At 39.9% G+C, this 288,358-nt stretch overlaps 1 protein-coding gene across 1 annotated transcript; it reads left to right on the top strand.

Annotated features, from left to right (window-relative positions):
* Nucleotides 1-84,806: 84,806 nt before the first annotated feature.
* LOC109989743 (leucine-rich repeat and fibronectin type-III domain-containing protein 2) lies at nt 84,807-236,974 on the top strand. The gene is made up of 6 exons (XM_029278829.2): nt 84,807-85,528; nt 139,388-139,516; nt 171,671-171,797; nt 186,908-186,995; nt 226,018-227,414; nt 232,052-236,974. The coding sequence occupies exons 5-6, from the start codon at nt 226,039-226,041 to the stop codon at nt 233,034-233,036; spliced, it is 2,361 nt and encodes a 786-aa protein (XP_029134662.1). The 5' UTR covers nt 84,807-85,528; nt 139,388-139,516; nt 171,671-171,797; nt 186,908-186,995; nt 226,018-226,038; the 3' UTR covers nt 233,037-236,974.
* The last annotated feature ends 51,384 nt before the right edge of the window (nt 236,975-288,358 follow it).

The following is a 288,358-nucleotide window of genomic DNA, read 5'->3' as shown; positions in this document are numbered from 1 at the left end:
CTTAGTTTTAGACTTATAAGTAAGCCTTTGTCTTTGCATTTTACTCCTGCATGTGTTTAAATAAATAAATTTTTTTGTTAATCTACAATTGGTTCCAGCATGCAACACCTCCACACAAACTTAGGACATGTTAACACGACACGATTTCAGTCGAAAACGGCAACCTTTTGTTGCGTTTTGGCTGTTTGTTAATGTGACACCAACGTTTTGGGTTCCTGAAAATGAAGTATTGAAAATGGGTTCAAGGGTGCAAACTTTTGAAAATGTTAACTGGAAAAGCTGACTCCTTTGAAAACTGAGACTTTATGCAGATACACATTACAGTTCCAGTCAATAGCCATGTACTACAAGTTGGACTACAACAACGAAGGCGACCTCCAGAGTTCTGTTTGTGAAAACATAGACTAGTATGTCTCCCAAATAGATTAGACGTTTATTGCCATCTGCACAGGTACAGGACAGTACAGTACAGGTACATTGGGATTTGTGTGCATTTCTCCCAGAGTCAGCTCTAAAAACGGGGTAAAAGTATCAAAATAAAAATAAGCATGAGTAGAAAAAATAAGTAAATTGTAGTAACAACTAGGTAACAGGTAGTAACAAAAATAAACTGTACATAAACTATACACTTTTTAAGAAAAACTATAAAAGGGGAAACTGTTCAATGAAATGTTATTGTTGTTGATGTGAGTTGATGATAGACTTTTGCATATTTCCATTGTGTCTTTTTTTGTGTTCATACTGTGATATTATAAAGGGGGCCATGCCTGTATGTCACAGCCTCCATCCCATACTGCATAGGTTTACACTTGCAATGTGTACTTGTTGCACTTTGCGTTGTGGGAAGGCTGTGTGAAAGCACTCTTAGCCTTTTTTTAATGACTCTTCATCTACTATAGATGATTGTTCTTGCATTTTCACTTTGAGTTCAGTTTGTTTGCTTACTTGTACAAATCAACTTTCAACACAGTGTGCAGCTTGAGGAGATGCACATGGTTTCTCAACAGTTTTTTTGCCAAAAAAATAAAAGACAATAAACAAATCACATTTTAGATTGATCAGATGATTTGCTTGAAGGAAAAATAAGACTTTCTCCTTGGATTTTGGGATTTCTGAGATCTTATTTGAATGTATAATACATCATAAAAGGTTTTTCTTTTTCAAGTATGGAAGCTTGACAGACAATTGCAGGTCCAAAGTAAAACTCTATTCCTATCAATTTGTGACTTTTATTCTAATATCAGCTGCTTGACTCTGCACCCCGTCCTCATATCTCCTCCATTCAACAAGTTAACACACACTGCTGTAAAGCGACAGTAGGTGATGAAATCTCACAGATAATAGCATACTATTATTCTTCTTACCACTGCAGGCACTGCTTCTCAACTAGATGATGAATAAATTGAACATAAACCTTATGGGCCCTGGCTCATATCTCTTTGATTTGACTTTCATCGCTTGTTTTGAACTATGCAGAAAAAAAGGGGGGCTGAGAATTCTTATTTTCTGTCTGCACACTTTATAATCACATTTCTGATGTAATGTGAGACGAGCTGCAGAACCCTGAAGACGGCTCAGATACTCGGCTGCAGGGATGTTCGGGTCTGGCTTAGGTCCTGGTTGGCAATGGGGTGGGGTGTAGAAATGACAAAATAATACCTGGAGCGATAGGGTCCAGCAGAGAATGTGATGGACAGAGAAGCTTTGGAATGAAGTTGGAAGGGCAGAGAAATCATTTCCCACTTTGACACTTTCCTCAAGCTAGGTAGTCTGAGTCACCAATTGTACTGACCACAGGCCATTAAGGTTTACTCATGGACTCAGTTCAGAACTTAACTGAAATACTTCCAGTCTCAGGGTTATTAATGTCAGTCACTGTTTTAACAAAGGACTCTCCTGCTCCTCTACACTCCACCATTTTCCTGGCCTCCTTCCTGGTGCCCTCATGTTCATATGATAAGATCTGCTGTTATGTACAATGATATGACCAACTACAATTATTTATAATAAATGAGGTACACGTCTTGATATCACAAGTCATATCAACAGTTTTATTTCATGGTTTCCCAATTTTTCCATTAATACTGCTGGCGGCAGTAGCTCAGTCTGTAGGGACTTGAGTTGGGAATCAGAGAGTCGATGGTTCAAGTCCAAGTACGGACCAAGTCCGGAAAATGGAGAGGCGCTAGTCCACTTCCTGAGCACTGCAGAGGTGTCCTTGAGCAAGGCACTGAACCCAAAAAACTGCTCTGGAGCGCTTGCTGTGTGCAGCCCCCTCACTCTGAGACCTCTCCATTAGTGTATGTCCACAGAATCCTGTTTGTGCATGTATGTGGATTCCGGCCTGTGTGTGTTCATGTTCATTAAACAGAGTTTAAAACTGAATTTCCCCTCGTGGGATTAATAAATTATTACTAATTATTATTATTAGTTGGAAAGAGTGTCTGAATCAACAGACAGGAGACTTCTGCTGCCTCCAGCGAGAATGAAATATCTTATTTTGGTTTCAAACCATAAGGGAATACAGGGAAAAGGTAACAGCTTGAACTGGGAATGAGGCAAAGGCAAAGCTGGGACCATGAAATATCTGTGTACCAATATATCACAGGTATTGTTGATTGAGAGACAAGTGGTGAAGAAAGTCCATGTACCCCTTTTTTCTTTGTGTGAAAAATCTGAAGATATGTGACATGCAACCTGCAATTGTTGTAAAAGATAAAACAAAGGTTAGTCACAAAAAAGAAGAGATGTGTGACTTTTGGGACAAAGGGTCCAATAACGTCTGACATGGTGTCAAAGAGAGGTGCAGCATTTGGCCATCATTGTTGCCTCTCTCAACCATCTCTGTGGAAACCAATAGAAAGTAAAGAACTCTGTTATCAGGATGTCTTATTGGTGCTACTATTTGGAGAACAATAATGATAGTCAGTCAAAGAAGTAATGCAGTCATTCTTTCAATACTTTTACAAACTAGCTATTGTGCTCACAGAACAGAGAACAAAGATTTTCAGTTGTTGTATTTGTACCATCAACTCTTGTGTTGAGAGAGGTCAAATAAAAAAGGTGGTATGAAACAGCTGATATAGGACATGATAACTTCTGAGCTTTGTTTTTATTGAGGAAAGAACAAAGTCATTTCAAGAGAAGCTGTGAGAAATTACAAACTCTTCTGATCTAGTCCAGTTTACATGGCATTTCTAAAGGTGACACCCAGCTGCTGATTTATGACAGTGTCACCATTGATAGCGTTTTCTGGCAATGGGATGTCCAGAAATCTCACCAAGAGTTTCCACCCAGCTGTGATTTCCCTTCAGCAGAGCAGAGGCTGCTGAAAAGAACAACTTGGCCAAACAATGAAGGTTAGATGGAAGCCAACGTAATAGCAAAGGCCAGTCTATTTAGTGATGCTGGGGATTTTCAGCACTCTTGGGAGAGATGACTTTCCACTGTGTATGAAACAAACTGCCAGGCCTGGCAGCAGACAATGCACTGCAGAGATGTGATATGTATAATGATGGCAGGAAATCAAGGCTGGACTTGAAAACACTACATGGGGGATGTTAACAGGATCCCTCTCTCCTCCAAGGTCAACTGTTTGGTTACAAAGGGACAATGGGGATGTGGAGTAAAAAAAAGTCTGTTCTGACATGCTTGAACCAGTTTGGGAAGCACATTTAGCAAAGAAGAAAGAGAAGGAAGGGTATTTTTGTCAGTGTTCTTTAGCGTCTACTGATGACACAAGTCAGCTTATGTAACCCTCTTTGAAGAATAAAGTTTTTTTCTTTGTGCGCAGCGCCTTTTGAGATGAAGGTCCCTAAGATCATTCACTCACTTTTATTGCCTCACTTCACTTAATGCATTTATTTCTATACCTTTTCCTTGTGCTTTAAACACCTCCTGTATTCAATTCCTATATCTATTTGGGCATGTAATGAAATGATTAGGATTATCGAATGAGTTTAGTAATATAATGAGAGCAGAAATTATCTCCATTTTTTTGTTGTTGTGATTGACCAGATTGAATTAATAGTGTTCGGAAAAAAAAAAAACAGAAAGGGGCAGAGCACTGCATTAACATACAGATGAGCCCCATTGTCGCACTATCTCTCAGAGGGGCGCACAGGTGAAATGTGTCTCATTGAGGTGCCTGTAATCTGATATTATTGGGTCCTTAAGGGTCGCCTATGCATAATCTGTATTATTTTCGAGATGAATGGAACGCCTGAAAGTAATTTGGAGCATAATGGGACGTTGCAGCGGTGGAGGTACGGCAATCTTCCACCTCGCTACAAGGCAACAGAGACACAAATCTCAGTCACTTATAGAGAGGATCAGAAGATTGGGTCAAACTTTCATGTCACGTAAGGAAGATAAGTCTGCAATAATGCTCCAAAAATCAACATCATTTGTCCCCGTTATTTGTCAAACTGCATTTGGACGTCAACTCATGGCAAGCAAGGACTGCACTTGCGAATAAGCTGTAGAAAGGGATAGTGAGGTCAAAACTATTTAATCATCGTCAAAGTTTAAGTGGGTCTAAGATAAGCCTTGACTTGGCTTTGTCATGAGCTGTCTCAGACAGGAAGGGCCCAATCGCCGCTCCATTAACACCTGAGTGAATCTGGGGAAAAAAAAAGATGCTTATGAGCGCCATGTAGCTGCATGTGAATATGGGTGACCAAATAAAATAAGTGGGGAAAAAAAGTGGTTCCATGAAATCTAGATCCCTGGCTGTTTCTTTGCTCTGAGACAAGGAGGGGAAAATGTCATAAAAAGCGAAGATAGAGCCTCCTACTTGATTTGATTGGCTACTTAGGCACACAGGTGACATTGACGAGTGCTGTGACTCCACGTCTTGAGCTGAAAAACTCAACATTACTTTAGCACTGGCGCTATCAAGATTATTTTTTAAGCACAAAAAGTGTAACTGAACTCCAAATGTATATAATCCACTTTGTAGGTGTGTTATAACATCTTATTATGAATACCATTGTTTTGCACACACGGCAAACAATTCACTTAGGATTTTAGCTGATTTGAGGATTTCTAGCTACCCCAGTTCTTAAAACTGCTTTAATTAACAGCGTGATAACAATAAAACCTCTTTCATTATTTCAGTCTGTAAACCCACAACTCCTGTCCTCGCTTCCTCCCCTTATATCTCCCATCTGACATGTGAGAAAGAGACACAAGGAGAGAAGAGTCCAGACAATAGACATTCAATCAAACAATTAATAAAGTGTGGCACAACTGAATCAACTCCACTGTGTCGTTGGGGCCTACCACTTTGCTATATTAGCAGTATGTTGTTATGACAGCCCATTGTAAAGCCTATATATTTGGCTTCTTTACTCCTTTTGTGTTGTGCTTCTTTTTTTGTCATGGGTACCAAAAAAATAAAAATCTGTCAAGGATCCATCTGCTGTTTTTTTTCTTGCTCATAGATTCCCTGCCAGCCCCCCTCACCCCCTGCTTGTCTCTCCTCCAGAGGAATTTTAGGAATTGAGACATCTCTCTGGATGGTGTGCTTGAGTTTTCAAGTCACAGGCAAGAGGAATGAAATACAATGAGGCAAAAAATAGAGAACTGAGAAGAGCATTTTGACTTTACAAGTGGTCTCTTTTAGTTATAAAACCTAGTTTGGTTAAAGAAGCCTCAAATACCAACTGTACATGACCTGCTCTTCAGCAAACAGCTCACACACACAATTAGCACTGAGCTTGTGGGCATATTGAAGCATTAAGCAGCTAAAAATGCAGATATTTCCCTCCTACACACCTTTGGCTCACCCACATGTGTTTTTACTTATTATTAGACTAATTATTAGAAAGTGTGGATGTGCATAGGCTGTGTTTGACCAACTGTTTAATTCCTCCACTGTTTTATATCCTGTATGGTTTGATAACTTACATGAAAGTCATTCTTACTGTTATATATAAACATGTAACTCACAGCATCATTTTACATGATTTGAAACTCCAGGTTTCGATTGTTGCTCAGGCTCTTTGTGGCATGATATCCGTTTTGTTCTCACTCTTTTTGTGTCTATAATTTGGAGGAGAGTAAAGCAGTCCATGTGGGACTTGGCAAGGGATTTGGAAGGTCTCTGGGTCAAGCTCAGATTGGACCACTTACTGTGGAATGATGCCTGTTCATTTCCTGGGCACTATCCAAAGGGCCAACGAGAGAGACTTTCTCAGAGGATGGTGCTTTGAAATCAAGGCTTGCATCTCTGGTTGGCTGGAACTCGTGGCAGCAGATTATATGGTCCCGAATGATTAGGATTGTCTGGAAAAAGATGCCATGTTCTTCCATGGTTAGTTAGGTTTTAATCAAATTCAGCTCTGGGAATGCACATGCCACAACTGAGATGCTTAAAACAATGCCATAAGTGAGAGAGTCAAATATCCAAGTTTGTCAAAATCCAAACATCCAAGTGATTATTCACTTCCATCAAGTCTGCTGAGTGTTGAGGTATTCTGTATTCTCCCACTGATTTGTGTCCAACATTTACCACGGTTGGATAAGCTTGTTTAGGTCTCTTGTATTCAGCTAGTTATGGCAAGGATACTAGTTGTGTTATTCTGAGCACCATATATTAAAGACAGACCTTGCACCTCACACATACAAGGTATGCAAGTACTCAACAATGACATTGTTGGCATGAGATGTGTGTTTCCAGTTTGATCTTGAACAGAGCTCCAAAACCAGCTTTGAGCAGAGGCAGCTGGTTGATTTCAGTGTTTCGGTCGAAGTCCATGATCTTTGAAGCAGGTTTAGTAAGAATGTGATGAATATGTGAAAAGGCTGTGATGGTCTGTGGATTTTCCAGCTAAAAGGTTCTGTTACCTCTGCTTGTTTTAGTGCATCATCACTGTAGGAACTGTTTGCAGGGTTGCTCAAGTTCTGCGACATTAAAGCGATAATATCTAACGTATTCCACAATGACTTCCTACAGGGAGAATGCCATCTCTTCCATGTCCAGAGTGTGGTCTAATTGCCCGTTTACTGCACTATGTAACTCTGGAAGAGGGTCATCTCATGATCTCGCATTTTTACTTTATACAATGTGTGTGCTTCCATTGGCTGCGCTGCGTTTCAGCTCAGGCAGTCCAGAGTCCTCTGCAGAAGATATGCAAGGCTTTTATTTTTACTGATTGCAGGACCACAGTGCATACTTTTACTACAGAGCAGTTTGAACAGGACAGGAAGTCACCAAAACAACATTAAAACATCTGCTTTATTTTCAGAATAAAACTCTCACCAATGACCTTGCTGTATGTGTGTTTGTTTATGTGTTTATAAGGGTTTTATGTTTTTATACCACATACATCGTCAGTCAGTCAAAGTAGTCAGTCCAAAGTCTAGTCCAGGTTTTGGCTGCTGGTTGGTGAGTTATAACCAGTGGCTTTCCGCAAATAGTTGACAACAGTGCAGTGAATGAAGAACAAACCAGACAAACCAAAATCCGGAATCTAGCCAAGAATCCTATTCCTTTTCTTTTGAGGTGCTGTATCCTGTGAGTTGCACCTGCACCTTGTGGGCTGTGTGACTACTCTGACATGTTAACATGTCTGCTGAAATGAGGTTTTAAGATGCATATGTCAAGTCAAGTCATATGTGCTGCTTAGGTGTGCAGAGTGGACCTGGGGTAAAGGAAGTTACAGGATTACAGTGCAATCTGATCAAACAAGTAGAGTTAGTCAGTGGATGGATTTGTGTTGTTGCAGTGTGATGGGAACATCAGCTGAGCACATACTGTATAGTTGGGTGTGTGTTGCGTGCATACCTGCCTTCAGACAGACGAGAGACGGATGTGATGCAATATTAGCGAAACCATTTCCAGACTTCTTCAAACACTCCAGTGTAAGTTTTTCTTGCTCTAATGCACCATTCAAGGGTATTTGATATGAGCTCCCCCATTTTTCCACTTGCTATGACAAACTCCAACTCTGATGACACCCAGTGAAACGTCTGCACTGCTGCTCATGTCTTCACTTCCTGACAATGTAGAATGTCTGAGTACTGTTTCCTGTGGGTTCTTGCCACTCACTTGATTGCAGCTTTTTGTGCTGTGATTCTAACCTCATGATTATACATTATTTAAAGGAAATGTTTAAACATGTTAAATAGGATAGATCATTTTAGGATGATTTATTATTTGACATGGCCACTAAAGAGAAATAGGAAATACAGGAATGAAAGGATACAGAGTAAATGTGTAACTGTTTTCTGTATTAAGAGTTTGCTTTTTTTTCATTGACTACTAACTCCCCTACGTGGTAAAATTACTTTCCCCCCATGGAGTATTGTGGGTTGGAAGACAGCAATGTTTCTTGCTTCTCTTATGTTATCAGTCACTTAGAATAACAATCAGAGTCTGTCAAAGGTTAAAACAGGAAGTGGAATACTTAGATTGGTCTCTTCAGGCAGCACAGATTACTTAAAGGTATAATATGAAGAATTTGGTTGCTAATGTTTACATTGAAATATGAAGATTACTTCAAAGTTTGCTAAATGTACGTTATACATTTTTTAATGTTGAGTACTTGCAATATATCATATATATCCAACAGTTATCAGAGCCAGAGAAATCCGTAATTTTATAGTTGTAACGGTCCGTGTCTTGTCGGCAGCCGCCATGACGGACACAAAATGTTGATTGTTGCCATGGAAACACCGGATGTTACGTCAAAGACCACTGCATAAGCCAGAGGGAGCTGCTACTGAAAGCTGCCGTACTGTTGCTGTATGTGCTGCTGTGATAAGTCATGTAAATTATACTCGGATACATAGTCGGTCAACGTATTCTCCTCCTCAGGTCGGTTTTGCCCATTCGTCTTGACTACGGACAACACAGTTTTCACCGGGGGGGGGGTTGGAGGGAGTAGCAAAGAGAACTCCCATGATACTATAGCCTTGACGTCATCTTTTGATTGAGAGCCCCCTGGCGGCGGATTTTACACACTGTGCGTTTAATTAGCACAGCAATATTAGTGGGAGTTTTGCAATGTAGGTTGAAAATTAAGTCAGACAAGAAAAATACAGAACTATCATGCACTGATGTTACTCTACAAAACATGTACCAGACCATGTCGACACAGACACAAACACAGAGCTGTATTTGTTTAATTAAAGCAATTAATACATTAACTTTTTAAATAACCCAGTTGGTCGTTACAGCCGTGCAGTGGCGATTCTAGAGTATTTTGCGGCCTTAGGCAAAAATTATTTGGGGGCCCCTCCAACTACCATTATGTCTGCCAGTGTCCTGAGGCTCTTCCTTTTCACTCTCAGACTGATAATTAATCATAATTTTCCTTCAGTGACTTTATTGATGAACTACTTATGTAATATTACATGAGACTGAGTGCTGTCAGATGGGGCCCCATTGGCGAGATTTCCTACTGACAGTATTCAATTGTTGCAGTTTGAAATTTGTCAGCCCTTGGGGGGCCCTTGCTGGCCTGGGGCTCTAAGCAGTTGCCTGCCTTGCCTGTTGACAAGCAGCACCTCTGCAGACAAGTATCATGTTGTTTGCACGTTTCTCTCTTTATTCCCGCGTGATCTTGTAGTTCTCCTTTGATGTGTGTACAGCTGCTCATCGCTGCACTCACGTACCAGAAACGGATCCTGTGGGGCAGGACGCACGCCTCCGATGGAGAAAAACCGTGGCGCTGATGGACCGCAATGCGCACAGAGTTTGTGGAAATTGGGGGTCAGTGAAATTATTTTTTTTCGTCGTACTGTCAACCCCATTCCATGTAAAAATGAGGCAACGCTTGTGAAACTGTAGCAGTTTGGTAAGGTTTGGGAAGCAGAAATGATTTGGTTTGGTAAATAGAAGATCAGGGTTCAAATTAAGGTAAACATGTGAGTTATATGACACTGAGTTGTTCAAAAAGAAGCCAACTTCTAAAAGAAACAAAATGTAGACTACAGGTCTCAAATAGTAATCCAATCCCTGTCTCCTGGATGAAAACTCAGTTTAAGACAAATCCAATGACCGTCTCACTTCTTAGGCTTTCATATTTAACATACTGGGATGAAGAACAGGGTGCGAGATGACCTAGACTGATCCATCCCTCTCAGATATATATATATCTAATCCATCAAAACAGCACAGCAGACCTTTGCAAAAAAAAAAATATTAAGTTGGGCTGCAGGAAGGAAATAATTTTAAAAGAGTCATGTTACTCAATTTTCAGCAGTCGTTAGAAAGTTCGGTTCAGTTTACTGCCGTGGCTATTTAATTTAGCAGGATGAAAACATCTGCAGGGAACATTTAATGAAGTTTGAATGACTGACTGAGAGGATTTAAATCACCTCTCTAATAATCCCCCATGCAAATTACATTTATTGGGTAAGAAATGTCCATTAATATATAACTGTGGCCATGTGCCAAAAAGAAAAAGAAAGAATGTGATTCCCTACCCTTCAAATCGTCACACATATTTAAACTGTTAACTGAGGTTTGCTAGAGTTTACAAACTGCTCATTATCTCCCAAATGAGCACTTATTCCCCTAATTGCAAGAGTAGGAGAATTCAACATTTGGTCCTTTAATGAGGGAATATTTATGATGAACAAATTTTGATATTAAATAATTGACACTGTGAACAGCTTGCCTAGGTAGATAACTCCCTACGCACTTGTTGAAAAGTTTTACAGTCAATTATTTTACAGTGCCATTGACACTTAATCTGCCCCTCGTTGTTAGTGTTATGTTCTAAATGAATGTCTTTGAGAACGAGTAACAGGTTTATTTATTTCTTCCTGTGCAACTCAGAGTCCACAGTCTGTGTTGTGAGTACCTTCTGTTTCCTTACAGCCCCGTCAGAGTGACCCAAGGCAACCTTAACCTGAGATTACCTCCCATCCAAATGTTTCCATGTGATTAGTCCCCTGTAGACCTCATAAAACAGAATAAGGGCCTGTGAGAAAGACAGCTTGTAGGATGAAGCTTGTTATTTTCAACTCACACAGAGAACCAGAAGAGCTTTGAGGATCTCCATCGACCTCAGGACCTGAGCTTTTAAAAAATTTGAGCGCCCCTTGTCGAGTGTATTGAACTTTTCTCTTTTTGTCTGGAAAAGCTTTCGGTTTCCCCCCCTCACAGGAGCAGCAGTGAAATGTCACTGGTCACATGAAGCATGTCTTGTACTTTTTTTGATACGAGTGAACACCATTGATTTTTTTTTTGTCATAGCCCAGACAATGACAAATAGCCACCAGCTGCTGTTACTGATTAGGATAACAAGCTTCCTGTGCAGGAATTAGTTAAGAATGATCCTTAAAGCTGGGATCTGTGCAGGAATATAGATATCTTCTTTAGCACAATCAATGAACATGTTGTTTTTTAAACTGAGGCACATTAGTATTCCTGAGCGCACCTTACCTAGAGGCATAACACACAGCCATGAAAAAGACTTTTAAAGTGTTGTCTATCCAGCATGTTGAACCATGGCTGTGACTGAAATAATGAGCATGCAGTTGAGGTAAGACATCATGGTACTCTCAGATGCAGAAGGAGGTGGAGCAGAAGCAGAAAGTTGCTTTTTATATATCCTGCATGGGTTTCTCTCTTAATGTTACTGTGCTCGAAAATGCAAACATTGTAAGGATATTCAGGACTCTTGGTAATCAATATTTATTATTTTGATGATTTATGGGCTGAAATGTCACATTCAAATCTTTATATTGATCTTTTTGAGCTCAAATAATGATAACAAAATCCCAAAACTGACCAGAATATGACAGCTCATAATGCTATTAGCATCATTTAGAAGTAGGTCTTTAGGTTCAAGGTTCAAGGTAAAAAATAACATTAACTCAAACGATAAAGCATCAAAAAAAATTCCAAAGCAGCAATATAACCTTGATGAAAACACATGCCAAACATTTCACAGGTTTTTGATTTTCCACTAACGTTTCCACCTACGACTGGTTTTTATAAACTTTAATATAGTTGAGTATAGCATACACATTACAGTTAACATATATGGAGTGTTTCCTTGATGATATTACATAAAGTCGAATTAGTCCAAACACCAAACCCTGTGGAACTCCTTGACTATCTGCTATGAATAGAGCGCCTATATTGGCAAACATTTGGAATTCACTTTCTGAAACTGTTTGAAAATCTGGTCTGAGTTGACACTTGTCGGGGAGCTGTAGTGTAGCACGCACGCACGCACGCACGCACGCACGCACGCACGCACACACACACACACACACACACACACACACACACAAATATATTTCAACATGGCCCTTTACACACTGCAGCTGCTGGAAAACTCTTGAGTTAATTTATTTAAGCATGTTATTCCTTCAGTCCAGTCCTGAGTTAAATGTTCACGTTTTTCCTTGCACATCTTTGTCCTTTGAGACAAAGAGACAACTAGACTGAACATGTTACCAGTTCTGTATGAATTAAATATGGCGTTATCTCATTAGCCCTAACTGTCTGTTATAGCTGCTGATAATGAAGGACGTTAATGATAGTGATGTGTCGGTCATGAACGATTCGTTCAAAACGAACGAATCATCTGGGTGAACGAACTGAACTGAATCACTTACTAAAAAGAGTCGTTCATTTCTCAACTTCAGTTGCCCTCTCCTCTCTTCCGTCTCGTGTCTCAAAGCTCCCGTTCACAGTACGTTCAGTGAATGAACTGAACGAGAGTTCCGACGTGAATCACGCTCCGATGTGAATCACTGAACGAACTGAACGAACTGAACGAGAGCGCCGCCGACGTGAATCACTGAACGAACTGAGAGGGAGAGAGAGACTCAGAGCTCCCGTTCAGAATCAGTACACACAATCACTTTCACCACCCGTTTTTCATATTTTAGGTTTCACTACGCAAATAAAAGATGTACGCAAATAAATATTAGATTATTAATTATTTTTAATTAGATAAAATGAAAACAATAAAAAAAAAAAGTGAGAAACATAAATTACAGTGCAATTAAAAAAAACTCAAAAGATAAAAAACAATAGGCTATCAAAAAGAAAATACAAAAAAGTAAATATAGACTAAAACTACAGTGCAAAAACAAATATTAAATAGACAAGGTAGAAACTATTTACAATGGTCTACATTTTAAAAATGTCACAAACAAAATATTAACTTAAATGTGCAATCACAAACAAAATAAACTGTAGTGCAAAACAAAGTCAAGAGACAACAAAAAAAATCACCAGCATGCCAGGTGAGCAATATTGTTGCAAACAATGGGAATATCAGTGAAAATTAAGATTCATTGATTTTCTTCTAATAATCTTCAATTAAGATTACATGTGCAGGTTTGCATTGATGAATACCAGCTGATGGACCTTTGAAGAGCTGAGCCGGCTCCTTCTCTCTGAAACTATCTGCCCCGTTTTACTGAACACTCTCTCAGACGGGACAGATGTGGCCACAATGCAGAGTCTCCTGTTCATGAATTCACAGAGTCTGGGATATACCACCCTTCTACTTTGCCACCAAGTGAGGGGGTTTGAGGACCTGGGCACTAGAGGCTCCTCTATAAATCCACGGACCTCTAGCACAGAATCTGCAGTTGGATTGCAACTGCTTGTCACAAGCCCAAAGACCTGCTCATCAAACTCTTTCCAGACTGCACTCTCCTGTGTGGAGCTCCCCTCTTGTGCTTCTGCTCCTTCTTCTTCTCCCTCAGCCTGCTGGTTGGGGAATGTCATCCTTGCTGCAGAATTGCAGAGGCGATGAAACACATTGTCAGCTGCCTCATCCTGCCGAAAGGCCTTCTTCTTGAACCTCGGGTCAAGTGCTGCTGCCTCAGAGAGCAAAACATGGGACTCTATTTTATGGAACTGGTGAGACATTTGGGAACAGATGTTGTCCACCAATTTCCTAACTGGTTCACTGAGGTTTCCAGCAGCTCGTTGGTGGCTTGATGCAATCTTTTGAAGACCTCTTGCCAAAAGGATGACTTTTGAAGCTGTCACATACCTGAGTGAAAGAGAAAGAAGGATTAGGCCTCTTAGTGATAATAATATGCACGTTGGTATTATTAATACCAGTATAACTATTAGTAGTAATCGTTGTAAAATGATCATATTCATAATCATTAGTTTGAAAAATAGCAATGAAAAGCTCTAGCTAGGAAGTAAGATAAAGCCTTTGAAGCTCCTCTGAAGTCAAGTTCCCGTGGTGATGACCTAGAGTAGCTTGATTGACAGGTTTATGACTTTGTTTTGATGTGACTGTGCAAGTGAAAATTAGGCCTTCAAAATCACAGTATTATCACGACAATGCAATAATATTGAAAAACACGTACCCTTCACCGCTTATTTCAACTGTGACCTCCTCAAAGGGCTTCAGAACATTGCAGGCCTGTTGCATCTCCTCCCACTCTTCTGGAGATAGGGTGGCCAGTCTAGGATTTGTTAAGGCCAGTGTTGTGATGACAGCCTCTCTGTTCTGCAGTATTCTCTCCAGCATGTAATATGTTGAGTTCCAACGAGTTGGGAAATCCTGTTTCAGACGCAGTTCTGGCAACCCCAACTGGTTTTGTGTGGCCTTCAGTTTTTCAGAGGCAACTGTGCTCTTGTGCATGTATTCCACAATTGCCTTGACCTTATCTACTGTAGGTTTAATAGCAGCAATGCCACTATGTACAATGAGGTTCAGGGTGTGGGCAAAGCAGAATAGGTGGGGCCAACCTGTGTTCTGGATGGCCTTCACAACATTGGCAGCATTGTCAGAGACACAGGCAACAACTTTATGCACAATGTTCCACTCCCTTGCAACCCTCAAAAGTTGCTCTGCCAGATTGTCAGCTGTGTGCCTGTCGCTCATTTCAAAACAATCTAGCAGGACGGACACATTTTTAAAGTCAGAAATGAAATGATATGTCACAGACATGAAGGAAGTTGTTGTCCTGGATGTCCAGCAGTCTGTGGTGAGACACACTGCTTCAGCTTTATCCACTCTTTCTTGAACTTTTTCATGTGTCCTCCTGTACAGCTCTGGGATAATTGAATTTGACAGTGTTTTGCGGCTTGGCAGAACATAGTTGGGGTTCAGTTCCTTTGTGTATTGCCGAAACCCCTTATCTTCAACAATGGAAAAAGGCTGCAAATCAAGTGCAATCATCTTTGCCAGCACCTCATCCATTGCCCTTTGCCTCATGGGGTCGATAGGCCTCGACACAAAGTGAGTGAGGGTGGCTTGTGCCCGCCTTGCTCTGGGCCTATCTGTTGCCCCTTGTGTGGATACAGCAGTGCGAGTACTGGCTGGAGCAGTGCTGGTGCTGCTGCTGTCTTCTACTGTAGGAGCAGGCTGAGGCTCTTGTCTTACCTGTTCAAGCTGCACAGTTGGATGTTTTGACTTTAAATGTCTGTGGAGATTTGCTGTTGACCCACCTTTGGTGGAGAGCTTTGCTTTGCAAATCGTGCATGATGCGGCTGCTGGTGGAATAAATTCAAATAGTGTCCAGATAACGCTTCTCCTTCTTGACTCACTCATCTTGTTTATTCACTGTCTTACTCCTTTGATAATGGGGGAAGGGTGTTTGTTCATGAGGGTACATGGTCAGGGTGATCAGGGGAACATACCAAGTAACAGGGGAGGAGGGGAAGGGACCTTAGAGGGGGATGGTAGGGGGAAATTCAGTAAGTGACCTTAAGTTTACAGTAAAAATGCATTTTTTAAGTGTGTATGTGTGTGGAGGGTCAAGTTAGGTCAACTGAGACATAGTTTTTTGCAGATTTTGACAACTGTCAATGTAAGTGTGTGTGTGTGTGTGTGTGTGTGTGTGTGTGTTCTGTGGGGTCACATCTCCCTAATAATGGTTGAGTCCAGGTGACAGATAGTTTCATAACAAAACAACAAAAACACTTTTTATATTGACAATATTTGTATACAATTTGCATGGCCATGCATTTACATCTACAGTTAAGACATTAAACAAAGCTGCCTAATATATAATCATAGTTTGTTTAAATAAAGCAGCCCTTGCCAACAAAGTAGCCTACATTAGCCTACATTAGCCTATATTATTATTTTAAAAATCTGCTTATGTAATTTAAAATAACTGAGATAACTGTTCTGGTACAGGATATATTCATTGCCATGCATATTTTCTGCATGTAGCCTATATTAAGTTAAATTAATTGTCATTCATGATAATGTTTGCAAACTGAAAGCTTCATAACAACAAGCACATACATTTTCGCGACACCCAGCTTAATTGTTATTAATTAATGATCGTACAAATCATTGACTGACTGGTGAAAGTGATTGTGTGTACTGATTCTGAACGGGAGCTCTGAGTCTCTCTCTCCCTCTCAGTACGTTCAGTGAACGAACTGAACGAGAGCTCCGCCTCCTCTCTCTCCCTCTCAGTCAGACAGTCAGTGAGTGATTCTTGTACTGAACGTACTGAACAGAACGGTCGGGGAAAATAAATGTGATTGTTTTAGCAGCTTTCAGTTTGCAAACTGTAGCTTTATCCAACTAAATTCTCAGCTCATTGGTTTATTATTCACCACCGGCTGTTCTCAGTACGATCGCGAGCAGAACTAAACGTTCGGCCGTGTTTCAGTTTATTAAATTCTGATTCACAGACAGAGCTGCGGAGAAGTACTGAACGATTCGGTGAACGAATCATTTGAACGAATCACTTTACTGAACTGATTCTACTGATTCAGTACACTGAAAAGAATTGCTTTTCACATCACTAGTTAATTAAGACAGGATAACACGGTAAAGCCATTGTCACACCGTTTGCAATTAAGAATGAGCGAGCTGCTTGTCAAGGCCAGAAAGGACTGAACCATTTGACATGATCAAAGGCTGCACCTCGTTCTTGCACACTGAAAATCCCTGACGCTGTAAAAGCAAATTCCACAGGTATGTCAGATTTTTTTCTCATAAAGACCCTGACACACCAAGCAGATGGCAAAGAACTAGTGGCAACGAAGGCCGACTATGGCGTCGCCTCATAACGCCTTTGTCTTTGCCAAAATGATACGAAAAGACCATTTTCACACCGCTGTCGGTCACCACTCGTAGTATAGGTACTTCTAATGGAGAATAATGTCTGATAAAAAGTTGAAAATGGCGCTGGCATTGTCAGTTCTTGGTCTTTAAGTGGAAAAATAAAAGAAGAGGCGGAGGCGACAAATAAGGAGAAACCTCACTAATGGGTGAAAGCATTGATACTACAGCGGCATGCTCAAGGGGCTTTCCTGAACCTGAGAGCTGGAGAGAAATGAAACCTCCGAACAGCCAATTAGAGAGATTCCTCTCACCGACCGCCAATTACACATGTTGAATCGGTCGAAAAAGGCAGACGGGGGTCGACGGGTAGTGACGGAGCTGGGCACACCACCGACGATCTCCTTGGTGTGTCAGGGCCTTTATAGACCACATTTTTGACATCACATACGTTATTTTCAATCTAACAGAATTTGGCTCAGAGCAAAGCTGTACTTTAAGTTGGCAACTTCAGTATTACTATTGTCAACTTATCCCAATAAAACTATTTAAGACAGCAAAGCCAAAAATAAGCCAGCAAGCATGGATGTGTTTAAAGCCTGACATACAGAATATTAATCCTCCACTCCATTGTGCTTCATTAATATTCATTAGGAACTACTGTGGTCATCTTTTAAGCCAATTTCATCTTGTATTTCTTTATGCATTACTGATCAGCGTTTAACCTTAAATCTAAAGATTAAGGTAGCAGACCCAAAGCTTTACATTTTGACCAAACGGCAACCTCCGGTGTTGAAAAAGGAAGCCAATGTGTAAGTGCAAACTGTGCTACTGTTTGGGTATCACTTAAACTTAATCTACATTAACTGCACTGTCAACAGAATATATTCTGTCTGTTTGTTTGATGCCCACAGACTTTAGTGCAAGTCTTTACACCTGTCTTCCCATCAGTCCATCTGATAAAAGCAAAATGCCAAAAAGAGTCAAAAAGAGTCAAAACAAATGTACAACACTGATGTTAGAGGGGTACCGATACTGTCATATTTGAAGCACAAGACCACTGACAAAAAATAGCACATGTAGCCCTAAACAGAATATAACTGTTACAAATCAATAGGAAAAACTTTATATAATCATGCAACTGGCGACAGACCACTGCACCCATCTGTCTACCGCCTGTGATTGCCTTTTAACTCAAGTGGCGTCTTCAGTTCGCCATCCTGGTGCCGCACTTCCCACACACCTTTTGAATGGCACTTGCTAACAGATCCTGCTGTTATCTACAGAGATAACAGTGTGAGAGAAGTGACAATGCCCCGGGACTCACCTGTCAAATTCAGAAACATCAAAGGTCCTGGCACCAGTCTGAGGCTGCTCTCGCCGTGACAGAACGTGATCCCGTGGGAGAGGAGGGGGCGGAGATTTATAGAGGAATAAAAAAAAAAACCCTGTATATTTAATTTACACATAAACAAAACCTATAAAAAGCAATTATTGCTATCAAGATTTTATTTTCCAGTTTGTGTCCTCTGAAAGTTACCTCCACACGTTTTATTTTGAAGAAGAGTAAATCTGAACTTCTCTTATCAGTGACTTGTGATGATTTGATGGGAGTATGATTAGATGTGGTGGAAGTGAGTGGATGTTTGTGCCAGCTCTTTAAAAGAAACCGTCTTCTTCTTCCTCGGTGGGGAAAAAGGCTCTGAAGAACAAAAAGACTTCCAACGACTTGACAGACCCCTCCCGCTGTGACGGACAGAAAGCAGTAAATTGATGGTGATACTTTATTTCGCACGGCCCCAGGAGGCAGGAATGCCGTCTTTTATTGTGGCCTCCAAAGTATGGGTGACTGGGTTGGATGTTTTTTATGTAAAGGCACGGGTGAAAATGTGTTTGAATAACTCCAAACTGCAGGTGCATGTGTTTGTGTTTATGTACTTTATTGCGACACACAGGAGATAATGATGGAGGTAATATCACAGTGATGTTAAGCGTGCCATAAAAACAGCCTGATCCTCTTAAATGTAAGCACTCAGTGCACTCAGTGCATTTGTGTAATAGAAACATATGTCTGTACATTTTCTGATGTACTCTCGATCAAAATGAATAGAAATTATATTTCAAAGGACATGATTCCTTCATTCTAAAATTTTCATTCAGCAGGCGCCTTTGTCAAGATGCGGTGTACATCTGAGAGTAAGTTCAACTCAAGCAAGGAGCTAGAAGGCGGAAACAACGTAATGCCAACAACCTGCTTTAGACCAACAGACACAACGCTGACAAGCAGTGAACAGGGTGTTTATGTATAGGGGTTGCCTGACTTCAGACTGTATGTGATAAAAGTCAAGTCGATGTCGACGGCTGGTTGATGGGGTTCAGTTGGTAGAGTCGGTCATCTCTCAACTGGAAGGTCGGGGGTTCGATCCCCAGCTCCTGCAGCAACATGTCCCATGTGTCCTTGGGCAAGACACTTAACTTCAAGTTGCTCCTGCTGCTTCGACGGCAGCATATGAATGTGAATGAATGGGATTAGTTACTTCTGATGGTCACTTTATATAGTAGCCTCTGTCATCCGTGTGTGAATGTGTAGGTGTGACCTGTGGTGTAAAAGCGCTTTGAGTAGTCAGAAGACTAGCTCAAGTCCATTTACCATGATAAAGTTACCAATTAAACCATGGGAGAAGGGAATGCTTTGCAACCACCAAAAATATATACTGTAAAACAATTCAATGCAAAACCTAATACATATGCTGCTGAAAGCAGGCAAATAACACATAAAAAAACGCAGCTTGCAACAGTAACACGTGTGCTACACCTCCTGTGGATGCAAAGAAAAAAAAATTCACACTTAGGAATGAAAAAAACTCAGGCAAACATAGCGTTTTAGATTTTTCTATCCTGGTGAGTGGTTAGTCGACATCAAGCATGAAGCGTCATCACACAGCTGTAAAGTCAACTCAAGTCTGTTATCATCATATATGACATTTCTAATAACGAGGCAGACTGGCATAATATCTACCGAAAACATTCAAACTCCAATAAGGATACATTTCAGTGACCTTAGGACTTTTCTTACCATGCCAGACTCAAGAAGATTTTATATTTTAGTCCTGCTGAAAATGCCGCAAAAAACAGAATGTTACTCAATATAAGAGATGATTTTTCAATGTCTAGAGCTTCCAGTCATGTGGTGGTTTGATTCATGCTATTTAAGTGACCTTATCATCTGTTGATGCAGTAAAATCAGCCGTCTAGGAATAATCTCCTAAGGTGTATTTGTATGTCAAGTTACAAAATTATTGAATCCCTTGCAGTTTTTCAGTTTGCAGATATGAAATAAGTTTGGAGGACTTTCACTATCTTTATTTAAACTTGAAATTCAGACTGTGAAGTCAGTTCAGTCAAGAAGGATCCTCTTTTCACTTTGATGTCATAAGCATTTGTTTTGAAACCAGTGAACAGTTTTGACAGCAGAGTGTCATGCCCATGGTGATAAGCAGGGGCCGTCTATTCTGCTATCATAGCTGTCCTTTTGGATGTCACATCACCTGTCTGAGACTGCTGCAGCTGCTGCTGCTGCTGCTGCTGGAATGGAGAATTAATATTGCATTGGATGTAATTACTCATGTACACCCATATTCTCTTTCAATTACCCTGTAGGATGCAAATTTTTAAGGCAATCTTTATTCAGGACTCATGCATGCATGCATAAGGAATCCATTTAAGAAGAAGAAAGACAGTGTGCAGGAGTTTGCCTGCATTTCAAGTCCGGTTGAGTCCGGTTGAGTGTACGCTGGCGCGTTTAGCTGCCGCTGCTCTTCGGTTCCTCTGACTGTTTTTGCTGATCTACGGACCTTTTTGCATTTGTTGTATTCTTCCCTGGACATACTTCCAAATGATCAGATTACCTGGTGAGTTAATTTGGATTGGTAGCCTATTAGCTTACCTGTTGCGTGCAGGGCTCCCACTCCTCACCTGGGCTGCTTCTGCTGCCGGAGCCCTTATCCAGTCCATCATCGGCAACAATGTGGATTAATAAAATGTTTGTATGGTCCGTGCTCGTCTGGACTGCCCTGTCCTTGGTCTTCAACCCAACGGCAGCGGTACTCCATTACACAGCCGCTGAGCTCCTGCAACTACGCTTCCACCTGTCCGATCCTCCACCGGCTTTGCATCTCTAACTGGACATCGCTCGTCATGCCCGTCGGAAATATATCCACCGTGGTTCCCGACGGGGCTTTCAAATTGACGACTCCACACCAATACAATCCATCTGGTCCTCATCTCGCCAACCCCGAAGAAACTCCAGCCGGAAAGTTGACCACACTGTCCTAGCCAGCCTAGCCAGGTCGGCTAACGTCAGGGTCAAACACAACCACAACGATGTCAACTTGGGATTATTCAACACCCGCTCTCTTACCAGCAAAGGTCCTCTCCTCCAGGAGCTCCTGGTTGACCGTAAGATTGATTTTTTGTGTTTAACCAAAACATGGCAACAACCTAATGACTTTTCACAGCTGAATGAAAGTACCCCTCCAGGGTTTGTTTACGTCTGTCAACCCCATGCCTCTGGCAGAGGGGGAGGTCTCGCGATAGTTTACTGCGAGAATTGGAAAGTGTCGCCTGTTTCTGTCCCTGTTCAGTTGTCTTTTGAATCTATTGCCTTACAACTGAATGGGCCTACACCTACCATAGTGGCCACTGTCTATCGTCCACCAAAGCCCAATATTGATTTCTTGAATGAATTTGCTTCATTTTTAACTCATCTGTGCTCACTCTGCCCTAACATAATATTGCTGGGAGATTTTAATATACATATGGATAAAACTAACAATGCCTTGACCAAGGACTTTACATCCTGCCTTGACAGCTTTGGATTGCAGCAACATATTGATTTTCCTACACACTCCAAAGAACATATCTTGGACTTAATCTGCTGCTCTGGTGTCACTCCTCTTGACTGCGCTGCAGATGTCCTTCCCATTTCTGATCACATGTTAATATCTTTCAATGTCAAACTTACACTATCCAAAAAATATCTGCCACGTGTCATTTCATATCGCAACATCAAGGACATTAACTTAACTGCTCTTTCCAGTGGCATTGACAGCCTCCCCAGCATAAACTGTTTATCCACCCCCGATGAACTGGTTTCTCATTACAATGATGGTCTTCATAGCCTCTTAAATACCCTGGCTCCTTTAAAAACCCGGACTGTTTCATTCACCCACTCTGCTCCATGGTTTACACCTGAACTTCGCCTACTCAAAACAAAGGCCGTCGCCTGGAACGTCTCTACAAGAAAACTGGACTTCTTATTCACAGAGAAATGTACAATAACCACATTCTCCACTACAAGGACAGTCTCTCTACAGCTAAATCAACGCACTACGCAGGTATCATCAGCTCAGGTGAAGGGAATACAAGGACACTATTCTCCATCGTCAACAACATACTACGACCACTGGACTCTCTTGCTTCTCATCTGTTTTCCACCACCTATTGTAACTCTTTAATGTCATTTTTCACTGCCAAAGTAGACAAGATTCACCAGCAACTGACTCCTAACATCTCATCTCTCCCAGTCTTCTTACCTCCTCTCTCTCACTCACTTTCAAGTTTCAAACATCCTTCTGTTGCTGAAATATCTGACCTCATTCAGAAATCAAAACCATCTACCTGTCCATTAGACCCTCTCCCTACTGTCCTAGTAAAAGCTTGCCTACCCCCTCTGTCTTCCCTAATAATGGTCATCATACATTCCTCCCTCACCTCTGGTCTTGTTCCCATTTCTTTCAAGTCAGCTTCAATAACCCCTATACTTAAGAAACCTGCTGCAGACCCAAATCACTTCAATAACTTCCGTCCTATCTCTAATCTACCCTTCCTATCCAAAATTCTTGAAAAAACAGTTGCATCTCAGGTTCACATTCATTTGTCTGACAATAGCCTCTATGAACAGTTCCAGTCTGGTTTCCGCCCCCTCCATAGCACAGAGACAGCATTGGTAAAAATCACCAACGACCTCCTCATGGCAGCTGATTCCGGACTTCTAACCATCCTCATCCTCCTTGATCTAAGTGCAGCCTTCGACACCATCTCCCATCACACACTCCTTGACAGACTTGCCTCCATCGGAATCACTGACACACCCTTGCACTGGTTTTCATCCTATCTCTCTGGTCGTACTCAGTTCACTCAACTTGGAACCTTCAAATCCCAACCATTTCCAGTTACCACCGGTGTTCCTCAGGGTTCTGTCCTGGGCCCCCTTCTGTTCATTATCTATCTCCTTCCTCTTGGCCATATTTTCCGTAAGTATAACATCCAGTTCCATTGCTATGCGGATGACACCCAGCTCTATCTGTTCACCAAACCCACCTCCTCCCTCCCGCCCACTTCCCTGACTGATTGCCTGCAAGAAATCAAATCCTGGTTCACCTTCAACTTCCTCAAATTAAACAGTGACAAAACCGAGCTTCTCCTCATCTGCACCAAATCAACAATCTCCAAACTTGACAGTTTTTCTCTGGCTATTGACCACTCCTCAGTTTCCCCTTCCCCTCAGGTTGTCTGGGTGTCATCCTTGACAGCACACTATCATTCCAAGCTCACATCAATAATGTCACCCGGTCTGCTTATTTCCATCTACGTAACATTAATCGCCTCCGCCCGTCCCTCACTCCCAGCAGTACTGCCATCCTCGTCAACACCCTGGTTACATCCCGCATTGACAACTGCAACTCCCTTCTCTTTGGTCTCCCTCTCAAGTCCATCCACAAACTTCAACTGGTCCAGAATTCTGCCGCTCGCATCATCACCAGAACGCCCTCTGTTAATCACATCACCCCTGTCCTACAGCAGCTTCATTGGCTCCCGGTTAAACATCGCATCACCTTCAAAATTCTGCTTCTCACCTTCAAGGCCATCCACAACCTCGCTCCACTTTACATCTCTGAACTCCTGCACATCAACATACCTACCCGCACTCTCAGGTCTTCTTCTTCCATTCAGCTCACTGCACCACCCGCCCGCCTGTCCACCATGGGGTCCAGGGCCTTCAGCCGCTCTGCCCCCCACCTCTGGAACTCCCTCCCACCACAAATCCGTAATATCGACACTCTCTCCATTTTCAAATCTCATCTCAAAACACATCTTTTTAAACTGGCATATTCAGTCTGATCATTCTCCACCCATTCTCATAACTCCTTTACATCCTGTACATTTGTGTTTTTTTAATGTTAATTTCATCGTTGTGTTGTTACTTTGTTGTTTTTTATCTCTGCTCTGTAAGGTGACCTTGAGAGTTTTGAAAGGCGCCTTTAAATAAAATGTATTATTATTATTATTATTAACACTTTACAGTACATATTTTGAATGGAGGGGATTCACAAAAAAATGGATTGCGGCCATGAAAAAGCACCATGAATTACACCCCCTTGCCCCATCTCAGGGTCCTAATCCAAAAAGATACTACTCTTAAAATATTCTGGCTCAAAATGATCATGAAAGATTTGAGTGAAAAGTGTCCTTGTTATGCGTCTCAGCGTAAAAGAGCTGTCAGCACATTCACTCTCTACTCCATGAGAGGGGAGGGGACGGCTCTAATTCCAGTTTATTGTAAAGCCCAGATTCAACAGATGCCAGCCCAATCCTCTCTAAAAGAGCTTCTCTGTTGAACAGCCAGCAGGAGCAGTAGTGCAGATAAAAAAGCACTCTCATCACATCTTTAGCATACTGTCTAATGGCTTCAGACCTGCCTCTTTAAGGCTGAAAAAGCCCCCAGGTTCTGCTGCTAAGCCCATGCAGGACAACCCTGCAACTTACCCTCTTGATTTCAATTATCCAAATATTATCAGAAGCTGCAGTTTACATATTTATATTTCTTAGTTCACACAAAGGTGGATTCATTGCTGCAATCACTAAAAATATAATATATATGCTAAACCATCACCTATGGGCCACTTATATAAGTGCGGTGGTGACGGTATTTTAATGTCATCCAAGAGGCAGCCCCCCATTGCTAAAGACAGAAGCAAATTCAGATGTGCAGAGAAAAAGTGCAGTACCTAGAGTGTCCACTTAAGGCTGGCTGCAAATGCCAAATAAGATACCCATTAGGTACCATATTATAATGCCTATTCAGTATTCATTAAATCTGTTACCCACAGTATAAATGCTAATACAACCATCTGATCGTTTGTTATTTCTCTTCTCTGGCTTTGGATTCCCTGACGGGCACTATGAAATACAAGATTATTATTATTTTATTATCACATGCTCAGACTAAGAACGTCCCTGAACTGTAGGACGGCCTATTTGAAATGAGCAAACGTGTTCAGTCATAGCAGAGGCAAATTAATACAGTCTCATTCCAACCACAAAACAATAGCCTACTTAAAAGTTACTTCATCATGAATAAATTCATTAATTCAATCATGAAAAAGAGAATTGAGTTACAGTTCACCATTTGGGTATGCTAATATGCTACTTTCTTGTTTATTCTGCTTATAAGAGGAAATAGAAAGCTGAAACAGAGCAGTTTTGTTAGTAGCATAAAGTTTCACTGATCAAATAGATTCATCCGAACCTTCAGAAACACAGATTGCAGGACAAACAGTTCGCTGTGAAACAACTGTGAACTGCAATTTTTTATTTTTTTTCTGTACGAGTCTGTCACTGTTGGTCGATGTCTCGCAGCACACTAGGCTCTGTCTCTTCTGACAAACTGTATTTCCCTTCTTGTTATGGCTTTTGAAATGTCATGAACAGCAGCCATGCTGCTTTGTGTTGGCTCTCCTGAAAATAGAACAGGCAGTCTGACTCTTCCAGTAAACCTTCAGAATACATTTTGGGAATAAAAAAAACATGCATAAATGATCTGTGCACTGCACTCCTGGCTTGAATACTTGGCTGTTGTTACTTTATTATTTTGTTATTCAAACACTTTTGCTTTATTTTTTCTTCTTTTGACTTAAGATGTTCAAATGTTAAAGCAATACTTCGACTTTTTTTTTGGAGTAGCATTAAGTTATCAGTTATGAGAATATACTGTAAATGAACTAATGTTAATCATGCTGCTGCCTTTATTGACCAGCACATTCTTTTCATTCATTTTCATTTTTAATCTCAGCAAGATTTCCATGGTTAAATAAAGGTTTATTAAACAAATACATTTTATAAAAATATGATGCTAGCCACTTAACTTTGCAGCCTACAAAGCCTGGAGATATCTGGACTGCTCTCCTAGTATAATACGCATACAACGTGTTGTTGAATCTGTAAATGGTAATGGTAAATGGATAATGGTAAAAGTTAAAACTCTTCTGACCACTCAAAGCACTTACATACATTCACCCATTCAGACACGCATTCCTACACAGAATGGCAGATGATTCTATGGAAAGTGGCCAACAGCCATTACACATTCATACACGGCTGGCTCTGCCATCTAGAGCAATTTCAATTAAGTGTCTAACTCAAGGACACTTGGACATGTGTACAGTGTTGTTATTGGATCACCAATGCTCTGATAGAAAGACAATCACCTATACCACTGAGCCACAGCCCCTTGTAAAAAAAAACACAAGGAAAGTATGAACATGTCAAATATTATATCTAATGTTAAATTGATTTATATGAATTAAGGCTGTAAGCGTTAACGTGTTATTAGCTAAATTAATGCATCATTTTTTTAAAATCACATTGTGATTTACTATTTTGTCCCTACAGGGGCACCGTAGCTAAGCCCCCTCACAGGCAGCAGCATCTCCCTGTATGGAAAAGAACGACCCCTCTGTGCCTTTGAATGGCAACGGCTCAGTCAAAAGTAATGTCCACCTTGTGACATCAAACTTTTCACTTTTTTTACTGTCCTCTTTAACTGTTTTCATGTTTGATCCAAAACAACTTCCTTTTTTCAGTTCTTCCAAAATAAAGACAGGTTTGTATCCAAACAGGAAATAAAGTACCCTTAGCGTAAGACAGAAAACAAATACAAAATAAAAGCTTAAATAAAATAATGGAATTTCAAATCTGATTAAAAATGTGATTAATCATGATTAACTAATTAATTAGATTTTTTTTTAAATTGAATAATTTGGCAGCCCTTATAGAAAAATGCAAGTGGCCGTTAAGCTGTGTGTAGTGCAAATTTGACATAACTTTTGCTGTATTACATTGTTTCCAATCTGAGCTATATGTTTGTATTTCGGTCTGTAACTTTGTGTTTTTGCTGCTGCCTGTCTTGGCCAGGCCTCCCTTAAAAAGAGGATTTTAATCTCAATGGAACCAACCTATAAAGGTTAAATAAAATGATAAATGTGGTTGAAGGATTCACTGATTTGTATCCAGACATGAGAATAAAATCAGCCCTGTCAGGTGCAGCCTTTTTCTTTCCAATTTGTCAAACCATTACTTCAAGATGCTTTCATTTACTAATGATCAAGCGCTCCTTTTTGTTGGGTTGTGTTACATTTCAAAGAGAATACGCACTTTGGAGAATAGCCATTAGCTTGTTGCATGAGTTTAATGAATTCTGACACTGCCCTCATGTTGAACTCTGAACAGTCTCGTTGATACTTTCATGTTTTTCAATGGCACCTGAGACACAAAATGTTCCCCGACACTCCCACGGTTGCAGCAGGGTTTTTGAAAAACCGTGTTGGAATGTCTTCATGTACCTTTGTATCAACATGGTTCCTCCCTGTCTAACTCCTCTATGCATTTCCCAAAGGGGGAATTTGGGGGGTTTATGCTGGAGAATGAAAGCATACAGCATTTGAAAGGTTGAGGGTGTCAGTCTCTCGGTTGCTGGGAATCGTCTCATTCTCTACAGGTACAGCTTTAAAATGAATGCTTTTTTTGGAGCAGCAGCAGTTCAAAGTGAATGCCAGACAAAGTCACAAAAAAAGTGAAGTTCGTCTTTTATGCCGCCTCCCAATCATCATGTTGTATTCAGAAGGGACTAACCAAGGTCAAGTACTGATTTATCTTATTTTTCATTCTTTTTGTCATCCTCTGCAGAATTAGGTTAAGGAAAAAACAGTCTTTATATAACCAGCATAAGTGCTCAATTCATTCTTTTCGGCTTTTCTAACAAATCTTTAAACATTTGCTAAAACAAGAAAAAATAGACTAATTTGTTGGGTAAAAGTCGGGCAGGTTTTAGCTGATAACAAAGTGATTAAGCTTTGCTATGGAAATGAGGCAAGCGGCACAAAAAAAGGAAGAAGATGCTGTTATTCATCTTCAAAGTTTCTCTTTGAAAGTCAGTGTCCTTGTCCGTTTCCTGAAATAGAACATTTAAATGCATGGAAAGCTTAGATCTGCAATTACTTTTGTGTTCTCCTGCCGTACCTTTGGAGGCATGAGAGGCTTCACATCCGTGTGAGGCAGACACTGAAATATTAAGAAAGCCCTTGTCCAGGACTGCCTTGCTTTTCTCTTTAGTCCTCCTGTTTTTTTTAATGGGGTTTTAAAAAACAGGGAAGGAATATGGATATGGGTTTTAATGTACTATAAATTTTTGAATTATAAAATATAGAAAGGTCACCCAACTCCAAAACTTATGTTGTTTTTTTCTTAGACTGTAGATATTAATGGATGAAGCCTGAGTGAACTCACCTATCTGTTACGGCAGTGGGCTCCAGCGGCTCATCAGCTGCAGCTGCCATAATTGAAATCCTGTCTCAGCCTAACTTTCAGTTAACCTAACGACAGACTGAGAGAGCTGGGACATTTTCTTGATTTAGGGATTTGTTAAATGTTTTTTTTAAACCTACGGGGTTCTAGGAGCTTTTATAGTTGACTTGAAGTAAGCAGCAGGTTAGTGATGCCACAGCCACAAAGTCGGTCCATGATTTCCTTCCCTGGATCCTTGTTTACTATCAGCACAATATACATAGTGAGCGGGGTACGCTGTGACCTTGCATGCAGGCACCTTAGAATTAAATCCAACTCTTCTCATTATACCTCTTTTTTTAAAGATTTATTTTTGGGGGGCTTATTTGCCTTTATTGGAGAGATAGTGGACAGAATCGGAAATCAGGGAGAGAGGGGAATGACATGCGGGGAAAGAGCCACAGGTTGGATTTGAACTATGGCCTTCATACATGAGGCGTGCGCACTAACCACTGCGCCACCAGTGACCACTACATCTTTTATTTATGTTTGTTTGGTTCTTTCGATGCACTGCAGAGAAATACAATATTTTTTTTTTCCATAATATGAGATAAGACTTTTATCACCATCGTGTGTAAATGTGCGACAAATCTTTTTCTGTGTTGATTGTCTTTAACGGTGTCCTGTGTCGTCTTTTAAACACCTTTCCAAAGGAAAAACACTTGCTGCGTTATGAACCCATGCAGATATCATGACACACCTGAAGTTAGTCACCTTAGGATAGGAGGTTGTATTTTATTATGGATGGGTTTTATAGCTATAGAAGAGTCAGGATTTTGATGAGGGCGGGGTCAAAGTCATGACCCAGGAAGCAGTGGACACCTGGAGAAAGAACACCATGAACAATGCCTTGATGTAAACAAACAGAAGGCTTGTTAGTGCTAAGCCCTGATGGATTGTCAATACATCTAATGTATGAAAGCATTTATGGCTCTAATGCAGCAATGATTCAACACAACTACCCGATGAATGACAAAACAAGGCCTGCATTTCACTCTGTATGCGTGTGTGTGTGTGTGTGTGTGTGTGTGTGTGTGTGTGTGTGTCATGGTGCAGGAAGAGAGATGCGTTCATTTAATGATGCCTTCAAGCTGTTGAACGTTACACCTGCACCCAGCCTGGGCTATAAGATTGAAACATATGTGCGTAACAAACATGGTTTCACATAATAACATCCATAATTAATTTGGACAAACGCAACTGTTGCCGAGCGCCATAAAATACCAGTAATGGAGCTGCAGCTTTCTGCACTAAATCGTGTTTACCAAGCTGGAATTGTTGATTTATTGCCTGCTGGAAAGTCAGCAGAATATAAATATCTTATTTACGCCTTACTCAGAAGAAGTTCCCAGGCTGTTTTATATGAAAAACTCATCCAAATGTTCACGGATCCTTTGTGCTACTCAGTCCTTTACAGTTTTTTTTTGTTTTTTTTATGTCACTGTGATCTCCCTCTGAAGTGCATGCATAAACGTTTCAAAAACACAATTTAAGATTGAATCTTGCAGCCCTTCAATGTCTGCTCGCGGGAATGTAAATGGTGGGTGAATATCAAGAGAGTTGTTACAAACTGTTAGCGTCACAAACTGCCGAGTCAGTAGAAAACATCAGGGAGTCTTGAAATGAAGGAGTCAGCAAGAGTACCCAAAGAGCTGTTCCTTATATCATATTCCCATAATAGAAAGACATCCATTCAGTCTGCTTGATGGTTCAATGAACTGTAGCTGCTCTATAATCATAATGTTGCTGCAAAGGGCAAGTAGCCTTCAAAACACCAAACGGCCCCACAGGCAAAGAGCACCATTTGTGAAGAAGTACATTTCTTGGAACCCCAAAGTAAAAATGTCCCTTAAAAAAATCCTTAATTTAATTAAACTCAGCCTCTCTAACCGGTAGCTATTCAACAGACGAAAGAATAGAGATGTATTTATTTATCACAATAGAAAATCAAGTTGTTGTCATGTCTAAAATAAGAAAACAGGGTCAGTGTAAGCTGTTTTGCAAAATAAAAAAAACAGACAATATTTAATTATATTTGGTCCAAGTTTCCAAAAAGGAACAGAAAAGACTTGGTTAGATTAGGTTCTAAAATCCTGCTCAGGAACTTTTTAAGAAGATTCTAACAACTGTGGGATGTGGGATTTGTTCTTAGGTAAGAACAAAATTTACGAACACTCAAGATCACTCAAACAGTCAATTTCAACTGTTGAAAAAGTTGACAAAGTTTCCAATTGTTGTAAACGTGTCACCTTTATAGTCATTCTCCCTCCACCATATCAAGCTTTTTTGCTGCGGCACAAGATATGGAAGGTCTCAGCCTAAGCACAAGGAAATCAAAATACCCCGAGATACCCCCCAAAACTTTTATGTTAACACATTTCTGTCAAAGGCTTTGGGGCCAACTAGATGTAATATTGGATGGTCACAGACCAATGGGCCATGGTTAAAGTAGAAATCTGTTGAGAATTTAAGTAAGAATTGCATTGTATTTAATCAAATTGGACGCTTGACAGAATAATCCAATATAATGTATATATTTTTTAAAGATTTATTTCTGGGCATTTTTGTGCCTTTATTGGAGAGATAGGACAGTGCATAGAATCGGAAATCAAGAAGAAAGAGTATAGAGAATGACATGTGGAAAAGGAGCCACAGGTCGGACTCGAAACTGGGCCGCCTGCTTGGACCATACATGGGGCGCGCGCACTAACCACTGTGCCACCAGCGCCCCAGAATTATCCCATATCGATCATGAGTACTAACAGTGATGTCGTGTAAATTGTCTGAAGGATTTTTTAAAAGCTAAAAATTGGATTTGAAATACATTTTGTAAAAGATCTGGCAACAATGCATACAAAAGCCTTTGGTGAAAATCCAACACATGGAAATGATTTATTTAACAAGAGCCCAGCAAAGATATATGCATGACATCGAGTCATTTCAGGAACAAAGGGTTGAGACCTCTAGATCAGGGCAGGGTTGTTCAATGACTTCCTAACATGCCGTGCTCTGTGTGTACTTAACAAATACATCCAACAAGGTAAAGCTAGAGCTAAAGGGTTTCTGTGTCCTTGGATCAAGGTTAGCCCAGGGCTTAGAAATCCACATGTGTAAAGCACATAGACACTGGTAGTCCCTCTTCTTTGCACAGTGTGCTCACAACCACTGAGCTCAACGTTTATTGGACTGTAAAACATAGAATATAAGCTGATTTAGCATGCTATGGTGTTATCGTTTAGTGTTATGCTAAGTGCTCAGAGCTTATTAAAAGTGACACCCTTTGTGGTACTAAAAGATAATTACCATTGGTTTAGAGGCGGATTGTAAGAAGGCAATGGATTGTGTATAATATTAGCTGCTAACCACTTGATGATTTCTCCTGATGTGAAACAAATGTATACTTCAGTTTAATTTAACAATCCCCGCAGAATTCATTGTTGTGCATAACTGGATGCAAAGAAAATGCCTTTCATTTGTTTCCAGATGTATTTGCATAAATCAAGAGTACAAGAAAATCCATCTTAATACAGTAATAGAGTAATCAAGCAATGTATCATTAGCTCAGTTGAATAAGGAGTAGCAGTACTGTGAACATTTTCTTGCCAAATGTTTTTCATAAAGTGCTTTGATCACAGAAGGGTTTATTAACTAGCATACACAACACATTGTTTAATCTTAGATCCTGTGGACAATTAATTAGCATTTTATGCTATTTTGGATAGCCTGGGCGGTAAACTGTTTCCTCTCAGAGTACGCTGGAATCATAGACTATAAAAAACATGATGCAGTCTCAGTGATGTCACCCACTAGTTTCTGAAGAGCTGTTTTGAAACCCAACCAAGGTGGTCACCATGTTGGAAACGCTATCTCTACCCAACAATCTGTCAATCAAACACCAGACAAAGCAGGGGATTTGAGGTGGGCTTTGAGGCTCTTGACAAACAGCTACAATTCCCCCTCCCTTCAGTACCACCGGCTGCGTCCCTAATTATGCAGATTTAAGAATAACTTTTAGGCTTAATAAAATAAGAACAGATGAGTAATAAAAAACAATCCCTTCCTGTGAAATGTGCACCAACAAAGACATGATCTATAGATAACAAATTTGTTATTTGAACCAGGCTCTAAACATGTTTGTTTCTGCTGTAAATAATGAATGTTTAATGTGGGATATAATGGGGATTCCTTGGCTTTTGCAGCCAGCCTCAAGTGGACACTCTATGAACTGCAGTTTAGTCTTTTTCTTCATTGGCTTCATTTATTTCAAAACTGGGGGCTGTAGCCTGGCTGGAATATCTCCACCATGCTGCATGCCAACTATCAGGATATGAATATGAACTATGAACTAATGACCAATTAAAATTATGTGAATAAATCTGAAACACACATATCAACACACATAGCCTGCAAAGGCATACAATGGTGTATACACATCAAGTATAGTGTATACGCTCTAAGACATACTTTATATTGTAACAATGGAACCTGAACAGAGTTATTAAAAAAAGACCAAGCTTAACATTAGACTCAAATAAACGTAAATAACAGCCCAACATTAAAGGTAGAATTTGCAACTTTTTGATCCATTAGATGTCGGCCCTTAAGCACCAACATGAAACCAAAACAACAGCTGTTTGGTGACATCTCCGATTTTCTGAAGCCTCCCCTCTCATCCAGTGATACACCTCCAACCCCACTCCACTTGCTTTCACACAGAGGAGTTATGTATTAGAACGCATCATGATTAAGCACCATTAAACTTCAATCTCAAGTCATTGTTTGTCTGTCTCTGACCATATTGCACGTCTTTGTAGTTGTTTTGCATCTCTTCAAAAGCATAATGCATCTTTTTAAGTGTTCACACAATGCTTTGTTTCCAGTTGTCTATTTTCATTCTTCAAGTCTGGACTTATTTTGAGTTTCTCTGAAGTAAAAATCGTCTCTCGTTTGCAATTTGCACCCCTTTGTGGTTATTTTGTGTCTGTTATGACTGTTTAGATGTTTTCTGAGCCTAAATAAACTTCATTATGTATCAATCCTAATCCAAACAGCCCCGGTGTTATATCATTGATAGCCTATTATACTCATACTGTTGAGACCTCTTGAGTAGGAAGTACTCTGATGTTTAAATTATCATAAGTCATATAGTAAAACAGAAGTGATGTAAAAGTAAAACACACATTACAAGGCAGATTTTGGGCCCAATTTCCACCTTCGAACAGAAGAATATTTTACCCGAGTAATCAGTGGTGTGAGGACCGTAAAGATTGGTCTGACCTCCTCCATAGAATATTATGGTCGCATCAGTTTCAAATTGCAAAAAAAATCAAACACATTCAGTATCCACAATGTGACATGTGTCGTAAAGGGGTAAACCCGAGGACACACTGTGAATTTTCATGTGGAACAAAACTACATCCAATATGAAAGCGAGCTGACACTGAAGAAGGAACTCCAGAAGCACAACTCCTCTCTGCTCCGCCCCAAATACAGGGCAAATCTTTTTTTCTTTTTTTTTTCTTTTTTTTGATGGAGCTCTTCAAGCTGAACAGAGCCAAGCAGGAAATAAGACAAGGGAACGCATAAAGCTTCAGGGTCAATTTCAAAATAAAACCGCAGCAAATCAACCTTGGAAAAGGCAAAGTACTGTGTTGTTGCACTTTTTTTCTCTTGATTTTGTCGTGATCTTGTAGTTCCCCTTTGATCTTGTGAACCCACGGGTCCGGCTGCTCATTGCTTCACACCACCATGTGTGAAGTCTCTCACATTTTGAACATCTGTTAGGATTTTAAAAATCTCTTAGCATAGGATAAGATAGGATAATACTTTATTGATCCCCAGAGGGGAAATTCGGCCGTTGCAGCAGCACAGACAAGTGCTGGGCGAGGCATTACACAGTTTTGCAAAAAGGTTGAAAAATGTTAACCAGCCATAATAGATGGGGAAAGTATGAGACTCTGGAGAAGCAAAGATATACTATCCTATCTCTTTCTACTCTTGACATCCGCCTGGATATGATGAGCCTGAGGATAGGGGCTTCTTTGTTTTTTCTTGTTTGGTCTCTCCGCAGGAGTCTCTTGCCATCTCCCATGTGTGTAACAAGATTTAGACTGTAGTTCCTGTAGTGTAAAATATCCAACCACCAACATTTACACATATGCAGCTTTATGGGATCAAAGGCATGCTCACACCCACGGGCTGTGTCTCCAGCCTTGCAGATTTTCGCCTGAGGTTTTATCTACAGGGAAAGGATAGTTATCTGTCATTTTGTGTGTGCAACTCCAATTCTTCTCATGTAACCAGGGTTTCCTCCTGCGGTCTTCTCATTTCAGTCCCACAAGAGGCATCTCTGTATTGATTTCCAGCAGCAGGTTAGGAATAGATTACCTGTGTATCCGTTGATCATAATTTAAACAGCGGGTCAATGACTTCAGGCCTCGTATCGCTTGCTCAGTGTCATGGACAATGTACAGTGTGACGGGTCACCGGCTTCTCGCTCTGTCAGCGGGAAGGAGCGTGGGATAGATGTGCTGGACCCTCCCCAACTCCCTCACCTGGGGAAATGTTCCATCACACACAGCGAGTGGGATGGATGGACTCCAGCAGCTTTAGGGGCAGGATTGATTACGACTATTGGGGTCAGGGAGTTGAACCATTTGGAAAGAAAAATGACAGTAAAGCAGGAATACTTTTTCTGTTTTTGCTGCCCTACTTTGGTGCCTCCAGGATCTTTGATAATATAATATTATGACATGTTTTTATATAATATAAAAGGTAATGATAATTCTGTAAAGACGGAACATGATGTATCCATTGAAATGTTCCTGACACTGTTCTGCTGCTGTAGATGATATTTCTTTTCATTGAAGGGATTATTCCAGTAAAGCATGTACTGCTGTTGATCTGCTGCTTGCACAAGAAAGTGACAGCAATAAGGAGTGAGAGTTATCCAACTGAATAGATTTACGAATGTGTGAGCGGATAATAATAAAATATTTTCATCAATTAAAATAAGGTGCTGCTGAGCCATTGTATGGTAACCTCTGGGTCCCTCTCACCAGATACATGTGCAAACTGTTTGCCTTTTGAAGGTATAGTACTGAAACACAGACAAAAATTGTTTGTTTGCAAGTTAGACAGTATGCAGGGGCCATATTCACAAAGCCTCCTAAGTACTAAGAGTTGCTCATGAATCTAAGAAAATTCTTAGAATCGAGACATTTTCTAAGAATTTCTCCTTAAATTTAGGAATAGATCCTTGTAAAGATGAAAGTTATTCACAAAGTGTCTTAGCCCTTAAGAGAGCTTCTAAGTAGTCAAACTGTGAGGAGTAGTGAGGAGGACTTTTAACAGGATGAAGAGTTTCTCAAGCTGAGGAGAAAATGTAGAAATGTTCTCCAAACACTTCATGAAGAATAATCTTTTTGAGTCAAAGTCGGCCCAACAGACAAAAATGATTTGTGCAGACATTTCAATCATCTCTGACTTTCTTCAGTACAAAGTGAGACATACATGTTGAGTTTCTCGACATGTGGTTACCTCCACAGGTGTATCTAATCACTAATTAAGACCCTTTACCTGCTGATGTAACGATCAGCATGTGAAGAAGCTGCTGCACAAGTGAGTATCTGATATCAAACATCTTGTCGGTGTTATACTTACTTAAAGTACGTCTTACAAATGATCATCCAGACGCTAATTTCATAGTGTTTATAATCACACAATGTCTGACTAGAGTCTATCATTTACTTTTTTTTTTCATTTTGTTGGATCAACCAATCACAGCTTCTGAAAAAAAACGTGTCATACCTAACAACGGGGTCAACTACACCTCCTCACTAAGATAAAAGTTTCTGTCTCTTCCTCGCTCAGAGTCACTCTCAGATTGTTCCTAAATCACTCCTAGGCTGAGACTCCTTACAAGGACTTTATAAGCTAAGTTAGGAGCGCTCAGGAGTTTTGATGCTCTCATCTATCAGTCATACATGATGAAGGTTGGTTAGGTTGGAGACAGCAGTATCTCAGACCATAGTGACTTGGGTCATAATATTGAAGTTTAAGATGTGCCAGGGCCCCTCAGCACTGCCAGGGTGCTTTTGAGCAAGGCACCGAACCCCCAACCTCCCTGCTGCGCTCCCTGCATAGCAGCCCCACTCTGACATCTATCCACTGATGCATGTCCACAGGTCCTGTTTGTGCATGTGTGTGAGAAGCATGACTCAATAACAGAGTGCAAAACCAGAATTTGAAGTATATAACATTTTTAAAATTAATAAAAAATAGACCAAACCGTTGTACCCGCAATTAAATATGTCTGCATAAAGTGAGACAGTGTGAGAGAGCCTTTCTCATTGCCTTTAAGTTTAACCCTCCTTTGACTCACCTGTCATACATTGAGGTGTGCAGAGATTTTTTTTAAAAAGTTTTTCTACATCTATATCCTGAAATCTAATTGAAACTTCATTAAGATTGATTTTGCTGTAGTGCAGTGACTACTACTATTACTACTATTAATATTAAATCATCATCATTCAGTTACAAAGTTGAAACCAATGCTTCAGCTAATTCCCAAAGCCCGGCTCTGGTCCACCAGTGTTTGCAGAACTGGCAGCAGTGTGACTGCAGCAGCAGCTGATGAATGGTTCAAATTATCCCTCACATCAGAATACGTTCTCTTTAGTTTTTTTTTCAGACACGGTAATTATAATAAATGAAGTCCGGCCAGAGTCAGATTCTCTGCTATTCTCCTACGTACGGAGAACAATTAATTTCTAGTGAAGGGTCCAATTCGAAGACGAACGACTTGACTTTACTTTCTCGTACACATAACGCTAATCTTTGCCAAAGAATTAATGTGATGCAAAGAGCTGCTGACTGCAGGATATTTATCTCTGCCACACAATCTTGAACATAATTTGATTTTGCCCTGCACTTCATGCTATTGTTTCTAATAAAATCTGATCTTATCTGACAGTAAACAAACAAAAAGCCATGGAGACAAAATATCCATACCGCAGTAATCCAAGTCATTTACACTTTGTCAGTGGAGATCATGAAAATCTGATTATGTGCAAATAATGCCTGGTATCTGTCATGTTATTGGGGATGTAAACTCCAGTGAAATTAATATTGATTGGGAAAAACCACACACTATGAATTTGATGAGATGAAGAGGGAATTGATTTAACAGCTAAACATGTATAGATCTCATAATGTGATAGTCTCTGCAGTGTGTCCCTGGTTTCACATGGATAAACAAGACTACATGGACTAATAATGAACAGAAATTGATTCTGAAAATCTTCATGTATAAGGTCTGCGATTTCCTTAGCAGACTAATCAGATATGTTCATACTTAGAGTATGTATACTGTAGAAGACACCACAAACACTTATGACAATGTAGGAAAAACCTTAAAGCTCACATATATGAAACTCAGAGCCCCCCATAAAACATGTCTGTGAAGGTTCCTGCTCATAAATTCACTCTGATCCTGTATTTGATCATGTCTATAAACCCCTCTATTTCAGCCCTGCTCAGAACAGGCTGTTTCTGTGTCTGTAGCTTTAAATGCAAATGACCACGCCCCTCTCTGGAAGGGGGTGTGGCTTGGGCTCTCTGACGAACCAGTATACTTGCCTGCTTCCACCGCTGCAATGCCTGTTGGTATGTCGTTTGCCTCCTAAGCGGGCTTATGGGGGTCGCCTTAAAATGGCCCACCTTCTCTGGTCCAAACAAATCATTTTCAGGACCAGAATCTAAACTTAACAGGAGGCATACTGGCTGCTGCATTGTTGTCAGAGAAGCCAGCACTTCCTTAATGTCTGATGATATAGTAAGGTCATTTTATGATTTAGTTAACTAAATATCTTACATATTGGTCCTTTAAGCTGTACCTTTTTACATCAAAATGTTCCCATCCAACTTTGAAGGATTATAAAGAATTCATAATGAGTCTAACAAAGATACACGTGTGATTTAAGTGATTTAGAAGACTACTACAATGCCCTGGAGGATGAAATCTAAATGTCCTCTTTTTTCATCCAGTTGTCAGACACATAATGCATCAGGCCTCTACCTGGTCATACAGGCTCAGTTTGTGCTGCTTCTACAGCTCTCTTTTGTCTGTCAAATGTTCTTTCCTCAAACGGCCTCCTGTCATCCTCAGACATGTTCGGGCTCTTTCAGAATTCAAAAACAAAGTTGCTCCTTTGAAGAATTTGACACTGCTTAGCTTTAACTCACTTTTATCCTCGCCAGAGATCTGCAGTCTAGCTCAAAGGATCCTCGGAATAATCAGAATAACAAATTCAGCGCTAATTACTGAGAACTGTTATATTAAAAGTGATATTCATTCAAAGGGAGGCTGTGGGGCCAGCATTGCCTCATCCTTTTCCAACCCCACAATGTTAAACTGAAAGAATAAATGGCAAGAAATACCTCCTTATACAAGGGAAATGTTTGAAATGCATATTTGTTTTATCTGTCCTTCTACAACTTTTGCTGAAAATCAAATGTTATGTCAAGACAGAAAACAAAGCTGATTTGTGCAAATAACTGGTGGCCAACTTGTCCATGTGAATGTGCTTAAACAGAAAGTTAATGTTAAATGCAAGTTATATTGAAATGGAGGCACCAGCAGTGATTCACCCTGTAATTGCTGAGTTCTGTGCAAACATTTTCAATGATCGCATTTATTGAACGTGCTCTTATTTTTAAAGAACACTTGTTCACAAGTCAGTGTGCAGCTCATGAATGTTATCCAGCAATGTGAGCCAAAGACGGATATATGCAGCCAAAACTGGCATGGCTCCGGTATCTGAGTTTTCACACAGTGAACTTTTTCTGGAACATTTATTTAGTGAAACAAGTCAATTACAAACAAAGCTTTTTCAGCCTCCTGTTTTTTTTGGGTGAGGCAGGGGGGGCAATTACCAGTCATAAATTCAGTAGGCCGTAGTCACTCTACGCTTTTAGTAACTTCAAAATGTCAGGTTATGGGGGTTATTTATTCTTGTGTGATATCTCTCCTTCTTCCCATCCCCATCTGACTCTTCTCTGCACAGTTGTTTTTTATTTGCGTCTATACGATAATGAAGCACCCGTTTTAGTAAATAAGATTGTTTTTTAAAAGCCCAACCCACAAAACTTTGATAGCAACTAAAACCAACCCTGTGTAACAAAACCACAGGTAATTTAACTCAAAACACAGTCTTTGGTTAAAGAAAAAAAAACAGTCTTTACTTTTGATAAGCAGACAGAATGCAAAGAAAGCGAAGAGGCAAAGTTGACATCAAAAACACAGCAGAAGTCAATTCCAAAAAGTTATCTAAGAGAAACAAAAGTATTGTACGTTTCACACAGAGGTCAAAGACGAACTGGCACAGAAGGAAGGGAAGCCACAGACTAAATACTAAGGTGAGGGGGAAGATGCAGCTGGGAACAATCAGGGCGGGGCAGACAATCAAACAGACGGGAAACACATGAGGGCGGGAAGTGACGGATCTGAAATGAGAGGAGAGGTTAGTGACCCAAAACAGGAAATGATACAAGTAGAAATTAAAACATAACCTAAGACACAGAGCTGGACATGACACCCTGCTTCTGGCAAGCAGCATGTAAAGTGAAGATGGAAATATATTTTATTGGTGTATATTCATTATAATTTACGGTTAAGCACACGCCTTTTAGCCCTTTCCTGAATCAATCCTTTCAAAGTCATTTTAATAGTGGTTGAATACTTTTGAATGGGGTGTGACTTTCAGGGCTTCTGCAGCAAGCCTCAAGTGGACACTCAGTGAACTGCAGGAGTTTGTACTTCCACATTGGCTTAATTTTCCAACAGGTTGCAGCTTGATAAACAATATGTAGAAATCGAACTTTGTTTGAAACCTGGGTCTGGCTCAACCCCACACTATAGATCTCTCTTGTGTCTGTATGTAAAACAAGGAATAAAAAGGGAATATGTTTGTGTCTTTGCCTTACAATAAACCATCCCTATGTAAAGGGTAGGCTCTATACCATTTCGTACCATATGTACATCTTTCTGTGATGACAACACAGGGCACAAACTATCACAACTGCACAACTATAAAAAAACAAAACCTCAAATTAAATAAATTGTAACCTACATACTGTAGACATATAGCCTACTTTTCAAATCACATTTGTTACCAACTGAACCAAGTATCACTGTCAGAAAAGGAAGGGAACATGCGAAAAGTATTGCCACATAAAAGGCTACCTGCATGTATAACAACATCACAGAAATGAAGCTCTGGGTTCTGAACCTGTCAGCGTTTTGACTTGTGCATTGGATTGACTGAGGGTGAAACTCCAGGTGAGCAGAGAGTGATGTAAGAGTAAAAGGTGTCCCAGAGATGTTGGAATTCAAACTCTGTCTCATAGAGACTTGTGTTCGAGCATCCGATTCTGATACCTTACCAACACTTTTAACTGAATGTCAGTCAAAGCGTAGGGAGGAGGTGCTGCAGGGATACAATGATCTGGTAGAGCGGAGGGTGGAGGTGGATGTAGGGCGGATGAGGAAAAAGTTTTTATTCCAACCTTCTAATCAAGGTGGGCTTTACACCTGGGAGATCATAAACTGACTGGTGTGGGAGAAAGCCAGCAGCCATTTGTTATAATCAATGTCTAGAAAACACTGACTTTTCTTATTCTGATCCTTGTTATTAAATAGTGTGAACTTTTTTAAATTGCCAAAAGATACTAAGTTTAGCAAAAAGATTCAACATTATATCTTGGTGTTGTGAGATTAAAAATACATTTGAAGAGAATATAATTGAAATAGAAAAAGACAATTAAAAGATCTTCCTACAAATATATGTATATTCTCAAGTCAGATGGACTCCATGAAAATGGCACTGGGAGACAATGAAGCTTCAGTGTTTAGCCAGCTCTACATCAGTCTTGAAACCTTTTCGTGTTCTAACCTCACTGCAGTTTTCAAAAGCATCTCCAATATTTTTTGCAGTTTTACTACATTTCTGCACCTGGGGCTTATTAGAAATATTAGAAAAGTGCTGAGGCATTTTAGGTCGAGAAAAACAGTAATATCGGAACATTGCTGCAAAAATTGCTGGCAAACCTTGGGGCATCCAAAGGGAGCCTTATAACCGCCAACCTTCTCAAATCCTGAACCTTTCAGGACCAGAATTGAAACTTAGAAGGAGGACATACTGGCTGCTTATATGTATCTCTAGCCTGTCTTTTGCATGCTCCACTTGTGACATCACAAAGGGCAGTAACCCCCCCCCCCCCCAGGTGGGTAACACTCCCACAGCTAGGTGTTTGTTCTGACCTCTGAGTCTGTCTTCTCACCGTAAACAATAGGGCATGGTGCAAGAAAGGCCAAGTCACCCAAGCCCTTTCAGAGGGGTGTGGTCAGACAAAGCTAAGTTGGATTTAAAGCTACAGACACAGAAACAGCCTGTTCTGAGCAGGGCTGAAATAGAGGGGTTAATAGGCATGATCAAATACAGGATCAGAGTGGATTTAGAACAAGAAACTTCACACACAAGTTTAAGGTCTTTTAACCTTAAACATTTTAACTTTTTTAACAAAGAGTATAATATGTGACCTTTAAGTGACATTGTTTCACTCCTACATTACAAATGTAACATCATTGCCTTGACCTCGTCCCTATGTGAATTTGTGTAGTCATTTTTTTTGTGTAAACTTCTAACTGCCAAAAAACACACAAATCACATGAACACAAACTGCATGCATCAATCTGGGATGAAGCAAAACAGAGCGTGTCAGAGCTGCTGGTGGTTCGCCTTGAATTTCATTGGCTGTTGCCTTGACAACCACTTACTGTGCCAAGGACCTGGAACATTTTCCTCCAGTATTGTTTACTGTTTTCCCCTTTCTCACATCCCGGCTCATCAGAGATCTCAAGCAATCCTGGAGTTGTCTCATCTTCACGCCTGACAAAGGAGCCAAGGACCCTCGCAAGAAATTGGCCCCCTTTTTTGACCGGGATGCTGGTCTGTGATTTGAGTGCACTCTTTATCTCTAGTGCCTCAGTCATATCACTTCTTGGCCTGTTTGCAAGCATCCAATCACCCCCCGGTGCCATTTTCATGGAGTTCATCTGACTTGGAGAACTGTTGTAATGACTCAAGTTTAAGCGCTCGTCTGCAGCTACAGAGTTGAGGGTCAAAGCTGCAGATTGCAGGGTTAAGAGCCCCATTTAAAAGTGCGCCTGGAAAACAGCATTTCATTCTCTCTCTGTGATGAGGACTAGGAAATGCAACCTATTTGTCCTAGAGTGTGTTTCATACTGCCAGGGCAATTCAAAAACCCGGGATAAGGTTTTCCAAGAGGCCTCACACAGGTTGATGAGGCGAGGTTAAATATCCCACATTGATACAGCTGCAGTGTTCCTGTAGGGTAGTATCCGTGCATTATTTAGCAATTGACTTATCATGCAAACATGAGTGGAAGATGTTTTGATTCTTGGACGTGCGGCAAACAATTTGCATTCTTCAGGCTGGAACATAAGCCTCCACATGCTGCTGCTGCTTGAGTGAAAAATGAATGTGTCAATTCATAAATGCGTCAGAGAGGAAACAGAAAAGAGATGAAAATTGGCCATATCCAAACAAAATAGACGGGAAGCAATCATTCAAAAGAGAAAGTAAATATCTCTGCAATTTCACTAGATGCGGAGTCTGATTACCAGAAAAGCATCCCATAAATATGAAGCGTGGTTACTGCGGAATCTAAGTGTAGTCGAATGTAAAACAGAAAATACAAATGTGTTTCGTTATCTTGACACAGCTCTGAACAACCACTGATGTCATGTCTGTGGCCAGCAGTGCTGCAGAAATTTAAAGGGTGCTTTTTGGACTGTAAGCCCGTGGTGTTTGAAATTCACAAGTGCACCTCACGCTTGGATGATATGCAAAGTATTATTTGAGCTGGGATCACTTTACAGGAAAGGTTTGGACTTCAAACTTTCAATGATATTCCATTTCTGTTATTGCAAGATCATTACGAGCTGCCATGGCTCTCATCGTGTGGATGGCAGGTGAAGCCGACTATCCACAGCAGGTAGAAAACAGTTATTTTTAGCACATCAGGAGCTCACAGGCAACCTTTAAATCTGCAGAGCAGTATGCCAAACAGAGGAGGGTAGATTGTTATTATTATAGCTGCTTCACACATTTACAGGAATCTGGAGCCTTATCTGAAAACTTCAAATAGGGGTCCAGAATAATAACCTATCTTCATACGACCACTTCAGTTAATGTGGACCTGGAGGATTATACTCAGTATCAAGGGGTACAATCTGTGACTCCTCCTCCTCCTCTTCCTCTACCTCTTCATCATCCTCCTCTTCCTCTACCTTGCTCTCTTTCTCCTCCTCCTCTTCCACGACCTCGTTCTCCTCCTCCTCGTTCTCTTTCTCCTCCTCCTCCTCCTCTTCCACTACCTCGTTCTCCTCTTCCTCATTCTCTTTCTTCTCCTCCTCCTCCTCTTCTTCTACCTTGTTCTCTTTCTCCTCCTCCTCTACCTCTTCATCCTCCTCCTCTTCCTCGTTCTCTTTCTCCTCTTCCTCCTCCTCGGTTGTAGAAGTGCAATGCATTAGGTGAGGACCCTCTCCCTGCACCTCATCATCCTTCTCAATATATTCTTCATTTTCATTTTTGCAAAATGCTAGTATAGTGAGTATAGTAAAGTATAGAGGCAGCACAGAGATTTTGTTGTTAGAACAGGACTATACTGTATTTGGTAGGTTTTTTTATTTATTTAGACATTTAATTTAGTTTTACTTGTGTTATAGCATATGGATCACTACTGCGCAGTTTTTTCACTTCCTTAAAATTGCAAATTCAAAAATATATTATTTCAATTTGCTGAACTGAAAACTGAAATCTTCCCCTAAACAGGCGACGTATCCTGGTAGAAACAGACTTTAAATCAGAAAGGTCATACTTGAAATAATCATTGTGTTATTTGAGCCTTGATACATAAGAGCAGTGGTTTCTAACCTTGTTTGGCTTGGGACTTCACTTTGATTTCGCTCAGACATCCTCAACACAGACAGCGTATTGCTAAAAATGATTATCATTTCAGTCATGTGATAGCTTTTTCCACTATGTTGCAAGTAAACCTTCATTTTAGACCACATTAAGGCTATTTCATGTTTTTCATTCTGGACAGAGGCAGAAGAGCCAGGATGAGATTTGTGCACAAAGTGAGGATTTTAATTTTCATGCAGGACCAATGATGCATGGATGAGAGACAGAGAGAGATACAGCAGGTTTGTTAGTGTTTAGCATAGGCTACGGAACTGGATCATGTGTTTCAGCTGAATTTGGGAAAGGATGCTACAATATATTTTATATTGAGCAATAATAAGATATTTCAGGGGACCCTGTTTGAATTCCAGGCGACCACAAATGTTCCACAAGGTTGGGTAAGCCTGCATAAGAGGATAGCGTTTAATTAAATTTCCAAAATATTTATACATGTCTTCCAATTTAAGGATTAATAATTTTTGATGATGTGATTTGATTTGAGTGATTAATCTTGAACCTGTTCTCCTCTCCGTTACTGTCAGTTAGTCATTTCAGTTCGATTGTTACCACTCTGCTCCATCCCGTCAGTGTCCAGGTCTGGCTTCTCAGATAATCCTGCATCCTTCACCACGAGTGTCTCACCCCTCTTCTTCAAGTACATGAGGGCACCATGATGGAGACATTTCACTTTCATCATCCTTTTAATAAAAAACATTGCTCGCTCGCATTAATGAGCTCTTTCCTTATTGATATGTGTTTGGATAAAACCTTTAGTGTTACTTAATGTCCATTGTGAAGCTTTTCAAAAATATGTATGCATGTAAGAAACATTAGGTATATTAAAAGAAAATACTCTTGGGATGCAACAGGGTGAAAAAACACTGCATCCTACATTGATATTTCCCATTGCCCTCCACGATCCTAACAGCCAAAAACATGTTGAAATCAGAGTTTGAGGATGATAGTATTTTTGTGTCAATATGTCTTGAATCGTCTGTGTTTGCTTTTAACTACACTAGTGCTTTGAATGCGTCTGTTTTGACAACTTATCACTTTAGAAAAATCTGCAAATTGGATTCCGATGTGAGAAAGAAATGTTGATGGACTTCGTGATGTGTTGATGTATTCAAAGAGAGGTGACAAAGGACAAGGAATGCTTTATCTCTTTCATTAACAATGGAATATGAAGTCATGACCTGATGTGATGGTTGCATAACAACCGCTGAAAACGTTTTTCTATGAATCAAATGATATAAACAGTGAAGGATCTATTTATCTACTTGTGGCTCTGGCCTGTGCTCTGCTCAAGTTAATCTTCTGTGATATTCTCGTGCACACAGCACTTGACACCTTTTACAAATGTTACTCTACATCTAACAGTGTGAGACATTAATCAACCACTCTGTGTGACTATTAATCCCACCTGAATGTCTTCAAATGGGATCAGATGATTGCCTGTTGTTGAGATCTTGCCCATTACAGGTTCTCAGGATGTGACAACACTCAGGATAATTCCTCACTTGCCAAAACCTGAGAACACTCACGAAAGCTGCAGTACGCCTTTTGTCTACCAGTAAACGTTTTCATTTGAGAGTTCCATCTGTTTTTAGTGATTTGGATCTTTCGGCTTAGCAGGGATGTGGGGAACAACAATTTACAAAGTATTTAATTTTAGAAAAAGTTCAGAGAGGGATTTTCCGTTTAAGGTCACACAACATTCTCCTTCTAAACCAGTATAAATAAGTCTCAGAGGTCCCAAAAACATGTCTATGAAATTTGCTGTCAAGATCCACTCTGATCCTATATTTGATCATGTCTATAAACCCCTCTACTAAAGCCATGCTCAGAACAGGCTGTTTCTGTGTCTGTACCTTTAAATATGTAAATGAACAGTGTCTGATCACGCCCCTCTCTGGAAGGGCTTGGGTGGCATTGGCTTACTTGCACCATGCCCTTTTGTTTATGGTGAGAAGGAGGTCTCAGGGGGTCAAAACAAACACAGAGCTGTGGGAGTCCCCCCTCCCCCGGACTTTTCTCATAATTGGGGGGTTTATAGACGGACTAGGGCCAGTGTATTTAACATAATATGTGACCTGAATGACCTAAAAAAAACACAGAAACCAGTAGTTTCTTTCTTCGAAATTAAAAATTAACAAATAAGAGAAAAATAAAACAACAACTAAATTCTTGGTCAATTCAAGTATACATCCTTTCACTAAAGGAGAAAAATGACACACTTTCAGCATGCTGGTCCTGCATGCATGAATAAACTCCTCTCAAAACACTGGCCACTCTGCATTTATCTCCCCTGCTGCAGGACCTGATTGCAAAAACTACAGTCTGGAGGCTGAAAACGTGCCATCTTGTTCAGCCACAGTTAGTGTGTTGTGGTGATGAACGATTGTCATATAACTGTGGATAGGCCAAAGAGCATCATAGAATTTAAAATTCTGATTAATATCAGTTGGGTTGCAGGTATTTTTGAGGTTATTTAACACCTGCAGCGATGTCACCACAGCAAAAACAATCAGTGCCTCTCCCTGTTAAGAGGCGCAAAGTGCATTTACGTTCTAAAATGTAGAACTGAAGCAAATCTTGGAATTCAGCTCATACTCATCCTTTAAATCTGTTATGTTTTAAAAAACCCAAAAAGGGGGAAAAAAAGGACAACAGCTCTCAAATGGGAGCCGGCTCCCATCAGTCACATAAAAGAGCCGGCTCGTTAGCGACAGACACACCACTAATTTCCAACAACATGCTCCTTCTGCACATTGTCTTTTTCACTGTGAGGTTCTGAATATCGTCACACTTTCTGCACAATAATTAACTATTCCCCACCCCGGTGACCACAAATAACACAGCGCCTTGGCAGCAAACTCAATGACACACATTAGATTAAAAACAGGTGCGGCGCCCGCTCACTTCTTCCTACAATAACTTTATTTGACAGAGCGAGACTTCCTCCTGTGTGTGTTTACTCACACAGGGAAAAGTTTTCCCGAGACGTGCGCGCCGCTCTCACTCGTAGTTGTTCTCTTGTTTCACATCTCCTTCCCTCCTTTCAACCTCTCCATCTTTTCTGTTGCCAATGTTCAAGAATAGTCCCCGCTATATGTGGTTTCCAAGTTTAGCTCTGCCAAGCTCATTTGAAAGTCAAATGTTCGCCGCCGTTCACTCTTTCCCACCGCACTTCAAGCGCGGCACGGTGGCTGCAAACACTTAATCAAGCCTCTGCCACAGTGTGGCAATCAGAGATAACAGGACAGGAATATGGGTCATCTCACGCTCGGCACCGAGTTCACCGAGTGTCACTCGATGCACACTAATGAGGAGCAGCCCACCTTCACTGTCAAGACAATGTTGTCTTTGTCAGGTATCTTGACAGGGGTTATCACATCACTGTGGAGAGAGTAAGAAAAGTCTGAAGAGAAGTATGTGGCAGGCAGTGCTGTAGTACTCAAGTCCAGGACTCTGACTTGAGTCAGACCCTAGAGTCCTATTTTTCTCGACTTTGACTCGAGCACTGGTGACTTGGACTCCAGTATTTACTGCACACCCATTCAGAAGATGTGTCCACCTGCATGCGCCTCAACATGCTGTGTTATTCAGCAACAGTTTGTGCGCCATGGTGATGCACAGATGGCAGTAATATCACTGTGGATTTGGCTAACGTTGTCATAGAATTAAAAAAATCTGAATGTAAGTGAGTGGGTTGCAGGTTTATTGGTAGTGATTCCGCCACATTAGACACAATCAGTGTCTCCCTATTTAGATTGGCTCAATGCACATTTATGCACAACCCACAGCGCTGTAACTTTATTTATAAATAGAATCTCTAGACATCAGTCACAATCTAACATTAGGAAATTAAAGGTGTTTTCTACACATCCCCAAAGGTCCCACACGGTCAGTCCAGGTTCAAATAGTATAGAGTGAAACAGAGCACATCCTGAGCTCAATCAGAGCTGTTCAGAATTTAATTTTAGGTGCTGAAAGTTTATCAGTCCTCTCTGGAGAGTTTCCTCTGTCCTGTCAAGTCATGAAAGTTTAAAACAATTTTTTGTTTTTGCTGCTTAAATGTACGATGATAATCACTGCAGGGACATTGCTGCACACATTTACAGATGCTATAAACAGCTTCTCGTATATATTTTAACACATCGTATGGCCAAGTAACTGAGAGACTTTGTACAAGGATCGACCTGAATGAACAGAACTTGAAGTCCAGATTTGATTTTAATCAAAGGCAGGTGACACTTACAAGTGTTAAAAGTGAGCACCAGTTTTACAAGTCAAATCACAATGCTCAAAGAGTCGTCAATACACGGCTCGAGGTGAGGGATTAACACAAGTCAAAGCACAACATTTCAATCAAACATTATTAATGAAACGCTGTCTCTACTTTGTACGACAAGGTAACTAGCTTTGTTTAGTGGGAAAAGCTAGTGCCAGTGCCTTGTAGAGCCCCTTCCTTCCTTGTTCCTCGTCCTTCTACGCAGACGACAAAGCTCTGCTTAGCGATGCGTCCCATGCGGGCAGTTATTTCACTCATAATGGAAACAATCGAATCAAGTTGATGTTGTCGCTGATGCTGGCGTTCTGTGCTGTTAGGACAGGCTGTAATGTAGCATGCCCATCTGCTTTAAGTCATATCTGCAGGGATGTACACTCTGCCATCAGATTGATGCTTTCCCATAAGCCATAAGAGACAAAGTTGTTGAATTAAAAACATAACTCCATCACATAAACTCAGGTAGAAGCTAATTTGTAAAGTGTATGCTGAAGTTTTAGTCGCAGGCAGGTGCAGAACAGAAAAGTTTTCAAATGGAATTGAAGATACTCCGAGTCAGAACATTTCATTTCTCCTCTTGAAGTGTTGACTTTACTTTTGAAGCTGCAGAAGGTGGCCTGTAGAAGTGCCAAGAAGAATTGGCTCGAACACAAAGCGCTACCTCCCAGTGCATTGAATGAGTTCCTGTGATTTTTCTTTTTCTGCGTTCTTCCAAGAAGGAACAATTCTCTGTCCCTGCACACCAGCCCCCTGTGCTTCTCCCTGTGCTTGTTAAACACCATAGGATATCCATTAGGGTTCGCAGGCCTGCACAGATGCTTTGGATGTGAGCAAAAATATCTGCTTCAGGAGAAGTGGTGGGTTCTTGTCCCCTGCTTGGTCTTTGAGGGCCATGTCTCAGGGGGCTGCTGTGCTCTGAGGGAAGCAGACGAGTATAATAGACAGAAAGCATTTCACAGCATCATTAGCAGTTGGAATGTGAAAGCTATATTTTGTCACCACTTGACATTTTCCCCTTCCACAGTTGTCTATAAATAGCAAAGCTTTAGTCATGTACAATTTTCATGTTCCAATCTTCTAATGGCTTTATAACAAATTAGACTCTAAATTTAACTTATTGCAAAACCTGAACATAACTAGTGCCGCCATTTTTGTTCTAAGTTGCTGAACCCATTTGCTTGAGAAGATCTATTTCCAAGATATTAAATCCACTATATTCCACAGGATGATTTGCATATACATTTTCATATCCAACCATAATTGTTGCTGTAAAGGATAAAATGTTACTTCTGGAAAAGTCAATAAAATCCTTAAGTCAGGTGAAGGTTGTAGCTAAATATAAAAAAAGAGCAAGAGTCCATGTTTCCGAAAAAGCATGTTAAGTGTGACAGGAGCACATGAAATACAAATAGCCTTAAAGGTGAGATGGTGTGCGTGGAAAAATGGGAGAAAGGAGAAAGAGGATTACCAGGCTCCAGGGCTTTCCTTGACTTTCCAGGTAAGGATCTGAACGGATTACACATTTATGTTGAGCAGTTCGTTACATGTTTTGATGTTTGGGAAATTCCAAGGGATGGTGAATTTGTTGGTGCAGTACATGTGGAAGAAATGGATCAGGTCATGGTGGAGTGTAGCCTGGTACTGTTATTCCTTTTTTCCGAGTTTTTGTTGTTGTCCCAAATTGTGTTTTTTAACTGCCTGGACTGAGATCATCACAAGCTTCATGCGCTTCATTTGTTTTCCAATCAAACTGAACATCATCTCACAGAACTTTAAGTAATAATCAAGAAATTATAGAATTAAGGACAAGCAGAGCAATGCTTTGTCAAATGTCAGACAATTGATTTGGTCCTGTTCATGCACAAAAGTAATATTTTAGGTTTTGGGGAAAAACGGTTTGATTTTGAAATAGAACTTTCCATTAGCAAGCCATGAAGGCTGCAAAGCCAGTAATTCATTCCACCTCATAAGCACCAAAAGACTTTTGTGCTATAGAAAGTATTAGTCCAAATGTGAAACATTAGATTACAACTGGTGCCATCACAAAAGAAAAAAATGTCCATGACACTCTACTACAATTACACAGATACTGTTGTTGGGGTTGTATCAAGTCAACTTTGGTTATATTCTTCAATAATTATATTTAATTATTAATAATATAAATAAAATATCATTAAACTATGTTTAATCTCGTTTTGGGGCACCAACCTGTAATCAGGTAAATATAACCAAAATATCACTCAAATCAGTCTCAAATTAGTTATTTAACTACTAATATTATTAATAATTAATAACTATATTTAATAAATTGAAGGCGTGAAATCCGTACACAAAGCCTTCGCACCCAGCTTATATCACAATGCAAATACACCAGTAATCACAAACAACTGCTCTCTTAAATTATAACAGAATTGATTTAAACAAAGCAACATCAATCCAAAATCAATGAACTTAATCAAACAAATCACTATCATAAACTAATCTAAGCAACAAACAGTGTTGCCTCAAGTTCGGCCCTACACGATTTGTGTCTCTGAGGCGTCTGGATAGCCGCGAGTGTATAGATCTCTGTGTGTGTGGGTGTGTGTGTGTGTGTGTGTGTGTGTGTGTGTGTGGCCTATGTGCGTAATGGCGCGGTGGTAGAGTTAGTCTCCATATGTGAGAGATGTCCAGATGTTTTCTCTCCGAGAAACTGAGATGCGTTCATTGGACAATCCGAGCTCGGAATTTCGAACACTGCCGGCTGCGGATTACCTGCGTGCCAAAACTTAAAACAAAGGAAGATGGTTGCAGAAAACAGTGAGCTTGTGTCTCCGAACACTTGAAGTCAGCGCGTGGAAAGAGGAAGAACAATGGAAGTCTTGGAGTTTTGTCACCTGGCCTGCTTCCTGTGGGGTCTCCCTCAGGTTCTGGTCCCCCCTTTACGTCACACGTAGGTGTGAAGTACCGCAGGGGATTCTGGGATACAGAGTCCTTTTAGGGTTCTTTGTGATCTCAGTGAATCACTCAAATGAGGCTTCCCACAGGGGTGCAAGCCCAAGTCCATTGTTTGACTGTCCTAAGCCTGTGTGGCCCAACACTGTCAAACTGAATACGTTATCTATCCAGTTTGTCGAGTAACTGCTGACCAGCAACCTGAGATTTAAAAATAAAAGGCAATCGGGGAAGTGCAAATAAATGTAGTTCCTCAAGTGTTCACTTCAGGCTGGCTCCAAAAGCCAGGGAATCCCAATTAGGTCCCATGTATAATGGTTTCGCTCTCTTTCTGTGATTGGACAGTTTGACCTTTGTGTTGATCCTCTTATCAAGTTGTTTGTCCCATTTGTTCCATTACTTCCTTAAATACTATCCAAAAAGCCATATTTGGCTCCATTGGCACAATGTGAATGATACAAACAGAGAAAAATCATCCGTGGTACAATCCATGAATAATTCACCTATTGAAGGTTAGTTGGCTGGTTTGTTTTGCACCTGTTTTGGCTGCTGTCATGTGGATATCACCATCCTGTTTGGCAGTGCCGTGATGCACGGTTCCAGAAAGTAGTGTACAGCGGAAAAAACAATTTCAGTGACAACAACCAAAGGAGGTGCTGAATGATTCGAAATAAGTATTGCTTATTAGTTAGCAACACTTATTAGCTTATTAGTTGGATGTAATTGTTTTTCTTTTTGTTGCTTGGCCTCTCTTTTTGTCCCATTTTCTGTTTTGATTTTTTAAACTGACTAACTCTGACCTTACAGTTCATACCCTCCTCATGCACAGCTTTGGCTTTGTTGCACTGCACCATTAATGTGTTACTCTGTGCTACTGCAACAAACATCACAGAGAGCCTGCGAGAAAGAGATCTCCTTATTTTTGCCAAAATAACACATATTGTGAAAATGCTTTGAAAGGTTATTTAGTGGTTTTCAAGTCAGCACGGGTTGGAAATGGTAAAGGTTGACATTTCTGAGATGCTCTAATGAGTACACACTGAAACTCTCCCACACAGACAAGCACATTATGCAGTGTACATCATTACATGTAATGCAGAAAATATTTGTGAGAAAAGGGTTTTTATTTTTGCCTCTTGTCTGTAAAAAGGTTGCAATTTGCATATAAATTGAGCATTTTATTTCTCCCACTGCAGCCCCTGCAGCCTTTATTTAATTTGTGGTCATGTTAATGAGTTCTGCTAGCATTGCACAATGTGGGACTACTTACACAGTGTATTTGAATGCACATTGTCAGTTTGGGTAATGGCCTCATTTCTTGATCTTACTACTACATTTAATCTTTGGTAAAACTTGCAGCTTTATGTTGACATGTTTGTGTATGCAAAGGATTTGAGAGTAGCATTTACAATCCCAAAACAACTGGCTATAAACTATACTACACAACTGCTTCTAATCCGTTTGCCTCATGAAATGTATTGACATTGGCGAGGGTTTTTATCCAGTGTGCAAAGAATCAGGCTATTTACAAGGAACCTTTAGTTTCAACCACTACATTCAAGAACAACATCACACCTTTGAAATGTCTAGTTGAACTTGGGAGTAAGAGGGTAGGATGTGGATTTGTTCCTGGTCATGCAAACATTGATTGTAAATGATAAATGGACTTGAGCTTGTAGCGCTTTCCTAGTTTTTTGACTACTCAAAGGGCTTGTTACACTAAAGGTGAACCCCATGTTGAGAGACCACTGACTCACTGAGCCACAGCCGCCCCTGTGATGACCTTCCCTGTAAAGTACATGTGCTTTGTGGGCTTGGAGAGTAAGTGTGATCTTTGTGGGGGCTTGCTAATCTATACTGTATGGTGTGCCAGGGCCATTACTATGACTTATTTAGTCCTTACACAACCACAGCAACACCCTTATCTGTTTTCTCGGCAGTGAGTCAAACACATTAATACAAGGCATTGATTTTAGCCGTCTTTGTACAATTTCCCCAATTTTCGCAGATTCTGTGGAAGTGCAAAGTGCAGTCAGAATCATAGTACAGGAATCGGGGGATCTTCGGTGAGCCTTCATCAATACTAATTTGGCACGTCTTTAAAAGAGCCTGAATCTGGAGGGAGTCCAGTTTGTGTGGGGTTGAAGAATCTTGAATCTGTTGATATTGCTTTATTTTACAAAACCTATCCCACCCTTCATCATCCAATGTAATGTGTTTGATCTTGTATGATAGTTGGATAAAGGCAAGGAAACAACCTGAACAATGGAAGATTCCCTTTCCTTTTAATGCAGATTATGTGGGTTCATGCCGAACTTTCTGGCTCCCACTGTTGCAGTTTGCAGACAAGAGACAGAGATGAGAGTCAGCATCTTCACATCCAAAAAGTCCTTCTATTGCATTGTAAGAAAACAGTGGAATGGTTACATTTGGATGAGTGCAAATCTGAGCCATATGTGTCTTGGGGGTCTTGTTCATGGGTGAGGATTAGATGGATTTCCCAACTAAATAAATAAATTGATGTATTTAGGGTACAGTTTTACTCGGAACTAATGTGTAGTCAAACCATGAACAGCATCTCTTTCTAATTCTGATGTTAGAATTGGGACATATGTTTGGGTATGGATGCCTACCAATGTTGAGCTACCACTGAATTGTCCCCACCAATAGTTTTGTCATGTTAGTCTCTGTTAACAGAGACTTCAGACAGACTCCAGGTGTGGTGTCACAAAGTTGTGAAAAAGAGGCCACCATTTTTTGAAGGGTCCAAAGGACAAGACCAACCCCAGATCTTGTACCACATCTAACAGTATATTTGATGTTTTCACTGTTTTGTTTCCTTTAGTTAAAACACTCGCAGCTCAGTGTGGTTTAAGTAATCATGTTTCTTTTTGTATAAATCCATCAAAGTTGGATCTTTCTATGTTGCTTCACAGGGGACACACCAGTCTCCACCAAAGAAAAACTAATTGCCATGACTTGCCAATGTGGGCACTGATATGTTCACACGAAATATACATCATGGTAATAATAATAATAATAATAATTCTTTGACAGAGTCATATCTGATCAGAATACACAGCAGGCAGTGATAAATCAAACAGAGACTGAGCTGATTTTATCATCAATCCTCTCATGAAACACTGGATACAGTGACTAATGGAATAGAACTCAATGTAGCCCCGTAAACCTTTGATCCCAGTCTGTAAAACCTGCAATCAAAGGACAAATGAGGCTGTGCTCTCCCACACTGGACACTTCTATCAAATCCACTGACCTCATTTCACCCCATTACAAAACCCCCACCCAAAAAAAAAAGTGACTATTGTTTGTGCATGCATGGCACATCTCTTTGTTTCCTACGTTCACACTTACAGCTGCCTCATAACAGATCGAGTTGTTCCTGTTCCTGCTCCTGGAAGGTCCTCAATACAATTATGCAGCATACAATGTTTGAATAATGAGCTATCCCTAATTTACTCTCATAACCTTGAATGAAAAATAATGCCTCTGAGACATGCAATGGAACAGACTACAAACTCTACTTGGCAAAGTGGCAAAATTATTTTTTGGGATTGAAGTCTTGGTCTTTCTTTTAATTTAGTAAATAGTAGAAGCCACTTTGTTGTCATTCAATAGTACATTTTACACATCTATCATGTTTAAATTAATCAAACGAACTGTGGATCAAATAAGCATTGGTATAAAAACAATTCAAGATTGAAGTAGACATCATAGATGTAAATCTTGGCATAACGGAGATCATATTGATTTATCATTCCAAGTGTTTAAAAAGAAAACATACTGTGATGTAGAAAAAGTATTTATGATAATCGCCTCACCAGGGGCGGAGCCAGTATTCTTTAGACTTGGGCGGCCCAGCCAGGACACTCACTTATGCAGGGGTGATCTGAAGTGGGAAGTGTGCACACACACAAACACACACACACACACACACACACACACACATGAATTGCAAAATAAAGCTACTAGCAGTCAACAAGGGTTCCACAGACACAAACAAACAAACACCTAGCTGTGGGAGTGACACCTAGCTGTGGGAGTGTCACCCACCTGGGGGAGGGGTTACTGCCCTTTGTGATGTCATGATGGGAAAAATCTCCAAACGGCCTGTTTGAGCACGCATTTTCTGAAAATTGGAGCAGGCAAAAGACAGAAAGGATGGACTTTCTCGTAATGAGGGGGTTTGTAGACAGATTAGGGACACATATCATGTTAGAATAACATGGTAAAGTGTATTTTGTCTTTTTTTATGCAAGGTGGACAAAGAAACCTATGTTAATATTGATGAAAGTTACTGTTCTAATCGTTAAAAATGCTGAATTGAAATTTTAACATTTGATCATAAATACATCTACCTCATTTTATTGCTCACTATGGGAGTGAATTAGTCTTTTTTTCACCCTGATTGACAACCTTAAGTGTGCAAGGATTTAAAAGGATCTATTTTGAACACATCAGGCCCCAGCTGCTGTAGCCATCTAGCTTCAGGCTATCGCTCCCTGTTACTGAGAAAGTGGAACTATTAAGCAATTAGTTGTAGAAGAGATAGCTTCAAGGACCTCATGTTGCTCCAGTAATAATTACCCCTGAGAAAAAACAGCATTTTCAAAGCTTCAAAGTAGCCAGTGTAAAAACGATTATCAAAGTGTGTTATCTTTGCAAACAGCCATTAAAGCGACAACACTGGTGTTCTTTTAACTCGGAGATGGGTCTTTAAAATCCGTGAAACTTCCCGGGGACAAATAAATTGTTGTTGTGAAGGCTTCTTGTGTTCAAATTTCTATCAGCAAAAAAGAGCAACCAAATATGTTGACTCGCATCAACCTCTCTTTTGTTAGAACAGAACTTCACATCCTGAGGGAAAACCTTGGGATCAATAACAAGCTCTCTCATAGGAATAGATTAGCTCAGTGTTTGTTTTTTTTCAAGCAACCCCTCTTTCAAATATCAATTTTACCAGCATTAGTTTAAAACAACCCAACCAACAGCTCCTTAATGAGAAACTGCCTCCCAAATTTCTGATATTGTTTAAACAGTGATATTTATTTAAAGGAGACATATTATGAAAAATCCACCTTGACAGTGTTTCTGAACATATATTTGGGTAACCTGAGTGTCTATCAATTCACAAAATGTGAAATAAACCCATCCAGTCCTTTGTTTGTGGTCTGCATAAGTCTTACAACACAGAGAAAAATGCTCTGTTTCAAATGTGCTCAACTGACATCTCAGTTGATTATTGAAAAAAATTCCCTCTCCACCCATGGACTCCACCCCCAGCCTAGAACAAAACTTTTGCGCAGGTCCGCCATTTTCCCCCACTCAGGGGGGGCTCATTGCATTTAAGCATGTTTGTTTTGTTTTGTCTCTTTGTCCTGACACATGTTTTGAACTGCTCGAGGTCCAAACTGCATAATTTGTCATTAAAGAGGACATATTATCCCCCTCCTCCACCTTTTCAAACAGTCCCCCTGTGGTCTAAATGAAACATCTGTGCTGTGCTTTGGTCAAAATATAACATGAATCAAGCACCAGAGGAGGTTTGTGACCCTGTATAAACCAGCTCTCTCAGAACGTTCCGTTTTGGTATGTGTGTCTCTTTAAAAAGCGCTTTGTAGACTTTATGACACTTTTATTTTTCCCTGGCACATGTCCACGACCCATGCTCACCCGCTCCGTGACCCACTTTTGGGTCCCAACACAGCAGTTATATGTCTTTAACTTTATAAAAAAATTTTTTTATCGACTATCCTTTTTTTTTAGAACTACCAATCTACAAAAAAATAACTTTGACTTTAGGATTATTATTATTATTTTAGATTTACTTTTGGGCTTTTTATGCCTTTATAAGAGAGGCATGACAGTGGATAGAGTCAGAAATCGAGAAGAGAGAGAGTGGGAATGACATGCGGGAAAGAAGCCAGAGTTCAGATTTAAACCCAGGCTGCCCGCTTCGAGGACTACAGCCTCTGTACATGGGGCGCGGACTAACCACTAGGTTACTGGAGCCCCACACAATGATAACTTTGATTGCAGATTACCAAGATGCTAAATTCAGGAAACACCAGCGTTCTCATAAATCATACTCTATTCATGATATTTTCATGTTTTCCACACATCTTAAAGGCAGTTTCAATGTTTTCAATCCAACACACCGGAAAGCCAAAGTCCTGCTGAAATCTGTGTCAGACTGTACTATACATAAAGTAATTAAACAGAGCCCTGTCTTTCAGAAAAGTCACATCATATCTTAAGCAAAATAATACAAGAGCAAGAAAACCAAGAGTGTTTTTCAAAATATAAAACTGACAGAATGTCTCTCCGCAAACATTTCTCTCTTTGTTACACACACTTTGTGTTCACGCCTTTCATAATCGTAAATGTATTCAATTTGTATTTTGTTGTGGAAGGTAAAAGTAGACAAAGTAACTGTTACCTAATTTATTTACCGTTCTTGTAATTGAAATATCTCAGCCATGCCTGAAGAAAACTTTAATACATGAGGTTCATATATATTTTTTTTATCGTTGAAGAGAATGACATCATCAGGGAGGGATGATTTCCCCTCATTTTAGCCCTCACTTTCTGTAAGTTCTGCTGTCACAGGGGGTCTACTGACAATAACACGCTCTGCAGAGATATTCAGGTTTTCACTGGTATTATGTCCCTCCTGTAGACGGACTGTTGGTGCAACCTCTGATGTTTCTAGAAGAAGAAGAAGAAGACGAAGGAGATATACTTCATAAATCCATCTATCTGTATCTATACTGCTTATCCCGTTTGGGGTCGCAGGGGGCTAGGATCAATCCCAGCTGTCATTGGGCGAGAGGCGGGGTACAATCACAGGGCTGACATACAGAGACAACCATTCACACTCACATCTACACCTACAGACAATTCAGAGTCACCTATTAACCTAACAAGCCTTTGGGATTCAAACAGAGAACTTTACCCCCGCACCATGGTGCATTTTATCAATCCCTGAAGGGAAATTCAATTCAATTTTGCACCCTGTTGTTTAGACAGCCTACACACACGGGCCCAAATACACACAAATGAACAAACATGATCCTAGACTTAAAGAAAAAGACTTGAACCAGTGACCTGTTGGTTCCCAAAGTCCCTACAGACTAGTCTTCTGCCACCCCAATGATTTCAATGTTTCAAATATTTGCAGTATACAAATACATCCCTATCCTGGCCACAGTGAAACTACCATTCTTTGGGAAAACCAATTGATCCAAACAGCAACCTGACTTGTTTGAGGATGCATAGCATTGCAGGGCAGTTTAATGTTGTTATTTGATCCATTTTTAATCATATTTATGACATATTCGGGCAACAAGATCAAAGGTTAGGGAACTATCAAAACATGAGCTGGATCATGTTGTAAGTGTTGGACAGTTGACCTAATTATTCTCTTTGTGTACCATTTGGGTTTTTAAAAAAATGGGTTTATTTGGATGTGTATTTAAAGGGCGATCAAGATAAAACAATGTCAACCTGTCACTTGTATCATAATATTTCTCAGGATAGCAAAAAGTTGTTTGTCAGTGGTGCAGATTGGATAGAAATGTCTTAGAAAAATGTGACAGAAGCAGACGGAGCTCCGAGCATAATCTTTGAAGCGTTTGGCCTCGCACAATTGGAATAAGCAAAAAGATGTCTCATGTCAAAAAAAAAGATTTTTTCAGGGGGGTTGCAGATTGTTTGATTCAGCGGTGCTGCAGAATGTTCGGGTTGTGTTGATTTCATGGTCACAGGCACAGTTTGTTGTGGCAGACTAGATTCATTGAAATCAGTGACACAGATATATGTGTGTGATAACATTGTAACACGAGAGGTTAAAAGAGATTTTACCACAGAAGGAAAGAACATCACACACTAGTGGAACGAGAAGAACGGGATGAACCTGGTGTAATCTTATTCTCTCTGTGCTGATTTCACTTCTCATGTTCAGCTCAGCTTCATTGTGGGACAGATGTGCTTGTATGTGTGTGTGTGTGTGTCTTCCTGTGGGTTAAGTTCAATCATTTGCCACAGTCTCAAAGCCAACGACAAATAATGCGAGGAAGCACAGAGTTACTGCAAGAATACGGTTAATTAATTTTCAGTAAATGGATAAACAAAAAAACACTTCCACAGCAGCAACAATTTTCAATACCACTTTGCCAATAGGAGGCCATTAATTTGCCCTAGACATATTTTGACCAATCACATCACTACATGACTTAATTCTGTAGACGGACTAGGGACACAAAAACTTGTGGAAGTGGGAAGAGGGTGGTTGTTGGCATCTCAGAAAAAACAAACAAAGAAGTGTACTAAGGTACGGAACGATATTACTAATGTGAACACAGACCAGCATGAGACAGGGGAGGGGGGAGCAATCGTGCTAATGTTAAAACGCCCTTAAACATATTACTGAACCAATTGACCAACAATGCACTGCTGCAGCACGCCGGGCAAATACAGATAACCTAGAAATATTTCAACGTCTAAAATGCCAAATATTGTGTTTAATCAATTGTTTTTTAGCTGTAATGGTCATGATTTCAATACTAGGCATGCTTCAAGAGGTTGTTTTACACTTCCACCCTCAAACACTAACGCAAGACAACGTATTGTTTTGTATCGAGGAATGAAGATGTGGAATGGTTAGATATTACCAGTCTTACCAGTAAAACTATTTTTAAAAAGAGATTAAAGAAATATCTAGTGTCACTGAGACTCTCATGAACTTATCAATTGTAATACCAATGTTTGATAATTAGTGTAGAATTTCTATGTATAGTGTGTATATGTGTGTGTATGTATATGTGTGTATGTTTGTCTTGTATGTCTTTGTTTAGTTACTCTGCTGTGTTTTAAGTAGGAAAATAATTATAAGATTTGTCCAACATTGTATTTATTGATTGGATGGATGTAACGTGGACATTTGAAAGATTACCTTTTTGACTTGCAATAGGTCCATCTTGGTGTTCTTGATTTGTACTTTGCCTGTTATTGTGCTGTCATTTATTTCTATTTTTGTCTTTCTTTATAATTTAATTTGTGTGGATTTCAAATTCATGTCTGTATGAGTGGACCCCATGAAGAGTAGTCGCTACTTAGGTAGTGGCTAATGGGGATCCAAATAAACAATAAACAATAAACCTTCCAAAGATATCATCAGAGGTCATTGAAAAATGCTGCTGGTGTATACATTTATCTTGATTTGTATTTGTAATCTCCCCCTTAAGCTAACACAGCAAAGCTTGCAATACTAAGTCAATCGCTGGCAATGATGACAATACTGGGGGCAGATACATGATGTCTTAAAGAACGTTTTTTTTGTAGGAGTTGTTGGTGTTGGATGTGTTTTCATAATGGACGTAATAAGTGCTGACTAACACTGCATAAACAGCACAACTGAAAAGTAATTTTTTAAGACTTCACATTTTTGGAAGCTGGAAGATTTTAAACAATCCCCCCGTGTCCTCATTTTGTTTCTTACAAAATGTGCCCTTGTGTCTTGTATACCTCCACACAATGCAGGAATAAAGCAGTAACTTCTGCTGATAATGGATTCCATTTTAAAATGATGCTCCTTCACAAAACGTATCGCCTCACAGATTGTTTTCGGCGGCACATTGTAAATATGCATTGTGTGTCCTTTCTCCTTTGAAGCTGTTATTTTGTGGAAAAGCAGAAAAGTGACTGTTGGAACAAAGCTAATATGTGTGTGTGTGTATGTGTGTGTGTGTGTGTGTGTGTGTGTGTGTGTGTGTGTGTGTGTGTGTGTGTGTGTGTGTGTGTGTGTGTGTGTGTGTGTGTGTGTGTGTGTGTGTGTGTGTGTGTGTGTGTGTGTGTGAGGATCACACAACAGCGGCTTTGTTGCATTATGTTATTGATAGGCTATTCTGTCTGTTCCAGTGCTTATAAGATTGAGCCGTGTAGCTATCGGCCTCAAATCCTCATTAATTCACTTCCCAGATCCACTCTGCTGTTCAGTTGGGAATGTTTTGACAGAAAGCAAATCTCAGCGGCAAAGACAAAAAGCTGTGAGGAATCGATTCTCAGAACAACAGACATAATCAACTGATTATTAATAGAAATAACAAATGATTGTACCATACCCATGAGCTGAGGCACTTCAAACACCCAGGCAACACTGCAATGTACTGGACAGTGAATTAAAATGTATACATGTTGGAATAATTTCTGCTGAATGTTTTTTATTATGTAACAAAAGGGAAGGCATTCTTTGCCTGTGTAAGACACAATATGACTACAATCAATATGGAACTACTTTGAATAACATTTTCTATTTCCGTACTCATGAAGAACACTTTCCATGTGGTGCAATTTTGAGCAAAATCAAGAGTGTCTTTGTCTGAAGTCACAAGAAGAAGAAATTCATCATTGAACAACAACATATGTGTAACCTTGGTATGCCTTTGTCTGTGATTTTACTCCCTCTCTTCTTTCCGTCTGACAGGCAGCGCACAGCGGAGGCATTTTAGCATCATTCTTCAGTCATCTGTGAGATGTTTGTCTGGTGGACACTGACTTTTTACGCTTGAGGGTCTTTTAGAGGAGTTCTGACTTGAGGAGGAGGAGGAGGAGGAGAGGGACGTTTGAAGGTAAACAACTCTTGTTTTACAGCCAGACAAGGAAGTGAGTGAAGACTGAGACAGAATCAGTACAGGGTCAGCACTTACTTTTGCTCATGATATTTAATGGAAACCACAGAAGCGGACACACATCCATACATTTCTGTTTTCTGTCATTTGTCTCATTAGCAGTTTTCACAATGCATTCCTGAAAATATCTACTTAATATCAGGAGGACTGCTCCAGAGATTCTCCTGACCTGGCTGTTCACATATGCTCCTCACAGCTGGAGACTATCCTTGTCAGACGGGAGTGGGGGTAAGACGTGACGTAAAAACAAAGACGTGGAAGTAGCAGACGGAGCAACAGAGTCCGCTTCCAGGGATTCTCAACCTTTTTTGGCTTGTGTACCCACTTTCAGAATTCTTTTCAGCCAAGTACCCCCAAGAACATTTTTCATCTTCCACCTCATTTTCCCCAACTGATTCGTTACTTCGTTTCAACAACCTGTTCATTTTTATCTTCCTGGCTGCGCTCCTTTTAGCATGCAAACTTATATGCTTGGCTCGCTGAACAATTCACGTCAACAGACGGAGGCCCTCTGGTCGAAGCGGCTCTGCACATAAGCTATATTATAAATTAATATCCTCAAGTTGGAAATAGTGCCCTATTTGATGTTGCATAGAAAACAAATGCTGTTAATTAAGTTGTCTTAAATCAGTGTATGGATTTTCCTATAAATCATTAATTGGCTTGTTGTGATGCAACTTTTCTCAAATTACATTTGTCACATACCCCTTCAGTACTCTCACGTAGGGGTAGTTCCCCCATTTGAGAAACGCTGCACTATACAACGCTATATGGCCTTTTTATCAATGCTGCTTGTAATTTAATGGAATCACAATGTCAACAAAAGAGCAGAGAACTACATACTGGCCAATAGAAAACGTTATGCAGTTGTTTTAGTATGTGCACTGTGAGAACGTAGCGGCCATGGGCAGACAGTCACCGACTCCAGTCACAGTATAGGATAGGATAATACTTTATTGATCCCCAGAGGGGAAATTCAGGCGTTGCAGCAGCACAGTAAGGTCAAAATACAAAATACACATTAAACAGAATAGATTAGAATAGTATATAAACATCACTCCCCACTCTGATTGGCTGAAGGTGAAGTCTCCGGTTAATATCCTGCTGCATTCTCACAATACTAGGGGTCTGGCAAGAGAATCTCCAGGTGAGCTTTGGTGATGCGTCTCAAATACAAAACTTTAAACAATCTCTGTGTTTCCACAGAGAGCATTTGTCTGTTGCTCTGAAAGAGGCATAAATGGTATAGACCTTCAAAATAGTTGTTTTTTGTTGGTGCTTACCAAGTTGCATTATGGTCCATAATGCAGCCACAATTTATAGGTGGTTTAGGATTCAATGTTGCCAGTACTTCATTGGTACTAACACATAAAAGACAAAGTTCTTGATAGTAAGATTTAGAATATCTTGGGTACTCCTTAACGCTGATCTCTGAAAAGCTGAAAATGTCATGGCGAGTCTTCTTAAACTTCAATATCAAATCGGTACACTAAAGCCTTTATTTGTTTCACTATGATATCTACAATACAGAGTAGAAACTGATTATTACAAAGTTTAAGATGAAGTAATTTCTCAGTATATTTTCATCTTTTTGTAGTAAAAAAAAAAGAAGCAAATTCTTTGTAGTGAATTGAGTACCAGCTGCTGGTCTTAACAAAGAGGCAAATTACAAACAGCTGCAGCACTTCACCTTTGAACCTTTAGATGATTGTTTCATACTCAAAGGAAAGTGTTCAGACAGACTATTAACCCAACATACACCACCATTTTACACTGAATCAAATATGTGTAAGAGATTGCTGTATCAATTTCCTCCTCATCATCACATCAACATTCACCAATTTCTGCTCCCAGACATCGTCGTCTCCACAAGCAGCTGAACGCAGGAGGAAATAAAGTGGATGGAACCATGGTGGACAGGTATCCTATCTGGTTTTCTGATGTTATGCATTTTAGAAGTTGTTTTCATATATTATACAGTACTTATACAGTTTTTATTTTATACAGGAGTTGAATTGTTTCTGGATTCTCACAATTTGCATTTGTGGGCATGAATGTCTGCAAAACCTCCAGCAACATGGCATGAATTAAACAAAAGAGAGAGTGTTTGTGATTGAAGCACGCTGCACCACTTCTGACAGGTTCAAACAACGTCTTATGAAACATGAATTTTGGTGGATTTTGGTGGAGTAAGCAATGTAATAATACAATGAGAAATAATATGTGCTTAAGGTAAAACAGCGACATAATGTATTTCCAAATTGCCTATGAGGCTGGTCCTTGTGCAGCCAGCTGAGCCCCCATCAGGCCCCCACCTGCATGACCAGGCTAATGGGACTGTAATTAGAATTGAATGTTCCTCTCCAGTCACTTCACAGAAAGCATGCTTATTGGTTGCTTTCTAAAAGGTAAAAGAATGTATTCAAAATCAGAATAGGTAATTAAATGTCTGGTAATTATGTATTGATTTGGAGCTTAACGGTTGTCAAAGGTTGCCTGTTTCATCTGAAGGGATTACCAGCCAGTCAGCATCATTTAGGAGAGGAAATGTAGTGCCACAGTATGTCATTTTTGCACCTTAAAATAGTAGTTTCAGAGGTCAGTTTGATAGTAAAAACAATTTCAACGGGGAGAATGGCATCTCACGTGTCCACAGCGTGCCCAAAGTAGATTGTTATACTGCACTATGTAACTTTAGTGCGTACGGCTTTACCACACTAGCTCACACAGCAGCCTTCAGCTATTAAAGGAATCCAGTTAGCCCGTATGGTTTGATAAAATGGTTGAGACTAACCGTAGTTCGCTGCCACTCTAGTCAATCATTGTGTTTCCACAGCGAGTGCCGTGGTCCGTCTCTGGAGCGCATCAAGCTCATCAAGTTAGACAAAATATGACAGGAAGTCAGACAAGGCAACGCACAAAGCAACCAGTTACTTTCAAAATAAAACACAATATATGGACTCGGGATCTTGTTTTTTTTATCACTTTATCAACATTACATCAAAACAGGCACCATATGAACATCAAATCATCAGAAAGACAAAGCAACAAGTTGTTTGCACGTTTTTCTCTTTACTCCCACGTGATGTTGTTGTTCTCATGTGATGTGTGTGCAGCTGCTCATGGCTGAACTCAGCTGCGCTCATGTTCCAGAAAAGGATCCAGTGGGGCAGGGCACACGCTGACGGAGCATAACCATGGCGCTGACGGACCGCGCGCACGGAGTATGTTGGTATTTTGGCTGAGAGGAAGAGGACGATGATGGAACAAACTAAGAAGAGAAAAAGAGATTGACTGAGCATAAAACAGATTTGTACATCACAGATTGTGACATAGCATAAGGCTGTTTTGTTATCGGTGTCATCTCGTGTTTAGCAGCTTTACCAGGTGCAGAAAGTCATCTAAACTGATGTCATGTGACAAGTTTGCATACAAATAAATGAATCAATCCATCTTAGACTAAAAAGCTGTTCCTTGTCTATCATCAACTTAGCTTTTAGTTTAGTAAACATTCTTCTCTTCATTCACTTTTTCCTCCTGATTGAAACAGACAAAACAGGAAAGATGAAAATGACTTCCACTGCTCAGTTTTAAGTTTTATGTGCAAACATAAGGCATTGTGAATCCAACTGATATGAATGAGCAAAGGGGTAAATCATTTGAGTATCAGAATTTCTTGTTAATGCTGAAAAATCTGTGAAGGAAAGGTCCAACGTGGTGAATAGGTCTGTCACAGAGAGAGAGCTGGTCATTTTTAGAGCTCTTCGTTTAAAGTGACATCATGTTTTCCTTCACCTCTGACTGTGTTCACTTTGGTTGCTCGTAGTAACAAAGCCAAAGACGGTTATCAGCTTCAGTTCCTCTTCTCAAAGACTTTCACCTCATTATTTTTAGATTTACAGCAGCAGAAGTTCACTGTTTTATTTCACTCTAAACACTTTCATCAGACTCACTTTCAGCTGCGGCAGGCAATTATTTTTCACCACAAAGTTCTGACAACCGACTGTACTCTCTATCTGCTCGTCTCCAAAGAGCTAAAAGACGAAGTAAACATCTAGCTGGAGAACTTACCTTCTTCAGGTGGCCAACAAGAGGACTTCAAATATATGCTAATGTGTCTGAGTGTCTGCTTGAAGTGTGAAGAGGCAAATAAATTCTTGCTAATGTTTGCCAACTTTGTAAGGTGATTACATCAACTATAGAAATCAGGTAAACCCCTACAGACATTAGATATTTATTTCACTACACTAAGCACTAAACACTAAGCTAATAATATTTTTAGACCTATTTAAAAACCTTCCCTAACTTTTATTTTGTATCCTCTCTACATCCAATCCGATGATCGCTCAATGGCAAAAACACTTATGTGGTTTCACACTAGGGACCCGGGCCTGAATCAGAGTACGCTTGATCCCAAAGTCGGGTTCATTTGTTCAGTTTGAACACAAACACACCATACTTTACCGTACTCGGGTACCGTGAGTCAACTTGAAGAGGTGGTCTCGGGCACGATTCATGTGTACTTGAGTACGGTCCGCGGGAGATCTGAACGCACTCAGTCCGCGAGCGGTTGCCATGGTTGCTTCTTCGTCTTTCTGCTTTTTGGCAGATTTGCAATCGTACTCAGGCACGGTACAAAACAAGTGTGCCCACTGTGAAAACACCCTGAGTCATTAAATTAAAAATAAAAACCTGTGAAGTATTTTTATTTTACTTACCAGTGTGGGTAAAAAAGGTAATTAGATACAGTGGAAATCTGACCTCCCTCACAAAGACACTGGCTCAATGAATTAATCATACTGTTCTCCAGAGGAGATCCTCTACAGTGTAAGGAAAAGACCCACAAGGTTCAGACTGCTTTGGGGAGCCTTCAAAAAGGCCACACCTCTGTGTGTGTGAAATGTGATGACTGATACTCAGCTGTTTCTTTTTTATGTTCTGGGCTTGATCTGATCTTACACTTTTGTTTACTTTACTTTATTCTCGAGAAATACTTTGCATTCTCCTTTTCATCTTCACGCCTCATTCTTTTCTTCCTCTGCCTTATTAATTGTGTATTTCTGTATTTTTTCTAATGTGATTATTATTGGTATTCCTAATAGTTTTATTATTACATGTAAAAAAATATAAACTGGACGTTTAGTATTTACCATGATCATTAAAGAAATATATTTTTAGCAAAACCATATTGTGAAGGCATAGACTATAAACAGTAAAAACTACAATCAACCAAGGTGCTGTAATTACAAACAAGCAAAGCCACAAAAAACACAATAACACCCAAAAAAGAAAATCTTAAAAAAAAAAAAAAAAAAAAGGGACAACGACATAAGTGAAGCAATGAGTGTAAAAGAAAAATAAGAACAGATCTCAAACTGAGCTGCCAGGATTAAGAATGTGTTTTAAAAGAATAAAAGTAGGAGCATTCTGAAATAGAGAAGCAGCATCTTCCAGGGTTGGGTCTGGAATTGCGGAGGCTCAATATTTGCGATGTAGCCAAGATCACCCAGAAGCTTTTGATCAGTCCGTCTGAATGGTGTGGTTGGAGCTAGCCCATTCATTTATTTGTCGCCAAATAATAAAACCTCAAAATCCATCCAATTTCTTACACAGAGCTAGTGGGAGGAACATTTCCACTCCTTTAGAAATGTGCTCATAAGTGTCACGGTTCAGGAAAGCAGGAGGTGGACTCAATTGAACGAAAAAGATTAATTTAAACTAAAGGGCAAAACAAAAACTTACTTTCTTCAAAAACCAAAATAGGAAAAACAAGGAGCCACTATAAAAACACTGTGAGCCACGAGGAATCACAAAAACAACTGACACTGAGAAACTCTGACATCCGACTACTGACAAACAATGATCTGAAACAGAGAGACTAAATAGTAATCAAACACAGGTGAGACAAACAAGACACAGGTGAAGACAACGAGGGCAATCAGACTGGAGGGAAACACACAGAGGCAGGGATGAACACAAGACAAGAAACACTGGGGACAAGAACTACAACCTGAATGAGGGAACACTAATGACACAGAGACCTTCAGAATGTAACAATAATACACACTAGAACATAGGGACACAAGGAAAAGAAATGACACAGGAAACACTACAGAGTAAACTAGGAGACATTAAGATAACACACAAGGGAAACAAGCAACACCAGGGAAGAAAGAGAACTAAAACAAGATAAAGAAATCTAAACTCTGAAATACAAAACTAAAACAGATCAAATCATGGCAATAAGATGAGCACCAACCTTTTGGACCAGCTGAAAGAAATACAGGGTGGCCTGGTTTGCATCTACATAGAGGGCATTGCATTCATCATGGGGGATCAAGATTACACCACCTACAGCACTTTCTCAGCCATTAAAAGAACTTGACCTCACATAATCCCAGCATCTTTTTGATTTTTTTTGATTTTTTTTTTTTTTTTACTGTGACCAAAATCTCCTTTTTAAATCTAACCAAACATAGCCTGGTTCCAGACATCTGAATATCTTACCTCAAATGACTGCATTAAACCCTAACCATAGCCTGAAGGGCGGATTAGCAAGCATGCATATGACTCACTTTGGGATGGTTGTATGTGCTGTTTATGAAAGCGCTGGTAAAATATGTTTCTCTTTCTTCTGGAAACACTCTGATGGCAGCTGTGGATCACCGGTGGAGTCGACCATCTCTCAACCGGAAGCTTGGGGTTTGATCCCCAGCTCCTGGAGTTACATGTCAAAGTGTCTTTGGTAAACACTGAACCCCAACTTGTTCCTGCTGCTGTCCCAGAGGCATGTGAATATGCATGAGTGGGATTACTTGATACTGATGGACACTTTAGATAGCAGCTGCTGTCATCAGTTTGTGAATGGGAATTGTAGTGTCCTACCTCTAAAACAGAGGCATACAAAGCCCCAGAATAAATCTTTAATCTCTTTTAATAACTTTTGGAAGTCCCCTGACTCTCATGAATGTCACTTCTACCAAAAAACAACCAATCAAAAGAACGGGTGTGGCTCCTTATATTAACTTCTACATCTACGTTCTCTTCAATAAAAAATAAATATTAAGCATGCTGAATGATTTAAAACACAACGATCACAACCAAGGGAGGCGGACATGCACTGAGACAACTGTTGTTACCTAGCAACAGTAAGCACTGCTGAGATGCCCTCTGTAATGTAGGTTGTGGACGCTGCCAATGCAAAAAGTGCAACGTTATTGAACACAGGCCTTTATTACGAACTGCCAATATAAATGCTGAGACTCTGAAAATGTAAATGACTACACCAGCCCTGTAATTTCCTCGTCTGACGAGCACACGCGTGTTGATGACACGGTTTGCTGATGTTCCACCTTTCATCTGCATTTTAATGTAATAATGATAATAATCTCTTCAGCACCACAACTGTTCATCAGGGCATTACATTACATGCATGTACCAATCACACATATTTATTATACAAAGCTGTTTGTACAGTATTTGCCACTTACAGTACGGCCTCTGCATAACGCCCTGTCAGCATTCAGACCTGAGGAGGTAATTGCCAACTGCGAGAGGCAATTTGAAATTTGTCCAAAAGATGCTGGAAACATTCTGTTCTATGTCCCTGCAGATCAGGAATGCTGTCGGAAATCTGCTTATATGGACAAAAGTGATAATCTGACAGAAGCTGCAAAAGTAGTTTTCATAGGCAGCATGTGAAAGAAGCAAATTACGGAAACTTTTCTCTCACACCTCTCCAAGCTATGCCTGAGGGGGGATCCGAATGGGGATGCTCTGCCACAATACTCTTTCACTCAATGATATGAAATAAACGAGGGGGAAAAAGCCATATCCCTTTTTTCTGCATGTTTATACTGTACACTATAAAGATTCTATCAACAAGCAATGCATACTATCTCTCTGTAGTTTTGCTTTTATAAGTGTGTGGGGTTGGAATACATTTGGAGCGGTCGCACTGACAATTCAAAACTAAAATATGCAACACATTCATGAACACAAAGCTTGATGCAGGCGCCTGAAAAGAAAATGTACTTTTTCATTCACACGCTTTCATTTCAGAACGGTATTTTAAGGTAGAAGTCAGGGTTAAATACAGACAAAATCTGTACTGACAGATTTACAACCTGAAAATGTACAAAAGCTGTTCCTAAGGCCTTTCATTAAGTAAGGATACTATTGGAGCAGGAAAACTGTCCATGCATGAAACCCAAGCCTCTAATGTAGAAGGAAATAAATGGACATGTTTTTGAGAAAACAGGGGGCAGCTACTCGTGAAACCAACATGATAAGTTCTGCTTAACCCTTAAAAAACACCTAAAGTGATGAGTGCAAAATGTTTGGCATCCCAAAAAGGCTCGGAGTAACCCTCGCAACACAATGTGAAACCAAAAGCACCGTTCTATCGTTATGCCTTGTGTTTTAAAGAGGTCATATTATGCCCTTTTTGGGGTTTGTATATTTAATCTATGTACCTACTAAAGTATGTTCACAATAGCTAAAGTTCGAAAAAAGTGTCTGTTTTCATGTACTGCCGCTCCATGCACCAACTCACTTCTGATTCGTTCAAAACAAACTAATCATCTGGGTGAACGAACTGAACTGAATCACTTACTGAAAAGAGTCGTTCATTTCTCAACTTCAGTTGCGCTCTCCTCTCTCTCGTCTCTCTCTCCAGACTGTAAGAGTCGCTCAAAGCCCGCCCTCCCTCTCTCTTTCATGTCAGTGATACGTACTGACTGAACCAACAGGACGGAGTCGGTCGGGAGCTCTGTGTCACTAAAGCCCGCCCCTACTTCTCCCTCTCATGTCTCCAAAATTGAGGAAGTAGAAAATATGTTATTTAACATTTAGGTGTCGCAAAAATGTATGTGCTTATTATAGCTGCTGTCAGTTTACAAACGGCTTTTATATCCAACTTAATTTCACTCAGCTGACTGTTTTAACATCTACTAACGATCGTGTTTCAGTGTGTGTGTGTGTGTGTGTGTGTGTGACTGAGGCTGGTGACTCACAGTCTCGCTCGTTCACGTTCAGTCAGTGGTTTGTTCACTGAACGAACTGAGAGGAAGAGAGTGACTCGGAGTTCAGTTCCGTTCACTAACCCTAACCCTAACCCACGTTCACTGAACGAACTGAACGAGAGCTCCGCCTCCGAGTCACTCTCTTCCTCTTCTTGTACTGAACGTACTGAACAGAACGGTCGGGGAAAATAGCTCATTGGTTTATTATTCACCAACGGCTGTTCTCAGTACGATCACGAGCAGAACTAAACGTTCGGCCGTGTTTCAGCTTATTAAATTCTGATTCACAGACAGAGCTGCAGAAAAGTACTGAATGATTCGGTGAACGAATCTTTTGAACGAATCACTTTACTGAACTGATTCTACTGATTCAGTACACTGAAAAGAACTGCTTTTCACATCATTACTTCTGACTCTCTCTCTCTCTCTCACAAGGAGGAAGTGAGGCCAGCTCTTATGGATTGAGAACACCGGGGGCCCAGGTGTTCTCAATTCCCTGATCCCACAGACCACGCCCCACTGGCACCTGAAACAGAAAAAGACGACACAAGGAACCAACAGGGTCGTCACATGTCCTTTTCTCAGAGCTCTGTGAAAAGGTAAAAGCTTCTACTGTGTATTGATTCCTCTTATTAAATCTATAGCAATCACAGAGGAGAACATTTTTGAGAGAGAGAGAGAGAGAGAGAGAGCGCTATGGATGATATCAACTCAACAGAAAATCCCTGGAAATCCTTCAGGGACTTTTTTTGTTTGTTTCTATTCTCCTTTACATCCCACAGGGGGCCTCTCTCTCTCTCTCTCTCTCTCTCTCTCGCTCCACAGCAAACAAACACATGGTGGTCAGTGATCGGTAAATAAATCAGCTGTCAGGAGAAGACAGATGTCCCTCTGTCTCCCCAGGGTGGCATATTGACTGACTGACTGATTTAGGCACTGACTGTCATCTGGTCTGTTGACTCATCGTTTTGTGTCAATGACGCTGACTGCACTGCTTCAGTAATTAGTCGTATGGATGAAGAAACATCAGTGAAAGAGTTATGATTGAGAGTAAGATAACACTGATGAGAACAGAAGTGAGGGTACCCTTATCACCCTACTTACTGCATATTCTTTCTTCAGACATGACGACATGATTTTTTAAAAGCTAACGATTGTATTTGAAAAATGCTATCAGAAACTTTGTTTTAATTTTGAGAACGTAAAGTTCTACATGTATTTCTGTGAACTTCCGAGGCCACTCCAGTATCTTCACTGTGCCAGGATGAACCCAAACGGGGTAAGAATTTCACATATGACCATCACAGACTTTTAGCACTAGTATGTTGCAGGACAGAAATTTGAGATGTCGTAAAAAAATGATGGTTAACACTTAATTTCATCGTTGGTGTGGGTAAATAATAGCTTTGGTAGAATATGAGTAAAAGAAGTCGCTCTCTGTTCAGTGTGCAGTCAGACTACAGTATACCTTCTAGTGGTGTGCAAAACTGACCAAATTGCTAAACGTTTAACACATTTTATTCATTTTAAATGTCTAGTGGTTTAAGCGTTTAAAAGTTTAGAAGTCACACCACTAGTAGATTTATCTGCATAAATAAGTTTGGATTATATCATCAAATGTCAACATAAGACCCTTTCTTTACAAAGATGTACATATTGATGTCTTTCAGGTATTTGGGCTGAATTTTGGCGCTGCCTTTAATGGCCAGATTGGACCCTATGTACATGTGCAGCCGCCCAAGCAGCTCCCTCCAGACTATGTGATCCAGAGACTGAGAGAAGCCCTGTACTCTGCAATAACTGAGATAAAAACTCTGAAAGAAGAAAACAAAGCCCTGATAGAACACGTTGAACGGCTCGAACATGAGCAGGAGGAAGTGAACCGGCTAAAAGAAGAGGTCAAAATGAAAGACGACCTCCTCAGAAGGTTCAACACGGAGAGGCAGGCAAAAATCAGAGCCAGTGTTGATGTCCTGGACCCGCTGGCCCGAGAAGAAAAAGAGCAACAGAGGAGTGAGGAGCAGTGGAAGGAGGGATGTGATAATCTGCAGGCGAGCTCCGTTCATACGACCAACAAGCAGCAGGTATACATATGCTGTTTAATCTCAGGGTTTCACTTCAAATAAAGATGTCATGTTGTCATATGTAGCTATATACAGAAAAAAAAAAAAATCTTTTCTCTTTTCAGAAGTTCACAATCAGCATCAATGAGCTGCAACAAGTGAGTAAAAAAGTCAGAGAGGAGCAGGTGGTGCTGGAAATAAAAGAGGAGCAGGGAGAGCAGCATGACGAGTGAAATGAAGAGAAGAAAAGATGGAATGAAAGAAGCACACCTCCTCTTTAACCCCTTTATTTTCATCACTCTTAGCCACTCCCCCTTCTCACTTCCTTTCTTTTACCCATGTCATCTCGCCCCTCCTCATCTTCATCTTCCTCATCCCCTTTACCCCTTTACCTTTATCCCCCTCTGTTACAAACCCTCTATCATTTCCCCCCTTCATCTTAAATTCTTAGTATTACATCTTGTTCAATACAGTTCTGTTCAACTTAATAACGTGTGTCCCGTTTTACATTTCTTCTAATTTCTTCAGCTCCTTCTTATGACTGTTAAATTGTTTCTTGTGGTTAGAGGAAGCAAAAAGTATCCTCCTTGTTAGGGCTTAACTCTCAGAAATCCATAGATGACTTATTTCCTGGAACAGTCAATCCCCCTGCCAGCAGACCCTCACACATATGAAACTGTGAGAGTTTGTAAGTGGTTTTCTCGCCTTTATCGGTGAGGCTGCTTGTGGAGAAGCAGGCAGCTAAACTGGCTGTTGTTAACTGGAGAGACAACATGTTGTGATGAATAAAAACACAACATGGCCTACATGAATCAAATCTTTATACACAGATGTCAAACTACACTTGAACCACATTGAAAATAAAACAAACATTAAAGGAGCAGTATATAACTCTGACACCTAGTGTTTAAAATGGGTACTGCAGTCCAAATTCAAAACACTGGAGAGAGCCGTCTCCCCTCTCCCCCTCCCCCTTAGAGTTGATGCACACTCAGGTTGCCTTGACCCGGACATGGAAGCTTCAGTGTTTAGCCAACTCCGTTCTAACCTCTCTCCATTTTTCAAAAGCATCTCCAGTATGTATTCTAGTTTTACCACGTTTCTGCTCTTAGAGCTTATCAGAAAGTGAGGCGTTTTAGGTCGGGGTTGAATTAGTTATATCTGAGCCAGTTAGCTTGTCTGCTTCCACCGCTACAACACCTGTTGGTTAGCTGTTTGCCTGGCAAATTGAGGGGTGTCCGAAACGGCTGTGTGGGGGTGCCTTAAAGGTCCCATATTCTGCTTTTTCTGGTTTTATATGCTCATTAGTGTGTTTTCCAAGTGTCCTGTGCATGTTTAGGCACATCTATTTGCAAAAATTCAAAGTCCACAGAAACGCGGCTTCTCCTACGTCCTCCTGTTAGCTGTAGCATTAGCTTCATGTAATGCTCGGTTCTAGCCCCCCTCGATAAAAATGTGTCAGTGCGGCGTCATTGTCAATGTGAGATCACTGATCTAAGCCCATTGGCTTGTTGTGGCAAGCCCAGCAGCTCATGTTGAAATTTCCAAGACGCGTGCTGAGCAACTGACCAATAACAACAGAGCGGATCGGTAGACCAATCAGAGCAGACTTGGCCCACGTGGGGTCTAACAGTGTGGGCTCAGCAGAGTGCAGCTGATGGACTCAGAGCGTAGAGGGAGCAAGGAGGAGCAGTACATGAAAACAGACACTTTTTTCAAACTTTATCTATTGTGAACGTACAAAAGTAGGAACATAGATTAAATATACAAACCCCAAAAAGGGCAGAATATGGGCTCTTTAAAACTGCCAACATTTCATACTGGAATCGCAACTTAGGAGGAAGACATATTGGCTGCTGTGTTGTTGACAGAGAAGCCAATATATATATATATATACAATGTATATTTCTCCATAGAAGGTAGATGACATTGGAGGCGGCTCATATTTTCAGCTAAAGCCCATGAGATCCAACTCTGACAATGCTGACGCACATGCTCATGATTTGGTGGTAACAAACAACATCAATCACTTCACTCTTATTCTACACACTTGATTAAAGGTCGAGTTTGACTGATTGTTTAGCTAACAAGATTAGCCGTGCCGACAAAACACTTAATCATGCCTGTCATTCATTGTGTTTTTTTAATTCCATTCTTGTTGCTAAGTGGTTTATTAGGTTACATCTCCAGCAGGTCGCTGACACTGACACCCTGACAGCCAATCGACTCTGTGCTGAAGACGACCGATCAATAGAAACCGAGTGACAAACTCAACTCTATCCACTTCCCCGTTGATGGATTACAACACAGTAACAGAGGATCAGAGTCATGCATCTTCCCCATAATGTTGTCAGGTTCTAGTAAAAACATGAAGTCTAAAATCTGTCATGTGACGTAACTGGGTGATCCTCCCCATTTCCTTAGTTTGGATTAGGATGCACATTGTGTGTGTGTGTGTGCAGTTTCACTGTGGTATGTGAAACCTGTGCAAATGAGTCAAAAAGACATGCAAAGGGTTAAATACACACCTAACTGTGCTGCGGAGCAGATGGCAGCCTTACTCAGACTGCTCTTTCAAGGCGCGACATTTACATCCTTGTGGTGTTTCGCCTACAATCTCAATCCCAGAGGCATAACGGGGGAACAAAGTGCTCCTCCCTCTGTACCGTCTTCAGAGGTAGTAACAGAGGTGTTACAGAGGCTAGGCAGCGTCAGCGAGGGAGCGCAGTGTTTTGTGTGTGTGCATGTCTGACTGTGTGTGTGTATGTGGAGCTCCCGCTGTGTCTTGCTTCCGCAACGCTGAAACACAGTCTGAATTCACAGACTGCGACACCAATATTAAGATGTCGCTGAATCAATATGAATGTATGAAGACGTGATGACAGCTGAGCTTAGTTACTGTGAACAAAGCAGTCTGAAAAGGGCTAGTGTCTGTGCACCTGTGTTCTTTGTGCCTTTTTAAATGAGCTAGTATGCAGTAACTTTTAGAAAAATTGTCCCCTTTCTATGCAGTTGGCCCTATTGCAAAAAGCACTTAATTCACAAACACTAGCGCTAATAGCTGTGCACAGTTATAGTTGAAATATTACTGCCTGCTGAGAGTTTCCACAAAAATACTGCATGTGTATGATTTATGAATAAATGAACTGTAAATAGATTCTGTAACTCTAACTTTTAATATTATTTATATATATATATATATAATTGATATGTTTAGTTGGTCGAGGGCTCCACTTCATCTATGTGTGTGCAGACGGTCTGGAGACCTAACGCACCATGAGAATGTGAATATTGTATTTTTCTTCAAGTTGTCCTTGTTTGCTCCATTCATGGAGGACGCTTTGTTTTAAATGATGTAACTCATTAACTTTTTTTAATCTTGCCTCACAATAAACTTGAAAAAAGTGTCCCCTCCCCTCCTTGCTCAGGAGGGGGCAGCTCGGTCAGCATCAGAGTGCAGCTCCGTGCAATGAAAATATTGAATATGTTAAAACATGAGCAAACCTCACAGAGAAGCACAAGTTTTATGGCAAGTTTGTGTCTGAAGATCATTAGTGATGGATGCTTTTTGTATTAGACCTTGAGACAGAGAGGATAGCAGGAGCAAATGATGCACTTGCTACTAGTGGCTGCAACCCTCTCTTAGTGAATCAGGCCCAGAGTATCTCTTAAAATAGTAACAGAAAGCTACCAGTTTAGTAAATTCCCTGTTTTCTGTTTGTTCCATTTCTTTAAACAATATGTTTGATTGTTATGAACTGTAATGCTATTCACTTTTGATCTTGAATACAAATAGATTAAAATGTTGTTTCTAAGGCACAGAAGCTTCAAGAACAATGACTGAATGCTTTAATACTACGAAAGAAAGTCTATAAAAGTTACTCTTAAAAAAAAGAGAATGAAAAGGTTACAAAGCAGACTCTTTGCTATTCTTATCCAGCGCAGAATCTCCAAAGTTCAAGGTTGGAAAAGGTCAGTGTCTTTATATCCCTGCACAGCTTGTACTTTACTGAACAGACAAGTTACTGAGAGCACAGTTAGAGCAGTCAGAGGAAGAACCAAGGGAAAGCACATGTTCAGGTGAAAGTGAAGGAAGTCGTTCATCTTTTTCTAAAGGCTTCATTCATCGAAAAACAATCAGCATTATGCCATCATAATTAACAAGCAATTATGAATATGTTTGAGTATGTTTGGGGAAAGTGATGCTGAAAAAAACTACAAATTGTTACAAGGTAAGGATAACCATTCTAGCTCCTAGTATAAATGTTGTTCAAAGTGGGGGTCCTGACCCCGCCAAGGAGTGACAAGGAGCAATAGGGGGGGTCATTTTAATAAATGTAGAATCATGTAAACGTGGATGCCCTGTGTACAGCACTGTCAGTCGTATTTCTTGGTGCTGGAAACATCAACAGCAAAAGAGAAGATTCACATATTCACATCACACAAGAAGACTGTATTATTTCTTCTGTTGTTTTAATCACATACTAAAACAGACACCACATTTTGCCCACAAGGCTTCATCGGGTTTGTGATTCAACACCTTGCACAGGAGTTCTGAAACAGGGTGCAGCTGCACTCAATCCAACCAGCAGCAGCAGAGTGCTGAGTTTCCATATATGGTCATGTCTCCATGACATTTCAATAAATGCCTTTATCTACTTTATCTATTTATGTTATTTTTGTATTGGAATTTTTCTATTTTTTTTCACACAGCCATGTTATAAAAGCTGTTTATTATTTTACAATTTCTTGTATTCAGGATCAAAAGTGTTCCAGTCTGATACCGAACAACTCTCTCTGATAAACCTGAGGGAAATTCTGTTTTTACTCTCTTTTACTGTTATTGAAAGACATGATTCTCATACACACACAGGCCTAAAATACACACAAATGCACAAACAGGACCTGTACTACTGGAAAGATGTCAGAGTAGGGCTCCAACACACTGCTACACAGGGAGCGCACCGGAGCTTTTTTTGGGGTTTGGTGCCTCGCTCAAGGGAGCCTTGGCAGTACTCTGGAAGTACCCTAGCACCTCTCTAGCTACCAGACCAACTTTATATAATCGGGTCCCAACCCAGTCCCCAAATTAAATGATTAATATTATTATTATCATGATGTAAATATTGAACATTCCAGCAGAAGCAGGGTGGTGGGATTCAGTCTTCCAAACATCAATACTGGTGTTCAGTGTAATGAAGTAAAATGTCAGTCAGTAGGACGGTGCGGCTCGCTTATGTGTTTCTGTAATGAAACAAAGGAGTCCTTAGATGTCTATAATAATGAGATTTATTGCTGCACACAGACGGCACTTCATAATAAGATGAATTCATTGTTCCAGAGTGTTCCTTGACATGAATCAAAATAAAATATATACCAGCTTTACCCTTTGTGTGTTCTTCTGTGGTGGTGATGTAGTCAGCTTGTTTATTCTCCAGTAAGCTTGCCTTGACAATAATGTGACTTGAAGCGTACACAAAGACCCAAGTTTTTAAGGTCAAAGGGAGCTTTGAAGAGTGTATCAAAGTGCTGTCGTTCCTCTGAACTGCTTCCATCTCTGCGGTTTGACTCCTTCAGCCTGCCTGCATTTGTTTCCCACTCAGCCTGCAGAAAAACCATAATCACGGCGGTCTGCTGCCCACTTACTGTGATACCGTATTCCTTTATTTCATTACCCTTTCCTGCCATTTTATTGCTCTTTGTTGTCATGGCTCTGCCACGTTTTGCTCCTGAGTGCATGACACCATTTGTTTTGTCTTTGTTTATTGTCTGTCTTTTGTTTCCTCTTTTTCTCCGTCACACATTTTCTGTTTATTTTCATCTGTTATCCGTCTCCTCGAGTCGTATATATCAGTACTTGAGTAATCAAAATGTGCTTTAGCTTAATGAAATGTCTTTGTTCCGTTTACACAGGGACAAATTACAGCCTACTTACAGCACTTTCACTGCAATTTAACTGTAGCTAAAAGCCTCGTTTGGAACAATTATGATGATGATTTCTCTACGGCTCAAAGGTTGTACACAAGAGTCATAATAGCTGCTGTGTGTCAAAGTGAAGTAAGAGGCGGTGTGGTTTATTTGCCTTTTCAACAGCCTCGTAAACATCTGGAAATGTTGGACAAACCTCCTGTGTGCTGTTCATACAAATTATGTGAAGTACGCTGCTGTAGATACACTTTATCCCCGGTTAGGGTCACTGTTTGTGTGATCTTTAACTTTAACCTGCAGCACCATTAACTGAGCTTTATCGCAGAGATGCTGCACATTGCACACCCACTTTATCAAGATACCTGTGCAACTGGTTTACACATGAGAAGGTTCCTGGTTCAAATCCCCGTCGGACCGGGCCTTTCTATGTGCATGTTCTTCAGGTGCATGTGTAAATTCTCTCCGGGTACTCCAGCTTCCTCCCACAGTCCAAAGACATGCTCGTTAATCGGTTAATTGGTGTCTCTAAATTGCCCGTAGGTGTGAATGTGAGTGTGAGTTCGGTTGGTTGTCTGTCTCTATATGTCAGCGCTGTGAGTGACTGGCGTTCAGTCCAGGGTGTACTCGGTCTCTCGCCCGATGACAGCTGTGCGAGAGGCCGACTCCAGACCCGGCAAACCCGAACAGGACAAGCGGTATAGATAATGAATGGATGGATAATTACAGAGTATGACATCATTTTTTATTTCAACCTTTAGTTTCTACATTTTACAAGCAAAGGCAATAAAGTAACCCTTGTTCACAACGATGCCAACAGCACTGATTATATTGAATGTTTGTAAAAAAAAAAATAAAAAAAAAACAGCAGGGAGACTAAAACAGTTTGGTATTTTTTTTCATCTCACTAGAACATTTCCCCCCATTTTATCTGTCAACTGTTCTCTGGCTAGCAGCAAAGATACTCTTGGGTTATAATTTAAACCTTCACTCATACACAACCCACTGTTTCCTTTACGGCTTTGGTTCAAAAACTGTAGTTTGGACACAACTGGTATCTCTAGGATGATTCAGCAGGCTTTGGCCTGGCTTGTAGCTGCTGAAGCTGTTTTTTTTTTTTTAAAGATTTATTTTTGGGCTTTTTGTGCCTTTATTGGAGAGACAGGACAGTGGATGGAGTCAGAAATCAGGGAAAGAGAGAGAGTGGGGTATGACATACGGGGAAGTAGCCACAGGTCGATTCAAACCCAGGCCACCTGCTTCGAGGACAACAGCCTCTGTATGTGGTGCACACAAACTAACCACTAGGCTACCGGCACTGGCTACCAAGCTTGCCATAGATTTTGTCTGAAAAAAGTCAGCTGTGACGGATGGATCTCTGTCATGTTGTATAAAAAGGGTGATTTCTGTTAAATGCTATTTTAAAGAAAATCCTGTACCTCAACACACCCCTAACTTTTTCTCTATTTAATAATCCTGCCCTTAAGGAGGACTTGAACTAATTGAAATAATGAGACATTTTCACCCTCTGAGTGTCGCTTTAAGTTGATGTGAAAAGAGGATTTGAACGCAGATCAATGGCACAGTGAGGAAAAAGAGGCACAGCAGAGGCTCTTACAGTCTCCATCGATAACAAAAAGAGGGAAAGCAAAGGAACGAGGAGGAGGAAGGAAAGACTTCCACTCTAAATTCAGTGTCCAACGGCTACAAGAAGACAGCTGCCAAGAACACTGCCTGACGCCCAAATGCTGAAGACATATTAATGGATTTACTCTGACTGGAGTCAATGAAGACCAGAGTTGGAAATGAAAGACAAGAACACTTCTCTTTACTCCATTTTTCCTCTTATTAAAAGAGAAGTCCTGTTGAATAATTAAAAAAAAAAATCAGACACTGTTGTCTCTGAATATTATGTGAAATGTTTCTTGCTGATAACACTTTGATGGGAAGAAAAAATTGTGCTTGTATTTTGTTCCCTGCCAACATTTATTAGGGTGCTTGAGTTTTATTTGAAGTTTGATTGGGGGTAAATTAAGTGTGATAAGTGCAGGATTTAGACACAAGAGACTAAAAGGTTTACGGGGCGGCTTTGGCTCAGTTGGTAGAGTCGGTTGTCTCTAAAAAGCAGAAGGTTGGGGATTCAATCCCCGGCTCCTGCAACAACATGTCTGATGTGTCCTTGGGCAAGACACTTAACCCTGAAGTGCTCTTGCTGCTTTATATAACTAACTCATAACTGAAGTGGAGGTGAATTTTTGTAACCTATAGCAACACAAAAAGCAGGTGAGAAGCACTCTGAAAACTGAGGTCATGGGCGCTGCCAGTGCAAAAAAAAACACCTTCTCTGGTGAGTTGCAGTTTCACTGTAACAAGTGGCTTAGATGAAGAGTAGTGTTTTCTGGCACAACGTCACCAACTACCAAGGTGCATGAAGAGTGAAAGGCTTGAAGAGGTCAAAGAGCTCCAGCAACACTTATAATATAAGATGAACTTTTTAAAAAATAAATCAAAAATCTGTGGCACACTTAAAATTACTTCATTGTGAGCAAACAAAGCATTTTTGCCTGTAGCTTCCTCAGGGTGCGAAACCTGAGGAATATAAACATGTTGAAATTATCTCCACAGTCTTGATGAAGACATGTAAAAGTCTAATATAATGCTTGGACAAATCCATATGCAAAACGAAGAAAGCAAGCAACTTTTAAAAGCTTGTTTTTTTCTATACGGAAGTCGGATTGAACTTTCCTGATGCAATCTCACGACGTCGGGGGGAATCTCAAGACTGATGGGCTTTGGTGACACAGCATTTCAGAAATGTCTTGACTATGTAAAAAAGAAAAATGTTTTTCATGAATCCTATCTTTGCAACGATTTTGTATTTTATCTCACCACCTGAATATTTGCTTTGCTCCTTTTTTTTCTATTCTCTTCAGAGGTATGAGGTACAGGTTTGTGATAGAAATAAAGAAGCGCATGATGCAGAGAAATTTTGTTATTGGTGAGCTTTTTTTTGTTTTCTGAGGTTTGAAGTGATCCATTGGTAAAAGATGAAATAAAGTTATAGGATGGTGAACGTCAACATTTTAGAGAGACAATGTATCAGCTTGGTGTCTATACTGGTGTTATCTGTATGATGTATGAATGGTAATATGACTGAGTATATGTGGTCTGAATATGATGATCACACTGTTTGGAAACATGATGCTCTGCTTTACTTAAAGGTACAAAAAACTAAAACCTCATTGGAAAAGTAATCACAAAGTAATGATGCATCGCTGCATGGAAACACCTCAGTATGATGAACTACTATGAGTATTGATTATGAATTAGTGTTGAGTTATTCACACACTGAGTCAAAGTTAAACTACATGTGGTTTTAAAGGGATTCTGTCAGGGTCTGGATATGAGAAAAAGTGAAAAAATACAAAGTTATTCTAACACTAATCCTTCTAATGTTTTTTGAAGCCCCTGAGAGCTTATCTCTCTTGTTAAATGTTATTTACATGTTTTGTTTGCTGTGTACTTCATTACTCTTTATGATTTATGAAAACGGACAACATGTCCATGAGTCCACTAATGACTCTCATTGTTTGCTAATAACATGCTACATTAGTTCTGGTAGTGGTCTCTGACACTCCATTTAACCATGTTTTACTGTATATGACATGCTGGAATCCAACTGATCCTTCATATATACTGTATAGCATTAGTTCCCCAAAATCACAATTATCTTCATTTGGATATCTGCCAATACCGTTTGTTCAAAACAGAGAGTCAGAGAGGAAGGGAGACATACCAGGGGTCAGACATCTTTGTTTAAGTCTCATCATCATCATCTCATTTTCGAGGGGGTCCTTACAAAACATAAATATAATCATTAGTAATACAAAATCAAAATGAAAGGTAAATCCAAGACATAATACCAAAACATTTAAACACAAAGACACCCACACCACACACACACTCACAATCACTCGCACTTAATGCTCCCCTAAGCCTAGCCACCCACCAACCAGACAATATTACACAATCAGAAAAAATCTGAAGAGAAAAGAAAAGAAAAGAAAAGAAAAGGAGATATTTTAAAGGAGATCTATTATGCTGATCCATGTTTAAATACATACATATATTGTTACTATTTTGGAATATCCATACTGAACCAAAGTTACTTAAAGAGACAGCAGCTGAAATGAACTGTTTCAGGCAGAGGCTGAAATGAGGGATTTTACTAATGCCACTAAAAATAAATAAGCTACTCAATAGTTATCCCAGAGTGACATAATTAATAGAGAAAGTGAGTATAATAGATCTCCTTTAAATAAAAGAAACATATATTTATTCCTCCATCCATAATGTGGGTAATAACAGAGCTTACCACTTCAGCACTTTTTTACATATTGTTTTTTTTAATTGATTGTCAGTTGATATTGAGAATATATATATATATATATATATATATATATATATATATATAAACATAATCAGCATTAAATAAAAATAATTCTCACTAACAGTTATAGCACTGATTAAGGTTTATCACAGTAGTTCACTAACCTGCTGACCCCACATGAGAGTCATTCATCAGCTGAGCATTATTTTGTTATATGACACATATCCTTATAGTAAAGTGTGATGAAATTAATATATATATAATATTTATAATATTATATTAAATATATTTTACAAAGCTACCTTCCACCAGTGGGCGACATGAAGTTGAAAACAGAAGTTACTATGAGTTTACTGTTTCCCATACTCTCAAGTTTAATTATAGAGGAGATAATTATGAACTATTCATCAATGAATTCCTGTGTCCCTCTTCACTCACACAGTTGTGTCCCTCACTGTGTCAGTGTTCCAATACGGAAGTGAGCTCCACTGATATTTGAAGGTCAAACAGGATGCAGGCAGCAGAGCCTCGACAGAGAGAAGACAGCGCGCACTGTAACTTCAATTTTAAGGGAGTGACAAACACTTTAAAGACCGAGGTTGCCCACAGCCCTGATAGGCTACTTTGCTGCTGTGGACGCTAAACACCTCTAAGCACACACTAATCCGTGGTTGCTCCTTAATCTCCTGCAGACAAACACGGTACTCACATACAGACGGTGCCAAATTGGCTATTAACGCGTAATTATCGCTACAATCTCGCTACCGGCGTGTGTTTGCGTAAAAATGCTGTAGTTGTAGGCTGTCCTGCCTTCCTCTCTGGCCCCTCTGCCTCTCTCTCCCCCCCAGTCGGCTCCCTGAGACTTCATGGTGTTTGTGCCATCTAGGCTTATCCGCCGCTTCATTGCAGTCTTTTCTAGCGCAGAGATTCACACCTCATGGTCGCTCCTCACCATCCTCTCTCGCTCTCGGACAAACAAATAAGTCTTCACTATTTGAAAACAAGCAGACAACTTTCTTTTGGATCTACCGTGTCACCGATTTTTACTAATTTTCTACGATTACAAGGACATATTGTGCAAGAAACTCTCCAGCACCACGGGGAGAGAACAGAGAAACGCCTGTGTGCCGTGTAGGAACACTCTCTAAAAAAACCCGCCTGGTCTGAAATCCAGAGACGAGCCCACACAGTAGCGAGCTGGTTATTTTTCTACTTGAAAGGGAAACTACAAGTACGCTGTGAAGCTTTTTGTCGCAGCTTGGCTCCCGGCAGAAGCGCAGGTTTCCCACAGAACCAGCTGGTGGAGAGGGAAAAAAATCGCGAAGGAGAGAAGTGCGAAAGTAAGAAGCGATGTGCGGCTGCTGCTTGTGCAGTTTGTCTTTCGGAATTAGTGGATGAATGGGAAGGGAGCGGCTGTAGCCTCGAACCAGGGAAACAGAACATACTGTAGAGCCTGCGGAGGCACACAATGGATACTTGTCCGTCTCTAAAGGTAAGAAAAAGCCCACACTTTCTGTTATATGCTGGACTTTTGGCTGTCATGCGCTCCTCGTGGATTAGATGTGCTGTTTGTAGTTTCTAATGTTCGTTTTCGTCTCTTGGCTTTTCTTTTAAAAAGCTAAAACGCCGATTTTGGTTGAAATGCAAAATACAGTTTGTGATGTTACCACAAGCTCCTGGATTCTATTGCAAACATGAAATTCAGTGTGCTACAGCGTATAAGGGTGGCTCATACTCTCAGACAATCAGTTATCCACAGAAAGAAGTCGCTGAAAAATCTGTTCAGTGCTTTTAGAGCTTGACGTGTAATTGCTGTTTTCAGTGTTTTGTTTTATCGTAATGTTACGCATGGAAAGGGTTGCGACGATGTACACAAAGCAGAGAGGCTAGGTAGTTGTGCCCGACGCATACTAATCCTGGGTGTGTATGAACGACAAACGTGCCCGTTATTGTGCGTCTGGCAGTGTGTGTGTTGTTTTGTGTGAGTGTGTGTGTGAGAGAGAGAGAGAGAGAGGGAGAGAGAGAGAGAGAGAGACATAAATAAGAGAAGGGGGGTGAAAGAGAAAGGCGGGGAGGAAGAGATTAGCCTACTCTTTTCCAAATGTTCCCTTGGGATTACTGTAGGCTATTAAACTCTGTTCAAGTTGTATGGGTGGAGTGCTGTGTGTGTGTGTGTGTGTGTACGGGTCCTTTTAGCAGTCCATTCACGTCCTGAGAAAATTTGGGCTTGTGTGAGTGTGCGTGTGTCTAGTTAAGGGATCGATGGCCGCCATGAGACACCTTGGCCGGCAGTGAAACGCCACCAACACCACCACCACTGTAATCGCCACCCTCTTGTGGATTACAAGTGGGGAGCATAGCTCGAGCGGGGTCTCAGTGAAGACATCCGTGTGTGGAGACAGAAAGTGGCGCTCGGTCAGTGAAGGCAGTTCAGCACCATGGACAGCGCGCACTGTATAACACTGCAGTAGGAGGGGGGACGTTAAGACTCCCACAGAGGGGCATTTATCGACACTGAATGGCTGCTATTTTCCTAAAAAAAGAATACAGAGTGGACCCCCCCCCCTCTCTCCCCCAAGTAAAGCCCTGCAGTTTACTGAAGAGATTCAACAGTATTTTAATTCATGCAAACAGAGTTATTCTGACGCAAAATGACTCACTGACAAGTGCACTTTTCTATTTATTGCAAGAGCCACTTTAATTTGTTTCAGTCAATATCCCCGTGCAAGCTCACAGAGAGATGAAAAAAATCTAATATAAAACAGAATAAAGAAAAGAAAAATCAATTAAAAAAAATCTATTTCACCATCACTTTTATACACAGACACAGAAAACACAAGATATTTTCAAAGACAGTATGACACAGTATGATATTTGATCATATATTTGATTTTTGACGATTTGATCTCTGCACAATATCTTACAGCTCATTGAGAGGTATTTCTACTTTACTTGTATTCAATGATTAAATTGGCCACTTGGTGGCAGCAGAAAAAAACTGCACATACAAGATTGACACATCAGGATCTTTTATATGATAAGACAAAAAGTGCTCATAAACCTGTAAAATATAAAAAAAATCAAGGATCCAGAAGAGGTTACTTCTCTCATTGCTTTGTGGACTACGATTTTGATGCATGAAGTTCTACATGTTTGTTGTCACCATTTCCCTTTCTTTTGCCAGAAGTGACCATATTTTGGAGATGGGGGATGTGATATGATCCACCTCTATATTGGTTGAAAAGTCACCATTATATCAATTTGGTCTTCATTCGTAGCCACCAAGCGAAACCCTCCTTTTCTTGCAAAAATGAAGCCAATGCGGAATTGCACAGAAAAATTTAGTTCCTCAAGTGTCCACTTGGGGTCTGGCTCCAAAAGACCCATAATTCTCATACACAGCTATATTAATATGTCAGTTTTGACAGCAGAAATTAACATGTTCAAAGCAAACAAAGTTAGTCAATGCCTTTATTGCCAAGCAGTGTACGGGTCTTGCACTTTTTTATAACTCACCTGTTTTGATTTTATGAAGGATATGAGTTATGCATAATTATGGGCGTAGGCGGTCCGACTGCTAACTGCTGCATTGTAGTGGCTTCTCAGTAGGCTTAAGGCCCAACTCGGTTCCAGCTCTTTGCCTGTTATTAGGTTGACTGAAAGTTTGATAGAGTCAGCTTTCCCAATGTGGCAACCGCCATGAATAGACTTCCAAAACTGCCCTTTAGAAACCAATGGGTGATGTCACTCAGGCTTAGTCCATTTTTCATTTACAGTCTATGGTTGCCCCGCCCATCTGTTTTGCTCTAAATGAAACAATGAATACCGTTATGAATATGATGCTGCAATCAGTCAATGAATTAATCAATCTATTTTTGAACAGCACTGATTCATAACAAATGTCATCTCAAGACACCTTACCAAAGTTTGAGAATCTACTCTTGGTTATATTATTTACATAGACCCAATGTTTATCCACTACGAGCACAGCACTTACGAGAGTTAAAGTGGCAAGAAAAAAACCTCCTTTTACAGTAAAAGGAAGAAACCTCAAGCAGAACCAGACTCATGCTGAACAGCCATCTACCAAAACTGTGTATGGCTTGGAAAGTGAGATAGAGAGAGACACAGAAAGAGAGAGTCAGATGGAGACAAAGAGAACAACAACAACAAATAAACAGAATGAAGAAAACATGAACTTGCAATCAAACAAACGAGTGTGAGCGCTGTGAGAGACGGCAGCAGTAGCTCCGTAGCACCTTGTTCTGAATATCCCAGAGGGAAACCTTCCCAAGGGATTTATAAAGTTTCTATCTATCTATCTGTCTCTCAATCTATCTATCTATCTATCTATCTATCAAAACCATAAAACATTAGGGAAATTAAGTTAAGTAGGATGTATTTGCTTATTGGTACATTCATGTTGTTATAGTTTAAACAAATAGAAAAGGTGATCTTTGTAAGCCATCATAATAAAGAAGTTCTAAGGCATATGTGTGTAGGCTCTGCATTATATATCAAGGTGCTTCCACTTCTGATATATAGTTTTTGTCATTTACACACCCAGCAGGTGCAGAGCCACAGTATTGTTTGTTTAGTTGTATTTCTGGCCACCTGGTAAATTAATCCAAATATAGGCTCTCTGTTAGCTTTGATAAGGTATCCTTCATAAAATATCTGACCACCATGTTCACCAGCTGGCCTCTAACTGACTCTGTTGCTCTTTGGTACTGAGCAGGTGGCTTACAGGATGTTTGAACAGCCTTTTTTTTTTTTTTTACTGCTAGCATGTCTTGCTTCCTGATGTCTTCTGTTGCTTTGGAGCCTGTTTGTAAAGCTGCAGTGATGTCATCAAAGTAATGCTGATGTCATTGTGGTGCTGATATCTCTTTGGTATCACAGGCAGGGTGGCAGTAGCTCAGTCTGTAGGGACTTTGGTGGGGAACCGGAGGGTCGCCGGCTCAAGCCCTGGTGCTGGAGAAAAGTATGAAAGTGGGTCTGGTATTTGGAGAGGTAACCTCCTGAATACTGCAGAGGTGCCCTTGAGCAAGGCACCAAACCCCAAACAGCTCTGGGGTGCTAGCTGTGTGTAGCAGCCCCACATCTCTTATCTCTCATTAATGCATGTCCACAGGTCCTGTGGCTCATGTATGCAATTCAGCCTACATGTGTGAGAATCATGACTCTCAATAACACTGTAAACCAGGATTTCCCCTTGAGGATTAATAAAGGATTTAAAAAAAAAATTAGTAACTCAAGAGGACATACAGGTTGAAATACCCATTAGCCCATTAGCCATACCCTGTCAACAAAGGTGCAACTACAGAGTTGCATTATGGGAAATGTAGGATCCAGTGTTTTGAGAGCTTGAGCCCAAATTTAGACCATAAATTTGATTATCTCAGCCGCTGTTGTTTCTTTTTTCCCCCCAAATCTTCTCCCTTTTACCCCCACTTTCATGGAAGTGTATTCTAAAAGTGATGGAATATCCATTTAATATCCCTTCCCCGTAAATTCTACATGGATTGATCTATATACTGGGACACAAACTACTTTAAATGGTATGTATGACTGCACTGCACTGTATGCTGATTGTTGAACGCATTATCCTGTTATCACCATTATCTTATAATGAGACATTTGTTCATCTTCAGGAACATATCTTTTTTGGCTCAATTCAACATTTGCAAAGTTTGGTTGAATAACCCTTTGGATAGGAAAATATAACATTTGTTCTATTGTTTCCATTGTGTCATGTAGCTTAGTAAGTGTGGTTATACCACCTTTTGAACTAGGTAATCATGCCTTTAGTCTTCAGAGAAAAAGCACGAGCAGGGACTGTTTAAATCATTTTTTTTCCCATTTGTATTAATTGTTATTCAGCTCTTTGGTTTCTCATGACTAACAGTCACAACAGAACTGTCAACAGCCCTCATCTGATATGTTGATATCACTGGCTGTTATTGTCTGTCAGTGCTTGATGCCAGAAAGATGCTGGAGGGTTAATGCCGTCTGTCGAGACTGCTCGCTGAAATTGATAGGCTTGCTTTGACAGATGAGATAACCTGCAATCTCAGGCAAATGCAATTTACTGGTACGGCAGATGGATGCTGAGGATGCAGTCAGAAGTAGGCCAGTTTTACCTTGGGGAGCAGCTCGACATGCACAGAAGGCTCCCAGAGAATGTTAGAAAGTTGTTGTTTTACAAGGGAAATTGTGAGAGAGAAGAGGGAGGAATGGAAAGGAAAGGACTTTTCTATTAAACTCGGCACACAGTGAAATAATAGAGAGGGGAGATCAGTTCCCGTTCAGTTCTGGTTCACATGGAATAAGCTGGATGGAAGGCAGTTGAAGCTCAAAAAAAAATGAAGTGGGAAAATAACTTGGGATTTGGATTTAAATGTGCTGTGGTGTCTCCGCACTATTCTCATCTCCAGTCTCGGAGTTTGAGAGAAAAAAAAAGAACAAGAGCTTTGTTGCTGTCCATGAAAACTCTCCCTCATGGCTTCATTCATCACCTCTATGAGCAGGAAAAGCTGAGGGCAAAGACAACACAACAGAATAAACAAATCCAAAACAAAAGCAAGGGAGAAGCCAATATTTAGCTTGTCAGAAGCATTACCTCATTGGGTTATAATGTTGCATAAGCAGTAATGCACTTATTCAATGGAGTGCAGCTGCAAAGCAGTTTTAGGTGCTTCTTCACCTCAGAATTGCCATGCATTAGAGGGAGACTTTTCCCTAATTAATTTAAACACGGTTCCTGTTGTCACTGGGCTGCGGTATTCTTTGTATCCATTGAATCCAGCCCAGCTGCTTTAGAGTAGCATATGTGCAGCAGAGTGAAGCCGTTGGAGAAGCCCAAACATCTGTGGAACTGGATTTCATGTTGGTCAGGTTCAGGTTGCTTTGTTAGATGAACTCGGAGTTCCTAATTATCAGTTGTTATAGTAATAAGTATGCAAAATTCAAGTAGAACCCCACCTCAAACCATCACAGATATCCTCCTTTTCAACTACTTTCATAGTCTCATAGCTCAGCAAAACATGTCTGTGATGGTTTTTGTTAAAAAGTCGATGCTCCCTCAATGTAGGTGAAGTTGTCAAAATGTGGTGCTATACATTAAATGCAGCTACTGTATTTTATCAGTCACTCTATGGCGGCAGATGCTCAGTCCACAGCGACTAGGCTGGGGTGGCCTGCAGAAATATGGATAAAGAGGTAGACTTAGAGCTGGAGAAGTGCCATTTCACCTGAGGGGATCTGTTGACCTGTGACCAGGGCCACTAATCCCTAAGTTTAGCACTTTAAGTCTGTGGTATGCATCTCTATAATGTCTCCACATCAAATGCCTGCAGATAGGTTTGTATGTGTGTGTGTGTGTGTAAAACTGACTGTTGGATTGAGGGAATGATTTATCCCGGGGGGGGGGGAGTAGTTCTTCTTTAAATCACCTTCAAATATTTCAATTTTAGTGATTTCATTGACTCGAAATGTTCCCCTGCTATTAATCTAATGGAATAAAGGAGCACATAAGCTCTTTTTATTCTGGAATAACTCTTAAGTAATGCAGGACTTCATATTTATGAGAGTAAGCCCCCAAAAAGTGATTGATGGAGCTGAGAATAAGAAGGGATATGGAGAAGTTACACTTACCTTTGCCTCTGGGCAGCAGCTTGACTTCATTACAGAGAAGCTTTTGGCCGGTGTTACCTGTATCCTCATGGCCACACTGCTCCGGCTGTACTGTGATGTGATGTGGCCTTTTCCCCCCCCCCCCCTCAGAAGTCTCAGCAGGAAGCACTTGACTCGGCAGTATATCAAAGCGGGCGTGCGGACTCTGAGGGCTGCGGCATTGTGGCGCTTTAGAGGGAACCTTCAGGGAGTTTACATAGGCGGCAGCTCTCCTCCTTTGTGAAACACGAGTCGGAACATTAAGATGTCACTGCTGACTGACCAATACGGCCGCGGGGACACAGTGATACAGCAGAAGCAGACACGGGTGTGTTACCCCAGAGCACTTCAAGGCAATGGGAAGACGTTTTCATGTGCAATAATTATGGAACCAATATGGGCGACAGTGTGTCTGAGGCAAAGTCTTGTTACTATTACGACTAAGCACTTTAACTACATTAGGAAAAAATTACTCTGTGAGTCAGATTACAAAAGCTTGATTCTTGTTTTTCCCTTTTTGCTTCATGTTCCTTGCTTTGTTTCATTTCCACATTTAAATCGGCCTCTGAGCAATGAGAGCCTGCGTTCTAATTTTTGCCGTCGCCCTCTTTCCTTTCCCACATGAATTCTCTGATTTTGCTGCTGTTGTCGTAGTCGTTGCACTTTGGAATACAGTGGCCCTCCCGTCATTTGATGGCGTGTTCATTCATCATGGTCAGCGGTTCCAGCCCCACTCACGCTACTGTAATCCAAACAGACCTTTACATTTTAAAAGCCTCTGAGTTTAAGCTTTTGCTGCTCACAGGGCGTTCAGTGCAGCTGATTGGCTGGGAGCAGAGGGCCGTCACGTGGTGTGTGGGGTTTTTGCAAAGGACCAAATATAACTTAAAAAGGATTTGACTAGTACATCTGACTGATATAGCAATGTCCAGTGACAGGGACTATTTCATCTACAAGGGTTGTAAAGTTTTGTGATTGCTTGATTTTAATTGATAACAAGATGACTAATAAGAAGTACAGAACTCTTGTGTATTTTTAAACCAAATCATGTCACTTACAAATTGGAACGTGAACTTCATTAACTGTGAGATGATCCATCAGGTATTTTTGATACATTCATCAATTTTCTAGTCTTTTCTTGCCACTGTCCCAACTTTTAATAAAATATGTTGCTGGCATCAAATTTAAAATTTGGCATGTCATTTCCCCGAAAACAATGAAATGTTACGGTTCATACATTTGAAATGTTATCGTTTTTTGCTATTTTGTCATCAAATATGGAGTTTCAGTTGTTTTGCAAACTATTAAATTTAGGTTTCGTTATATTTTCCAGAACATCACACATTTTAAGGATTTAATGTAAAACCTATTGTATTTCACAGCTAATGTTACCATGTTATTATGTCACTAATAATACACCCTCACTGACGCTGACATGTCTTGGATCCTCAACTGTTACAGCAAGTCTCTGCCAACTTGCTAACTAGCAGTGATTAGTCCTTATACAGGACTTCATAGTAACAGCTGTGATGGTGGTATTTTCACAAGTTTTACAGTTTTTCATTCATTTGGTTTGAATAACTTTTGGGATTTCAAAGCCATGCTGGTGCTAAATTTCAAATGGAGTTAAAGAGAGCAGTGTTTCACTGCCATGATCAACCCCCGAAACCCTGATAGTGATATCCCATGATGATTAAAAGGAAGAGTTCCTAATCATTTCGATATCACCCATTGGTTTTTAGAGTTCTGATTTGGACCGTTGAGCACTCTGGATGTCATCCTGGTTTGTGAGAGCCAAAAGACATTACTGCTGTAGTCATAATTTGGGAAAAAATGTTTATGCTTTTAGGGGTCATACTGCATGAGACTCCTGACTGATCAACTCTACCCTATGAAACAATTCTATATTCATGTGGGTGGTAGCTCCAGGATTCCAGGGAGCACTAAGGGTCAATAAATGGTTTATTGTTTATGGAAATGATGCTAATTATAATCTATTCACTGTATTTTTGCGTCATGCAGTCATGCTGTCATGCTGTGACTTCTGCCGTACATCGCTGTGTGTGTAATCTCCACTCTCCAACCATCCACTCAAATACTCCCACATAAGCACCCGACACTTTTGTCCCACAGAGTTCCTGAAAAAACACAGTCATTGCTGAAGTTATCACTGAGTGCATGACAGCCGCTCCGTTAGGCCGGCTCATCTCGCTCGCTGATGTGCGCTGGGCCCCAAGGTTAGCAACAAAAAAAAAGTGTTTGGCTCCAGAGATCTAAAATAGAGAGCTCCTTGCGCCGCTGTGGAGTGATAACATTCAGGCTCTGCTGGGGACGTCGCCACTGTGAAGAAGCTGTAATTTAGAGACGGGTTGGAAAAGCTTATCTTTCCAAACCCCTGAGAAAAATAAAGAAATAGTAAGTGGGGAAAAAAAACAAAAGCTAGAGGCAATGACTCATTGTCTGTGGCAAAGAGAACGAAAAACAAAGCCTTGATGAAAGCTCTTTGGTCATAATAGAGCCATCCTGTGTGGAATTTTATGTTTAAGTCACTGGCGAGCCAAATCCACAATAACCTTCAAACGGTGTAATTGAATGTCTTGTGTACATAAAAACAAGCATCTTAAAGGTCAATCATAAGAAAAGGCACACATGAGCATATACCTGTTTACACCTAGCATGAGCGCTGTCCTTGAGTGACTACACACATTAAAGGGTTCTAAATGTATGAGTTTTCTATTTCTGGCTGCTTTAGAATAGTGGGGGTCGTCAGTGATCTATTTTGGGCAGCAGATGTTGAGCGTCCCTTGAGGGACTTTACGTTATTAAAAATGCAAAACTAGCTAATGCTACACAGCAATCATTTAGCACTGCACTCGGTGTTGATAACAAGGGGGAAACTCAGTTGGGGTGGGGGCTCCAAAAGCCACAGAAGTCTCATCAGGTGTCTTTGGAGTAAACAGTTCTTGGAACTTTTTTGAAGAAGAACTATCTACGAGGCAGTTCCCTTAGAACTAAACATCATGGGAACTTTTTTTTTTGTTTGCATTCGCATCCGCCATGGTCCTTACTCTGAAGCAGGAGCTTAAAGGGTTCCTCTTAACGGGGTTCCAGGAACTAAAATAGTTCATAATTCCTAAAATGCCTATAATCACCCATACTACAATGCCCATTTTGACCACAGAAATAAACTTGTTCACAGCATGGCACAAATATTGATTTTGGTCTGAATAGCTGATGGCTTTATCATCACACACTTTTGGGGGTTGATTTTGTTTTCTGTTTAGGTTTTTTTAAGGATAAGAGTGGTGTTTATTTAGGGGCGTGGCACGGCTGATCTATGTACATGCTGGCATGCAGTAGCTGTTTGCCCGGAGGCTTAAGGCTGGCCTCAAATCCACTTTTTTTGACTGTTACCAGGTTGACCAAAAGTTGGGTTGAGAAAGCAATTCAATATGACAACCGCCATTTCAGAGCTTCTAAACTGCACTTCAGAAGCCAAGGGTGACATCACTGAGATTACATCCATGTTTTATACGATGCATGATTGAGAACAAATATGGACATCACAGAGAAAGATACACATGTATACAAACTACTAACTATGATATGAACAGCAAAGTATTGTGTAACTCATTATTCAGGAGTCAGTTGAAATGTATAGTTTACAGATGTGAGGGCTTCTGCTTCCTACTCTTCTTCTGACTTTGATGTCTCAAAGACAGAAGGCTGCACTACACTTGTTACATATTGTAGTCTTTGGAGGCAGGCATATGATCAAACTGTCGTCATTTACGTGCAGGGCATGCTGCTTTGGGAAATTTAAAAGGTAGATCAAATAATGAGAGAGGCTAATTGCTTAAAAACAAATCTGGGTGCCGAAAATCCAGAATATTTGATTCTTGTTCGATACACTCCTTCTTAACTTCTCCTTGAACCACATTTGACACGTGCATCATCTTAAACTTGAGCACTGAGGTGTGTACATGTTGTTTTGCATTCTGTGGCGCTATCAGCATACTTTGCAGCAGAATCGCTTGCATCAACTCGAGGTATATTGCAGGGGTACAACTTAAAGTGCTCATTATACTGGCTTCTCAAGTTTTTCAGCGCCAGAGTTGTCCATGCTCAGTTATAAATTACAGTCATTAGGTAGAAAATGTCCCAATTCTGCTTTAAAGTTGAAGTTCCCTCTCAGCAGCGTCTTTGATAAATTGATAGCAGGTCGTTTAATCTCACTGTGCTCCTTTGGGGTCCTCCCCGATGATTGCTCCGTTGATGGGTTCTTTTGCAAGGCGCTGTCCTTGTCTCACACTCACACTGAATGCACATCTCTTATTCAGCGTGGGCCTACAGTATATGCACACAGTGCTCCCTCCACGCTGCTTTTCAAAGTCAACCTTTTCTTTTGCTTTTTTATTACACATTAGGTTGAAAGAAATTGCAGAAGGTTAGACTGTGAAATGTTTTGTTTTTTTACCATATAACTCTTTGAAGTTGCTATAGCAGATTTACACACACACACACACACACACACACACACACACACACACACATACACACACACACACACACACACACACACACACTGATGCACTTAGATTTTTCGATTGTGGTTGGGGATTGAGTTTAAAGATACACTTCTGCCTGTGTGTGTGTGGCAGAGCTTACATCATTTAATGTTTTTGTCTAAATCCTTATATCCTCATCTGGAACAGTGGAAAGATGTTTCACCGTGAGCAGGGGGCTCCATGGAAATCATCCGGTGAAATACCATATGGAGACAAATTAGATAGACGAGTCCTCATAATGTTGTTGCTTGTCTGATTTTTGAGCCAATATATGTTTAAGATCTCTCCCTATTTCATTGCCATTATATTTGCTGATGTTTATAATACAATGATCAGTCTCTCATGCGCGGTTTTTACTTTTAATACTACACATACTTTTACCATTATCACTGACATTGTAGCTATAAATCTGTCTTATTCATTGTCTCCATCAATCTCTTCTTCCTTCATCTCCCTCTATTCCACTTTACAAGTCAAACACAGTTGTGGTAGATGGTTCTTCAACATGAGTTTGTTTTTGCTCGAGGTTTCTGACTATTAAAAGGAAGTGTTTTCTTTTGTTGTTACTTTGCTAACTGAGATCTGTATAATAGCTCCAAAACTGCCCGCAGTAACTTCACATTTTTCCATTTTTTTGGAGTCAGATTTCGAGTCACTGCTGCACATTTTGTATGCAGTTCATCATCCAAAAAGGCTCAAATGACTTCTGATCAAAAAGATGTAGATACCCATGAAGCTTTTAAGTGACTGTACATCATCCAGATGATCATGTTTATAGATGAAACCTTCAACTTCTGCTGAACTTTGGTCAGGGAAGTATCAGAATTAGCTTAAATACAGTGATTTACTGTACCCTTCCCTTTAACTGTAACTAATGTGTGTTGCACTGCTCGGCTTTTGCTTTGCATGATTACATGAAGTGCTGTAATTCTGCTGTAATTAGCTATAATAAGCTGCTGGCAAACATATCCTGTGAGGCAGGGAAAACGGCCAAAAATAGAAAAATTAGGTGAGAGCTAAAAAAAAAAGAGGAGCGCCTATGTCTGTCTCTGATGAGCGTTTTGTGCTACTGCTGATTTCAACACAAAACAGCATGTTTCACTGACACTGTAAAGAAAAGGAATCAGCCCACAGCTAAAAAAAATTTTTTTTAAATCATTCAGCTGGAGCTCAGTGTGTGATAGTGAATGGACACTGTATCCGTGCTAATTCCATCTGATGAACCGACAGTCTTAGCTGATGTGCACAGTGATGGCTGACAATTCTCCTTGTGCGTCCAACTGACACGTAATATGATCTGGGCACCCGGAAATAAATGAAAACAGTAAAAAAAGAAAAACAACAATATCTTGGTATTATGTTCTCTCCTTTACTGGTAAAGCGCAAGAACACACACAAAAAGCCAAACAGCTTCAGGCGGTGAGCCCGTATAATCCCACAGCCGGCTATCCTTTAGATGTCAACAGTGGCAACAAAGCCGCAATTTGTTGCCTGTAAGAAGAGGGTGCTGACAAGAGTCTCAAAGAGATGGGGGGGGGGGGGGGGGGCTCGCTGTCATACACAAACACAAGATACTGTCAAGAAATACTTGAAACAAATAGCAGCCTTATGAATGTTTCACAAAGGTGAGTCAGAGTGGTTTAAAGTGGTCAGAGATCTCACTACCTCTGTTCAAACTTCTAACATGTTGTGGCCACAGAGAGTCAATAACTGCTGTCACATATCTGTGCTGTAATGTGTTTCACAGCCTCTCTGAGGCTCATAATGGATTGTTTTACAACACTTTTTAAAGGTTGTCTCCATGTTTGGGTGTTTGGGGAGGTGACCATGACTTTTTGTTTTATTACTGCCAGTACACGGTTTTATTAAAATTGTATCACTTTGGGTTTTCTTCACAGACTTTAACTGGGTCATGAACTTGTCCTTTACCAATAATTTCACTAGAATATATTTACATTTGAAGTTGTTAACTCGTTTATTTTATAAATGGTGGCCTAAACACGACCAAAATATGTTATAACTTGAGGGGAAATCAGAAAGAAAAGGAGTCGATCATAAGAGAGTTTAACTGAGAGCTTGCACACCAAATAGGCTACTGGGCTGTAAGCTAACAGTGTTAGCAGGGGCTTGTTGGGTCCCTGCTTGTCTTTTTCATTCTGTCTCTCCCGATCCTGTCTCCTTGTCTGATTCCCTCCTGAGAATTCACTGAAGAAGAACTGAGGTGTCACTGCTGAACTCTCTTAATGGAGCCAATAACTGGATGTAATTCACTTGTTTTTGTGTGTTTCTAATTGGAATCCCTAGTGGATTGGAGTTCTAGTATGTACAACATGTTATAGATCTCTGTTATTCCCCAGGCAGTTAAAGGAACAAAGACAGCTGAAAAATTACGATGTGCTGGATCATTTCATTGACTTGCTGCTCCTAAGCCTCCGGATTTGGGTTGGAAATGGTAGTTATACAATGTGAAACTATGATGTTCATGTGACTCAGCCAGGCTAGTCACAGTAGGCTGAGTGATTCAGCGGTTACACAAACACCTGACTTATAAGATGTGTGAGTATGTAAGTGGTTTGTGTGAATCGGTATGGAATCATCGAGTAGCAGGGTGGGTAAATCCCAAAAGAAAAATAAATCATGTGAAAACACAATTAAAGGAAGAACCCACTGAGACTGAGGTCTCTTTTCCAGGGGTGCCCTGCTTTCAATTCAAATAACTTAATTATTAAGACAAATAAAATGAGAAAAAAAATCTGAATGTTCATATATTTTCAAGTTGATTTGTTATTTAAAGGTTTTTTTTTAAAGAAGAGCAGCCGAAAGTCAGCTAAATATTAGCATTTAAAAAATTGCAAAAGCAATGGTTACATGTAATCAGACATTTATGTTAAACTAAGAACTAGAAGAATGCTAATGTATATGTTTGAAATAAATTATCTAAATTTCACAACTAATTATATGATGTTATACAGGACACAGACAATTAACAAATGTCAAAATCCGGTTTACACCATGCACTTAATACTGTAGATTTTAATTAAAGGGTAGGGGCTGCGTCCTTTACAAATGTTTGATTGCATTGGTATCTATGTAAAGCTATGTCAGTGACATTCACTGTCATGACTGCCAGTGCTGCCGCCACTATCACCCTTTCCACGCTGCCTGACATGAATGAAATTTCACCTCCATTTATTGTGTATAGCAAGCAGCCACTGCGCTGTACATAGCACGCAGGAAGACATTGGGACCTCATAAAGAAAACAGTGGTAAACTTTAAAGTAAATAGAGCCTGTGGACTGCTGGTTTTTATCGGAAAACACTCCTTAGTTTAAGACAGCAAGGGACCAGTGGAGTGTCCAGCGCCACTCTAGGCAAATTAATCGCAGATTGTTGGTCAGTACTTCACAACTATCAACGTTACCGTAGGCTGAGAGCTTAACTACAGCATCGATAGCTGAAGCCTATAGCTGGATAAACTCCATGAACAGATGGTACTACAAAGAGCTGCACAGAAACAGCCATTGTTGTTGCTGACTCCAAAGGTGGGACTGGGACATCCATAATCTTTCTCATTTGGTAAAAAAAAAGAAAAGTGTCATCATGCTGCCCATGATCCATTTGATATGACTTTTGAAACCACCTTGAGCACAGTGTAGTACTGAGCTCTTCTCCATGAAAACAACCCTGTGAGCACACCAGTGGATAATCAGTGAACAATGTCCTGCCGGACCAGAGCAGAGCTCTTCTTTGTCCCTCTGATTCAGCCTCACTGAAAAGCAAATTATCCCAGAAAACTGCTCCATTTTTTTCTGCTCGAGTAAATTGCTTCTCCTCGCGCCTGCAACAATAGCTGTCTCATTTACAGTGACTCAGCATACTGGCAAAACAAAAAAAAAGTGTCACTCAGTGTTCCTCTCCTGTCTATCAAGCAGCTCATTTTAGGGGTAGATTTTTTATTTTTTTTTTGCCTGCATGCTCCTTCTTTCATGGCGCTGCATGTGGCGAGGCCCTGTGGTGTTGACTTTTTCTTGCAAACAAGGCTCCCCGCTGATCTTAGTCAAGCACCCAATCCTAGTTTGTGAAGTCGGTGTTTCATCCATGACGCTGAAGAGCCCCCATGCATCAGTCATCACAGTGTGCACAAAGTTGTCCCAGATCAAAGAAGACTGATGGGAGAGGAACAGTCAAAAATGGAAATAGACACAGAAAAAGGAAACATTCAGTAGGGTAAAAGTATGACAGATTATGCTCTGTGATTGCAGCAGCTTCATTTCCTGAACCTGCTCGTCACCTGACTCTAGATATCTATGTTGGAATTAATCATACATTACTGTAAGTCATGGTGCTCAGTAAGTTAAAAAAATGTTTCTGTGTCTCTGGAGGAGCTTTTTCAAGTCTGAGAAAATAACTGTCATGCTGTCATTAGAGTTATTTATCTCAGTTTGTGCATAGGGACACCACATTATTTTTTTTTTACAACATATTTTGGAGCTTTTTGTGCCTTTATTGTAGAGATAGGATATTGGATGGAGTCGGAAATGAGGGAGAAAGAATGTGACGAATGTCATGCTGCCCGCTTGAAGTAATAAAGCCTCTGTACATGGGGGGCGTGCACTAACCACTATGCAACACAGGGAAACCAAATTTGAAATTAATAATCTAATACCTGTCTACAAACTGTCATACACAACATTCACTATATAAAGGAAAATGTAATCAGTCATGAATGCATTGAGTAATAGTGTGCTGTTTTTTGTACACTATTTATAAAAAAATGTCACTTTTATAAATCACAGATCTACTAAATGACATCTTTGAATTTTCACTGATTTTTAATAACGCTTTGGCAGTGACTTATATCAGTAGATTTAGGGTGTGATATTGATGCCAAGCGTTGTTAACTGCAGGTTAACGTATTCATCATAGATGCTAATATCACATAGATTGTTTGCAGTGGCGATTCTGGAGTCTGTTGGGGCCCGAGGCAAAAATTAGCAGGGGGGCCCTTCAACCGCAGTTCATCACCATCATGCCTGCCAGTGTCGCTTACTTTCTCTCCTATGCTGTAGATGGATAATTCCTCTTCATTTTTCTTTGTCGACTTTCATTAACAAACTTTGGTTTCCACATCAATACTGCATGTGACGCTTAGCAGGACAACAAGAGTCAATGCAGTCAGATGGGGGCCCCTTAGGGAGGTTTCCTACTGTCATTGCAAGATTTGCACATTTTTGGGCCACTGCTTAGGATGTAAATGTTGTTGTCATCCCTTGGGTTGAAAGATAGTTGCAAGAATGGTTGCTTATGTACATGAGTTATGACTCTCTTCCATCACAACAAACCTAATTTGCACGCTCACCAGATAGTGAGTTAAGGACAGTGGCAGCTCTGCTTGCAGCCTCCCTCAGCTAACCCTAAAGAGTGTTGAAGAGGCTCTGATTTTAACATTTAACTGCTTTATTCAGTGTTTAAACAAATCAAATTAAAACATCTGCTTATTTGTGAGAGGTTGATTAAGCTCACAGTTAAAACTTTTCAAACAATGAACAATGGAGGAATTATATCCTGAAATAAATACTTGGGAAATTAAAACACTAGCTAGCAGCAGTTCATCTTGCAGACCTTGACATCCTCTGCTCGCTGAAAATGGCTGTATTCAGTGTTCCAACCAGTTTTAATAACAGAACATGTTTGTTTTGGAGAGGATAAGACCTCTGTGGATAATTCGGCTCCCAGTATTAAAAAAAAAAAACCTTGTGAATGTTGAGCACTGAAGGGTCAATTTGAGACTTGTTTTGTAGATTTTACAGGCTGCCATGCTGTTGCTTTTGCCTTCCTCTCTGAACGTCGAATGGGCCAAGAAATGTAACTGACAAATTGTGAGTTGGCTAGAAGTGTTCTTGACGGATGATTCAAATCGATTGACTTCTTGGGAGCAGCAGAAGATTATACACGAGTAGAGTGCACGAGTTTAGCTAAAAGTGTTTACTTTCGAACCACTGCTTGCAACATTTTATTTGAGAAGCAGTTTCACTCTTGGAGCAAAATGATACCTTACATCACTTAGATTGATTGTTGATGACTTTGGAGTAGCCTTTCTCACAAAGTAGTGTTTTTCTTTGCTAAAAAATCAAACCCATAAGAGCAAATATGTCTGGCGAGTGCATCGGGCATGACACTGTGGGGGGATTGCTTGCAATATACCTGTGGATATATTTTCATGGCTGTGGCGCTGACTCCATCCTCCATGTCTCTCCCCTGACAAGATTGCAGATAGAGCTGTTACTGACTAATAAACATCTCAGAGCGCCAGCTCTGCCCACACTGGGCCAACCAACACACACAGCATCTTTGTGCCCTAGCATGAATTGCTAGCTGTGGTATTTTGGCTTCTGACACGGCTGATGTTTAGCTATCTCAATAGCCCCCCTTCTCTCTTTGAATCTTGCCCAGCGGCTGCTCTGACACCCTCTAAGATGCTTAATACCCCTGGCATTTATGAATGGTTAGGGTGACCTTTGAGATTGGTTTGCAACTCTTTCATTATGTTTATTTAGTAGCAGAAAATGTTTGGGGGGGGGGGGGGGGGGTGGAAGGCAATCTAAAGGTTACAGATATAATCGGAAAGTCTACTGTATGGGCTGCAGATCACACTCTGGAGATGGTATTTTTTACCGCTCTTTAAATGAGCAAAAACACATTATACATTAAATAAAGACTTACTACCCTTGTGCTGGGTGTGAGGCTTTATTATCATATCAGCTTTGTTGTTTAATGTAACTGTGAACACCATAGAATCGCGACAGATGCTCCATCTCCAGACGAGTATATTTTCTGCCAATTAGTCTGAAGTGCTGTGTGTAAACATCGTCTCCGCATGGTAATTTAAAGATAGGAGGAACAAGGCGGCCGTGTTCTTCATAATGCTTGCGATAAAGGCTGTTAGTATGAGAAAAATAAAACAACAAAGCAGTTTTGCTCACATTCCAGTGAACCAGTCTGGAGGTGCTACAGTGAAACAAAAGAGAAGCCAAAGATCTGCTGCTCCATCAAATGAGGAGTCAGGTTATGATTAGAAGTTAAATGAGTTTTCACAGGGGCAGAATGAGCTCAATTACCGCCTTTAATGGAACTTACTGCTGATGGTGGAAATGGAAAGGCGACGATTAATCTTGGCCTTTGGCAGGTGTGAGGCAAATTAAGTCTTTGTACCCAAAGCATGGATCACATTGCCTTATTTGGATAAATAAGGAGCATTTCGCAATATATACTTTTTTAGCATCTATTGCATTGAGCATCCTGAAGTGGGCATTGAGTATTCAAAAATTGTTTTTGTATGTAGTGAATAAGCTTTAAAGGTGTGATTCTCCTTCTCAATAATTTTAAATAAACCTGTATTTCATTATGTATGTACATATATTATATAAACCCCTCTATTTCAGCCCTGCTCAGAACAGGCTGTTTCTGTGTCTGTAACTTTAAATATGTAAATGAGCTGTGTCTGACCACACCCCCTCTCTGGAAGGGCTTGGTTGGCCTGGGCTTTCTTGCACCATGCTCAGTTGTTTAGGGTGAGAAGGTGGACTCAAAGGGCAGCTCAAACATCGAACATGGGGGAGGGGTTACTGCCCTTTGTGATGTCATAAAGGGAAAATCTCCAAATGGTCTGTTTGAGCACACATTTTCTGAAAAGTGTAGCAGGCAAAAGACAAAGAAGATGGACTTGTCTCATAATCGGGGGGTTTGTAGACAGACTAGGGACACATTAGTGTTAGAAAAACATGGTAAAGTGTATTGTGCATAATATGTGACCTTTAATGATCCCACAAAGGGGAAATTATTGCACCACAAGATTGCACAGTTGCACAGTATAAACACAATGCATTGAAAACTATTACATATGGATGAGAAATAATGTGTGACCTGAGAAAAACAGTGCTGTAATTGTCCTATAGTGAATGATTATCGATGGTGACAGTGCTTGTACTTGGTGTGCTTGTGGCTTGTGTTGAAGAATCTGATTGCAGTTGTCCTGAGGTAACGCTTATTCTTGCAGGCCGGGTGTCTCAGTCATCTGCTAAAATATCCTCATGACTTTAAAATAAACTACAGTTTTTTCTCTGACTGACTGTTACATTCATTATGTAAAGCACACTTTCCCTCCAGTCAGCAGTCAACATGGACTAAGACAGACAAATGACATTACGACACCTGATAATGATTGTTGGCTCCTGCAGACATGTTGAGCAACAGTGAAGATTAATCCACTTTCTAATCCGACAAAGTTTTAAAAATAAACTCTGAGCTCAACTCTCCTCAAACGGCTCTGGATCAGAGGAGAATCCGGAGTTTATTCCTTGAGAGCTCCCATGCCCTGCTCTGCCCTCTATCTGCCTGCTCCACCCCTCCTCTGTGTGTGTCCGGGCTGGTAGCTCTGAAAACAGTGATTGTGGAATGTATTGCAGATGGGCTTTTTTTGGAATAAAATGCTGGCTTTCACATATTTGCAACATCTGCAGTAGTTACCATAGAACATTTAAAGATCCCACTGCTGTAACTCAGTTGGCAACAGTATACTATGTAAAATTATTTTGAAATTTTTACACTTAAATACCTAAATTAATTAAAAATGGACTAAAGCTATGTTGTATATATTTTTGTTGAGTAATTAGATTACCTCAAATATTTCCAATAGTTATCAAAGCCAGAGAACTCCTTCATTTTATAGTTGTATTGACGTGTCTTGTTTTGCGGCAGCTGCCATAAAAGAGTCGCTATGACCTACACATGTCTATTGTTGCCATGGAAACACCAGATGTTACTTCAAAGGTCACTAATTAAGGAAGCGAGAACGTATTCTCTTTTGTTATTGTTTTGATTGAGGTATTAACATACTGCCCCTATGTATTATTTAAAGGGGCAGTTCAGATCAGTGCCCCTATTCTACTGCAGTAGCGAGAACAGCTAATGTTAGTCACTAAGCTCTACAACATTTCTTTGACCGGAATTTTTTATATGAAATATATAATTAGGAATAACTCGTTAAATAATAGTGGGGGGTTTGCAATTTTGGGCATCTTTGGATTTTCTATATTTCTTAAAGATTGTTTAGCCACAAAGATCTATAAGTAGGTTTCACTATTTTCACTTCAGTAGACTCAATTTGTAATTTTTAAATGGTAGAAATTTTGAGAAATTAAATATAAAGGTTATACTGCATATTGTTGTGTTTCTAATATTTTTTTATAAATGTTGGGTGGTGAACAAAATCAATTAATATAGAAACTACAATTTGGACTTAATTTTCATATTGAAAAGATATTGAAAAGATAGAAAAGATTCACAACTTCCTCCCAACACAAGTGGATTTCATACAGTCCCAAAGCGCTCTTTATTCAAATTAACTTTTAGTGTAAGAGAAGGAAATGAAACAGCCTACGTCTGTGTACGATTATCACACAGAGACCAAGAAACACAGCTGGATCTTCATATCTTCATTGTCACATTCATTAACATCATTCATTTAATTGCTGGTTGGAAAGTGCTACAGCTTTATAAGTATGACATGTGCAGTGGTTTTACTATACACTGGTATACACTTTGTGTCAAATGTGACACAAAGTGTTGAAAAGTAGGTCCACTTCTAGCATTAAGAGTAATCTGCACTTTTGATTAACAGTCAAAGTAAACACAGCCCTGCTAACCAGACTTCTTAAATGTCATTCATCCTGGCCTCACTACATCTGAGGCTGTAGGAGCGTGTGAGCGCTGTGCAGAGCAGCATGCCCACTCAGAAGGGAGAACATTGATTTTTTTTTTCCCTTGGATAACAAGGCTTGACCGACTTGGGTGTTTGCCTGACTTCGATTGCTTCCTCTCTGCTGGTTGTCTATACGGATCCTCGCATCAAAATTGTCTTCACGGAGCTGTGGCTGTTTTCAGACTAACGGCATTCAGTGCATGTCTTCACCAGGCTGATTAACAACAAAGAGTCCACTGGGAGACCGGACAGGAGAGGAGAGAATGGGAGACAGATTTTGGCCACAATCAGCAGGGGATTGATTAAATGCAGACTTTTAAAGTCACACTGGGATTTGGAAGTTTTTGACATTTTTCACATTTAGTAAAGCAGCAGGGAATACATCATTAAACATCTCAACAGGAACTGGATCATCTTGAAACAAAAGTTGAAATAAAACCCCTGTGGTTACATTGTGTTAAAAAATGGATAATGAATTGATTACAGAGACACTCCACCAAAGTTACACCTGAAGGTCAGTGTGGTTTTCGGAGCATCTGCACAAAGCTTGTAACATCTTCACTGTTTCAATACCTAAATATTGCCAATGTATTGGTGCTATTTAGACAATATGCAGGAGTTTGATTGCAGTTTTAAGTGATCAGAAACATGAAATTACCCAATATTGGATGTATATACAGTACATCTCTCAGGAGTACAGAACAACTACACTTTGTGTTACACCCTTAAAAACTCTAGAAATTATAATCTTAATGGTTTTCTAAATGTTCTTATTTTTTAGGGTTAAGTTTCATTTTCATTTGTTAAGCTAAATTCAGCTTTACTATGGGAGTGATGAGTTAGAGAGAAACAAATCTAAATATATACTTATATAGAGTTACCACAAAGCAATGGAAGAAGGTGATCTGGAGGAACAAGACAAGTTCAGTGTGTGTCACTAGGCTTCCTAATTCCCTAAATCTCAATCCAATGGATAATCTGGAGAAGCAAGTCAGATCCATGGACGCTACAACTCGCAACATACAGGACTGACAGGATCTGCTGCTAGTCCCTTGGTGCCAGTCACCACAGTGCACCTTCAGAATACAAAAAAGCAAACGAGATCTAGGCAGTATTTTTAACAAGTCAAACAAATAATGTGACAAAACAAGAACCCACAGTCAAACTACAACGTAATTAACATGAGGGAAAGCAAAGTTGCTCTGGCACAGTTTACCGACAGAAAAAACCCTGTCTATGATGTTGAGTCAAACAAACTACAAAACCATCAGCACATGAACAACAATGCTCTTTAAACAAAGCCTAAAAACTTGACAGTGTGGGGAAAACATTTTTTAGTTTAGGACGAGCCCCCAAATATGTTTTCCCTCTCCATGTTCTGAGCCTTAAATTTGTTATTTTGGTAAAGTAAGCTATAACAAGGTCTAGTGGAGTCCATATCTGGTCAGGTCTGAACTGTTTAAGCCCTGTTGTTATGTTGGGCAGGGCATCATAATGTTATAGCTAATATGTGTATACGATTTTAAACTAAATGGAAAGTTAATTAGACAAACTATCTACTTGGTTGCAAAATGTGTCAAATCTGCGAGGTCACTGACTCTCTAATTAACTACTGTGACACTTTAGTTGTGAATATCACCTTGGAAACAGACTAATGATGGGATGGAGTTTGCTTCATGCTGATAACATCCTTAATGTCAAGCTACTTGTGAGGTTTTATTTTAAAATCACAGCCAAGGCCCACAACACAGAAATATTTTTTTTTGTACAGCTTTCAAAAACAGACTGATGATTGACTGGTTTAAAAATACTCTGATCCCTGTTCATTTGATCCTTTTTATATGTTGTTGAATCAGAAAATCACTTTTTTAACTGGGCTATGGCATCATGTTGTGAATCAAGTTTTTTAAGTTGAGTGTCAGAGTCTAAAATAAACACATTTAGCATTCACCCTGTTTTCAGAGTTAAATGTTCGGCAAGCCAAAGGCCTCGTCAGAAATTTTGCAAATACTCACATTGAATATCAGGCAGGAAGTCTTTGTTCTGTGTCCAACCTCGCTGCTTTGGATCTCTCCTCAGTACTGTATGTGAAATTTAAAAACAATGAAAACCGACCTCCCCTGGAATAGGAGAAAAGCATCTATGCAGACAAAGGAAATTGCTTTATGTGTTATTCTCGCTCAAACGACTGGTTGTCTAACTCTTGCCAGAAAACTTGCATTATCCTGAACCCGTATGAAGTGATTTAAAACATGCACATAGTTGTGTCTACAGTATAGTCATGTGAAATATTTCAAATATGGCCTGACCAATATGTGATTTTTTTTTTCTGATTGATCAATCCGTCACACTTTAATTTCAAACCATTTTCATAAAAGAATGCTTAAAGGGGACATGTTGCGAAAAATCCCCTTTGACAGTGTTTTATAACATTTATTTGGGTAACCTGAGTGTCTACCAACCCACATAATATGAAATAAACCCACCCAATCCTTTTTTTGTGGTCTGCATAAGTCTTACAACACAGAGACAACTTGTGACATCACAATGGGTTTTTGGAGAAAAAAAATCCCCTCTCCTCCCCTGATATCTCCACCCATGGACTCCACCCCCAGCCTAGAGCAAAACTTTTGCACATGTTCACCTTTTTTTTTTCTCGCTAGGGAAGGAGTGATGTCTTCTGGGAAAATTCGGGGGGGGAGGGTGGTCATTGTATTTAAAGAGACACACACACTAAAACAGAGCGTTCTGAGAGAGCTGGTTTATACAGGGTCACAAACCTCCTCTGGTGCTTGATTCATGTTATGTTTTGACCAAAGCACAGCACAGATGTTTCATTTAGACCACAGGGGACTGTTTGAAAAGGTGGAGGAGGGGGATAATATGTCCTCTTGGTGAGGCCCAATACAGACATACATAAAATTTGTAAGAATCATACTGCTGACTGTCTCTCAGCACTCATGCATGTCAACAATATACTGTACAGTGGATTGCTCAACACCAACAGCAGAGTGGTGTCATCTGTCCCTTTTCCCAGAATGCCCGGCACTCAAATCCACTGCCAGGTTGTGCAGCCAGAATGTTGGCTGTTATAAATAATAGAAGGCCCAGTGGACTGTGAGTACATGTACCAAAAACAATGCAGGAGCCACAGTGTTTTGGCTGTTCCAAGTTAACATTGAGTCATTACACATTAATGAGAGCAGGGCTCATAACCTGCTCGTATTCCCTGAAAGCTGCTTTATCCTTCTATGAGAGCTGGCTGCTGTTTCTCACGTCGCCTGTGTAAGAGCAGATTTCTGTGAAGTTGAGAATTAACTGGACGCTTTCATCAGTAAGTGCTTGATATCACAGTGACAGGGTCAGCTTCCAATCATGCAACTTTTATAAGTGAAGCCCAAGTCTGAGTGGAGAAGATAAACTGCACTACAGAGACAGAAGACAACCTTTACACTTAACCTTGGCTGTGATAAGTTTCATGATTTATTAAACAGAACAAATACAATTAGGGTAAACTGTAAAGAATGTGTATGATTGTAACAAGGCTTTCCCTCTTCCAGTGTAATTGGATGACCTAGAATTACCTCACTGATATCTTACTCTCAAAGCCATGAAGTGTTTCCATGAAGTGAGGCCTATTTAGAAACGTCCTCGTAGCTACTTTTTATGCCTCTGCAGCAGTGACAGTCCTGTGTGGGCATTTTGATGTCAGATTATCCTTTATACGTTTATCTTTTCTTTACAAGGTCATGGTGAAGGTCAAGGTTAATGTCAACGTTAATTCATCACGAGTATAGCACTAAGCAACACTTGGCAAAGTTACAGTAGCAAGAGAAAACAAGAGGCAGAAACCTTGGGCAAAACCAGACTCATGATGAACAGCCATCTGTGCTGGGCTTGAAAATAAAATCAAAAGTTGTACTGCAATGTTTGAAGCTTTTTTTTCTTACAATGCCTTCAACCCAATGTGCTCTCTTCATCAGGTGACCAGTTCAAGAAAAGGAAACCAGTATTTACTAAAGAGAGGCTCCAGTTTGTGTTTTTGAAACATGTAAAATAAATCCTCACTTTACTATATAAATTGGTGTGTTGGGTGAAGTTGGTGTTATATTAATTTGCATGAACATAAAGAAAGTCACCAAATTGAGTTAAGATGATTGCAATCAATTCAGAATGGATGACTGAAGTGCAGATAGAAGATAGTTAAAAAACGATGCCACAAATATGAACAGAATCTGTACGTAAACGTGTGCATAACTACAGAAAAGACAGGTTAACATTACTCTAAATTACCCCTGCATAATGCTCAGATTTAGTGTTTCTATAAAGCCTTTTTAAATGTAGGATTGAATATAAATGCAACACAAAACACTCCATTAATCACACAAGCACATCCATGAAACACTAAATTATTTAAATACCCATGAAAAATAATCTTAAACTGAATGAAAATTATTCAAATCGTGCAGCAAAACCACCATTACTCTCTCTAAGCTTTCTATTTACCCCATATTCTCACCACCGATATGAAGAGGGAAATGTTTTTTTAATCTGCAAATTTAATCTGTGATGTGTATCATTGCTGGTTTTCTACTGCTGCTCCAACTTTTGTTCACTTTAAATCAGCCTGAAAGAACCAGTTGCTTGGCTTTATACACAGCAATATTAAAATGTAAACCACAGCGCCAACAACTTTAACTGGCAGCTTTGCCCATCGGATAAACAAAGAGCGACATTCTATTGTTGTTTTCTTTATTTCCTCAGAGGATTGGGGCGAATGGTGGCAAAGTCCCTGGAGGAGGAACAAAAGCATGCAAGCAGACAGCTTTTGAATATGAGAGGGGAAGTGGGACTCTTTGCTAAAATAGATGGTCTCTCAGGAGCGTTTCCATTGCCTCTTGATGTCACAGCCTGAGAAAATTGACCGCCGTTCCTCAGAAACAAACCATTCACGAGCACAAGATAAGTGATGCTGCTTAAAAACGCACTGGGATCATCCAAAAGCATCGTCTTTCTGACTGCGCAATATTTTAATGCATGACTACAATCTGCAGTGACATGGCTGTCACCTTCCCTGTCGGTTTGGTGGTTTTTGATCAAGTATTTAATCTTCCTTAAACTTCTCTAGTGCTGTTGTGGTTGTATTGTCATATTATTTGGCTGTTCTGAAATGTTTGCTTTTCTCAAATGAAAAATGGTGAAACTATTTGGTGTTGCATCAGAACAGTGTCTCAGAGCAACCCTATCTTTATACAGTTAGCTTACATCAATATGCTAATATCCCAACCCATTGAAGCTGATAAAAAATGTCTCGAAACTTTCAGGACAGCCTAACCCTGAAATTTTCCCAAGGTGGTTGTTCACAGACGTCACTCACAAAGTTTTTCCTATCAGACAGGAAGGGGTTGGAGGGGTTTCAGTAGCCATGACCTTGAGTGCAAAGATATCCAAGATGGCGGGCAAATCAGAGTCTGACGTGCCTGTTGAGAGTTGTATTATATGCACATAGTTGTGCATTCGGCGCATAATATAATATCACCACCACCACCAATTTTCTGATTTCTACCTGCTCATTCATAAATAATAATAATAATAATAATAATAATAATACATTTTATTTAAAGGCGCCTTTCAAAACTCTCAAGGTCACCTTACAGAGCAGAGATAAAAACAACAAAGTAACAACACAACGATAAAATTAACATTAAAAACACAAATGTACAGGATGTGAAGGAGCTATGAGACCGGGTGGAGGATGATCAGTTTAAAAAGATGTGTTTTGAGATGAGATTTGATTTGTTACTACCTCCAAAGGCAGCACAGAAGGGGGCTCACTTTGTACTCACGCATAGTGCCTTTCTAGTCTTCTGACTGCTTTTACACTGCAGGTCACACTTATGCATTCACACACTGATGGCAGAAGCTGCTGTGTAAAGTGACCATCAGAAGTAACTAATCCAATACACATGCACAGGGTTAAGTGTCTTGCCCAAGGACACATCAGACATGTTGCTGCAAGCACTGGGGATCGAACCCCCCAACCTTCTGGTTGATAGACTACTGACTCTACCAAGTGAGCCACAGCTGCTTCTGAGACATCACAGCATAAACATTGGGCTTTGAAATAATTCAGTCTGAATAAGACTTTTGACTGCAAATTGCCTAAAAGTTCATCTTTGTAAATTGATTGTGTTTCCATCTATCAGCCATATATTCCACAGAGGAACAGTCAAAACGTCTGTAGGGTCTGGCAATGTTTGACAAAATACATGTATCCATTTCTAGCACACAACGCATGAACAGACAATGAGGTTCTGCCGCATTATACATATAAGGCTGCTGAAGTAAATAACGTTTCTCAGAAAGCTGAAGTTCTCACAAAGATACACAATGTTTCACAATGCTACGAGAACGCATGCAGTGAGTCATTTTTCCTGGGAAGGCCGAACTTTGTATCACTGTAATCCTGACCTTTAGAAACACAATAAACACATGACAATGATTAAAAAAAGTGTGTTTGTGAATCCGGCTGTTACCCATATGTTGAAGCTGCAGGCTCCTTTGTCTGTATGAATCATGCCTGGGTCTTTGTCAGAGTTTGACTTCCTACAGCTCCCAAGGGCTCCTCAGACCGTTTGCAAAAATGCATCATGGTCAACAGTGTTCGCATACGTCAGCATCCAGAGAGGTACCATGTGTTAGCCTTTGAATAGACACAGAGCTCAGGTGTTTGCTCTGAGCTCATCTCGACACACAAAAGGTTTCACTTATTCCATTTTCTCTTTGTGGCAAAGCCTCAATCATTTCTTTTTCTGCCGATTTTAAGGAGGAAAAAAATCCTTCCATGAAGGTTACAGTATTAACAAAAATGTATTTGCAGCCGAAGGACTCAGTTTGTGTTCATTTTTCTGGCCTGGCAGTAGGCCTTGGTTGATGTCATTAATGACTGGGCTCAATTATATTAGCGCTGTATCTTTCAGCATATGATTTGCATTTTCCTTTTGGCCATTTTGGTGGATCTTAATAAATTATCTTCATTATGATAAACATTTAACAGCAGAAAGAGATGAGAATGCATATTTGTTGAATCCGTATAATGTTTTTAAGAATGCCAAACATGACACCATCGTTTTATGTCACTATCCACCAGTTGTTTTTCCCCCTCATACTTAGCTTTTTATGAATATTAGAAGATACATAACTGCACTTAAAATGTTGATATGTTATAAACTTTGGGTGACTGTCCCTCACATGGTTTTTGACTTATTTCCAACATGTAGATTACAACATATTTTTCTATTTGTGTGAACTTCTGGTTTTAGACATCTGAGACACTTCAACCGAAAAATAAAAAAGGGGAAAACAAAAAATAATTCCCTCAAGGTAGCTGTTTTTTTTTTTGCTCAGTCTGCCAAACTTGTTCAAGTTGAAAAAATCTAAACAACTAGATTTCACAATACTATAGTTTATGGAACAAACTGCTGTGTATATAAGGGCTGTCAGCATTAACGTCTTATTCATGATGCAAATCATCGAATAATTATTTGTTAATTGCATGCTTTGTTGTTTCTTTCTGCTCACTTTAGTTAAGCCACACAGTGTTTACCTGCCCCCACAGTGATGGAAAAGAAAAGCACGTCTGCGCCTTTAAATGTCTCATATCACTTTAACAAACTGTCAGACCGCTCAGTTGACAAGTCAAATAACTATCATCTTGTGACGTTGGTTCACTTTCTTACCGCTCCCTTTAGCTATTTTCATTTACTTTTCAATCTGAATCAAGAATCAATTTTGGTTCAAGTTAAAGACCTAACCTTCGATCTTCAGGAAGTTCTTAGTTTCCAAAAAGAAAGTAGAGTACACTTTACTTAATGCTGGAAAAAAATACAAAATAAAAGCATAACAAAAACTCTTTAAAATACAAAATAATGGAATTTCAAACATGATAAAAAATTTGAGTAATCATTACTATCAACTGATATTCAGTGGTGGATAGCAATTTAAAGAATATTTGTTTGACAGCCCTTATTTTGATTTTAATATTATCTTTTAAAGACATTCACAGTTCCATTACACAGAAGATGTATCCTAATGACCCTGAAGAAAAACCTAATTTCCTTGGGCAGCAGCAGATACAAGTTTGTGGTTTGTAAACTGTGTCATGGGTTAGATGGATTTCAACAACATTTGGTAAATATGTTTATTGTCCATTATAAAATAAGTTATCACCTATTTACAAACACCACCTTTGTTTATTTTTTGTTTTTGTCATATTCAAGACATTCCCCTCAGCTTCAGCAACAGCTTGTTAAACTAAACTAAGACAGTGATGAAGGCAAATATTGAGCTGTTTGACATCAGCAGGTTTGTTCAGCAATTCTATTTATAGCATAATGTTGCTACCCCCAATCTCAAAGCAAAACTGTAGCTCAGCTTCCCCTCTGCTTGGATTTACTTTTGCTATTAATGAAGTGTGCTTATTTATGGCAAACATTACAACTGCCATTGGTTTAGAGACTGTTTTCTAAAAATGCTGTTTTTTTTTGTTTTTTTTAAATAAAAACTATAACGCAAAAAGCTTTTAAAATCTCCTCTGATTTGATAAATGGTTTTATACACCGGAGCTTTATCTGGCCCATTTTTCCATCTCACCTCAGCTCAACATTTTAAAATGTTGAGATAATGTTACAGAAGAGCTAAAGTCCAAATCAGTTTCTCTGCATTTCAGCAGAGAGGTTAAGAAGGAGCAGCCGAGATGAAGGGATTTGAATTCCAGCCCAGTCACAGTCACAGGCGGCATAACCTCGTATTTACAGGCAGCTGCAGTTTTAAACAAAGTTGAGAGTGGTTATTGCTTGCCTACAGACAGGAAATAAGATAGAAGGGCCTCGGCTTGCTTGGCTCGCATACAATGGAGCAGAAATAGTCTCTATGTATTCTTGAAAAGGCTCAGTGAAGCCACAAAGCCTCTGTGGGCAGTTAAGAGCACCAGCATCATGCAGCTTCTTCTTTTTTCTTTGTACAATCGAGAGAATGGGAGACCTTAAGGGCGGATACACTTTGCATTTTATTCAACTAGTGCAGACAATCTGGCCCATTTAGAGTCGTTTATGTGCTCTCTTATAGTCAGCAGATGTCTAATTGAGGTTAAAGGAATTATGGATGAATAAACTAAGCCTTGAGGGAAAACACAGACTTCTCTGGACTGGGATTTGTCTGCTAGGCGTAGCCTGTTGGATCTTGGCGCGAGCTCACTGGTGTATGTTTAATTCAAGAGTGATCGCATGTGCTTGTGGAATGCAAGTGCCCTGTAGAAGAAAAGCTTTCGGCTTTCTTGTGCCAGTTCATTCTGCTGTGGAGGTCAAGTCAAGGATTCAGAGCTTCACAGTATGCCGCGCAGGATTAGAGATGTGTTTGCTTTTGCAACAATGAATGAGCTTGTAATCTAACAGTGTTACTGAGTGATTGTGTAACATGTGAGTCAGGGCACACCAGCAAATTAATGTGCCCCAGTGGGTGTTCTCTGTTTACATTTAGTGTTTCTTGCCAAAACGAATAATTCTGTGTACTTACAAAAATGTTCTCCTCTTCATAAAAATGTATTATGCATAACAAGCTTTTGCAGCCAACATAGCTGTGTATCACCCGTGTTATCCTGAAAGTCGCTGCTTTATAAAATAATTCACAGTGAAAATCTCTTCCTTTAAAGGCCAACTAAATTAGAGTTCTCCCTAGTGTCGAAAAATAAAATCTGTGGCTAATTAATGAACAAACTTTTAATTTGAGAGATGTATAAAGTCAATTTTTTTATATTGTTTGGAACTACATCTAACCCTCAAGACGATAGATACAGATATATAGAGTGGATTTTTGTTTGTTTTCCCACAGCAGAATCTGACATTTAAAGGCTGCTTTTGCAAGACGGCATAAAAACTGACTGATCATTTACATCCATAGCCGACGACTGTTACAATCTGTTGTCCCTCTCTGTTCTGGAGGCCCTTGTAGCCACCATTTGTGTTTACAAAACTCAATAATTGAAGTCCACAATGTTGGAAAGTTAGCAAACTAGCGTCTTGTTTCTTAGTGTAAGCAAGTTAATGCTGATCTTTTTTTTTTTTTTTCAAAATGTTTATTTTTGGGCTATTTATGCTGCTATTTAGTGACAGGACAGAGGACAGAGCCAGAAATAAACCTCTCTAGTTCAGCCCTACTCAGAACAGGCTGTTTCTGTGTCTGTAGCTTTAAATGCAAATGAGCTGTGTCTGACCACGCCCCTCTAGAAGGGTGGCCTGGGCTTTCTTGCACCATGCTCAGTTGTTTAGGGTGAGAATGCAGACTCAGAGGGCAGAACAGACACCTAGCTGTGGGAGTGTCACCCACCTGGGGGAGGGGTTACTGCCCTCTGTGATGTCATGAAGGGAAAATCTCCAAATGGCCTGTTTAAGTACACATTTTCTGAAAAGTGGAGCAGGCAAAAGATGGAAAGGATGGACTTTTATCATCATTGGGGGGTTTGTAGACAGGCTAAGGACAAATATTAGTGTTAGAAAAACATGGCAATGTGTGGAAAAGAGGGTGACTGTAAAGAGTGTCAATTTGGATTAGTATGTACTTAAAATGCACAGTGACTAAGTTAAGAGTTCATTAGAGTGACAGCTTGAGCAAAGACACTGTTCATGTGTCTAGAGAGCGCAGTACAGAGACAACCATTCCCAGAGCCATCCTGACTTCATGTGTCAGACGGACAGTAATGTACCAAGTTGTTAATTTGTGGCCACTGAAACAGTGACAAGCTATGTTTAGTGCTCACACACACAGACATGCTATTCCTCCAATCAAATAACCAGCAAGAAAAAGAGTCAGAAAATGTACCCAAAGAATCAAGCTTTACTTGCACAAAATCAACAACCATGGATATAAACCTATCCTAGTTATAGAAAGCCAACTTTAAACAAAATGGCCAGTTTTCTTGGAAACATTCAGTGTTTATGATGAGGTTTCTTTAGACCCATAAAAGCTAAGCTGAGACAGTGATGTTTTAATAGCCACATGACAGAGACGCTTACTGTAGATATCTGCCCTTTACCCACCCGCGGGGTTAGACAGCCAACACAGAATCAGCTAATGAGATACAATCTGACACTTCATAATCGATAAACTAAGGATACATAGAGAGAAAAGAGAGTTTATTCAAGTGCTGGAAATGTGGGTGCTTCACAACCAAGTGAAAAAAGCTGATGTTTGTGGATTTGAGGGTCCATTTGCAGGTTTTAGTCATGAAGATCAGCTTGCATGTGGTGGTTAGAACTACGCAGATGTTAAAAACTGCTGTGTTTTGAAAATCAGTACACCCAGAGGTGATTTTCACATCCAACTTAATAAATAACCCCAATGGCAGGAGCAGAGTTGCTTTTATTTTTGCCTCAAAAAGGCAAATTTTAAACAAAATAATATGTTAATAATTCAGTCATAATCATGTAACAAATCTGGGTAATGGGAGTTGTAAAGGACCTTGTGTTCATTTTCTACTAAAGAGTTAAAAAAAAAAAAAAAACACCTCCAAGTAGAAAGGTCTGATATGTAGGGATGTAGCTGGGCTGAAAATGAGAAGTTCAAAGATGAAGCAGCTGACAGATAATCGTGTTGGACACTAATGACCTCCCCATACAGCAGCTTCAGTCTGCTGGAAAGGTCGCTGTCCAAGGTCCTGAATTGCCCTCTCTTTTCCAGTCAGAGGATACCAAACACTGCACAGTACTTCATGTTATTTTAGACATTTTATTATATATTTATTAATGTATTATGTTTTTTCTTTTCAGCTATGGGGTTTAAGGTAGAGTGGGCATCATTTTTTTTTTACAGGGAGTCCATATCAGTGCTGCTAATTTGCAACATTTTAAGGTTTTGAGTTTTATATTAATTTCATATTTGTATTTACATGGGATTTTGGCTTTTATCAAAGTGTTGACATTTTTTGATGCAAATGTAAACTTCATAACTGGTTTCAGATATCAAGATAAGTCTTTAAGGATTTGAGGAACCTGGACATGCTATCATGCCCTCGGAATTGCAGAGAAAACAACATTTCCCTTTCCTGGAAAACCCGAATGGAGTTTCAAAGTGGGCTAATAAGGATAACATATTTTATAAATCCAACCATCCATCCATTAACTATACTGTTTATCCTGTTCAGGGTCATGGTGGGGGCTGGAGCCGATCCCAGCTGTTATTGGGCGGGTACACTCTGGACTGGTAGGATAATATAAATGCACAAGTTTATCTAAAACATCGATAAACTTTATTAAAGTTAATTTGTAGTATAATTTCTTTAAAGTAGCCTGTGGCCTATAAGTCAGTAATTATATTTGTTAGCATGTCGAAAGACTTGCTGATTAGTTGTATTGAACACTCTAATCCAGAGGTTCCCAAACTCTTCAGCTAGCGACCCCCCCCAAAATAAGGACCCCGACTGTCCCTGGAGGTTGTTGAGGCATATCACGTAGCCCACAGCCATGTACACACTCTGATAGGCCTATCCAAACACTGGTAACATAATAATAACTTTATAAAATTATAGTGGACTGTGGACATTACCCTGCATGTGCAGGTACAGGCTCCTGCTTCCATGCATCCCTACTGAGTTTAATCAGACTTATGTAATTGATTGGTGTTTCCAGGAGTAATGTATAAGAAGCGAGTGTCGAAACAGGCCTGATCCCCTTAGGCACTTTGCTCCACTGATACACTGAAGTCTAATCAATCCTCATTGTCCGGCTCAGTTTATAAAGTGCAGCCAGCCTCAGGATCCCAGACTGTAATTAGGCTCCTAAAGGTCAGAGATATTGCTTCATGATAGTCCAGCAGAGGCTTTATTGGTTGGCCAGTTTAATTGATACTGAACAGATGTAGAAACCAATGCTGCTAACATCACAGGGGAAAAGACCACAATTCCACATATATATATTATAATGTTCTGTAAATGTCCGTATCACAAAGGCATTTCTATGTTTGATCAAATGTGTTGTTTGAGAAGGATTTGAACTGGAAAAGGAACAGTTTTAGAGTATAGGCAAAAGTCCATTATGTGTGAACCAAAGACTTTAGAGGAAGAATTTGCAGCATTTTACACATATTAGAAATCAAGTATATCCTCTGTAAATGTCTCTCTGAGTCATAGCTGTCTACAATGAATGTGTTGTTGTTGCAGCCGTGTTTCCATGGACAGTTCAGCCGGCTCCTCCCCTTGTGTATAAAAGCTGTTTTAGTCAAGGAGTAGAGAGAAGAAGAACATACTCACATAATGTCACATAAGCGTTTTTAGATCAAAGTCATTCTGGGTCAATTTACATTCAATGTAAAGCTACGAGCTAACTAAATAATGCTAATATTAGCCTGCCCAGATCAACAATGCAGGTCACAGGCAATTTCACCTCGTGCCAAGGACAATTTTGTCCAACACTTGAGATGAGACTTTGAGATGTGTGGCTGGAAGAGAGCGGAGGTTTCATAATGGCAGAGGTGTGGCCAAACAGAAGTTTGTTTTGGTTTCATGCTGGTGCTCAAGGACTGGATCAAAAAGTACTGGATCAAAAAGTTGCACATTCTTCCTTTAAGTGATGAAGGTCAGAACAGAGTCCAAAGTGTGATAGAGATGATCATTTAATCATTAAAAAGTTTCTGTTCTTTTGGTACTTGAGAATGTTTCAACTGGAAAAACCTGGTCTGGGTTTCTTTGAAATCAGTATAGCCATAGCAGAACTGTGTCTGAATTTATATTGTAGTTTATAAGCCTGTTACAGCAATAGCACTATAGGGTTTATTATATATTCTACTATTGTATGCGTCAAACCGGGATCATTTTTCTTCCTTCTGCACAGCGTAGGTAGCAGCTCGGGCTGTTGCCACAGGGGATACGCTGACGCCATTATACGCCACGATTTCTAATGCACTTGAAACTTAAGCACATTAGATTTTAATACACTTGAAGATTTATAAGGGCACGTAAGAGTAAAGGCCAACTTTCCTCAAATTTAATCCCGGAACCACACAAATGTCAAGGCTACTGCAATGAGCCGGCAGGGCTGGATAATATCCATCTGCATTTCTAATGCGCCACAGTGTGAATGATAAATTCATGGAGACAAATGGTAAATACAGCCCGATGGTGTTTTTCTTGATTTATTTATTTATTTCCAGATTTTTCATCAGCCATGGGTCATTTGAAGCTAACAGAGAGCGATATATTTGTACAGTTTTCATAAAGTATGTGCCAAGCGCAATATTTGGGATTTACAGATTATGAAAGTTAAACCTGTATTCATTCATTTTTTTCTGTAGGCTGCTCAACAACTGTTATCAACTGAGCTATTTCCATTTGGGTATTCATTACAACCATAGCATTTTTATCTAAACACCATATATTAGAATAAATGTTCGGCTCTGTCCCCACTAAATACTGCACGCACATTTACCTTCATGACCTGCTCATGGGTCCGTGGCACATAAAGGGAGAAACACCAACATTTCCCCAAAAAGATTAATGACAAAAATATGAATCAGATTTCAAAAGACATGACGAGTGGATGTCAGTAGTGTCAGTGAGTGGGTGTGGTGTTTAGGGGTGTAGGTGTTGGTAGAGAAGTAAACCAAGGGATGTGCATGAAGAGTCTCGCTGAGAGGACTGGGAGCATTTGGTCCGGGTGGACAGCTTTTCCTAACAATTAATCTACAGGCCACAGAGCCATCGCAGAGCTAATTAGTAACTTACTCTACGGTTTACATTGCAGTTTACAAGGGCTGCAAAGTTGGAAAAGAGCACTGAACATTAAAGGAGCAATATGTCACTCTGACACCTAGTGTTTAAAATGGGTACTGCAGTCCACATTCAAAACATTGGAGAGAGTTGTCTCCCCCCGCCCCCTCATCCCCAGAGTCGATGTGCATGCAGGTTGTTATATGTCAGACATGGACGCTTCACTTTAACCAGCTCTGCATTGGTACTTAAACCTTCTCCATCTTCTAAACCTCTCTCCATTTATCAGAAACATTTCCAATATTAATCACGTTTCTGCTCGTCGAGCTTATTAGAAAAATACAGAGACTTTTTAGGTCGGGTAGAATCCGCTATATCTGAACCAGATTGCTTGCCCAGCTTCCATAGCTGCAACCCGTCGGTTTGCCGTATGCCGTTTGCCTGGCAAACCGAGGGGCGACGTGCACAACAACCCTGTGGGGGGTGCCCTTAAACCGTCTTCTTTTCTTGTCAAAACAAATACAGACCCTTCCGCACAAGAATTGAAACATAGAAGGAAGACATACTGCCTGCTGCATTGTTGACAGAGAAGCCAGCACTTGATATTGGACCTTTAACTTCATCTGAACAGTTGTGGGAAGTAAAAACGAACCATTTGGCAGAAAAAGAACCGAAATAGGCTAAAATGTTCTGACAAAGGGGACTCCAGGTCTAACTGTCTGTGGGTTCAGTAACATGTTTCATTGTTTATCTGAATAAATACGATCAAATTGAGGCTCAAGCAACATCAAAGCTTTATTGGAGTATTTGGAATCATTTAATTTGCTCATGCCGAGATCCCTAAAGCATCATTGAGTGCTGTGTTCTGTCTGAGGAGCGCAGCACTAAACAACTGGATTCATGCGTTCACAGGAGAACAACACGATCACACAGGAACAAAGACAACAATGATCTTTGACTTTCATTTTTCATTTTTCATTTGTTCATTTGGTTTTCATATATTGTTGACATAGCGATGGGAGATATCAGGAGTCTGTGCCGGTGTTTAATTTAAACTTCACTGGATGCTCTATGAGTTCCTTTGTCTGACTTCTGGTCCATGGTTGATCTTCTCTGTTCAGCTTGTCGTAGTTTGGAAGCCCCTGCACCGGACATAGACTCGATCCATAATTCTAGCGGAGAAGAAGTGGCCCCCCAGTGCATGTAATGAAAATTAGACAATTGACCAGAGAGGGGCGTGTTCAGCCCTGGAGTGCACAGCGTGGACGTAATGTGGTCAAACAAAGCCGTATAGGGTCACCAGAATTACGCCTATAGATTCCACAGCAGCTGTGTGCGCCTTTATCCGAGGTCGTCTGGAAACCCTTTCTGAAGCGCAATGCAGCCCAGAGCAGAAGGATATGGAAGCTCGGTGCACATGGCTGCAGTAGGGACTTATTTAACTGCTAAATCCCCTTTAAACAATTAAATATCTTGAGACTATTCCTGAGATTAAGGACGAGGTTTAAGATTTATTTGACGTTATGGAGTCTCTCTGTGGGGACAACTTAGGCACCTCTTTACTGTAAGGCAATACAAGCTCTTTATGTGAGCTTCAGGAAATGATCACTGAGCTATACCACTGAATAAGAAATAAACTAAGGACTACATTGATTTTTGTTTTCTTCTTAGAGAAGTATTTTCTAGGTGTCCATTTGATGAAGCTTTTTAGATGCCAGTTACTGTTATCTTGTTTTTCAAATCAGAGTGCTTCACCAAGGGAACAGGAAAAGTCAGTCATTGATTAAGCATTTACTTTAAGTGAATCCAAGAACATTACAGATTCAATTAAATTCCCTTGTTCCCATTATGTGGGGGGGAGGCTGTTGGTCTGGGGACATGTAACAACAGATTCTGTTCATGTGTGTGATGCATATGGTTCACCAAATGATCTCAGACTTCATTGAGTGAGACGTGAGAACATACATTATGTCGATTGTCTTTTTAAAAGCTCATTCAGGCCTGGAGATCTTGTTTCACTAAAAGATAAAGCGTATGTCTCCATAAAGTGCTGCTCATGAGTAGTTCTCAGTACGCTCAGGGCTTAAGGAAATGATGAATGTTGTTGAACTTTGGCTACGCTGCTCAAACTGCACTGTTTGGGGAGATGTTTTTCTTTGAGCTGCAGCCAGGCCTTCAGCATTTATATTCTCTGCGTGTCTTATTTCTTTACACCGAAAATAAAGCAGCTAAGGAAAAGAGAAAAAAGAAAAAGCCCAAACAAACAGATGTGCATCAATTCCCTTCAGCTGGAAGCCTCCACACTGTCACTCACTTCCCCGAGAAAAGCAACTTGTTGAGGTTTCCAGCCCTGCCAAACCCATACATAAACATCGGCTTCTGTCCTGACAAAAGGTCAGAAGATACAAGGAAGCGGTTCTTCACAAGGAGTCTGATTTAAAGGCCACTCACTGCCGCTCTCACTCGGCTTTGGCTGCCTCTCAAAGAAAATTGTCAAAGGAAAACACAGACAATACAGCCGAAGTCGAGCGGTCAGAGAGGGTCAAGTCATTACTTGTCCATGAAAGTCTTCAGTTGTGTTTTCAGACATTTTTAAATCATTATCAGGGCCAATTATCTTTACTTCATGAATTGATCCATTGAAGAACTCTAGAAAGTGGATGAAAAGAAAAACAGAATGCATTAATGGATGCCTTAACCTTTTTTTTACTACGTTTAAGACCTTGTTGTTTTCCCAGGAGGTAAAGTAAGGTCGCCCAGTGTGATCACTGTGAGATTACCCATAAGGGCACATATCCAATCTTTTGCTTAGCTCACCGTTTATCCATTTAGCAAGCGTACATGCTAATAATGAAAACAAATACATCTCTTTTCCCATTCTTAATTGAGAATACTCCCTATAAAAGATGCAACATTTTTCCTCTCTTAAACCTTTTTCAAACACGACTGTAAGGTGTGCTGACTTTGGCTCTAAATCAGTGGTTCTCAACTGGTGGGTCAGGACCCCAAAAAGAGGGCAGCGGAGCTGTTTTCAGTGGGTCGCGAACATGTGACTGCAAATAAAGTTTAGCAAAAATTCTGTGACGCGCTCGTAAAACAAGTTGGTTTTGTTCCTTCTCTTTGTTCTGTCACATGTTTTGTACCATCCTAGGTCCAACTTGCACGATTTTCCATTCAATAAATCTGATTGGTTTAAAAAATATATATATATCAGAAATTTGGGTCATAATTTTCATGAAGGAGTTGATGGTGGGCCCTTAAGTTAGACCAGTCGAGAACCACTGCTCTAAATCAAAAGGCACACAATCACCAGAGATTTTGTGTTGTTGTTAGCTCTCATACTGTTGGTTTCACATTTAGTTGAAATCCCATCTATATCTACTGAGGCATTCTGCTTGACAGTAAATGCGAACATTGTATCATGATTTTCCTCCTGTGTAGGAGTGTGTGGTATATTTCATTTAAGCTTATATCTTTATTGTTGTTTTAACGATGTGCAAAATGACAATATCAAATATGTCGCTGATTTTTGCGAGGGGGGTCCACACACATACACTTCATATGATCAAGCCTTGTAGGACAGACTGTTGTGCATGCAGTGTCCAAGAACCACAACAAACCAAGACAGTGAATCTGCTTGTATGGCTGAATTTAGAAATGAGTACACAAACAGCGCTAGGAGGCAATACACAAACACCACTACATTATAAGGGTCATATGAAGCGAACGCATATAAAGTTCATAATCCATGTACAACAACTTTCTAACTTTCTATCAATGAGCAGTAATTAGGAGGTTACTGAAGGCAAACTTTAAGTTAATGGCATATCAGCTATACACTAGGGTCATGTAGAATAAGGTACAAATAAGTGCTTCATAATGACTAATAAGCAGTCACTAAGCTTCGAATTAGCATGCTAATAAACAGCTAGTTATTAGCGAATATTGTTACCTTAATTTAAAGTGTGACCCACATTCCTCCTCCAATCTGAGCTCAAAGGCTTTTGTTTCTTAAGCAAACAATTCTTCCCTATTTTTTTGTATTTTGTTCCCTGAGAAGACCTGATGTACAACAAGGGATTAATAGATTCAAAGATACATCTTCTATGGCTTCATCACTCCTCTGTGCCAGAGACGACCAACCAACATTGTCATAAGGAATACAACGATGAGTCTTATAGGGGTCTCCTGGTATAAATCTAAGAGCAGAGTAATATAAACTGAGTCAAGGGCTTTGACAAGAAGCAGAGGCGTGTCTATAGATAATAATCACCATAGACTAGGACTGACAAGGACTTTAACCTTTAGTTTTCCGACAATTAAGAGCGAAGTTAGATCTGTTTCTGTACAGAAACCCAAGTCTCTGTTTGCCCGTGAGATTTTCAATGTGGTGCTTAAATGTAAATGATTCCATCCAAAACAAACACCAGGTTAAACAGTGTCATCTCGCCAACGTATGCAGCCAATCAGCAGGGTTTCCTGCATATGACCGATTATTATTCAGGTCGTGCCAGCAACATGTGCTGAGAAACATCCAAGGTCTTAGAGCCAGTATGTTCTTTCTGTGATCAGTAATTGGTTTACTGTACTGGTCAAAGGACCCAAGGACACTTTACATCAGAACACACTAATACAGACACCACTAAAGAGTTAAGGGTGATGACACATTCATCACACACTGATGGCAGAAGCTGCTCTGTGAAGTGACCATCAGCAGTAACTAATCCATTCATACACATGAATACACCGTTGACAGAGCAGCGGTAACTTGGGGTTAAGTGTCTCGCCCAAGGACACATCGGACATGTGGCTGCAGGAGCTGGAGATCGAACCCCAGACCTTCAGTTTAAGAGACCACCGACTCTTCCAATTGATCCACAGTCACCTGTAGTGCAATGTACTTAAGCTGCTCAGCGTGTGTGGTAGCTTATTAACTGATTCAATTTATGCATTGTGTATACTCAAATAAAGTGAGCGGGTTAGTTTGGAATTTTATCTCCAGGGGTTGGAAGCATTTAAAATATATATTAAAAAGTGTGAAAGAAATGATAACACGGACTGATATAGGATCGCGCATGGAATGCATTTCTCTCCCATAGAAGCTCATTAATTTCCAATGAGAGAACCCATTATAGCTGCATGTGTCATTGCAAATGCACTGAGCCAGGGTGACAGCGTTGCATGAGAAGTGTAAAGCATATACACTCCATGGCAAGGGCAAGGAAATGGAAAAGCGTTTTTTTTTTTTTTTTGTAGGTAAATCAGTTAAAAAGCTTCATATTGCAAAACAGATTGGTCAGTTTTGTTAATACACATAATCTCACATGATGAACATGTAACTGTAAGCACAGGTGGTGAGCAGAAAAATCAATTATAGATTAAAATGTGATCAAGGCGTAATGTTAAAGGTAGATGATCCAGTACGTGCTTTGCCCTACCAGGTACCAGTCTGCCTCAGGCCTTCATGAAAGCTTTGTTATGTTCTAGATAAGCAGACTCTAGGAAACACCAACAACAGCCTAAGGATAACACTGTGTTAGCAGCTGCAGCTTCACAGCCTTTATAGATACAAACAGCTCTGCCTTAAGGGAAAGGCCGAGCGCTGTACATCTGTGCAGTGAAGAGGGCAGTAAGCTATTGCTCACCTTAAGGCCTCAGGAGCATGTTGTGTGACATGTTGCCTTTGAGAAACACCCACCTGCATCTTACAGGTTAAGTGCAGAGGGCAGTGGTTGAAAGTGGCCACATTAATAGTGCGTCACTTTAATGGAAACAGGCCGAAGGCGTCAACTTGGTATGGCATCTATTTTTATATTTTCTATAAACCTAACATCAAATGACTAACAGCCATCAGACCTCTTCTCTGCGTTGTGTAAATATGCAGCAACATATTTCTGATGGAAGGTGTTATCATCAAGCTCCTTCTATATGGTGTGTTCATTTATGCATATAACAGACTAAGACAGGGAGCTTCTATTTACAGTTTTCCATATAACTGTAGCTATTTTGGACCAATTCACTTGCCATACCATGGATTTAGCAGAGACACCGTCCCATGGTTCAGGTTAACTTCATGTGTTACAGATTGATGGTTAATACAGTAATCACAAATAAAAGCCCATCCCAATTTAAGGCCCAGTCCCTTTTACTAGCCTAATGTTGCTGCACTTTTTGACAATTAAAGGCAGGTCCCTATGTAATAAGTGTTGATTAATTGATGGATCAGAGATATATTAACATGTGTGTCTCTCCCAAAAGTGCAGCAGGTTGGTATGGATGGGCTGTCTTACAATCAGTGATTTGTAATTTGGTTTGTTTATCGGTTTCGTAGTTTTGTAAACAATTCAATTTACAATTTGATCATCTACCCGTCAAGTTTTGTTTGAATATCATTAAGGGCCTGTATCATATTGAGATCTGTCCCAAACAGAGGCAGGGTCATTTTATAGATTTCAACAACTGTTTTACTTTAACTCCTACACACTACCATAAATATATGTATGCTTTACTCTTACAGTTTTAAAAACAAGCTTTAAACTCTAACTTGAATGCATTTCTTATTTCAATTTAGCATCTTTGCATGCTATCAATTGCAACTTAAATGTTATGGACAATTGTTCATCAGTGATATCTGGCACCAAACAAGAGAAAAAGGTTGATTAAAACTTAACAAGACAAAACAAAACTCTTCCTTTGAGAGTGATATTTATCAGGATAATCTTAGAGCCACATTGATGAAAGGGAATCCAGCCAATATGACTGTAAATGTCACAGGAGCGGCAGACTTTCCACATTCATACTGTACAAGCTATCATCAAGCTCGGAAATAATTATGTGCAGCAAAATAAAGCTATGCATGCCGTGTAGCTCATGTTGCTATCAGCTCTCTAATTGGCTGAGTTAGCCTGCACTGGGCAGCTGGAAGGACACAGTGTCACTTATGATGGCAACAACAAAGCCTTGACCCTTACAACCCACAGTGGAGTGGTTCAGTAACAGTCTGCTTCTGCAGAAAGAAATATCAGATTGCAACTGACCTCGACCCCTCTGCTTGAAATCCCAGCGCCGCCATAAGAGGCTTTACTTCAGACTAAGGGCGGTTGAATAGGGATAATTTAATGAAACATTAGACGAGTGCACTCCATAGTCCTTTAACAAATTGCTTTTTTTGACTACCAACCTTGCCTCAATTGTGGTTGCCTGAAGGAAGTCAAGTGAAAACACAAGAAAAGGAAAGGGGAAGAAAGAAGGAGCAGATATGCAGAGGTTAAGCATAATTGGGCTAGAAAAACAATTGAAACAGAAGATCAGAAGATGAGGCTGTCTGATTGGTGGCTGAGCCTCATGTAGAGCGTCTACTTTATGAGAACTAAGAACCATTGGAATCTGTTGAAATCAGACCAGAGCATCTGGTAACTGGAAAATCCAGGTGAGGTAGGCAGACCTTAATAAGACGCTGGCAGAGCCAACAAGAGCAATCCTTCCGTGGCATCACAAATAGATTCATCCCTCAGTGCCTCTTTGTGCTGTGTTACTTTCTAAAGCTTGGGATTTATAGCTGGCCACCGAGCAAAGCCTTGAAGTAGCTTAATGAGAAGAGCTAGGCACATGCCTCCAAGCTCACGTGGAGAGAAAGTCAGTAGCAGGCACTTAAAGCTGATTTGATTGTTGTGTCTGTGAGCTGCATTGACAGGCGGGGGCGTCTTCTGGTTTGTTGTGCAGTTAAAAGAGTGATGACTTACATGCTCGAGAATCATACATGTCTGTGTTTGCATGCATGAATCCCTGTCTGTTTTTATAATGCATCTACATTTGTGTGCTAATGCGGGTATAATTGGGACTCAGGCATATGGATTCGTGTTGCCTCAGTAATGAGGGCAGAGGAAGGCACACAACCCATAAAATGTACGTCTCAATTGTACATTGTTAGCTTTAGTCAGTTCCAGTGGGTGTAAGCTTAAGATGTAGCATTGTTAAAAAAACACAGAAAACACTGAAAGCCTGGCCTACATACAGTTATGCAAACACAAATAACAAAAGATCATCAGAGGGAAAAGTAAGAACTGTTTTTTAAGACTTCATCTCTCCAGGAAAAGAGACAAGATTTTTTCTACACAGGAAAGAAAATGTGATTTGTTTAGCAAACATATCCCTTATTAAAATGCATAGTTTGAAGTTAAGCGTCTTAGCAAATAAACAAAGTGTCTGCTATTACTTTTACTGGGTTTGTGAATGTCAAACTGTATTTATTGGCTCTTAAATGAACTTGATGCACACATACTGCTCCAGTAAGGAGGTTTTAGCTGGTTTTGAAATAGACTAAAATTAATAATGATGTCTGTTTATATAATGACCTGCAAAAGGCCAACAAGAACATTAGCGTCAAGTTTTATTATATCTATATAGTTGTTTCTTTAATGCCTGAAACCGCTGCTGCGGGGTAGGTGTCAGAAGAGGTGACCCTTTAAAAAAAATGTAATTGCAAAGATTCTTGATTGATGCATTTTGATGTTAAAAAAAAGCAAAAGCAGGATAAGATTCTTGGTCACTAAAATGTTACTCACACTTTGTCCACAGTGGACAACAAAACCAGGACAAGTTCCTCACAGATGCTTTGAAGCTGGATAAATTAGATAAGGGCTTTGAATCATCTCAGATTTGATGATGAAACTTCATCAGACACTTTTAAACTCTAAACTTCGAGATGATAGTGAAGTGTATCTTGCTAAATATGAATTACTTATTTAAGAGTGCTACGCTTGGAAAAAGACTTGGGCTAACATTTTTGGTAGCCTTTTTTCAGCTAATATATGTGTGTACTAAGCTATTTGGAGGTAAAAATAAATACATCATAAAGTTTAAAATTTTCAGTTCCATTTTGAAAAAAACAAAACACCTAAGATAGCAAAGCTTATTGATGCATTAATATAAATCTTAACATATTATTTTCCATAATCCTGTTGAAGGTAAACATTCGTCACACTTGATCCACTCATTGCCCCCACTGTCAGGTTTTCATTTGAAATCTGAAACTTTTAGTGATCATTCACACAGATGTAGGTCAAACAAAGTGGCAGCTAATCTGGCTCAACTAGCTTGTTTACCACCTACTGTTTTAACTTTGTTTCCCCTGTGGACTCATTGAGGTGAGGTTGCATTTCCTGACATCAGCAGTTCACTGTTAGCGATAACAACCAATAAAAAGAGCTGCAAAAATAAAAAAAAATCCCAAATTTTAACAAACTGCAGTTTTCCACTAGCTATTTCATACTTAACTAGCACAGACAATCATGGCACATCCAATTATTTTATTAAAATTTTCCAAGATTCTCGCTCAAAATGAAAGTCATTGGACTGCTTCTGTCTTAAAGCTTTCTGCTCCCTGGAGTGAGATTGAGGAGTGTTGTTGAGGGATCTCTGGGGATCAAAGATGGATGATGGAGCACAGCAGCCTTTGCAGATATGCTTTACAGGCTGACAAACCTTTTATAGGTTATCTGTTATTGATTGACTGCTGCAGCCAATCATCTCAGCCGTTTCATACCACCAGTGACGACAGATCAGATCTCAGGTGTATCAATTTGAGGTTTTCTATTTGATTTTTATTGAATTCATCTGTTAGTCAGGATCAAGCGGCAACCTCTGTTTTTGAAAACTACAGCCAAAACGTGCCAAAGTGAAGTTCCTAGAGTGTCCACTTGAGGCTGGTTCCAAAAGGCAAAAAAAAACTCCTTAACACCCATGTTAGCATGTCAATGTTTCCAGCAGAAATATGTAAGTTCACAGGCTCATACCAAAACAACGGTTAACTCGTCTGTTTTGATTATAGTAAAGCTAAGAGTTATGTATACTTTTGCATTATTAAGGCTGCTGCTGATTTGACTGACAGCTGCGGATGTTAAGTATTTGAAAATTGATTTTCTAATCATTCTTGATACTTTAAAGAATCCAAAAAGAGATGTATATTCACAGGAGAGGGAATGTTACGTGATGTTCCAGAAATAAAAATTGTATAAGCCATATTTGGCTTATATGGTTTCCTTTCAACATTCCATGCAACCCCAATTAGAGACCAATCCTATAACATCCAAGGATGATCCAAGAACAGGTGCATTTGTGGGAAAGTTGGAAGCCATTTATAAAACTTCAAAGGACAACCAAGTGTCTATTTGGGATACAACAATACAGTCAGCCCACAGTTCATTGTTTTTTTTGCAAAAAATGCATAACCAGAAAAGCTGCAATTCTGCAATCCAGCTGCAAGTGCTTATTGAATCGGGATGTTGTACCGAACGGTTTAATATTATATTGAGAATCGCTACATCCCTAGTGTCTACTAGAAAATGTGACAAAGGATATGTTTGGTTGGTTCTCAATGATGTTCATCCACATGTCTTAATAAGATCTGACTACACACTGAGAGGCACACACCTCTGTTGGACGTATATAAGACTTATCTGCACACATTAAGAGATGAGCTTCATTAACACATTTAATTAGCATGTTGATCCCACGTTAGGATGACAGTTTTCTTAGCTCTGCAGAGTAAAATATGCTAATTTGATTCAGTGCAAGAAAAGGAAATGTGTTAACCCGGTTCGTATCACAGATGCAAATTAAGAAAAAAAGAAAATAAAGATGGGAGTCATTGTGTTTTTATGTAGCATCTCCAGCAAATGTCATGCACAGACTGCTGTCAGCAGCAGCAGCAGCAACAGCGGTGAGAGATTTGTTTGTCTGCAGGAGGAGTGTCTGTTCCTCAGTTTGCTGTGCAGAGGAGCCATTTAAATGAATTCTTCGACCTCAGCTCTTGATCAAACAGAACAAACCTGCATTCTCTCCTTCCCTCCTCATTATTCTCCTGCTGTTTCCTCCACGCATTGTCTGCCTGTGTGCTGGGACAATGGGACATAGAGGTTACAGTTCCCCATGGCTTGAGACTTCATTGCAGGTTATAAGAAAACCGCCAGAGCACACACAACGCCATATTTTGTGTGTCACACTGTGTTTTTCATCCTGCTGGCAGGAATGTCATTTCTTGGCATGAGTAAAGTGGCATCCTGTGATGGCATGAGGGAAGCAACAGGAGCTGGTTGGAATGAGTTCAACCAGTCGTTCATACTTTAAATTGGGTTAAGGAGGAAAGATAGAAGGGTCCTTGAGTGTGAGAAGAGTTTGACCCTCAGAGGGCAAATGTGGAGTCAGTGGATGCAGTAGTTCGCAAGCACTTCTTAAATCCACTCTTGGCCTAATGCAGCTTGTTAACAGGAGCTCTGCCAGCAAAGACTTGGCTGGTGGCCTATAATTCAGCAGCTGTACATCAAGTTCACAATGGCCTTTAGCTTTGCAACAGTGACATGACGTGCCAAAAACCTCTCAGCTTAGACGTGTGTAGTAAAAAATCTCCCATCACCCATTAGTAAGTACTTGGAGCTCTGTGATCTGTCTCAGCACTCACAAGACACTTCCCACAGATCTGTGGTTTTGATTATCTAAATGAGTCCACAGGTTTTATGTCAGGTAACACTGACAAGGAGAACATGGAGAGCACATTAAAACCATGCATGCATCACTATCACTGTGTGTGGTGTAGATGTGTAGCACTGGAAGTAAAGGCATACAGAAAGAATACAGCATTTACATGGATCTGTCCCTGGCCTATAATTATAAAAGTGATATTTTAAACGTATGTTCCCTCAGAATACAAGACTGATAATGCAGTCACATGTCTGATGTGTCCTTGGGCAAGACACTTGTGTGAATGTGTATGACATGTTTCTTCTGATGGTTACTTTACACAGCAACCCATCTGTGTGTGAATGGGTGTGAATGGATAGATGTGACCTGCCGTGTAAACACACTTTGAGTAGTAAGAAGACATACAAGCTCAAGTCCATTTACCATAAAGATCACAGACCTGGCAAAATGGCATTTCAGGCAACGGTATAATGTTAGTTATATATGATTGTATAGTTATCAGTGATCTGCAATACTTATTAGACAGGCCCTTACCTGGATACACCTACAGTACAGCTTCTGTAGATTCACTCTGACTAGTTGCTCAATAAAGGGTCCATGCTTCTAGGGCGCAGGTTAAGCTCAGTTGTTAGAGCAGGTGCCCAATGGACAGAGGCTACATAAAAATATAACATGTAGTAATATGAAGAAAACAAAAGATCTTGATATGATTTGTTGGATATTGTACTGGATGTTATACAGATTTGGGATTTTCAGGGTCCAACCTCCACCATTGACACAGATTCTCAAAATAGAATCAGTTGAAATTGGGTAACCTTGTGGATATAATTTAAAATATTGAGCCTTGGATAATGACGTGTTTTTGAGCAACTTATTTCAGGGTCTTGGAAACATACCTTTGTTCAACAAATGTCCTGGAACACAGTAAAGGAATGGGAGGGTTTATCTGTCAGTCTGTAAGCAAGGAGAGTGAAGGAGTGCTGTAAATCTGGAGATCCATGGACTCCATTCATGGTGGAAGACATGTTTGATTTATGTGGAAAAATCTGAGCAGCCAGTAGACCTACTTTGGTGCCTCTTTCTATTTCATCCTTAAAGTAAGAGCCAAGTTTTTGAGGGGCTGACCCATTCACAGATCCTTAATCTTGTATCCAGGTTGACATGTCTGTGCCAATGTTCTCTGTAGCTGTGGCACACTGTAGCAGTGTCTAGTTGCCTCAATCCATTCCAGAGATATATTTAGACAACAGTGAATGGTGGGAGAAGGCAGGGTGTTGGGCTGAGATAAGTTTCTTTACACCTGAGGACTGTTGTCGTACATCACTGTGTCAGTGTGCTCTCTTAGCTTTTTGTTGGATTCCGTTGCTGACACAACTATTGAGATTGGCACATTGTGACTGAAAATGTCTAAAATCACCCAAAAACGACAGGTTTAAAAGTGTTTTGTTTTTTTCAATCATAACTGGTTTCTGCATTGAAATTATCAATGCAGAAAATTAAGTTGGTTAAGGCAGCATCCAACTTTAAGAAAAGATACATTCATCTTTTCTTAAAGTTGGATGCTGCCTTGTTTTTATGACTCCAAGCTGTAAGAAGCCACAATATTGTAATGAAACATTCCACGTCTACTACCTGTGCACACAGATAAAACTTGATGATGTGATAGGTACTGTAGCTCAATAGTCATGTTTGTTTCATTTACTTGATGCATGATAAATTAAAACATACAAATACATGTACGTAAAGCAAAATAGCTGGTCTGTGGTAACCATAGACACATACAAAGAAGAAAGTGCAAAGGAGAATGTTTGGGTTGCTTGGCAACAGGCCAGTATCATTTAAGATGTGGAATTAGTGGAATTGGCGGAGCAAAAAAATAAAATCGTAGAACTGTTGTATAAAAACATCATCACACTTAAGGTCGACATGTTGTACTGGATATCAGCACTGCTGTGATAATCTCTTGACCAAATCACAGCAGTGATGATATCCAGTTTATCACTCCCTCTCTTGGACTATCAGCTGAATACCAAATATAAGCCTAAAAACTCATGTTTATCCTTTGCCACTAGCAGATACCCAACATGGTAGCATTAAACATAAAGTAAGCTGACTCAAGACATCATGATTATTCACTGAAATACTTTAAACTCACTCATTTCCTACAAATGCCTTCAATGGCAGCATTTTTGCATGATCTTAGACTATGGACATTCAACACTGACTATAATCACTTCTTCCTGTAGACCTGTGATACTCAACCCGAGGCTCTCGAGCCACATGTGGCTCATTTGGGACTAGTTCTTTTTAGGTCCTACTTGGAGAAAAAAATCCAAAGCAATTACTTAAAAAAGGGAAATATTGTCAGCAGAAATTATTATTTGCAAGTCATGTCACTGTGTTTCCCACACATACTTTAGGAAAGAAGGAGTTGCCCTTCAACTTCAACTAAGAATTACATATCCTTGTTCATTGGTGACAAACAGAACCTTTTAGTATCAGAAATACCTCAAAAGTGATAACATGTGACTTTGTTGAATTTATTTGAAACCTTTAAGAACTAACTCCATTTACAACTGAAGTTCATCTCTGAAAAACTAGACCATTGAAAACGAATGAAATCAAGAGAAAAGTATTCTAACTAAAGTTTACTGGTATCTCACAGGGGCGGAAAGAACAATGACATCACCTTTGGGAGGCACTCGTAAGCAGAAAGTCCCTGAGAGTTGGTGCAATCCTGCAGATTTCTCAGCCCACCATTGTGCTAATGGAGTTGCAGAACTATCTCCTGCGACGAGGGAAGAGGAGCTCAAATGAGGCTGGGGAATGACAGGCAATAGACTGGAAAATATGAGAAAGGGAGAGGAGGATGGACTCAAGCTGATGTGTTTATTTGCCACTGCGGGTGCCTGGCAGAAAGCTTGGTGGGTGAATGCATTTTAAGTCCCACGTGCAAAAAGAAAATGGACACAGCCTGTCTTCTTCCATAAAAATCAAACGCGATGGTGTGAATATTGGTCTTGTTTTGGTTTCAGAAGTTCATACAGGGCTTAAGAAGAGGTTGGAAAATGAAATCCTACCATGCAGTAAACTGGTTTTGCTCATAAAGTGCAAAGCTGGATCCATCACTTTGTAGTTCAAATCCCATTTATGCAGTTATTGTGACAGATAGACAACTTTCATTTATAATCAAACTGCTATTGTGAAGCAAGTGGGCTTGGTTTGACAGGTGAGATGATGGTGAAAGTGTTATCGAGTGCAATTGACTGAGGTAATGACTTAAAGCGAGCTGGGGAAAGCACAAAGGTTCGTTCTTGAACAGGCGTCAACACACACGATCTGGGTTGTCAGTTTGATTTCCCACATACCTGTTCTAAAAACCAAATCAGAGCAAACCTGGAAACAAACCCCAATTGCCTGTCATGACAGTTAAGTATCCAAGACTGGTGTGAATCAAAGAGCACAATTGTCTTTATTAAGCAGAGGAGCAATCACACACTTGTCATGTGGTAGCAAAAAGCAGCATTTTAGTCTTTTCAGTCTTTTCACTGTGCTATTCAAAGAAAGAAAGGATGTGTCATGGCATTCTATGCTAACACCATTCAAGATGTCATTCAAAGGGTGAAAAGACTGTGTGCAACATATCCACTATAACAGGCTTAATGTAAAGCATGTTTAAAAGTTCACCACTATTGAAAGCTTTACAAGGTGATTCATTGTATTACAACTCACCACTGACTCATTTGCTAATCAACAATGATTCCTTGTTAACCTTTTTTCCTGTGCCAGCTGAGAAAGCAGTCCCCTAAAGGAATAATGACACATCTTACATTTGGGTTGTTTTTATCATTAGCATTAGTGACATACAGCTAAGCACACATGGTTTGTAGGATCAGAGGCGAATGGTAAGAATAATCAAAGAATTTAAAGATTTAAAGCAAAGACAAAGTTTGAGATTAACAGAAGTTGGTCTGGTGTTTTGGGCTGAAGTCACCACAGTTCATATATTAAACCAGAACCCATTATCATCTTTATGAGTGACTTTTTTAGCACATTTTCCAAATGCACTTTTCAACACCATGGGTGCCATAACCTCAGCATTATTGGTGCTGAGTGTACAAAGGAAGAGGTTAGCCTACCAGAGATTTGTAGAAAATACAGATTTATTCTCAGGGATGACTGCAAAGCTTTAAATTTAGATCACTGGGGATTTTTTGAGTGAGAGTGGGACCGAAAATGGTAAACAGATAAGCAAATATGTCACTATGGTTATCAGTTTGTTAAGGGGCTGCTTATATGAATGGGCTATTTGGGCTAAGCCCTCCCTGTCTTGTACAGTAATTAAAAAAACTGTTCTTCAAATAACGAACAACAGATGGTTATCAAATTGGTGGAACCTAGAATAGATAGTCAATAGATACAAGAGAAATGTATGATGCCTCTAAATGGGCTTTTTTTACAGCCCAAGCACTGCATTTCACTTCTTCCATTCGTTCACATCCAAAGAGTTAGGAAAAATAAAGTGTTTATGTAGAAATTAGCAAAATGCTAATTGTCAGCCTGTTATGTGTTAGCATAAATGAACTGAGATGTACATCCAGGTCCATCTGTGAAAAACTGACAGTGAATTATGCACCAGCTGCCACTTACTTTTATTGTGAGGGATAGGATTTCCAAATTGAAACTGAAGACATATAGGGCAAAGTCAGGATGTCTGGTTGCACGAAATGAAAGAAAAGGGAAATGCAAACTTTTTAGTTCAGAAGTCAAGATGATGTGAGGCTGAGGATGTTCTTTGCTGAATACAATGCTAACACGTTGAAAAAAGTCAAGCTTTTGAACAGAGATTTAAGTAGAATAATCAAGATTTAAAGAATCAGGTTTAATTAATTAATATATTTTAGATTCCGTTAACTTTGATTCAGGGGTGATAGCCTTCATGTGTGTTTTTTATTGAATAGCAATTTCTAGTGGTTGAATGATACTGCACATATAAAAATTTTAGACAATAAATAAATGGTGTCCTCACTTTAACACAAACACAATATGTCTCAGGCTAAAGCACAGGCAGTTCATATTCTGTTTAGTCTGTATTTCAGGGGGATGTTTGGTACAATATAGAAGATTTAATAGAGAGGATGATGGAAGGACTGACTTTCAGTCCACAAACAGATATATGGTCTTTCCCAGCAGGAGCACTAACACCTTACAGCAGTTATTCTCAGCCACAGCTTTACAGATGCCATTTTGAGAGAAGTATAGCCTCTGTAGCTCTGCCTCACTGGATGTCTGTTCAGCTAGACGATGATACATTATAGCGACTATATAGGAGCACTTGAAGAAACGACTTCAAAGAAGCAACTGAGATAGCAGCTGCCCAATCAGATCTCACTTTAGCAGCATAATGGCATTCAGATCCCTAAAGGCAGAGAAGAGGATGTGTCATAAATTATGAATTTCCCTGAGAACAGATATGGATGGTGGTGTCATGCAATAATTGGCACAGCACTTAGCTCCAAGTGAAGCTGGGCTGGTGGCTGAGTGATGTACACCGCAGGCATCTACCCTGAAAACACAACCGAAGTGATGTGCAAAGTCAACGCGGCACAAAGAGGCGCCCCCAATTATGGTGTTGACCTATAAGGCTCTATGACGTGGCAACATCTTCTCATGACCTTCAGGGCAGCTTGTTGGGGAGCAACAGTGAGTCTAGGATGCAGGAGCCCTCAGAGATGATTGAAGATGACCTCATATAAGTTCTTATATGAAAATACACCTGCTCTACTTAACTTACTTGATGCCAAATCAAGGTAAAACTGATTAATATTTGCTATTGGGCTGTCAAACAATGACGTTTCTTAATCGTGATTAATCAACGAATTTCAATAGTTTGTAAAAATTAATCACATTTCTAATTGCATGTCCAAAATTCCATTATTTCTAATTTTAAAACGTTTTTGCAAGGCTGTCATTTTCAACTTTTGTACTGCCTGCTTTTATTTTTGACATTAAGTAAAGACTTCTGATAGAGGGAAGGTTATGAAATTAACTTAACCACAGAAAAAAAATACTCATTACTGCAGCTGGACCTCCTGCAAACTCCTGGAATATTTTCCAACAGGACCTGAATTTGAGCACTTTTATCCCTTATGGACACTTAAGAAATATTATTTTAAACCGCCCAATACCTGACTGTGACTGTTTTATTTGATTTTAATTACTGACTTATCATTGTAGTAATTTCACACTTTTAAATTATTTTAGTGTATATATTTTATTGTTCTTATTGCTCTTTTATTGATTTTATTTTCTTCAGTAGCTTTATCTAATTTCTTGTTTTTATCATTTATGTATGTTTTCTCATCATCATTGTAATTGAGGGTCGCCCTCAATGATCTCTCCGAGAACTTAAATAAAGGTTGATGATGATATTGATTTTCTTCTGGGTAAAAATTGGCGCCTACATACTGCCAATTGAAGGCAGAATACTTACTACCCTGTTATGCCCTGTGGAAGTATGTGACAGAGGTGTAATGGGGGAAAGAGCTTGAAGTATGTAACGTCGTATGTAACCGTGGCAGATTAAAGCCGTGCGTATGTGCATGACTGAGCGTGTGTGTACTGTATGTGGAGCTCCTGCTGTTCTGGACACAACGGGATCAAGCGGTTATGGATGCAAGGTGCATGTAGGAGGGCATGACAGCAGAAACTTTGTTACGGCACTGAAAACTTCTCTTATCCAACAGTATATTGAAGAGCTAGAGATGTCCACCTAACGTTTTGAAAAAATGCAAAAAATTGTAGGTTTTATTTTGTATCAGCCACACCTCCGTAATTTCAGTATGCCAATTAAAGAGACATAAAATTGTCCATGCAGAAGTGAAGTCATCCCTAAATAGCATTGCACAGTAGCTTCAGGATTAGATTTTTTTCAAAGGGTAGGATGCAATGAATCCTCGAAAATAAAACCTGACTCCAGACCTCTGCAGGATTCGGGCAGACCTTGTGTTCTCTCCTTTTTCTAAAATAACAGGATAAGATTGCACACAAAATGCCAAAAGATCGAAGCTGTTTCTCATTCTCTCGTGCTCTCTGCCTCTTGTTGTTTTCCTGCAGGTTAAAGAGTGAACTCATGAGCTTGAGGACTTCTTCCTCTGCACACACAGAGACGACACCTCGCTACGCTCATCCGAGGGAGGAGGGGGAAGACTTGGGATTGTTTGTTGCCCACAGGAGGAATTCAAGGTCAGTACACAGTGCGCTCACACATCGCAGACGTACTGCACGCACACACACAAACACACACACACACACACTCACAAATTCAAGCACAAAACACACACAGCGAGGATTCAGAGCAAATAAATAGATGGGGCACCTTCTATTTGTGTTTGAATTAAGAGGAGTCAAGTGGTTGATAAGATTTTATGCATGAGCTGCGTGACTCCATAAGCAAATAATTGGAGAATAAATGAGGAATCTGTTCAATATCTCTGACGGAATAATAGATTTTTCAACAAAATCGTAGTTCAGATGCGAGAAAGGAGTTAATTGACAATTCCCAGTTGTCTCTCCCCCCCCCCCCGTTTCATTCCCTCTTTAATCCACTCTGCACCACTTCATATTTTTCATTTTCTTTTCATGTTGCCTCTATGATCCTTCTGTGTGTCCTCTATTCTCTTTTTTGAAAATTGTCATTTATCTAAAAGAATATCACTAATCAACTCTTCCAAAGAAATGCTGGGCTATCCAAGGTTTTTTTTTTTTTTTTCCCTGTGAAGCCCACACACTCGGAAGAATTTGGGTTTTAATTGCTTCCCCATAGATTGCTGCTTCACTGAGAAACCGGGTTAATTGCATTAGAAGAGAGAGCCACTTGTGACCTTCATTCAATGCTGCCAACCCCAGTTCTACTGCAGTGTGGGTGCTGCAGTAGCACTGCACTGAGTGTCTGTGGATGTCCGCCCATTTTTCTATGAATGTTGACATCAGTTTCAAAAAAGCTTTTTTCGAAAGTGTCGGTCGTGCAAAGCCTCCCTGACAGGATCATGTTTACTGTGTGATTCCTCAGCCTACACGTGTCAGCAGCAGGGCAGCAGCATATGGAGCTGCTCTGCTGCTGTGATTGTGCGGCAGATTGATTGGAGTCTTTATAGTTGCTCGAAGGTGAAGAGTAAATGGAAAGTAAATTCAAAATACATAGGCCAAAAAAATCATCAATAACTAACCCACTAACTTCTTGTTTCACAGTATTTCATCTTTTCCTTATCTTATTTACTTCCAGGGAGAGTCGATCAGGCCTTATTTTTCATTTATATTCAGAAGAATTCAGCACAGTTAGGCCTGGCAGGAATCAATCAGACCTGCATGAGCTGAGACCGTCAACTCTCTCCAGCCTTCCTTCCTTCCTTTCTCCCTTCCTCATATAGCTTCTGTGTAGTCCCTCCTCCTTCCCTTCACTCTCTCTTTTGTTACTTTCCCCATTCTTCCCTTTTTCTCTCCATCTAAGTTGTTTCCTTACTTTTTGATTTATTCCCTTCATCTGTCCTCACCTTTTCTATTGTTTCGGTCTTTCTCCTAATGGTCTGGTTCTGCTTCCTCCCCTCCAACTGTTTTGAGTCATTCCTTATTGTCTCCCTGCCTTTTTTTCCATCTTGTATATTGTGTTCCATCCATCTGTCCGTCCGTGCATCCATCCCTCCATCCCTCCATCATTCTGCTTTAGTTCCTTCCTTTGTTATTTACTTCCCATTTCCTTCGGTGTGTTACTTTTATTCTTCCTGAAAATCCATCCTTTTCTACTTTTTTGAGTCCTATACCTTCCTTATGTTTTTTACCATTCTTTAAGCTTCCTTATCTGTTTGACTCCTCTCTGCCTTCCAAAATGTCTTCTTACCTTTCCTCATCCTTCATTGGTTCTGTTCACTTCCCCTCCTTCCTTCCTTCCTTCCTTCCTTTTGTTGTCTTGTACTGGTCTGTGGTTTCAACTTTTATTGTGTGTATTACTTCTTTCATCGCCAATGTGTATCCTTAATTTGTTTTAGATTCTTCTTTGTTCTTCTGTGCCTTCATTTTCTCCTTTAAATCATTTCTTCCAACTCTCTATTCCTTCTTTTATTCCATTCTCCCTTCTGGCTTTCATCCTAAAATGTAGCCATCCGCTTTCTATTTCTTTTCCCTTTTACTCCACTCATATTTCCTGCTCCCCATCCATCTTTTATTCTATCAACCTATTCTTCTTTCTATTCCATCCCCCCCCCCCCCTGTTTTTTCCCTGACTTCCCTTTGGCTTTGCTTCCTGGTGATGTGAACAGCTCACACACAGCCAATGATAGCTGCAGATGAGGTTGGGGCCACGACATTCCCCTGAGGACCGATGACTGGCATACAGTCCTTGTAGAATATTCTGCCAAGTTTGGTCACGAGCTGAGGATAATAATACCTGTTTTATAGGTTGAGAATCCCAGGATACTGTGAAGGACAAGCAGGGTCAGCTGAAAACACAAGCAGCCTGTGAATTATTTTGCATTGCATTAGAGGAGAGAATTTCATTCCAATAGAGGAGACGTCACACTCTCGGGATTGGATTGGGCTTTACCATTATTCCTCGACCTCCTGAATATACCAGATAGCTTTGTTTATCTTTTTCTCTTAAATAATTAAGTCCCCAGTGACCATGAATACCAGAATTTGAGTTATTTAGGATGAAAAAACTTTAGATATAAGAAGCATTCACCCAGTTTCCTGGATTTTTTAAAATCACACTCAGCTGTCAAATCCCCCCCCATGAGTTAGTACTAAGTCATCCTCTAGTTTGATGAAAGTAGTGTTAATCGTCATTGGCAGCTCGGACAGTTGACACAGGCCGGCAATATAAGTAAAGCTAGAGCTAATGAATGCAATGAGGCAGGGCTAATTTCATGTAATGAGCTGATGATGTGTTTGGCAGCATAAAGTGCAAACATGAAAAATCAGAGCCTAGCAAGAGTTTCATACCAGTTATATAAGTTTGTGCCACTGGGATCTATGAGTGTCCCCATCCAACAAAGCACATTTACAGACTCAAAAGTCCAGCGCAAAAAACAAACCAACTTGTTGAATATGGCAGTTTAGCATGGCACTGTGCTTTGACATGTGATGATCTAGGTACCATAAGCTTTGGGTTTGCAGGTCTACATGATCACGTATCGATGTCAAAATATACAGTTAGAGTCAAAATTAAATGGTTAAGATGCCCCAATGGGAAACATTCAGTTGGACTTTCAAAGCTCGCTGAACAGACACAGTTTGGTCGGGGTTGGGATCCAAACCTACTCAGATAGTCTCAGGAAGAAGACTGCGGTTCAAATTATATTGAAAGGAAATGTACGTTAAATAAAATAAGCATACATTGAACACTGGTCTTCTTGGTAAAAGTGTAGTTCTTGTTTGACCTTTCCACCAATTCTATAAACCACAGATGTCAAACTCATATCAGGTTGTAGGCCGGATTTGTCAAATCAGACCTCAACTGGGGCCGGCCAGATTTAAAGTTTGCCAAAGTCAATATGACTGAACACATAAATAGGCTGCTAGTGGATTCATTATGTACAATCAGGGGTGTCAGACTCAATTACAGACGGGGTAAACATTTTAATCTGAGGCCCAAACAGGGTCAGCATTTATTAAAAAACAGACTTAAATTGACCATCAGAGGGAATATGATGAACTATTCTAACATAAATATGAATTTTACTGCTCCTGAAACATCTTAAAGATGTCAGAACAAAGCGAAGATAGTATAAAAATGAATCATAAGAGAGATAGAATTGAAAATATAAGGCTCATCAGCATGATTCATGTTTTTAAGTCTGCCTCTATCAGCAGTTTTAGAAACAGGCCATCAAACAGAAAACTATGGTATTGATAACATGTAAAATATTACATTACTTAACATTACCAAGGCCATCAAGCACAATAAGAATATTTCAATGTGAACTATCTAGTGAAAATATTTCAACCATAAAGAGTCGACTTTGTGATTACAGGAAAAAGTTGCTTTAGTGAGAGACACCTGTGAGGTTTTTTCTCACCTTCATCAAAAAGAGTAAAGTTGCTCTTCTTCCAAACATGCAGAACGATCGAGCAGCTTGTAGGCGGAGTTGGAGGCATTGTTTCAGGGATGAGGTGTGGGAGCTGTGCAGTCACAGCTACAGTGTGACATTGCAATCGAGTTCTATAAGCTCCATTTTGATATGTGCGGGCGCTCTTTCCACTTAAACTGCAAACACATAATTGAGCAATTCAAAACTAAGATTCTGAGTGTAATGGTGGAAAATAGACGTGTGAACTCGCAGCCAAGAGTGCTCAGTTTACCTGCAAGGCTATGAACACAGCAGGGAAGACTGGTTTGTCATTGTTCAGCAACACGAAAGTTGCACAAACTTAGCTCCTGCATTTAGCTTTCTGCATTCTGAAAGGCCCAGCTTGGCTTGGAAAGTTCTCCCTGCATCATACATGTCCAGGATCACACAGTCAGTCTCTGAAACTGCTGGTTTCCCTAATTGAGGCTGTGCTCAGAAACAGTAGTGGGGAGGGGGAGCTGGAGATTGCAAGTCTTGAGTGGCCCGCTGGCTGTTACGGTGCATTCTGGGATTTGTAGTACCAGTGGTGTGTGTGCTGTATAGGCTACCAAACAACCAGGTATGATAGAATTATGATTATTATCTCGCGGGCCGGATAGGATCTGAGTTTGACACCTGTACTATAAACACTTCAATGCAATTCAGAACTGTCTAACCTGACTTTGAAGGCATATTGAAACCAAACACATCATTAAGATGTGACAGTGTCCTCTAGAGCAAATTCAAATTCAATTCAATTAAAAAAACTTTATTTGTCCCCGGGGGGCAATTCAAAGGCACACAGAGCAGTAAATTAACAACAGTGCAAGTAAACGAAACATTTTAACCTAAATAGAAAGAGTCAATTTAAATACAACTTAAAGCTTAAACTTAACTTAAAAATACAAAATATAAAAAAGTAGATATAAGTGGACAGTGATCGGACTAACAGATGTAAACAGATGTAACCAGAACTATGTGCAGTAGTGACCAGATGTAAACAGAACTATGTGCAGTAAACGAGAAATAAATATATATATATATATATATATATATATATATATACATAACTATGTGCAGTAGTGACCAGATGTAAACAGAACTATATGCAGTAAACAAGAAATAAATATATATATACATAACTATGTGCAGTAGTGACCAGGTATAAACAGAACTATATGCAGTAAACGAGAAATAAATGTATATATACAGAACTATGTGCACGTAGGCAAATACTAAATGATAAGTTATTAAGGTGCATGGTGAATAATGGAACAACAGAACTAATATAAACAATATAACTGTGAGGTAAAAATTAGATAAATAAAGTGACCGTAGTGCAATGATGGATAAGGAACAACAGGAATAAATTAACCAGAACTGTATGAATACTGATATAAAAGGGATAAAATAAAGTGATGTAGTGCATGAGACCAGATAAAGCAGAGGCAGTTAAGGTGCATGTCAATATAAAGGAAGTTCACAGCTGAGAGTCTGCATTGGGTGAGAGGTGTTGGTGTCTGTTGGGGGGGGTTAGGAGTTGAGGAGCTGGACAGCCCTGGGAACGAAGGTTGCTCTTCTCCTCTGTGTCCTGCAGCAGGGACAGTGAAGCCGGCGTCCTGAGGGGAGCCACTCAAACACTGGGAAGAGAGCGTGTGAGGGGTCCTGCATAATCCGACCTGTTAGCCTGATTGTCTGTTGCTCATAGATGGATGTCAAAGTCCTTACAGGTAGTCCAATGATCTTAGAGCAGACTGTGACCGTGCTCTGCAGGCGGTTTCTGTTCTGGAGGGTGGTGGAGTGGAACCAGCCGGTTATAGAAAAAGTAATAATGCTCTCAATGAAGGAGTAGTAGAAGGTCAGAAGAATGTTCTTACTGACTCCAAAGGAATTGAGCTTCCTTAGGAGGTATTTTCGCTGCTGACATTTCCTGAGAATCTCCTCGGTGTTGGAGGCGAATTTCAGCAGGCTGTCGAAGATGCCTGCTGTTTGTAGCAGTGGTTCCAAAGTGGGGGTCGCAAGACACTGGGAGGGGGGTCGCGAGGTGCCTCCCAAAAACAAAACAAATTTGAAATATATTAAAATAGCATTTTACCCATTATTGTGAAATAGTTGTTAAGTAAGGTTTGTGCTGCAATTAAAGTCAAACATTGACAATGAAACAATGTTTGTTTTATTTTGTTTCATTATTTCATTAGAAATGTTTCAGTCTGGCTTTAGTGCACGCCACAGCACTGAGACGGCCCTGCTAAAAGTAGTTAATGATATCAGGAAAACCCTCGACAACAACAAGCCTTCTGTTCGGGTACTACTCGACCTCAGTGCTGCTTTCGATACTGTTGACTACCAGATTCTTTTAGACAGACTAAGTGAGTATGTAGGCCTTTCTGGGAATGTTTTTAACTGGTTCACCTCGTATTTGTGTGACAGAAAATGTTTTGTATCGATAGAAGACTGTACTGACCTCTACTATTGTAACGCTCTCCTTTCTGGTCTTCCTAAAAACACAACAAATCGGCTACAGCTACTACAAAACTCTGCTGCACGAGTACTGACAAAGACCAGAAGGAGAGCACACATCACACCTGTTTTAAAATCTTTACACTAGCTGCCTGTTAGTTTTCGTGTTGATTTTAATATTCTTTTAATAGTTTATAAAGCATTACATGGCCTTGCACCAGACAACCTATCAGATATGATTTTAGTTTATGAACCAATACGGCCCGTCAGATCCTCCAGTTCCTCTCTTGTAGTTGTTCCACAGAGCAGGACCTTTGGTGATGCTGCTTTCAGCTGTTACGCTCCAAGACTGTGGAACAACCTTCCTGAGTGTCTGAGAGGAGCCGAGAATATTGAGATTTTTAAACGCAGTCTTAAAACTCATTTATTCAGTCTGACTTTTATATAGTCCTTTATATAAATTCAGATCTTAACATTACTGTATTGCCTTTTTTTATCCTACTACAATTTTAAATGTTTTTCTCCTATGTATTAATTTTAATATCTTGTTGCTTTCATGTGTCATATTTTATTTTTTCATTTTTATACATATTTTTTAATTCTTATTGGTGTGCATTAGTCTCTCAATGATAGTCTCTCAATGATTTTTATCAATGATTTTATAAACTGTCAATAACCTTTCTGCACTCTTGTTAAGCACTTTGAACTGCAATTTAATTTGTCTGAAAGGTGCTATATACATAAAGTTTGATTGATTGATTGATTATTTTAATGTTCTGCTCTTTTCTCTAGTGTTGTTCTAAAGTCAGTGTTTGGATAGGCCTTAGTGTGTGCTGCTGTAGCGGGGTGAAAAGTTTGGGAACCCCTGCTCTAGAGCAATGGTTCTCAACTAGTGGGTTGGGACCCAAAAGTAGATCACAAAGCCTTTTACAGACGGTTATCCGTTTCTGTGTTCTGTCACATATATTGTTTCCAAACTAGATTCTTTTTTATTAATTAAATGTCATCGGTTGCAAAATATTAGAAATTTGGGTTGCAATTTTTCATGGAGGAGTTGGAGGTAGGTCCTGAGGCTAGCCCAAAAAAAGAACCATTATTTTAAAGTATGGGGCCGTTACCAAGCTGCTGCATTACATAAGTCCCATTTCCTTGCATTTATTTGTCTATAATTGCTTATAAAACCAAATCATTTTTGTCCTGTGCTAGATTACCATATCTGTATTATTATGAGCAAGTAGGGGTTTGCATTTAGAAGCACTAAAAATGCTTGAAAAATATTATTTTACTGCCCATCCGTAACCTTTAGACTTCATAGATGAAACCCCTTTTATGCATGGCATCGTCCCAGGATGTAAATAAGATGTTGGCAGAGAACACAAAGCAGAGGCTGTGCTCTGTAGACACATTTAAAAGCCTCGCAGGGTCAGTATGTGAATTATTAAAAGAAGCATTATTCCAGCACAGCAGAAGTAGTATAACCTTTAAAAGGGTGGTTATGTGGTTTGTAATCACAGGCTTTGTGTGATTTCTTCAAAGGCTAAGGAAGTTTGAGGTTGGAGGTTTCTGACTGGACTGTGATAGTATAACTTCCTTTTATATTCTTGAATTAAGTCATCACTTTGATATATCTAAAAATTGGTTTGTAGTTTTTGTCTTTCTTTCTGCATAAACACTTTTTTTATAGATTGTAATAAAATTGACTTTTATGTCCCCAAAAGAGATGTCCCCAAAACAGTTGGATGAAACTGCTGTTTAATCTGTTTCAGACACTCCTGTTCTCCCCAGGATAAATTGTAAAGACTTAAAGGATCTTTTAAATATCAAATATGATGCAAAATACACTTTACCATGTTTTTCTAACACTAATATGACTACAAACCCCCCAATTATGAGAAAAGTCCATCCTCTCCGTCTTTTTCCTGTTCCACTTTTCAGAAAATGTGTGCTCAAACAGGCTGTTTGGAGATTTTCCCTTTGTGACATCACAAAGGGCAGTAACCCCTCCCCCAGGTGGGTGACCTTCACATAGCTAGGTGTTTGTTCTGCCCTCTGAGCCCCCTTCACACCATAAACCATCCGTCATGGTGCAAGAAAGCCCGAGTCACCCAAACCCTTCCAGAGAGGGGCGTGGTCAGACACAGCTCATTTACATTTAAAGGTACAGACACAGAAACAGCCTGTTCTGAGCAGGGCTGAAATAGAGGGGTTTATAGGCATGATAAAAAACATATTTACGTGCAATGTCACTGGGGCTCATAAAACAATGAGCCCCAGCTTTCCTTCTAATAGTTAGCATGCTAACATACAATGCATAATAAACAATGTATATATGCTTTATATTCTAAATCTTACTGTAAAATATTGAGCATTTTGTCATTAAGCAAAAAGCATAACCTCACTGTGATGATGAGGACTCTTAAGCTATTTTCACACATGCGCTAATGCACACATAAATTTCAAGAAAATTTCAGGACAGCCTGCCCCTGATATCCTCCAGAGGTTCTTACTATTCCCATATGTATCTCAAAGCATGAAAAGTTCCCTGTCAGAAGGGAGGAAGAGGGTTTGGAGGCAAGACATGTGGGATCAAAGGTGACGGAGAAAGCAACAGAGTCGGACACTATAATGGCAGATTTTTGCCTTTATATCAATGATACTGTGCGTGTTATTGGATGTATTCACAGTGTCAAGGAACAAAGAGAGAACAAAATACTGGGGACCAGAAAAGAGTAGTAATAGCTTCATTACCTAAAGGATGGTCGCAGCTCATTGGTTAAACTGTATAAACATCATCACTCCTGCTTGTTCAGGGTGAATTTTCCTGCTGCGTTCACACATCATCTCAGGTGGAAATTGAACAAGGAGGCTGGCAGGAAAAAAAAAATCAGTTTATTTTTGGGAATTCTTTTTGGGGAGTTTTGTGCATGTGTGAAAACACCTTTAGTCTTAATATTTAAGCTTCTTTATTATCCACATAAAGTTCACTATAAATGATATTGTTACTTTTTGGATGATAGAGCATATCCTTCTGGAATTTATTGAATTATCTGAAAAGCAGGACAGATAATTATTTGTCAGCTGTGTTGGCTTTTTGTGATGCACCAGTAAAAAGTTTTAACACTTTACGCAGAATATTCATGACACACTTGAAGCCGCTGTGAGGAATGGCACTTAACAAAGATACTGATACTTTGAAAACAGCTCTTAGACATCGTGCCAAGGTTATTCACTTGAGAGCTATCTAATGTGATCACAGGTGATCATTCCTAATGAATACTTACACTACAGTCAATATAAAAGTAAAAGCTTGTTAATCACTTTGTCCATGGGGGCAGAGAAGGGCTATTAAAACAAGAAATAGTGCGGTCAATTTGGCAGTTAATCACGGTATCATTTGTTGATATCCATTAATGATCAAATGTATCAGAAACTAAGTCCGAGATGAAATGTCTGAGTCTTCTGCTGCTTCTTATCTGCCCAAGCTCTTTGACCAGAACATGAATATATTCAGTCAATCACATCAAATGCACACTAATTGATTTTTCCAAATAAAGATCTTCCTCCAGAGCCAACCCCAATACACACAAACACAGAAAAACGCACACACACGCAGACTCAGTCATCCATTATAGCTATATTAATAGCCAATATAATATTGATGTGATCTCAATGTGCCACTCTTTAATGTATGAGTAAGTGAAGTCTAAATCTCTATGGACTGATTGAAGCACAGTATAATAGAGGAGGCAGTATCCAGGAATAGTAGGGTTGTTGCGTCAATTCCTAGTGTGTACCAGGTCCTTGAGCAAGGCACATTACCCTAAAATGCTAGGGCGCTCTTTAATATGCAGCCCCCTCACTCTTCAATAGGATCCTGTGTGTCCATGTGTGTGTATTTCACCTTATGTGCGAAGCATGTCTCAATGTAATGAGAAATGTAATTTCCCATGTGGGATTAATAAAGGATATCTTCTTCTGAATGTGCTGAGATTAAAATATAAGAAGGATGTGGGGGACTTTTCACTTTAAATGTTCCTCTTCTGAAGTTATTAATACGTAGAACGCTAATTTTCTTAACATTAGGACCTTTACACGACAGGCGATTATTTAACACATTTCGTTTAGGTGCTTCCTTGTGAATGGGAATTTACAATAATTCTAATTTGAATAGATATTTTTAAACCTCAGTGCCAGTGTGAGCCTGTGGCTGGCAATGTAAAGTCTTTGGCTCTATCCATTGGTCCCATTTTATGAATGCAACAGCTCAGGAAAGCTAGCACGGATTTCATCTAATTTATCACAGACATCAACATGGACATTTAGGGGCATTGGTCATATGATAATTACAACACTGTTTGATATCTGTCTAATATCATTGAGGGACCTATCAGGTGCAAAACTTATTTGAGTGCAGCACAGATGTCATTGGTATTTTCTACCGGACACAGTTGTCATTTTTTTAACCCAGTTTGTATACAGTATGTAAACAGCAAATTCACTCGTCACAGTGTTGACTCCCATTGGTGTTTTGGTCTCATAAAGAGGTGTGGTAAGCTGTGTTGGTATCATGAGGAAGCACAAAGCCTCTGCACCATAAAACAACCGAAAACCCGTCTAAGGCGTCATTTAAACTCTAAAGCGATCAGTCCATAGCACATGTGTCTGACTGCACTTTGCCTGTTAAGCAGCACACAAATCTGGGTGCTAAGTGAGGCCAAGGGGGCAAAGAGGCTGGATTAAGTTGCTCAATTATAAATAGGAGTAACATGAATCAAACCAATCAGAGTGTCGGTTCTCTATCCTTAAAGAGCCGGGTGCACCTGCAGGTAGGCACGTTTTAATCTCGTATTCCAGGAAACATTAGGCTCCAGCCGGCTCATTTACCTCCTCTCCTCCCATCATGTCCCTGAACATGCAGAACACACACAGGCTATACTGTATTACATATGTCGGTCGTAGATGCAAATTATATCCTCTGAAGCATTCCCACAACATCAGAAACAATCAAAAGATATTTCCTCTCCAAATAAAGACAGACACTGTGCACATTTACACACTAGACACAGCAGTGCAACTTAATTTATCATTGAAATATCCGGACAAGCCAAAAAAAATTTTTGCTTATTCTTTCTGCCGGCATCCATGACTATCTCGTCTACTGCATGCATAAAACTGGACAGTCTGATAGCTGTCAGCAAGATGGTAAGTTTGTGCTCATGGTTATGTTTGAGGTTTACAATAAATCTAGCTCTTTGAAGTGTGCCGGCATGTGAGTGTGTGTGCTTCCGCACGCATCAGAGTGCAGCTGAGGCCTACACCAGCATGATGGAGAGCTTGGTGTCAGCCTCAGCTTGGAGTATTTGGCCCATGCTGGGCTGAAGTAGGAATCCCTCCGAGGTAAAGCAGACATCTAAGAGGTAGCGGTGAGTGTTCCCTCACCAGACTGTATTCTACTGATCAGAAGATGTAGTCAGACGAGCTCTAAATCATCTAGCCCCCTTAAGACCTTGCACTTTAGATTGTTAAAATATGGCCCAAAATGATGAAGTGAAGACATTCTGTACCAAAGGGTCAAATGTTAACTTCATTGTAACATAACATCTTGCTAGATAAACGCTTTTCTGGGCATTATTCCGTTGGCTATTCCAATTTTTTTGATGAATGGATGGAAGGTTCACCTGGGGACAATATCCAAACACACACTTGAACCCATGCCCCATGGATAACTGATTAGATTTTGGTGTTAAAAGGTCAGGGGTTATGCCTATTTTTGCATTCCTGTTTGTAGGGTTTTCCAGGTTCCTGGTTCAAATCCCCGCTGGACATGAGCCTTGCTGTATGGAGTTCCCTTGTTCTTCCTGTGCAGAGGTGAGTTCTCTCCAGGCACTCCGGCTTCCTCCCACAGTCCAAAGACATGCTTGATTGGTTAATTGGTGACTCAACATTGCTCACAGGTGTGAATGTGAGTGTGGCTGGTTGTCTGTCTCTATCTGTCAGCCCTGTGATTAATTGGCAAACAGTCCAGGGTTTACCCCGCCTCTCACTCAATGACAGCTGGGATTGGTTAATTTGCCTTCCAAAAAATTCCATAATCAAAATTTTAAGCTAATTTTCTGCTAGGTGAGAAAAGACAGTGCAGCCATTCTTGAGTGACCTAGAGATCCAAAAAGAGAGATAGTTGTGTTACTTAGCCTAAGCCGTTTGATCCGTTTGAAACTAAATCTGGTGCGCTTTGTCAGATAGTTTGTTTTTTTGGGGTGGTGTTAATGTTTAAACAAACCCTGGTGGGGACCAAAGAACCAAACTCCTGTCCAGTTGCCTTTGGAAGAAGCTTCGGTTTATATTGGATGATTCTGTGATCCATTGTTCTGGCAAAGCAGGAATTGGTGTGCTTGTTATACTGGAAATAAGTCACGGCCAGATATTTTTCCACTGACAAAATATTGCTGGTTTGACACTTTTCTACTTGTGTGGGCAGCTTTAGGATGGATTATGTCAGAACAAATATAAACTGAGTGAATACCCTGATTGATAATTGTCAATTCTCTCAAGTAACAACTGACTAGCACAATACATTTTAAAAGAAAGTCAACTATTGTGACATAAATATAGTGTAGGACTCCTGCTTGGATGCGCTATTGCCAGTTCTCAAGATGCAGAAGGCTTACTGTCCGTGACGGGGATAAAATCAAAGTGCTGTGAGCATGATTCACTGTGATGCAACTGATGTGCCACCAGTTTTGAGAATATCCCATGTATTGTTTCTGCTGCAGAAACCCTTTCGAGTGGGTGTGTTTGGAAGCGTTTACTCTGAGAGCTATGGAAGAAAACAACATATAATATGCTTCTAACATCACCCAAACAAATGGAGTTAAAAAGGACTAAACCAAACTTGACAATAAAACAAAATCTGCAACATCCCACAGTCGTGCTGATTTTATATAAAAGGTCTGATGAAATGGTAGCAGAGAACCTTCTGTGCTGTTAAATGTGTTATTTTGCCTACTTTGACTGAGCTTTGATCAGAAAATGTCTGGATGGTGAGAGATCCATGAATAGCTCAGCCTCCTACAGCAGCTGTTCATGAACTTGTCCCAAAACTGTCACTGTGCTTGATGAACAGTAGCACAAGCCCCAGGGATGGAGTTTTTGAGTGCACGATCGCGTCATCCTCTTCCTCAAAAATCTTTCAATGGCTCGACTGCTCCTGAGTATCAGCTCTGCAGCCCCCCTGGAGCTGCCTGATAGTGCCTGAGTCCCATTCACCTGCCTCACATGTGTGGATGAAAGCTGTTTGTAATGCTTGCGTCATTACAGTTCAGGCACTAAAGTTCCAAAAGCCTGGGGCTGAAACATATGCTGCTAATACTTCAGGCTGTCTTACAGTATACTGTGAATTAATGAAGTGCAATACAGGCTTTTAATTTTAGATGATAGATAAATATACACCTGTGGCACAACAAGCTTATTACTAGAGAGCTGAAAGCAAGATTTTGTAATGAATAAACCAGAGGTTTGAATACATAATGTCCCTGTTTCTGTTGGATAACATGCTGTATAAATATGAAGTATGATGTGGAGAACAATTGACGTATACTTCTAAAACCAAGTCCTGCTGTTGGGGCAGCTGTGGCTTAGTGGGATAATCAGTCATCTGCCAATCAGAAGATTGGCTGTTTTCGATCCCCAGCTCCTTTAGTCCAAGAGTCAAAGTGTCCTGAGGCAAGTCACTGAACACAACATTGTTCCAGAGGGCCATATCCAGAGGTCTGTTAATTCTATGAATGTGTATGAAGTGGATTAGTTAACACTGATGGACAGTTTGCGTAGCATCCTCTGCCATCAATGTGTGAACGTGTTGTGAATGTGACTTGTGAAAAAGTGCTTTGAGTTGTGATAAGACTAAACAAGTGCTCCATTTACCATTTCAGGCAAACAATTATGCTGTGGTCATTATATATATAATAAACTAAATATACATGATAGTGTCTTGCCTTGGTTTATGTTCACACAAAATATCGGTACAGTATAACTAATTGAATTTTGGCAAATATGTCTTCATCATTTCAATTTTACAAAAAATGATCCAACTTTATGTTTCACATTATGCAGACGTCTACGAACCAGGGAGCACTGCAGAAAGAAGAATACAGTAGACTGTATATAAGATTTAAATGTCGACTCCAGATATGAAGGTGATGTCGCATTGTCTTTCACTTGTAAAATTCTACTTTACAGCCTCTAGCTGCAAAAAATCAGAATTAGGAAAATACGTTTATTTCTCACTTGATTTTAAATTGTATTACTTTGAAAGGAGTTTATGGTTTCACTCATTCTTCTTCAATACAGCACGATGTTAATTTCATTAATCACAGTTTAATTTAGAGTGAAGTGGACAATAAAGCTGGGTGTGAATATCACAAAAATTTTCATATTTTTATGACTGGATGGATGAATAGATGTATGGACTGACTGATTGATAGACAGTGCACAGTTAGTCTTAGGCTTTTTGTGCCTTTATTGTAGGGATAGGACAGTGGATAGAAATTGGCGAGAGAGAGAGAGAGAGAGAGAGAGAGAGAGAGGGGGGAATGACATGCAGGAAAGGAGCCACAGATCGGATTCAGACCTGGACCAGCTTGGAGGACTATAGCCTCTGTACATGGGGCACGCACACTAACCACTAGGCTACCGGCCACGTGCCGATCATTTTAAAGTAAATTTTGTTAAAATCCAGTTTTTGGCATTTGCATCCCATTAACTATTCAGGCTGCTTTTAAAAGTGACATCATGTTGCTCTACAGCCTCATCAAGTCATACAATTTCTTACACTAATGGCTTGAAAAAAGACAGCAATTTCCAAAGATTGTCATACAAAGGCGTTTGAAGTCGTGATCTTAAATGCACAAATTTGAATAATAAATTGATCAAAACGTTACGACGAAAATGCACTTTTCATGAAGTTAATCACATTTGAGTTTCCTCCATTTACTAATATCTTTAACAGTCCCAATAACAATCCAGAAAATCAGAACACCAAGAACATTGACAACATTTGTCATGCATCCAAGGAAACAATGTCAGAGGAGGAGAGCATCAAAGTGATCCGATGAAGAAGACTAATCCAAACAATTACATGGCCCTGATTACACATCAAACTTATGAACAACAATCATCATCAAACACTTATTTGTCATCTCGTCAACCTTTGCCAGACAAGGCCGCTGCCTGCCAAAATGTTTAGCGCTGAAGCATTTCAAACTTCAGATGACAGCCAAGTCGTTTCACAGTGATGGACTACAAATATCCTCCAGTTGCTTTCATTCCAAAAGGCTTAAGTGTCGTCGTTTATTATCTCACATAAAAAAAAAAGCTTTAGACATTCTGTTGTCATGGAGAAGTCAAAGTCAGAATATATTTTCTGCACAGTAGCCTTTGTGGTTGTTACATTTTTGGGATTAAATGTAGACGCTGCACGTGTCTACAACTTCTAACTCTAAAAACAGAACATATAACCACCAGGGGCCACATGTATGATGGAAGACTGAGCCTCTCAGTTATACTTGTAAATGGTGACTGAAGGTGCAGAGTCTGTAACACTATCTTTGAGAAGCAGGATGGATGAAACTGACTCATGAATGCATTTCATCCCACATCGCCATCCCTCCTGAGCCATCATCTCATCACAGACGCTAACAGAATGTGAAATTAGATCTCGAACCTTACCATCCACCTCCATTCAAGAGTGTCAAACATATAAAAGAAAATAATTTCTTAAGATTTAGCTGATATCAAAAAGTCAACAGATTCCTGGAGAAAAAAAACACCTTCCTTAATTAAAGAGTATTGACTGTGAAAAGAAGAGCAACCAGGCTGTAATCTATCAGTCAAAGTTGGAAATGAAAACACAGCTGTGTTCCAGGAACACAAAAGGTTCTGTGGTTTTATTGTCTCACCGTCTATATGAGATCTGAAAGCCTGAGGCCTTGTGTGTGGAAATGTATTTTTCTGTTGTTTGGCACAAGTAAAAAAAAAAAACAACAATAGCATGAGTAATAACTATACTGTAGATGGATGCACACAATAGGAATGGGCACAGACACTACGCTGTGCAGCCTACACACACTGTTGAGTTGAGTGTTAAGTAACAGTTTTCTGTATATGGAGTTGACCGTGTTGGTTGAATTGCGTTCTGTTCTCTCCGAGCCATGACTCAGAGCTTCATATCTGTTTCATGTTTTTAAGAAGTTATGATGGGCAGTGAGTGCCTTGGGCCGTTCTTCACACCTAACCTGTTCAAAAGAACTCGAGTCCGTTTGTCAAGTGCTGGTGTGAAAGCTGTCAATCAAACCCTGCTGCAGACCAAACAGCTGTGTTGACGCGGCTTAAAAGGTGGGTTTGGTCCGCTTATTTTCAGACTCTCGGTTTTCTGTGTAGGTTACGAACACGAAACAAGCTAAATCCGACCCAACTCCAGGAAGCAACCACCATCATTGCTGTTAAAGACCGAATTCCCCCCACACCCCTTATTGTGAAAATGTATGATTAACTCATATCCTTTATACAATCAAAACATGGACATTTTAATATGGATGTTAATGGGTCATTCTTGACTTTTGCAGTCAGCATCAAGTGGATACTCGAGGAACTGCAGTTCATTTGTGCTTCCTCATCAGCCTCATTTTTTATCACTGGAGGCTGGATTTCAGATAATAACCGTCGTACATTGGTGTGTAAGTGCACAGCATGTGTCCATTTTACCTTTGTCAGTGCTAAGATACACAAACGCAGAGTAGAGAGGAACAACCACACCCTGATCCACACAACACTCAGCACCTTTACACAGGGTTGATTGATTAGGTGCCATTCATGCTACCCTACCACCAAAATAGAACTTTCCTCACCCAGTTGGTTTCCGACAGATGGCTGTCTACAAATATCTCCTGTTGTGCTCTAGGGTTTTGGCTGTTAAGAAGATGAAGTGTTTCCAAGTGGTTTCTCATTGGTGGATTAAGTTGGTTATCTGTTAATGATACAATTAAAGTCACAGTCTAGACCTGCTTTATATGGTTTGTCCAAAATTATAACTTTTTTAAATCTGATTTTGCATTTGAGTTGATAGATTGATTTATATAAGATGCTTTCAAAAAGTTCAAATCATGAAAGTGAGTCATGGTTAAGAGAGGTTGTTATTAGAATATGACTACAGAAGGCCAAACAGCTGGGTTTAAGTAAAGCCAGAGGCCCCTTTACTTGTCAAGACCTCTCTTATTATTATTATTATTATTATTCCTTCACTCTCTAAAGCTCTTAATTTCAGTTAAAGAGAAACATCCCCCCAAAACATTTAAATGTAATGAGAGACTGACATTTTAGTTAAGAAATGGAAAACATTGCAGGTTTGAAATCTGGTCGCGTCTTAACACCTTTATTGACACCATCATTGTCCACCTGGCATAAAACTATAATAAAACACAAATCATCATCATGGTGAAGACATTACAGATCTCGATTTTAGCTGTAGTTGTGAAGTAACATGTAACATTTGAGAATGGAGCTGCAGCCTCCATGTAAAGCTAACAAAGCATTGCATTTATTTATTTTAAAAGGGGAATCCTGTTTCAGTCGATCTTCAGGTTGCACAAAATTAATTTCCGTGTGTTGTATCAAATATAAGCCTTTGGAAACTCCACAGGGCATGTTTAAATGTGCATGTTTTTAATTGCTTGTTTATTGGAAACCCGAAAAAGCTTCTGTGTGAAACAGAAGCTACTTTTCCTGGGGTTTCCATATCATAATTGACAAGATTTCATTAGTTAGATTACATGTGAAACATCTGCAGGAAAAAACAGTTCTTCACATGTTGTACTTAGGTAAATAATATACTATCATGTGAGACGTGATATCAATTAAACACTCAGTGAAACGGCACATTTCTTTGCCTCGATCGGCTGTCTCATATCTAATTCTGTATCTCTGCATGAGGTCTTTCTTTATGTGAATCGAGCTCTTTGCAGATGTTGCACACAGAAGCACAATAAATCTTAAGTGTGGGCGTTCACTGACACTGCATGCTGTCTGGGGGAAATTTCCTGCAAAACATCTTCAAGGGAGTTTTGCATTATGCTAACAACTGTAATGAGACTCACATCACTTATTTTGTTTTCTCTTCCATTTCTCCCGCAGACTCCCAGATGGGCTAATTGCACTTTATGTAAAGATTGTGTTACTGTCAAATGAATTACCGATTGACATAGTATACAGCATCTTCTGCCGCTTTAATTTAATTTTGCTTTCATTCTTAACAGCAAAAAGGTGATTATTTTATAAACACTTCTCAACACAACAGGTAACACTTAAGATGACAGGTTCTCCATCACATTAAAAACACTGTGACTGTTGGAGGAGAAGAGAGGATGTGAAATGTGATGCTAGGATTCAGAGGACACTCGTGCGAGAATAATGAGTGCAGTATATATTACCCATTCAGGCAGGACTGCGTGAAACTTCATATAGCTGTTTGTGACACACTGATGCTGTTGCATTGTGTTTTGTTCACAGACTGTAAATATTAAAGGCAGGGATGGTCATTTTTTTTCAGATACGCTTTTTAAGATTTAGTTAGAAATTGTCTTTAGGTCCTGACAGAAATTAATAATTAATGTGCTCTGAAAAAAGAAAAGAAAAGAAAATCTGTCATCTATAGCAGTTGTAAGCCTGTAAAATTTCCACCAATGTCTGCCATGAGGTACCAATCTGATGAACCAATCATGTCTCCCTGCTCGTTCTCTACCCCTTGCGTGCACTAGCCCACACTCAAAGCGCTTCATAGATGACAGAGTTTATACTGTGAGTTTACTTAATTCTGAATGAGACATGAGACGAAGTAGTTTCTACACAATGCGCTGAGGTCCACTTCTGGAGCAACAGTAAGTAAGTGAGGGGCGTGGCTTTTGAGGGAGCACAAAGAGGGGAAGGGGTGGGTGCAGACGGAGCACTGAGGGAACGCTACTTTCAAAAATCATGCTAGTTTTCGAAAATTACTAACCCTTCAATGGACGAAGCCTGAGTGACATCACCCATCTGTTACGACATGGAGCTCCTGAGACTCATCGGCAGCAGCCACCATGCTGGAAATCCTGTCTCAGGCTGACTTTCAGACAACCTAACGACAGACTGCGAGGCGGATTTTAAGCCTTATGTCAAGCAGTTACATCGCGCCCACTTGTCAATCATGTCAACTACAGCCTAACTATGGATAACAATCATCGATCATAAGATTAAAACAGAGCTGTTTGCTGTGCGTGCCAGTGATGACAATAACTAATCAGTTTCATTTTTTGTACCAGGCTGTAAACATGTAAATCTCTGCTGTAAAAACGGCTTTTTTGAATGTGGTGTATATGTGACTTCTGGTGTTCCTGGAGCTAGCCTCTAGTGGACACTTGAGGAACTGCAGGATTTTGCACTTCCAAATTGGCTTCATTTTTTAAGACTTGAGGTTGCCGCTTGGTTTTGTTTTCTGGACTGTGGTGGAGACTGCCTACTATTAGATAACATTTGTTATGAATTGGGGATAGACAAATAGAATAGATAGATAGACAATAGAGTTCTGCACTGAATTCATATTCATTGATGTGGAGAGAAATCAACTGGAAGTATGTTCTCCTACTTCCACAACTCAAACAGAGGAAGAAAAAAACAACAACGCTGATCTTTATTTAGAACGTGCCTGAGCGACTGCTGACAAAGTGTTTCATGATTTATTAATCAAAGCAGCTATTGATAGACCACTGTGCTCTCTTTTTTTTCTCTCCATCTAATTAACCGATGGAATATGAAATACTGCCAGACAAGAAGAAGAAGAAGATCATGTCATGCAAATGTGCAGCAACTCTTTATCGGCTACATCAGAGGATTGTATGTATGGAGTGAGCATCATATATAGAACACACTCTTGTTTCCTCATGCACGTCTCTCCTGGGTGTTTCTGATATTTTCGTGCCTCAGCGTCCTTGTTATTGCCAGCAGCAGCAGCTGGTTTTGCAGCCGTCTGTAAACAGGAATGCAGCATGCTATCAACAAACATGAGTGTTTCATCAAAGAAAGGGAAAGCAATTCAGTCATATTTCACTGACTGACAGCAGCGTGAATGATTAATTGAATATTTGATGTGTTTTCCAGAAGTCAATCAGATGTGACACAGACAGAGCAGCACCTCAGTACGTCATTCCCCTGTGTATTATGAACGCTGATGGAGGATTGACGCCAGTGAACTCTCTGTAGCACAGGGCGATTAGCAATTTAATCAATATAAAAAGACTAATATCAGCTGTGCAACTTTGGTGTGCAACTATTTTCAGACAATTTATTTCTTTGTATATTGTTTTTTGCATTTATTTATTGATTTATATAGTTTATGAAAGTTAAATCATTCCCTTTTTTGACTTGTCAGTTATAACATGTAAGTAGTCCTAACTATTTCTAGAATCATGGTGCTCAACCTGTGGTTCAAGGCCCTCCCAAAGGGTCATGAGATAATCTAGCATCCTTTCAAGACAGCTAGCATATTAAAAGATGCCTTTTTATAAATTCCACATCCCACACAGCAGATACAGCCAAATGCTTTGTACCATCAGCAAACATGCAAACTCTTGTGATACTAAGAAAAAAGACACAAAATAAATGTATTCATCCATATCTACAGTATATTTCTCAACGTGCCTCAGAAGCTGCAGATCAGGGGTCCTTGTGCTATTTTTAGCTGACTCCGCCCAAGAAACAAAGAAAAATCTGAGAACTAAACAACATATTTAAAAGCCTTTATTTATATAAATTAAGAGTAGACTGCAAAAGAACAAGGACAAGTCAATACTATGGTTGCTTCTGTTTCTAAGAGATATGTGCTTTATAAACAGAAGCCTATTGCTAAGTAATGTAAGTGAATATAAAAAATGCCTTTGTTTTCTTATGTAGGGCTTATTATAATACAGTTTGCCTCATATAAACTGTACACTGAAAAAGACATTTAGCCGCTCCTGGAATGGAAATTCAATGGAAATCCCAACTGAGTTCCAGGTCAATAGTTGCATATATGGACACGGCTTCCTGTTAACTACTCATAGGGAATACTCCAGACAGCAATTGGATGATTGCTGCACTGCTGTTTTATTTTCATGCTTTTTTAATAGGATTTTATTATTGTGTATTTGACTGTTGGGATTTTTCTTTTTTCTGTAAAGCACTTTGTTACGTTGGTTTTGATAAGTGCTTTATAAATAAACTTTATTATTATATTATTATTATTATTGTGAATATATTGTGAGCTTGGTTGTCTGATAAAGTACAGCCAGTTCAAGTCCAGAGCTAGGAACAGTGTGAGGTATACAGCAAAAAAAAAAGCAACCTTTGTGTGTCAAACACAGCGCTCAGTAAAGACAACATAACTACCAGGTACTCCAGTTAGTACAGCCATCACGGCTAACAGCCTGGAACCTTTAATTGTTTCCTCCTCAGTTGTGTCCCTGCTGTACTGTATGCAGTCGGCTTGGTCTTTCGAGTCTCAGTGCAAAGAGAGGAAAGCAAAAATAGATGCCCTATTCTTATGTCCATTGTCTGTTTGAGGACCAGTAGATAATCTATTTGTTTTAAATCAGTGGGAAAAAATGGTTTCTGTTGATAGACAATGCTTGGGAATATATTATGCAAAATACACTTCACCATGTTTTTCGAACACTAATATGTGTCTCTAGTCTGTCTACAAACTCCCCCCAATGATGAGAAAAGTCCATCCTCTCTGTCTTCTGCCTGCTCCACTTTTCAGAAAATGTGTGCTCAAACAGGCTGTTTGGAGATTTTCCCTTCATGACATCACAAAGGGCAGTAACCCCTCCCCCAGGTGGGTGACACTCCTACAGCTAGGTGTTTGTTCTGCCCTCTGAGTCTGCCTTCTCACCTTAAACAATAGGGCATGGTGCAAGAAATCCCAAGCCTGCCAAACCCTTCCAGAGAGGTGGCGTGGTCAGACACAGCTCATTTACATATTTAAAGGTACAGACATAGAAACAGCCTGTTCTGAGCAGGGCTGAAATAGAGGGGTTTATAGACATGATCAAATACAGGATCAGAGGGTATTTTTGGCTGGTTGAGCTGGATGAATAGGAGGTGAATATGTGACCTTTAATACTACAATCAGACAATTGGCCCCTTTTTGGAGGTTGGTTTTGAGGTCTTTTGATTGGCCACGCCTGATAATGATGTCAAGATGAATTGATGATACCCTGAGTATATTTATCATCACTGCAGCAAGGTGACAACTTTGACATAAAGCAATATAAACGGAAAAAAGAATAAAAGGTTGGGAACAGAAAGACTTTCTCCTAAACAGTGTTGAAATGCTTTGAGGCTTCTAAAGAGTTTTCACACGTCAGAATAAAAAAAACTGACAACTTCCCTCATCATCCGTGATTAGCCGTGACAGGAAGCAGAGTCTGGTGACTTCCTGTCACACTGAGGCACTTTGTCGCAGAGATGAGTCCACAGGCGTCAGCAGCTTTACTTACAACTTAGCACCATCCCGACAGTACAAGTCACTCACAGTGAATCCATCTCTTATTTAACTTACACTAGATTCATAAATGTGACGTGACATATCTGTAATTACACCCAGATTTTTTTTTTTATTAACAGAGAACAAATGACCTTCGAGTTAATAAGCTTTAGATGTTAATAAAAATGCCTTCATGTTAATTAGAAATCTGTCTTGATGACGGATGATTGGCTTTTAGTGTGTTCAGATAGTCCAGACAGATGTTATGATGACAGATGTTTTCACAATCTGTGGTTGTAACTTTAAACTTTAAGTGAACACCTTTAAAGATATGTGGTTGATACTGGATTTGCATTCAATCATGCAAAGGAATAGTGTATTAAGATAGAGTGCATGCCATAAATAGGAAGGTTTAGCATGTATCTAAAATGCCATCCTCTGCACCAAGGACCGACCCTTTGGGAGAGTGGAGCAGTGTCACCTCTCAAACATACTCCCATGTCCTTGCATTTCTCTTTCACCGAGGCATAGAAAGAGACTAGAAACTTGAACAGAAGTCTTCGTAGGCACCAGAAAGTGGCAGAAATGTTGCACGAATTTCGATCTAGCGAGGAGAAACCATGTAAAACTAATCCACCGATAGCTGATCTCTCGCATGCAGATGAACACTGCTTTGTGTCAACAAGGAAGATAATGCACAGCAGCTTTGCATGGCTGTGCGATGCGAGATAAAATGATGTCATATTAAGCTTGTTTTTCAAACTCTGTTGTGGATGTAATCCAGCTAGCTTACCATTTCCATCCTGCATGCATAAGTAAGTACATTACAACCTGACAGGAGACAAACACAAGCTTCTTTATGTAAGCCTCGCTCCAATATTCTCCGAAAACACATTTTACAACAACAAAGAGTTTTGGAATTTTAAATGTGTTATTACCCTTGCATACATAATGCAACCCCTCCCCTTGTGTATCTGACATGAGTTAAAATATTCCATCTTATGCACGGTACTGGAGGGCTCAACTCACACAGTCAATTACTGTATGCAGCCTCGTTCATATATCTTGCATGCAAATGAGACTATAAATAACACCAACTCTTATCTCCGATGCTTCCCCCCCTGTTTGGGTGTTAAAGAGAGTGCTGTGACACACCAAAGGTCTCTCACTGTCTTGTTGCTCCATACATTGTTTCAATCTCGTTCTTTAAGATGTGCAAACTTACTTTTCTGTCGTGCATTTGCAGAAATTCTGCCCTTCGAAGGTTAAAAGTACAAAAGAAGTGAAGCTGAGAAAATAAGGCTTTTTAGTTTTCACACTGGCTGACTGACTCCAACAAATGAGAGATATTACACATTTACAGCCTTTACCTTCGAGGCAAATTATTTACCCACAGAAATAGGCTTGAAAGCAAGGACATAACACATAAAAGTGAAAGGTTATGAGCACAAATGGCATTCAGAGAATAGAGGGCGGGGTGTTCTGTAACCTCCTTTCTCTTTTGTTTTGTATTTTGTCTAATTATGGATATGATCCGAAACATCTTTGTTTTGTTATTTGTGTCTCTCCTGCAACCATACATATTCATATCAAAGTCAATGATTAATGAATCCACTTTAAGGACATTCAAATATGTTGTATAACAGGCATTTGGCCTCCCCAAAACATATGAATATCTCTCGTGTTAAAAGGCTCCATGGCAATAATTGATGCTCCATTAGCTAAAAGCAAGACTGCTTAGCAGGGGTTATGTTTCCATTATGATTGCATTTACCTAAACGTCTGTTCATGAATACATCATTAAAATAGAAAAGAGGTAATCCACAGTATGTTTAAAAATGGCAATAAGTAATAGCTCTGTTTTTTTGTTTTTTTTAAATCCACTGTTATATTGTCTGTTGCATCAGTAATACTTATGAACTCTATTATTACTTAATTACTCCCCATTCATTGGGACTGGCAGCAAAATGTTAAGCAAAAGAATAATGACAAATGACAGGTAGTTTTTTATCAAAGGGTATCATTATTTTTTAAGTAGATTTTCTCAAACAAAGATGAATTATGAAGCCAAGGCCCACTGGCGCAATCTACTCGCTGTGTCAACACACTGCAGAGCTAAAACAGAGCCAGCAGCAGGTCAGGTTCACCTTATTTAAAGCGTACAGTGTTGCAAAAATAAAGGAAGTTCAAAACAAGAGAGGTTCAAAGAGCCAGAGGAGCATACTGTAGAAGTCTTATTTCAGTCCTGAGACAGAGCAGTTATGGAAGTGAAATGTTGACTGTGCGAGAGAAGTTATGTATGATACTTAAACAAATGATTGTTGTGTTGGAACAGTCGTTTCAATGGCTGAGATCATTTGTGAGCCAAAGCACTTGTGTGTGAGTTTAAGATTAACATTTGGAAATGGTAGAAAAGTAAACCCTGAGCTTTGTCACAAAGTCTCCTGTAACTTTGTTAAAGTTTGCCCTGAAAAGATATTTCTATTCCTGTGCAAACTATTGTAATCCAACTAGTGTTTTAAGGAGTGTAATGTGAATAAAGCTTCACTTACTTACTGAGTAGGATGAATTCAGTTATACTCAGATTTATTGGTACAGCATAAAAAACACCATACTCCAAACAAACTCAAATCTACCAAGTGTAGATCACAAAATAGCACATTTTTATTACATGTTTCAGACTTATCTGAAACCTATACATAGGTTTTAGTGTTGTAGTACTTGAGATCAGTCTTGGTCTCAAAAATAGTTTTTGCAGTTTAGTTCTTCTGGCCTGGAAAGTGTAAAGAAGCAATAGGTGGTGATAATCTTCTTGGGACGCAAATGACCAAAGTCACATAACCAAATGCATGTGCTATACACTGGTGGTATTTGGTGAGCATGAAACATGAATTCACCTACATGATTATACAGAAACTTGAATAATGAAGTCGTTCAAAAAAAGTAGATCTTTTTCCTATTTTGTAGATTAAAAGAAAAATTCACAAGACTGCGTAACTAACCGGCCAAGTGTGGCTGAATTCCCTGTATCTCCTGTTTACACCACAGAGTCAAGGTATATGTTCAGTACAAACTAGTGTTGTAAGTGGATGATGTGCTCCCTCAGTCCCCTGCTGAGCCAGGAGAATGACTATTGTGCAAAACGTTCATGCATAAGGCCAGTACTTTGATGTATGAACACACCGTTCTGTTTGTTTAAAGTCATCTTTTACATCAAGGCTCAACAGTGTGAGGTGACTTGAGGGACCGCTGTGTCTTTGAAGAATTCATTCATTAGCATTCAAAGGGACAGCCCCGATCCACCCGCCCAGTGCTCGGATCAAAACATTGCCAACAGCAGGGCAGACGTACGTGCGCAGCATCCCTCCTGACCCGCACTCTTTGAGACACCTCATTTGCAGCTCACCCATCATGTGCAAATCCCTCCAGATAGATAATGTCATGGTATACGCAACACCCTGTCATGTTATTATGACAGGCCTGTTTGCCAAGTGAGATTGGATGTGATTTGGAAGGGCAGCGCACCGGCTCTTTGATGATCTACATCCAGGTGGAAATAATGGTAAGGAATAATATGTATCCGTGCGGATCAGAGAGTTGTGAAAGATAAAGCAAAGTCAACGGAAACTCTCAGGACTTATGGATTTCCTCTCTTCTTAAATGTGAGCTTCCGTGAGTGCACCTCTGACTAAGAAGGCCTCATTACTCATTCTGTGAACTTTCTCTTTGTTGAGTTAGACATGCACTTCAATGATTTTATATGTCAAAGTCAATTTGGTAGTCATGGTTAGTAATACTCAGTCTGGGGAAAGAGTTGTATAATGTCTTCTGTGGCTCTGGAGTCTGAGAAACGTTTCATCATGTGGGTTTTTCGTCTCTCTTTTTTGGGGGGGTGGGGCTTGGAGACACGGGAAGTCTCCATTTCGAATTAGGGCTGGAAGAATGACGTGTTAAGACAAGTTACATGAGAGGAAGTATAGGATACCCATTAAAGGCAGAATATGCGACATAAATACAGCAGAAATCCAGTAAATCCTCTGTGAAAGTCTCTGAGTCATGATGTCTACAAGTAGTGTGTCGGTGAGTCCCGCTGGCTGTGTTGTTGTCTGGGCTGTATTCACATCATGTTTACATGGCCGGGAAGGCTGGCCGGCGCATCCCCTAGCGTACAGATTTTCTTTGTGCTTGTTTGTGCAGATCACTGTTTTTTAAACATTCATAGGATGCTTAATTATTAAGGCAAATGCAGATATGTTGCTGGATTGCATTTTGGCTTTCTTGCACTCCACAACCAAAGCAAACAGAAGTGTAATTGATCAAAAACACTCACACTGCATACAGGAACTGCTCTGAAAACCAAAATTCATATCCCTCATCTACAAATTCTGCATTCATATGCATACATATTTTTATAGATTATATGACATCGAACGTGCAGGCTAAGGCCGTTACATACTGTGTGACAAAGGACATTTTTTGTGTGTTTCTGTGTAAATGCAAAGCATATTAGTTATACTCATATTGTATAAAACTAGGCTCAAAAACACATCCAACAAAGATGATTCATTCCCCAAAAAAGTCACTTCATCTTCCCTGAAAGCAAATTTGCACTTGGGATGCCACTGATCAACCACTACCCCCCTCGCTTATTTGAAATGCATGCTGCACTCAGTAACCACTATGCAAGAAGATCAAATCTAATCTCATTCCTGAGGAACCCAGCAGTCTGCCCTCTGCTTGTAGAAGTCCGCTTGTGGCTTTGGTTTGGGATCAGATGTGAGTTCTCGCGCTCAGATCAGATGACAAGCAAGACTTTAATTTACCATCTGAAGAACCAGTGTGTGTGTGTGTGTGTGTGTGTGTGTGTGTGTGTGTGTGTGTGTGTTTGTGTGTCTGTGTGTCTCTGTGTGTAATTTATGTAGCTGATATTCTGTCTTGTCTTTTATAGCAACATAATTAATGTACTGGTGAATTGTGTGCGGGTACATATTTGTGTTTGGATAACAGTATGCATCTATTGGCATGTGTAAGTGTTATTCACAGGGTGTTATCGACTCTCTATGTTTCCATACTGCTGCGTTCTTGTGAATGAATCCTTAATGCTATTCAGGCCTTGACAGAAAGGCTTTTGACTGAGTGATCGTGCTTTATAATTAACTGACAGTAAACACTGGGCGCACAATGCGTAATCACTGCAGTAAAAGGATTCTTGGCCCCCACTATACTCGCTTTGATTGACCTTTTAAAATGACAGGATGCATTGTTGATTGATTTCTTTGATGCGAGGTCTCACAAATAAATTGTTCAGAGACCACATAGCAAATTTTCTTCTGGCCCTCGGTAGCTGCCTCATTTTAAGCATTTGACATGTACGTCAAGTAGCTGACAGCAGAGCCGCAGAGGTATAAGCGTCTTGGGTGTGAAATAAAAACAGATTGAAATAGCTTATAGCTTGAATTTATGCATCATAATGTTACAATAGACAATCTTTGATTTATATATTCATCACCTCCAAGGCCTCTTGTCTCAGTGTTTAACTTCAGGTTGTAAATCTACATTATAAACACCCCGAGCTTACCTTCATGATGATAAAAGGGAAAGTGGGAATGCCGTGTCTAGCTGAAGAAACCATTTTCCAGTGTGCCATGTTTCACTACGTTACATCAACCGTAATCTCGAGTGACAGCTGTTGATGACCTCCGCGACACGCAGCAGCAGTGTCTCAATTACGCAGCGTGAAATTGTAACTGTCTGGATTCTGGTTGAACTTTTACAGCTTCATGCCTGTTTGCACTCAAACAATGTTAAGCCCACCACAAGTCAGTGATGTGGGCACGCAGGCTGCTGCTGCTGCTGGTGGTGTACATGTGGAAAATGTGGAGATGCACGCTTTCAGACTCTGGAATCTCATTAAGCATATTGTGTTGCTAGAATCAAGGCAGAGGTGTATTTGGCAACGGGAAACCGCCACAGCCAGAGAAGTCAGGAAACCTCAAGAGGCTTAGTTACAGCGCACATTGCAGCGCACATTGCAGAAAGAGCTTGTCAAGGGGATTTTGGGAGGATATTCTGCCAGCTTGACACTGTGACAGAGGCGGAAATCACATGACATAACAACTGAAATTGTTTGTCCAGGAGGCCCTTTCCTGTATTATATTTAGCATATTCAAACTTAGAGATTACTGCATATCCCTATATGAAGTGTACCATTCAGTCCTAGTTATGACATTTTATTATCATGGAGGATCATTTTTTCCTGTCTGGGAGGAGGATCTGGTGTGTTTTGAAAAATCTGAAAATCAATCATGTTTGAGCTTGTTATGTTCCAAGAGGACTAATTTCCTTGTTGTATGGGATGGTGCAGGGTCGTTTTAAAAATGTGTTTTGAATGTCATATGTGCTTTTGAATCCATTTGATAATTTTTTTTGAGTTTGCATTGTCTTTGTTTATTTTTGTCTTCTGTAAAATACGTTGAGTTTACATTTGTATGACATGTGTTATGCAAATTAAATCGATTACATTGTCAGTTAAACAGGAAGTCAAATTCAAATTGAATCACTAGTCTAAAGGTAGGAAAAACCTCAGAAAACAGTCAATGTGGAGCCAAATTTTTCGAAATGTCTGCAGGTAAACGACGTAATTTGGTTTGGTAAATTTGGCAAGCAATAGCAGATGCTCACAGTGCAAGCCTTTGGTTCTTCTCACTGGTCAAAATCCACATCCATGCCTGTGCTAAATTTGGTTACAAATTACACCGGTCGATATGTAGCATACTCTGTAGCAAGCGACATCAGTTAGAAAGAGTTATCCAATGTTTAATTCCATGTCTTAATCAGCAGGAAAAAAAGCTAGTCAGTTACCAAAATGAGGTAGCATTATGATGTGTTCAAGGTCGGGTCAGTAAAAACAATTGTAAAATCAAGAAAAATAAAATGTAGGTTTTGGCGAGAAACTTAAATAAATACTTTAGTTGGCAGTAGAATTTTTGTTGTAACGTAACCATGTTAGTTAATGTTGCTAGTTAGCAAAGGCAGCTAAAAGCCCTAAGAAAGTTAGCTGGTAGAAAGCAAATTTGAAAAGCAGAAATAGATTTTATGTCATTGTGAAAGAGCAGAAATGTTAAATATTGTAACATTCTGCTCAATAAAGTTAGGAGATTTCCAAACTTAAAACAGGCTACTGTAGGCCGTAGCCAACGCCAAAAATAACAAACCTACAGCCTCTCTCCTAGTCACAACAGACGTCGGCTAAGCTCTCGCACACGCACGCACGCACGCACACACACACACACACACACACTGCACAGTCCCACCTTTCCTCAAGCTCTCGACCAATTACCCACTTGACAACCTGCATAGACACTGTCATAGGCACTTGAAATAACTGACAGGCTTATGACCTCTCAGAACACTGCTGTCAATCTAACACATTCACTGACATTAAGGAGAACTCAGTAACTGCCATAACAGTCGTTATCTTAACTAACAAAACATGAAATCTGATCCGTTACAATATATATCACTAATATATGACTTATATCTCTTAAAAACATCCAAGTCAAACTCAACGAACAACAGATGTCCATGGGATCAGCTGTATTATCTTTGGGAATGTTTTATTGGGTAACTTGTGGACTATACCAAATGGATCTGAAAATGTAAAGCTGCAAGTTTATTTTCATAAAATGGATACTTTATAACACAAGCCAATACAAACATCTGTTGTTTTGTCAACTGGGCGAATAGATCTCTGCTTAACTGTGTGACGACAGGGCTGGTTTGAAATGGAGAAAGTGCAAAGTATGGTCATTTTGGTGGAATCAAGCCATCTGCTCTATCATTAGGCTAGACTGATGTGACACACATGCTTATCATCCACTATCACATTGACACTATTTCATTTAGTGTCTTTGTCCATTGCAATAGCACTGTGGCGTCTTCTCTTTCAGCCAGTTGGATTTTGTGTCATTTAGTGTTCTAACCCGACCGTCTGATTTGGCAAATAGGGATGTCTGGCAGATGCAGACCTTAAGAAGAGCCTTGTTTCAGCAGAAGCACGTATTGCTCTATAAAGAGAGCACTAATTGCGCTGAGACTTCAAAATTGCTTTTGTTTACTCACCCTGGCTGACTCAGCCTGGAGCCAGAACACAACGTTTTTAAGCAAAATAAATATCATGAAACCTTGTGTCTACCTTTCTCTCTAACTCACTCCCTGCTTTTATCTTCTCCATTTACAATGAGAAGGAGCAGTGGGTTTCTGGTTAGGACATGGGCTGTGGCATGGTCACAGAATTGTAATGAGGAGATGTATTAATGCTGTGTTAGACCCCAGCTTTTTTCCTCAATCAGTTAGACCGACTAGCATTGCAGCAGATTGTCAGAGGGCGTCTTTGAAACCTTTGAAAACATCACAGAATTGAATCCGTTTTCTGACCCTGCTGTCCTCATTTTCCCTCAAAGTTATTCACCCGTCCTTTAATTCTGCAGTCTGATGTCAAGGCAAACTCCAATTGTTCTGCTCTCTGCTGAGTCTATATGGTCGTTTGTTAGTTTTTGTTTTATTAAATTTCACTGCAATTATCAATGAGCATGTTATTCTGGTATTATCTCCATCTGCCTGTTCAAAAAAGGTAGTTTTATTTTAATCTGACATTCAAAATCAGTTACCATAAAAATTGCATTATTATGTTTTTGTCTTCTTAGAACTCTGAAGCTTAGTTTAGGTCATTAGGATCCCCATTAGCTGCAGCGAGTGTGACGGTACTCAAAATTGGTCTTAGTATCAAGACCACTTTTTGAAGATCTCGGTCTCGTCTCTGAATCAAAATCCTTTTTTACTCGGTCTTGTCTTGGTGTCAGACTATGGCAGTCTCTGGATTTTAAATCAAGACCGATCTAAAAGAACAAATAACTTCAATTCATTATTGGATTTTCATCCCTTGGTTACGGTCGCAACCTTCCCGGTGTTACGGTCTAAGAGAGTGACGCCTGCTGCACACATGATGATGATTTTTCAGAGATAGTTTATGGTCTTGGTCTTGACTCTGTCTTAATCCCTAAATGTCTTGGTCTTGTCTCGGCCTCACAGCGACTGGTCTCGGGTATTTCTTGGTCTCGGTTAGTGTGGTCTTGACTACAACACTAGCTGAAACATTGCTATCCTTCCTGGAGTCCACAACAACATAAACATTGACTGTGTCATGACATCTTACAATCTAAAGTCAGCACAATATCACCCACGACTGCTCTTCACTAACTTGTCATATTGTTCCTCTTCTGTCTTTAGGTGACCCGAGAGACCCAGACACAAATGTGATAGCTATTCAGAGTGTACGATTTGGACTCCTTCTTCCTGACATGGCTCAACATGGGTTTGGATACCTGACCTGACCAAACAACTGCATCCTGTAGGAGTGAGTTCCAAAATCTTAACACATACATGAAGAAGAGAATAATGGTTCAGCCATATGCATCCCTGTCAGCTGACATTGCCACATGCCATATATCTGACATATCTTTAATAGATCTCCTTTTTTTTTTTTAAAAGTCGAACAGGTTTTTCATTGACTTAGTATATTAGGACTGTAATATTGGGCCAGTGCTTAGATTTAAGGAGGATTCAAAAGGAGGTACTCATTGAAAAGTCTGATGTAAAAAACTGCAGAAACAGCGACATGCATTGATCCACCATAACATTATGACCACCTGTGACATCTAATGCAATCCAATACAACAGTTCTTCCATAAACTCTCCTTTTACCAATCTTCTACATTTCAGTCTTTTGTGACATGGGCATTAAGGTGATACTTCTACATAGTTTTTATTAATGACATAGTAGTTGTTGTTGGTGGTTTACTGGAGAGAATATTTAGGAACACTTTCAGGTCCACACATTAGTGTTTTAAGATTTGAAAGTTCTCTACAATGATGCAGTTAATATTCCAACTTCAAACTTTTTTTTTTGTTATAGGATACAACATAAGCACACAAACCAGGATGGGTTATCACCTTTTATTTTTGTTCAGCAAATGAAAATCTCTGGAATATCATCAGTGATCTCTTCAAAATGACTTTCCTGTTATTGCTGGCTCAGATACTGCTGTATAGGTGACAGTCCTGGAAAAACATATTTGAAAAAGAAACATATACATTTATTTATATTGCAAGGGAACTTTAATTTATCTGCAATACATCAATAGTCCTGAGAATGTATTGCAGATGTAATATCATGAGCTTAAATTGAAGAAAGTGCTCATGGGAAATAAACAAAATTCATATTTAATGTATATTAACCACAGGGAACCAACCAAAAGCTGAGAAGAGGGACCCCGGAGAGTGAAAACATGTTTCAAAATTAGAATTTTTAGATGCATGTAGCTTACCACTGAGAGCTAGGATATAAATACTAATGTAGATCTGTTAAGTTATATATGGTAAGGTGTGAACATGAGCATTTTGTACACTAGCTTGTAATACATGAAGATGAATTGAGTTTCAAAAAGCACAGACAAGCTGGTTTTCCTTGCAGTTTGACATCGTAAATAGCGATAAATAGTTTCTTTTAACCCAAATAAAAATAAATCCATGAACTTCCTACACATTTAAAAAAAATATGTAGAATCTTATTTTTACAAAAAGTCGACATTCTTCAACAAATCTTCTTTAAACCATTCGGTCACATATTGTCAGTCAGTATTTGTGCTGCCTGCACCACAATAATTGGACGATATATCACTTCAGCAGGACAAACACTCAGCAAAAAACCCAGAGCGTTCTGATTTACAAAGGTGGATTAGGGTCTCAAGCTTTCTGCTCAAACTCTTCCTTCTTTTCTCGTTCCATCATCCGGCCTTTCTCTGAGAAAATTGGCGTCATTTACTGCTGTCACTGCAGAGCTCGTTGTCCCCCATTATCCCGGGGACAAAGCTGCCGTGACATTGAGTTAATCCGTGCTTGTTTCAATTTTGCTTCCAGAGGAAGGAAAACAGATAAAGAGTTCAGGTAAGCGATGGCAAAGAGGTGCAAAACCCGAGGCATAACCAACTACAATGATTGGAAAGGTTGAGAGCGAGATAAAGCACAAATCTGCAAAGCCCATTTGGTTGATTTCCTCACAAATGTCATGGAGGGTTTGGGAATTGTTGGGAGGTTATTGTCTCTGGGGAATGATGGAGCGCTCCTCTAAAGACCTAAATGATTTACTGGTGGAGGCTGAGACTTTGTGGCTTATCAAAATCTTAACAATCATCATCACCGGAAGGCAAGAGGTCGCAAAACACGTCATCAAAACTTCTCATGTAAGCTTCTGGAAGGGACATGTTCCCCTTCCAGAAGCTTACATGAGAAGTTTTGATGGAAATCAAATCCGGAAATGCAAGCCTGATTATAAGTTAAATGTCATCTGTAAAGCTCACCGCCTTGGATGTAGATCTTTCCAGGCGTCTAATTATGTCTTAGCTTACTTAACTACATGCACAGAATATAGTTAAAAGAGAGCAAGAGAGCTTGCCAAAGATGTCTGCCAAGTAAAGCAACCTGTTCTGTCTTTTGACTTACTCCAAAAAGATGGTGTCATTTTATTCAAGCTTTTTTGGTGCTTAACCAGTCTTGGTTACTTTGAAATTGTACCTGTCATGTTGAATAACATAAGGGAGTGGGACTTTACAGTAAAATCTTACTTTGTGCAATAACAGGTGTTTTGCTTAAGGTTTACAAGGCACAATCTGTTTAAGCATATCTTCTTGATGTGCTATTCTGCTTTTATATCATTAAAAAACACATGCAAGGTCACTCTAACATTTCTTAGTACATACTTAGTCTAAGTCTGAGAGTCACACTCCACAGTCATATAATGCTTGCAGCTTTGGTAGAGATTTGCCAATTCTGTTCAAGAATCCATACAGAGTCATTTGGGGCTGCTGTGGCTCAGTGGTAGTGTCGGTCATCCCTCAACTGGTCAAGGTTTCAATCCCCAGCTCCTGCAGTCTCAGGTCGAAGTGTCCTTGGGCAAGTGCTCCCGCTGCTGCGTCAACGGCATATGAAAATGTATGAGTGGGATGAGTAAATACTGTTGGTCACTTTACAATGCAGCCTCTGCCATCAGTGTGTGAATGTGTAGGTGTCACCAGTGGTGTAAAAGTGCTTTGAGTAGTATGAGGACTAGAAAAATGCTATACAAGCTAAAGTCAATTTAGCATTACAGTTTGGATTGGGGGGTATATAATTTGTATACATAGGAACGATCAGTCTTCCTCTTCTGTTTGACTGTTGCAGGTGGCTGTCTGCCTAAAACAACGTTCTGTTTAATGTCTGCCTGTTGAAGCAAGTTTTCCCTTGACCTTAAAGTAAAGTGCCTGCTCATGATGGGATTTATTGGGTCTTGTTTAATGGGTGGCAAGATAACCTTTGTTGTGATCCAGTGCTATAATTGATTGACTGATTCATTAAGAAGGAAGGGAGACTCCAGCAAAGAATGCTCTTGAGATGCAGAGTGGATGCTAACGTTTGAAGCTAAACCCCAAACTTAGCACTAATAATGAAGACATTTCCTAAAATTCTCATTCAGGCCCAGAGTCAGCGGTTCAGACCTTTAAAAAAAAAGAAAAGAAAAGCATCTTCTCTAAAGACTGCTGCTTGAACCAAAAACTCTAAAATGTCACAGCAGTCAGATCAATTCATTCCAGTCGAACTCTTCAGATCAATGGGTTTGTTTTGGGGCTGAAGTAATGGTAGGTGGTGAGTTCAACTGAAGTGAGCATTGACAAATAGCAAACTGTCTTGACATTACTGACCTTTGAGGAGAAAGAGAGCCAGAGAGTCCAAAAATGGAAGGAGCTATCCTAGCTGAGCATTCATCCTCAGTTAAAGTCAAGAGACAAAAGTTCTAATGGTAATTTTCTTCAAGAAAGACTCATGGCAAACTGCGCCAACATGTCAGCCCCACCCCTTACTGTGTAAATCTTTGGATTTGTCTTGGGGTTACTAAAATCACACCAGGCAAGTTATACAACTCCTGACAGTGTGTAACAATAAAGAAACATGCTTTAGATAGCTGCTGTAAAATTGTGTATTTTATTATGGGATGTAATGGGGATTCCTTGGCTTTTTCAGTCAGCCTCAAATGGACACTCTGGGAACTGCAGTTCCTTTCACTTCCACACTGAGAGGTTGCTTGGTTTTTCTGTAGTTTCCCTACTGACCAGTTACGCTCGATGGCTACTCCCGACTAAGTTTGTATTTTAAGTATTTTCTGTGAATTAGACAAGATAAGATATCACTCTGTGGTTACATTTTCAGTTAATTGTCTGACCTCATCCCAAACAGGACGAATCTTATTGAGGCTATCTTTCAAGAGCTAGTCTGCAAGAGATATAACAATGTTTCCAGCTGGCCAGTGTATTAGCTGCCGACCAGTTAGTCAAGTTCTTCAACCAGCCCTATAAGTAATCGGCATCTCACATCCTGCTTTGAGAACTTCTTATTACGCTGTGCCAGACGCTGTGCCAGACGCTGTGCCTCTCTTTCTGGTGTAACCAGACCTTTATCACAAACATTGGCAGAATTTGCAGTACATGCTGCCGTGTGGTTTGCCTGCCTTACATTTGATTCAGAGATTGGGAAATCTTCTCATGGGTGCAATTTTGAGATTGTGCGGTGAGCAGTGGACACAACCTAATAAACAAGACAAATATCCCAATCTTATTGGTCTCTAATACAAAATTATGTGGCTAAAAAATGTCTGTACCCATCTGTCCAATCTGCTATGATGGGAACAGGGAGGTTGTAAAATGCCTCTTGATAGCACATTATTAGCAGATTAGACAGTTAACCATGAATATATTCATAAAGCACCATGAAATGGTATTACATTTGTGTAAAAAAAGTAATTATGAACATTTGCAGTGCTAAGATGGCATCAAATTTGTTGATCCTGGGAATTGCCTCCTCCATTCGCCCCCTCTCAGCTGGATATCAAAGGGGATGATAGCAAGCTAATATTACCGTGTGATCTATTGATTGCACTTGTCAGCTTTTACAATCTGGCTTCATCTATTGCTCTGCACCCCCCCCCCCCCCCCCCCCCACCATCTCATTTAGAAGTTTCCTGGGAGCCGAGGTGAGCCCGCCCTTTACCTGACAGACTGCACGCTCATCCATCCAATCTTCTCTGCTACAGGCCTCACCACCCCCTTTTACAGCTGCACATGACAGCCCTATCATGGTTCACTAATCCCCCCCCCTCATTAAGGCTGGCCCCGAGGCTCTCGTTACTGTACATCCATTCCCCGTATGCTTTGTATGTTACCCATGGCTCATGGCTTTCATCTTTGCCAGCAAGTGCAGATGTCATGAATATGCCATATGCAATATAATACATGTGTCAGGGTTTTGATGTCTATGTCAGCTGTGGGAACAGATAACATGGAGAAAAGCAGCTGCTCTTCACTCCATGTTATAGGAAAAGTTGCATGGATTGCACTAAGGCTGCATGTTTATGGACATTTACAGGTTAAAATCTCTTTGTAAGCTTTTTAGCATCACTTCAAGTTGCATCGACAGCTGTTATATTATGTGTGCATACAGTGTTTGATGGCATAGCATAGGCCTCAGGGCAGCATCCATCTCTACATTTATTGCTGTGATTCTTTATATTTCTCATTGTGTTACTCTACAATAACTCGCCCCAAGGTTCTCAGAGCGGAAAAACAAATCTGATTTTTATAGCCTGGATAGGGAAGTTTTCTTGACAGAGCGTAATTCTGTCCGCTTCTCGGCGTCTCTGTAAAGGTTGTAGTAGCGAGACAACTGCTCAGAAGATCTATACAACCCTCTCTTTTAACTTACCCGTACAGCCCATGAGCTCGTTGGATTTCCTTATTAAAAGCCTCTCTGATCATCTCGGAAACAACCGAGACAAATTGGATGCTGCTAGCTCACAGTACAACCTACATCTGAAAATCCCCACGATGCGGCACGCCCCTCCACTCATACATCCTCTGACAAATGGTGCTAAAGCTCGATTGATAGGTAGCAGGAAGATGGAGAAGGACACAAATCATCCACTGTGAGATTGAACCACAGAGTTGAGTACCTTGAATTCTCTGTCAGAAATATTGTCAGTGCCATGAGTAATCCGGTGTTATACTTTTGAGTGACTTGTAGTACTGGTTTTTATGAACCAAGAAGGGGAACCAGTGTGTAAAACAGCACCGGAGGAGTTTAATGTGTCTCACAAGGCTTTAAAATGAAGGACAAGAGGATTAATGCTTCTTCAAAAGTTGCCTAAAATGTAAAATGTTTTTTTAAGCAAAACATATTCTCATGTAGCATACTTTTATTCCCTTAGCTATGACACAGAAGAGAAGAGCTTCCCCACAGAATCAGCCAAACAGATAGACAAACAGGTAGATAAGAAGAATCTTTCTTTAATGAAGTATCCTATACGAAGTTGGGTACACATTAGAAGATAGTTGAGACGATTTTGGGCCTGATTCTCCCCTTCTGACAAAAGTAAGTCATGTTTTTTGACAGTTCGAGAAATTATCTTGCCAGATTTTCCTGTAGTTTAAGGTCTAATTAAAAGAACATCATGGCCACACCTAATCCAATTTCCTGTTGTGTGTGGGGGAACCTCACACAATATATACCCAATTAGAAAGCAAGCTCACTGAAAAAGGAAGCACAACAACCACAGCAAATTAGTTTCCAGCTCGCCCCAAAATGTTCAGCCTGTGTTCAAAACGTGGCCATGACATTATCCATATTTTTTAAATCTTTTCCTTCATAAATATTTAGCAAAAAGTAGTCCAAAAACTATCATAAATTTGTCTGGCCATTTTCTTCCACTTTTTGTTTTCCCCAAAGTCACAATTCATTGCAAGGGATTTTTCAAAGTTGACAGTTTGGAGCATCTGAACTCCGGTTGGTCATATCCCCGCTCTCCACTCACTGAAGGGGGAAAAGACAGGATCTTTAATTAGGTGTCGCTATGTGTGGGGTCTCTCACTTTTTCAATTCTGAAAAAAAAACCTTCCAGTGTGGACCCCGCTTTATTATAGAAAAAAAGCCTTAAACTCCATTCAGGTGCAGCACCTTATCCGGAGCCCATTTCTTCTGTTAGACTTCTCTGTAGTTAAACGGGCCAAACCCTCCACTTCAAGGAGGTTGGCCTTGTGGGTAAAATTTAAATGTAATGTAGTAGTCTGCCAGGCTTTTTATGGTAATTGAGTCTCTCTTGTGTGTGAATAAAAGAAAAGTAGAAAGGTGTAATGCAGACACAGTGGAGCTCGTGCTTTCTAAGGGTTGTTAAGTTACAGAAGTCAGCAGAAAGTGTTCAGATAAAATCAGGCTGAATTGTAGCCATTCTGAAGGGGGGCATATGTTGTGGCCACTGTACTGACTAAATGAAGCACCTGTTTTACATCATGTTACAATGACCCTTATCTGGTAGTTATTCAGCTGGCTAGCAGATACAACGGGGGCCAAGCCTTTTGAGTAAGTCTAAAGAAACAGGCAGAGGCTTGGGAGGAACGCTATTGTACTCTGCTGAAGTAACTGTTAAAGGAGCAATATGTAAGATATCTACTTAATTACATTATAAAATGACCTTACTATATCATCAGACATTAAGGAAACATGCTGTGTTGAAGGGCTGGCTTCTCTGTTAACAATGCAGCAGTCAGTATTTTCATGTTCTACGTTTAGGTTAGATCGCAGAAAGATTTCAAGACTGATGCCGAGCTGGCTAAACACTGAAGCTTCAATTTCGTTGACATGGCTACCCTGCGTGCGCACCAACTCTAGGGAAGAGGTGGTTAGGGGAGCTTGTACAATAAACAAATGCATGTTGTCCAAGAGCGGGCCAAGAACATTTTCAAAATGAACACAAGAAACTTGTGCCCAGCTTGCTTTATGTTTACCTATTCAATATAATCCATTGTTTCTATTGTTGTGCCTGCCTTTTGTTGTTTCATGATTTAAAATGACAACGTTGGCGTATGAACGAGGATGTACTTTGTCTCGAGTGTTGAATATTGATTGATTAGTGTTCCTTGACTATGGTGCACATCTAGTTACATCATTTTAAAAGAGTGTGGCTGTATGCAACCTAGACCACCTCAAAATGCAGTCTGAGCAATCACATGTCAATGCACATGCCTACTCAACGTATCGCAATAACAGCTGCCTAGTTGTTATACAATCTCCCAAGACCCTAGTTAATATCAGGAGTAACCAGGGTTACACTGACAAAGGCATGCTACCAAGACTTGTGTCGTGGAGTGTGAAGACTTCTTTGTTGGGGTCATTTGATCATTTTACAATTATAGTCCTTTTCAGGCTGTTTTTGAGATCAGAAAAAGACAATCATTTCCCACCCATGAAGACCGCAAAGGCATCCATTATTACATCCATGTTACAACAACGTCCATGTGCTTCTTCTACCCACACACGTGTTTTTCAACCCCCACACACATATGGATCATGTACAATTGTTTGTGATCTTGGTACCCTCTTAGGCCATGTTCACATTTAAAAAAAAAAATTCTAGAGGTCTACGTTGGTGTGGGCGTCCTGCTACAAGTACCAGTGAAAGATGGTTTCAAGGTTCTTCAGTCATCAAAGCAATGAACAACAGTTAGCGCTCCCTTTGAGGCACAATTCTACAACACTGAGATAAACTACTGGTGTTCATTGTCAATTCTGTCCTCTGTGTGTATTCAGATACTTCACTGACTGATACAATACAACATCTATTATATATGTTGGAAATACTAGATAGTACGGTGGTGCAACAAGAGATGCTTCTAATTCCACCATTATGTTGGACAGGCCTGTGTTTAACAATCATGATAACTTTATTCTTTATATAAGTTGCACCTTTTAAAACTACTTTTATAAGGTGCTTGACAAAATCAATTAAAATAAAATGAAGAGGACACACAAATTTAGAATCAGCACTCACTAGTTAATTAAAATCTTGAACAATACTTTACTTTTTAAACAATGGAAATTGGCAACATACAAAAGGACGGATAAGAAAGTTAAGCACCTCTTTTCACTCTCATTTCAATAAAAAAAACTCCCAGACAGTTCAGCTGATTTTTCAAAGTATTATTAATCACATGACTTCAAACATTTCACTTTTTTTACTGTTACCTTGAGCTTCTTCCATTTACTTTTTGATGTGTAATAAGTTCCTATTTCAGCAGTTAAGTTAATGTCCTTAGCTTTGACCGCCCTACGCTCCTAATTCTCTTTCAAAATAAAAGCTGGTCCGTATCCAAACTGAAAGAAAGGTATCCCTATAGGACAGTGAAAAATACAAAATAAAAGCGTAGTAAAACTGTTATGAAATAAGGGAATTTCAACCATAGGATCAAAAATGTGATTCATGGAGATTAACTACTGACATGAGCCACTAATCACAATTTAAAAAAATGAATGATTGACAGCAATATTCTTTATCATACCATCTATTGACATAAATGAAAAGGGTGCGTTTGGATGAGGCCTTATTGGTTAGTTACAGTCATACAATTATATATTTTGATCTTTATAGAGATTGATTTTTCTAAATTAAAAAACTTTCAGCATTTCCTGTTGATTTTTATGGCTTCCAATCTGCTTCGAAACTAATTCATAATACTTAGAAAGTAGTTACCTGCAGTACTCTACATGTCCTGTTTGAGCTCCTATGCTGAGGTATTCTTTTCTAAGATTTCACTCGTTGATATACTTTCTGAATGTATGTACAGTAGACTGTTTTTCACATTCTGCATCTCTAAATCTTTGGTTGATTTCGACTCTCAGCAGGAGGGAATAAATCCTGGAGGCAGCTGAATGCTGGAGGAAAGAGCACTTAAACTCGAAGAACAACTATATGCAGCTTTACACTGGTGTCAGAAGCAGTGTTGCAGCCGTCCTGCCAAATGAATGAATCACTCTTTAGCATTAGGCTACCTTTGCCTCTGGGTTTTTCACCCTCAAATTCAGCCAGCCACACCTTGTGTGTCTGGTCTCCTGCCTTTCATGTTTTTTTTAAATTTTACACTACATTTCAGCTCAACATTTTGACCGTGATCGTGACCGTGTTACTCATGACAACCACAAGCCACAGCCACTGGGTTAGGAACATTATTTCAACTTTGTGCGGCTCATTGCTGGCCCACACATGCACGAACCTCCCAATGAAATAGACTCCAGATGGCTGGTCCACCATGTGCCATCCAAACTGGAGTAAACATGCTCACACTCCTCCATGCTTAGACATCAGGGATGACATACTTTGTACTTCTAAACAGGCCACACAACTTCTTAGCCCACTTGAACATCTTGAATGGAGAAATGGTGGCGTTAACAAGCTACAATTTAAACAACTTTAAAGCTACTGAGGCTCCTCTGTGTGTATATTGTTTGTTTAAGGGTGAATGATGAAGTGGGGATGTCCCCACCAATGTTTTTGTCCAATAAATGAAATATACTATAGGCATATGTGAATCTACAAATGCATGTTGAACCTGTGGAGGGATTTTTGATATTTTTGATATGAGGCAGCAGCCATGTTTGTAAAATGAGACTCCAAACTGCGGTGGATTTCATGACACATCGCTGATAGACCTGAGAGTTAGGCCACAGCCTGAGATTTCAATCATTTTCTAAAATAAATGAAAGCATCTGCTGTGCATAAGTACAGCCTTAGTGTCGCTAGCATGGCTGAAGGCTCTTAGCCTCGTTAATCTGTCCCTCGCCAAGTCCTCCAACCTCGTGGAAGAGAAATACTAAACTGTTAATCTACTTATAATTGAACTAGCAGGGACACCACTCAGGGAAGCTGACATGACAAAGTGAAAAGCCAAATGACAAGTAAAAAGGTTTTAAACATGTGGGAAAGGTATAATCACATTTACTAAACCTCAGGTAGTGTCTGCAGGAAAGTGAGATAACATTTGACAAATTACAGCTTCAAGGATTCAACAGTCAACAACTACTTTACACACAACCATCCAATCTAATTCAGCTCACATCCGCCGACCCACCTTGTAATATCCCCCTTGTGTGTTATCTAAAGCACTCCCAGCGTAATGACAAGTGTGCGTGTGTGTGTTTTCCAGCCTTGATGCTCTTTAAAAAGCACTGAAGGGATACAAGTGGCCGCAGATAGATACAGAGGGGGAAAACCACATGGACTGGGCTATGACAATGTGTGTGAATTTGATAAACCCTATTCTCACGGGCACAAGAGCCACCCTTGCAGAAAATGTGATTACACTTCTTTGCAGGAGGTGCAGTGTTGGACTGTTGCATGGGTTCCGGGGTCTTGGCTTGTCATTGAGACCAAAGCGTGTTTTGTTTGACACGCATATGTCCAAACGAGAGCTTGTGGAAGGGGTGGTTTTTCGGTCCGTTTACTCCAACTGCTTTTTGAAGCTGAGCGTGAGCCGCTTGCTAATGACTCAATGATGCATAATGTGGATGACACCATGTGTTGTCGGCTCTTTGGTGTAAACTGACTGAGTAAGTTGGATGGAATTGGAATGCAGAGTGAGTAAAAACCAAGCAGACTGTGGTCACAAAGTGGAGGTTTTTTTTAAAAAGTATGAGCCAAAATTCAAAATGCCTTCCAGCTGCCAGCGGCTTTGGTTTGGAGGCTCGTGATGATACATAGCTGACCAGAAAAGACAAAAACAAATTGAATCACTTTCATTCCACTGGCAGAGTATAAGGCTGGAAATATTGAGTAGTCTGTGAAATCAAAGATTATTTTGATTCAAATGATGAAATTTCAGACTTTTGGTGAATTGATGATGGTGTAAATGGCTTTATGTCATTGGAGAGGTTGTTGCCTTGCCACTGTACTTTACAAGGAACTGAGTAAATTAGTCAGGCTTGTGTTTAGCAGCCCTGCCTCACCTTTTCCATACACAGGTATTCTATAGGAATACTAGTCTATCACGTTGGTCCAAATGTAAGGGTTTTCACATGCCTTATATTTGGGTACTGGACTTTTAATTTGCTGCTCAATGTTCACAACAATGGACAGAACCACTTATGGATAAAGAGAGTGAGCTGTCATGTAGAAGTACAGTTCCAGGGAGGGACATGGTGACAGTCTGAAACAAAGTAGCTCAAAAGAAGTAAACAAACACCTGAGGTGGACATATAAAGCCAATTTTAAGAACATGGTTATCAATGAAGCAGATTCATTAAACAACTGTCAGGTAGCCAAGAAAAATGGTTTTCCATGTTCCTGATAACGTGTGCTTTATTTCATTTTGCATAAAAACATATATTTACAAATATATTTATTTTGTCTGTTTTCTGCAGACCTTTCTTGGTTCTTATAAACCTTTCTTGGTTCTTATAAACGCTAGTTCAGAGCTAGTAAGGGAATCAAATGTAATATATTAAATGAAAACCCCCATATTATCAAGCTGCTTGTTTTCTAATGAACCACTTACTGATTAGATGGATGCAGCATTTCATAGGAAACGAGGATGAAGAGATTTTTAATTGAGAGACTTTTATAAACTGACTTATGTTGTTGAAACAGCGTTATATATAATAGGCATCTTTTTCAGGTCTTTATTATAAAAACCCAACAAAGAAACAAACATAGTGAAGCAGTTCTAATACAATTGATGAACGGTTCAATTGTGTACACACTGTGGGAGGGTTTGACCTTTCTATTGGCCACCTCAGGAAGATGCTCTAAGCTAAGCCATTCATTCTCAAACTGGTAGTATGAGAGCCACTGGTGGTATGCAGGATCCCTCTGGTGGTACACTGGGAGTCTCTTATATGGGAGTCTTTGATTTTTAAATTTTTTAAATAAAGATGTACTCATTTAATGGTTGACAAGCAAAGCTGTGATAGCAAAGCATAGAAAGCAAATATAAGGCTCCAGATGGGAAATATTAGAAAGTAAAGTGCAGCGGATACGTCGAGCAGCACAGAAGAATCTGAAGTCAACGACATATGACTGGAGTCACATCCAGTTTGGATCCAGTGCGTGGTGTGTGGTCAAAAATAAACAATATTCATATCAGGAATAAAAAGGCCCCCTGTGTAAACTGTGTATGTAGTTAAATAGCCCAGTGCTATACTGTAGTTCATTGTTGGCCACAATGGTGGTAATTGGAGAGCCAAATATTTGAGGTGGTGATACATGTACTCATTGTGAAAAGTTTGAGAATCGCTGCAGAAAAAACTGCCTTATTAAAAGGCAAAAATCTTTGGCCGGATCCCCGGCTCATGACGAAACAGTCTTCACAGGCCTAGACTGCACCGGGGTTGGAAAGCTCAAGTTGAGGATATTTCTGTAGATTTTCTTATTTTTGCTTAATGTCTTTATTCCTTGTTTTCTTATATCTTAATATATTTCATATGTATATTTTTTGCTCAGATGATATGTATTTGAATTCCCTTGACGTTGTACATGTTCTGTTTTTAATTCTGTAAAGCCCATCTAATTGCTTTACGTACAGTAGGTGCTCTATAAATAGACTGGCCTTGTCTAAATTCCCCCAGACTTTTCTGTTAGCTTGAATTAGCACCACAGCAGGTAATTGCTTGAAGCGGTTTCTCTAATTAGGATTAGAATGAAGGCAGCTAATGACAGAGGATCAATACCATGTTATTTGGATTCTCTGGCTACTTTAAAGCTCAGAATTAACAATTTTATTAATGGATGCAAAGCTCAGGTGATCAGGATCCACTCACCATCTCAGATAACATGCTCTGAATATTTACAGTCAGGAAAGGTTTGAGTAAAGTTTCAATCCTAAGTTAGCATGCAGTATAGTGTTAAAACTGCAATTGACAGGCAAAGCCTAGCCAGGGACCTGCTAAAAAAAAGGAGGCTTAGATTGTTCTTCTGCAGGGTCCCCCATGGTCGACAGAAAAGTATTGATGAGCGAGATCTGCCCCAGAAATCAAAGCACTGCTTGGGCTATCTGCAAGTCTTTCACTCATCAGACTGAATCCTCTGAGAGCTTGAGAGGGAAGAGCGAGCGGGGAAGACAATGAATCTGAACCGAGAGAACGAGGTGTGTCATGAGGCCTCCGGAGAGAGAGGTTTGGAGGAGAGCGGGGTGCAAGTGTGTGAGTGAAACAGAGTCTGTCAAAGGCTGGATCATGTCGTTCTTGCGTGGGAGGGCAAAGCTACAAGAGAAAGCTGTAACATAAGCACCTCAAAGGTTTGAGCACTGAGTGGAAGATACAGCTGTTTATCACCATCGGTTCAAGAAAAGAAGAGAATCCTGTCATTCATTTTTTTTTTTACCGTAGAATACAACAGGGATGCGTTTCCAGACAACAATAAATCCTTCATTTATCAGAGCAGAAGACGCCATTTTTACCCACTCCCACACATACATATTCACTAAGCACACAAATAATAGAGCTTCCAGAGTGTGTGTTCAGAAAGGCGAACAGATTGTCATGAGGAGTGGCCTCAAAAAGAAGAGAAAAGAGACAAATAATGTGCCTTCAGTCATCATCGCTGAGATTATAATGTCACTTGGGAGCCGGGGCCCTGAGAAACCCCCCCGCTGTGCTTTATTTCAATAACTTTCCACAAACCAATCTAATCTCCTCCTTCTTCCTCCACGGTGCTTTAAGAAGATTTTGATGGGCTTTTGTTTGAGAAGCAGATTATTCCTTATAAATCCTAATAGCGTTTCCTGAATTGTATCATAGCTTTGTGAGCATGACTGGCATGATGTAAGAAGCATTTTCCTTCTTTAGGATAGACCTCAGACAGCATTCTGTCAGCATGTGTCACAATCCAGGGGTGAACATATGAATTTAGAGATCACAGAGGTCAAAGCATAGACAGTAAATATTAATGTTTGAAACCTGAGTGACATCAGCCATCTGTTACAACAGGGGGCTCATCGGCAGCAGCCGCTATGCTGGAAATGCTGTCTTAACCTAACCTTCAGTCAACTTAACAACAGGCCGAGAGCTGGAGCTGAGGCGGGTTTAAATCCTCCTGACGAACCGTTACATCGCGCCCACCTGTCAATCAGGTCAGCTACACGCCTAACTATGGATATCACGTATCGTTTTCAAAATCAAAACGGAGCTGTTTTTAAAAAAAATCTGTCAGTTCAGTATGTGCCAGTGATGACAATAACTTATCAGACCTATTTTGTTTTTTTGTACCAGGCTGTAAACATGTTTATTAATGCTGCAAAAATGGCTTTTTCGCCTGTTGTGTGTTTGTGACCTCCGTTGTTCCTGGAGCCAGCCTCTAGAGGGCGAACTGCAGGATTTTGAACTTCTGCATTGGCTTCATTTTTCAAGACCGGGGGTTGCCACTTGGATCAAACATGCAAACCTGCAGAGGGATTACTCATGTAGGCCACTTTAATGCATGCACAGGCGACCATAGAAAAGTACTACAGTGCATGTGACCTCCCGTGATCTTCTCTTTGAATTCCCTATGCCTCTATTACACCATAATAGTCTGACAATAAAGAAGGTGAAATAACAGCTTTCTTTTCTCTTTTCCTCCTGCAGGCTGCATTTCCATCGTGCTCTTTGAGAGTGAATGTGTGGCCTTGAGGTGTTTCCGAGGGACCATATGGCACAATACCACACGATATAGGTGAGCCTTTGTACCAATTTTCTGTATAACACAGAAATAGTGTAAGGCCTGAAATAACCCTTCAACTCTTTCACCTTTCTTATCCTTCCTGGCAAAGCAACCTTAGACCTTGGCAAGATATGCACTCTTCAGAAGATGTTTTAACATGATGAAAGTGACAGAAAGCTAAAGGGGGGATGTGATGAATGTAAGCCTTTGATGCCAGATTTGAGGAGTTGGTTGGTGAATGTTCCTTGTACTTTTTTAAATCTTTAACCCAGAAGTGATGCTTTGTATCTGGAAAATGGCACATTGCTGTATAAAGTGTTAGCTTGAATGACTAGCTCTGCAACTTTTTTTAGTTCTTGAGACTGGTCCTTGCTACATTTGGAGATCCAGCCTTCACTTTACGCATTCCAGCAAAAATGAGCAACCTCTAACAATGGTGAAATTTAAAATTCTGTGAAGATATGCTGCTTTAGCGTCTCTTTTGCATTAAAACAGTAACATAGACTGAAAAAATGAACGTGTTGCACTGAGCAGATTTTTAAAATAAGGAATTGAGACTATAAACTGATTAGGAAAATATTGAATGAATTAATAAATCATCATTTTCTGGTAAGCATACATAGAATGTATTTCAGTAGAGCTGTATGACTCGTCTTTGTAAACAGCTGTACAATGTCCTCAATGCTTTGGAGGGCACTTTACAAAGTGTAGAACAATAACTCAGAAAAGTGGGGCCAAGGGTAACTATAGCAGCAGAGAATAATGTTGACCTGAGCGCCAAACATTGTTGTCACAGGAGCTTTCATATAGATTGTTTGTGTATCTAGTGCATGTGTAAGGACATGGAAAATGACAGAAAAAGGACATTTTTATCTTAACAATAAAGGAAGAACTTTCCCCCACAGCACTTTAAAAATGTCCAGTCCATGTTGGCTTGTTAGTTCAAATATGTTATGGAATACACTGGCGACCAGTCCAGGGTATACCCCGCCTCTCGCCCAATCAGAGCTGGAATCAGCTCCAGCCCCCCACGACCCGTAACAAGAAAAAGCAGTATAGATAATGAATGGATGGATGGATGGATGGAGTATTTTTACAGCTGCTGCTTAACTAATATTAGATTGGAAACCGAGGTAAACTGTAGATGTAAAACATCCAACAACTGTTTTCTCCTAATATTCATGCTATGTTTTGCTAAATTTAGCATAACACCTTGTCCTAACAGCAAGTGAGCGTTATATATTGTGACACATCATGCATGATGCGTGCTGGCAGTCCACACTGCATATGTTAAATATTGAATTCTCTGCTCTGTGAATTTCAGTATCCCCCCCTTGCAAAGAGTATAACATAGTGCTTTTGTACTGAAGGTGGACAAACGGAAGTGTGTTGCTTTCTATTAAGGAGCTGTTGACTCAAACCACAACACAGAGGCTCGTCAGTAAACGGCTCGCAGTTAGCCGAAAAAAGTTTTTCTCCGGCGCTAACACAAGTCAAAAGTCAACATTTTAATCCTGGATGTGGATGTTATAAATGCACCTCTGTCTCCTCTTTGTACAACAAGCTAACAAGCTCTGCTGAGTGAGAAAAGCGAGTGTCAGTGCCATGTAGAGCCCCCTCCTTCCTCGTTCCTACTCCGTCTACGTGAGCGACAGAGAGGAAAACAAAACAGGGCATCGGGGTATAAAGGGCGTGCATCATCGTGCCGCGTCGCACGCAGGCGAGGACACATCAACAGGAAACAATAGTATCAGGCTGACACTGTTAGGACATGCTGTAACATACCGTGTCCCCTAACTTCTTTAACAGACAATCTTGTCAAAAAATGTGTAAGTTGAAACTTTATGGCATTTTATTCCTCATCTAAAACTATATTATTATCATTATAGACCATCAATGATAAATAATAATTGTATTATTATATCACCCATAAAACTGAGACTATACACCAGATCAGAAATGCTAGTCATTGGGTCCCTTAAGATCAACAAATTGGAAGATTGGTTTCAAGTGTTAGCTTAGATAAGGAACTTGTTCCTCTCCAAATTAACTTATAATGGATTAAAACAAGTTCAGAATCAGAATCAGAATCAGATTTATTGTCCAGGTATGCTTACACACACAAGGAATTTAACTTAGGTGAACTGTGCTCTCTTATATACAGGTACAACAATAAATATCACCAATAAACATAATAAGAATATTATTATTATTATAATATTTACATGACTACATATGAAACAGTGCAGTGGTGAGTAGTGCAAAAGATGCTGAAGTAACATGATAATATGTAAAATGCAGTTATGTGACAGATGGGTCAATTAAGATTTCAATTTCAAGTTCAATGATTGAAGGTGAGCTGATGATGAAGATGATAACTGTGATAATGGTGACTCTGATTTTTTTTTTAAGCAGTTATGAACTTCAATAAAAAAGTTGTCCTATATTTTTGATGTATCCTTTGAATCTCCTGTATCAGACACATTTAACAAAGTGATTAAAAAGAGTGCTTCATCATTTCATGCCTCCTCTATTAGGATGTTTGTGAAGGTCATGCGGGAGAAAAAACTAACAGATATAAGCAAATAAATGTGCCGTTTGATATATTTTTTAACTTGAGACAACCAATCTGATCCTATTTTTATGACGCCTCAGTCTTTGTTAACCCTGTACTGACGCAAAACGACTCCCAAACTCAGACTCGGGAGATTTATTTTGATTCAAAGTGTCTCGCTAAGAGCGGGCAGTACTTAAACAAGAGTGAAGTGGTGTCTGACTATTGTTGGCACACAGCTACACAGAGGAATGAGGATCATAAGAGGTGCTGAGGAATAGAATCAAACATGTGTTACGCATGAAGCCAAAGCCGTTTCCTGAGTTAAATATTTTCTTACACTATAATGCAGGCTTGGATTGGATGTATGAAGTGCATCATGTTATGTTAACATAAAGTGCAGAGGGGTTAAAAGAGAAGGCCTCTTGATTCATGACTCATAAGAGCACCTTTTTTTGACGCGGAAGGGGTGAATGCGTCACATATTTTCATTAACATCTGGACCCTGCTGGAAGAATGAAATCGAGGCTGGGAATAGAAAACACTGTCAGGTACAAGGTGTATTTTTAGAACTCAAATATGCAGAAGCTTAATAAATCATTCCTGGCGTACAATAAGCAGATCCGACATGTTCAGACTCAATAAAGAAGTAGCGTTCCTCTGAGGAATATCTCGGGAAATCCATCATGCATTGTCTCAATTAGCTTCTCCCCTTCAGCCTGTGATTCTGCGAGTCTGATGTCTTAATGAAAACACATTGCACATAAAGTGGAGATGTTCACTTTCAGATTACTGGAAATACTAAATCTGACAGGAGCCTATAGGAGGATCTAAATCAGGGATTCTGAACTCCTCTAGCCTAAGGATCCACCACCAACTCCTCACATCCACATTTCTGGTATTTTTCAACCAATCAGATTTATTTTAAGTAAAAAAAATTGTGGAGTTTGGACCTCAGTCAGTACAAAACATGTGAGAGAAGCAAGAAACTGAACAAAACAAACATGTTTAAAAACGCTTCACAGACTTTTTTACACAAGCTTTATTCCAGGCACACATTCACGACCCACCTCTGGGTCCTGACCCACCAGTTGAGAACCCCTGATCTAAATACTAGGCTCCATGTGCTTAATACAGATAGCTCGGTAGATCGCAGGAGAAAATGTAAATTCAAGATCAATTCTTTCAGAAGAACAAAATAAAACTAATTAATGAAATTAAAATACAGCACAATTGCAAGAAAACAGAGGCCATATATCTGTAATTGAGGTGGCAAATTAATGTAACTATCTTGGGTTTTACAATCATAATCAGTATTTTTTTTTGTCACATAATTGATCAAATAACAATGTGTAATGTAGGCTGTGATTATATGATCCCTACAGAATGATTACCTTACTTTGCAGTTATCTTCTCTACTTTCATTGTTTTGATTTTATGGCCGGCAGTTTTGCTGTCTCCACTCATAGCTCATCAGTAACAGACAGCTGTTGTCATCAACAAAGCAATATGCAATTCTACACAACCTGCTCAATACCAAACAGTAGAAAGAGGAAGTTAGCAGCTTGCTACAGACGAGGGAGTAGTGAACTGTCAAGTGAAACATGACTTGTGCTCTATTTAATCCCCCTCTGTCCCTCCTAAAAGTGCTCCTCAGCTACTCCCTCACAATTTTGAATCATAAGCTGTATTAAGCTTTGCTCCTGACTTGCCCCTATCTGCAGATTTGAACAGAGACATTTTGGTTCGTGTGTATTAAACAGGACCTGATTTCTGTGTCTTACTGAGCACAAGTTCAGCTGGACACTAGCCAAATGTGTCTGAGCTGTCCATTGCAGGTTGTCACAGAGTCTGCAGCGCTCTTGAAAAAGACCCGTGTTGGCCAATCAGCATGTACTTGAGCAATGAAATCAATCACTTCAACCTTGTTTGAGGTGTTGTTGCACTGGTACTTATGGACAGTGATCTGCATTGTGTCCACATTTGAACAATTGGTAGGCTAAAGGTGAGTAAATGCTATTTGACTTTGAGTAAGGTTGTTTGGAAAATTGTTTAGATTCTAACCTTAAACAGATGAAACTTTGCTAAAATTCTGTCCAAATCTACAAACAATATACCTACCCAAACAGGAAGAGATGTCTAATGTGTGTCTTGTTAATTAGCTTAAAAATAACAAAATTACAGATCCAGAAGATAGAAAAAAGGTCCTGTCACACAGTTAGTGTTAACACAGCGTCAGTGTTTGTGTTTTACAGCCCAGCTGCCTCGTCTATGGGCATGAAGAGCAAGGCAGGTGTGATGAAAGGGAGGAGGGGAGGGTGTCGGTGGGGGCTGATCAGGAAATTGTGGAGGGAAATCTAATTTATTTTTCATACGCTGCTGAGATGGAATGTCATATATCATGCTATGCAGCAATTTTGTGCCAGTGCCCGTCTCACAAAAGATGAAAGAATAGTGATCAAAAGATACACAGAGAGAGACAGAGAGAGAAGTCAGCTGCTGGAGACGGGATCTTCTTCCACTGAGAACAAAATAAACTGTGTTGAAGCTCTCATTCAGTATACTGTCACTGTTGGTTTTCACTGTGGATCAATTCACCTCGAACGTTTTACACGGGAGGAAACAAGAATGAACTTTGGCCACATGTAGTCAAAAAAAAGAAATCAGTGAAAGGATTCAAGTGTGTCCATTCATTTATTAATCTGAGTGCAGATTTTCAGAAACAAAATATTTCATTTGTGCAACCTCACAATGCTCAACATTAAATAACTGTCTCGTTAATTTAACCACATCAACTCAATGGGTGATTATACTTATATATCAAGAGTCACATCTTAATTGTACTTCCCCCTAGAAGCCAGAAGAATCAGTTATCCCAGGTTAAACAGAGTCTAAACATCCAGTGTTGAAGCTAATGAAGAAGTGCAAAAAAAAAAAAATCTGCTGTTCCTTAAGTGTCCACTTGAGGCGGGCTGCAAAAGCCTCAGATGTCCCAATAACATCCATGTTAAAATGTACATCATGACAGCATGAATAAACAAGTTTTAATACAATGGTACAAATCATTGGTCTGAATCGCTCCTGTCTTCATTGGTAAACACTATATATGGACTTTAATATAACTCAATGTCATTCTATTGAGGATAAAATGTATTCTTAAATGTGCATTATCAGGGGTGTGGTAAATGGATTTGAGCTTGTAAAGCGCTTTTCTAGTCTTCTGACTTCTCAAAGTGCTTTTACACCACAGGTCACACCTACACATTCACACACTGATGGTAGAGGTCGCTATGTAAAGTGACCATCAGAAGTAACTGATCACATTCATACGCTGCTAACAAAGCATTGGGAGCAAGTTAAGGTTAAGTGTCTGGGGATTGAACCTCTAACCTTCCAGTTGAGAGACAAGTGACTCTACCAACTGAGCCACAGCCACCCCTTTGAAAACTAAATGGGGTTGTTGCATACCATCAGAATCGTGCCTTTCAGCCTTTTTAAGTCTGACCATGGACACAGCTTGCAGTTGAATAAAAATAACTTGGAATCATTTTAAATGTTATCATACTTCTTGATCATACAGATTGACAATCTGGGTAATGTTGAAAGCAATAAAGTAGCCCATATTAATAACATGTGTGAGGAGGCAAAAACAAGTGTTACCCCCACGTGCAGCCCTCATCAATTTAGCTTGTATCCATCTTCATACAGGAGACAAGTGCTGTGTGTCTTAACAGAGTGTTATATTTCAATGATTATGTATCTACTGCATTGCATTGTGTACTGCAGGGGGGGAAGAAAAATATATACCCGTTAGTCAATTAATCTAGTACTCAGCAGATACACGTTACCTGCCAGTGGGGTTGGATTTATCTCATTCTGCATGCAAATTAACTTCTCTTGTTTGAAGATAAAAGACACACACCCACTAGCATATTACATAAGGGGGGGGGGGGGGATCTGGGAAATTTCAGAACAAATGGGCTGCTTAAAAAAAAAGACATACAGTCGTGAATATGCTGTAAACCTCTGCATGAAGCCTGATATCTTCTTAGGAAATCATAATGCGGAACACGGTGCAGATCAGAACATTTTTCATGGCGCCAGTGAAGTAGAAAGAGCTTCTGAGTCTGGTATGGATCCTGTAATTGGTTGATCCCTGGTGTGTAACAATAGGCTGAGAATTCTCTAAACCTAGAGCAGAAAAGAAAAAAGATGCCATGTTGATGCAGCCCATCAATGACACGCTGGATGAATAAAGAAATAACTCAAAACAGTATTTGAAAGTGAAAGCTCAGCCTTCTCCTGTGTGTTAAAATGAGTCGTGATGCTTTGTGAATCTTTTCATCTCGTAAAGCAGTGGTCCATATTGTGTGTGAGTGCACTAAGAAAGTGAGGAAGAGGGGATACAATCCTGTTACAGCGTCTGAAATAGGGTTAAACCATATTGGAAAAACTGAAAGTGCAATATTTTTTTTCTTTTTGCAATATATATTACATTTAAAAAAGAAGAAGAGGGACATTTTTACCAGATAAACGCAGTGTCTGCAACATCTCTTCAAATTCTAAACAAGCAATAACACTAATAAGGGCCCTAGCATGAACCGTGCGAGGACCCTCTTGAAACCCTAGCGATTATTATTCTTCTTTTTAGTGTTCCTCCTCTTTGCGGCCACCTTTGAGGGCCTGAACGTGCCAAAAACTCACCAAACTTTCCACAGTCATCAGGTCTTGCGAAAAATTTGATATTTTGGTGGTTTCATAAAGAAAATTCACAAAATGGCTCAGTGGCGCCCCCTTGAAATATTCAAAATGGCCTCCCCATAAAGGGTTTTTTCACGTACACTCACGAAAATTGGTACGCATATTAAGCTTGTCGGGTCGGACTAAAAATCCTCTTGCAGCGTTTCAAAAAACCCGACAGGAAGTCCACAAATTAAAGTTGAATTTCACGATAACGTCCCAAAAACACTCAAATTCTCTGATTTCAGCCTTCCTATTTGAACGCATCTGTCCGAGGGCGCTCATCCCATCGGCGCAATCTCAGTGTCCGTGCGTTCTAGACAGGCTCAGCATATCTCGTTGTGCTCTGCACGTTATTTCATCAAAGGGCGTGGTGTACGTTTTAAGTTTTTTGAGCGTTTTGGCAAGTTGCCAAAAAAGTAAATGCTTATATCTCTGCCATCTAGTGTTCAATCATACTAAAAGTTCTCATGCATGATACGGGACCCGCCCTGAACACATCCATGATTGACATTTTTTGATTAGTCACAGCGCCACCTGTTGACAACAGGAAGTTACTGCTTCTCAATTAGCATTAGCCATTGGTACACGGTAGCTCATTTTCCCCTCAAAATTGGTGTGGACCATGCTAACACCTTGGCCATACAACACTTTCAAGCTCAAATGCCTACGTCCAACGCTGTCGCCATACAGACGCGTCGCTCGCCATCAAACAGGAAGTAGTTTTTTCACGGGCTTAACATAGTCATACTGTCCCGAAACTTCATACATATAATCCTGGTAGTAAAGTCAAACATCTTATACCGTTTAAGTGAGTGGGCGTGGCTTAATGGCTTAGTGGCGCCCCCTACAATATTTCAAACCTTCAGCCCCCGCAGCACGTTGAACCTACAATTCTGAATTTTACTATGCATTTCCAACATGACAAAACCTACAAAAAAGCCTGTTCAACCCACGCCCAAAACTCAACAGGAAGTCCACAAATCACATCGCCATCAAACAGGACGTGGCTGTAACTCTTATATACTTTCTCGGATCTGCTTAAAATTTCCTAGGTATGATCAGGGTTGGCCTCTGAACACATTAACATAACAATAATTTACTTTAACCATAGTGCGGCCTACTGCAAGGAGTAAGTACTACATCATATATACTTTGTCTGATCTTTTTGAAATTTCTCAGGTATGTTCAGGGTTGGCCTCTGGACACATTGACATAACAATAGTCAACTTCAACCATAGTGCCTGTGACTGTGACTGTGCCCCCCACTGCAAAGAATAAGTACTACATCCTATATACAATGCTCAATTTCCTCCAAATTTCATAGCTATCATGACAGTGCTAGCCTGAACTGCTCTACGTCAAAATTTAACATGATCTTCATTACGTTGCCTATTTCAACATGCCAGTACTACGACTACACAAATCGAACTGCACGGCCTGCTGCTTAGCCACGTTCTGCGGTCGCGACACACCCCGACATGCACAGAGGTGCGAGGGACCTTCATCACCGCTTGCGGTTTTAATTATATTTTGAGTCTTTAAGTCAGTATTTGATTTCAAATCTAAACCCCCTCATACTTTCATCAAACTCTGGGTCCAACCATCTGATAGCGACTCTGACATACACACACGGAGTAGAAGGAAGGAACCTGGTGAGAGAAGAGGTGAAGTGTTATGTTTCTTCATAAACTTTACAAATAAGCGTGTTGCTTGCAATTGTTTTACTAATATATCATCAACCATTTCTAACAATATATTTTTTTTTAAGGTTTATTTTTGGGCTTTGATGAATTCTAAATGGTTAGAGTGAGGACAGAGAAAGAGAGTTTGAGAGTGCAGATTGATATGAGGGAAAAGAGCTGCAGGTCCGATTTGAACCCAGACCGCCCTCTTAGAGAACTGTAGCCTTTGTACATGAAACATGCGCACTAACCTCTAGGCTATCAGTGCCCCATATGTTCAGAATTAAAGTCCAGTCAACATGGTAAATGGTAAATTGACTTGAGCTTGTATAACGCTTTTCTAGTCTCCTACTCAGAGCGTTTTTACACCACAGGTCACACCTACACATTCACACACCGATGGCAGAGGTTGCTCTGTAAAGTAACCATCAGAAGTAACTAATCACATTCATATGCATTCATATGCCGCCAAGGGTCTCACCCAAGGACATATTGCTGCAAGAGCTGGGGATGAAACCCTTGACATTCCGGTTGAGAGACGACGACTCTACCCACTGAGCCATAGCCACCCCTAACATGACCAGCCCCGTGATTGTAACTTCTAATTAAATGTAAAATCCCCATCTGGAGCTTCCTATGACTCGCACAACACTTCTCAGTGTGTGCTGCAGTTGTAGCTGCTAAAATTGAACAATCAACAGCACATCTGCGCTGCTAACGAGCTCTACAGTATATGAGGCAACAGCATTCACCAGCACTGGTAGAGGTGTTGCTTATAGCAGGAATATACCTGTTTCAAATCTGTAAATAAAGCATCTGCCCCGAGCTTCATGTGTATATGTATCTGTGACGGCACAGCGTCACCTGTAGCCTGAACATTTTACATACTTCGACACACAGATTCTTCTTGAACAGTGGTCAGTTCTCTGACTACTGATTACAGTTATTGGACATTAGTCATGGAAACATGAAAACTGGCAGTTTTGATTTGCATCAAATAACACACATGACATGCTTCATGTATCATTCAGCACTAGTCTGAAAGCAGCACATAAAAGGGAGAACAACTGAAGTACAGGAAGCATACAACTCTGATGTGTGTCTTTATATTAACATTCACAGCCATCTCCACAATATTGCTGCAGCTTTTAATGCTTCTGGTGAATCTCCAAAAAATCTAATGACTGTAATAAAATAGAAACAACATTGAATTATATCTAAAAGGTGGTTTGGTTTGTTTGTGGTTGATGGAACACTAATGAGGTGGAAAATGTTCCTTTTGGTGAGAACGTCTCTCTTTTAATCACTTTCACTGCATGGATCTCAAATAGATTGGACCAGTCAGAGACAAATCCACTGAAGCAGACTGAAGTCAATTTAAAAATAAAAAGTTTTTCCCAGTTGATGGGAGAAGTCAAACACCTGATGAGGAAGACTTAATTAACTCAATATGGCTGCAGTGCAAAGCCATAGCTAATATAAGCTTTATAAGCTTGCACTAAAGAGTTAAAGGTCTTAAAGGTCACATATAAAATGTCCTTTTCAATAACTTTAAATAAGTCTCAGAGCTCCCCAAAACATGTGTCAAGTTACTTGTTATAAATCCACTCTGATCCTGTATTTGATCATGCCTATTAACCCCTCTATTTCAGCCGTGCTCAGAACAGGCTGTTTCTGTGTCTGTACCTTTAAATGTAAATGAGCTGTGTCTGACCATGCCCCTCTAGAAGGGCTTGGGTGGCTCGGGCTTTCTCGCTCCATGTCGTATTGTTTATGGTGAGAAGGCAGACTCAGAGGGCAGAACAAACACCTAGCTGTGGGAGTGTCACCCACCTGGGGGAGGGGTTACTGCCCTTTGTGATGTCATGAAGGTAAAATTCTCCAAACGGCCTGTTTGAGCACGCATTTTCTGAAAAGTGGAGCAGGGAGAAGACCGTGAGGATGGGTTATTATGAGGCTTTTCTCATAATTGGGGGGATTGTAAACAGACTAGAGACACATATTAATGTTAAAAAAAAAAAACATGGTTAAGTGTATTTTGCATAATATGTGACCTTTAACATTTCTCTTTCACTTCATCCTGAAAAAAAAGAATACACAAAAGCCAGTATATATGCCTCTTAATGGTGGTTTAAGGGCCTTTTCTACATTAGCATATTAACTGATTTTATTGTGGGAAACATACTCACATATATTCTACAGAAGAAACTCAGAGCGAGACAGCTGTAGCGAAAAAAAAAAAAAGTAACCTGAGCTGTGAAGTTTAGTTGTGAAAACCAACACCTTATCTTTTGAGTAACAATGTGTAGATAACCTGCTTGTCATTTTACTCAGGTTGGAAACAGCAGTGAGGTGTTAAAAGTGACTCTTTGGGTGAATTCATGCCCACACATTTTGAAATAAGCGGAGGTGCAAGAGAACATGATGGAGGTATTTTGTAAATACGCCCACAACATGCCTCTGTATATATTATGACATTTTTTGCGAGCTGACGTTAACTGTATGCACCAGGCGCTGTGATAAATCCACACATCATCTAAATGTGACTCAAATACTCTCCCACATGTTTTTTTTTTCTCTTTCTCTTTTCACCCAGCAGGGAACCCTCATTGCAGAGACGGAGAAATCACATGTCCTGTTTTAGATCAGTGCATGCGCCCATCACATCTTCATTATGGATCAGTGACAAGTCGTTCCCATAAATACAAATGAACATCATCACTGTAGCGTTCAAGTAGAGCAACAACAAATATATTTCTTTATTAGCCTGGCTTAATTGCTCATTAACTTGGGATTGCTTTTTTGTTTTTGTTAAATATTTCACTTGATAATCACTTACAGTCCACAAATGCAACTCCTCCTAAGCAGAGCCCCCCTTAGCCAAACAAGCTTATGTGAAATCATTGCAAACTAGGCCACCTCCAATGCTCTGAAGGGTTGCACACAATGCACAGCTTCCCGAGAAAGGAGAGCGTTGATCTGCGCTAAATCTGCGCCAGTTTTCTATCCCCCCCTCCTCCAATTCGGTGTGACAAACCCACTGGAGCTGAACTAATGCTGTTAAAAAGCTGCACCAGCTGCCATGTGCTTTTGTCTGATGTGTTTTCTCGCTCTGTGCTTCTGTGCAAGGAAGAGCAGAAGACTTGCGAGCACAACTGAGTCAAAAAGCTGACGCACTCAAACTTGCCAAGAAGCAGCTCAGCTGTTTTGTGACGCAATTTTAAGAAAATCTCACCTGTACGAGCAAATCTGTTTTTTTTCCCTACACCATCTGTTTGTAAATTCATGTTGTAAAAAAATGTGATTCCTTTTTTTTCCCTCCACTTCCATGATAAGCTGTGTCACCATTATTACAGCATAAAGGAGAAAGATTTTATGGACAGATTGAGGATAGGAATCTTTTAGTCAGGCACATTACATTTCCTCTCATTGCATCATGAAGTCAGCATTGTTTTCTGGCCTTGGAAGTGTTTTTTAGACGGACTCATCAGTGCAAGAGTTCTCTTTTATCACTTGACGTGTAGAGCAAGGAAAATAAAAGAGGTGCTCTTTGAAGGCTTGTGCCTGAACAAAAGGACATAAAACAACACAAAGGTATTCTCTTGGAAAAGAGGGTTAGGGTTACAAAAGGTATAAGTGTTGTTTTCATTAAAAATAGTTAAGATCTGAGATTTAGTGGTGACACGTTTGTATCTTCCTACCGAATAACACACTAATCATTAAATGCTAAAACCCTTAAAAAAACAAGATTATTTTTTACATGCAATAAGCTACGGGAATGATCATTTCCAATTTATGAGCTTTTATTTCCCGGCTTGATTTTGATTGGCCAAATACCCATTGCGTCTGCCATTCCTGGAAATGAAGAACAGACAGTTGCTATGAAGGGCAGCCTGTTGCTATAGGGAAATGACTCTAACTCGAGGACTGTATTGATATCGATCCACAGAAAGTAGTCCAGTTAACTTGACGTTTTGCCGTTACTTTAGGGGGGGAAGAGAAAACTGACAGCGGTGAGAAAAAGGTTGTAAAGAAGCAAAAATGGTACACTGTGATAAAGAAATCTGCAAAACTGAAGGTGGCGGGGTGCAGGTGGTTGGTGCACGCGCCCCATGTACAGAGGCTGTGGTTGTCTCTCCCTGATTTCCAAATCTATTCACTGTCCTGTCTCTAAAATAAAGGCACAAAAAGCTCCAAAATAAATGAAAAAAAAATTTTAAACTGAAGGTGGCACTTGAAATAAACTATAACGGATCACAGCATTGTATATGACGGTAATTAAAGACAGCTAAATGGAGAGTGAAGTGCCAACAGACTCGCAGTGACAAGGCTGAAAACCTCAGTTAGGGGCTGCTATGATTAATGGGTATCCTTTCACTTCATCTTACTTCAACATCAGTGGAAATGTTCGGTTTAATGGGAGTTCTATCAGCTGATAGCTCATTTTACGGTAGCTGCAGAGTTGGCTGTAGCTTTAACGCAGCTCTATTTGTAGACTATTAGACTATTTGATAAGCTGAAGACAAATATGTTCATATTAACAAAAATCATTTCTGAATCTGGTTTGTTTTTGTTTAAAATGATTTATTTTACTCATAAATAGATGTGACATATGTGAGGTCCTGCTCACCCTCATGGGGTTTCCACTCTGTAGAATAAAAAAGGCTCACTTGACATTATGACTTTCTACTCTAAACTTTCCCAAACTGTCTAAGTTTGGGAACATAACCCCCTTCCTGCTCTTACCGTTCCACCCCACTGGCCTGTCATCCAGTGATGCAATTTGCCAGAAATGTCACACAGAGTCATAACTCAATCACATCAAAACACACTGACATGTTAGCTACATGGTGGTGTCACAAGGTCTGACGTCCATCAAATATAATGGTCAATAAATCTGTTTAGGAGTCAGACTTTTAAAAAATCATCAGATTACAGGTTTGGTGAACGGTGAAAGCACACAACTGTTATTAAAGCTGGACAGCCTTTGGACAGCTCTTACCTCAAAGATCAGTAATAAAAAGTCATGTCAAAATTTAAAACAAGTCACACAAATCATATTTAAAGGTTAGAATGTGCAACATTAATGCATAAATATAGCTGAATGCAAGTATATCAAGTCATTGACTAGTATGTTTTTTCATTTGGAGGAGGTGCGGCCAAACAACAATTTGTTTTTGGTTTCCTGCTGGTGCTCAAGGGCAACATGTAGGTGATCAACAAGTTGCACATTCTTCCTTTAAATCTCTATTGCGAACAAATGCTAATAGAAAAGAACCAACAGACAAACAAAACATCTTTACCTTTACATTTCTAACAAAAAATAGGTTGATAATGAGTAGTCTTAATAATTAATGCTTTGACAAATTGAGTATATAAAAAACAGATTGTTTGTGAATCCAACAGCTGAACAGTCTGAAACAAGTCAATGGGGGGTTGATGGGAATATGCCCAGAATTGATTTTAAAATAAAACCACCCATGACTCAGTCTTTCTTTTTTTTTTGGCAATGAATGAAACCAAATTTAGTTCAACGACTCAGAGAGATGTTTAAAAGACTTTTATCCTGGATCACTACAAAAGATTACAACAACAAAGCTTCACCTAGTTTCAAGAGAGATAAAGAACTTGTGTCTCAACTTAAGAATACAATTTTAACAAACAAGCCGAACTCAGGCACAGGCCTATCAATAATTCAGCTGCTGCAGCAAAAAGTGTACACCAGAAGAATATAATGGGCTTTTTTGTGGCAGTTATGGCTAATCATGGATTTGGAAGTAAAAAATACTCTGGTACACAAAGGCCCAGTTGCACAATGGTTAACATTTTTAAGACAGAACTTTGCTTATACATAGGTTAATGAGTGCTTATGCATATTTCCCTTCAATGGCCGAACACAGTTTTTTTTTCTTGATTTATAGGCTGGTCAAGACTTTTCTAAATGGAAACTTACCCTTTAAATCAAAAGGCAAGGAGCACTTGAGCGGTAACTGATGAGCTTTTAACTGGTTTTAATGGTAACATACCTAACAATTGTTTTTGTTGCAGTTTCCATTGCCTCAAACCAAATCCTTCGACCAAAACACACTACAGGACAATCCGGCTGATTTGGGGCCTAATACCTCCCTTCCAACAATCGCAAAGTCCACATTTTTTTCAGTGGCTGTTTATGTTGTCTCGCCAGATTTTACTGTAGACTGAGGTTTGTTAAGAGTGATCCGATCTGCTCGGGAGGACGTTGGGGCTGGCCTGATTGCAAATCATAAATATTAAACATGTTCAATACCTAAGATCCGATCTCCTGTTGTGTCGAGCATTGTCTCATAAATGAAAGGATAGCCGAATGGAAAGAGAGCTGACTGAAGAAGCACAACAACCACAGCAAATCGATTTTTACTCACCTCCACGTCTTTATCCATATTTTAACTTCTTTCCTTAGGAATGTTCAGTTAAAAAAAAGTACAACAGTTATCTTAACTTTCATCCTGACCATTGTCTGCCATGCTTGTTTACTTTTAAGTTGCATGAGATTTCCAGTTTGGAGAGTTCGGACGCTGTTTTTTGATGAATGAAATCTGTTAGTATGTATAGAGCAACAATATGCACACAACAGACTATAGGAACAACATTTCATGAAGGCCAAGCTTTAGGGATATTTGAGTCTTATTTTCCCAACATAATGCTGACAGTCCTTGATAATAACAAACTTGAAATTGTTTGAGAAAATCCCATTTCCGTCATTGGCCATTACATTATTGAAAAAATGTTTTCTCTTGTATTCCCAACTATTGAGTACATCAAGGATTGTTAAGAGAACACAACTAGTTGTTTATTTCTTCAGTGTTGGACAGAATGTAAATGTAAAGGATTTTTGAAGTGCCTTTGTCGTTGGTCTCTAGCCGAGAGCATCCAACAGGGGTCGATAAATGGATTTTAGGAGGTTGGAGCCCTACCATGCAGCGTTTGACGGAACACATTCTCCCCACTCTCACACTCCTCTTGACTTTTGTGTTTCAATCAATGGACTCCTGGACTGGGTGTCTTTGGTCGGTACAGCCATCCTAATGTTCAAGACAAGTTGCTGTAAGGGTTTTTAAACTCTTTAACAAATATTATTCAACAGAGTTGTGTGTATGTGTTGTTTTATTAACCTATATCTATTGAATTTAACACAAAGTACTAGAATGGGCTGTAACAACTCATTGGTGACCAACCCATTGGTCCAACTATACAAGTCAGAAATTACAATGAATATAAATGAGTTTAACATCAAAGAGAAGCAATAAACTTTATAAACTACATACATTCATCATGAACATTTTTACTGTGTAGGTCAAAAACCAGTGAACATACAGTATATAAAAAAGTGAGCTCGCTTCTTGTTTCTACACATCTGATAGTTCATGGAAGCTACAACCTGCTGCGCTTTAACCGGGTAATATAACAGACAGTAGGCATCCAGCTACGGTGTTAAAATCACCAGTAGTTTCCATGTGTGATCTACCTGGTTTGGTACTTCCTGTGTGGTGCTAGAGAGTGTAGGTATTGGTTGTCCTCTTTGTTTTGATTCTGACATCCAAGAGAAGGAGCAAGATCAAGAACAGTCTGTGACAATAGAGAAGACTTGCCCAGTAAGCATAGGGAGCCCTACTCATCATTTGTAATTGATACAACATTTGGGGCTCATCTCAAGCTCTATGACATCCTAAAAAAAACAGGGAAGTACTTGAGAAACGAGGGAAATAAACACTGTGGGTTCCATCACAGAGTGGCGATACTGGAAACAGAACGGACCTGCTGAGTTTAAGTCTGCAGCTTCAGTGCACTAAAGAGGTTCAGCCTTTTCATTATATATCACCAGCTGCCTTTGTAGTACCGGGCTCTGCTGACGAAAGATCTTTTCTTCTCTTTGGGCCACTTAAATGACAAAGAGGAGGGATCAGCATCTGCTCTGTGACAGCAATATTTAATGCACGGAATATGCAGCAAAGTGCATCTCACATCAAAGGGGAGCATTCAGTATCTCCCAATCACTGCCTACTTCAATCAAACATCACTTTGACTTCTTGTATTATCACCATTTCTAAAACTAATTAAAAAGGGAGCCTTATCAGGCTTTGAAAGCAAATCACGTATTGAGTAGGAAACAAAAGTTAATCCTATTATTATAACCGGGTATATTGGCTGACGGAATCACATGCAGATTATTTTTTGATTTGATTTCAATCTGCTCGAGCAGCTCATCTTCACACTAATTCAAACATACTGCATTGTGTCCACAAGGGAAACTTCACATCACACAAGTTTCTGCCTGACAAAAAGCTGGCTGACAGCCCGCTGATTGGTTTCATGCCCTTCATATTCTCATCTCATTGTGTATCCCCCGTCCTGGGCATATTTCTCCTCAATGACTTCTTCCTGTCAGCCATTTTGTGAAACACAGCAGCTCACTGTATACAAGTTTTTAATGTTGAGTAAAGTTTGAATTGCAGATGGCTGATTTATTTTCCTCGCCCAAACGCTTTGCCTGGATTTTAAAGGCTCAATTATATTTGTTAGGGCGGAACTCTGACCTAATAAAAATAAGGCATACAATGTTTATTTTACCTTTTTTGTCATTTCTAGGAGGGGATCAAGTATAAAAATGTCATTCAGTGGCAATACTTTATTTTGTCAGCTTGTCATTCACCGAAGGTGCCAAACCAGGATGGGCTTAAAAAAACTCACAAGTAAAAGCCTGTGTCCATTGACGGCGCTTGTAGCACTGCTAGCACCTATTTTCTATTAAACAAAAAAAGTTCAGTGTTTGAGCATCTTAAGCTCAAGCACACATAGGCATCAGCTGCTTTTGTCGACGCACTCTCAGTTGAGAACACTCGGGTGCGTTGGAATTGTCCCTCCTATCTCCTTTCACTATCCACTTTACCTTAACCCCGGGAAGCATTTAAGTGGCGGCCATGATAAGAGCCGTTCGAATTCTCTAAAAGTTAAGGAAAGGTGCAACAATGCTTCCTTTATAACCTCCTTTAGCATAGGATACACTGGACCATCCTTTACCAAAGGAGATGAGATATGCCGCCCCACAATTCCTTGCGGCCGCAACATTTAAAGCGAGTCGCACATCCGACCGTTCACGAACATTAACGATGATCGTAAAGTGACACAGATCATGTAAGAGATAAAAGATAAGAGACATTTATATCAGATGATGTTTTATTCAACATATTTCATTCACTTAAGAATGCTGTGCAGTTGTACATTTGTATGCTTAAAACATGATATGTAGGTTATATCTTACATAAATTCAAAAATTAATTTCATCCAATCATATTTATGTTGATGTTGATTTCTGATTGGACAGGAAGCTGATGGTTTCACTTTTCTTACTCGTAGCCTGGTAGCCTATATTATTTTATTTCAATCCCAACCTTGTGGTAATTAGGATTATTTCACCAGTAAGAAGCACAGGAGAAAGTTTTTTAGATGTGTTTTTTGTAGTCCATTTTCTGAACATTGTAGTTTCAACACGGCAGACCCACGTCATTAACCTCCACCAGCCCGTCACATTTAATGACGTGGACTAGTGGAAAATGTGGTCGGATTGTCAGAGTAACGAGATCGCCTTTCCCTCAGTCCTTTATGAATTCTCCTAACATCTTTCCTTAACCTCATGACGTTTTCCCCGGGGTTAAGGTAAAGTGGATAGTGAATGAAGATAGGAGGGACAATTCGAACGCACCCCTTGTATTTTGGAAAAACCACTGCACTTGTCAATGTCACTTCCTCTTCACCGACCAATCAAAATCAAGAAGGGGCAGGACTTCTGATATCAGCCTTGTCAACAACAGGCTTTTAATTTAATATTCATTTTTTTGTCAATCACTCCTTTTGACCGATCTAAAGTGATTATTTCCCCCTTGTTTTCTGTACACAGCATAAATAAGGAGAATGATTTTTCTCAGGTTGATTCATTTTTAACAGAAAGCTCCATTAGCCCATTTTCTTGGCCTGAAATGAACTATTGTTTACTTGCTTGTACCTCGCCTTTTTTGTCTTTTATATAATTGGAGTACCTTTAAAACATTGTAACAAATCACCTTTAGGTTAAACTAAAAGTTAAAAATAGTGTTAATAAAGAGAACCTTGTTCAGGTAGTCAACTTTACTGAGCTACTCCTGCCACATCATTTCATTTGAACAGCTACATGTCCTCTAGAATGATATCAGAGTGTTGACCTTAAATATAAATGCTACACTTGTTCGAGCAAATTGACAGAAACTTAAAGTACAGTGATACTGCAGTATCGTTTAAGTAATTTATGCAGACAAAACATTAAGCATCATGGTTCATTGCATCCAGGCTATTCATCATTCAGCCCGGTTGGATAATCTCCATTGTTTTGCCATGTGTCTTAGACAAACAGACCCCACAAACAGCAACATAAAGCTCCCTTTGTCTCTAACCTTACATGCCAGAATTAAGTTTTCATACATGGCTCAGTGCCTTTCATGGCGCCTTCTTATATGTTTTGTTGTTCCCTGTCTTTTCCCCAAATTCAAAATGTTCTGCTCACACACTCTGCTAGCTCTCTGCAGGTTTGTTTGGAGGATGACTGGTTGCTGGTAATCAGCTTTTCACTGGCAGCCTGCATAAGAAGTTAAGGCAGGGAGCAGCTGCCAGCCTCCATGTGTGCACACAGTGTGTACGCTTGTGCACCCATCAAGTGTGTGTACATCTGACTGCCACCACAGATAGTTGTCTTGATGTCGAGCACATAAGAAAGTGAGACAAAATTGAATTTTGGGGCTGTCAACCAGCTCACTTTCAGCATTCAGAATCTAATCACAGATGGCTTGATCAGACAGTGCATCTCACTGCGGTAAAAAGGTTTGTCTGCCTTTCCTCATATGAAATTTTAGAAAGCTTCCACCCACAGTGAAGACCGCCTGTAGGCTTTTGCATTCAGTGAGTGCACGGCTGGCTTTTAGCCGCCGGGCCTATGTGCTGTACACTGGAGCTGTAACAAGGGTGATGGATGGAGCTTGTTACTCACAAGTGATTTGCATCATCTTCACTGTTGCCACAAAGCTGCCATGGGAACTATCGAGAAACACATTTTTCTCCTTTTTCACGGTAACAGATCAAACCCTGACAGAAGCCATCTAAACTTGTTTCTCCTTTCTTTCGTCTTGAGCCTCTCAGGCATGGTGGCGAGGAAGAAGAAAAAAAAAAAAAAGATTGGTCTTTGACGCTACCGATCTACTTTTTTTTCCACAGCCTCCTCCCTCTGCTCCAATCGACCCTCCTCCGCACAGTGATCCACTTTTCCTTCTGAATGTTCCCAGGCTACATGTCTCTTTTTTCCCTCTTTCCGCTACTGTATCTCACTCCTTCCTGCGCCCTCCCTTCCCAATGCGATGGCTTTCGTATTGCGTTGCACCTTCAGGCAGTGTGTGGGATGGTGTTGTGGGTTGGCATCTGGCAGACTCTGATAAGAGAGTGAGTGAGCTGGTGATATTCCTTCTGAGATGTTTTTTTTTTCCTTTTTTTTGGGGGGGGGAGTCTAGGGAGTCCAATGGGCAAGGCTCTTTACTGTGTCTGAAGGACCTTGAAGATAAAGTACTATACAATCAACTTGGACCACAAAGTTAACACAGTAAACGCTTGTGCCCTGTGGTAAAAAGTGTCTTGTAAGGATATGTCATTATTTGCTCTTTTGTGATGATTTTCCTTACATGCTGCACCAAATCTTAAAGCTGCATAAACAGATTTGTTATGACTACTTGGCAGCAGCTGGACAAGCTGAAAACACATCTTATGACTCACAGCATCATGGATTTAGCATGTTAGTGAACCGCTGCCTTTTTTACATATCCTAGAGAGAGAGAGAGAGAGAGGGAGCAACACATTACAATGTTGCATAATCACACAAGAACTTTTTAAAGCAAATGCTCTGTTTCTTTTTGCTGCAGACACAAAGCGACTTGTGTTTTTATTCACCTCAAAGTCTTATTTGTGTCTGTGAGGTTAGATGAGATGAAAACAAGATTTAATCCATATGGTAAAATGTGCTGCCGGGCATGGTAAGTTTGTAATTTTGTTGTGTTATGAAACTTATGAAACCTTTTTTAAACTTTTAAAAACACCAAAGTCAATCAACTACAACCACAAGCTTATGTAAAGACACTTAAAAAAAATAAAAAATACCCCAATAAGAAGTTCCATTGTGTGGTACCATGTGATACTGATACAATACAATACTGAGTGATATGGTACTTTACGGTACAGTACTTTACAGTACGATACTTGATGAAACAAAACAATACTATGAATGATACAACACATTATGATACAATACAATGTGATACAACATGTTATGATGCAATATGCTATGTCACAATATAATATGATACGATACAACATCATACAAAGCAATGCAATACAATATACTCAGTCTTTCCTGTAGGGTAATTTGTCTTGGGCTCATTACAGGGACCATCTCCTTAATGTAGCACTCATTTTTCCACATGCCGTTATCAATTGAATTTGCCGTAAAAGACTATGTTGCAGCCATTACAACCAGTAGAGCTGCAGACTATTGTAGCTATAACTCCTAAAGGCAAGAAAATGTGTCAAATTGGGCCAGGTTTTAAAAAAACAAAAACAATTAAAAGATTTAAAATATGGAAAGTTATAGCTCTGATTGTTCTTGGCCAGTGTAGATCTGCCTGATACAGCTTTGTTTTTCAGTCAGTCATGTTGGAGAAACATGCTTTATGCACAGCCTGATCCCAAACTGCCCTCATGCAGACAATCTTCAGTTTTTTAGCTGAAGTCTCTTTCCAGAAAATTATGTGATATATTGCATTCCCTAGTTGACAACTAAAGAACAATATCTACATTTTAACTCTTCATTTTGTGTTTATGTAGAGTTGTGAGCGTTAGGGAATTGTCATTCTGTGCAAATGTGTCTCCAGTGAAATAGTTAGAAATGTCTAATTGCTCTGAAACCCACGTTGAGCCTCACATGAGAATGAGATGCATCATGTGCCACAGACTGATGGTGCCATTGTCAATAGTGGTATCAGAAAACAGAGCCAGACTGGCTGGCTACGTTGCTTCCCCTTCTGTGGCTTCATCGACCACTCAAATCTGTCCCAATATCCCTTTTCATAAGACTGTAACATTTTATTAGGTTGTCCCTAGAGGAGTGAGTGGTAAGTAGGTCTTCATCAATACAAACACCTGAATACAAAGGATTGACATGCGTTTAATATTGATGCAGGGATATTTTGATTTATTATGAAGGTCCAGTGTTCACTTGTGCACTCTTAACACACTTTAAGATTTTAAAGGTCTAAAAACGAAATTGAAAATGTAATACATTGCTAAATTTGCACATTTTGAGCCCCAGCTTTGGTTTAAAGTTTGTCAGACACCTGGGGGGGGGGCCCCTTCTCGCCTGGGGCCCAAGCAGCGCCTCTGACGACAGGATTTCTGATCGTAAATATTGAAAATGTTTAATATCTAGGATGTTAAATTGAGGCGGCCCTGATCGGGGGAGGGTACAATCACTCTTAACACTCTCACACCACACAGGAAAATCTGGCGAGATAATCTTTAGAACCATCAGATAATCAGGCCTTATTATCTTGCAGTTTTCTCTGATAAAAAAATAAAATAATTTGAGTTGTAAAACTGAATAGAGAATTGAACAAGAGTTATTTGGATGTAGTTGTTTAGCATATCATGACCTTTGGCTTTTCAGAAGTTCTTATCACTGTATAAAATACAGTATCAGCTCATGAATGCATTTCCCGGATGTTTATCTTTCTCACATCCTCAGGGCTCCTCTATTTCATATTCTTCATTCTCTTGTTAGACATGAGATCAAACGCATCATAAATCACACAAGAATACATTGGAAGAAAACCCACCCATCAAAACACACACACACACACACACACACACACACACACACACAAATCTATCTCAGCCTTTGCTCCATCTCATGCTTGAAAGGTTCGGAGCCTCTGACCGGAAAGTTCAGCATTCAGGGCGATGGATGTGATATGCCGGGCAGAGAGCCAACCAAATGCTAAATGAATAAGAGACAAAAGTGAGATTGTTTGACTGGATAAAAAAAAGCGATGAAGCATGAGGCTTAGCCAGCAAATTGTCAATTACCCATTTACGTCTGATATAGTGCTAAACCTGTGACTGGCTTTTGGAGGTGTTAGGGGGCTGTTATGTGAGGGAGCAGAAGCGTATTCATCACTAAAACTATATTTGTGATCATCTTTAGACTGGATCTGTGTGGGAGCTGGGAGAAACTTTACAGCCATCTGACTCATCCCTGCATATTTATTTGGTGTTTTGCTGAAAGCAGGTATCTGCATCTCTACAGCTTTATATGGCCAAAAAGCTCATTTCGTGTTGCAGTCATAACTGGAGTGCTACAAAAATATTTTTTTTTAAATTAATCAAATAACAATTTTGTGGGACACTGGAACCTATCAGCCAAGAACCTATCAACAATGTAAAGAAAGCTCTTTTTTGGAAGAACTGGAAGGGACCAGAGTTACTTTTGTCCCTTATAAAACTGGTTGCACTTTGTGATGCAAAAGTGACGGAAAAGAAAGTTAGGAAAGAGTTTGCTTAATGAGTGTCAATGCTTGGCCAAAATCAAGCCTTGAACACGTGGACCAATCATTGCTTCATTGGAGAAAGTCGCTCTGACAGTTTGTTCTCTATATTCAACTTTACTTGTTAGAGCTGAGAGTTTTTCAAAATCTAAACTCTGGTTCAAACTTTGAGAAAGAAGTAAATACAACTTCTCTGTGTACTCATATGGGGAAAGCTGCTCATGAGGAACTTTCATCTTGTGTCGATTTTGGTGGACAAAGTGATCCGTCTGATCTCTGTGGTGATTTATATTTGTGCATGTGAAAGTATATTTTTTCAAACTAAAAATATCAACTTCTTTCTATTAACAATAAAAAAACTTGGGTTCTGGTGGGGCAGTGGTTGGTGCGCGCGCCCCATGGGCGGCATTCCCCACTCTCTACCTGATTTCCAGCTCTGACCACTGTCCTATCTGCCCAATAAAAGCACAAAAAGCCCAAAAATAAATCTTGTAAAAATATATATCACTCAATTTGAATTTGAAAAGGGGGCACAGATGGACAAGCAGTTAGGTCGTGCCCCATGTGGGCAGGCTGTGGTCAATCAAGAAAGTCGGCCTGGGTTCGAGTCCGACCTGTGACAAGATGCCTAGAGTGGGAGGGGTGCCAAGAGTTGTGACCAGGGGGAGGGGTATAAAAAAACAATGACGTTCACAAGGTTCTCTACATCTAATACATGTCCAATTTGGTGAAAGGCCTGCAGGGTAAACATAAGGCTGACGATGAATATACCCCAAACATCCAAACTACTACTAAACAATGATAATAAATATAAAAGATAAAGATAATTATGACTGAAATCCTCCCTAGGCATCATCTGAACAAACGTGTGGTGTGCCTTAAAGTATAACCTTCTGACAAAATTAAGCCAAACAAGATAAGACACCACATGGAGATGTCAGATTACTGTCAGTTTTGAGGAAAATCTGTTCAAAGCAATGGATGCCATGTACTGTACATACAAAAATAATTGTGAAAGTTGTATTTTGCAGCATGTCTTTATATTACATTCTCTGTAAATTGGCTTGTTACTTTTTCCAGTTCAATTTCACACAATGTAGTTGCAATTCTGTTGTTTTTTTGCGGACAGTTCCGAATAAATTCTAAACACAAAGTATTTTTTTAAGCAACTAACCAAACAGTAACCTATGGTGAGGGGTTTAGGAGGCTTTAACATATTTTCATCTCCCAAAGTGGGGCCCTACATAAAAAAAAGTTTGGGACCACTGATCCAACAGTAGAAAAAACATAGTACACAGTCAATGTATGGACAAATTGGCAGCCGTGTTTGCCTAGTGCTACTACAATACATCCCACTTAAAAAGTTGACAAGTTACAGAAAGTTATAGTTGGAGCTTCTCCACAATATAAATAAAGTGTGTCGTTTTTTATGGCATACAAACTTTTGTTTTTATCCAATTTTAGTCATAGTTGGAAGCTACCCTTCTGCTGGTTGGGAGGAAATTCTGTCTTCATCGTTCATTTAGGTGAACACTTCCATCAACAAACAACAGAATAAATATCTCTCACATGTGTTTTTTATTGTATTTTTGGCATTTATTCGAGACATTTCAATTGGCAAATTTCTCTGCAGAAAAAAAGTCATATCAAATCCACTCCCTTACAACATCGGCACCAAGGTACAGTGACGTCAAGTATTACAGCGATGTAAGGCAAACTGCAGATGGTTTGAGCAACCTGTATAATCATTCCAAGCAGTTGCGAAGAAAAAAAACAACCTTAAAGTCTGATTCTCCATCTGCAAGATCCACATTTTAATCATGGCTTCTGGCACATCTTGAATTTACTTAATATCCCTGACAATCAACTGCAACCTGCTCGCATGGTTCAGCTTATCTCGATTGGCTGAGGAATATGGATAAAGCTTGTGTCAGGCAGTCTAGACATCATAACATCATCACTGAGGAGCTTTGCAATTATTTTTGAATTTGATTTTGCCAAGTCATGTCTCTTAATTGGCAGTGGTTAGGGCTGTTGCATCACAGCTAGGAGGTGCCTGGTTGGAATCCCCAGGATCCCGCATCTCGCCCAATGACAGCTGGTATCAACTCCAGCCCTCCCGCGACCCTGAGCGGGAAGGGCAGTGTAGAGAACGGATGCATGGGATGAATCTTAATTTCTCCTCTAATTGATTCAACTATTAATTTCCAATTCTTTACTTTCACCTAATGGCCACTAGCATCCCCCTGTCACTCCCCTGACCTTAACACTTTCATCTTACATGGCTTAACCAAACAGCTTCATGTCATTCCAGAAACAAATTGATGAGAAGCATTGAGAACCATCAGACACAACAAGTGTAATATCATGCCAGGCAAAATAACGAAGATAAATAGACACAGTCTGATTCGATAAAGGTTAATTAGGTCGGCGATGGTTGGAAAAAAAGTCCAAACAAAAAACAATTTCATTTATTAACTGTTGGCCTCAAGCAGCATCAATTAATTTGATCCTGTTTAGGAGACCTCCCCCCTGTGCTGGCATTCATTATTGTTGGTGTCGTTTTTTTTTTTTTTATCAAATACCAAACAGAGTTGTGAAGTGCAGTTCAATTAATCTGCGTGTGTATGACAATGTGTGTCTGATGTGGGAGGCATGTATGTAATTAGCACCAGACAAAAGGTAAACTAGAGAAATGAAGAGGGCGCACAGCCTTAATGTGTCTGACCTTTTACCACCATGACAGCTTGTTAAAGAAGCAGCTGGCTCATTCCATCTAGATGAGATGAAGAAAGAACTCTTAACAAGCTTATGGGCTTGTATTCAAAAAGGATCGAATAGATTTGATTTAATTCACGTCTTATCTGTCCTGAACAAAATGTCTATTTTAAAGAAGTCTTAGAGATTTTTGACTGTGAATATTCAAATCTGGTTATCTGATTTTACAAATTTCCACTTTCGATTCCAAATAATGTAATTGTATTTGAAAAGCAGATTTCATGCAGACATTAGCCTGCTCTGCTAAACAGATGTTGCTTACATATATCCAGTTCCATGCAGGGTATTTGCAATGTATTATGGTACAGACTGTGTGCAAAAATGTAATATACCTAGAGCTGCACCACCCAGCTCCACTGATCACTTGTCTTAGAATTGTCTTTTCAACACCACACAAAGTTTATTTACTAAATAAAATAACACGATATTTGTTAAATGCAAGCATTTGTAAAAAAAAAAAAAAAAAAAAAGCTGCAGCCAGCCAGGTCCACGCTGCGAACATTCCCATCATGCTTTGGAAAGTAAGGCGGGTGCTTGGAACACAAAATATCTAAGGGCGGCTTTTCAGAAGTGTAGCATCTTGTGCCGTACGTTCCTAAAAAAACGGGGATGAACCATGGTGCGAATTCAATCTACCCCTGAACAGCCATCAAATCAGCTCTACACCACTGGGTCTGTCGAGCTGCTAGACTCGCGGGTTCACATTATCACAGAAGAACTACAAGAGCAGGCAGCCATACAGAGAGCAACATGCCTGTCACATTGTCTTTTTGAGGTTGATTTGCTGCTCATTTGGTGCCTGCAGTTTTGATGTGATGTTCCTAAACTGATGTGATTTGCGATTGGGAATCAGTATATTGTGTTTTATTTTGAAATTAACCTGATGCTCTATATGCTCCTGTGTCTGACTTCCTTTCTGGGTCGATTTGCTCTTTTCAGCTTGATGTGTGCTGACTGGCAGCCGGCCCTGTCCAAAACAGACTGGGCACCTGTTTCAAAGGGAGCAGAGCATAGTGTTGCTGCTGACACGGGCCTGAGATGAGCAGCAGCTTTTGCTGAGAATAAAATAGTATTGATTAGAGAAGTCGTTAGAATTGGGGAAATGGCAAGGAAAACGTATTTTTAAACGGGCAAAAAACTTGAGCAGAACCCCCACATGGTAAACAGCTATCTGCCTTTTCTGGATGGGCTGAGAATGGGGGGTACAGGGAGACACAGAAAGAAAAAGCGGTAGAAATCAATTAATGAAATTTAAAATGGCTGGTTACCATGCCACATCTGTTGCCTTTCGTATTTAGTGCAAATCTAGAAAACTACATTTGGACACAAAATCTATGCTACAACTTACTCCTGTCAGTCTTGTTTCTCATCAGATCCATTAGCTGGGATGAAGGATTTTAAAATCCATATTTGGTCATATTGCTTTAACTTGATAGATTCGGCCAGTGTTTTAAAATGATTTGACATGTTCAGTAAGTTTATTTCAATGTTCTCTGAGAGAAGTGAGATAACATTAGATCTCTTTGGATCTTTGTGACACAGTTTACACATTTATAAAACTGGTCTGTCGGCTTACCTCTCATACCAAGCAAATGTTTTAATATTGAAAAGACGTTGACACACGTTGAGCAGGCACTGCAGACAAATAGATATAACACCAAAATGAGATCTGAGACGAGTAAACACAGACAATTCCCTCTTGGGCGGCTGTGGCTCAGTTGGTAGAGTTGTCGCCTCTCAACCGGAACGTTGAGGGTTCAATCCCCAGCTGGGCAACATGTCCGATGTGTCCTTGGGCAAGACACTTAACCCTGAATTGCTCCAACCGCTTCAGTGGTGGTGTATGAATGGATTAGTTACTTCTGATGGATGATACTACATAGCGACCACTACCAGTGTGTGAAAGGGTGTGAATGGGTGGGTGTGACCTGCAGTGTGAAAGCGCTTTGAGTAGTCGGAAGACTAGTAAAGTGCTATATAAGCTCAAGTCCATTTACCATTCTGAAATGAGGAGACTAGAATATCCATGTGATGGATTAAACCAGGCAGGCTTTAAAACAAAAGGGGAAAACATCCGCTGGCGATCTTTAAGTTTACTTTATTAACTTGTTAAAAAAGTTGTGAGTGTTAAGCAACAGTGGGTGATGTAAATGACAGGTGCATGCTGGTGTTCTGAAAGTAACAGAAGACGGTTTAGTGGTTTGGCTGGCTTTGAAATAAAGTCAGCAAAGTTGTAAGGGAAATGAATGCTCCAAAAAGTGGTATTTCAGGGACTGATGTCTGTTCGTCTGTAGCACTCTGCACACAAAAAGAGTTAATATGGCTAACTTCCAATGGTGCCAATTTGCCCAAAAAAAGAAGGAATGAAAACATGCATGGCTCAAATTTAAGTGAAGTTCTAATACATAAGTATACATTCAATTCCATTTAGGGAAGGTTCAGTTTTTTTCATTCTCCAAAAGAAAATAAACTGTGGCCTAGATTTCACTTGCTTAAAAGGGCACACACAATTACAACTTCACCTAGCAGAGCTCCACTCCCTCGTTTCATGACTCTGGAAACTGGGCTGCAGAGGCTATGAGACTCTTAAAGACAAAGACTATTTACAAGTGAACTCCAGGCAGATTTACTGAGTTTTCAAATGTCTTAAGAAGATTTGTGTGAGCATGTTTGATGGTTAAACATTCTGGACATTCTGGCTCTTTCAGTTATATTACATCATACGCAGACCAAGGGTGCGTTTGAAAAACTGTTGGACTCAAACAAAAGTCATAGAAAGACAAAGACAAAGTCAAGAAGCACGAAAGGAAATAGCACCCACCATTTTTTTTTAGCTAGACATGCACTAACTTTCATTGAAACTCAATAAATGGAAACTTAAAGGCACCCAAACATCAATATAACAAGCAGGTGACAATAAAGTTGTTAGCTAGAAAGATCCAGTGGTTCCAGAATTGACTTAAAATTTTAATTGTAAATTTGCTTTTCATTACCTTAGTTTTTAAAAAAACTTCCAGGTCATATTCAAACAAACAATTGCCCTGATCTGACATGAATATGCCCTGAAATATCTTATTAATATCACTAAGAGGCTACCACCGTGCTTAAGATGCTTTACTAGATAATTATTGGTATTTCCCCCAACAGGGTACCTCCCTTTCTAACCCTGCTACACTGTGATTGGCTCGGAGTTTGCCTTCAGGGAATATTACCAGCAATCCTTTGACACATGTGTACTGGAGACCATTGTTAGACTACAATGTGGGGCGGCAGTAGCTCAGTCTGTAGGGACTTGGGTTGGGAACCAGAGGGTCGCCGGCTCAAGCCCCGGTGCGGACCAAGTATGGAAGTTGGTCTGGTATCTGGAGAGGTGCCAGATCACTTCCTGAGCACTGCCGAGGTGCCCTTGAGCAAGGCACCAAACCCCCTCCCCACCACCAGCTCAGGAGCGCCCACTGTGGTTTGCTCCGTCATCTCTGTCATGCGCTGACATCTCTCCATTAGTGCATGTCCATAGGATCCTGTTTGTGTGCATGTGTGTATACTTCAGCCTATGTGTGTGTTGCATGACTACAGTGTGTAAAAACTGAAATTTCCCCTTGCTTGGATCAAAAAGTTAATCTTAATGTACAAGCCCATGTTGGGCTTAACCAAGAAGTGTTAGTGCTTTAACCTACTATGACCATTTCAAAACATTGAAACACTGACATTTGGTTAGCTGCCAAACCACTTAATTAAGTTTTGGTTAAAATATTATAACCAAAACAACAATACAATAAAGTTGTAAAATATTACAACTTTATTGTCATTACACATATACAAGTATAGAGTAACGAAATGAGGTTTGGCATCTCACCAGAAGTGCAAATAAGCAGAAAGTGCAAGAGTCTGTGCTATGTACAGTAATTACAAAATTTACAGATGTAGACAAAAAAAGTGAATTATTAGGTATATCTGGATGGCTGGATTAATGGGATGCTATAAATATAAATAAATGCTATAAATAAGTAATGCTACAAAATAAGTGTATTTTTAGGATTATAATATACAGATTAAGGTGCAGTGAGCATGCTATACTAATAATATACAGATTAAGATGCAGTGAGCATGCTATACTAGTTTACAGATAATATAAAGAATATGGACATAATATGAACATACTATAATACAATAATACAGATGGATGAGAGATGTGTGTGTGTGACCAGGAGGAGTGGTGGGGGGATGATGGGTGTGAGGTGATATGCAGGGGAAGGGGGGGGGGGGGTCAGCAGGGGGCGGAGAGAGAGCGGGAGAGAGAGAGAGAGAGACAGAGTTCAGAGTTCGGGGGGTAGAGTTCAGTAGAGAAACAGCTCTGGGGAAAAAGCTGTTCCTCAGTCTGCTGGTTCTGGTCTGGAGGCTTCTGAAGCGCCTGCCGGAGGGCAGGAGGGTAAACAGTCTGTGGGCAGGGTGGGAGGAGTCTTTAAGGATGCCGTGAGCTCGCCGCAGACAGCGTGTTCTTTGGACATCCTCAATGGCAGGAAGTGGACACCTTGTGATGCGCTGGGCGGTTTTTACCACCCACTGTAGCGCCTTACGGTCTGCGACAGAGCAGTTTCCGTACCAGACTGAGACACTGCTGGTCAGGATGCTCTCGATCACACAGCGGTAGAAGTTCATCAGTACAGCTGAAGACAGGTGGTGTCTCTTCAGTGTCCTCAGGAAAAAGAGGCGTTGATGAGCCTTCTTAACCAGACTGGAGGTGTTAGTGGACCAGGAGAGGTCCTCTGTGATGTGGGTCCCCAGGAACTTGAAGCTGGAGACACGTTCAACAGCCATCCCATTGATGTGAATGGGGTTGTGCGTGCTTCCTCTTTCTCTCCTGAAGTCCACGATGATCTCCTTCGTCTTGCTGGTGTTGAGGAGCAGGTTGTTGTCAGCACACCAGGCGGCCAGATGCTGTACCTCCTCCCTGTAGGCCGTGTCATCGTTGTTGCTGATGAGGCCAATCACCGCTGTATCGTCCGCAAACTTGATGATGGTGTTGGATCCATGTACAGGTCTGCAGTCGTGGGTGAAGAGGGAGTAGAGGAATGGGCTCAGCACACAGCCCTGTGGTACGCCTGTGTTGAGTGTGATGGTGGTGGAGCAGGTGTGTCCTGACCTAACATACTGGGGTCTGTTGGTCAGAAAGTCCATTATCCAGTGACGGAGGGAGGTGCTGAAGCCCAGGTCTCCGAGTTTAGTGTTTAACTTGGAGGTGATGACAGAGTTGAATGCTGAGCTAAAATCAACAAACAGCATTCGTGCGTATGTGTTGTTATTGTCCAGATGTGTGAGCACAGAGTGCAGTGCAGTGGAGACTGCATCCTCTGTACTCCTATTGCTGCGGTAGGCAAACTGGAATGGGTCCAGTGTGGGTGGGAGGCAGTTTTTCAGGTGTGCTAGGACCAGTCGCTCAAAGCACTTCATCATGATGGGTGTGAGTGCCACAGGGCGGTAGTCATTCAGGCCTGTCGGACTGGAGTGTTTCGGCACTGGGACAATGGAGGTGGCTTTGAAGCATGCTGGCACAGCTGCTTGGGCGAGGGACAGGTTGAAGATGTCCGTAAAAACCCCAGTGAGCTGCTCCGCACATGCTCTAAGCACGCGCCCGGGGGTGCCGTCTGGACCAGCAGCCTTTCGAGCGTTGATCCGGCTCAGTGCAGCGTGGACGTCTGTGGAGGTGAGTGAGAGGGGCTGGTTGTCTGCAGGAGGTCTGGTCGTGGTCTGCGTCTCTCTGTTGTCTCTATCGAAACGAGCATAAAAGTGATTTAGCTCGTTCAGGAAGGAGACATCTGTGGTTATCGGGGTGGAGTTTCTGGGTTTATAGTCACTGATGGCCTGGATGCCCTGCCACATGCGTCTGGGGTCGGAGTTGGAGAAGTGTTCCTCAACCTTCAGCTTGTAGCAGTGCTTGGCCTTGATGATGCCCCTCCTCAGGTTTGCCCTGGATACGCTGTAGGCCATTGCATCATCTGATCTGAAGGCGGTGTTGCGGGCCTTCAGCAGGAGACGCACCTCCTTGTTCATCCATGGCTTCTGATTTGGGTACGTGGTGATCTGCGTCCATGTTGTAACACTGTCGATGGTGGTGTTGATATAATCCAGCACAGAAGAAGTGTAGGTGTCAATGTCTGTGTGAGAGCCCAAGGTAGCCTGAGAAGCAAACATACTCCAGTCTGTGTGATGGAACTTGTCCTGAAGTACAGAGTCTGTCCCCGCTGGCCAGACTTTAATCGTTGTTACTGATGGCTTCACACGTTGGATGAGTGGGGAGTACTTGGGGATGAGGAACAAAGAAAGATGGTCTGACTGTCCCAGGTGGGGGAGGGGGGTCGTGGTGTAGGCTCCTGCGATGTTTGTGTAAACATGGTCCAGAGTTTTGTTTCCTCTTGTATTGCAGGAAACATGCTGGTGAAATTTAGGGAGCACTGTCTTTAAGTTTGAGTGATTAAAATCACCTGCAACTATAAATGCAGCCTCCGGGTGAGCAGTCTGTTGTTTACTGATAGCGGTGTAAAGTTCCTTCATAGCAGCTTTTGCATCGGCATCAGGGGGGATGTAGGCTGCAGTTACAATAGTGGAGCTGAGCTCCCTTGGCTGATAGAAAGGTCTACATTTAACCATGAGAAACTCAATGTTAGCTGAGCAGTGTCTCCCAATAATGACAGAGTCTGTACACCAAGCTTTGTTAATATAACTGCACAGCCCTCCTCCTCTGGTCTTACCGGAGTCCTCTGCTGTTCTGTCTGCTCGGTGTGTGTGGCGACCGGCTAGCTTGATAGCATCGTCCGGTACTCCGTTGTTTAGCCATGTTTCCGTGAAGATCATGACATTACAGTCCATAATTCTCTTGCTGTGGATGATGCAAAGTCGTAACTCGTCCATTTTGTTCACCAAAGACCGCACATTAGCGAGGAAAATGCTGGGTACCGGGAGACGGTGCGGTGTTAGCTTTAGCTTAGCCCTTATACCTCCGCGCTTCCCCCGCCTTTGTTTACGGTCTCGACGCCGCCTGCGAGCACTTCCGCCCGGCCAGGTAGAGTGCGTAGCCTCGGGTGTTTTGGCGATCTCAGGGATGAGTCGAAGATTGTCGATTAGATCGTCAGGGAGGTGTATTCCAATAATCATAATAATATCAAATATGATAGGGCTTCAAAACAACATATACTGGATATCTTCAATGAAAGTGTGCATAATATACCTTCAATAAAACACTAAACCAAAGCAATTAAGTTGCAAATATTTATTAAAAAAAAATAACAAGCACGCTAGTGTCAAAACCCGAGTGATTATCTGCTTGTTAACTACCCAAGAATACATTTTCAATATAGATGATCATATAATCAGAGCAGATTCAGAAGGACAGGCATATTTAGAACAGACTCTGTAAAACTCTCTGTGTTCACAAGTTGCTTATACTTTTTTGGAGTTATCCTATTGGCTCTAAGGTGATTAAGGTGTTTATCTATTTCCAAAGAGCCATTTTCAGAGCAGCTTGTTTAAACAGGTATCAGACAGACAAGCTCACAGCTCATTAATGTAATCCTCAATAGTTGGCTGTCACTGTTCCAGAAAGGTAGAGCCATTTTAAAAAGTATTTTTTCCAATCCATCAGATGCAGACAAGTCTTTACAATATGTGTGTTTGTGTGTGTGATTGAACTGAAAGATTATTTTGGTTGTCATTCAGGGAAGCGTCAGGTTTCAGCAATGATGTGCTGCCTCCATTTTCCACTCTGATAATCTCAATCTTTTGTCAAGATTATTCATGTTGGCACATTTGCAAATCCAGTGAGCGATTTTGCACTTGGTTTATTTTAGCACGCAATTTCCCAAAGATGCAAGATCCCAGACTGTAGATTTAGCATTTCAAAGAAAAGGAAGCGTTAGGTTGTCAGTTTAAAGTTGCAAGGGGGCAAAAAATCCATGTGGGCACTGCATGGCTATTTAAATTACAAGCCTTGGACTGATGGGTAGAGGGTGTTTGGCACAAAGGGAAGATGAGCGTCCTCTCCCTCAGGGCCGACAATACCTACAGTACTCTTGGATTTCTGCCGAACAGATGGCAACACAGCTGTGCAGGCATGTTCATGTGAAGGTTACTCTTGTTCAACAAAGTCCTTCTCCCAAAACACACCTTGTTTTTCCTCCCTCTCTAACTGCAACGCCTGCCTATCTTCATTGTTTCATTAAGTGTCCCCTTGTGGTACGTCCCACTATCTCAAGCCATGGGTTTCCATGAATGACAGATTAAAGAATCCCAAGAGGGGATATTCTGGTATTGCACCAACACAATGAAAAAAATCAAGAAGGTCAATTAAACACAACATCTTTGAAAATAAAGGACAATCTAAATAGATGAGACTCAAAATATATCAGGTTTTTAATTTTTCCCAGCAGAGGAAGCTAGCTGCTCATGTTCGACATTAAGATTTAGAGGTTAAGAATGCTTCTTGTGTGAAAGTGTGAGTGAAGAGGGAAGGTGAGCAGACTACAAACATGTTGCTTAACATATATCAGGGCGAGGTAAAAAAGCTTGAGACACAAAAAACATATTAACATACTCTGGGGAGCAAATTCATAACCCCAATCACTTCAAAATGAGTGCAAGATGCAGAGAAAATCAAGGTGCAGTGGTGCTTTCAGGATTACAGCTGATGATCAACACATTAGAGCCAGTTGTAATGACCCAGCTTTTCAAAATCATGACTGAAAATATATATATTTGTTGAGAACATTTTGTCTTCAAAATCTTTGTGTGATTTAATGTACAAAACACAGGCCGCAGCTGTTTATTCAAAGAGATTTTCATTGTTTGGGCTCGAAATGTAGTTGTTTTTTTCCATTAGTTACTTATACAACTTAAAATAAGAAAAGTAAAACATTTGACTTTGACTTTGATATTGACAAAGAAAAGTAAGAAATTTGATATTTTGCTTTTACATTGTTGAAGAATTACATTTCTAAGCATCATATCTAACAATTGTGGACCCAGTATTGTTATATGTCTGATGAGTTGAATGCATCTTCATCTCTAATTTGCTATACTGACTCTTGCATATTTTGGTGATAGAAAGGGTAAACAACACAGCGATTCTGGGCTGACTCTTAAACTGTAGGTTTAACTGTGGTTGCAGTTGGTAAACTATGTTTGAATGAGGCTGTGATGCTCATTTGCCAGGTGCAATGATAACAGAAGTTATATGTCAAACTCCATCTTTAGACATTTAACATATATGGGTATGTATAAATAACTTAAATAAGCCTTAATATATTAATGGTATTGCAGACATGAGCTGAAAAGTCAAGTAAGCCGACTGTAAATGAAAGGAAGGCAGAAGGAAGGAAGATTGAGCATAAAACAAGAAGATATAGAAACAATCAAAGATAGATATAGATTTAGATATAGATATAGATATAGACATGGTTCTACTATATGTCATCACCACTAACATACTTTGGAACTGGTTAGAATATTTTCTTGTTGGCATTTGAGCTGCATCTTTCGCTTATAATAAAACGTGGGTTTTGCTGCAGTCGCAGTAAAGGCCATACGTAAAATGGATGTGGAGCTGAAACAACCTCCATGGTTCTTGTCTCTTTAGGCGTGACACCCCACTATCCCTTAAAGGTCAACTCAGCCTCTACATGGACTGGTTTTTCTCCTCCCAGTAACCACAATGTTCCACAAATGCTTTAATGGGAAAATGGTCCAAGATTGGATTTTACTCTGAACAAGCCTTTTGTGAGCATTTTCTTACATTTTTCGCAAGTTTTAATAATGCTTCCCACCAGAATGTTAACTTTCAGGCGAAAGGAAGACAGAAAAAAGTTGGCCTTTAGTTGTTTCTAGATGCTGTCCATTAAAACGAGTTCATGAGAGAAACTGTCATCAGTGATCTCACCATGAGGCCCACTGGGCATTAGCTACAGAGTGCTGAGCAGTAGACTTCAAGTCTGCAATTATTTGGCTTGAATAAAAAACCCTCATTCCTACCCCGAACGGGTTGTTCAGAAGCATTCGAGTGCTGAAAGAAAAGGTTCTTCTTTTGTAGGAATGCGGATTCACAGCTTGACTTATTTTCTGCCACATCGAAGCTCTGCCGTCATCACGCCTTAGTACTTACACATTGCAACTGCAACGGCGCTATATTGGTTTGTGAATTCACATTGTATTTGTTGCGGATGAGGGAGGGGGAGGAACGACATGTTTCACATACACAAACACTCAATGCGCACACACACACCATCTTGCAACCATCTTCCCTCTATCGCGCCTTTGTTACTACTTTGTTTGAACAACTTCCCCCCACCATTCCGCCTTCATGCTCTACAAATTATAGTCAAGGTGTTACTTCCGCTTATAAATCATCACCCTGGGTGTTTGTTTTGACATGATGATAATCAGAAATGTGAGATTTACATTTTTAATTTGGTGCAGTGATGCATTCCAAATATTTTCTACAGATGGAGTCGATGTTTAGGTAACACAGAGAGTTGATTTGATTTGTTTCAAATAGTGTGACATATCTTGAAATATTGTATGAACCTCGGAGTCTGACTTTCCTTATGGTTGCTACATACTACCACTCCATATTGAGCTTACTAGCCAAGATTTCTGCTTCCTTTCCCCCCCCTATTTTAATAAACAGCATAATGTGTCATTTAAATATTATATGTTGTAAAGGGACAAGCATCTCCAGTTTACAGTAATTACTAGTTGTAGAGGATGTGGGAAAATGTGTTATGTCTAAGTCTATAGCAAGCAAGCTTTCTTCAGAACACTGTAATTTCCTTGGTGTAGCATGTCCAGTATTTATAACTGCAAACATTAGCTATGGTTTCACAGCGCTGTGTATGTGGCATCATCAAGTAAGTTTCCTGACCATATCACTCCATTTAATTTCTATTTATGTTACATTATATCCCAATAACTGCCATTATCTCATACTCAATATCTCGTAAATATTATCAATTAGAGTTGCCGCCAGTTCATAAAAAAATGATGCTACTCTACAGTTAAGTGGTACGAGCTGTTTAGCTGAAAACCTCTAAATCTACTTGCACAAAGTACATGGTGGATCACTTGTTTATTACACATTTGTCACGTTTTACAATGTTTCTTAGTATAAAGGTATTTTCATGGTAACTTTGTATTGAATTTATATCATATTTAAAAGGCTTAAAACTAGGAAAGTTATTTAAAAACTACCATGAGTTGAAATGGGACCAATTTATCTTTACTTTTTAAAGCTTTCACCAATTTTCCCCCAATTATCGGCAAATTTCCTCAGGTTAAATGATTTCATTGCAGCCTCTTTAAATTACCCTCCAATTTATCCTGCCTGGCTTTCATTGTCATTATCTTTTTGTAGCATACAGGCCAGATGCACTGGCACTTCACCATATAATTACAGAATAGCATTGGAAGGAGAGCGGTTATTTATGCTTATTGCCTCGTGTTGCCTCTTATTAAAAAGTGGGCTCTAGACGTGAAGGGGTGTTACAGGGTGGTAAAAGATAAAGAGTCCTCATGCTGCAAGCACCATATCAAAGATATATGATAATGAAGGACAGCATTACAAATATAGATGACAGATAAACATTAGACTTGTCCCTCCCCATAGTTAAAGTGAGAAGACGGGAGACCACAAGGCAGAGATTTCCATTTGGAAATACTGCTGGCCAAAAAAAAAGATGATTGGAATTGATTTTTTTTAAGGTTTGAGTATTAGGAATTAATGATACAAATGTCTTGGGGAATAAAACGCTCGTTGGATGAAGCCATGTGTGGCCATCCATTCAGAGGAGTCAGCCAGGTGTGAAGGCTGTAAAGATGTTCATGGATCTGTGCTGATTTCATTGGCCAACTATGACGACTAACACCTGCGGCTTGTGGAATATGTTTGTTTTTTTCCAAACCACATAATCTTTTCTCCAAACAGTGCAGGTATGGGAAAGGGTGCAAATAATGTAAGGAAATAATAGAGATACATATGGCGGATGCTGTTGTTCTTCCTATAAATCCTATACCTTTTCCATGATGTACTGCATATACATGTTCCCTACAGTTGAACTACTTTCCATAACACCAGATCTGTAATGACAGCTTACTGTATAAGCATGTGCGATATTAAAAATAACTCCTTAGCACAGTTTAATCTGGGCTTCATGGAGAAAATCCTCATGTGATTTCTCCCACCTTCTTTGCATTGCAAAATACATGCATATGAATATTATAAGGGGGGATTTTTAATGGGAAAAATCTTCAAGGATGACAATCAGACCAGCTCATCAAATGAGTAAATTTGGCCTACATTGTCTGAGGCCAAGGTGGAATTTAATCATGCCAGTGTTAATGGAGGCTCCTCCACACATTACTGTTTTTGGGGATGTGCGGATAAGTTGGTGAACATTTTCTTTGAATGTGAGGTGAACCTTAATAAAGTGTTTGCGATGTAAATATTGTAAAAATGCATAATTATGATGCATCTTATGCAACTGAACATTTTGTGGAAACCAAGGGTACGATAAATGAGAATACCAAGTCTCAACTGATCATTAACTTGAATTCTAACTGGTGGTATTTTTTGTTTGTTTGTTTTTCAGGTCCCCATTGTATGAACTAACATGGACAAAGTGGTCATCAGTCTCCTGCTTCTGGGAACCACAGTTACAATGGTCCATGCATGTCCCAAATACTGTGTCTGCCAGAACCTCTCAGAATCTCTGGGGACTCTGTGCCCTTCCAAAGGCCTGCTCTTTGTCCCACCGGACATCGACCGGCGAACTGTGGAGCTGCGCCTTGGAGGAAACTTTATCCTCAAGATCTCCACTCAGGACTTTGCCAACATGACGGGCCTCGTAGATCTCACCTTGTCCCGCAACACCATCGGCAACATCCAGCCTTTTTCTTTCATTGACCTGGAGACCCTGAGATCGCTGCACCTTGACAGTAACCGGTTGACTGAGCTCGGACCTGATGACCTTCGAGGGCTGATCAATCTGCAACACCTCATCCTCAACAACAATCAACTGAATCAAATCAACAATGCAGCCTTTGACGACTTGTTACTGACGTTAGAGGACCTGGATTTGTCATATAACAACTTACGCAGTGTGCCTTGGGAAGCCGTTCGTAAGATGGTCAACCTCCATCAGATGAGTTTGGATCATAACCTCATCGCCTTCATTTCAGAGGGAACTTTTACAGATTTGGAGAAACTTGCCCGATTGGACCTCACCTCTAACCGTCTGCAGAAGCTCCCTCCAGATCCCATCTTTGGGCGCTCCCAGAGTAATGTAGTTTTGAGCACTCCTTATCTTCCTCCGCTGTCTCTTAGCTTTGGTGGCAACCCTTTGCACTGCAACTGTGAAGTGCTTTGGCTCCGAAGGCTGGAGCGTGAGGATGATATGGAAACCTGTGCTTCTCCTGCCAGTCTAAAAGGCCGCTACTTTTGGTCTGTTCGGGAGGAAGAGTTCGTTTGTGAGCCCCCTTTAATCACTCAACATACACACAAGTTACTTGTACTGGAAGGCCAAACAGCAAGCTTGCGTTGCAAAGCAGTTGGTGATCCAATGCCGATGGTGCATTGGGTTGCTCCTGATGACCGTTTGATCAGCAACTCCTCCCGAGCAACAGTATATGAGAATGGAACCCTGGACATTACAATAACCACATCTAAGGATTATGGTACGTTTACTTGCATAGCTGCTAATGCCGCTGGGGAATCTACAGCCTCCATAGAGCTCTCAATCATTCAACTTCCACATCTGGGTAATGGTACAAACCGTACCACACAGTCCAAATCAGGGCTTTCGGACATAACTAGCTCTACCAAGATCAGCAAAGGGGAGCCTAAACCTCTGCCGGAGAAGGTGGTGTCTGTATCAGAAGTGACTGCTGTCTCTGCTATGGTTAAGTGGACCGTTAGCAAAGCAACTCCAAAGGTCAAAATGTATCAGCTTCAGTACAATTGTTCTGAGGATGAGGTCCTCATTTACAGGTAAGAATGATTAATGAAACTCTATTAAATCCAAATAGGGGCCTGGACCTTTATGGGTCAAATTGTTGAATTAAGCCCGAGGTGTAATCTGTAACTTCAAATACTCACTGCTCAGCTTCCTGAGTCAATTGCTAATTGTTGCTAATTGTTTGCAGGTTGAGTGCTTGAGACATTCATTTTCTCTAAAGTGTTACTCAGAGATCAACATTCATTTTTTCTTAATCCTTCTTGAGACTTCCCACCCCTCCCCCCCTTGAATGATAATTGCTTTCACCAAAAGAATGAACATTGTGTGCAATTTTCTTCTTTTTTTAAGGAAAAGTGGGTAAGAAATCATTGCACTGAAGTATTAATTAGAAATAAAAAGGATTATAGACCCTCATTTATATGTATCCTTCCTAAATTGCTCAAGTCCATAAAGTGTAAGCTAGGAGACTTCAGCTGGAGATCTTTGGCTCCGTGAAATCAATTCCCCATATAATACAGTATGAGAGACAGTTGAAGTAGTGACATTCAAACACAAGCTCTGAATTAGAGACAGACAATAACTCTGCTGTTAATCATTGAATTAATATATTAAAAAAATAACCAAATATACAAAATTTTACTTTAAGAACAAATAAGAAGTTCCATTTCTAAGTCCTCACAGAAGGACACATTTTTAGCTGAAAGCTGTTACATATTTTCACGCATTTATCTTAGACACTACTTCAGGCTCCTTTCAAATTCAGTAGCACCATGGACTCCAAAAGCTCAGAGCACTTAAACACACCCATCGAACTGCAGGGAAATGTTTAGCATGCTAAAGATAGTAATTACACCATCAGGGAAAATTGGTAAAGTGGCCTGCATTGGATATTAGTGACATCACTATCGTGTCAATGTCAGGCTTCTCTGGCAATAACCAAAGAAATAGAACATATTTGTGCAATAGTTCTATAAAATACATAGCTGTTGAATGAAAGGTAATTGATGGATATGGGAAGGCAAAAGCCATGTTATCAACAGGGAACATGGACAGTTGCGATCAGAACAGTAGAAAGTATTGAAGAGAGATTTTATTTTGTTCACACACTGAATGCAACTCGCCAGCCTTACACGTTCAATAGTAAAGGTGTTTATCTGATTTCCTTGCATGCACACAATAAAGCAGTTTGTCATACAGAGAAAAGAGAATAATTAAAATATTCTGTATCTTTTATCCAGTGATGTAAACAAAGGTGGAATTGTTTGAATTTCTTGTAAATGGCTCTTTTGAGGTTTCTCTAATGTCTACAAAATTGCACGGACACTCTTATATGTCCTTTCTAAACTGCATTTCTTCAGTCATTCGTCGATTTGTAGCAGTTGTTTTAATTCCCTTGAAATTGATTATTTTAATTACATTCCTGATTTCGCTATCAGCCTAGAGCCCTTACTATAAACCAATATAATACACTTGTGATTGTCTTGACACCTTTGAGACATCAATTACCTGCAAAATGTTTTATCCCTATCGTGTTTTTACTTTCTCATTTGGCTAATAGCCTTTTTATCCTTGTTAAAGGGATTTATGAACCATAATGAGTGCATAGAGAAAAAAGATAATATAGAGCGGAAAAATTACCCAAAGCAATATATGTATGAGCGCTTATACAATTACTCGTGTGTAGTCCTTTTTCACTTCAGATGAAAATTCGGAGCTGAAAGGGAGAGATAACAAGTAAAGAGAGGCCTACCACTGCTTTTGAATTAATATTGATATGACTTCATTGCTTGCACATGCACACCTACTGTGATCCTCCAGCTGGCTGACACAGTTTTCCAGAGCCTTGCCCGCACTCAGTCAATGCCATGATTAAAAATCAATCAGAGCCACGAGGCGGAGGAGAAAGAATGTGTGAGTTCTCTCAAACATGTGAGCCAACGCAGCTTCTTCCCAGTTATAAAAAAAAGGCAATTAATGATGAATAATAGGAACCACACCCTCACTAGTGTCTGGGATCCGTGGGGGATTAAAGCTGTGGAAGCTTGAACTCTAGGGAAAAAAAGTGAGCCAACAATGCATGGATCACTGAGGAATCTATTTATATACAACTTTATAAGTAGGGTTAAGAGTCTTAAAGGGCCATTTTCTACCCACATGCTGCACTGCTTGTAACAGCAATTGATTGTTACGCCTTGTTTTATGGCTTGTGCCTTCAGGGATTACCACTGTTTTTAAACCTGGGCCCTATTTTTTTATTTCTTGTATTTTTGACACAGAAAGTTTTTGGAATGGCTCATTTTTATCACCTCAGTCAGCAGCTGGAAAATGGGCTGCAACTGCTTCTACATAATCCACAGGGGCAGGTGCGCCTTCTCAGAGTTATGAACACTAAAAGTGCTTGTTTATGCTCATGAGGTTCAGAATGTTATTCTACAACTTCTACGATCTGAAAAAACTTCATTAAAATAGTCCCAACCTCCTTTCTCCAACTCCAACTTGTTTCCATCATCACCTTACAGCACCATTTCACACCTGTAACTGGGATATCTCAGGACAGGGCTGCATCATGAGGGAGAATTTGGTTTTGGTTAAAAAAAAAAGAAAAACAAGGATCTTGGTGCACTGATAGCCTAGCTGCTGGTTTGCATCCACAATGTACAGAGGACTTTGTCCTGAAAGCAGGTGGCCCAGGTCTAATCCGATCTGTGGCTCCTTATCCGGATGTCATTCCCCATTTTCTCTCTCCCCTGTTTCTGGCTCTGTCCACTGTCCTATCTCAATAAAGGTATGAAGAGCCCCAAAACAGTTTCTTACTCTTGGAGAAAAAGGTCAACCTATGTTGTGATCCGTGCTCAACTTAAAAAGGCCAACATATCGGTAACATTTACTCTCCCCACATTATCACGTTATTTACTTTATGATAAAGTGGTACAACAAGCTATAAACATACAAATAAAACTGGAGCTACATCCATGTAATGTATATACCAATTATACTAGACTATTGCCTTGCAATGCCTTGCGTTTAATCATTGAGACAAAGCCTAGATTGCTGTGTAAAGAAAGAACCTGTTGAATAGCTTTAGTAGATGTGAGGTTCTAAAAGTGAAAGGATATCTGCAAACCTTTCTTCAAAAGCCAACTCTCTTTACTCACTCTTTACCTCTCTTTACTCACTCTTTACCCCGTGAGAAAGCACTAACAGCCCATTCAGACCAATCTTGGTTCTTGGACTGTAATGATTATATAATGTGTCTACAAAGTGTTTGCAAATGGTCCTGTTTAGTTTGACATCTCTGTGATGTTTTACTCTGACATAATGAGATGCTGTCTGTTTACAGTAACAGATGTTTCAACAGTGGCAGCCTGGTTAGACCAGTCAAGCACTGCATGTCATGAAAGTCTAGATTTATGTTTTGAAGAGTAAATTTTTAATAGCTTAGCCTTTTCCCCATTAAACAAAATGCCTAAAATGACTTTAAGGAATGACAAGTCACAGGGGTTGATCCAGGGGGTCAGCAGGGGTCACCCTTGAAATCCAATTTGGTCACCCCAAAATTCTAAACTATATACTGCTTTTTGCCTTATTAGAGGCAGATCTAATGCTCAGGCTTGCTAGTCCTTAAAGAAGTAAGTCAAAAAGATGTATATGTTGCCACTCAGATGTGTAAACTATTTGTTAAGGTTTATTTTGGGGCTTTTATGCCTTTATCGTAAAGACAGGACAATGGATAGAGTCAGAAAGTACTATGTGCAAACTAACCACTAGGCTACCAGTTCCCTGCTTGTGTTACTTTTTTAAAGTTTGAATATATAGTACACAGGAATATAACACATTTTAGTTATTTTTAAGGTCTGTGTATTTGTAGTGTAGGACTATTTCAAATGTAAAATGTTAGGAGTTACAGTAGTTGTGATTTGTGGAGTCATGCCTTCCCTTAGGTCAATGCCCCAGTTTGGTCGCCCCACTCAAAAAAGTCAGGCTCCATCCCTGACACATGAACTTTATCTTTTTTTTTCACTTGACATCTACAGGATGTGATTGATAGTCATAATAAAAGACATACAGAAATACATGTTAAAATGACATTATCAAGGACTTTTAGATCTTATCATTGGCCTCATAAGCCAGCTTTGGTGTTTTCCCTGCTGTCTAAAAAGACTAGTTGAGTTGGACCAATATAAATTAATGTGTGTATACATAACACAAAGTTCCTGCAGCAAAATAATTGCAAACACTTCTTTGAAATTAAGCTACTGAAGCATTGACTTTCAGTTCAGTCAAAAAGAGTGACGCTGAGGGAATCAGTCGTATTCAAACATCTGGAATGATAACAGAGTTAAAACAATTTAATGCAAGTTAAATGGAATGTACAAGTAATTTCATTTGGCCAAAACAAATTTGGCCATTGAATACTTATCTCATTACTATTGCTTCATGCATATCAAATGTGTTATAATAGGACCAATGAAGTCATTTTTCTGAAATACTCTGTGCATATAAATAGCTACTTAGCATTCATTTTCTTTCTTTTTTTTATCTTCCAGCAGCATAACAGATTAATCCAGTGTTGCGTTTCATCCTAAAGTTCTCTAGCCTTGTCTTGAACTCCCATAGCAAGGATTCTGATTTTAATGGTGTTCCTTTATGTGCTTCTGTCTCTTTTCAGGATGATATCAATGACTAACAGAGCTTTTGTAGTCACAAATCTTGTCCCAGGAATGCAGTATGACCTGTGTGTGTTGGCCATCTGGGATGACACAGCCACCACCCTCACTGCCACCAATATAGTTGGCTGTGTCCAGTTCATCACCACGGAGGACTACCCACAGTGCCAGTCTCTCCACAGTGGCTTCCTGGGTGGCACCATGATCCTGGTCATTGGTGGCATTATTGTTGCCACGCTGCTGGTGTTCATCATTATACTAATGGTGCGGTACAAGGTGACCAGTGGCATCCAGACTAATAAATTACCCTCTGTGAGCAACACATACTCGCAGACCAATGGGGGATTGAACAGGTTCAATGGTGCCCCACCACAGGTCAAGTCCACTGTGGTGGTCATGCGTGAGGAAATGGTAGAGTTTAAGTGTGGATCCCTCCAGAGTAGTCTCTCTTCATCCTCTTCCTCTTCTAACTCATTAGACAGCCACACAGGCAGGAAGGCTAATGACCGCTACAGCATGCAGGGCAGTGAATGCAGCACGTTGCCCAGCAGCAAGTTCAGGAGGCACGGCGCAAAAGCACGACCAAACCTGGACAACCTATTAGGGGCCTTCACCTCACTGGAGCTGCGAGGGGTAGTGAGGGAACACCAAGGGGCCTCTGGACCTTCCTCCACTTCTACTGCTATGACGACGGTGGCTGTGGCGCCCCCGTCTGATAAAGAACCCCTACTTGGGAGGGCTGAGTCTACCACCATGCTTGGACGTTTACTTGGGCTGCCCCAGGAGGGTAAGCCCAAGAGGAGCCACTCGTTTGACATGGGTCATGTCGGGGCTGCACAGTGTCGCAGCAGCCACCCTCGCAGGATAAGCAACATCTGGACTAAGCGCAGTCTATCTGTGAATGGCATGCTGCTGCAGTATGATGACAGTGAGGACGAGAAGCCCCCATTCGAGAGCTCTGAGTGGGTTATGGAAAGCACAGTTTGAGTCCAACTGTGAGATCAATGGACATATGATGAATCTATGTCAAGAACTTGAGTATAGATGAGATATCCCTGAGGGAATCTGCCTTTGGGTACGGCATGAATGTACTCCATGTGAAAACTGTGTAAGCAACTATGTAAGAAAAGACACCCATCTCTAAAGATTCCTGGCAATGATCTCAAGTATTTGACAGTCTCTTGAAGTATTTAAAATACTGTCTGGATTCAAAAGAACATAGAATCTTGAATTATGCTGATGGGAATCATTCCTTATCCACAGGGCACATGTGAGTATCTCTGAAAAGGGAAGACGGAAGAAAGAAGTGGATTTAATATGTCTATATCGTGAGAACTGAATGCCAAGAGGATTAACTGCAGCTGTCGTGAAGTATATGTGCATCACAATGTCTTGGACCCTCAGCGTGACATGGGACTACTGCAACAGTAGAGAGAAGGACTGGAGGGGCCAATAGAAACAAAAGTCATTTTTATTTTTCACAAGTTTTTCTATCATTTTTACTATTTATTATTTGAGGTGATTCATCAGCAGGTAGAGGCACAGCTCTTCAGAGGTTTTAGTTGTTCACACAGAGATGCCATTCTTTCATGTGCAGCCATTTCACATTATACAACAGTGGGATTTCAATTAATCACAAATCAAACCTTTTTTTTTTTTTTTGGTAATGCCCTATGCTCTAGTTATCAGCAACATAGAACCACAGCAAGCCAGTCTTGTATTTCTACCTCAGGTTATGTATCCTATGAGGTCATGTATAAAAGAATGCAGATTAACCCAAATGCAAAGTATGGACCACAAACAGCCCGAGACACAAAGTTATGTGCCCATTTGCAAATGCTTCAAATAATTATTTAGTCTACAACCAATTCAACCCAACATTCCCCTGCTCAGGTTGACGTTCTGCTTTGACTCAATGTCTTCATGAATGCTTTCATACTCTCCCCATTGGTTAACGCTGTTGACAATGGTCCCTGTTGGCGAATAGGCCGTTAATGTAAACACAGTGTTTACCGCAGGGTATGGTTTCAGATGCAATCAACACATATTACAGTCTCCTGATTGGAATAGGCTTTGAAATCCAACAAGCCCACATACTCAGTTTGCTTCAACTCATAGAAGGTTGGATTATTCGGCTGTAATTCTCATGAGGTAACACAAACAAGAGAGTATTAGAATTACTCACTTAGCCTGGTTATGTAATGAGTCCAAATTGAAGTCTATGAGCATGATAAAGGTCATTGAGCTGTTTAGCAGAGAACAGTAGTGGGAGAGGGCCGAGAATTACAGAAGGAGAACTTTTTAAGGCCCAAACCATCACTGATTGGCAAAATCTTTGGCAATGTATTTCATCCAATTGCACAAAAAAAAATGTTGGTTTATGTCTTATTCTAACTGATTCATCAAGGGAACCATTTATTGTTTCATTTACTTTTATTCAGAGCTGTACATTGCAAGAGGATACTTTAAAATAGTGGCTATTCAAATAACTGCCCACAATTAACAGATACATCCATACCTATTTTGATGCCTTTCTCAATATCTTGAGCCTCTGCTGCATTTCAAAATGTGAGCTGGTCATCATTTTTTATTATGTTCTTCTTCCCTAGGTGTAATGTTCTGTATATTGGCATTTCTTTTTGTAAAATTTCTGGGTGAGAATGTAAAGGGCAGAAAATTGTGCAGTAGTACTTTTATGTTCATGTGAAGCAAACAGTGGGAAGGTGCTTTACTGTGGTGTACCAACTTGGTCATTGTAAGTTGGCTCACTGGAATGGGATTCAACATTATACAAGTGGAGAAATGGCAGTTTGAAAGGGTCAGTTCACAAACACTAGAAAACACATATTTTCTGACTTACCTTTGGTGTTTCTGGCCATCTAGATACTCTTGATGTCTTTTTCCCCAGGTTTGTAGAAACCCTGCCATGAGTTTTCTACCTTTACCATATTTGGTGGATTTGCTTTCTAAATATTATCTTTTACTGTATTATTTTTTTAAGAAATTAAAGTGATATTGGATGTACATGATTTTTGTGTCAATGTGTGCCTTAAACCATAAGTCCAGTGATATTTTCTGTTCTTCTCATTGTTGACAAATTCCATGAATCGTCCAAATCAAACAACAAATTGAGTCAATACCAAGGGTGATGTGTATCCAAAGCAGATAAATATCTTAATCCTAGATTGTCCTGACTCACAACCTTGGGCTGGTGATGTTCCCTCTTTACCAACTAAATGGAAGCTGTAGTGGTTTATGATTACATGATTGCTGCAAAATGTATAATTATCCACAACTGAAAACAGTCACTAATAAGCCCTTGAGTAATGTTTGGTTAAAGTACCAAGCTGTTATGGAACATTAGTTTATAATGGTTCAGGTGGTCATTTGCAGACTGGGAAAGAAAAGTCAAAAATAATGGAGACATACTATCTCATAATTGGTTTGAATATTCAAGGGATTTGTGAAATGAATATAGAATATCATCAACATTACAGTATGCTGGACTTTATGTTTCCCTCAATGGATTTCCAGAAATCACATTAACAATAATAACTGAAATTACGATCACTATCAATGTCATTTAATGGGTGATTTCACACATAAAACCCAATCTTTGAATGGTGGTCAATGCTTCTACAGAATCCCCAAAACATGCACAGTTTTTTTATTATTTTTATCAGAATTATTCACTGAATAGTATCCAACTGTAAAGTCATATGAAGTTCATTAAAGGACCTCTCAGAAGACTATAAGCAGGAGACAGTATTAAACTGGTAATAGAGTATTTTAGACAGTGTTTAATTCAACATCTTTTCTGAAGGTGCACTTGTGATAATTTAATATTGGCTAAAGTCAAATTGAAGCTGGTCTTTCAAGGAAATTTCAGAAATGTGTCCAGAAACCTGGAGATTATTAGGATAATAAAGTCCGTGAAAAGCATAAGAACATTGTCATCACTTATAGGTTCAGTTTTTTAGGGGTGGAGATAAAGGGGGGCTTCATGGTGCCCTAGAGCTTGTTTGCATAATCCAACCCCGTTAGTGCTGCAACGATATTAAAGCAGTGAGCACTCTATCATCTTCTGTTCTGCCGCTCGATCACAAGTCACTACAAGTTTTAACATTACAGTCTGCAGTTTTTCTAGCTAGCAATGCCTTCATACTTCTGAGTAACAGGCTTATGTTATACACTGATAAGCTAACTTGCTTACATGGGGAACAGGTCTTGTTGCAGACTGAGACAAAATAGGTAGACTCTCAGGAACATCAGTGTCCTCAGGTTTGGAATCTGATTCTGGCTCTGGTGGCTTAAAGATGTATCGTTTAACAGATCCAATAGAGCAGTCAGATGAACATTCAATTGTCAGGTTGTAGCAGTTATTGACAGTTGAGTGAGTGGGCGTGGTTCAGCCTTTAGACATGCGCACAGCATCCCAGCGCATAGTTAACTGCTACATTTTCATGGTATTAAAATTGTTTTTTACATTCTTAGCAATCTCTTTTCATTATCAGAATTTGGTCAGCTGGTAAATAACTTTTTTGTGTTTTTGATGTATATCAAATTTTAATCTACAATATCTGCTCCATTGTACCAACATGTTGAAGAGGGATGTCTCATCTCCCGGGTAAATAGAGCCAAATATCTGCATCTATAGACAACACTGGTTATAAATGAGAAAACCTTTCTTTTTTTGTCTTTTGGGTGAACTGACCCTTTAACCTGCTTCCTCTTCTTTGGACATAATGTTATATCCTCTTGCAGTCTGCTAACTGAGAATACATTTTAAGTGTGTACTCAACATAGTCATGATTCTCACCAGAGGTTCTAGGACAAAAAAAAAAGACGGAAAAAAAACCTGTTTCTGTGTGAAATCATTTTGCTACAAAAGATTATAAAATACTGATTTATTCCTATGAACCAAACTGGTTGTTTTGTGTTTTATTTTCTTTCTGCATCTCACAGACACACCTGTTACTATTCCATGTGTCTTATATTACATCACTAATTGCATTTTTGGCACTCATCTTTCTAAGCCTGAGCTGACTCTTTCAATCTCAACATACAAAGCGGCTAACTGAGTCGCCTTTCTAACTTGCTGCTTTGTTTACCGTCCATGAGCCAAAGGTTTTCCTCCTGAGGTCCAGCTGCTGTAATCAGGCCAGTGGCTGCTGATTCACCCCAGCTGCCCTTATTACAAATAACCAGTACATGCAGCTCCTGGCCAGAGCCAATAATAAGGCTTTCATTTATATAATCTGTCAGGAAAGGTGCTTAGGGCAGCACAAGGTAAAAAATAATCCCCATAAGGACCAATGGTGCATGATAAGACAACGATATGCACCTGCTTAGGCCTCAGAGGGAACAAGACTGCTGGCTGTAGAAATGTAGTTATTATCGGGCTAAATACTACAAACAATATTCATATCAAAGCAAAAATAATCTAAAGGTAACACCCAGTAGTGGAGCGAGTGTGGGGGCAGAAGGTGCGGCCGCCCCGGGCCCACTTTGAGCCAAATTTAACATGCATTTTGTTATTTAGTTAAATTTTCGAATAAAGTTAGTTTGACTAGGTCTGAGTCTCTCTTTTCTTTTGTCGCAATTAAGACACACAATGTATTTTGTAGAGCAGAGAGGGGCCCCCCTCCACTGCCAAGGGGGTTCTCAACTTCGGCAGCAAACAGCACCAGGCATGTTTGTAATGTCATTGATTCCACCTCTTAGCACCCCCTTTGCTGGGCCCCCGCTGCTGTCTGGAGTTTTAAAAACCTAGTCATGTGTCTGCTTTATTTCTGTTTACCTCGCTGTTTTTCGTAACATTAAAAGTGTAAAAAACTAAATAAAAAAGTTTTCTTATTGACAACTCAACCTGGCAAGTCTCCTCCCATTGCTAGCTCCACTAACCTAAACGCTACTAGCCAAGCAAATAAAGATGTTAGGAGGAGCACCCAGCTAGCTGCAGGAAAGCAACAGTGCTGATGAAAACTTCATTGGTAAGTTGTTTCATCATTATTTGAGATTATGCTGAGATGCTGGTCTTTTGTTTGTGGCTGCATGTGTTGTAGACCGCCGTGTCTGCTTGGTTATCGTACTGTATGAACGGCAGGCCATTGCTGTCACACTGTTTACAAAGTTTGTTGTCCTGCGTGGGTTGATAATGTGTGGTTTTATTGTATTGTCTGTTTGTCTGTGTGGCTGGATGAGCGTCCAACTTCACTGAATGTTAAACTGTAGTTGCCTTCTATCTTTGGTTTCCCATCCGGCTAATGAAGTCTGCTTTACTTGTTTAATCGGTGGAATATGCGCACAGACATATCAGCACTTGTTCTGCTTAAACATCAGCAGGTCACTCACTAATAAGTCCCTGTCACTGTAATAGCACTGAAATCCTCCCAAGAGAATCAGATAGAACAGTTGGGAGACGTTTTTCTGTCCCAAATTATCAGCAAGGGAACACAATGATTGGACTTCTCTGCAGCTGAATAGGACCCGGGGTGGAGCTGGTTGTGTCTGGAAAGCAATGGAGTGCAAAAAAAAAAAGAAAAAAAAAATTGTTCCCCGCCACTGAACTTGGAAAATTGTTTAAAAAAGAAGCCACTTTCAAAACTGCAGGTGTGCATTTGTTGCACAGGAGGAAGCCTGTGTGTGAGGAAATACTACTTTAAAAAGCTTAATGTTGTCAGCTGAACAAAAACATCAGCGACTGAACGAGGTATAGGAAATCAGTGAGAGATTGCTGGGAATTTCTGTTGACGGAAAAAATAAATTACATGCTTCTCCATATCGACATCTTCTTTGTACATATTGGAAAAGAAAGGCGAGATCATGTGGAGGAAAAAAGACCATATGGAGGAAAAGCAAGATAAAGAAAGAGGTGTGATTGTAGGAAACACATTTGAAAATGACCCTCGACCCTCAGTGAATATTTTCCTTACAAGTTTATGTCTATGGTTAAACGGTAAGGCGTGGATTTACAGACAACTTACATCATGAAAACGTAGAAAAATAAGTGGCAACTGGCCCACTGAGGGGGCTAGGTTGCCACCCAACCTCTCCCCACAAACAGACAGACAGACCTCAACTGATTAAAATACAAAAATGTACCATTTTAAAAGGGCAAGGGCACTATTATGTTGGTATGGAATGAAAAGGATAATCATGCAACAGAAATTTAAGATTTTAAAGGTTCTACGTGTCTAAAGTCACTGACTGGTGAAAAAAATTGCCTCCACGGACTCCTGTTATAAAGATGCACATGTAAATTTGCTCCTCTTCAATAAAAGAGCGAGGAGCTGCGATGGGTGCAGAAGAAATGCGCACACGAACCTCTCACACACCTCCACCCAAAAGTAGATAGCAGAGGGATACATTCCTGACTTGACCTGAGACAAAAAGAGCAAGTCATGCAGAGTCACTGGATCAGAGCACAGACTGGTTTTTAAGGTAGATCAGAGTACCTAGCATGACAAATCAACACTTTTTAAAGCTGATCTCCAGAGTTAATGCAGTATATTCCTGTATTAGAAATGAATATATTGTTGTAGATATGGTAAGTAAAACAGATTGTTTCCTAAATTTGAATTATTTGATTGTAATGCTAATTCTGTTAACCAGATAATGGTATTTTCTGGTAGGCTATATGTTAGCATTAAGCTAACAATTTAAGATTAACATCCTGGTCCATCTTTGAGAAACTATGCCCCCCCCCCCCCCCCCCCCCCGAGAACATTGGCCAGGTGCTGCTGTGATTCTTTTTATATTGTTTTTTGTTTGTCTCCACAATAACAGGTTTATCTCTTCTTTGGTAGGATTTTCTGTAATGTTTCTTTTTAGCTACATTAGCACTGTTGTGAGCTGATAACTGAATGTTTCCTAACCTCTTCCTCCCCTCAATCCCAACCCTCTAGCAAAAATAATGTCACTTCTGGCTCGAAGACAACAATATGGCAATCGCAAAAAAGAAGGCTTGAACATCTGTTATCCACAATTAGCAGAGGGTGAGGTCATGAAAGTCACATTAACTTGTTGCTCTCAGTAAATGGCCTGTGCAGTATGAAGGCAAAGTACTACTTTAAACTGAGTAATCTTAATGCTAACAATTATAAGGTTTGCCATGTTAATCATTCTTTGGCTCTTTTGCATGCTTATACTGCTGCTAATGACAAGCTACCAAAAAATCTGTTTTATAGATATCTGACAATAAACTGAGGTAGATGACATTTTTCAAGGATTTCTGTACAAAATTGTCAAAGTAATTTAATCTCAAGCTGTAAAAACGAAGGCCAACGTTAACAACAATCCACCGATTAGTTGTTGAGATAAATCACTGCAAACTAAACCGCCATTATCAGTGGAAAGATCAGGGGATCACCCAATGAGATAATATCCTCTGGTAACTATAAATACCTTACAATGGTTGATCTATTTCAATCAGGGTTGATCAGCCGACCCATCAGCTGTGATGAAAACCTGAAAGTTGTTTCCATCTGAATCAGGAGATTATTCAAAGAGAAATAAATGTACCCTAAACTCTACATTTGGCATGAGGAAACAGATTTGACAGGACTCTTACACTCCAGCCAACACATCCAGCTTCAGTGCTGTCACTTGAATGGAATTACTGGTTTGATTTCTTGTCTGCTCGTACAAAATGAAAATAAAAACTTCTTTGTTAACAACACATGTTTGATGCAAACAGGAAAAGAACGCTACACTTCTTGAGCATCATCGTTATTTTGGACGGCGATGCCTTCCGGGGACGTTCATACCAATTATCCTACTCGTCTCTCATCTCTAACCTTCACTGTCAGCGTTTTTTTCTCTCCAAAAACTACAACAAAGTTTTGTTTTGCAGGGCAATGACCCCTTTTAGCTCTTCTGAAGTACTTTTTCTGTGGTTACTTTTATGCAGAATTCACACACTAGTAGCCACACACAGCAGCTATTCATCATCTTTTTTTTTTTTGCCTGAACAAGACCTGCAGCAGGGTATTTTGTCTATTCATGAAAGGAAAATAGACTGCTTTGGAGGTTAGGACAAAAAGTTTGCATGGGGGGACTCTCATTTTCTCCATAAAAGTGGGTGTCCATTACAGAGAGCTTTTTGAAAGTGAACTTTGTCTGCTTCTGCAGCCTCATCACCACTTTATTTGGGGATCCTTTATTCCCAGAATGACATATTAATAACCTCATTAATAATAATGTCTCCAGTATTGGGTTTGTTTATTTCCTTGACAAAGTTTCCTTGCTGGAAAAACAAGTCTGTTAAAAGTTTTACAGCTGGTTTTGGAGAGAGATTTGAGCCTGCCAGAGTTGATTATGTCTTGTCTCAGAATTCGATTCCTCTCACTTGGGAGTTAATGAGTATTACGTCAGCTGTCACTCGTCCATCAACGAAACAAGCAATTAAGTGATACCTGCTGGATAGTGTAAGAATGTGCCCGAATGCAATGAAACACATGTAATCACATGACCAGAATATTACAGAATAATACTGAAAACATTTCCTGAGACAGACAAGCCCTTGTTCAGTAGTAATGAAAATGTATCATAGTTCGTTAACTAGTTTTTCATATTTTAAGAAGCATTTTTATAATATATAAAGAAAATTCTAATAGATTGGATTTATGTAGTCTCGAAGTAGAACCGCTACTCCTTCGCATCCAAAGGAGCCAGTTGAGGTTGTTTGGACCTCTGGTGAGGATGCCTTCTGGACGCCTCCATTGGAGGTTTTCTAGGCATACCCAACTGGGAGGCGACCCCTGGGTCGACCCAGAGTTCGCTGATAAGATAAGATATACTCTCCAAGGGTAATTTTTTCTTGGACTCTGTCCTGGAGTTACAAGAGAATAACAAATAAAATAGAGCATTTCAAGTAACAATTCCACATATACATAAAAACCCCTTCTTGCAGCTGTAACATATTGGCATATTGCACAGCGCCTGGTCACATCCTACATTACCTGTTATTTAGAATATTAACGGACATTGGCACAAATGAATGGTTTTAGCGTTTCAGCCGGGTCTGAAGGACCCTGAGTCTTCTCCCAGAGGGTAAAAGCTGAAACCTAGAGTGAAGAATGTGGGTATAGGATCACACTATTTTGGAGGGATTATATATCACGTCTAGCCTGGGAACACCTCGGAATCCCCCAGGAGGAGCTGGAAAACGTTGCTGGGGAGAGGGAAGTCTGGGCTGACTTACTGTACTGAGCATGCTGCCATCGTGACCCAACCTCGGACAAGTGGAGAAAATGGATGGATGGATGGATGGATGGATGTGGATGGATTTATGTAGCCCCTTTCAAGTGACTCAAAAGAGGCTTTAAATGTTGGGTAGTTATGTTATAACTGCCCGAGGTGCAACATCACCGGTTATGGCCTTCTTCCGAGATTCTGGCAAGGGGCAGGTCGAAAAAATACAGGTTGAACACTTGACTTTCCACCACTAAACTGTGGTGCCTTCTCCGCCGCCTCGTGGGTTGGAAGCCATCAGGTGGGACCGCAGTTTTTTCCTTGTTGGCGACAGCGCTTCTCAGATATTTTCATCTTGTTATTTGCATAATTCATCAGTAAAATAACATGGGAAAGACAAAGTATTTGTCTGTCTTCCTCCTCCACTCTAACAATCAGCTCACAGAGCTCCTCGAACAAGTGATGTGATTGGTCAGTGGGTCTCTTTTTAACAAACGTCCTGCTAAGGTGACAATTGTAGTAAAGCCTTATTCTGCATAGTTACTTGAAACAAAAGGGTTCCAACCATCACTTTAAAATATAATCAATAAAGTTAAACTGAAGAGTATGTTGCAAAAAAACTTAAACTTAAAGATTAATCTGACTTGAGCATTACCTCCATGATATCACAAGTATGTTGAGGGAAATAACTGAGAATAACCTCAGCTAACTCTTCACCTTCAGGGAGACGTTGAGTTTTCAAATATCCAATCACCGCGTGCCTCATCTTGCATCAACACCTTTCCACCTCCATCGATTTTTCTTTCAGCACCTCCAACTTCTCGTCCAAACTCAAGGACTACTGCAAGACTTCTGACCTTTTGTTCACCCAATATATGATGGGAGACTTGGCACTGAAATCCCCTCTGTCTGCAGTCGATAGCTCCGTCCTATGAGCCCCAGCTAGAGGAAACTTGCAAAAACTCTTATCTTCACACAGCTAAAACATCACACCACCCTGGCAGGTAGTCTTATCAGTAAACATGCAGTACATTGAAAAAAAAAATCAAGGATTTCTGTGTTCAATCTTCTTATCTTTAAGTTTTCCATATTGCAGTAGTTCACATTCCAAATCAACTTAAATTTTTCTGATCACAGACCTGACGATGCTTTCAGATTTTTGTATAACTGAGAGTACCCAAAAGATGTTAAAATTAAATTCTGGCCTCTGGAATCATAACTGGATCGTAAGACTCTTTAAACTTATGGAGTCACAATATAAAAAAAAATGATCCTGATCATAACATGGGGGTGCTATTCACCAGGGGCCTGTACTACGAAGCAGGGTTTGCATTTAGCGGGGAAACTTCAGGGTTAACTCTGTTTTGGTTGTTCACTTCTTACAGGAGTAGAAAGATATGATCGGATGAGAGACAAGTTTTTAAAAAGAGACCCAATGACCAATCACATCACTTGATCGAGGACCTCAGTTAGCTGATTGTTAGAGGGGAGGAGGGAGACAGACTAGCAAATACTTTGTGTTATTTTACATATGAAATATACAAATGTGTTTTTACGAGACTGAAAAAACACAGTTGTAAACTTCTAGTTTTTGTACCGATAAGTCTCTCACCATAACTGGACTGTTGCATGCACTTTTGACCTCAGTTAATCGAGAAAGTTAAGTTGTTTTTTCTATTAAAATGGAGGACGTGTGCAAGCCTCTGAGCGGCATCCTGAGCGGATAATCACAACGTGAAAATATATGAGAAGTGCTATGTGGGAGTATTTTGAATTCTACAATCTAGATGAAAAGGAAGTGTTCAACCCAGTATGACTGCCTATTTTTGGCCGGCCGCTTGCCAGGAATCTCGGAAAAAGGCCATAACCGGTAATATTGCTGGTGTATTGGTGTTGTTTCAGGATGTAAAGATGGAACTGGAGCCAAGATACACAAATCCATACCTCACCACTATCTTGAGTCACATTGTAAAACTTTTTGATGCCACACAGGAAAGCATAAAGACTATATTAAAAGATAAGATTCCCTCTCTTACCACAGACGAGTGGACATCACTGGCCACTCGTGCTTACCTGACAGTCACGGCTCACTCTGTTTCTGACGCATGGGAACATGATAATTATGTTCTGTGCACTGAGGAGCTGAGAGGAAGCCACACAGCTGTCCATGTTGCAGGAAGCATTGGAGGCATGCCAGATGACTTCGATATTCCTCGAGAAGCAGTCACAGCCGATACCACAGACAACGCTCTGAACTATGTAAACGCCATTCACAATTAAGGGCTCATTAATGTACCCTGTTTGGCCCATACTCTAAACCTGGCAGTGCGCAATAGGATGGAGGTGAAATAAATGATTCTTTTTGTAAGGTCTGCATTGGACAGCTGCCTCCCAGGAGAAAAAGCAGGACCTCCTTGGCTTGAAGAAAGAAAGACTAATAAATCAATGTGTCACCAGATGGACTCCTAAATACTACATGATCTGCCGTGCATCTGAGCAGCAAGCAGCAGTGGCAGCCGTCATTTTTGAAATAAGATGTCTCGTTCAGAACTTTTTGAAACCCTTTAAAGAGTACCCTCTGCATGGATGCTTACTGAACAGCATCAGCTGTCCTGCCTCAAAGAAATAGCCAAAGTCCAAGCCTGCCTTACTATCACATTTTCTAAGATGAATAAATCTCAGTGCTAGAAACAATATTAACAATATTAGAAAGATATATATTGTAACAAATGTATGTTGCACTGTGTTCCAGTATATCTAAGCACAAGTCAATGGATCATCTAAAGAATTTGGGGAATATTCCAAAACTAAAAGAGACAAAGCTGCCCGACTAGAAGTGGGAACATGAAAAATAAACATTTACCAAGGCTTGATTTTGAAGAGAAAGCAATGTTATGTATTGATTCGTGTCTGAGCTGTAGCTCAAACAGTGAGCACAGCATAATGTCGCTCAGTGTGACATCTGAAGCACGGCGTGATGCATCTCAGTGGCTCACCTCAGCTCACCTCTTTGTAAAACATTGTGTAAATATCACTCCGTAAATACAGCAGCGGGAGTGTGTGTAACCTTGAAACCATTTCTCTCTGTGGCTCCCGTCCACAACACAGCTGCCTCCACCCTGCATGTCATCCAGCTGCTCGGGATGATGAATGAGACTAAATCATTGCATCCAACTGTAGCAGACAGGCCTATGAGGTAAACTTGTTTGCAAATCTCATGCATAAAAATTGCCTCGGTAATTGGGGAAGGAGATTTTCTTTCCCAACAACAAGCATTATGAATATTTTATGGCGCACTTTGAAGTCGTAAATGGTCCAGGAAATAAGCTCCGTCCAGAAATTGTATTAACTGAAATGATATTTTCTCAGGACTATCTGCCAGGTAAGTAGTCATCCTCTGGTTATATATTGTGTTTTTTTTCTCTTTGCCTTTACCAGTGCGGAAATTGAACAGAGACCAACGACAATTCAGTGTTATTCTGGTGCTTTCACATAGATCCCTCGGAGGAAAATAAGCATGGAAATGAATTTGAACCAGTGTGTTTGTTTTCTCATGAGATGGATTTAGTCTGTGTTATCTCTTTTATGTATTTCCAGTCGTTTTCCTTTCCTGCAGGTGCATCTCTATTTCATAGTGTCATTGTGAATCAGACTGATGATTTAAAGAACAGTAAAGCCAGAATGATGCAGTTGTTCAAACAGTATTTCATCAGATTCGATTTAAACCAGAAACAGGTTTCTAAGCATCACCATTAACACATCTAAAGGATAGAAATGTTTAACTTCTACAAAAACAACATATGGCATTTTTAGTGTGTACAAACTGGCAAAACACACAGACACACAGAACACAACATTGCGTAAAAAAGTTGGTAAGATAGCTAACCTTACTTTAAACCTTAAAGGTCCAATCTGTAAAAAATATACTGAAGTCAATCATAAAATGAGCTTACTATATCAATCAGACATTACGGAAAAATGCTATGTTGAAGTGCTGGCTTCTCTGACAATAACTCAGCAGCCAGTATGAACTCCTTCTAACTTTAGATTCTGGTGAAGAATGGTCCTTGGTTTGCCAGGCTAGTAAACTCCAGGAGCAGAAACATGGTAAAACTAGGATAAATATTGGAGATGCTTTTGAAAAATGGAGACAGGTTAGAATGCAGAAAGGTGTCTAAACCGATGAAGAGCTGGCTAAACACTGAAGCTACAGTGTCCACAACATGGCAATGGGCGTGCACATCAACTCTAGGGAGGAGGGGGCGGGGAGAGACAGCGCTCTCAAATGCTTTAAATTAGGACTGCAGTACCAATTTTAAACACTAGGTATCAGAGTTACATATTGGTACTTTAATAATAAGCTGGGTCATTTTTAACATTCTCTTTAAGCTCCCTATACAAATTGGATGAATATATCAAAATTTAGAGTTACAAATTCACCTATCTCTTTGGACTGTGGGAGGGGGTCGGAGTACCTGGAGAGAACCCACGCATGCACAGACAGAGCATGCACTCCACATGGGATTTGAACCAGGAACCTCCTTACTGTGAAGTAACATTGCTCATTCATCATCACACCCCAGTGCAGCACTAAACTAAATATATTGCATTCTAAACCATTTGACTCACCAGAAAATAAATAACCACATCATCTAAAATTCACATTATGAATTGTTACCACTCTTTGCTTTCCTAGGAAGAGAAGATGGTTGAGAACATTGCAATGACAGCCAATCAAACACATCTAAATAAACCGTAACTCAAGTTTGTGTTTAATGATGTTTTAATTTATCTCTATTTTCCCACAATGCATCTTTCAGGCAAAAAGCACTGAGAAATAATGATCGACATACAAATAACTAATGATCCATTCCTGTTTGCAGCATCATGATCACTAATGAAAAACCGCACAGGAAGCAGTGTCACAATTTGTCTCAGTGTCACAGATAGAGACATAAGGATTCACAACTGCAGCTCCATATGGCTGATGTTCAGCGCTGTTCAGTGCATCATTAGCCTGCAGCTAGAAGACACTGTAGCAGATATTGTGGTAATTACAGTAATGCTCAATATTTGGTTATTTGAGGACACATTGTCATAAATGTCTAAGTGGTAACTTAACAGGAAGTTTTTATGTGTTTCACACTTGGACAGAAAAATGGACTTCCAGGCGGGCATGTTTATTATAGTAAAGTTTTACTCTGTTGTCTGGAAATACAGAGAAATAAGCACATCAAGTCAGCATGTCTGCATAAATATCAGACATCTGGGTCTACTGAATGTGCAATACATTTCTAACTTAAAAATGATTCAATAAATCTCAGCTTTCACTGTAGTTCTCACTCATACTTAAAATATTCTGCAAACTCACAGATATTCTAAAGCAGGCAACAGGTGGTTCACTACTGTCTCCTGAACAAGCAAAACACGGCAGGTGCAGCACTTCAAGGACTACAAATGCACTTGTAAAGCTTCAGCATAACATGGCTTATCTTATATAACCAAATATATGTATTCATAATCAATTAATATACATTAAGTGAACAGCCTATTAATCATTCTGCACCTCACAAGTCTATTTGTCACATTAACGGATTGTTTAGAGCAGGGGTGCCCAACCTTTTTTGAACCAAGATCTACTTTTAAAGTTAACCAGTCTGCCGAGATCTACCAGTCCACATAGTGAGCCATAGCCTTTACCAACAGCCTCCAAATGCATTTAATACTCACACAACAAACAGAAAATAATAAATGAGAGTTCTGTAAAAAATAATGCAATATCGACATACTTTTTTTTAAACTCTTATTTTAGGGTAGGCTACATTTTAATATTACGTTTGTATTTATATCACATATGTTTTCCCCTTAATTTAGTTTACAACAAACAACTTTAATCTGTGTGGAGATGTTCACAGACTACAGCAGGCTGCTGTGAGATGATTTTGCTTTTGTTAAATTAGCTGCAGACACGGTGAGAGTGAACGGAGTAAAGTCCAACCGACTGTTTGACCGGGTCACGTGTGTTCCCACCTCGGTCCGTAAAGATCACGGATCAACTGTGTGCTGTAGCACTAAAAGTAAAAAGTAAAAAGGTTCGCGTGGTGGCTGGCGCTCCAGTGCAAGTGTGCGTGTGCGTGTGCGCGTATGTGTGTGTGTGTGTTTGCGCTGTTTGTTGGTGTGTCTCGTGCCCCGCGATGCTCACAGTCATGACAGCAGAGAGGAGCAGAGAAAAGTAGCTGCAGCTTCATCAAATGCGCTTAATACTCGTAGCATAGTTTCTATATATGACTTTTTTGTAAAACATTTACCCCCCCGGTTTTACCTGCACGTCATTGCGCATGCCTGCACTCTCTCTCTTGCGCGCTCTCTCTCTCTCTCTCTATCTCCGCCGCTCGCTCTCTCATGCACGCAGCAATTTCATGAATAAATGAAAAATTAAATACAAACAGGTCGGAAGTATACTTGGCTCCCCACACAGGTATCGTGTGTGGGAAAAACTGCAATGAGATGAAATTGAAATCACTTTTCTATTTTACAATTGTATTTTATATTGACTAAACATCTCGCGATAGACTGAGAATCAGTCAGCGATCTACCTGTCGATCGCGATCGACTGTTTGGGCACCCCTGGTTTAGAGTGTCTTTATACAAGTTTCGGTTATTGGGCTTTTCAGAAAACAATCTAATTTACATTACAAACGAGTCATTCATTTTTCTGTACAGGCTACAGCACAAAAACAACTGGAAGCTGAGCGAGAGAGAAAGAGAGAAACACAAAAACGGGAGGGGGGAGTACGGAAGAAGAGAGATAGCGTTATTATTATTATGATAGGCTAACAGTGATTTGACTTAGTTTGTCCTTTTTTGCAGTGGTATGCGTTTTGCAGGGAACCTAGTAAGTTGAAAAAACTTTCATGGAACATTTTCAGAATAAAAGCATTCTGTACAAACAAAAGGAGTTTTTTCCATAGACATGCCAGACTCGACTTTTACTTTGAAATTACTCCAGAAGTTTAATCATACTTTGTTTTCATGCCCGTCACATACCTATGTAGGCATAAATATTGACTTTAATGTTAGTTGGCTCTCTAATCGTCATTTAACTGCAAAGTTTGGCCCAATACTGCGCGCAGCTTGTGGTTAAAAAAGGCGAGCCTCTGTTATTCTCTCAGTTTTCGACGCATGACAGGTGAGACCTGAGTGTGAGATGCGCTGCTCATGCCTGCAGTGTGTAAGCTCCAACTTGAACGTTAAAATAAAAAAGCACCCTCTGTGCAACATGCACCCAGTCTGAAACTTAAGAATTGCAAATCTGACACTTTGAGTTACCATTGTAGAAGTCACACACACAACAGTCTCATTTTTGAGAACAGTTATGTTCTCCAAAAGTTTCCAGGACCTAAAAGTGTGCAAGATCGACAAAGATTCACATGAAACAAAACAGTAACATAACTCTTAAAGACATGATGGATAATTGTCACTAACTGGGCAGTGTGTATCCAGTAATCTGCCTGCAGCAGTCACATCTATATGTCCCCTCTGACAGTATCAGGAGTTTAGGAGAGTGTCTTCCAGACAGATACAGCTCAGGTCTGAGTGAAGCTACCTAGACTTCCCGTGCTTTGCAGGTATACCCTCGACACATGCCTGTAATCCCTCTGGAATACCTAAATCTGTTGACACACACAGCAAGGATAAATCAGAGAACCAGGAGATCAGAGAGGAGAGTTGTAATTCGTTTCCAGTCGTACATGTGTGTTTGCTTGTATGTTGCATCAATCTGCACTAGGCTGTATGTTTCTTTTGCACTATAGCCCAAGGCAAATGTTCCCTACGGGACAAAACAAGTGTGTTTAATCAAATATAATCTTACAAGGCTGCTGCAGAGACTCAAAAAGGAAAGCACACTGCACTTCAGATGGGTCATTATTGACGTCAAAGCCATATAATTGCACCAAAACAAATAGGTCTCTCTGACATCTTTATTTGTTCGCTTTCAATAACTGCAAATGGGTGTTCAAGGTCACCAGCAGGTAATTGGACAATAGGCAATACCCTGGACATTTTTGTATGATTTTCTCCATTTGTCTTTTGAAAAGGGGAAATTAATCAGAATATTTCCTCTTTTTTGGAACACAATAAAGTAATTATTCATAGTGGGGTTGATAAAAGTCCCGACTGATTGATGCCTGCATGAAATAACATGTATTATCCAAAAACATAATGATAATGGTAGTGGTACAGTTACAAAGGTCCAATCGTGGTGATGGTAAATAGACCTTAACAGTGTAATCTTAAAATAAGGTACACACTTCAATGTTTGGAATAAATTGTGAATTGATTTAAAAAAAAGTATTGGCTTTGTGATAAGATTCTTACTCTGTGTCTTAGTAGAATCACATCCACCACAATGACCTCCTCACTTTTGAGTTTCCTCATTAGAGTGAGGTATACTCATCATTCACTGCTGCCCACAACTGTGACACACAAATAATGTTTGTAACATACTGGGTATACCCTGTTTGGTAAAGTAGAGCTGTGGCTAACAAGAGGAATAATAGATAAAGAGAAGTGGCTTTGCATTTGTATTCTGTCCAGTCGGCATGTTGAGCGATATATACAGTACAGGTAAGCAGAACAGAGAAGCTGAGGATTCCTCAGAGATGAACTTTACACTTGTGTGTTAGCTGGATTGGACAGAACACAGACTTTGTTCAATGAGGCCGGCAGGGTAAGGAACGCTAAATTCAATCAGAGTATTCAGGGTAACACTGTAATTAACGCAGTAATGTAAGGCATTTCTGTTGATTACATCAGTGATCATATGACCGTTACTAATCAGACAATTGTCTCATTACTTGCGTTACTTTGAGTTCATCAACTTCCTGTATCAGCATAACGGTCAGGCAGAATAACAAATTAAATACATTTTCCACACACTCCATGTGCTCCGCGGTCGGTCGGCGCCATGCACTACTGTACGCTGCCATTCGTTGCCACATGCTTCTGTTTCCACAGAGAGCGCCGCGGTCTGTCTCTGCAATGGAACAAATATGCAAAGAGGCTGTTTTCAGCGGAGCCTGCTGCAAAGACATGTCACGCTGTACAGACTTGGACAGGAAGTCAAACAAGGAAACGCACAAAGCATCAGGTCAATATCAGATTTAACACTCTATACAGACTCCTGATCATATATTCCATCACTATATCAACAAAGCAACATTTTGTTTGTATGTTTTTCTCTTCATTCCCGTGTGATCATGTAGCTCTCCTGTGACATGATGAACTCTTGAGTACAGCTGCTCATGGCCGCGCTCATGCTCCCGAAACGGACCCAGTGGGGAAGGGCGCACGCCGTCAGTCACAGCAAAACCGTGGCGCTGATGGAACACAGCATGCACGGACTATGTAGAGATTGCGTGTCAGGATGGTGAGTTATGTAAGGTTTAACCGTCACCACAGCTACAACAGATTATAAAACATGAACTTTATTAGACTTTGCAACAATGTTAAATATTAAAATATCCAACATATTCACCAGTGTCTACAGGACGTTTGAAAATGTGAAAACAAGTATGTGGGAGAGAGAAAATCTATTCTGCAGTCTCTTACATAAACTTCTTATGAACTCTGGAATCCTGCTGTTCTTGAATTCCTTCTTTCTTAAAGCCTTATATTAAATTATTGATTGACAGACCTAATGGCTCACATTAGATGGTGAATTGTGCATCTATCTTTATTCTCCCATTTCTGCAGGAACCATCAGAAACAAGTCCCCCCGCAACTGAGCGTTAATGGTGCATGCTGGGAAAAACTGTGCTGCTCGCGAGCCACGGGGGACCGCAGGACATCGAATTCTGTTATGGTGAAGTGTTATTCCACAGCAGTCTGCAGCGTAGCGTAGCTTAGTGCTGTGGATGTACTTGTAGTGTCTTTATGCTCTACAAAAGAAATATAAAGCTAACGTTCCTTCCACCAGTTTCCAATGATGCATAACATATCAGTGTTTTTCAAATAAGTGTGTCAAGTATTCTTCAAACTAGTAGGAGCAGGTCACATTCAGGGTTTTTTATAAAACTTGTAGCTTCAGGCAAAATGCTCTCTTATGGAAGTTCAGCATTTCTTGACAGAACTGGGACAAATGCAGAGGAAAGTTTAATTTTGGCTCACAGCGGGCAATCCAAGGAAGATGCAACGTTGCTGCAGTGAACGTGTGCTATTTACAGACATCCCAAAAGAACAGCACCACCAGACGTGGAAGTATTAGAGTGAATGTATATCCTTAATGATGCTACTTAGCTCTGCTACGTAAGTCGTTTATCAAAAGGTCAACCAGACACTCATCAGAGGGCTGTTTTGGAAAAAAAATCAATGAGGAATTAGCATATATTTAAGGCTGTTGAAGAAAACAGTCGATTATTCAATAAAGCAGTCGATTATTCAATAAAGCAGTTGGAGTGGTCTCAAAATGGCAAATAAGAAGCTCTAATGAGCAGAGTATTTAAAAGTCAATGAGCTATCACTGGCTTAGTCTGCCTCTCTGTTTACCAAGTTAATCTATGAGTCAACAACACTGAGGGGATGGTGGAAGAAGGCATCATGGGCAAACATGGAATATTGACCATTATTCAGTATTTGAAGTTGTTGTGCCTTTTGTCTATTGTAGTATAACACAACAAATGATAATATCTGACAGGGACAATACCATTTAATTGGCTGCTTGCTTCAACCACCCCAAACACAGAAACATAATGCAGCCATGACGAGCTGCTGCAGCCTGATAAAAGTGAAAGGGACTACATTATACATTATTTTATGAGCTGAGAATGGTTAGCATGTCAAGCTAACATAGCAGCATTGGAAGGTAACCAAGTGTTACTTTCAAGGACTGAAATAGCACTCAGACATTTTTTTGAAGTTCAGATCAGTGTTGCATCTTTTAGCATACCATACATCAAGAGAGGGATCTAAAGCAGAGGGCAGCAGCAACAAAAAGGACCAATATGAAAGATATCTACTGAATTAAATGATAAAATGACCTTACATCGTCAGACATTAAGGAAACATGTTATGTTGAAGGTCTGTCTTCTCTGAGCCGGTATGTTCCCCCTCTAAGTTTCGATTCTGGACCTGAATGGTCGTTTTCGTGTTTTGACCAAAAAAGTTAGGGGGATTTAAGGCAACCCTAAACGGCCGTTTTGGACGCCCCTCAATTTGCTAGGCAAACAGCAAACCAGCAGGTGTTGCAACGATGGAAGCAGGAAAGCGAACTCATTCTACCCGACCTAAAAGGCATCAGCATTTTCGACTTAGTTGCACGACCAGAAACTGTTGGATCAATATTGGGGATGCTTTTGAAAAAGTGGTTAGAACGCAGAAAGGTTTCAAGACCAATATAGGGGGGTGTACAGCTCTCTACAATGTTTTTTTAATTTGGACTGCAGTACCTATTCTACATGCTAGGTGTCAGAGTTACATGTTTCTCCTTTAAAGGACACATTTACCAAATAGAAGGATATAATGTCTGAAATGCTGGCAGAAAATTAATATAAAAGTTGAATATTTACATGAGAATAAGAACTGTTGTATTTTAGTATCCTAAGACTGAGATTATATCAATGGATGGACCTGAGTCTACTCGACAACCACTGCCATGTTCCTTCAGAAGCCCAGAAAGACCATCTGTGGCCATCTGTGTTTGTACCAAGGTTGGCTGCTTACTTACTGTGTAACAAGTGATTCACGTTTCCACAAAAATCATGTCTGAGGATTGGCATAAACATCATGTGGTTGATTGGTTAGTTCAAAAACTAGGGTGACATTTACTGTTGGTGTCACGTTTATCTCTCTCAGCCAAACTCCTATCCATTGCTTATTCACACAGCGTGAAGATTTCCCTGGGTCAAGAGGTTTTCACAAGATGCAAAAAGTCTGGGGGGAAATGTGGCAGTTTGTGTTCACAAATGCAGCTGAACCCCAAAGTTCAGGAAAGTTTTAAGGAATTCCTTGATTTGTGAAAACATCACACGAAGACGGTGAGGGTAGTATGAAGCATTGTCATGTGACACAGTGGGAACATAAACAGGATGGGAGATAAGGGGTGCTGTTATAAGTAGATTGTCTTTTTTAGTGTAGGTATTTCATTAATTCCAGAGAGGACACCTTTAACCCAGGATGCAGCTAAATTCCAAACATACAGGTTCTTTAAATGCTCTGTCTTTTCTGCTCAGGATGATCTCAGTCATGGAACTCAGCAGCGCTCGGAAGCCCAAAACACAATCACTGTAGTAGCATGCCAAAAAAGAAGAAGGCAAACAGGAAGTCTGGAAATATGTCTTTTTAAACTGCCTATGTTGGCAGGTGGACTGATTAGAAGTGAAGTATATGTGCTTCGTCAGACATGCATGAGACAGATGACTGAAAAACTTCGCTGAACACTTCATGCATTAATTAGTACACATCCACAAAGCCTTTCCCATTTGATTTTTTAAACACATAGTAAGGCATATAGAAGGTTAGATAAAACATTTTATTTATTTTACACTTTACTATAGCTCTGCAGCATTTTTTCCACGTGTCTCAATGGGTGGGATTGTTCTGCCTGAGACCTCTAAAAACATATGTCTTAGTACAATATAATGCATGTTTAAAGATTCCTTTGTGCAGTTGACTATGTGGTCACAGAGTTCATCAAACAAAACCAAGCAGAAAAAAACCTTCCCTCCGAAGTGTTCTGGCTTCTCTGTTTCTGATCCCCGCTGTGCTGAAGCCTCGGATCAAGCTGCATGAGTATTTTTTTTTTTCATCCTGCAAGGCTCTCCCCCTACTGCAGCTCTTTATGAAATAAGAATAAATTGAACTGCATGCTAAAGCTCTTTCTAAGACTGGCCTTATAATGGTTCATTGGGGGAGAAATATTGCTTTTCCCATACAGAGAAACTCCCCGGTGTATTACTTAACTTGTTAGTGAAAGGTCAGGTCTCAGAGGAGCACAGATGCAAGGACAGCAAAGAGTGAAGGTTTTTTTCATGGATGTCAACAAGAAAATGCTTACCAGTGCAAATGCAGAAATGATGCTCTGATAGGAGATGGAACTGGTTTGACTGCATAGTCCACATCAAACCAGCTTATAGCACCTTAAATAAAAAAAGCAATCATATCTATCTCTCCATCTAGCAATCATTTGAAGTCAATTATTTCCCCTGCAATATCCTTTAAACACTTGTGCTATACTTTGAAATCAATATGAACTAGGGCTCCAAGCAGCTTGAACGGGCCCTCACATGTTTACACATGTCATGCAGGGTGAGGTGCATGTTGGGATGGGGAACAGTCACAGTGTCTTGATTTTTTTATTTTTTTGTAACTTGTATAAACATTAACAAACCAAGCCCTGCCTCACGAGGCTTACAATGTCACCAGTAGGTGTCGCTATGACAAGATTGCAATTTTGGCATATAGATGTTTTTTAAAGGTAGGATAGGATAATACTTTATTGATCCCCAGAGGGGAAATTCGGGCATTGCAGCAGCAAGACAGAGTTCACAGGATAGATAAGATAAATACAGATAGAAACAACAATATTATGTATATACAGAAGAATATAAATAGTTAAACAATACAAGACAATTAGGAATTATGTGTAGTGGATGGCAAGTTAAAGTGACCAGTGATGATATAAAGTGACTTGTGTGATCAAGAAGTTTAGGGTTATGTAAACAGCAATAAAAGAGCAGTATGATATGACGATCTAAAGAATAACAGTGCAGTTATACAAAATTAAATATAACATAGTATAATATAATATAGTGCAATACGATACAGTATTCTGTTGTATAGAGTGTATTGTATAGAATAGATTAGAATATAAGATAATAATAATATAATAAGGTAACTTTCATCAAACATTTAAAGTAGAGTTTGTCTCAGTTTTGACTAAATAACTTAAAGCTTCAGCTACATCCAGTAGATTTGATAGGAAAATTGGAAAACTGGCAAGCAGGAATGGCGACACCCTTTGAGTTTTGTACACGAGTTTGACATCTTTTCATCAGCAAGGTGTCCTCTGTATACCAAAATGGAAACTGATACAAAAATGTAAACTGATCTAGACCCCCCTGGGATTAATCATTAACTAGAGTAGCAGTGTAGTGGGTTAGATAACCATTAATTTCCTAACTACTAGTACCTAGCTAACTACAAGTCAATCAAATGCATGGATGCACGTCAGCTTAGCGCTTCAGTACTCAACAACAAACATTAATCACATTGTTCAGTTCAAGACTGTGCAGCCAGCATTCACGCTTATCTTCCAGTCTTACACTTTTCTTCTCTTTGGTTGTTATACATCTCACACTTAAGAAGTCACACCGACACTCGTGAAGTTGTTGCTTCAGATTAATCAACTGGGGCATCGGAGGGGAAAAGCACTTCCTGTCGCTAGTATACCACCCCCTTTTCCTCTATATTGTCTCTCTTCAGATCAGCTCGCCTTTTTGATCTCACCTCACTCTTATTTCACACGTCATGGGCAGTGGAAGCTCCCCCCCCATCCACCTTCAGATCTTCAGGGATGAGAGGTCGTCTGCTTTTTTCTAATCAGAGCCTACCAAGACTCCCGCAGGATTGGAGCCACGTTGGGGCTTGCACATCACCACGTGTGTTATGAGTTATCAGGGCCTGGCCTCAAGCTTCCACTCTGACTGTTAGATACAGTCACAGTGGAGGGACAATGAGTTCAGCTGGTCATCTGGATTAAGATGAAACCTGCCGATTGGTGAGCTTGCATCTTGCTGAGACGGAGTGTCCAGAATTTTAATGTACATCTCATTTCTTCCTCCTGTTTTTCTACTTGACACCCCTGCTCCAATCATATCGCAGTGCGTGCTGTTTGTAATTGGACTGCTTAGCATTCACTCATTTCATCATCTCAAAGGATAACAATTTGACAGTGTCAAAAGTAAATTACCTGCTGCCCGGGCTCACCGAGAAACATGGCGAATAAGAAGCAACGCATGTGACAAGAGCCTTTGAGGTGACAGGTTGGGAGGGATTATTCCCTCACTGACACTTCCATTTCTTCCCGTGGCTGTCAGCTGATTGACAGCTTGAGAGCAACAATGTGCAGTGCTGATGGTGGTATGGAATAACAATTTAACCTTAACAGTGGGAAAAAAAAAAAGTTAACACATTCATTCCTGTTTTGAGTCTTTATATGGTTCATTTTAAATATCCTGATGTTTAGGAGGAGATTGGTAGAAGCTGTTATTCAGTCTGATTTTATTTCATTTTCTCTTCCAAAAGTAGTTCTGTTTGCTCCAGCAAAAGTTGCTGATGACTATAGTTCACAACATAGAGGTTTCTTTTGTAGTGAGAACAACTCAGAGAATACTTCCAGTAATGGGAAATAAAGAGGAAAAATGGTGGGTAATGCTGGTGAGCTGCTGACTATGCACCAAAGCCCCTGCAAGTGATCAAACACAGAACACATTAAATGGTCAAACTACAGAGTGCTGTATTGGGATTTTTTTTAAATTAGATTTTGACCAAACTTTACAATAAATAGATTTCTTATTTCTCTTGTAAAGTGAGGAATATTGGCCGGCCACAGTTTCTCCATTTATACTAACCGTGTGCAAACATCACCAGGATGAAATTAAAGTAGACGACCAAATAAAGAGCTCCTGTATTCTCCTTTTTTTGTTTCTGTGTAGTCCACGACAACAGAGGTTGAGTCAAAAACATCATAAGTTTTATAGTTTTGGCTTCTTTTTATATTGATCCTGATTTTCCAAGAATAAAAATCAAGATGCAGTGCTGTTTCAAGTTGACCTCTGCTGTACTGAGCTATCACTGCTCATTTTTATACACACTGCACATTTATAAAGTCACCAGCCAATCAAACAAGGTGTCTCTACTGGAGAATGTTTAAGCAGAAAATGGATCGTAATGGTCGTTAGTTTTATATGTCAACATCTTGAACAAGGACATCATGTGAGCATGCACATTACTTCAGTTGTATCTGAGTATCAACAGCATTTAAAGATTTATAGATTTATAGTAAACCCCTTCAGGCATACTGGTCTCAACAGTACACAGCTATTCAAGAGTTATTTTTATTTTACAAAATGCTTAATATAGATGGGTTTTGATGGACTGGTTTCACATCAGCCACTTCAGTTGATGTTAGTAAGTTATCCCATATACTGCCACCTACTGGCCAGCCATAGAAAGTGTACCATAAAGGTCTTCAACATCAACATGGATGATATAAAGTCACAAATAACATGCAACTCAGGAATATCTTTGAAATCCTTCAAATCCTTCTCAGTCATTTAATAATTCATGCATCAAAGGGGGATTCTGCAAGAAAACAGCAGGAGGGGATGCACACCCAATAATTCTTGGCATCCTGTCTCGTACCAACAGTCCAGTTTTTCTTGATAAACCAATTTGCACCAACCTGGAAGTGGTTTCCTATAGCTTCAACCTTAGCAACATTTACTGTATGGATTAGGAACAAGGCAAAACTCTTTTATGAATTATTTTTCTGTAGTGGATATGGGAAGCACAACAAAATCTGAACAGCACAGTACTATTTATATGGATAGGATGGGTTTCCACTCCATATCTATAGACAAACAAATGGCACAGACACATCTGAAGAGGAAATAAATCAAACATGTAGAGAACCAAACAGAATTGTAAACATTGGTCTGTGGTGTCTGTATCTATACAATAAGGAAGTGTGCCTCTAAAAATAAATTGACGTCTTCCAAAGCATTCCATTTTCTTCGTAATTCAACAACCTAAAGGTAGAACAATCTCGCTGATTACTCTAAGAACCAAACACACATACGCTAAAAAAAACTGCTGGACCCCTCAACATGGGGGACAAAAAAAGAACAGGCACCGTTATGTTGGAAGGCCAACGACATTATCTTGGGCTGCCAGGTAATGACCAACAGGTGAAAGTAATTAGAGGCAGGGTAGATAATCATACTGACATGTCACAAATTAAAGCCTCAAAAGCATGAGGAAAATATGGGTGACACAATAAAACAGGGAAAACAGTTACAAGGAGCACATTGAGACTTTACAGCAGATTGGTTCCTGTCTCAAATTAACTTTAAATCAACCAGTTACAAGCAAAGTGGCAGTGAGGCGGGCCTTAAACCTTCCAGCGACCTGTTGGTCAGATCAGTCATTCCTTAAGAAATCAACCCCTGTACATTGTGTACCAATAAACACATGGGCTATTCAGATGAAAATAATTTTTTGAACCAGGTTGTAAACATGTTCATGGGAATTCTAACATGGGTGTTAAAGAGTATCTCATGCCTCAAGTGGATACTGGAGGAACTGCAGCTTTTTTGCACCTCCGCATTGGCTTCTTTTTTCAACAATGGAGTTACCTCTTGGGGTAAAGTGAAAGTGCTTGACAGGAGGTCAAGACAGCTCTTTTTAACATGACCCAAAGGGACTTTGATATCACTCAAGGAGTTCTATTAGTAGAGTCATCTCACAACTATATCTGTGCTTATTGGAAAAGCCATGTCAAGAGAAGAGGTGGACCCATCACAGCAGTCTGACATTCCTTCCTACTGGACATACATTAGGTAAAATTAGCCATTAATGGCAACATGTTTTTCCAACTTTGCAGCATGGAAGAATTAATTTGAGTAATTTATCATCTTAATCCCTTAACTATAAAGGCCATAATCAAGTAAGAATGTTTTATCTTTCAAAGGACGGCAGCCTCATCAAAGCAACAACTGATTAGTATTTTATACCATCACACAAAGAGCGATGAGCATCGGTCTCATGTTTCATCATCACACACGATTACCAGAAACGTCTTCTTCAAGCGATGACCAATGAACGTCACAGAATGCAGCCATCAGATAGTATGAAGAGAGCAACTGAACTGAGCACGTCTCTTCTGTTCTTAAATCTTTACAGACTTCCAGTTCCAAGAATTTTTCAGAGCTGCTGATGAAATATTTATCCATCAGTAGTCTTAAAACACAATACATTTCCTACCTGCTTAAACATTTAAACCCAATTGGGCCTTTTCTTGAGTCAGAACTGAATTGGGTGTAGCTCCTGTTATCTTTATGCAGCATGCAAACCGATGAAACCAACTTCCTAATATTAAATGCGTCCAAACCCCTCGCTTTTTTAAAGTTTAACATCCTGTTGTTCTCCTGTAAGTCGACTACAGTATGTGCCATCAGGCCAAATGTGGGACAAAGAGAATGTTTGTGCAAGACAATGTAGGACATTTTACCACAATACCGGGAGGAAGTTTAGATATTGTTATAATGTCAAAATAACACAATGAAAAAAACACTTCTTTTGAAACCATTAGCTAATAAATATTAACAACAGAAAAGTTTTTCACTTCTTCCTATCCCTTTTGAACATGAACTATATTATTTGAGTTATGTATTTGTTGCTATGGATCCTGAGGATCCAGTTTGTTTATTTTTTTCCTTTTTATTTTGTGTTTGTATTATCTTAACATGTTCAACATGTTATTATTAGTAGTAATTAGCAATAAATTGCTAATTACTACTACTACTACTACTAATAATAATAAAAACAACAATACTTTACCACTGCATGTTTTGTTGCACACACTAAATAGGTTGTGCAAATCTCCACAGAGGCAATGTGCAAGTACATCTGAGGCTAGAAGTACCAGAGCAACAGTCTGCTGACCAGTATGATTGTGAGTGCTGCACAGCATGGTGAATGTTAGTAATTTCAGCTGCTGTTTCCTTATCCATTGGGCAATCCTCGTTTGGTTTCAAGAGGAATGTAGCTGAAGAGCAACAATATTCTATAAGAGCCAGGCCTTCTGGTGCGTCCTGCATGCATTATGACATAAGTGGTATTTTCCTCCATTCATGATTTTAAAAAAAAAACATGCAAATGTTGCAAAACATTTTCTGGGGACCGCCCTCCACTGGCTTTAACCAAGAGTAAGTACTTTGCTAGACTTTGTTGTAGCTGCATCTTCTCTCTTTGTGATAGTTTCCATCATATGTTGCCAAAAAGTGCATCCCGATAACATGTCTTTGTTTTGAGGCAGAGGGGCGTAACACAGGCAACAGGGATGGTGGCAGGTTGGCAAGCCCTTGACCCCACATGTGGACTGATTGATTTACATCTGAAACAGTCTGAAGTCCTAGCCTCTTCTTGCTTTCTACACAGCCATTGGATAAAAGCCAGGTTTTAAGGGGACAAACAAACACTTCAGAAAGCAGGAGCCAATGAAATACCGGACATTGCCCTAATCTGCAGGACATTATGGGACAAGTGGTAAAAATGGAGTGCAGTTCAGCACAAAGCTGGACACCTGGTTACCCTTTGATTGATTCACCTATATGGCACTTTTTTTAATCCTTATTGTACTTTTGGGTTACATAAAACTCATTGTCGTCACTGATGTTTAACATTTCCTTTAACTCAATCTTAATTTATTTTATAGGTCTTTTATGACTTAATGTTTGATTGGAGATGTAACTGCTCATTAGTTTTAAATGTCTAAGCCTATCCATACTTGTATTTAGACGCCATCTTCTGTTTCCTTGCCTTTCCATGTATGTATACTGCCTTACATTCATTTCCCCATTAGGTAAGTACTTAAAGGCCATTAAAAGAACTGCACCTTAAAAGACCACTTTATTTCATGCTTTGTCTGTTCAGCTGTGGTGGCTATAATGGCTGTATAACTGAGCAACCATACTGAATTGGTTTTGTTGGATTAGAGTTGTGTAATAATGTTAACAGTATGAGGATAAACATTTAATAATTCTTACCAGATAGCTGTGGTTTCATCATACAGAGATGTAAGGGTGCACAGCATTGCTTCCATGTTATTTTGGGACTGCAATGTTTAGCACTGTCTGTACATTGCTCTGGTTTGAACCAGCCTGACTCCTCTGTGATTCTCCCACGATCATAACCGAAAACAGCAGCAGGCTTCCCCCTCAAGCACCTGCGTCCAACTGATGTCTGTGAATTCCAAAAGCATCAAAAACATCCTCCGTCCCTCTCTCTGTTTTCTCCTCTTATCACTTGCTCTGTCTCCTCAAATCCCTTACTGTGCCTCACACTTACTCCCCCTGCTGCATCACCCCCCCCCGCCTCATAGTCGGAGACAGATAATCAATAACCATGGCTCGGCGTCCCAAGTCTTATTGACTTTGTTTTTCAGGAAGACTCCATAAAGAGTCATTGGGGAGATTCTGTCACTGCCAGTTCTATTCCCTGGCATTGAAACCTCCTCCGCTTTTGCCGTAGACAAGAACGAGCTTATGCTACCCTGCATGACCACCGGAATACAAACTAAGAGTGAATGGAAACAGCAGTGCTACTTTCCACCTGCTAGAGAGACAAGGTTCACAACAGCGGGAATGAGAATGAGAAACAAGAAATGCCCGGGGTGTTAGAGTGAATGTGGAAACACTCCTGTGGTTTTCAAATATTGGGCTGCAGGATATTTGGGTGAATTCACATGATGAACTGAGGGGTGAATTGTGTGCAGCAAGGGCAATGAGTGCAACTTTTCATGCCTCATAGCGGAAAATGACCATAAAATGTCTGAAGGGGTTGATGTGGTTGTTGATCAATACCAATGACACAGCATATTACTTTCCGACTTTCAGCCACGGAGTGAGGTTTGCCAGATTGTGCAGAAGTTCTTGCAGGATTGAATTCTTTCTGGCATGAGACAGAGATCAGCAAACCAGAAACTGAATGCCACTTAAAATCATGCAAGTGGCTTAATTAGGAATCTCATTCTGGAGTAAAAGCCACCATTCATGGCTCTCCATAGAAATAAGAAGGGTCACAAGAATGGAAAAATAAGAAGCGGTAGATTTGCAGATGTGGAATAATAGCTAAAATGTTAAACTCAGCACATTGCTGCCACTTTAATAAAAAATATTTAGTAGAAAACCACAGGAGCAGATAAACTGAGTTTTAAATGTTGAATATCTGTACAGTGTTGATGTAAGTTTTTGAGTTTCACAAACTGCATCTAAAAGCATAATATTGAGAAAAGATGGATAGAGTCAATTAAATGAATTTGTGAGATCATTCATGCAAAATAAATAAGTACCAGCAGCAAACATGAGTAACAGGCTGGATTACTAACCAGGCAAAGTGCTCAACTGCCCCAGGGCCCCCAAAAGCTATGTGCTACTAGACTTTTTGAAATAAAAAAATAAAACTTTAAAGAACTGCAAATTTGTTTCAGTATTTTTCACAATAATGAGCTATGTTGGTCCCTGCATTATTACTTGAAGCATTGATTGAGTATTGCATGTACTTCCATAAAGTTGATGGGCTCACAAGAGATATAAAAAAAAAGAAAGGTCAAAATGGAACAAATAAGGCTGACATGTCCTTATTTACTCGTGGGCCAAACTCCAAAGTGTTGGAAATACCTTTCACCATGGCAAATTAATAACGTCTCCCAGGGTCAAATGAGTTTAGACACAACAACCTTATTTTGTTATGGAGGCTTTCTTGTTTCTTATTCTCCAGCTCAATTCTCCAGTTCGATCCCAAGCTCCTGCAGCCACATATCCAATGTGTCCTTGGGCTGCTTAGTATGTATCGGCAGTGTAAGCATGTGTATGAATGGATTAGTTAATACTGATGGTCACTTTGGGTGTGAATATATAGGTGTGACATGCGTTGTAAAAGCACTTTGAGTAGTCAGAAGACTAGAAAGGTGCTATACAAGCTCAAGTTCATGTCGAATTAAAAAATAACTCAAGGCATTGTACACCTGCTTGGACATAACTCTTGAAGACCATTAAGCTGATACTTATGTGTTAAATGGGCGGAGTTCCAGTCTGCTTTTTGAACTGTACTAAATGCAAATTTCAAATTAAATATACAGTAAACCTTGATTTGTGCTCAAGGGTCGTGATACTTGAATATAAATGCAGCTCAGCACATAGATGAGAGAAGTTGTTTAGCCTGTGGGTTTGTTTCTGCATTCTCCATCTGCACATGCTCATTTGTGTTTATCACCCTAATACCATATACATAATTTCAAGATGATGTTATGCATGTTAAATTTGTTGGAAAAAAATATATATCAGGTTTACTTGCAGAGCTGGGTGACGAGACAATCAAAGGAGAGGTTGTTGTCAAAAATGATTCCAAGATTGTGGATATGATGGGGATAGGGTGGAGTTGTCAATCGTGAGGTTGAAGTTTTGAATGGATTTAAAAAGGATTTTGGGCAGATGTTTATAATATCGAAGTTGTCATGGTAAATTGTGTGATGGATGATATTAGAAAGCGAAAGCGGGTATATGATGAACAGGAGGGGACCAAGCACCGGACCTTGGGGGATGCCTTGATACAGAGGAGCTATGGAGGAGGTGCAGTTGTTGATGTTAATGAACTGTTGTCTATTGGTCAGGAGAGAGCAGTGCCAGTGATGTAGGTGGGTTCGGGGTCGGAGAGAGGAATAGTGCGGCTGATGGAGTCAATAAAAGTTTTGAAATGCAAGATAACAGTATTTCAAACATGCAAAAATAAATGTGATTAACCATGCTTAACTATTTTAATGAATTTATTAATCCCAATTTAAAAAAGGTATTGTTTGACAGCCTTGATATTTATACAACAGTGAAAAGTCCTGTGTAATACAAGCCCTGGGCCTTGTCCTCTTTGTAGTGAAGGTAAATAACTGTAAGAATTAATGGGGGTATGCTATCTAGCAAAGAGGGTATTATTTGTACGTCAATATATCAAAGGCTGCCATATGTAGTGGTGTTGCAGACAGATGTGGTCACACAAAATATGACAAGATCATTTCCAGCAGCCTACTCGTCCCCTATAGTGAACATGTGGGATAATCCATTGAGGGCGCAGTCACACTGGCCATCTGTACCGTGCTGTACCCAAACACGATTGCCCCCCTGCAGTGCCATTTGCCCGCTCGCCGGCGCGGCCCGCGATCACACTACACAGGACTATCCGTGCCTAAGCACGATTACCTCTTGTACATAACGTCATAATACAACACATGCACGCTTTATGTTATTATGAAGCGTGCTCAGTTTACAAACAGGCGGACGAGAGAGAGAGAGAGAGAGAGAGAGCAAACGAGAGAGAGAGAGAGAGAGAGAGAAGAAAAGAGACGCGCAGTCGAGTCCGGGTCTGCACATCAGAGAAAAACAAAGAAAGCATGACAGCTACTTTTCTGACTTTACAGCTTATTTTAAGCCAATCAGACACAACAATAAATACATTTTAAAAATAAAATAGACGCGTGGACGCCCGCACATCGGAGAACAACACAGAGAACATGACAGCTACTTTGTGGCTTATATTGTGTCATTTTAGTCAGATACAGACATAAAACTCTGGATTTCTCCTTAATGAAGGCTGTCAGTGTTGTGTACCCGCGTGCTTGTGCTCGTGCATGAAGTGTACCATGCTGAAGCACACCTCTCCGAAGTGTGCCAAAGCCAAGGAAGTATACCATGCCTGAGCACGATACAGAGTGGTCACACTGGCCAAACGAACTGAACTTTAGGGTTGAAGCGTGCTTGGGCACGGTACTGATGGCCAGTGTGGCCGCGCCCTGAGAAGGGGCCATGGCTCATGTCACTGTGATGGGGAACAGACTAAATGACAAAGCTTTGAGGATAAGAGAGGATTGTCTTTGCTATCTTTTATCACGCCTTTGAAGGATGCTAACCTAAATAGCATATTGTTAGCAAAGAGTGCCGGTGTTTGCTTACATAGAGGTTCACTGGTACTGTGTGTGATGTGTTTATCCCGTGTGCTAATGAAGGCTCATGCTGTCAGTCAAACAGCTGGTGAAACCCTGCATGGGGATGTGCACCTCAGGAGATCAAATCTGACTACATCTATTAATCAACCATCAAACTTGATTTTCCATTGCTGCCATGTTTTAAGTTCTCCCTGAGATGTCATGCATGGAGTTCAAGCAGACAGAGTGGATTCTCTTGTGGAAACTGGGGGGGGGGGAGTGGGACCACAGAGCCCCAATGGAGAAAAGGGCACTAGGTAGTTTTATTTTTATTTTTTTTACTACGGGCGGTATTTTAAAATAAGATGTTTTTAATGTAAGGGGAGATGATCCACTATGATTTCAGGTGTTGAAGGTGGAACATTAAAAATGTGAGGAATTATTCAAATCTTTATGTCAAGGAAAATGTGTCTGAATCTGATCATTTATATTTATTGTGAGTTAATCACTAATTTCAGTACAATGTTTCAATTCACTTAGCAAACACTTTCATCCAAAGCGCCGTACATGAGACAGGTAGTACAACACTAATCCACCACTGAAGAAGATGGAGCAATGTGGGGTTAAGTGTCTTGTCCAAGAACACATCATGTTGCTCAGCTGGGGATTGAACCCTTGACCTTCCGGTTGAGAGGCAACAACTCTACCAACTGAGCCACAGCTGCCTGTAGAATGGTTTACTCAAGAATCTAACAAAACACATTAAGAGTTAAAACCAACCCTTTAGAACATTACTTGTAGGAGATATTAGACTTGCTTAGTACATTACAGTATGCTTCAAGGAATGCCTGATGTCATTGTGACAAAATACTATCAAGTCATGACTAGTAAAAATTAATTTATGGCCCGACTGATTTGAATACCGTCACAGGAGTAAAATAAAAAACAAATCTTGAGGACTGATTGAAACCACATGATATTTCAAGACAATTGTAAGACCAATTCAAATTCTAGAAAGGTGGACATCCCACATAGTTTAATTCATTATTTTAATTTAATTCAAACCACAATAAAGTGAAAATTTTTCCTTACTATCAGGTATATTGTTGACATCGGAAAAGTTGACATCACCTGCTGACATGTCAAGAGTGACAAGAAAGAGTTGAGGCTACCTTTCTGAGTGAGTTGAAGCCATGATTAGTCGAAACTGAAATAAGAACATGCCTATACTTATGTCTGTGATTTTTGATCCCTAGTTTTCAGGGTGTAACACAAAGTTATAGAACATCAAAGCTTTTAATGGCTCATAAGCACAAGGAAGGTGTGGTTATAATATATAGGGTTGGCATGTGCTGTCAAGGTGATGATGGACACATTATCAGAATCAGAATCGGGGTTTATTGCCAAGTACATTAACACATACAAGGAATTTAACTTGGTGTATTGGTGCTAAACAATTAACAAGGAAATAAAGTAGAACGAGCAACAATTTAAATAATGCAGTATAAGAAGCTATTACAATATATAAAATAGAATTTAAAAATGTAAAATATAAAATATAAAGATAAAAAACATAAAATGTACAAAAGGTGCAATGTAGAAGCTGTGCAGTGGACTATGAGAAAAATTATCTTTCCCTGGGGCCCAGAATTCCTGCGGACGCCCTGTGTCTATGCATCTAGTTTTGTTTATCATGTGCTTGGTGTGGGCTCTACCTTAGCACATTAAAGTCTAAAAATAAGAAGCAGGTAAAGTTTTGTTCATTTTGTATATTCCTACATACATTTTGTCACACTGTTGGACCCTGAAAGACTGTGACTCCTCCTGCCTTCCTCGATAAAAATCCATATTCTTTCTCCATATGAGACTGGTGAGAATTTGCTTATTGCATTCGAAAAGAGATTACTGTATATTGCTTGCAACCTATGAGGCCACCCAGTCCAGTTATGAGCCTCCAAAAGCCCTGATGGCATTAGTTCCTACCCTTGTTGGTGACCGGGAGCACAATAAGGCTGCTTGTGTACGTCAGGCAATATATAGAACCAGAAATATACTGCATATTGTAATGTTTTATACCTACTGTACATAGAGGCGATGGTGTGCTAGACTTTTGTTGAATATATGAGAAAACAATTTCTTATTTGGGCGCAGAGGTCCCACAGATGCATGGCAGGACAGTAATCCATACAGTAATATATTTTTTATTAAAGCCTCTAACAGAATCCCATTAATGTGGAATCTTGTCTAGCCGTATGGAAAATAAGTTCTGCTAGATTTCAAAAAGTTGAGCTGAACTGCAGCATGTTTGGTCTCAGTACTGAGGCCGCTGTCATGGATCTGCTCCCATCAATAACTTCCTCTTGCAGGACTAAACCAGTCGTTTATCATTTAGTTTCCAGAAGGACAGACCAGAAAGGGACAGAACACATTCCCATTTCATCCCAATCGGTTAACAAGGACTACATTAACTCAGTAACTGTTGGAATAAGATATATACGTATAAAAGGAGAACACAAGCGTCACACACGGGAGAGGTAAAACACCCTTGTTTCTGAAATCTTTCTTTTTGCAAATGCATAAACAGGATCTATAGACATGCATTAATGGAAAGTCAGAGTGGGGCTGCTATACAGGGAGCATGCCAGGGCTATTGGGGGTTTGGGACACCTCAGCAGTACTCACAAAGTGACATGGCACATCTCCAGCAACCAGACCAAGTTCCTCATTTTGGCCCACACCGGGGCTTGAACCAGCAACCCTCCTGTTCCCAACCCAAGTCCCTACAGTCTGAGCTTCTGTAGTTCCAGTATTATTAGTCTAGTCTCAATTATGTAATTGTGACCAAATGTAACTTATCCTTACCCTGCTAATTCTCAGTTTGCAGATGCGTAACTGGCGCTGAGTCCAGGATGGGGCCCCGCTTGGCCGGTTCAGCCTTCCAAAGAGATCTTGATCTCAATTGGTTAATTACGTTGTTACATGAAGGTTAAAAAGGAGCTTAGGAAAGTGACAGCCGAGCCACCGTTGAACACTCTGTGGAGCTGCAGCACAGGCTCGTTAAGTGTCCCTCTCTTCAAAACAACTTATATTTATGTCACCTGAGAACAGCAGAAGAACAGAGACATCAAGATAAAATGCAGGTTTTGAGCACTTGGCAACGTTTATGCAACCCTTACAACATGATTTCAATCACTAAACACAGCACGGCCGCTGCCATAACTTCACCATCTATGTTTACATCTAGTGGAGAATCTTTCCCCTTTCCCACATCACTGAAAGCTTACAAAAACGGGCAGCTTCAATGTTATCTTGTCCTTTTCAAAAACTTCAATCTAATATGAAAAGTGACTGAGGGTGAAACACTTAAACTATAAAGATAATTGCTGATGTTAACCGAGTTTTTCAGTTTTATCTTTGTCTTTGAGCTGATCTTCTTTTTAATGATGCAGGGTCAAGCACAAGCTTTTATTTTGGAGGCTGTTGGACCAATTTGTGCCACACAAGGTGGTGAGGAGTGGAGGGACCAAATCAACCCAGCTTTAATACTGGGTTGATGACTGCTCCTGAGTCATTGGCAACAGAGGCCAGAGTCTCCAATGATCCTCAGAAGGAAGATAATCTGAGGGACCACCAGTGTGCCAACTCACCCCCGAGGCCAGAAGACGACAGACAGACACAGCAGTCCTCAGTGAAAATACCCAGTAGTGTGTCCTTCCCCTTCAGGCACATGTCCAAGAGAGGGATTCTTCAGCTGTATGGAGGACAATCAAGATGGACAAGGACACAATTTTCTGTATACATCAGCGAGTTCCTTTTTTTTTCAGTGAGAATAAAACTTGTCTCTTATGTCTGTACTTCCTTATTGCTCATTGTTGTGAACACATTCTGTCGCAGATAAAAAAATATATATATGTTATGTTCTTTTTTGTATTGTTTATGGACTAATCCTCTACTTGTGTGACACACTTGTGATGTGTATGTACTGGATATACATTGTGTCTTCATGTGTTAGTCCAATGTAATTATAAATTATAAGAAGACTCACAACCCCCTGGAGTATTAAACACACTGATCTTGTTCAGCCCAAGACTTTTCAGCTTGCTCCATGGTCAGATCAAAGTTTCATATTGTCCAGTAATTGAGCTAATAGCCAATCTTCGCTAACAACATATTCTAATAAGACTCACAGCATGATCTTTAATGTAGCATTCTGTTTATTTCTTCTTCTGGTGTGTAGTTCATGAAGAGAACTGTTTTATTTGCATTTAACTTGCAAATAAAAATGAATTTACTATTAATCTTAACCCAAAGTTTATAAAAAGGAAACTGTTTTTGTGTCGTTTTGGTGCAAAACTTGACTTTTAACTCTGACAGAAAGGTTTTCATGTCCTGTCTCCTGGAATTCATGGGAACGATCTTTAACTTATCAAATCATTTAAATCTGCTATCATTAAGCATGCAATACCATATCTAGTCTTTCTTCAACTCTTTAAGAATGGACTTTCAGCCCCTTGGGGCGACGACACATTCTGCACATAACTGATTTTATATCACCTTCAAAGTTTTTTAATGTGAATGTGCATGTGTGCGAATGTTTTCAGACTATTAAATGACCTCTTATCACTTTTTCAATCGCTAACTTGCAAATACTTTATATCTATATCAACATGCACCTACCAGATGGTACATTATCGTCTATCTTCATCAATACATCTGCAACTATGTATACAATGAAATGTTAAAAACTGACTTGTCGTCATGGTGACAATACTTCACTTGTGTCAGGCAAAAGGCATCACAGTAATGATGTTTACATCATGTAACATCATATATATATTAAACTGCTTCTTACTCTTGTCTTTTGCAAGGATGTTCTTTTCTACTTGTCTGTCTGTACTTTGAATATGTCCATTTAAACAGAGCATTGATATGAAGTCAAAGAACTGTCTTAATATTGATAACCCTTGTTGCTTTGTCTGCATACTTGGATTCCTATAGCGTCTCATTTACATCCTTCTTCCCTCCTGAGTCCCTATTTCCGACAGGGAAAACTTTCTCGCTGTGAGGGACATACGTGAATGAGCATCTCAGGAAGATTTAAGAAGCGGGGGGACCTGAAATGTTCTAGAAATTTTTAGGAGTGTATATATGAAAACAGTGTAAGAGGTCCTTGATATACCTGGTATTTGATGACTGGGAAAGATAATGGATTTGTACTTTGTACTTAACCCTGCTAGCAGTGAGTTCAAAGCACTACTTAGGCTAAATACAGTACTCCAGTCTGGTAGCATTTCTGTAGCCTCCAAGTTTTAACTCCAGGGACGCTATGGGCATGATGCAACTCAGAAAACCACTATCTATCCACTTATGTTTGTTCTCTGAGTCCCCAGATGTGATGTCTGCAGTATCTTCAAATAGGATGCACATATGCCAACTAACATCAATTAGTTTTAAGAAGGGTTAGTTCTCATTATTAGCCCTCACAACATGTGCTCACCCTCTTTTGAGCACATTGGTCATTTCACCACCAACACTCAAAGCTCTCCAGGTGAACCTTAAGAGAAGTTGTTTAAGACTCCATTCTCACACAGTGAAAAGTAGAGGTCAACTGAATCCTGCAGAGTCAGGAAACGGCGGTATAACACAAACAACCTTCTCATCGCCTCAGACCTGTCCTGCGTCAGGGCCCGTGACCCTCCCTCAGGCTCCATTATTTCCCCTCTCTGATATAAAGGATCAAGAAACTCCTGTAGAGGGAACAGATGGTCAGAGATGAGCGTATAACCCAAGGCCCTTCTTCCCACGGCTACTCATCTTTTTCCTCTTTTGTAATTATGCCTTAAGGGGAACAACCCAAAGTGGCACTCTGGCTTCGGCTTTAGCTCCCAACTCCGTCTGAAAGAGAAGGATGGTTGTGGCACACATTGTAGGGTCAGCATGACACAGAAAAAAAAGGAACTTTTGCTGAGCTGTGTGGATTAAATCCCAGAGATGGAGCATGGGCAGAAAAATAGACTGAATGTGTACTGAAACTAAACTACGCTCATAAATCCACAGACACATACTGTAATTATGTGATATGAAGCTGGAACGCATACAGCAAGACAGAGACAATGTCTCTTACAAGTTAACCGACCAAAAAATGATAGATGGAAGAACCTTTTTTTTTTTTTTTCCAGAAATGTCACAAAAGCAATAAAGGGCCACCAGGGTTGACATGATTAACAAGAGAATAAGGCTGGGGGTTAGAAAACTTTTTGGTCCATTTTTTTTTGATGCTGACATCTTCGTATGTGACCTTTATTTGGGTTATGAGGAATTAGAGCACTTATTAAGAACCCCCTCAGCATAGCACACACACACACACACACACACACACACACACACACACACACACACACACACACACACACACACACACACACACACACACACACACACACACACACACACACACACACACACACACACACACACACACACACACACACACGCGAGTGAAATGGCCCAGATTGTGTGGCGGGATAAATTATGAGTGTCCAAACAAAGAGAGCAGACTCATTGAGATTTTCCCAGAAGAAAGCAAGAAATGCAATACAGTGACCTCGAGCACATGGGGATGACTTGAATTGGGGGAAAAAAATGCAATTTGTCCAGGTGTAAAACCGTTGTGCATGTGTGACGCTCTGCACAATGCAAAACGTGTGTCTGCTGTGTGAGAGACGAGCCGAGCGGTTAAGAGACCTCCTCGTAGACTTTCATAATTAGTTTGCTGTGGAATCTTGCAGCGTATTAAGGTGTCATTACTTCATTTTCCACTCTTCTCCCTTTTCCCATCAAAATGCACCTGTATGTTGTTGCCAAGGGAAATGTAATTAGCTCTTTCTCATCTGCGAGCCTCAGTCACTATCAGTGGGTCATTAAAAGTCCAATCTCATCCTCTGCTGCAGTGCCAGTTATTCCGAGCTGTTTACCTGATCCCACATCACAATGCGAGCACCAGAGAATAGAAGAAGCTTCACATTTACAATTACATTTCCAACTTGCACGTTTGTTGTATCACCGCTGTGCCGAGGGAGCTACAAATTGGGGTGTCACACGTTCAAACTGCATCAAGATCTTTCATTATGTTGAACAGAGTTTTGATTGAAATTAGTATGAACAAGAATGTATAGCATTAGGGATAATCAGAGAGAGAAGAGCAGAACCAAGACTTAGAGATGACTTTAATAAATGACCAAAGCAAAAGGCTCACTTTGATGAGCCCAGGAAATTAAATATCAACAGACAAAATTAAGTTCAAACACAAGGGGAGTACGGTGAATACGGCTATGTGGCTCAAAAGCGTGGTATTATCTCACAAACCTTTTTTAATAAATTTGTTTTTGAATCAGGGGTCAGAAACTGGCCTGCCAGCAAAAATATCTGGCCTGCAAGATTTTCTTTTGTGAAGATCTTCACACTGCATGTAAATTTACCTGAAATGAACGTGATCTAGAAACACAGTTAAGCAGTGAGTACAGTATGTTATTCTTCTTTTCTCTAGTCCCTCAATTAAACAACTTTTATACACGAGGGGAGGAGTCAGCCGGCCGTCCTGGCGATGTAAACAAAGTGAAGATAGGACTCTGAAAACTCTGAAAACATCACAGACAGTGGGACTCGGGTGTTACACCCATTGTAGACAGTCATGACTCACAGAGTTATTTTCAGAGGATATACTTGATTTATATTATATTTAAGTGAGAAAAATTGCATATAAAGCCTTTAAGAACAACGTCACGATAATCATTGACAGAGACAAACACCTGTAACACTTAGTAACAGGTGAATGGGGGTTTTGGATAAACAAAACAGAAACCTTTTTTGTCCCTTAAGTCTAAGGACTTGGTGCTGCAGTATCTTTAAAAGTACAAGGACAACTTTTCTTTCAGCTGTCATTCATTAAGGAGAAAATCTAAAACATGTTTTAAGTTCGTGATTGCTGCAAAAGTACTGATACTACACTTGAATCCATCAAGTGGCCTGTGAAACTGGTTAACCTTGAGGAGGACATTTCAACGTTAAATTGCTCATTCCTTCATCATTGCTTTGGTATAAATGTGATGTATTCTGAAAGAAAAAATACTTTAACTTCAAAATGACACCTTGCACAAAAGAGGCACTTAGTGTAGAATTGATTGACAGCTGTAGAGTTAGAGATAATTAAGGTGCTTTTTGAAGAAAGGTAAAAAAAAAATAAACGATAAGAGTTGGAGTGATTGCGATGGAGTGATAAATTATAAGTAATTATTTCTCAGCACTCAGGTAACAAAAAAAATACTTCTGTCAGATGTTCTTTAACATTTTGGACTTATTTTGACTGTGTGCCTGTCAGAGCAGATACCCATACATGTGTGCTTTGAGAAGGAAACACATTTTTCATTAAAACTACTCCAAATGTCAGTTTGAATCCAGACAAACGCATAAGAAAGAACGTCACATCTCTTTCCTAATATCCGGTGGATCTGTGTGTGTTTCACCGGGAGCTTTCATTCCTCCGTATGTCGGCATACCAATTAATCCACCTCATAATTGACTGTATGCTGGTGGATTATTGGACTGATTGGAAGGTTGAGACACCGGCAGTTAATTAGCTCTAAAGAGTCCGACTGACATCCACGTCTCTCTTAACTCGCTAATTTAATTTTCAAACCTAATATAATTACCACACAGACCCAATTATTGATCAATGCGAGTACCCTGACATTCAACAGGAGGACATCTCTGCACATCCTGTCGCTTGCTTCAGACTCATTTTTTTTCTCGCTGGAGACGGGCAGAAAAAGCAGCTGCTGCTGTCTCCGCCCGATCTCGCTCTAATGAAGAAATGAAATGAAGATGGGATCCATATTGTGTGAGTGAAGGAGCAGACAGGGTGTCCAGTACAGTGATGGGGACTAATTGGAGGCGACAGTGAGCTGATAGGCTGACATGATCGGGGTCATGGTGTCACTGGAATCCTCCATCTGTCCACTGCTATGTGCAAAACATAGATCTGAGGATATGTGTTGCTCTTATATCGCTTTTTTGGTTTTCATAATGAATAGGGCACTCATTGTGACTTACGGTGCATCATCTGCTTCACTACTTCTGCACTTTTATATGTATAGTTTTTCTATTTTGTGTGTTGACCTAGTGGTTCCCAAAGTGGGGGTCAGGACCCCTAGGGGGGCCGAGAGACATGCAGAGGGGGGTCATGAGATGCATTCAAAAGAACATTTTTTTTTTTTAAATGATTTATAATTGCATTATTTTACCCATTAATGTAAAAATTTTAACAAAATTCATAACCAATTATAGTCATGAAGTGAGATTTTTGTTTAATTGAAATGAATTGTTTAAAAGAACTTAAAAATGTATAAGTTTGCATGTCACATGACAGCCACACAAAAAATATTTATTAAGTTGTGGATGTCCACTTCTTAAAATCAATTACTAAAAATACTGTTATGGTTTTCAGGCTGTTGTATTCTTTTGAGTAGTATTTTTGTGTCACCAGTGTTTGAATAGGTCTAGCAGTGCGTGTTTTATAAGTTATATGCTGAAAAGTTTGGGAATCCTTGATTTATCCGACATTAAAACACAAGATAGAGTTTAGTTTAATAACCCTGTGTTAGGACAACTCATTGTCTATTTTGGTTTTAGGCTTGAATAAAACACATTCTTGTTGGATACCATGACATATAAAGACTAGTGACTTTCATTGAAAGTGATGGTGAATGTGCAGAAAATGTGTTGGACCCCTTTCTGTACATTTTTCTCTAATCCTTGCAAACTAAGGATTTACTAAAAATGGATTTACAATTAAGAAACATCTCATCTTAGCAAACACCAGAGGTGTATTGATTGGTTGCTAGAACATATCATTGAGCTGTGCAGTCAACATTAACAATGCAAACAGGAAGTGACTGTCGTTTCACCAGCTTTGGGCATAAGAGTGATAAATTAAACATTCTTCACAATTAGTCAACGTCGATTTCTTTTTTTAGTTTCATCAGTAAAGTTTGTTATGTAATGGTTACAGTTTAAGATGTTCAATAAGTAAGTTATATACAATGTTTATGTAAACATGCTCTTAATGCCACTGTACCCTGTTACTGTTGATATTTTGGGATGACTTTTTAGTTGTATTTTTACAGGATGGTTGCACATACTTTTAAGAGTAAAATTATTAACTGTAACCGGGGGACCGAATGTATGTTTTAAAACACACTTTTTTAACAAGTAGGAGCACTGCCTCACCGTCACATCTAGTACGAGTGATTTTAGTTGTTGGAAAAGTGCAAAAAGAAAACTATTCTTTCAGACCCCCCCTCCGTATTGAGATTATTAGTTTTTCCTCCCATCCTTCAAAACATCTATCTCAATCATCCAGCACAATATGCTCTATTGAATTGCACGGTAAAAAATAGATCCAGCAAACTTCCATGAAGCAGGTTGGAGAGGGTTGCAAGAGGAAGACATCAGCATGAGTACTGTGATTAACATGACAGGGTTGGAGGTAGAAGCAGATTGATGCTGCACTCACTCTCTCCTGCTGTTCATTAGCAATTTCTGAACCGTAGACTCTTAGTACCATTTGGAATAGGAGAGAAACATCATCCATCATTTTCAGACTGTTGGCTTTAACCTGCATTGTGTAATAATTCTTTCTACCACTTGACACAATTGTCTTGCTAAAACCTTTTCGCTCAGACACTAAAGGATTTATGAAGAGGATTTACATTTTTCTACGTAAGAGACATTTGAAGTTTTCCATGGCCAACACTGCAGACCAGTGAATTTCCTAATTTCTCACTGCTAGACCTAAAAAAAACATGAATAAGTTAGGGGTTAATTCCACCACTTAGACCCATGTGTAATTAATGGGACATCATGAGACCGGCTTCTATTGTCCTGTACGGACACATTGAAGGCTCAAGTTGTGACTGTATCAGCTATTGGCTCATTGAACAAGGAGCAGACCCTGGGGAGCTAATTAAAGAGCAATCAGGTAAAGTCTTTCCATTTCTAATTGCCTCCCAGGGGTCTAAAGGCTACAAACTAAAAGAGGAGAGCAGGAAATTCATAAAGAGGGGTTCATACACTGTATATGAAAGTGGAAGACAGAATAAAAAATACTGTGAGCAACATTTGCAGTCAGGCTGTGACAGAAACATTCTAAATGTGAGGATAAGGAGACAAGATAAGAAACTGCCATTATAATTTCAGTCCCTAAAGTCAATTATTGAATTCCAATTCCATACAGTACTGTAGGGCTGGCACAGTAAAACAATCCTCAACAAATATCCCCCCTAACAGCCTCAATGGCCATCCAACTAGTTTTTGCAATAATCTCGATAAATAACAGTTAAGTTCTGAGTCCATACTCAGTCATTTTCCACTCACCCCCTCTCTGCTCTCTCGCTGGCCACACCCAACTCATCAGCCAACTCGGCTCACCTGTGCACACAGCTGTCTCATATCTGCCATCCAGCCAGTATTTAAGCCTCTCCTGCTCACTCACTCCTTGCCAGATTGTTCTTTGCCCTTCATGCTAAAATTCCAGGCCTCGTCTTTGGATTGATTACCTATTGCCAACACTAGCAGCCTCGGACAACCAATCTCGTCACTTTCCTGGGAAACAACCCAGCCTTCTCCAGTCTTCCATGCCCAACCATTTGCAATACAGAATCCAACAGCTTGGTCTGTTGTAAATTGAACGGGGTTGATTATCATGTGTGTGATCCTGTACCCGTTGAAGCATTTAGTCAAAAGACATGGCCTGTAATTCCTGTGTTTGTCTGCTGCCCATGGGTCTGACCATTAGTTAATTCCTCATTTGTTCACTAGCAACTATGCCAAATATTTTCCTATTGATTGTTAATGGGAAACAATAGTGACCGTATGAGGAACTTACCTCACGGAATGAGCTACCTTTTGAAAGAATGACCTACCTCACCTGACAAAATTAATGATCCCTACCTGGAAGAATGGACTTCCTTGAAATAATAAGCGACCTCCCCTGACAGAATTAGCTACCTTTGAGAGAATGTGCTAATTGTTGGCAAGAAGACCAACAGGTACAATAGCAGCCACTGGCCTTTGCGTCTGTTTGTGCAGAGAAGCGAATTGAAAGGAAATCATTTATACAAGTTAGAGAATACATGGGGTCATGTATTGTTTTAATCATTTTCAATTAACAACCTCCTGGAGTTTTCAATGGGTTGACCGTGTGTTTTTGATGTAAATAATCACTGTCAAACATGTTTCTTTGAGGCCAAAATTGTGATTGTAATTCAAACTCAATTAAATGAAGTGTGTAGTTAATTGGAATGGGAGTTATAACTGATAGCTTACCATGGTCCAATAACCGCTTTTTGTGCTTCCCCAAGGTCGCAAAGCTACCATTATTTGCGCTTCAAAGAAATACTGGTATCAGGGTAACTGGACTACAATTCTGGTAACATTCTTCTTTTCATTCAACTAAAACAATTTGGTTATTTTTTGTCTAAAGCTGCAGAAAAGAGATACGGTTTGAAGTGAGTGATGGACAGGAAGATTACCTGTGAGAGAAGAACGGTTTCCTTTTAACTTTTCAATATAAAAACACAACATCCAGTAGCATTCTAGCTTTTTCAGCATCCGTGCAAGTCATTTTTGTTGTACATATTTCTGCCAAGAAGCTTACTATTGTAATTCCTTGGATTTAATGCTTTAAATCATGTTGTGGGGATTTGATGTTGTTACACTGTAGCTGTTTTTCAAACAGGCCTCTTGCCCATCTCGCAGCTTGAAGTCAAATACAGAGTAGAGAAATATGTTTTTGGAGTGTAAAAATGTTTTCAATCAGTGAGCTTGATTACTGTGGTTGGAGTGATTCTTGGAAAATGCATGCAGGGGGCTTCCCAGGGAGTAAAGTGCTTTGACTAACTTGTGAAGAGATTCTGACTCACTCGCCCATTTGTATTTCACCATGAACTGGGTTTAGGCTTAAGTGTAAATACAGGGAGATGTAGATGAGTGCACCGTAGTGCTTATGAATGTTGAGTGCATAAATGAACATGGCATTTATGGAGCACCAGGAATTACTTAAACCATCCTTTTTGTTTCCTTAACCTGCAGTCTGCAATTTCAAGCTGATTTGCATAAAGATTTACACTTTCAACCACAAGGTCCTTCAGTAGACCATGAAGTGGCAAATAGAGTGTCTGACAGCTGTAACACAATGTATATGTGAGCTACACAGAATCAGTGGGATTGGTTTTGTTATGAGGGGAAGTTAAATCAAATCCATCACATTATAGAGGATTGCCAGAGAGTAGTTGTGGCTTAGTGTAATAAAGGCAAAACAGAGCCAACGAGGACTGTTGGCTTCTACCAAAACCATAGTTTTTTTTCTTACTAAAACCAAAACATGCACATCCTGTCATGGAGTCCATTGCCTTTAGATACCATTTCCCACCATTCATTTTTTTTAACTCTATTTCTCACACTAGAAGCTTTTGACTTTGATTAAGTTAGCCCCCCACTTTAAAACCCCTCTGCTACACTGGCCTGTGCTACAGCACACAAATCTGTCCCATGGCTATCCTGAACTGGGAAACATAACAATGACAACAGTTAAAGTGACAGAGGGCACAGGTGTATCTGAGAGAACAGATGCTGAGAGTGTCAGAAGAAGAGAAAGAGACAGAGAGCCTATTTCTGAGTATTTCTGTGGGGGAAACGTGGTATATCAGAGATACAGAAAGAAAGCAGACTCCACACCGGGCTTCATTTGTTTAGTCATCAGACCTTTGTTGCTCTGCATGCATAATACAGGCAGGTATGATTTGATGAATCCTCTTTGCCCTCATAAACTGAGTGTAAGCACTGCACAATATTATCAGGAGAACATTTATTATTAGGCACTTTCAGGGAATCTGGGCTTTGGGTATTGAGCAGTCACTCAGTTGTTTCCGCAGACGCAGCCTCTGAGCCATCCTGCCTAAACATCTGCCTTATCTCCTCCTGCTCCCAAGGGCCCACTGCCATTGTCAATGATGTGGACTCATTTATTTTCCTCTTCCAAGAGGATATTGTTAACTGCGGAGCCAGAGGTGGTGCTGATAGACTAATGTATTTCAAGTGTTTGTATTTCTGATCACCTATAAGAGGTGAAAATGATAACATTTGCATAATGTAATGTTAGTATGCAGAAAAAACACTATACCCTTCTGTCAGTGCAAGAAATATTATCAATAAATAAAAAGTTATATACATAAATCATATAATTGATTATTATAAATATAAGAATCTTGTATCAAAACCCTTGTATCAACATTTTTAATCTGAGAACCAAGTCAACCAGCTTCCCGTATTATGACAAGAAAAGTCATATTATTTGATTCTGCACCGAAATAAAAAAACTATGAAACTACGCCTCCAACAATGCCTTGCGATTCCCTTGATTCATTGTGGATAGCTTTTCCAACGAGACCCAACTACAATAGTTAAGCACACTTATTTCAAAACGTACACAGCCCTTCATTAGATGTTTATATTTATTGAAGAATTTATATTTGTAACAACTCTAGCAACGCTCTCAAGCGGAAGGTTGGGGTTTTGATCCCCAGCTCGTGCAGCCACATGTCCAATGTGTTCTTGGGCAAGACACTTAATCCCAAATTACGACGTATGAATGTGTTTGAATGGGATGAGTTACTTCTGATGATCACTTTACAGAGCAACCACTGCCATCAGTGTGTGAATGGGTGTGACATGCGGTGTAGAAGCGCTCTGAGTAGCCAGAATACTAAAAAAGTGCTAAACAAACTCAAGGCCATTACCATTACCATAATGGTATGATATAGCATGCAACACTTTCACCAACGAACAAAAACTGCCAATTCAAGTCTGATGCACCAATTTTAATCTTCCTACTATTCATCATGATCCTCTCTATTCAAATCAACTCTTATTTAGAGTTCCATATGCCAAACTTGCACAGCAGGGCCTTGGTTCACCAGGTTTTATTAGTCCAGGGCCCTATTTCAGAAAGCAAGCTCAACAAAATCTGAGATGAATCCCAACTGCAGAGAAAATAAGAATTGGGAGCATCCCAAAATAAACTATAAGAATATAGTTCAAACAAAAGGCTTAGGCATAAAAAGGCTCATGGTGGTACCAAAGACTGTACATACTAGTGGAGGAAGACTGAATGACGTCACCCATCCATAGGCCTACTTTAATCATAGGCTATTTGACATATTGAAGTGTCATAAAATATCATTTAGTGGCTTTTTCAATGTGCATTAGCTTAATTGCCAACAAAATGCTGGTTTCACACAAAACAATGTCCTCTCAACATGGACTCCCTATTTGAAACAGAAAATCCAAAGTATCCTTCATATCAGGCTTTTTCTATAACACCACTTTCTGAAATGGTCCTGATAGCATGGAGTCCCTCTGTGTTTTTTGCTTTGTTTGACTCATCACTAGTTGACTCATGGTGAGGTGTACTTGATCCTTATTATGCTCCTCTAGTTTGCCACAAGGCTCTGAGTCATGATCTGGGTGTATACGAGTGCTCCCTGGAAATTGTGTCTGTCATGTACATATATTTTCCTGGCCTTTGTATCACATTAATTGGATAGGATTACACTTTCAGAAGAAGTCTCTGCTTCTATTGCACTTCCACTGGGTTTCCTATTCATTACACATTTACACCATTGGCTTGTTATGATGTACAACCTGACCTGAGCCCTACAGAACCCAAGGCCCAGGCTAGTTTCTGGGAGGGCTTTGTCTTAAAATAAGGCTGCTCTGAAGTCTATGCTCCTTGCTGAAGCACTCACACAAATCTATGTGACACCTTTGGGTAACTTCGGGTTTCTTTTTAAGGCTCTCACCAGTGCTAACCTTAGTCTCCTGTTGTGTCCATCCTTGTCCTTTGCATACATCAACAATGTATCAATGTATAACACCATGAATCACCTTAACATCTACAATAGTCTCTTGTACATTGTATCATAAATACAATGGAGTTAACATTGTAAAAACAATAATGTAAGAACAGCCAAGGCTTCATTCTACATGGCATATTGAAGGCGGTTGAATAAAGACGAGTCCTATGTATACTGGTTTTTGCCAGGATTCATGATTGCCCGACCAGTGTACTGAAGAGTGTTGTCATCCAGATTTATTCAATCAGTTTGAGTAATCTAGATGTTTTTCCTCTGTATGGCAGCAGTGAGGTCTTTTAGATCCAATCAGATTCCATTGGGTTTTTCCACTGTTGTTATGGAGTTTGACCAATGTCTTTTTTTTGTCCAATGTTGTACTGATCGTTTCCATACGCTGCAGCTCCTTACACAGTCTGAGACGGACATGGGTATCTTCTTTGGTATGGTAAACAAAATAGGTGGAACTGAGTTGAGATGGTTTGGGATAGTTCTTTCAAATATCTGTGGCCATTAAGTACACCCTGATATACTTCCAGAATCGAGAAGCTGCTGTCCACCCTCCACCATACTGCTCACCAGTTTCACTAGATTCAGTTTTACTTGGTCCTTAGTCCTGGGCTAGGTTCTCCAACTAGTAGGTAAATAACTGAGAAAACAAATGTATGCGTCTTTTCTTCCAGTGTGCATAGTATATTGAATTTCCCTGCTAAAGATAGCTTGTTTTCTCCAACACCAGAGAGATGTTTCTTTCAATTGCTGAGATTGTATTAGTAGGACTTTGTTATCATCGTCCTGTCTGGTCTTTTGGGAATTGCATTTGCTTTTACTGTTGTGTTTATTTGCGTTTGATATTTACAGAGTTTCCATTTATTGCCAGTTAAAAAACAACATGGCTTTTTTTCTCTCCATTTTGCTTGTGACAGCATTTATGTTTAAGCTCATGTTGTGTACCTGTTTCACTGTCTTCTGCTGACCTATGCACAGTGGTTTAGTTTCTTGCAGTTTGTGCATGTTTTATTTCCCCATACACACACTATCTATTTGCATGTGTTTGACCATTGTACAAACAGTCTGTCATGTTTTTCCATTCTTATGTGCTGTCACTACGTTGTAGCACTTGTCCTCCACTCCTCTTGCTGTATTTCTGCACAGATCCAAGCACAGCATGTGAGTTTTTTGGATGACAGCACGTACTGTAGAAGTGCTGCTTTCTTCTGTGAATGTAAAGCTGAGCGTCTGTTGCCGTGTTCATTCTGCAACAGGAAACACAATGACAAACTTCTCCAGCATTAGCTTGTCTTCCCTGCACTCAAAGATCTGGTCTCCCTTTGCCATTCTTAGTGCGTTTATCACAGTCCTTGGACCGACCCTTGCAGATCTTTAAAAATCTGGTTCTATCTCAAAGTTTGTGTGAGTTATGTTGTTGAAAACATGTCTTTTATTTATAGTATTTTTCCTCCGGGTGCAGCTATGCTTAACATTCATACAACTCCTGTGCTTGTTACCGAGCATGATGTAGCAATGAAAAATAACTCTCCAGCTATTTTTATTTTTCACCATTATTTTTTTATGTACAGCCTGAGTTGGTAACAAACTGTCTCCAGTTTCCAAATGTGCTTTCATCAAGCATTCTTTCTGCACTGATCCAAGCTTATCCCATTTTCTCAGTGTAAAGAAAGTTTTATTTTCCAAACTATAAGCTAGTCAGAGACCAGCATGACGTGTATTTCTTTATTCAGCCAACTAAAATACAAGGCGATAAGCCTTTATGCTGCTCGGTCAACTTTCTGTTTATGTTTCCTAACATGGTACCCTGACCCATGGCTGCAGGCTTCGTTAAGTTGTGCCACTTTTACATTATCTGGCTCTAATGATAGCATGCCAGAACTTCCAGTAATTGTGTTGAAAAGTCCATGAAAAAGTCTGAGAAATGATAGAAAAATAGACAGATAAAGACAAACCTTTTTTAATGATCACAGCTGAAGTTGTGACTGAGAAAGATCCAAACACGAATAGGTAAAAGAGCAGTTTTTATCTTCAAACAGAAAAGGGTAAAAATAAAACGGACTTATCTCAACTTTTTTAACACCTCAAAAACAATCCGATCTCATTCTACGGTTTCAGTTCACCTCTATTCACACATGAGTACACAGCACTTTCCTGATGTGACTGAGCCTGACCTCATTTACTTTAGTTTGAGAAAAGAAAAAAACAACAACAATGCCTTCCATTGCTTTTTCTCTGAGTGTTAAAAGCCTCTTATTTACAGTGAAACACAATTCCTCAAAGCATCGAGCAAAATGGATCACGCAGCTCCAAGTGGAAGGTTATTAGGAAAATGTCCTAAACCTAATAGACCTGAAGACATAGTCATTACAATAGCTCTTCATGTATGTGAAGCTATTACTGTTACCACAGGCCACTGACGATTAACCTGTCTCCTCTGATTAAGTGCAGCTATGAAAGAAAGAGACAGACATAGAAAGGAAAGGACGGAGAGAATAGAAGATAAATGGCTGGGACGTGATGAGCATTAGTGATACAGTAGCGTACATTTCTGCTAATCATACATTTCTGTCTACATATTTCTATTTCTTTTGAAAAAAAACTCATAATCTTACTTAGGGTGCCACGGTTAAGTTATGGTTAGAGCCTGCCGTGCTATAAGCCTTGAAAATAATGGTATATGTCATTAGATTATGCTGTTGGTTCAAATAAAGTGGCAGGTCAAAACAATAGCGTGGCTGGTAGAAAAAAATCTGAAGCAGGTAGGTGAAAAAGTTCATTTCCAAACATAACAAACACACTCTTATGCAACAGAGATTTGGGTTTATTATAATTGTTATTAATAACTGAGTGCCATAGCCTATCATTCCCACAGACTGACTGTCCAGGGTGCACCTAAAAGAAGTCATAAAACAATATCAGTATCAAACAGTATCAGCAATTGGCTAAATCAGTATCGGTACGGGCCCTGATTTTCCCAATCTGTGCACCTCTAATTTCAAACCTTTATTGCCAAAAGGACGTTAAGATTTCCCCTAATTTCCAATGCAATCAAAATACATACTTTTCAAGTTTGGGTTGCAGCAAACCTCAGTCAGAATGCACTTCTTAAAGAGGACTACAATGTTTACTGTTGTGAAGGAGGAATTTTGAACCATTGTCAAATCATGTTTTGTCATTCTTATTCAATATTCTGTGTCAAATTATTGATTGTTTTAGGTAAGTAGCCGTGTAATGAGATCCACATCTGGGTTTAGTCCCACTATAAAGACCCACCCGCTACATTAGCTCTCACATGAGGTGTTTAACAATCGGCTCTCCGTGCCTTTCATACTGGAATGACATACACGATAAGCTGAGATAATGATCCTTCCTCAGTGAAACCTCAATCCATAGTGCACTATGATGACTGTCCACACTGAGATTTAAGTTTCTCAATAAGAGTTGGACATTTTGCAATAAAGGCCTGGATCTAAATCTTGTCTGATGCATTAGACTGCAACAATCGTGCCAGTGTGATTGTGCTAACCGGAGCTAACAGAGCTAGCAAAGATGTGATGTGAGACTTCCTGTTGTCTGTCTCTGCTGGTCTCTCCTTGTGCTTTTAGCCCTATATATGCACTGTTACTGTACTTTTTGTCTAAGTTCTTCCAGACATCACTATTGATGTAGGAATAAAAAATACGTGTTCCTTCTGTTTCATAGTTATAATTTGTTCAGCTTGCTGTAGTGAAACACAATGTCATTTTTAAACCGATTTTGCAAAGTGTGAGTTTCGTACCTACAACCTTATTGACCTATAACACAGCAAAGAGAATAATAAACTGCTGTATATCTGACCTGTGTCTTGGTTCTCAAAATGGCACATTTTTCAAGACCCACCTGATGCTAGGGTACCATTGACTATATATCAGTCTGTGGTTGACACACCTGTGTGTAAACCCACACGAAGCATGTCAACAGAGGAGAGAGGGAAACCTGAAGCAAGAGGTGCACCCTCCCCCCAGGGTCGGGCATACAGGGAAATGTTGTCATATGTCAATATAACATCAAGATGTCAGTGTAGGTAACAGATGTCAGATGTAAATCAAGATGATACCGGATGTATAACAAATATTTCCTAAAGAAGACATTTTGCCGGGCTAGTTCCATTAGGATAGATGCCATTTGGTTCTAAGTCTGACCAATCAAAATGCTCCACAAACATCCACTGACATGCGTTTGGTCTTAACCAATTTCAAAGCAACAGGATTTGTCACCACAATTGTTTTGGTAACAAGAAATCCTGACATATAATACTCCCAATGCCAAAGAAGAAGCTGTTTGAAAACTCAGGACAATCACTGCAGGATTTTTCAAACAGAAAACCCTCCTCGACCAACAGCCTTTTTCTCTGCTTCGCGCTCCTATTGGATTTGGCGGCAGCAATGCCCGTGAACATCATCAAAATGGTCTGCGCTTAGAAGTAAGGTCTCTTAAAAACTTCAAGGGTGACTTCAAAGTAATGTCTCCCACACTTTGATCAAATTTGACTTTCCTACATTTTCTTTGCTCTACACAATTCTCTCCAAGTCTCTGTTTTTTTTTATTTTATTTTTTTTTATCTCAAGCCACTGTTGCTTTACAAGTGATCAGACACTGAGTATTTAAATTTCTCTAAGAGTTGTAATCAGCTGGTGGTGAAAACAAATCAGAAAAGTTTTGATTTCAGTGTCTTATTCTTTTTTTTTTTTTTGGCCTTGAAGAGCAGAAATGAGTCACAAGTTTGACAAGTTGTGACAGTGTCCCAAATCAATTTCTCTGAAGAAGACTAATGGAAAGTGCCGACACAGTTAATGAGGAAAGAATGTCGACCTTAATACAGTTTTGAGATGCAACCCTCGATAACAAATGATTTTCTCCTCGGAGTCCATGACAGACGGTAAACCGCTGACCTGAGACCAGCCTGGCTGCAAGAAAGAAATAATCACCAGGTGCACCGAGCAATATCTCTTGATTTATTGAAGTATTGATTCTGTTACTCGATTTTAAAATGGGGGCTCGGATGACATATGGGACAGCGGAAGAAAGATAAATGTTATAAAAACAGACATACCAGCAGAAAGCAGGATTTACACATTGCATCAGTGTTGTGTGGAGCCAATATACGGGGGTAGGTGTTGCATGGAGGCTTGCAGTAGTGGGGTCTTCAGCCTGCACTCATTTGTCATGCTAAACCCTGAGCAGTATCCTGATCAGATGGTAACTCTAAAAACAAAAGTCAGTTTATTGAGATTCTCATCAAACATATAAATGCAAGCTCTTCACATCCAGATGATAGAAATCACTTAAAGGTAACATATTATTCTTATTTTTCACCAGTTTAAATAAGTCTCAGGGCTCCCCAAAACATGTCTGGTATGTTTCTTGTTCTAAATCCACTCTGATCCTGTATTTGATCATGCCTATTAACCCCTCTATTTCAGCCCTTCTCAGAACAGACTGTTTCTGTGTCTGTAGCTTTAAAATGTAAATGAGCTGTGTCTGACCACGCCCCTCTAGAAGGGCTTGGTTGTATTGCGCTTTCTTGCACCATACCCTATTGTTTACAGTGAGAATGCAGACTCAGAGGTCAAAACAAACCTCAAGCTGTAGGAGTGTCACCCACCTGGGGGAGGGGCTACTGCCCTTTGTGATGTCACACAGGGAATATCGCCAAAAGGACTGTTTGAGCACATTTTTCTGAAAAGTGGAGCAGGCAAAACACAGATAGACATTTCTCATCATTGGGGGGTTTGTAGACAGACTAGGGACACATATTAGTGTTAGAAGTCTATTTTGCATTATATGTGACCTTTAAGACGACAGACTTCAATGTACGGATGAATAATTGATGTTAGGGCTGTTTTTTTTCCATCAGTAATGTGTCCAGAGTGAAAAATAAAAATCTTTGGTCATTTCATCTGGAGCTAAATCAGTGAAATATTTTTCCACAGAACTTGTTGATGTTCCTCTTGTTTTGTTCTTGGCGGTGGGCTTATTCCCTGCGTATTCTCGGCAAACAGCAGCAAACAAACAGTAAATCACAATGAAATTCATCTAAATGTACTAAGACCATTAAAATGTTCCATTAGTGTTCTCCAAGCAAAAAGAGCTTCTGCAGAGTAATCACTATATAAACTAGTGAAAGCCTGTACTTAATGAAAAATAGATACACTTTCTGTGAATACAAAGCATTTTCCGTGTACACGGGAACCAAGCTGCAGACGGCGGGGTAATTGTTTTCCATGCTCACTAAACGACCTGACTTTTCTCCTGTTGAAGCGCACATTATTAGCTTGTGCACTGCAAGCAATTATGTAGTATTTGCTCTGCTCTTCAGAGCACCACGCTGGACAAAGATGCTTCCC

The sequence above is a fragment of the Labrus bergylta genome, chromosome 18 (assembly GCF_963930695.1).
Source record: "Labrus bergylta chromosome 18, fLabBer1.1, whole genome shotgun sequence".
In the NCBI taxonomy this organism is placed as follows: domain Eukaryota; kingdom Metazoa; phylum Chordata; class Actinopteri; order Labriformes; family Labridae; genus Labrus; species Labrus bergylta.
This window is presented reverse-complemented; position numbering and strand designations above follow the sequence as displayed.

What these genes read in the sequence shown, in the direction of transcription:
- LOC109989743 (XM_029278829.2), top strand. Translation starts at nt 226,039, where the DNA reads ATGGACAAAGTGGTCATCAGTCTCCTGCTTCTGGGAACCACAGTTACA. An exon ending in GATGAGGTCCTCATTTACAG is followed by an intron (nt 227,415 to 232,051) that starts GTAAGAATGATT and finishes GTCTCTTTTCAG; the next exon opens with GATGATATCAATGACTAACA.